At 42.0% G+C, this 246,628-nt stretch overlaps 19 protein-coding genes across 33 annotated transcripts; 10 read left to right on the top strand and 9 right to left on the bottom strand.

Annotated features, from left to right (window-relative positions):
* The first annotated feature begins 18,228 nt into the window (after positions 1–18,228).
* On the top strand, positions 18,229–22,758 carry etfbkmt (electron transfer flavoprotein subunit beta lysine methyltransferase). The gene is made up of 3 exons (XM_029522407.1): positions 18,229–18,503; positions 18,579–18,709; positions 22,395–22,758. The coding sequence occupies exons 1-3, from the start codon at positions 18,229–18,231 to the stop codon at positions 22,742–22,744; spliced, it is 756 nt and encodes a 251-aa protein (XP_029378267.1). The 3' UTR covers positions 22,745–22,758.
* A 2,593-nt stretch (positions 22,759–25,351) lies between these two features.
* On the bottom strand, positions 25,352–32,487 carry amn1 (antagonist of mitotic exit network 1 homolog (S. cerevisiae)). Its single transcript, XM_029523203.1, has 4 exons — positions 32,316–32,487; positions 26,022–29,701; positions 25,841–25,903; positions 25,352–25,742 (listed from the first exon to the last, which is right to left on the bottom strand). The coding sequence occupies exons 2-4, from the start codon at positions 29,653–29,655 to the stop codon at positions 25,597–25,599; spliced, it is 3,843 nt and encodes a 1,280-aa protein (XP_029379063.1). The 5' UTR covers positions 29,656–29,701; positions 32,316–32,487; the 3' UTR covers positions 25,352–25,596.
* A 4,270-nt stretch (positions 32,488–36,757) lies between these two features.
* slc41a2a (solute carrier family 41 member 2a) lies at positions 36,758–47,512 on the bottom strand. The gene is made up of 10 exons (XM_029523270.1): positions 47,135–47,512; positions 44,153–44,260; positions 39,927–39,998; positions 39,675–39,819; positions 38,790–38,936; positions 38,468–38,615; positions 38,139–38,218; positions 37,254–37,385; positions 37,013–37,161; positions 36,758–36,934 (listed from the first exon to the last, which is right to left on the bottom strand). Exons 1-10 carry the CDS (start codon positions 47,510–47,512, stop codon positions 36,758–36,760), a joined length of 1,536 nt encoding a protein of 511 aa, XP_029379130.1.
* A 2,131-nt stretch (positions 47,513–49,643) lies between these two features.
* washc4 (WASH complex subunit 4) lies at positions 49,644–60,357 on the top strand. The gene is made up of 33 exons (XM_029522643.1): positions 49,644–49,773; positions 50,729–50,868; positions 50,976–51,029; positions 51,124–51,189; positions 51,319–51,364; positions 51,473–51,540; positions 51,621–51,703; positions 51,909–51,951; positions 52,058–52,161; positions 52,283–52,403; positions 52,546–52,669; positions 52,751–52,878; positions 52,962–53,122; positions 53,218–53,344; positions 53,626–53,751; positions 54,656–54,763; positions 54,863–55,009; positions 55,112–55,191; positions 55,675–55,780; positions 55,939–56,055; positions 56,198–56,366; positions 56,570–56,724; positions 56,812–56,886; positions 56,981–57,085; positions 57,174–57,308; positions 57,584–57,692; positions 57,783–57,849; positions 58,002–58,088; positions 58,303–58,450; positions 58,539–58,635; positions 58,734–58,930; positions 59,016–59,112; positions 59,302–60,357. Exons 1-33 carry the CDS (start codon positions 49,713–49,715, stop codon positions 59,355–59,357), a joined length of 3,507 nt encoding a protein of 1,168 aa, XP_029378503.1. The 5' UTR covers positions 49,644–49,712; the 3' UTR covers positions 59,358–60,357.
* Positions 60,358–60,598: 241 nt separating this feature from the next.
* cnot2 (CCR4-NOT transcription complex, subunit 2) lies at positions 60,599–67,212 on the bottom strand. The gene is made up of 15 exons (XM_029522739.1): positions 66,975–67,212; positions 65,925–66,053; positions 65,749–65,821; positions 65,521–65,668; positions 65,196–65,378; positions 65,020–65,099; positions 64,450–64,575; positions 64,104–64,228; positions 63,838–63,955; positions 63,324–63,480; positions 63,052–63,113; positions 62,700–62,749; positions 62,495–62,595; positions 62,184–62,328; positions 60,599–62,093 (listed from the first exon to the last, which is right to left on the bottom strand). Exons 2-15 carry the CDS (start codon positions 66,039–66,041, stop codon positions 62,007–62,009), a joined length of 1,572 nt encoding a protein of 523 aa, XP_029378599.1. The 5' UTR covers positions 66,042–66,053; positions 66,975–67,212; the 3' UTR covers positions 60,599–62,006.
* A 1,869-nt stretch (positions 67,213–69,081) lies between these two features.
* Positions 69,082–69,945, top strand: lrrc10 (leucine rich repeat containing 10). Its single transcript, XM_029522406.1, has one exon. The coding sequence runs from the start codon at positions 69,082–69,084 to the stop codon at positions 69,943–69,945; it is 864 nt and encodes a 287-aa protein (XP_029378266.1).
* Positions 69,946–71,398: 1,453 nt separating this feature from the next.
* bscl2 (BSCL2 lipid droplet biogenesis associated, seipin) lies at positions 71,399–74,283 on the bottom strand. Its single transcript, XM_029523529.1, has one exon. It carries the CDS (start codon positions 74,000–74,002, stop codon positions 72,737–72,739), a length of 1,266 nt encoding a protein of 421 aa, XP_029379389.1. The 5' UTR covers positions 74,003–74,283; the 3' UTR covers positions 71,399–72,736.
* Positions 74,284–74,316: 33 nt separating this feature from the next.
* On the top strand, positions 74,317–81,476 carry fnbp4 (formin binding protein 4). Its single transcript, XM_029523528.1, has 17 exons — positions 74,317–74,513; positions 75,086–75,157; positions 75,240–75,370; positions 75,861–76,035; positions 76,183–76,330; positions 76,494–76,596; positions 76,679–77,041; positions 77,157–77,349; positions 77,481–77,617; positions 77,760–77,864; positions 78,090–78,223; positions 79,262–79,431; positions 79,572–79,864; positions 79,968–80,085; positions 80,312–80,505; positions 80,704–80,861; positions 81,035–81,476. Exons 1-17 carry the CDS (start codon positions 74,390–74,392, stop codon positions 81,120–81,122), a joined length of 2,706 nt encoding a protein of 901 aa, XP_029379388.1. The 5' UTR covers positions 74,317–74,389; the 3' UTR covers positions 81,123–81,476.
* Positions 81,477–81,721: 245 nt separating this feature from the next.
* Positions 81,722–95,915, top strand: agbl2 (AGBL carboxypeptidase 2). Its single transcript, XM_029522405.1, has 21 exons — positions 81,722–81,758; positions 82,768–82,941; positions 83,096–83,203; positions 83,597–83,747; positions 83,850–84,105; positions 84,687–85,079; positions 85,279–85,421; positions 85,643–85,802; positions 86,001–86,127; positions 86,389–86,489; positions 86,622–86,734; positions 86,840–86,896; positions 87,357–87,462; positions 87,557–87,637; positions 87,735–87,833; positions 92,256–92,882; positions 92,953–93,048; positions 93,487–93,732; positions 93,853–94,003; positions 94,111–94,173; positions 94,267–95,915. Exons 1-21 carry the CDS (start codon positions 81,722–81,724, stop codon positions 94,794–94,796), a joined length of 3,819 nt encoding a protein of 1,272 aa, XP_029378265.1. The 3' UTR covers positions 94,797–95,915.
* On the bottom strand, positions 89,585–91,335 carry tmem17 (transmembrane protein 17). Its single transcript, XM_029522010.1, has 5 exons — positions 91,164–91,335; positions 90,877–90,980; positions 90,291–90,404; positions 90,024–90,167; positions 89,585–89,860 (listed from the first exon to the last, which is right to left on the bottom strand). The coding sequence occupies exons 1-5, from the start codon at positions 91,276–91,278 to the stop codon at positions 89,783–89,785; spliced, it is 555 nt and encodes a 184-aa protein (XP_029377870.1). The 5' UTR covers positions 91,279–91,335; the 3' UTR covers positions 89,585–89,782.
* Positions 95,624–106,517, top strand: rab19 (RAB19, member RAS oncogene family). Of its 2 annotated transcripts, XM_029522008.1 has the most exons (5): positions 102,757–102,878; positions 103,987–104,084; positions 104,586–104,774; positions 105,115–105,298; positions 105,754–106,517. In XM_029522008.1, exons 2-5 carry the CDS (start codon positions 104,034–104,036, stop codon positions 106,026–106,028), a joined length of 699 nt encoding a protein of 232 aa, XP_029377868.1. In that variant the 5' UTR covers positions 102,757–102,878; positions 103,987–104,033; the 3' UTR covers positions 106,029–106,517. The 2 variants fall into 2 exon arrangements, with proteins under 2 accessions (XP_029377869.1, XP_029377868.1); XM_029522009.1 differs by lacking the exons at positions 102,757–102,878; positions 103,987–104,084 and adding an exon at positions 95,624–95,644 and having other exon boundaries at positions 104,607–104,774.
* slc15a5 (solute carrier family 15 member 5) lies at positions 96,081–99,433 on the bottom strand. Its single transcript, XM_029523944.1, has 9 exons — positions 99,106–99,433; positions 98,531–98,753; positions 97,828–97,997; positions 97,498–97,718; positions 97,229–97,415; positions 96,879–97,067; positions 96,616–96,747; positions 96,434–96,542; positions 96,081–96,222 (listed from the first exon to the last, which is right to left on the bottom strand). The coding sequence occupies exons 1-9, from the start codon at positions 99,431–99,433 to the stop codon at positions 96,081–96,083; spliced, it is 1,701 nt and encodes a 566-aa protein (XP_029379804.1).
* Positions 100,660–103,202, top strand: ccdc34 (coiled-coil domain containing 34). Of its 2 annotated transcripts, none has more exons than XM_029522007.1 (7): positions 100,660–100,752; positions 101,075–101,356; positions 101,472–101,616; positions 101,733–101,840; positions 101,961–102,119; positions 102,204–102,333; positions 102,556–103,202. In XM_029522007.1, the coding sequence occupies exons 2-7, from the start codon at positions 101,088–101,090 to the stop codon at positions 102,756–102,758; spliced, it is 1,014 nt and encodes a 337-aa protein (XP_029377867.1). In that variant the 5' UTR covers positions 100,660–100,752; positions 101,075–101,087; the 3' UTR covers positions 102,759–103,202. The 2 variants fall into 2 exon arrangements, with proteins under 2 accessions (XP_029377867.1, XP_029377866.1); XM_029522006.1 differs by having other exon boundaries at positions 101,072–101,356; positions 102,556–103,201.
* Positions 106,262–110,010, bottom strand: hdhd5 (haloacid dehalogenase like hydrolase domain containing 5). 2 transcript variants are annotated; one of them, XM_029522005.1, is made up of 8 exons: positions 109,742–110,010; positions 109,296–109,503; positions 109,080–109,192; positions 108,611–108,704; positions 108,496–108,529; positions 108,210–108,384; positions 107,908–108,096; positions 106,262–107,777 (listed from the first exon to the last, which is right to left on the bottom strand). In XM_029522005.1, the coding sequence occupies exons 1-8, from the start codon at positions 109,852–109,854 to the stop codon at positions 107,357–107,359; spliced, it is 1,347 nt and encodes a 448-aa protein (XP_029377865.1). In that variant the 5' UTR covers positions 109,855–110,010; the 3' UTR covers positions 106,262–107,356. The 2 variants fall into 2 exon arrangements, with proteins under 2 accessions (XP_029377865.1, XP_029377864.1); XM_029522004.1 differs by having other exon boundaries at positions 109,296–109,499; positions 109,750–110,010.
* A 704-nt stretch (positions 110,011–110,714) lies between these two features.
* Positions 110,715–115,019, bottom strand: ccdc77 (coiled-coil domain containing 77). 4 transcript variants are annotated; one of them, XM_029523389.1, is made up of 12 exons: positions 114,889–115,019; positions 114,116–114,164; positions 113,571–113,772; positions 113,313–113,455; positions 113,119–113,215; positions 112,808–112,898; positions 112,465–112,556; positions 112,207–112,355; positions 111,803–112,064; positions 111,520–111,645; positions 111,266–111,418; positions 110,715–111,010 (listed from the first exon to the last, which is right to left on the bottom strand). In XM_029523389.1, the coding sequence occupies exons 2-12, from the start codon at positions 114,148–114,150 to the stop codon at positions 110,864–110,866; spliced, it is 1,497 nt and encodes a 498-aa protein (XP_029379249.1). In that variant the 5' UTR covers positions 114,151–114,164; positions 114,889–115,019; the 3' UTR covers positions 110,715–110,863. The 4 variants fall into 4 exon arrangements, with proteins under 4 accessions (XP_029379249.1, XP_029379250.1, XP_029379251.1 ...); XM_029523390.1 differs by having other exon boundaries at positions 112,465–112,553; XM_029523391.1 differs by having other exon boundaries at positions 113,571–113,757; positions 114,889–114,963.
* Positions 115,020–115,510: 491 nt separating this feature from the next.
* On the top strand, positions 115,511–131,414 carry ush1c (Usher syndrome 1C). 2 transcript variants are annotated; one of them, XM_029523548.1, is made up of 26 exons: positions 115,511–115,634; positions 117,750–117,817; positions 119,017–119,160; positions 119,265–119,403; positions 119,913–120,021; positions 120,131–120,155; positions 120,218–120,275; positions 120,404–120,592; positions 120,701–120,760; positions 120,969–121,025; positions 121,764–121,906; positions 122,899–122,964; positions 123,050–123,207; positions 123,723–123,772; positions 124,028–124,192; positions 124,362–124,478; positions 124,738–125,433; positions 125,989–126,042; positions 126,184–126,312; positions 127,264–127,329; positions 128,154–128,195; positions 128,625–128,678; positions 128,796–128,895; positions 129,513–129,622; positions 129,754–129,809; positions 130,944–131,414. In XM_029523548.1, the coding sequence occupies exons 1-26, from the start codon at positions 115,599–115,601 to the stop codon at positions 130,954–130,956; spliced, it is 2,904 nt and encodes a 967-aa protein (XP_029379408.1). In that variant the 5' UTR covers positions 115,511–115,598; the 3' UTR covers positions 130,957–131,414. The 2 variants fall into 2 exon arrangements, with proteins under 2 accessions (XP_029379408.1, XP_029379407.1); XM_029523547.1 differs by lacking the exon at positions 115,511–115,634 and adding an exon at positions 117,356–117,573.
* A 177-nt stretch (positions 131,415–131,591) lies between these two features.
* On the top strand, positions 131,592–176,520 carry abcc8 (ATP-binding cassette, sub-family C (CFTR/MRP), member 8). Of its 5 annotated transcripts, XM_029523155.1 has the most exons (40): positions 132,567–132,587; positions 135,531–135,693; positions 137,831–137,972; positions 139,362–139,483; positions 140,898–141,064; positions 143,055–143,297; positions 145,752–145,940; positions 147,508–147,672; positions 147,770–147,925; positions 150,472–150,606; positions 151,055–151,217; positions 152,202–152,242; positions 152,694–152,839; positions 154,334–154,448; positions 154,713–154,832; positions 155,701–155,773; positions 155,894–155,999; positions 160,040–160,072; positions 160,635–160,640; positions 160,789–160,815; positions 161,119–161,217; positions 162,870–162,954; positions 163,278–163,358; positions 164,085–164,222; positions 164,452–164,577; positions 165,050–165,146; positions 166,647–166,894; positions 168,588–168,754; positions 169,345–169,572; positions 169,708–169,800; positions 170,780–170,882; positions 171,293–171,406; positions 172,005–172,125; positions 172,331–172,461; positions 172,566–172,644; positions 172,765–172,873; positions 173,536–173,639; positions 174,905–175,038; positions 175,755–175,817; positions 176,215–176,352. In XM_029523155.1, exons 1-40 carry the CDS (start codon positions 132,567–132,569, stop codon positions 176,350–176,352), a joined length of 4,791 nt encoding a protein of 1,596 aa, XP_029379015.1. The 5 variants fall into 5 exon arrangements, with proteins under 5 accessions (XP_029379014.1, XP_029379015.1, XP_029379013.1 ...); XM_029523154.1 differs by lacking the exon at positions 160,635–160,640 and having other exon boundaries at positions 131,592–132,587; positions 135,331–135,693; positions 160,777–160,815; XM_029523153.1 differs by lacking the exon at positions 160,635–160,640 and having other exon boundaries at positions 160,777–160,815; positions 176,215–176,520.
* Positions 176,521–176,843: 323 nt separating this feature from the next.
* Positions 176,844–178,649, top strand: kcnj11 (potassium inwardly rectifying channel subfamily J member 11). The gene has a single exon (XM_029523159.1). It carries the CDS (start codon positions 177,229–177,231, stop codon positions 178,393–178,395), a length of 1,167 nt encoding a protein of 388 aa, XP_029379019.1. The 5' UTR covers positions 176,844–177,228; the 3' UTR covers positions 178,396–178,649.
* Positions 178,650–179,236: 587 nt separating this feature from the next.
* Positions 179,237–235,161, bottom strand: mob2a (MOB kinase activator 2a). 4 transcript variants are annotated; one of them, XM_029523163.1, is made up of 5 exons: positions 234,657–235,161; positions 186,258–186,418; positions 184,883–184,976; positions 181,619–181,743; positions 179,237–181,151 (listed from the first exon to the last, which is right to left on the bottom strand). In XM_029523163.1, exons 1-5 carry the CDS (start codon positions 234,671–234,673, stop codon positions 180,832–180,834), a joined length of 717 nt encoding a protein of 238 aa, XP_029379023.1. In that variant the 5' UTR covers positions 234,674–235,161; the 3' UTR covers positions 179,237–180,831. The 4 variants fall into 4 exon arrangements, with proteins under 4 accessions (XP_029379023.1, XP_029379021.1, XP_029379022.1 ...); XM_029523161.1 differs by lacking the exon at positions 234,657–235,161 and adding an exon at positions 212,659–212,805; XM_029523162.1 differs by lacking the exon at positions 234,657–235,161 and adding an exon at positions 209,561–209,855.
* Positions 235,162–246,628: the final 11,467 nt, after the last annotated feature.

The raw sequence follows: 246,628 nt of genomic DNA, 5'->3' as shown, positions 1-246,628 counted from the left end.
CCAGCCCTCCATATGCCCCGGGGCGCTTCATCGGTCATCCGTACCTCTCTGTCTCTGCTGCTGTGCTCCCTCTCTGTTCACAGCATCATTTTTTTTTTTGCTGCCCACTAAAACAGCTCTTTTAGTATGGCTGTGATATCTTTTGGAGCCAAAGTTGCAGTTTTATGACATTTCTCCACAGCCTTTGCTGCCACCTCTAGTTCGCTCACTGATTATTTATTGTGTTTTGCACTGATCCTAATAAGGGGCTTTCAAAGCAAACATCAAAAGGCAAACTGGCAGAGCTGCGTCTTGGGTACAGCTCCTCAAGGTAAATGCAAGGAGGACCCCCATCAGACTTGGCATTGTCAGCAACACACACACACACACAGTTTAAAAAGACAGCAGCAACAATAGGAATTTCATCTATCTGTGAATTAGCTTCAACAACAGCAATCCATTTGAAGCTCCATATGTATACATTATCAGGGCTGGAGTCACCTCTTCACTGTCAGCGCAATCCACACCAAGTGTTTACGTCTTTGCAATAATTAAATGCTCAATTGATCTTGCCCTTTATTGCTCTATTGGGTGGAAAACACACTCCACGAGGGCATATGGTGATTGCTAAGCTGCTGTGATACAGCAAAGGGTAATTAGGCATATTACAATTGGAGGTAATATGCATTTGAAATGTTATATTTTAAGAAGCATCTATAGCTCTGGAAATTTTAGACCTATTTAGAGTTAGTTTTTTTTCTCTCTTTCTCTCTCAATGTGCCCTGAAACTGTGCCAGGATCACCGGTGAGGTAGAGACAGGAAATGAGAAATAACTCAGCAGCGTCAAACAAGAGCGGATCAACAAACAACAGGCTACTTCTCAGGCTCCTCTGAGGACAAAGACCTGAATTTTCACAGTCCATTTCTAATCTTGCTTTGTCCTAATGAGGCCAAGGTCAATATACTGTACAAGTAAAAATACCAATACCACAATATTTAAAAAGAAAGTGCTGTAATCGAAAATAAAGAAAAAAATACGAGAGAAAAATAAGAAATTGGGAAACATTAAATAAGGGCACAAGGGAATATAAAACAGAAACAAAAGCAAGAGCAAACTAAAACAACGAAATTAATCTAGATTAATTACATGTGCAAGAAAGTCATGGCAAATAATGTTTGTTGCCCTGATTTAAACTAGCCAGCAGTCTTAGCAGATCCCAAACACTAGAAACTAAATTCTGTGACCTTGTTTGACTTGTATTGTGAGAACAGCGGCTCAAACTGTCCCAGACGACCTGAGGTAGGAGAGTTGGGTATAGCCGGTTTAATCTTTCATCACAGGTTATGTGCAGAAAATGAAGAGGAGCAGAAAGGACCGTTCTCTCTAAATTGCGGTGCAACAGCTATGTATAGTTTAGGATGAAATGTATGTGGTAAAGTCCAGCAGCTCAGAAAATTTTCTTATCACCACTGATGTGACAAAGGCAGTAAAAGGCCCAACGACTGCACTGAACAGAAAATGGAGATTTAAATAAAAGAAAGTGCTAAGAAATTGCTGCTGGCTCTGCAGCTCGGAGCTGGTTTGGTTACTCTGTGTGCTTTCAGTAAAACACTGTAGATCACTGGCATTACCACTGCATTCAATCATACACCCCACTGAGTCGCACAGCCTCAGCAGCCGGAGCCTACCCTGAGCACAGCCTTTCTTCTCTGGAGGTTTTTTTTTTTGTTGCGTGAACAACACTCAGAGCTTTTAGATGTTGGTATTGGTCCACCACCATCTCTCCAACTTCATCTCCTCTCTGTCTTTGGCATCGCTTTCATCCTTTCATTTCCAGCTCCAATTTCAGAAAATGGTCTGTGGGATTTTCACTCTTGTTTTATTTTCTGCCTTAGTGGAAGTCTTTGTCGGAGTCAGACTATGGCGTGCTGTGGAGTGTGGGCTGCAGGATCACAGCAGGAGTAGGAGGAAGGTGTGATCGCAACTCCGCCGGCTTCAGATCTCATCACACATTGCGTCTTCAGCGGTGGTCTGTGATTTTGGTTTGGCCGCACATTCCGGTTTTCAGCAGCTGAAGGTTTCGGGGGCAAGTTTGAAACACAAAGACTCAAGCAGTCTTTTCTTTTCTTTGTTTGGCATTTACCTAACATACTTTGTATTGAACCACTGCACTCTCACACACACACAGCTCTACTGTCTGGATTAAGGTATACCAACACTGTCAGCAGTTTCTCAATGAATTCCCAACAAGCTTTAATTTTCACACTCATCCATAATTCATGAATAGAGGTAAACTAACTGAACAGTATCTAGCCGGATTAAAGGCCCAACTACTGTATCCCCCTCCTTTCGGTTTAATTTGAATAGATTTCATATTCACTGAAACAGCATATGGGACATCTAATTTCAATAAGTTGAAAAGAGGAAGAAGCAGACATGATGGAGGGGAGAAGGAGGTGGACATGCCTTGGACAAAACGCACATATCAAATTATTACCTTGTTCTTTATTCTTATTTCTTCCCCTCTCCTCTTTTGTTTCCAGTCACACAGCCGTGGTCTCATCAGTACCTCGGGGCTGACATGTCTGTTGATGCTAACAAATGACAAGCATCCCCACTGACAGTGAGTCCATCTGTCTGTGTCAGAGTAATTGAATTTCATAAATATAATCAGAGGGGTCTGCTACGAAGGGACCTGTAGTCTGGTCTTCTTTGCATCATGGCTGCGTATTATTGCATACACTGCCTGGTGCCACATTAACGATGGGGAGCACAATTGCAACTACTGGAAAACACAGCTAGACGCTGGCTTGGCATCCGACGAGTAATGAACAGAGAATCTGCTGCACCATTTGTCTTATAATCTAATAAGGGGAGGTAGTTGCCAGTGGCTTGCTGGCTTGATTGATCGGGTAATGGAAGGACAATTGATGCCCCACACTGGCGTCACGCTGATTTGCTCTGGTTTGAGAAGAATTTATACTTAAAAACTCCGCTAGACAATTTTGCCTCACTCAAGTACACGAACATACTGCAGGCAATTTGCCTTCATTGATCAAAGCCAAAAATGAAACAATGAGAACTGAAACTTTAAAGCTGCTGAATGCAAAAGGACTTGCGACTATAGATCTTAATCATTATCAGTCAAAGCGGGACCACAGTATTTCCCACTGACCGCCATGTGCACAATCAGCATTAACTGTATGTTCTGCTGAAACAGATGCTTCACAAGAACCATATGCTCAATAGAGAGCATCTAATTAGCTGTTAAATGAGCCAAGCTTTGACCTAAGAAGCTCTCTCAGTGGGGTAGTTAATCCCTCTTGATGCAGTTTGAGGAATTATTGATTTGAAGAGCCCATCAAACACTGCTCCACGGCGCCCTGAGAGTCCTTCCATTCAAACTTACTACATTGGATGTAAAAAAAATATATATAAATTCTGAATGTAGCTGATCACAACAAAAAAGTGAGCTGAAGGCCTTTGGGGCTTCTCAAACTAATTAGTAGCAATAAAGACCTCAAAAAAGTCTTTGACGATGACGCACTTGGCACAGATGATCTCAAGCGGAATGGCAGCAGCAGAGATGAGGACTCTCAATTTATTTCTAAGTAGCTTCAGTAAGATAGACTGTGCAATCGCTCCATTCAGACACCAAATAAAAACTTACTAATGATGCCTCTGAAGTTATGTTTGATTCGCCCATCGTGGCTTCAACACACACCCACAGGCAAAACAACCATCCATATGCTTACTGTGTGTATTGTAGCTTGGAGATCAAAGCAACAAATAACAGGACGGATGACCACTCTGCTGGCAAGCATTCAGACAGCTGACTGCGATATCTGCCAAGCTGCAAAAAAAACACACAACAACAAAAACCTATGTGGAAGAGGCTCATACACTCGCTCTCTCATGTTCAAGTCCTGATAGATTTCATTTTCAAAACAACTGATAATTTGTCGCATCTGCTGTGCCGTGGGACATGCATCCTGGGATGTGAGGAGAGTGCCAGCATATGGCAGATTTAATTAATGTGAAACATCTCGTCGTTTACCTCCCAGATGACAGTTTAGGCCTGGTACACGCAGCAGACCTCTTGTGTTGTTGGGATTCACACGCCTTTCCAGACTAATTCACTCATTTGGGTTCACCTTGCTGAATTAGAGTTCCCTCTTCCCACCTGAGCCCGAGTCTCACATGCTCCCACACCAAGCAGCCGACTTGGACACTAAGAGATTTCAAATGAAGTTTGATTCTGCCTGTGTGATGTAACTACTGAGGCTGCTTTGATTTTGGACTCTTAGATATGGAGTTTTGGTCTGTATATTCTCTGGCTTGCAGAAGAACAACTCAAAATTAATTTAGTCATTTTTGAGATTCAGTCACTGACATTCAGTGGGGATGCAGGAAGCTTATTCCTCAGATCCACCAGATCAATGAGCGTCGTTCTTTTTCCCCCCCCTCTGTTCTGCTAAGGAGAGTGCTCCTTTAATGAATTTGAGCACTAAACTGATGAAGGAGCATTTATTGGCTTATCGGGACAAATCACATTTTTGAAGGGGCTCTTAGAATCAGAGCTCCTGTCTGTAATGGAATAAACAAAATGACCTTGTCTCAAATGAGAGAGTGTGTGAATCCACCGTTGCCAATAGAGAATACATACCACAAATTGTTGGCTCCTGTGCGCAGTTTTGTGAAAATTTGATTAAAACGATTTAGCCTTGTGCCTGCTGGCATGCTAAGTGCCTCGCTGGGTATTAACCCTTTACTTTAACTCATCAGGAAATAAAATTGCGCTGTACAAAGTGCAACAAAGCGTATTTTAGAAAAAAATAAATAAAATAAAAAATAATTTAAAAAATAGAAGTGAAGAGTTGTTTGGGTGAATGTGAAATGTGAAATAATGCATTTTCAGCTGCATAATGCGAGATGCAGCATTAAGCATGAACCCTACTCTGCCTTTGCTGTGAACTTAACTGCCTCAGTGCTGAATATGCAGAGTACCCCAAAATACAGAAGCTATGAAATATTAAGATTCTGTGGGAAAAAAGTTCAATAACTTTTTGTGCTTCTCCCACCAGTGGCCCCATGTTTAATCTACGCACCGAATCATTTCAAGAGATTCAAAGGAGCACAGTCAATGAGGTGAAAACAATAAAAAAAAAAAGAAGGACAAAATATAATATCATCGCTCACAATCTGACAGCATGACAGCTATATTTAACAGCACAATCTAATGTGCCACATCTTTGAGTTATTAAATCAGCGTGCCCTACGGAAATGTGAGAAAAACAGCATTGATCTAGGGGCCAAACACAGTGCTCTGTCATTATCGACTGACCCTGCTGTCAGGAAACAACCTGACAAACTATTCACTCTGGAAGCACAAAGTGCCAAACTGGTGAATCCAGCCATCAAACCGGTCGGCAGTTTGAAATCAGTTCTGGGTGATTTTCAGACAGGCGACACCAATGAGATCCAAATATATGATGTACATTCAACCTACACATTCAGATTTAAAATGATCAACTCAGCCCTGCGTGAATAAAAGAAACATGAATAAGGGACACAGCAGCTTATTCTGTATGTTTTTCCTTTATCTGTTATTCCGTGTGAAGCTCACTCTCCGTTTTTTCACTGAAGCTATAGTGAAGTCGCACACATCAGGTGGCTATAAGGTTGGATGGTTGACCAGCCATTTTCTCAGCAATGCCGTTATATAAAAGGTTTTTAGAAACTTGGATAGAACCATAAAAAATCTCAAAATGCCAACCATGTCGACCATGCAGCACATGAAAGACTTTCCATTATTATCATTTCACCAAAAACCCAGCAGAAATTGACTGAAGGGGAGGCTCATGTCGACTAGTGCGAGTGGGGCTTTGAGTTACAAAGCCACGGTGTGAAATCTTATATATAATATTACCTTTCCCATGAATATATGCAGCCCTCCCAAGGAAGGAGAGAAAGAGCTGCGGAAAATATAATGTGATTCTAAATCTTTCATGAAAGCTGTGTTTGTGCGAAAAAAACACAGATGCATTTACATCCAAACAAAATATACACGCTAACTGGGAATCTTTTTTTTTTTTCTTCCTGTTTTTCAACAGCAACATTAACAAGTGTGACATAAGTTCAACAGTAACTCTCATTTAAGCATAACTGGTATTTGGGAAAAAAATCACTTTGCTGTTAAATTCAGTCATTAATCCCTTTTTAATATGTGAATCACTGACTTTGTCGGCTGTTTGGTTTCAGTGGTGGGAATGTAAATGCAAATTTGTGGTTTTGTTGGTATGATGTTACAATCTCCTGCACCCAAATCTTGATGGTAGCGGCTTCAAATGGAACTTTTTCAATTATGATAAATTCTTTAGTGGCTTGCAATGACTTCGATGGTAGTAGCTTGCTGAGGGTTTGTTCAGAGTAGTGAGAAGCATGCTAGCGTGCAACTCGTGAACCATGGAAGCTGGAACTTTGCTGGAGGGAATACCCAGCTGCTTTACCCCAATTAGAGCAACCCATTCAGTCCGGCGCCCTGCTGCTGTGGAGTAAGCTCACAACAATGACAACTTTGCTACTAATCCAGTCTCCTGTCAAGAAGAAAAGGAAACGGGTGGACAGCATGTCCTGAGATTCATATAGCGGAGCCTGATGCTGCAGACTCCATTTCTTCATTTACCAAGATGCAGTCCTTTGACTATAACTTCACATAAGAACCATTAAGACCAACACCTCACAGCTTTTCTTCACACAGACTCGTAGCTAATAGGTAAGAAAGTCCACAGTCTTTATTTATTTTTTGTCACATCTGAGAACTTCACGTTTGTGGTTTACAGGGTCTGATGACATGGTTAATGGTGTCTCAGCGAGCCGATCGCTCAACAGCTGTGCTCAAGGGTCACTCACCACCAGGAGGCATTAGCTGATGTTCTTTCCATCAGAGGGAGCAGACAAAAGACACAATGCAAGAAAGCTGGTCAGTTAAGACTGTTTTCTGAAGAGTTACACTGTTTGAGTCTGTGTACGGAAGGTGTGTAATGAAAAGCTCAAAAGATCAAACAATTCTGATCTAAGAGGACATTATTGATCATTAATAACTTTTCCTTCAACTGAAAATGGATTTCTGAGAAAAGCTGATGAAGTGACCGATTTAAATGAAATCTTCAGTATCACTACTGTGCTGTACCTCTGTGTCGCCTTTATTTGTCGGCCCCCGGAGAGCGCCACTTGTTCACTAAGTCAGACTAACAACCCCCCAGCAAACTGCATGATTTAAGTGCTCTGATGATCTGACTTCATTTAGCTCATGAATGCAGTGAGGGATAGAGCGGATAAAAAAAGCAAAAGAACAGGTGAGGCTCCATCAATCTCTGTCTGTCTCTGAACCTTGGGCAGATGGCTCTCTTATAGACCAACGCACACACACATTGAATGCACAAATACTTCACATGGTCAAGGGTAAAGAGCTTTATGCTCTGCAACATTTTTAGCAGGGCACGGTGTCAGTTTTCGGCTCCCTCAAGTCTGACGAGTGCGTCCTCGTTTCAGGCCTGGAGAAAAACATATCTGTGGATCCTTCACCTTTTAAGTCCCTTCTCATCCTTTATGACACCAACCTTGTTTTATGTATTTTTAATTCACACATGTGACTTATTCCTGTCTCTGTGCCCTTGATCTTCTTTGGTCTCCTATTGCAAATGATATTTGTAATATGGTTTACATTGAAAAATGTAATAAAAGCACAGTCTCATATTTAAAAGCACCATATGTAAATGATTTCTATGTGAATGAAGCCACATAGGATTAAGCAATGCAGCACCACATGCCAGAAACACAGGTACAGCGAGTGAGTAATGACAGACATAAACAATTCAGCAGACAGCTCGATGTTTGAGCTGTTGATTTACGAGCACTGATGCACTCCAAAATTATAATCAGAGCAATAATCGAGCTAACAGTCATGCAGGATTCATGTAATGAGAGACATGAATCAAATACCTGAGAGCTTTTACTGACAAACGACGCAGAATGACTCTGCTGTTAATGGCGGAAAACATCATTTACTCCATGTTGGGAGAGCTGCAATAAAGCAAATGAAGTTTTTCAAGAAGTGTTGTGTATTTTCATTTGTTTTTAGAGGGCAATACATGTGACATACAGTATGAATGATACCCAGTTAATAACCAGTTTAGAAGTACAGATATGAGCAGAAAAAGTGCTTTCTGATTCTTGATGGAGGAGATGACAGGATTATAATTGGTTTTTGTTTTTTTTATGTGATGGCTTTGATATAAAACCTATACATTATGGTTTTAAGGACACTAACAATACAACAATGTGTGTATACTTCTGATTGATCCTCGAGAAACCAGGTCAGTCGCCTGTTCCATCAACCATCTGAAAACAGCAACTTCTGGACAGAATCAATAAAATCCTGAATCATCTGAAAACTTCGGAGTCTGTACACAGTGCTCAAAATTCGGGCTGATCAGTACTGTCATTTACCGCGGTGGCTATCAATGCAGGTGTCAGACAGGAGACACAAGCAAATAGCTCACAACTGTATCTGGTTAATGACTACCAGTTTTTAAAGTGGAATAAGCTTAGATGTCATTTATGTCACTTGCCTCACACACACACACACACACACACACACACACACACACTATCTGAATTGAACAGAAAATAAGGATCTATGTGATATGTGTGTGTTTGTCTTTTATCTTATCTTTTGTGGCTTCTGTTTGTTAAATGTTATTGACGCAAAGGTACATTTTTCAAACCGTAAAGTTTCATTTCAGCATTGTTGTTGAAAGTTGTTTGCGTAATTTAAGGCTTTTTTTTTTGTTTGTTTGTTCGTTTTTTTGCTATTCTGGTGTCTAAGACATAAGATACAACTAGTCATACTGGGACTCGTTGGACTTGTTGGACTGAATGTCAAATAAACGGCGCTGTGATTTCATTCAGTGACCAAAGGACCTGAGGATCTGCTGTAGGACTAAAAGTTTGGAGGTTTCTTTTCTTATTTTCTGTCCTGGTTTCCTTACACAAGTATGTGCCAAAAATATATATAATATACTGTCTGCTGCAGGAGCAAGAAGGTTTAATGTTTTCCCATTTATTACAGTCAAATAAGACATTAGGGGGTTGCAGGACTACAAAATGTTTAAGAGGATCTAAGGTCTCTCTAAAGTGGTGTAATCAGAGCCAGGTGCTGGTCCTAAACGAAAAAAGGTAACTGAAAACTGATTTAAAAGCTGCTATAATCTTTTATTTACAAAAAAAATGGATCCCAAAAAACAATTTTACCTAAAAAAAAGTTAATTACAGACTTACAGTCACTTTGATTTTGTGAACATCTATAAGATCCTCTATTTTACAGTACCCAGCTTGCATGATTAACATCATTTGCATTTTTTATTTCAACCAGAGCCGACAGCTGTTTTCAAAGTGTATTGAACCAAGTAGCTTTTAGTTTCTGCCAGCCAGATCGTTTGCAGCTAGTGTGTTCACAATTTCCTTTTTCTTTACTATATACAGCACTGGATAATCCTCAGACTTGTTTTTAAAGAACATTAATGTCACACAGAAGCTGATATTTGACCTTTTGCATATAAAAGATCATTGATTCCTTCTATCCGCTGATAATTCCTGATTAAATCTATAATTCATATCATTAATGTATGAATTTCTGAGCTCCATGGTTTGTGAGGAGACCTTGACCTTTGTCGATCAAAATCTTAATGGATGTTGGAGCCAAATTTGAAGCCATTCCCTTTAGATTTTACTGTGATATCTCATTAAAGAGGCAGACAGACTACCAGATAGACAATCTGAGAACCAAATCAAGAGTTAAGCAGAATGAATATTAGATTTTCATTTGTTCAGCTGGCACAAACAGGAGTTTAAATAAATCCTAATAATGGTGCCCCATATTAGCTGAATGTGTAATTGGCTGTGGTGGCAAAAAGTTAATAAAGAACTTTAAAAAGAAAGTCTTCACAGCAGTCTTGCTGGAGTTTTAATAAGCAGTCATGAATGGCCTCACATGCTCGACCACATGAGCAGTCAGTCAGCAGGTAAGTGCGGGTTTCTCACAACTTACAATTGTTATAGTGTTCTTGAAACGAGCGTTACTAGACAAAATATATGGTGTTAGTGTCAATACTGACACTCATAACATCCATCGTTCCAGACGTGTTTGAACAATAATTCTCACAGAGACATCACTATGTTGGGGTCTCACCTTGAGGTCTCGCAGGACCACAGCACTATCTCTTTGTTTAGTTCGTTTCTTCTGTGTGTGTGTGTGTCTGACAATGCTATCGCAGTGTTGCACAAGGCAACTAATGTTTACATGAACATACGACAGCAGGTACAAGGTTGTAAATACCAAGGGTTAAACACCAATGCCAAAAATGCCAAAATATTCCATCACATTCCCCCTTTTTAGCATTTTAATGTTAAACCATGCTTCATGGAAAATTCCACAAAAATAAAAAATAAAAAAACTATAAAATCATCATCCACTCTCATTCAACCGATTACATGAAAGAATACCCAAAAAGTAAATCCCAAATGAAATCCAATTAAGGAATATAAATTAAATGATTTAATATAGTGAATAAATGTATTGAGCAAAAAGAATAAATATATGAAAGCAATCAACAATACTTATGAACGTGATTACGCTAATCAAACTGCAAACCCTCAACCTACTCTACTGAGCAACTTTTTATGTGCAGTGTTTGCTTACATACAGAAACAGGTGGTTACAGAGATTAATACAGCACGTTTACTTCACTTCTCCCACGTCAAACAAATGAAACAGATCCAGAAGAAGAGAAGACAACACGGGCCTCGTGCTCATTTGTCAAAAATGATCTGTTTCATGAAAATGAATAGATTCATATGTATGACAAGTCATTCAGGATTGTGATGAATGGAGAACATAACTGACCTGTTCTACAGATAAATAGACAAAAAGGTATGAATTTATTGTAACAATTGGAGAGTCTCAAATATAAAGGAGACTTCACTTTGCAGATAATGTATGTGACAATTAATGGTGTCAATTCAGAGCAATGATATTATGATCACTTGATGTTTTAAGTTATGTTAAGACATTAAGATGAGAAGGGTGCCAATAATTTAGAGCTGAATGTCACAGACACTTGGTTATCATGGCAATGTGACACCTTCATAGAGCTGCAGGAAGAATAATAATGGCAAAAAAGGGAAAGATATTCATGTTAGTTTCATTTGTCAGCTGTTGGTGGACGATATTGATGATATCCTGTGAACATAATGGGGATTCGTATAGCTTGATTTTTTTGTGATTTTTATGCTTATGAAATCGTGTTAATCAATCAAATGGGGATACTTATCTTTTTATTTATTTTTATCTTATTTTTTATTTTCCAAGTGAAACCAGGGCAATCTCCCTGCATCACCTGGACATTGTTGTTTATTCTATTCTAGCCGATTGCTGTGCTGTGTGCAGCTCCTTTTCCAGCCCTCTGGCACTTGTGCTTCCACAAACCTCCTGGTAAAGGATGATCTTTAAGATGATCCCTGAGTCACAGCATGCTGGAGGTAATAATGAGCTCTCAGTGAAGTAAAGCAAACATCATCCCCTGCCAGCATCTCCACAGCATGCGAGTTTCAAAAACGGAAGGAGAGATAACACTGTTGAGGAGGAGAGCTACCAACGAGCTAGTGTCTAAAACCTAAACACAGGCCTGAGCGCATTATTTGCATTAATGGTATATTTCACGGCAGCAAAGGCAAGTGTCACCTCCCAGTTGCAGTGGGCAGGCATATTAAAATCTCAAAACAAAATGACTTGAAAGAATTTCCTGCACCAGTGTCACAATGCAAAGTCGACACTCCAAACTCTCCTTGCAACCTACAGTTCTTGTCAAAACACAACAGACACCTGAGCTCCCTGGAGTCACATGGCTCTGCATGCTGTCTGCCACTTCTGCTTCACCCTTCAACTGCTTGGCAGTCCTTTGTGGCGTGCTCCGTCTCTTTTTCTCCTTCAGAACAAACAATCCCCTCAGATCAAACAGTGACCCACTCTCCAAACGCCCTCCTGGGACGTTGGATATGGTCACCTGGGGATTCAAAATGGTTGACATGGGAAGTGTTTAGAAAGATGAGTCTGCTGCCTTCACGCGCCCTCCGTTTTCTTTTCTTTTCGAATGCTGCTCCATTGGGACTGTTCCACCATCTGACAACTTAAATGATGTATAGCCACCATCTGTAGATGTTTTCAAGTAATCCCAAAGCTCTGAGTTAAAAATATGACGGATGACACTCCTGTCAAAAAAATCTCTAAGTGATTATTTTGTGATAATCTACAAAACCTTAGACATGAAGAGCAGCTAATTTCTTTTCCAGTAAATAAACAGATGATGGGCTTTTATCAGTGACCCTTTCTTCTTCTAGATGGGCTTTGACGCTCTTTTTCATAGAGAAGGATCTGGATGAGAAGGACCGTTGTCTATTTGCTGGGAACTGCATTCCTGTTTGGAAGAAGCTTAACTGTCATTCAGCACTTGTGTGACCTGATTTAATGCGATTTACATCCTTTGCATTATAATAGCTGATTTTCCTGCTGCTCACTCTGTTACTCACTCTGCGTATGCAGCTGCATTGAAATAATACAAACAAGCTCTGGGGCTGTCATGCAGAGCGTGTGCAGCTGAACATGTGAGGAAATATCAGTCATTTAATGCCCTTCACATGAAAGGAAATGATCTTCTGATTAAGAGAACTGTTGAAATGGATCTGCTTTCTCCTCTTTCTGCAGATGCTGAGACCACAATGGAAGCAACGGAAGAACAACATCTGGCCTGCGATTCTGTAATAAATGAACCATAAGACTGCATGCTTACTTCAGCGTATGCCACTTATCTTAGATAATCCAGTGGTATTTATACGGTATATATTGAGAATATTTAGCACCTCACAGCCGATGCGACAGCTCATCCACACATGTACTTCACCGCAGATGGACATTATCTATCATTCATAAATATGTTGCCCCAGCCGTCCTCTTCTTGCAAGCTCCAATGATAACGCAGTCTCAATGATTTCAACGAGTTATTATTAATAATTCTACTCTGACTTCACCCAACAGAAATCATTAAAAAAACAAGAGGCAGAAAGAGAGGAAGATCAGAACAGATTTGGAAAAAATGGAGGAACAAGAGAAGAAATTGCTCTTGTGAGTCTATTTCAAGAAAAATCACGAGTTAAAGAAAGCATGCACTGAGAGTTCTTCCCCTTCATATGAAAACAGAAGCGCCACTCATTCTTCAGAGGAACTCGCTCTTGCACAAAGCTTTATTCTGCAGAAGCATATTAATTAGGGTATTTGCATACCTGCAGAAATGAGTTGTTTGTAATACAAGAATAACTAACAGACACCATTGTGTAAGTATTTTTTTAAATCAGTTTCCCTGGACGGTAAAGCATATTACTCTGTTAATACGATCAGTCCTTTGGCAATGCCTGTGAATGCAGATCCAGCTGGAGGATACAAAATAGCTTATAGTTATCGCTCCCCGAGTCACATGCAGCAATAATTAAAACAAGGAAAAATCAATCCAGTGCGGCTCATTCTTTTGATCTGTATTAATCGAAGAGTAAGCTCTGTGAATAAATTATGTTTTTTTTGGTATTCCTGACAAGCTTTTTTTTTCCTGCTGGCAGTTTGCTGTGCATATTTGTCAACTAAGCCCAGCAGACCGGGTGAATCAGCTTTTCCCAAACCAAGTGGCCATAAAATGGCTTCATAAATGCTTTGTATAGACTTTGTGTGTGGTATTTCTCAGTAGAATTGATGTAGTGGATCTGTGTATTATCTATTGAAAGTCAGCAGAAAACTCAAGGTGGTCAGACTGACTCAACCAGGGCTACAGTTACTGATGTTGCTTTGTAGTTGGATGTTCACTGGAAGGCTGGAGAAAGAAGAAGAGAAAGTTTTTGATGTTTTTAAAGTTTTTTTTTTACCAAATGGTTTGTGTTGCTTTGCAAATGAATTCAGCGGCATTCAAAATGTTCTATTATAATCAGGCAGAGAGAATTGAACCAAATTGCTGATTGAAGCGAAACTATGTGAATAATAATAAAGATGTTTAGATGAATATGAGTTGGGGATTCATGACATTGCCATTTTTGAAAATCAAGAATACAGCCCACTGGACTTGTAAATGTAAATATGTAAATAGATGTAAATATGTTCCTTTTACATGACTCATGGCCACAGAGACACCATAGACTTGTGTGATAAAGGAACACTGAATTTTTACTGTGAATTCAGTGAAAATATCCGTGGAATCCCTTTTTACATCGGCTCTGATGACATTAAACATGGAGACAGCGTTGGGTTGCATTAAATTTCTAGTTAATAAAGTTCAGTTAAGTACTAACATAAGTTTAGTTGATGCAGATCATGTGGGCTGTTCAGCACACAGCTTACAGACAATTCATTTCCAGTCATGGAAGAATTAGGAATGAACAGTTGGCTTTAAACACACCACCACGTTGCTCTTGTTTAACTACAGACCGATTTTTGATTGATTTCATTGGTTCAGTATTACCAAACTGAACAACAGAGGGAGCTACAGCATTTGTTTGCTGACTGGCAAGTTCACGCTAGGTACTCCAGTGCTGAAAATCTGAGGCATCACTTAAATGTGCCATCCCTGTTTTACACATTTCTATAGTGCTGTTGTATTAAAGTGGCTACAGCATCACATCAACAGATTATCTTCCATGTTTTATTTTAAGAGCTGAACCTGCTGGAGGAAAAATAAAAGTAATGAACAGGGTTAGGTGAAATCTGGGACCTTTGTTCCAACATTCACTAATACAAAATAACAGTCTTAGAAGGTGTTCAATATATCACAAAAATGCTTTTAAAAAAATCAATAAAGTTTGTCCCAAAGGGACTGAGACAAACTGAGCTTGGTGCAGTGGACATAAACCAGAGCCTGTTCTAGACCAGACTAACTTGTTGTTCATGTGGAATGCTTTGCCCTTTTTACCTGAAGGAGGGGAGGTTCCCCCCTTTTCTTCTAAATCAAATACACATTTCTTCAAATATAATGGTCTTTCCTTGGGTTCGCGAATTTGAGCAATACTATGTTAAACACTGAAGAGCACGTATGTATCTGAGCATCACCAAGTCAAACACTAAAGTGCACAGTTACGTGGATGCAGGAAAAAACCTGGGAAAACAGTCACCAGGCTGTACCAGGGGCAAGAAGGAAGAATGTGGGTAAGTGAGGGGAAAAGGTGGTTAAGAGCACAGAAAAACACACAACATGCATGACGTAAAACTAAGAAGTGCAAAACATGGAAAAGCAGTGAAACTGTTAATTTCAAAAGAATCAGAAAACATGGGAACCTGCCAGGTAAAAAAGAGAGACTTAAGGTCAATGGAAAGGCCAGTCTAATGGTGGGAACTCTGTCTGGATGATGTCTGGATGATGTTTAAAACAGGATGGGTTGCAGTCTCTAGAAATGAGAGGGGAGCCCCAAACTAAGAAAGGAGGGATGCAAAGGATATATAAGTAAGCGGTTGGACCGATTCAATTCAGTGTGTTTTCAGACCCCGAGGTCTGAGCTGCTCAGCTGTTTGTTCAGAACACATGCTGTACTTTTAATAAAACTGCATCCTCAAAAGACTCTGAAGACTCTGAGTTCCTTCTTTCCTGAGACATTGGAAGAACACGGTAGCTGAATTGGAAGATTGGAATACCACGTTGGGCACCACCGCCAGGCGTCATCTGGCCCACTGCCCATTTACCTTTCTCCTGATGTTTGCCCATCAGGGCCTTTCCTGTATTCCACTCGTGACACATTTCGGCCTTGTCCTCGGATTCAGCTCATATCATGTTTGGCCTTGCACACAGGAGCTCAAGTTCAGTCTCCACATTTAATTCCATTATTTCCTGACAAACTACTGTGGTGGGAAAAAGTTAATAAAGAGTCTTCACACGTCAGCTGACTTTCTTGAGTTTTTAATAAGCATGGACTCAAACACATATGAATAAACAATCAGTCAGTGAGCAAAACTTCCTTCAGGTTCTCAAAACAAGCATCAATTTACAACAGCCCTCACCAAGACAACACTCCCTTGAGGTCTCATTGTCGTGGGACCCTCTGCTATATGTCACAGTGCTGTCATGGTGGGGGTTAAGCACAACAACATATGTTCATATGAACAAAATACCACACTAGGCACAGGTAACAAAACATAGCATTGGCTAAACATCAGAATTTCCCATCACACTACTTATTGTGCTTTTAAAATAATCTACAATTCAGCTTTTAATACACATAAAACGTTTGGTGAATAGAAAAAAATAGTTTCGATGGTTGGCATTTCAGTACACAGTAATACCTTAGCCTCTTGGCAAAAACACACTCTCTGCCTTCCAAGCACAGAAGACTGCTTGTCATTAATTTGATTATTTATCTTATACATTGGTTTCCAGACACTCTTGCATTTATATATGAAAAACTGTCCTAGAATGATTTGCATTTAATGTCTGAACCCTTTTGCGTCTGTGAAAAGACCAAAAGGTATGGTGAAAGAAAGCCACCACCCTCACACTGAGTCTCTGAGTCAGCGTCTCTTTATTCAAGCTGTGCACAGAATCTCACATCACGGTCATGGCAGAGGAGCTCCCTGCACAAATAAGAACAACAGTTTTTATACACAGGATAACACCCCCTAGGAACCTGCTTCAGGTCAGAGATAATTCACAAGGCCGCGGCGACTCCTTGCTTTGCACAGAGGCCTGAATATTTTCGTTGCATCTCCGGGGGAGGACTTTATGTTAGCTGTTCCGTGGGGAGGGAGATGTCTCTGCATCTGCACGCCAGGTCAAAACATTCACGTCAAAGTCAAAGCCAAGGTACAAAAGTTTAAAGTCGTAAACATAACAGGTTACATGTAGTTCAATTCACAGTATATAGAAACACATAAGGTCCACATAAAGACGGTTTCACTCAACTGATATCGCTGCTGATGAAAGCCTGGTGATCCTATTTGGAGTAAAGGAGGGTAATTCAAGGATGGCCTCTGTGCATGTGAGGTGAATGGGAAGGCGGGTTGGGGTGGGGGGATTCAAGGTTGCAAATCCCATATGAAATCAAGTCACTACACCCACGGCCATGGGAGACAGCAACCATCTGTTAAACAAGGCAGATCGATGGGAGGTTGCTGGTCCAGGACGCAGGGGTTAGCTCTGGGTAACTTCAGTGACAGAGGGAGGGGGGTTCAATTGGGCTTGTCCACCTCCATCCAAAGGCAGTGGTGTAATCCTGATGAGAGCCAGAGAGTGAAGTGAGGAAAGGATGCCCAACAAAAACAGACATAACAAACATAAATCAGCCAGATGTGTGACTGACACACCCTGCAGTGAAAACACAGCACACGCAAAGGGGAGGGGGGACACCAGAACCAGCACCACCTACGCCACCAAATCTATAAACACATTTCAAATAAACTGCTTAATTATACAAAATAACTACCAACCCAAATCAACTGACATAACACAAAAATCCACCTACCCCGAACAAATGGCTCGACTACACAAAAGAACTCAAATGAACAACAACAAAAAAGAAAAAAAAAATCAATAAATCAAATGAGCAAATGTAATTGAATCAAACGATAACTAAAAACAAAATACAATTAATCCAAAAATAAGTGCAGTGTAGCCACACACTCATTCGCTTAAAACAATGGGTTGACCCCAGGCAGGAGCGCAAGAGGGAGAAACTGCCTCTGCTCCTGAATGGAAATCACAGCAGCACCATAATACATAGAAAACTAGATTTCTATGCTGCTAAAGGTTTAGATTTGTAGATCTCAAGGTATTTTAGCAATGAAGAAAGTACTGGTACTTCTATACTTCTCAGATCTCACCTTTCCCAACTTGGCTTACATCAATTTCAGTACTTATGAAATATATTTTACATGATTAGTTTTTTGACAACGAGACAACGAGAAACTAACTAACAGCCAGATGTTCACACAATAACAATAACAAAGTTCGGTTCATGTTAATCTGTATATTTAATAACAAAGCGTAAGACCTGTCTGTCACAATCAAAACACGCCCAGTCGGAACCTTCGCACGCGGAACGTCCGTGTTTAAGGAGGTCGATGGACTCTTTGTCCGACACGTATTTTTGTCCGTGTTGAAATGATATTATGATCACGCTGGGGCGGGTCGCGGCTGTGAAATGCGGCCGGCATGTGAACAGATTCTTCCGCCGGCTGCTCTCTGACAGCTGTCAGTCCGTGGCGGATATCCGGAGATTCATCGCGGAGAACACGGAGCCATGCGGACCGAAGAGTCTGACTCCGGAGATCCGGCTCAGACTCTTCACCCCAAACTGCCGGTTCTGGAGGGAGAGACCGGAGCTGTGGCCGTTCGGTGACCCCTACTGGGCCATCTACTGGCCCGGAGGACAGGCGCTGTCCAGGTCAGATCCGGTGCTCGGCGCTGGCTGCGGTTTGTGCCGGAGGTTCTGATGTTAATCCCACCCACTGTGCCACAGGTACGTCCTGGACCGGCCCGAGGTCTGTCTGGGCCGGACGGTCCTGGATCTGGGCTGCGGCTGTGGGGCTGCAGCCATCGCTGCAAAACTCTGCGGGGCCGCTCATGTTGTCGCCAATGACATTGACAAAGGTGTGTTCCCACGTATATTTTCAGACATTTCATACTTTTGAATAGTTTAATCTGTTTTGGAGGAATTTGAAGTTACAGGTGGCAGCTTTGGAGCTTTTTCTGATTTCTAATTTACAGCACTGGGCATGCTTGTCCTTTATCCATTTTAGTTCCTCAGACAGATGTTATCACATGCACATGGGGCCCCGGGCCCCGGCTCTTCACTGTTTCACAGCTCTGTGCTCGGACAGCTTTAGTAGGAACCAACTTGTCCTTCTTTCATTAAACTCAACAACTCATTAAAGCTCCAGTCTCACTGCCAGGTATGCCCAATCAGACAGATTAGCTAATGCATACGCGCTCCTGTGTTGATGAAGCTGCACCAGAGCACCGTCTGTGTTTCTCACAAATACATAAACACAATGAATCAGTGAACACAACACCTCCAGATGAATGGTTCCGCCCGAGACCTGTTTCTCCCTCTTGGGCTCTCTTTCTCGCCAACAAAAATAAAGAGATTCCCCGTCTGACACCTGTGTCCGGACAACCTGATTTCCTCTCTTCCACCTCTTTCCGCCCCAACAGCAGAAAGACAAGCATCAATAAAGATCAAATGTTGAAACAGACGCCAAGACTCAGGTGTCTAATGGGAGTCTCCTTCATTCACAGCAGCCCTGTTAACAACCCCGACTGTAAATGTGTGTGTTTGTGTGAGTGCATGTGGACCATGTAGACTCACTATTCCCCATTTCCAAGGGAATGCAACTCACCATCCAAGAACATTTCTTAATACTATTTGTCCTGGAGATTTGCCAATGGTTAAGCGGTTGCTTAAGCCCCCCCCACCATGTCCTTTGGCACAACCTTAGTGTCCTGACTCAAATTTAGGCAGGGTTAAAGATGTTTCCTGGAATCTCACCAGACTGTTAACATCAGTGCCCAAGTCACGATGACCTGGCCAACTAATGTCCTAACAGACTAATGTCTTTCATGTTATTCAGTATTTTGATGTTTTCCTTTTTCTACAGTAGTCACATGAATTTTATTGCATAGTGTTGAAGTCGCCGCACTTCCCTGAATTGGTTGATGTGGGAAGATCAGTCGGAGTCGTTGAAGTTCTGTCACCCCGTTTTATTTAGAGCAAATATCTTTGGAGTTCACACAATACGGAGTAAATTCTGCATCAAGACCAGTGAGATCTGATCCACCCTTCTCAAACACAGCTTTATAATGTTTTAGTCAGTCCCCCCCATATCTAAGACATTCCAAAGGTTATACATTTGTCTCGTCTCAGTAACTTTACTCTCAAGGACAAGGCCATAGCATGCATTTTTATCAGTAACTGACAGTGAGTTTGATACTTTTCCTACAGCTCTGCAGCTGCGCGCATGTTCCTTTCAATATGCTCTCCCTTCTCTCGTTATGCTGACTTATCTCCTCCTCTGTGTGGATGTAGCACTGAGACACTGAGTTTACTCCTTTATTGTTCACACAGTAAACTTGTTCAGTTGTCAGTGAAGTCCAAAGCAAAAACAATCCTTAAAAATAAATCTGATTCATTTATATTGTACTTTATTGGTGCGTTAATATTTGACACATCTGCCATCTGTTGGATTAGCAAGGAAAGATGGCATCTAGTTTATTCCCAAGAAGGAGGTGGATTGACCATCAGCTTTAGAGAGGTGTCATTCATACTCCAAAATGTGGAGTCATTGTTGTTTAACGTGAAGCTGGTTCTGGTTAATTCCTCCTGCAGTCCAAAGAGACTTCAGTAACCCACCTTTGTTGTGGCTCCCGACTGCCCAGTAGTGGGCCAGTGGAAGTCAGGCATTGGTGCCCAGCATGGACTTCTGGAGTTTCCAGAGTCTTGTACAGATATAGTTTATTCAAAATACAGCAAGTATCTGAACAAACACGAGATGTATGGAACTCAGGGTCCGAATGCACACTGAATAACACTTCTTTAACCACTTGCTTATATAACCCCGAGGCTCCCCATTTCTTTTTAGAGGCCACAACCCATTCCTGGTGGCTCTGCCACCATTAGTCACTTGATTTGATTTCCCACCATTAGCATTCATTTTTCCTAACTCTGTTCTACCCGTGGCAAATATATCCTGGCTTGTTTTCTTTTTGTTTTGTTTTTTTACTTTCCTGGATCCCCTTGCATGGGCCGAGGTTTCATGACGCTTTCCAGGTCACTCGTGGGTCAGGTTGAACATTTCCGTTCTTAAACGTCCGGCCACGGTCAATTCTGGGCTGCGTCTTTCCTTATTAGACCACTAATGGGGTGAGGCCCAGGCCATAGCCTCTCTTGATTTCTTACCATTGAGCTATTAGTGAGGTGGAGTGTGGTTGTGGCCTCCCTCATTTGCATTACAATGCGTTCTTGAAGGGAGTCTCAGTATATTCTCATTCATCCAGGTTGTCATTCGGAGTCATATGAGCGACTGGTGAACGACTGTACAATTCCCCTTCCTTTTTGGAGACCACAGCCACTTCTTCTTGAGACACTATCCTTGGCAGAGTTCCCACCAACAGAACTGCCCTTTCTTGACCCACCAGCTTCCTGTTTTTTACCTGGCACCATTAGACTTTACCCTTAACTCATCTTAGGTGTGAAAAATTCTCATTGGCTAGAATACATTTTTTAAACAGTCCTTCTGCTTGTTTATTCTGGCCCTTGATCCCCTGCCTCCCTTGTTCTGTTTTTCTCTAGGCCAACGTCGCTTACTAGGTTCTTTCCCATCCATTATCTTGCTTTAGTTTCCCCTCCATGGACTAGGGCTGCTCTTGTTTAGTCTACCTCATCTCATACCTTTCTGCTGTACATCATATATGCCATCTGTGGTTCTGCTTTCCCTTGCACGTCTTGTGCGGCTGTTTTCTCATCCATATATCATACATGTCATGTGTGGCTCCATCGCTTCACCCCTGCACCCTGAGACTGTATGTTTTTCTCTTCCCCCAGACTTTTATTACAGCAACCAATTATAATTGCCCCTCAGTGTTCAACATAGTATTGCTCATATTCCCTTCAACAGAACACCCCCACAGAGGTTAAATACCTGGTTCCAACTCCACTGTTTTGCCAGACTAAGGAGGAGTAGTCAGACTGATGTCTTACAAACTAATGAAGCCCCTTGGATAAGAGGCAAAACATCTTTGACAAGTCCTAGGTCCAGTTGCTTTTGCTTCAATTGTTGGCCGGATATGGTTGTAGAAGGAAATTTGAGCAGTGCTATGATGAGCACTGGAGGGGCACAAAGAATGCATTGTAGTAAGTAAGCTGCCACCGGGAAACATATAGAGTAGAGCGGGTCACAAAGTGAAATGAAAACCAATTAAAAGAACATAAAACACAGGGAAAAGGGAACTCAGTGGGGGGCCTGAGGGAAGACATATACAAGGATTACAAGCGGTTAAGTGCCAGAACATTTGTCAGATACATTAATTTCATTCATATTATTATTTTTACAAGGTGCTGGTTTTGTTTTATGTGGTGCAAAGTATGCACAGCAGAAAATGTAGTAGGCATCGCTGCACCAGATATGTTTAATTTCAAAACTATGCTTAAAAAAGGCTCTGTAAAATTAGGCTCATGCAGGTCACTCAGAAATGATTGGTGGATCATTGATCAGTTAATCTGACCATACATTGCCGTGCAGCAGGGGTAAAGTAAAAAATTGGCCTTTTTGTGTTGCAGTTGCATCCGTTGCGACCCAAATGAACTGTGAGCTGAACGGCCTGGAGCCGCCGATTTGCGTGACTGACAACATGATTGACTCGGAGCCCGATCCGTTTGATGTGATCTTACTTGGTGACATGTTCTACGACGAGGCCCTCGCCACCACCCTCCACAGGTGGTTGGATTGCTGCATCAAAACCCACGGCACCAACGTCCTGATAGGAGATCCAGGGAGAGCCCAATTTGAGGGACACAAGATCCGACGGCTCCTGCAAGAGCTGGCTTGCTTTCAGCTGCCAGAGTCTGTTAGAGAGGAAAACTACGGCCTGACGTGCAGCACAGTTTGGCGCTACTGTCCTGAACTCTGAAGACAGGAGGAGATTCCTGCATGTTTTTGTTTGTTTGTTTTGTTTTTGATTTTTCAATAAATTATACTAATGTCTTTAGAGTAGATCTTGAATTTGTCTTTTCAGACACGACACACGCACAGTGTAACAAGAAGAAAAATTATGTTAAAAGGACTCAAGTGTTGTTTTACAGGCAAAGTCTACATCTAAAATATAGAATAAGAAAAGGGTCTGTAAAATTAGGCTCATGCAGGTCACTCAGAAATGAGTGGTGGATCATTGATCAGTTAATCTGCCCATACATTGTCCTGCAGCAAGGGTAAAGTAATAAACTGATCTTTGTGTGTTGCAGTTGCATCCGTTGCGACCCAAATGAACTGTGACCTTTATGGCCTCGAGCCCATTTATCTGACTCCACTGTCTGAGGGCAATAGGGCACGGTGCGGCTCCTCACTGGAATGTGATTAAGCTACAGGCTTGAATCTTTGGCAAATATCATGCTACAGGATTCAATGAACGTTCTCTGCAATCAGCAATTATCAATGCATATGGATTTGTAACTTGAAAATACTTATAACAATGAATAACACACTTTTTATAACATCAAGAAATGACAGTTCAGTGGATAGTAGAGTCTTTAGCTGGAATGTTTTCTCTTTCTGTTACCAGTATTGTAAAAGCAGGGTATTAGCGGAAGGGTAGTCTGTTTCACGTCCATGGCTCTTTGGGTCTTTGAAGTGATAGGTTCCTGGGGTGAAACTCTGGCTCTCACTGCCTGAAATCACCTTAAATGCTTTTCTTCTGTCAGAAGGTGTGTTTTTGTAAAGGAGGGAAGCAGACGTCGGGCATTAAATCCAGTAAGGAATGCCATTAGCCAATCAACTTGTTGAGGTTCACAGAGTTTTATGGGCCATAAACATGTTATCACATTGGTTCTGATGTGGGACACCACGTAGGGCAACAACACAGCAACAACAACAACAACAACAAAAAAAATGTGATGCTAACTTGCACAATGGCAGGGAAAGTTCTAAAAACCAAGGCAAGAAAACCTTGCCACGATTAGATCATAAAAAAACAGCCAAAGTTACCAATTCGGTGAAAGGTTAAATATAATAGTGGCAGACCGCTCCAAAAAATTATGGGTTGTGGCTTCAGGTGAAGACAGGAGGGGCGTTGGGGGCATATAAGCAGGTGTTCTCACAGCTGTGATTAGTGTGAACTCAGACCCCGGGGTCCAATCCACTCAGCTGTTTGTTCAGATACTTTACAGATTATTTAAGACATCAGCTGCAGATTTTTGAGTCAAATAGTTGGGCACTGCTGCTTGACCTATCTGGGCAGCAGTGGTCCGCCCCAACACCCACACAGTTCACTAGGAAATGGACAAACAATTATAAAATCACATAATTCATGTCTCTATTTGTATTTTTTTTTCCTGGGGCCTCACAAAAATATTACTTTCAAAAGTGAATTATTTAACACACACCTTTCCCCAACAGAAAAAGAGAACAAGAACCCAGAGACAAGCAACTCACGAAGAAATCACCTTCAGAAAAACAATTGCTGTTGTAAATAAAATTTGCCACGTTTTATGAAGATAACTGGCTGCTTTTGCCACTGTGGCGTTATAGTTTAAATATTAGAGAAGTCAAATGAGGCAGGAAATCAGCAGTTGAGAGCTTCCTTGAACCGGACTCACAAAGCATTTAAAAATATTAAAATGGGAAATGCAAATAGGCTGATTCTTCCCAACACTTGATTATACCAAGCTATTTCTGCTATCTGCAGTATTACTGTGTGCAGTGGCTGCATGTTCTAAAGCACAGAACTGGGTGATAAGATCCAGCAATGGCCACTTTGCTATCAAAATGCCATTTCAGGTGGATTTGCCACCAATAGAGTTGCCTTCTCATTGGTCCTATGTCTCATGATTTCATTTGCCACCAATACAGTTAGTCTTCTGCCACTCTTTTTTTAAAAGGGTTCCTGGCCCCCCTTTGACCTAGGCTGAGGTATGTTAACGTACCTAGGTCATTGGTGGGTCAGATGAGCCATTCGCAGGTTTCTTATCTTGCTTGGCGCTGATGCCTCGCCCCCCTTTAACAGTCATCAATAGGGCAAGGCCCCTGTTCCGGCTCTCCACACCTTCTGTTTGCTGAATGGGTTAACATGGTTGTAGCCTCCTTTATTTGCCTTTTATCTTTCAGTGCATGCTACGTGTTTTAAATATGCTTTTACAATAGGTATCACATGTTTTTCAAATGTTTTATAACATGTTTTCCAGTGACATAGTGATTAAACCTGTTAAATAATGCTCCAGGCACACATTTTAAATGTTTATGTGTGTGTTATATAATGCTCAAGAATGGCCTTCAACACTGCCCACTTTCAAACCCTCATTTCTTTTGCTTTTGTAAAAGATATAAAAGAGCAGTGGGTGATGGATGGATCTCATACACAAGGTCAACGTTATTGACCTAATTAAATGAAGGGCAATTGAAAGGCTTTTTGAGATTTTTTTATTGAGAAAATAACATTTTCTATTAACATTCAAAAATATCAGTTATTGGAGTACTAAAAAAAGAATGTTCACAATAAAAAAAAGGAAAAAAAAGTTCTTTATGGAGAAAATATAAAAAAAATAAAAATGAAATTTGTGCGATAGAAATTGTACTTGAAGGTAATAGTTTGAAGTTTTTACAGAAAATGTAAACAGTTAATAACTTTATGTGCAAAAGATTAGAACAACAGCTCTCATAGAAGAGAAGTGTGCTTGACAAAATGTTATGGACAGTGAGATGCTTGAATATCCAGTACAAAAAAAGACACAGAAGAATTTCCCAACAAGTGAAAAAACATTTGCCTTCAAATCAAAGCTGCATGTTGTGTTTTTCGGCTTTGGGTGGATGTATCTTCTCCTTGTATTTCTTCTGAAACTCACGGAAGATGATGGAGGTCTGTGGGCCAGAGGGCGAGGGAAGAGGAGAACACTTCTCACTTTCTGGCCACCATGTGCCTAGAGAGCAGTTTATTCATGATTATTCTAAAAATAAAAAAAGTTACCAAATAAAAATAATAATGAATAAACAAATAAAATTATAAATGCATTTTTACCTTTTTTCTTTGAGGTAGTTGCACTTTTGTTTTTCTTCTTTCTCACAGCAAAGTTGTCGTCATCTGGGGGAAAAAAAAAAAAAAAAAAAGTCAGGCTTTGTTTAAGAAACGAGAAACCAAACCAGATGATAAAGAAAGTGTAACAACTGAGTGCCGCAATAATCTGGATAGTATGACTTACCTGACATGGCATTAGCAGTTTCCCTTCTCCTCCTGTAAGCATCGCTGAAGTCGAAGGTGTTGGGTAGTAGATTATACCTCAGGACATTGTGCTTATCTAGTCGTCTTGTAGAATGCTTTCCCTTTTCATATGCCCTGCTCTCTTGATCGGGCCATTTGAGAGTAACTTCATGCTTCTTCTTGTTCTCCTCCCCAGGCCTGTGTCTGTTAGAGAAGGATTTTCTGCTCTTCAAACTCAAGCGTTTCCTTCTTTCCAGGACACCCGCCTTCTCCTTGGTACTGGTGGGACCAGCTGTTTCAGATTCTTTCTTCTTTCTTTCGTCTTTCTTCAGATTCACCCCCGACGAAGAAGCAAAGCTACTCTTTTTTAGTATCTGCTCCTTAGGTTTAGGTGGTAGATAGCTTTTTATCCATTTTTCATAAATGCGCTGTTTGACTGAAGATTCAGATGTGGAATCACTGGACTTTCTCTTCAAGGAATTGAGTCTCACTGAGAGGACACAAGGAGCTCTCCGGACTGCATCGTATGAAGACTCTGGCGCCGGAACAGGGCGCTTCCTTCGATACGCTGAGCCAAACAGCACCAGCTCTACAGTCTCATCTTTTGAATCTAAAGATTTAGTATGAGCATCATTGACAAAACTTTTTTTATATTTTTTGCCCTCACAGACTGGTTGTGCATCCCGATTAGCAGAATGTCTGCATTTCTTGAGGAGGCGAGATACGTCCTCATTATTGCTTAGTCTCTTGTGTTTTCTTTTTACTTTTTTACATTTAACACCTAAAAGCGTCTTAAGGGCGGATATCACATTAGTTTTAGTCTGTACTTCCTTTGTTTCCACTGATGATTCCACCACATCTGTAGGTGTCCATTGAGCTTGTGTGTGATCCTCTTTACAGTCTGATGTGGTTCTCAAAGCTTCTCTGCTGAGGGCCTTTTGCATTTCCTTTTCACTCTTGTTCAGGCAGTCTTGTACACACTCCTGCTCATGGTCTGACATCAGATTGCTGAAATCTGGAATGAGGGTGGGAGTTTCATTTACGCTGCTGGAGGAATCCTCATCAGAGTCACTTATGCATATAATGCTATTATTTCTGCTAATGTGGGAAATGCTCTTTGTTTCCTCGTCAGCATTTGAGTCCGGTTTGCTTTCAGCAGTCGGACTGGGAACAGTATATAGATCGGGCGAACTGCACATGAGAACTGGAGTGTCAATATTCTCCCTGATGTTTGCTTGATTCTGTCCTTTTATCGTACACAGTTTTTTGTGTTTTGTTCCAATTGTGTCTTCCTTCTCAACAGCTCTGTCAGAACAGTTTCTTTTGCTTTTTTGCTTTTGCTTGCACTGGCATTTATTCAGAGAATGCCCAAACAATTTTTCTTTCCACCTGTTAATGCAGCAAACTTGTTCTATTGCAGAGGATAATTCAGTCTCCAAATTTAGGCCCGTCGATGTAACATCAACAAGTCTTTCCTCCACTGAACTCGTCGTGACTTTCTCTGGCTGACTCTCCACATCCATACTTTGCGGTATCTCACTTTGGATTTGGTCAAAGATCATTTTGGCCTCTTCCGGAGGCAAAACTTGGATTTCAAATGAGTAAAATGGTTCACAGGCATCATCACTTTCTGTTTTAACAGGAGAAGTTTGAGTTGAGACTGCTTGAGAAGTGGCGGTTCCATTTTCTTCACTTGGGCTGTCAGGTCCAAGCTCTGTTTGTGACACAACCTTGGTTGTCACCTCACTTACAGTTTGAGAACGGATGCTGTTAACTGTTCCAACCTGATTTTGGGTGTTAAAAGACTTAAGTGTATTAAAATTATGCACTAAAGACTGCGGGAAGCCAAACTCTTTATCGATGTCATCTAGCTGCTTGTTGATATTCAACCATGAAGATTGATAGGGTGGTTCTGAATAGACTTCATTATCTTTGAGGATATGGAAGTTACTGAGTTGCATCTCTGAGAATTTTTCTGCTTGTTGTATAACAACAGAATCCAATTTTAAATGTTTGCGGCAGTATTCAAAAACATTAGTGCATATATCCTTCAAGGTACCTGACTTCAGCTGAGACAAAATATCAGGATTTTCACCAACCCAAAACATGCTTAATATTTTATTTAAGCTTGAGAAACCTTCTACCTGCATCGGGCCTTCTTTGGCATCCATTAGCAATCTTCTTAGTTTGATAATTGTCCATGGAGTTGTGGGGACCGAGGACAGGTCACAAACAGGGGCTTTTGGATGTGCAGGACATGCGGCTTTGTTCATATTGTTGTTTGGGCTTACTGGCACCAGAGAGCGTGCTGACCATAGTGCAGCCGGTAAAACATCCTTGCATGTTTGCATGTTAGTACCCACTTCAGATTCTTTGCCATCTGGACAGACATTTCCAGGGTTGCTTTTTGCCACCGGTGGAGAAACAACTTCTCCACAAAGTCTCTCTGGGTCACTAAGACATTTTTCTTTCTCAGTGCACTCACTTGACTGATTGTTGGTGTTGGGAAAGGTATGCTTGTTGGCAACCTGGTAGCTTTCTTGTGATATTGGTTGCACAATCGCAACTGCTCTGCTGCCTGTGTGGCCAGGAGATGAGTGAGTGGAACTGTTGTTTCTGTCAAATGTGTCAAGAAATTCACTGTTCTTTACCGCAGATGATTGGAAACCACCTGCCTTACTGCCATTCCTACTTCCGTCTCCTGTTGTTGTGGCAAATGAAACATTTGTAATAGAGTTTGGCTGAGGTGGTGCATTTACAATATGCTGGGCTCTTTGCCTAACATTCTGACGTGGCAAAGACTGTTCAGACTGGCATTGTCGGAGGAAATTTGAGTTATAGCTCTCCTGAGATACCAATGGCTGCATAGGTCGATTAGACTCCGTCCCTCTGAACTCACTGACCGCCTGCATCCCTGTGTAAGTTGAATCAGCGCGCACTGGATGGTGACTACCTGAATACGATGTGCGTAGGTAGTCCGCAATTCTGGCGATTTCCTGGGCTGCCGTGCTGCTGGGTTTTTGCTGCTGCACAGCCGCATCTAAGGAAAACTCATTTGTTTTCTGCAAAACACTGCTGTTTTCAAACCGGCACCTATTCAAGTCGGAGCGCAAATAGGAGGCAGCTTCTGGCCTGCTGTGTAGTGAGTTGAACTCGGCTGAATATAGCTGAGTTTTCTGACTCGTATCCACAACGTTCACGATCTGTCCACATGATGACAACTTTGTTGTAATGTTGTTTTTTACGAGATGCAGCATGAAAGCTTCATTGAAGCCTGGGGAGAGGGCAGGATGAGCGTCTACATTTGGAGTAGCATTTTGTCTGTGGTTCTGGTTATGAGCAGCCTGTCTGTAGCATTGAGTGGAAGGCTCTTCATATCGCAACAAGGTGGCTGGGAACTGGTTAAGCAGATTTCCAGTTGCATTTTGATACGATTCATTCTGGGTCCTGTGAAGTTGCGGATGAGGCGTAATGTTTTTATTCGTAGTTGATGTTTTATTAACTTTCCACTGTGCTGCTATCCAAGCCTGGTGGTTCTTCATCGTGTCCTGGGTAAATGGAGTCGGAGCTTGTGATGATCCGAAGGATGATCTCCCTCGTTGGTGTGATCTCTTTGTCCAAGCGTAAGAATACATGTTTCTCTTCTGTTAAACCTTGTAGTGGGTCGGATAGGCAACGTTCCTGGAAGAAGAGTAATATATATATAGATGTATTTTTTTTTATTGTCATGGAAGTTTTTTTTTTTTTTAGCACTCACTTTAGAACAACAATTTAGCAAACGCAAAAAACAACTGACTGGTTGGAAGGAATATGTACTATATATTGTGTAGGAACACCCCCTTTGTTAATACAAAAATCATTGTGTGAAAAGGAGTGCCGCTTCCCATTACTGGTTTAATGTAACTGTGTCAGGAAGAAACACAGAAAGAACTTATCAATCTCACGTCTAATGTAGGGGTGAAGCGATGGAGAGTGGGAAAAGCGGATTGGAAAGCAGAGCCACAAATGACATATATGATGTACAGCAGAACGATATGAGACAAGGGAGACCACAAGCGTATCATCTCTGAGGCTGCTCCTTTCTTCACCTGAGGCCACAACCAATTCTTTTTTTAATAACAATTTGAGCTGGTCTGCGACCATTAAGACCAGTCTTTCGTGACTTCATGACTTTGGGGATGCCAAGATTCTCCAACCATGACAGGTGGCCCCCGGCCAGGGTTTTTCAGAATTCCCAGGTTACTAATTATATAGGATGAGGTCAGGCAGCCTCTGCACCTGTTCGGATTGCAAGCCTTACACTCTTCTTCCTAGGTGCATCCTAGGTGTACTACAGTCCTTATCTGATGGCATAATGTCTAAGATACTGTGTGCTCTCCATATAAAGCTTAAATTAATGTTTTACTTCATTTGCATCACGTTACAGAATCTACCAGTGTGAGGATGCAACATAGAACTTGTGCCTAACATACAGCACAATGTGCAACACACTATCTGACCCAAAAGTTCCCACAACACTAACCCTAACCCTACTAACAAATAATGACAAAGTTGTTTCATTACGCCATGAACTTAATTTCTTTAGGAATTGTTTTTCTTAATTTTCTCTGGCCTTCTGTGTCTACTTATTTCCCTACAGACCCATATGTGGCTTTGTTCCTAATGTTATATCTGTCAAGATTAAACATTATAGTATCACATTATTGATTTACCCTAGAATTTGGATAAAATTTGTATTTTAATTCAACCACACATGCAGCTGACATTACAGGTCAAAGAGGTGGAAAAAAATACTGTAATCTGTAGTTAAAATGCTGTAATCAGCAGTTGAGTGCTGAATGGTGACCTTAAATGTTGGCTACAACCATGATGCTCCTCAGAGGTAAAGTAAAAAAAAAAAAAAAAAGTCTAAACATCCCTTTAAACCCGTCTCACAGGATATGAGACGTGTAGGGGAGTGACATGGTCCAGGGGTCTTGTCTGAGTTCAGGCCTCAATATGTGAGCCAGGTCACCATGGCCTGTACTGGCACCTAACAGGTCTAAACAACAAGTAGAAAACATCTGGACTTCCAGGAAAGAGTGATCACACACACAGTAACCAACATGGTTGAGGTTCAAGATAAGTGACATTGAGAAACCTGCCCCCCCACCCCACCCCCCCCCCTCCCCCTCGTTTCTTGGAAATTGGGATTGCCAACAAATCTGTGTGGGGAATTCATATGTTTGAATCATAATCTGGTAGTGTAACAGTAAAGCAGAGCAGCCTATGTAATCATGGCCTTGAGAAAACTGCTCTGAACAAGAAAAAAAAAAAAAGGGGGGGGGACCCGAGAACTGCAAAGACTCGCTGTCATTCGAACACAGAAAAACAACTCCATAATAGGATAATACACCAGAACATAGGGGGATCCGGGGGTACAAAAGACGGGGACCTTTTTCACACACGGCGTTTGCATGTAATGCTCTCCAACGATCGTGGAATAAAGAAGTGTTTATCCTCACCCAGTCTACTTGTCCTCACATTTTGGGACAGCAACCATGATAGGAGCATAGCAAGTGTGGTTGCAACATCTGGTAAACAGGATGAAGCCTATCCAACCAATACACACACAAAAAGGCATGTCACTTTCTGTAATGTGGGATTTTGTCTCTGACTACGCTGTTAGCAGGGTTGCTGTGAATCAAGAGATTCCCCATCTGACACATTTGTGTCAACCAACTGATTCCTCTTTTAATCCAACCCTAACCCTCCATTTGTTTTTAATGAGACTCAAAGTAAGGTGGAGAAACTTCTGCAAGACCAGCCGCATCATTTCTTGTATCTGATGAAATACCTTCTGCTGCTCGTCACTCTACTTAAATCATGCTGCTCATATCTTCAACAGCTGGTCGCTGTTATGCAAATAAATGAGGAGCAGACTCAAAAATAACAACGTGGTCCCCTCACAGCCGACTATTTAAAAAAAAAAAAAAAGTAAGACGCTTTCACAGGGACAAAACAGCATTTTTACGCATCACACGTCCCGGAGATTTCATGCTGTGTCTGTATTGTTATCGAAGTTGAAGATGTGGATGCTCGGTCCCAGTGAAAGCTTCACTGCACATGCATGAAAAGGAAGTATGCAAACGTTGCTTCAAGTCATATGCAATCTGAATTTAATTGTGAGTAAATGTGAGCGACCACATCCTCCGATATATTAGAGACAGCGGAAACAAAAGCAGGCGGACAAAAACACGTTGGGCGCTCACCCACCAAACAACAACAACACAACTCGGGCTGCAGCACAACTCACTGTTTCTCAACAAGTTCCATCTTCCCCGGATGTCCGTGCGTCAGGCTCCGGTCTCCTTGTTGTTCTCTCATCCATGTAAGTGTTTGCTCGCATTTAATACTACAAATGTGCTTTCTGCTTGCTGTCCATCCTGCAGACTGACGCACTCAGTGAAATGTTAAACTCCGCTCTGTCTAACACACATTCTTAATGTGTGGCATCACCGACGGGAGGCGGGGCCACATGGCCGACTGGAGTCAGTGACAACAAGAATTTTGCCAAAAGGTTGTAAAACTAAAACAAATGTCATTATCACACAATTTACAATCCTGTGTGCCCTCTCCCCCGGAACAGTTCATCACAATCCAAAACTTTTAGAAAGTCCCTGCACCCTGTAGAATGTGAGGGAAATCTGAACTGTGTGACCCCAAATGCCTTGTTTTCTTAAGACTGATCCCTTCAACTGATTAAAGATACCGTTCTTTGAGGATCCTGTGCAGATAGTCATAGGAGGTCATCAACATGACCACGGGATGGAAGGAGATTGAGGGAGATTTTGAACCAGGTAAACAGGAGCACTGTCAATTATGATATGCATAACTGATGAGTACTGTCAAACATTATGCTGGCGTTTAATCACAGTCACGGGAGAATATGTGTTTTATATGTCATAAGAGAGTTGCATGCAGCACTTGACAGATCTTTTGATCTTTTTGACCTTTGACCTTGTGTTGAAGGAAAGGTGAGCAATACTATGATGAACACTGAAGAGCACATATAATAAGGTTGCAGTAAGAAAAGCCTGAGGGAGGAGAAAAAGATACGGTCATACTTCTTCTTCAGCCACAGGGTTCTGGAAGCCTTCAGCCTCGGCGGCGGCAGCGGTGAGTAATATCCCTTCACCTTCACCAGGAGAACTTTCTCTGAAAGCTCTCGAAATGTCGGTCAAGTCCCCCCGACAGTACAAACCGAGAAGACGGTAAGACTGAATAGAAAACAATGTCATGAATATAAATCTTCAAGGAAACTTTATTGTCATTCCAAAAACTTATACTCACACGTGATGAGGGAACAAAATTAAAAACTGAGGCCCGGTTCAGCCAAACAACAGCACAAAAAAAGAATATACTTGTATAAATGAGAGAATATTAGATATACTTTCTGTCAAAAAGAAATGACATCATATAAATTTAATAATGAAAAATAATACCAGAAAATGATACGTCCCGCCCCCCATGTGGGTATTTAGGTCATGTAACGGTTCTGTCCAGTTGTGGAAATCAAAATCTGAGTGTTTCCTCCTATGCATCATGTGAGTGTTGTAGCGCCAAGGAGCACAATGTGTGCATGCATCGTGTGGTTGTATCATGTTCCTGTGCATTGTGTGTCCAATGCAGTACAATGTGTGCATGCATTATGTGGTTGCACCATGAGAATCACATCTGACACTCTTTTTCGTATAGAAAAATTTAAAAAAACGTAATTAAATTTTTTTTTAAAATGGACAGAAGATGGCCACTGGCAAGGATGGCCTTGTCAGTTCTCCTGCCCGCTAAAGAGGTCGTAGAGCTCAGGAAGAAGAAAAACAAGAAAGTCTGGAAGACTGAATAATGGAGGAGCGACAGTCTTTCTATGTAACACAGCGTTTTCCCGGACAATGACAGCTCAAATTATACGATAACGCTATCACAGCCTATAGAATTACAAGGATCTTATGAGGTCGCGTTAGGTGAGATAATGTACTGTCAAACATGGAATAATATTGTGAGTTCAGAAAAGGGTTATGAGGTAATAGACCATTCGTACCCGCAGAACCCTCCAATCTGAAATCTGAAAATTCTGTGGGAAATTATGACGGTGTTGAAGTGGTAGTGAGGGAGATGAATGCTTTATTCAAGTCAGTAAACACAGATCTAGGTTTAGATTACAGTTCTATAAACAAAAGAATTTCTATATTAGGGACTGATAAATATTCCATTAACTTCAATGCACCGCTAGCCTACATGTTAGGTTTTGAACCCAGCGAGTGGGTACGAACAAGTGGAAAACCTGAGAGTAAATACTCCTGTGATATTAATGGGGGCCAGGATAATTTTTTAATTAAAGTAATTCACATTGGAATTATCCTTTCTTGGAATAAGAGGGCAGACCCACAGGTCATTTCTTTTTTTCATCCTGACTGTGTACAACGAACCAAGTGACCCATTTGTTGGAGAGATACGCAACTTTTCAGATTATTTTCTCAAACTAAAACTTTATTTTGGTAGTCTCTGTCAAACCATGTATATTGTTGTTTTTAAACAATAACTAGTCAAATTGCTGTCAACATTTTGGGGTTTTCTGTCCTTTCACTACAGGACACAATAAAAATATAAACAGACAACAACAATCTTATAGACATGAATATTGTTTCCCTGAATATTATGTCCAACCACCGCACAATGAAATGATGCAACACAAAAAGGATGAATACAGAGCAATATACACAGAGTAGAAGAATTTATATCAAAAATAGTACATTACATAAAAAAAAAAAAAAAAGTGGTGGCAATTACTGTTAAAATCAGAGAAAGTTACAATTCAGAGTAAGCATTCCTGTAGTTATAGTATTTATAAATACACACATAAAATGTGTGTGCATAATTGAATTGTTTGGGCCTTCTTTGTGTCAGACCTCCAAACTAATGCTCCACCTAGAGGAACTGTGGATCTCATGGATTGGTCCATACCTATACTGAGTGCCACTGATTGGCGAAATTCTGTTACACAACGGCTGTATCAGTCTGTTGCTGGGAAAATACCCAACTGTCCCTCACACTTCCTCCTCTTTCCTCCTATCATGTCCAAGTGCATGCCTATCACTTGGCCTATCAACAGATAAATCACCTAGAAGGGACCTAACTGTGTGTGCTTGCCAGAAGGCTTTGATGCCAAGATGATTTGTTTAAAGAAATGCCAACAATCAATGGAACTTCTTTTGTGTATTCTTTTCTGGCTTAAAAGCTGGCTTTAAATAATAATAATTAAAAAAAAAAAAAAGATCTAGCAGGTTTTGAACCTGCATAAACATGATGCCATTAGAATCATCAAGTACCCAGTGGTCAATCCAAGAATGAAGTCAGGGAAAAGAGAGGGAAATATAAAAAGACAAGCACAAGACTGAGCATGTCAGTCTGGTTTGGAGCAGCTGTTGAACATTATGCTGGGGGTTAAATCATGAAGTCTCAGAGATAACATAAGCCGGTGGTTTAGAGGCACTATTCAGTGTGCTTTCAGACCCCGGGGTCCGGCCATCTCAATTGTTTGCTCAGGTACTTGCTGTATTTTGAATACATTTTCATCCACATCAGACTCTGAACTTCTTTGTACTGAATCTTTGGAAGACACTCGTTGCTAATTCTTGAGACTTTTTGTTCGTGTTAGGCAGAGCTGCCTGACCTTTACTGGACCATTGCCAGGCACTTTGTGTGGCCTGCCAGGAGACTCATGTGACCCCCCCCTTCCACTTGGGAGGGAAAAACTCCCTACTTTTAAAGTACTTTTACAGAATTTCCACCACATGAGTGATTGCTGGGATTGGCTCTGTCCTGGACTTTTATTTTAATTCCATCACTATCTTTTTAAGTGGCAAAAAAACCAACCAAAAAAAACATACACTGAAGGTCAGAAGGTACTCTCCCTCTCTGCTCAACAGAAAAACAAGTACAATGGATGTCTGACTTTAAATACACCTAATATGTATGGATTGATTACGTAAACAACAATTTCTTTCTGATCAATGTCAATTTGTTCCTTGCAACTTCATAACTTTATATCCTCTTTTGGGAAAGAAAATTTGGTGAAATTGTGTAGAATTGACAAAACATGCAAGAGGATGGCCAGTTCCCTCTTATTCTTTTTTTTACTTCGGTTAAACATTCAATATATATGAAGACACAGCTGTCTTACCTTTTACTCCCCTTTAGACAGAGCGCTTTCCCTCTGCTGATATTATTCAAGCCAGGATTGATAGGCACCAGCCTTGAATGATAAGTAACAACGGTCTCATTGTTCTGTGAAGAATGTGGAGATAATCATACTTCCCTGTTTATGGTTAAGGAACCAATAGTGTAGTCACACATCCCTTTCCCACCTCTTCTCTCCCCCCCATTGGTGAATCCTCCATAAACAGTCAATGTAACACTGTATTTACAATAAATCTTGTGACATGAATAACTCTTTGGCAGTGATTAGGCTAACAAGTTATAACCATGAAAATTTTTACTTGAGTACCAGCAATTGGTGGGGAAAAAAGTAAGCCAAGACACGCCTGACAAAAATATCCCAATTTGACTGAAAAAATTTAATTCAACATTAATCCTAAGTACATTTAAAAGTAGGGGGCACATATTTTGTTTCTGCTGAATATCAAATATAAAATGTGCTCCTTTTGTGCCATCCTTGAGTCTAATCTTCCATTGGGCCTATACACTGCCCGAGTCACCAACACACCAGAGCATGAGAAAGGCAAGAGACAGGAGAGCAGTCCCCAGCAGGTCTCCAAGGGCTGTGAGATATGGTATTGAGTAACTGTCTGGGTCTTTATGTCTCCGCCATAGGCAGTGGACCATACAGTCAGCTATACACAGCAGAGAGAAGACCTAGGAGACAGACAAGTGAGATGTATTTTAGAGCAGCGACAATGTGCAGAGGGATATGTAACCATACATCTGACTCACTTGGATCAGTGAAGCAGACAAGAAGGCAACAGTTAACAGAGGACTGGGCCAAGTGTGGCCTCCTTTTATCAGGTGGATTGTGTTCAAGAAGATAAGCTGACCAGGGATGATCAAAAGAAGCAGAATTTTTGCAGATCTCTGATTTGCTCCTGCAATCAAAACGGTGACAAATATCACAGTGTGCAAATCTGCTTAAGGAAAGGAAAAACATCCAGCAGTAGCTTAACCTCGTAACCGTCACCTGAACCAAAGAAAGCATAGCAAGGGTTGCAGCAGCTCCTCCGCTCCTCAGGAACCCCCCCTTGTGAGAAATTCCTATGTAAATGTGTAGATATACGACTAGACTGAATGGAGACAAGGTTTCCTCCAACACCTAAGAAGAAGGGAAAAATGAGGAGCAGGATTAACAGAAAGACTTTGTGAACTGTTTGTGATAACTTCTTTTAACGCTGTGAACCAGACAGTCTTCAGGCTCAGCTCAGAGTCGATGTCTCAAGGCTTTCAGTCTCCTGATTAGACTACAAAGTGTTAGTCGCCATCTCAAGGCCTTCCCAATATCTCACTCCCCTTTCTCACCACAGTTGTGTGAGCGATTATTTTGAGAGATATTTTTACTCTTTTTTTTTTTAAATGTTCAATTATTCATCTACAATTCTGACATAGAACTCAATATTAGTCTTTTTGATTGCTTGCATCTTAATTTTTTATGATGCTATTTGCGAGACATGGCTTCAGTAGAGAATGTAATGAGTAGGAAGTTTTCTTTGCTCCCTGTACATGTTTCTGGGCTGCTACAAGTTTTTGTTTTAACTCATAGGGGCACACTTCCTGCACTTCCCGTTACTCAAGGGCACTTCATGAGAAGGTCATTTTCGAATTTGATTCTTTTTCATCAAATTTCAACAAGCAGTGAAGCCAATAATTTGAGATCATCTTGTGTTCTTCTCCTGTGCTTTTCTTTCTTGAAATGTGCGAAGTGTTTTTTTGTCAAGATGGTACAAAGAGTCACTGATGGGAAAGGAGGAAGCCTTATCCAGTGCTTATTTAATAGTTTTTATGTCTGCAGATGCACAAAGCTCCTGAGTCCATTTTCAGAACATTTAAAATAAGCTTTTAAGCAACTTACCATTTATGATTGGAGCATAAACTATGATACCTGCCATGTTAGGATCTGACACAGACATGTCCAGAATGACTCCTCCGATACTAAAAGAAGGAAAACTATGCTTTAGGGTTAGGGCTTTAACACATTAAAATGATCATCCAAAAAAAAAGGGCATTTTCATTTTTACTTTTTGTTGCATCATTTGTTTTATTTGATTTGATTCTAAATCTTTTTACCAAGACTGTTTAATGCCAAGGGAAAATATGCAGAACTTATTTACTTCAAAATTTAAATTCAGACTACACCTAACTTAGGGAATGTGAACATGTGCGAGAGGCTGTGCGAAGTACCTGCTGATGATCATGGCTGTAATGATTGGTTCCCAGCCCGTTTGGAGCAGGATGTGACTGCCTGGGTGTTGGGAGGCAATGGCCACCCAGAGAGGGATCAGGCACAATAATAACAGATCTATCAAGTACAAAACATACGGATACAGTTCTGAAAAAAAAAAAAAAACATGAAGTGAATATCTGTAAGTTTCCATTCAAACTGTAACAGTGCTCAACTCTTTGTGAATGGTGAACAATATCAAAGGCCATTTGTGTGTGTGTGGTGGTGGTGTTGTTGGGGGGTGGGCGAATAGCACATCTGCTTGTCTTCATCCTCCTCTACCTGTTAAAGAGTAGAACCACTGACCACAGCAGGCCAACAAAGCAAGTGTGATGAGATCTCCAAAGCCAGCTGCCAATGGTGTCGCCACATTGTCAGGATTGATTCCTATTCTCTTGGAGCCAATGATCACTGCCACCATCATGATACCTTGTGTGAGTTAAATACAAGATTGATTTATTTACATACTGCATACACCTGGTATATATAGTCCAAAGCAGTGAGGAATGCAAGGACTTCTACACTAGTGAAACTAAACAACCCTTTAACAAACACATGGCCCAACACAGAAGGGCCACCTCCTCAAGTCCAGTTCCAGCTTACATTTACAGGAAAAGGCACACTCATGTCTTCTACTAGTTGTTTTGACTTGTTCGGCGCCAGAACAGGTCCTGATGACCTGACTCTCATATTGAGGCATGAACAGAGACCCTCTGGACCCCGTCCCAGCACCATCTATGTAAAAGTGCAATAGCCTTCTTTAAACAGGGGAGGGGGTCTGCGACACCACCTATCTCCCATCTACAATGCTGCCCTTTCAGCCATACCCAGGAGAATCAACAACTCAGCTCTGACCACTGTCATTCATCAGTCAGCTCACATGACTCCTAACAACAGTTGTTCACTGGTGGCCTCACATGACAAACAATGGTCAGTGAAACTTCACTAACTCTTTTTGAACCTTGCCACAGAGGATAAAGACCTGGGTCCAACTCCACTGTTTTGTCAGACTGATGAAGCCCCTTAGATAAGAGACAAAACATCTTCTCAGACCAGTTGCTTTTGATGCAGTTTGTTGGCCCGATTTGACTATGACCTGGATGAATGAGAATATACACAGACACGTCAAATACAGTGGTTTAGGGTGAGAACAGGTTGTGTTGTTACCTTGGAACAGTGATGCCACAAAGGCAGTAAAAACGCTGGTCGAACACAAAAGCACAATGTGATTAAACGGCATCTTTCCTTCTGCCATCCACCCCAATAAGGCTGCCATGAGGGAGGCTAATAGACCCATCACTGTGGCCTGAAGCTGTAAAATCGGTGAACAAATGAAACACCTACAAGTCTTTGCAGACTGAAATAAAATGATGCAAATTAACAGCTATTTGTGCAAACGTGGTGAAATGGAGACTATACCTGCTTGAGCGCCAGGTTCCCAACAATCAACATCCACTTTTCTCTGGTAGAGCCAATTGTCACTGTGTTTACCTGAAAACATATTACAGTGGTAAAGATGAAAATTTGAGCAGTGGAATTTTTAGTCAATTATGAGGTCAGTGTTTTGTGTGAGGGAAATCTGAACTGTGAGACCCCAAATGGCCTGACATATGTGGCTCCTGACTGATTCCTTCGATGAAGGAACCTGGTCTTTAAAGACCCTATTTATGATAAGTCTGTGGAGATAGTCAGGAAGAGGCATGTCACCTCAAGCCAGAAGCATGGCCACCGGACAGGAAGGCTCATCTGACCCCCCCCCCCCCCCCGGGAAACGATGGACAAAGGACTACGTTGAGTAGCACCGGGTTAAACGTTGAGGTTGCGACTCCAAGGGATTGACCCTTCCGAGACTGGACACGCTAATACATAAAAGCCACTAAGAGATTTTGAGTCCAAGTAAATTCTGCAACATATGATTCAATGTGTGTGTGAATAACATAAGTTGTTAAAGAAGAATAAGTTAAAGAGTTGAAGTGTACAAAGTCAAGAATGATTAATGCACTAAAATAAGTTGACACTTTGATTGTGAAATACTAAGTGGTGAAATGATAACCAAGTTTAGTTCAAGATAGATGAATAATGGAAAATGTTAATGGAAAAACATGGCTTGACAAAAGCAGAAGTGTAACCAGATGGCCTCCGAAAAAGAGGAACTCTTGATGGAGCCAATCTGTGCTAGTGGAAAAGTACCTAACTTACCAGATAAAAGTAGATTATGCAGTATGGTGATCAAATAAGGGAATGATATACAGTACAGGCCAAAATTTTGGACACACGTTCCTATTCATTTGAATGAGTAGGTGTGTCCAAACTTTTGGCCTGTACCGTAAATGATTGGTGCTTTTTACTGCTGGGTGTGTATCTTGTATAAAAAGTGAGGGTGCACCAGTGATCAAATCCCCAGAGAAAGAGGAACCCGGCGAGGGACCACAGCTGAGGACAGCTAGGCACTGAGCTTCAGAAGTTCCCTTCCCAACACCCGGAGACGCCGTTGGATAGTTGATGAAGGAAATGCTATGTCTGATGAAGAACAAACACTAAGTACATCTGATGAAGAAAGAAGAAACAGATATACGACTGAATGGTGTAGAAACCAAAGAGGCCCTCTCCTATCCAAAATTGGCACACAGTGAGCCTCTGCTTGTCACATCTGCGGGAGTTCTGTGGTGAGGACCCAAGTGCAGGAATGAGCCAAAAGAAGGTTGCAGGCAAATAATATTTTAATGAGGAAACCCAAAAACAGCTGGGAACAGAAAGAAACCAACTTGCGTACATGTACTCAAAAAAAGAAAGACTATACCTTACCGAATTTAAAGAAACAAAGGTGAATCAGGACTGGGCCCACCAAAAGACAAAGGACCTACCACGAACTAGACAGAAAACAGGACTTAAATACACACTGAACTAAACAAGACAACAAGACACAAGTGAAACACATTAGGGCAGGGAAGGTAATCGACAGGAGGAAACTTGACAGGTTGAGGGAAGAGACAAGGACTTCAAAATAAAACAGGAAGTGATGGACAAACTCAAACTGAGTCACAACTCAAAAAGGGGTGCGGCGAACTCTGGAGGCGGCGGCCCAGCCGAAACAGGGAACGGCTGCTGTGGTGGAGGCCCAGCCGAAACAGGAACAGGGAACAGCTGCTCGGCAGAGGCCCAGCCGAAACAGGAACAGGGAACGGCTGCTTGGCAGAGGCCCAGCCGAAACAGGAACAGGGAACGGCTGCTGCGGCAGCAGTGGCCCAGCTGGAAAAGGAGGAGATGGCCGGTGGCTAGCATGCTGGACTGGTGGAACCACAGCCTTGATGGCTCGGTTAACTGAGACCAGGCATCCCAGGACCAGACGGGTTCCCCAGAAAGGGCTGCGGGTAGGAGTGGGTTCCTGGCTAGGGGGTTGGAGACCCACAAAGCCGAGTCTAAGAAGGTGTTGCTTGGCTGGGTCCATGTTCTGTTCAGGTCTTTCTGTCACGATTGCGGGAGCTGACCAGACCCAAGAGTGCCTACAGAAGGAAGTCTGCTTCTTTTTAACTCTGGTTGTTTTCAACTCTTAAAATAAAAAAACATCCACCATTACTTCAAACTGTGTACCTGCATTAACTGGACTGGCGAAACAGGCTGAAGACAACATCATATCCATCGTCGTTTCACCCGTGTATAGCTCCACAGGAGATAAAAAGGCTATAGACTTCCAAATATTTTTGTTGTCAGTAATTTTTTTTTTTTTTTTTTGCATAAACGGATGTGATTTTGTGTCTTGTAATATTTTTCAGAATATAGGAAGGAGAAGAGGGGGAATTTTCGCTCCAGAAGGAAGGAAAGAAGAGCTAGATCCCACGTAAGAAAAATGTGCAGAATTTGCACAGAGCTCAGAAGATTCTTTGAGAGATTCCGTGCATTGGCATTTGAGGGTACAATGTTTTTAACGTGGTTTAAAAAAAAACAAACAAGGTGTGACATGGACCAAAAGGTAAATGAGCAATGTCTGGTTGAATTACAAGCATTAACAGAGGGTAATGAAAAGAGAAGTAGAAGATCTCAAGCACTGTTCCTCAGACGGGTTCGGTTCCTGACCTGGGTCCTTTCTGTGCGGAGTTTGCATGTTCTCCCCGTGTCTGCGTCCAAAGACATGCATGTATAGGTTAACTGGCGATTCTAAATTAACCGTAGGTGTGAATGCGAGTGTGAGTGGTTGTTTGTCTCTGTATGTCCTTGAGTGTTGGTCCTGCGATGGACTGACGACCCGTCCAGGGTGTACCCCGCACCTCGCCCGATGCGGATACGACCTACCTCTTCTCGAGCCAGCCTGGAAATGACTTTGCCGCTCTTCTAGTAGCCGCCCTGGAGCGCTCTCATTGGTTGTGACCTAATTGATAGGGGCGTGGACACGTCTCGTTATGATGTCAACCCCAGGGGAGTGGTTAAGGAGCGGGGAAACACTCTCATTGGTTGCCTAGGGCGAGGTCAAATACTGAGATCAAAGGACCTGTCAAGTTTAAAGAAAAAGGTAGCCTATTACTCTGTTGTGGTACTCATTATCTCCGGTTGGAGCTTTCGGCTTTGTCGAGCCAGCTCACCCAAAGAAAGCCTGGCTCTGTTGAGCTTCCTCCGTAGTATACCCCTCTGGTCCAGTAGAGTCCTGTAACAGGGGCTTACACCGGGGATCTGACAACTACCAACATTCTTCAATCTCCCCACCTGCATAAAACTAAACTCATGTCACAGGGTATATGTCAGACTTCTCCAACCCACCTGGGAGAAAGAGCTTTCCCCACTCAGCTGATTAGTTAGATACCACTCTGACTTGTTGCACGCTTGTAACTGTGTTTGTTGTTGTTGTTGTTGTTGTTGTTATTGTTGTTGTTGCTTAGTTAAAAGCGTATGCTTGGAGATGGAGGAAATTGAAAGAGGGTGCAACCCGAGTATGACACTCTTCTATATCATTAGTGACCTAGGAAACGTTAAGGAGACGTTAAGGCCTATGCGATGGGTAAACAAGGAACGTGGGAAAAAAACAGGCAGGGGCCAGGAACATCTCCCACAATTGGATACGAAATACTTAAAGCTAATAAAGTCACAGAAAGATTGACGTTTATGGTGGCAAACCATACTAAAAAATCAGCAGAATCATGGAAAAGCAATTTTTATGGTGGTAGATCAGCTCATCGTAGAATTTTAAAAAGAATGCTTGGCCTCAGGTGAAGAAACGAGGGGTCTCGGGATATATAAGCAAGTAGTTTAGAAATGTAATTCAGTTTGCATTCAGACCCCGGGGTCCGATCCACTCAGCTGTTTGTTCAGATACTTGCTGTATTTTCAATAAAGTTCATCCACACCAGACTTTGAGGACTCTGAGAGCGGGAGAGGACTTTGAGACCTTTTTTCTTGACTATTTGGAAGACATTAGTAAATCTGGACATTCATAGATTTTTGAGAGTATTTGTTCATGTTGGGCACTGCTGCCTGACCTCTTCTGGCCCATAGCCAGGCAGTGCCCCCCCCCATGACATTTTTATTGTGTTAACTGTGACTTTCATATTGTATGTACAGTAATTTAAACATTTAATGTGTTTCTTCACATTCAACAATCAAGAGTTTATTATAAGATTTCAATTTTTGTGTGTTTGTGTGTTGCACGCACTCACAGCAGTCGAAAGTCGAGAGGCTAGAGTCATTTCCAGGTTCCCCTTCAAACCTGACACTGCAGGGACCAAGATGAAGATCTCTGTGATTTCCAGGAACACATCCCAGTTCTGCCATGAATGCAGACACACACACCCACACATGAATATTTGTACAAACTACAGTAAAAATCAACACTGCCAATATAAGAAGCTTTCTTTCTTGAAAACAAAATCACTTATTTATCTTATTTATCTTCATTCCAAATTGATCTCAATACAGCAAAATATAGATTAGATAGATAGATAGATAGATAGATAGATAGATAGATACTTTATTTATCCCAGACTGGGAAATTGCAATGTAACAGCAGCATTACATATAGGGAATAAAATATATATAAATAAATGCAATAGGAATAAAAAAATATATACAGTAGAGCTACGTGCACATTGACTGTGACCAGGGTTATTTAGCTGTTATTGTATAGTGTGACGGCATGTGGCAGGAAAGATTTCTTGTATCTGTTTCTTCGACAACGGAGCTGTAGTAGCCTGTGGGAGAAGTTGCTCCGCTGTCGGTCCACTGTGTAATGGAGAGGGTGCTGCTCATTGTCCATAATGGATAACAGTTTGTTCAGTATCCTTCTCTCCACTACAGTCTCAAAGGAGTCCAGTCTCAGACCAAGTACAGAGCCAGCCTTCTTGATGATCTTGTCAAGTCTGTTGGTGTCGCTGGCTCTGATGCTGCTGCCCCAACATGCAACAGCAAAGAAGATGGTGCTGGCAACAACAGACTGGTAGAAGATCTCCAACATCTTGCTGCACACGTTGAAGGATCTCAGCTTCCTCAGGAAGTAGAGTCTGCTCATCCCCTTCTTGTACACAGACTCGGTGTTGGATTTCCAGTCTAGTCTGTTGTCAATCATCACTCCCAGGTATCTGTAGTCCTCCACCTCCTCCACCACCTCCCCCCTGATCCGTAGTGGCTGTGAAAGTGTCTTCTTCCTCCTGAAGTCGATCTCTCTGGTCTTGTTGATGTTCAGCTTCAAGTGATTCAGTTCAGACCACTCGACAAAGTTGTCTATCAGTGTCCTGTACTCCCTCTTTTATACACCCGACAACAGCTGAGTCATCAGAGAACTTCTGCAGGTGACATGACTCAGAGTTGTACTTAAAGTCGATGGTGAATAAGGTGAAGAGGAAGGGAGAGAGCACAGTCCCCTGTGGAGCTCCAGTATCACTGACCACCACATCAGACAGCACACTGCCCAGACGGACAAACTGTGGCCGGCCTGTCAAGTAGTCAGTAATCCAGGAGATCACTTCGTCGTCAACACCCATCACCCGCAGCCTCTCGCCCATTAGCAGAGGCTGAATGGTGTTGGAAGCACTGGAGAAATCAAAGAATGTGATCGTCACAGTGCCTCCCCCACCATCCAGATGCAAATGGGCTCGTTGCAGCAGGTAAATGACAGCGTCGTCGACTAAATGGGGCTGATAGGAAAACTGCAAGGGGTCCAGAAATGTTCGCACCAGTGGCCCCAGCTGGGCTAGGACCAGTCTCTCCAGAACCTTCATCACATGGGATGTGAGGGCGATTGGTCTGAAGTCAGCAGGGACGGATGATCTTGGCTTCTTTGGGACTGGAACCAAGCAGGACGTCTTCCACAGCATCGGGACTTGGCCTGCTGCCTTTCACTGGTTCAGTCTCTCCAGCTGCCTCTTTACCTGGCCTGTAGTCACTGTTGGGTGGTTGATGCTGGTGTCCTCAGTTGGGGGGGTGGAGAAAGAGGGGGGGCAGAGGAGAGGTGATGTACAGGAGAACGCTGGGGGGTGGTGCCAGCCATTTGGGACAGTGTGGGTGTGTGGGGGGCAGGGGGTGAGCTGAACCTGTTAAAAAACTGATTAAACTGGTTTGCTCTGTCCAGGCTCCCTGATGTCTGCCTGTCTTTCCCTTTCATCCCTGTGATGTGCTTCATTCCTGTCCACACATCCTTCACACTGTTTTGTTGGAGTTTGGCTTCCAGCTTTCTCCTGTAATTGTCCTTGCAAGTCCTCAGCATATCTCTGAGTTCATGCTGCACTCTCCTCTGCTCTTCTCTGTCTCCAGACCTGAAGGCCCTTTTCTTCTCGTTCAGAAGTGCCTTCAGGTCGCTGGTGATCCAGGGCTTGTTGTTGGAGAAGCAGCGCACGGTCCGGGCTGGCATGGTGGTGTCCTCACAGAATCTGATGTACTCAGTGATGCAGTCAGTCATGTCGTCAACATCCTCCCCATGTGGCTCACAGAGTACATCCCAGTATGTCGACTCAAAGCAGTCCTGCAGTGCTTCAGTGGCCTCATGCGTCCACTTCCTCACTGTCCTGGTGCACATGGGTTGTCTTCTCACCAGAGGGACATACTTTGGAGTCATCTTGATTAAGTTGTTGTCTGACCTGCCGGGGGGGGGGGGGCTGTGGTGTCATATGCATCAATGGCATTAGCATAGAGGAGATCCAGCGTTTTATTTTCTCTGGTGGGGCAGTCGATGTATTGGTGGAAGTTATTTTAAGTTTTGTCCAGTGACGCATGATTAAAATCACCAGTAATAACCATGAATGCATCTGGGTGTTCAGTCAGTAGTTTGGCAGCGGTGGAGCTGATGACTTCACAGGCTACCGCTGCATCAGCAGGGGGGGATGTAAACAGTGATAACAATGGTGGACGTGAACTCCCTTGGTAAGTAATACGGGCGCATTCCTACAGCCAGCAGTTCGATGTCTGGGTTATGGAGACGTTCCTTCACATTAACATGCCCGGGATTGCACCACCTCTCACTCACATAAAGTGCAAGTCCGCCACCTTTCTTCTTCTGACATTTGGAAAAGTCTCTGTCTCCCCGTACCAAACTGTAACCTGGGACCTCAACGCTGCTGTCCGGGATGTGTGAGTGCAGTTAGAAATGATAACTTCAAATGCGCTTTCATTGAGGGTCTTAACAACCTTAGCATCTGCCCGTTACTGACCTGAACCACATCCAGCAGCATCCCAGCAGAGACTGTCCCAAGCCCAGCCAGTAGAAATGACCCCAGGATTTGTAGCACCATGGAGCAAATTGACTCTGCAGGTGCAGCTGAGCAATCTACATCTTTTGTTCTCCCAGATATATTGGTCTTTACCTGACCGTAAAGTTTATTAGGGAGCAGAAAGTCTGTCTCAGCGTACTCCTGTGGCTCACAATAGAACTCTGTGTTGGCTGGTGAAATATTCACATCAGAGTTGTGATGTTGTGAACCTTCAGGTTGGTGGGACAAGGATGTGTTTGATCTGTTCTGTTGGATGGAGCTTCTTCCTGCAAAGCTGCTTCTGGTCTGATGCTCATCCCGTGTCTTTGGGATAACCATGGTACTCCAGCTTCTGAGAAACTCCTACTATGGTCACACAGTTGGCCTGAGGAATACAAATTAATAATCTGGTATTGGTTTTTTAATAAGGATGGCAATTAAGAATACATAAGATTTAATGGTTGCAAAATCTGTGGCAAAAACAATACACCATTTTCCATCTGTAATGGAATTTTTTCATGCTTTATAGTAACATTGAGACAATCTTATTCTCTTATTTTATATTTATTCTATTAAAAATTGAAAATAATGGATGGGTGCATGACTATGTTACTGTTACTATAATATCAATCTTTGAGAGCAGTTAGTGTGAGTAATATTATTGCTTTGCCACAATGAGGATCTGTACTACATTCAGACAGTTTTTTCACCTCCATGAAAAAGCAAGAGTGCAACTCAGGCATGTAGAACATGTTGCCATTTCAGAATCATCTGATGGCAGGGATTCCCTGAATTATCATTCTTCATGCCTGAGAACACCACCGTCCCATCAGCAACAATGAGGCTGTGTTGTCTGACAGAGAGAAGGCAATTCATCTGAAATTGCTAAGAGATGATCAGGAATGGAAAAAAAACTAGTGGTCGAAACAGTAAATGTGCCAAATACTCACATAGTCTCATTTTAATTTATCTAATTGAAAAGGCTTGAATGAATGGCAACTTTACTAGGTTTGAACCAGTGATTAGTGATTGAAATAAAATTAAATAAATATTCAAAAAATATTCAAGAAAATTCAAGCAATGCAAAGCAGAGTCAGAAGAAACACACTGTTGCTAACCAAAAATATTATTTATTAAGTTTAAGTTATTAAGATATTAAGTGTTTACTGTTGTGTTTGAGGAGTGCTTTACTGTCAAATTTGACACTTCAAACATCTCCATCAGAGGGTTGAAGGGTTGAAGCCAGGGTTGAAGCCAGATTAAGAAATTAAGATTGCATTTACATATCAGTGTTGTGGTAAAAAGCGAGGGATCATTGGAATTCAAATGTCAAGACAGACTGTCAGATGGGGACTGTCCTTTTTTCACCGCAGCCTTACTAACAGCACAGCCAGAAATATCTTGAAGTATTACAGAACTTGGAGGTGTCTTTTACACACAAATGATATTGTGTGTGTGTACGTGGACTGCAGATTCTTCATTCTGTTTACAAGTTTCTCTGAATATCTCTGGCTATCCAATGGATACGTGGTCATTGTCAACATGATGTGCATCGTGCTGTCCTTTGGCACAACCTTAATGTCTTGACACAAATACAGAAGAAGGTTTCCAGATGTCTCAACATTGTGTTGTACTTTGGCCTTAATGTCAACGTCTCAGCACCACATTCTGGGAAATAAATGTTTCCCAGAATCTCATTAGACTGCTACCATCCACATCAAGGTGACCTGGCCAAACTATTGTCTTATCAGACTCATATCTTCCTGTTCATTCCTGTATTGGGATATTTGTATTCTTCCACATCAGATCAATTAGCAATGCTCAGTTTTTAATGGTGTGTCTCTGTCTATCCTAGATCTTTGAAATTACAAGCAGAATTTGCAAAGGTGATATGTCAGTAACTTTTAAATATAATAGTCTGGGCATAACAGTTTTGAGCAGAATGGATGAGTAGAAAAAAAAAACAAAAAAACGACTTACCCGTAATTTGTAAGCACAGGATGGGAAGAAGAAGCATCTGTTCTCACACTCAGCTGCTGACCTTGGCTCTTGAATGATGTGCTGAGTCTTCACCATGGCATTCACCTAACCCCTCCTCTGGACATACACACAATATTTAACTCACTCTTTCACCACCAATACTGCGTCTTCAAATACAGTGACAGCCTGTGTAGGCTATAGCTTGTATCCATCAGAGAGCAGGATAAACACACATTTTAGACAAATGTGTCTATTTATACTTTATTTATCCCGAGAGAAATTCAACAGTCTGTTGCTCACATACGTACATCATTCACACAACAAGGAAACAATGACAGTGACAGATAAATACTGCAAAATGGCTTTACTATATAGAGAAGAAAGAAGAAAATCACAAAAATCTGCTAAAACAATTATCTCTCTGCCTGTCTCACTCAACTCCACTGGACTCCACTTCCCATGAACACTTGCGACCATTCACAAAATCATGAGACCCATCATGGGACCGTGTAGCGCCACTGTCTAACAGCGGTGTTTTCGGGTCACCTATGCGGGCAGTATGGCGGTTGAGACCATCGCACCGGACTGGGAGTTTGACCGTTTTGACGACGGTTCACAAAGTAAGTAATGGGTCCCCGGTCCGGTCCGATCCGGTCCGGTCCGGTCCAGACACATCCGGACTTACGACCCCGCCGCCCTCCGGTGCTAGCTTACGCTGCTAGCAAGAGCGTTGGCCACCGGGCTCCGTCTATTTATCGGAGCGTGAACTTCTCCCGCGGTTCATTACAAACAAATGCCCGACAAAGATAAACATCAGTCGGATTATATCGACTGATACTTGCTGACAGTAAGCTCCCAGCACACCCAGAGCGACATCAAGTCTGAAGTGTATCTTCGTGAAATCAAGTGACAGCGACAAATTAGCTGACAGGAAGCACCGCAAACTGTCAAATGTGGGGGGAGAGTAATAACTGAGTTAGTTTGGTTGGTGATAGTCCAAATTAAATGTTTTTAAGTGACCTTAACAAGAAAGAAAAACACGGAACAGGGCAGCAACAGAAACAGCCATCTTAAGGTTGGCTTTGAAATATTTTTCATGTCGATGCTTGTTCCTCTTCTTGGATTGTAAAATAAAAATGATTGTTTGGCTAACTAGCCGGGCAGGCTGACTTTGACTCCTCAAAACACGACTGCGATGATACTGCTGACCCTGAGCATATTAGCACAGCATGTGGACTTCATAATCACCGTCCATGCAATGAAAGCACACACAGGTACTAAAGTCTGTTCACTAAACATTAATTCACGTGGAACTAGTGTTTTGCAACAACTGTAGCTGCTGGTAGTTTGTTGACTTTATATAGTATTGGTTGAGAGATACAGTGATACATCATGTTTTAAAAGAAGCGCGTGTTTTGGAGGAAATTTGAAAAGTGAAGAGTATAGTAACTAAGAAGTATCCTATGGAAGGAAGTGGAGTAGAAAAAGGTTGGCAGACTGAAATTAAATACAAGAACCTAAAACAACAAAATTACTCTTTGTTTTCCAACCACTGACAACGTCTTTAATCCACAGAAATACACACCGAGGTCCAACTGAAGAACTACAGCAGGTTTCTGGAGGACTACACCTCCCAGCTGAGAGGTATAGAGGAGGCTCTAGATGACTCAATCGGAGATGTGTGGGACTTCACTCTGGACCCCATTACCCTGAAGGTTAGGCACCAAAGGCTGTACATCAGCCTTAAAATGTACACAGCTGGGTTTAAACTTATGTAATTTCCTCCTGAACGCTTGATTCTCTTTCTTCTCTCTCTTTTTAGTTTCTCCCATATGAGCAGTCATCCTTGCTGGAGTTAATAAAAACTGACAACAAGGTAAGTACAGATAAAACATCCATAACTTTTAAAGTCTCATATCAATGAAGTTATTTTCATTTCTAATGAGCAGTGTTGTTTTGGTGGTGTATAGGTTCTGAATAAGATCATCACAGTTTTTGCAGCACTCTGTAGTGAAGTGAAGAAGCTCAAGTACGAGGTAAGGATGGTCAAAACTGCAGCCCCTGCACTTCTGTATGTATATTTATCATCTGTTCTTATTGTGGTCCTATGATATACAACTTCAGCTTCTTTCTCATGAATGTTTTATATTTATGGCAATTTGCAGGCAGAAACTAAGTTCTACAATGGCTTGTTGTACTATGGAGAAGGAGGTAAGTAGCCAGCAAGCAGTCTGTCCTCCTGTGCTGGGTTTGCCCTCTTTTGAACAAGATGTTTGGGATTAGTGGAAAATAAGTTGAATATGTTCTTTTATTTTGCAGTGTTTGGCACAAGTGTTGTTGAAGGAGAGTCCCAGATTCAAATGGGTAGATTTATCTCATTCCTTCAGGTAAGCATTCAATAATTTCAGATTACATTGTTAATCTGAGTAAGGGAAATCTTGATGGCTTCTTTCTGTTCTTTGTATAGGAGCTGTCTTGCTTTGTATCAAGATGTTATGAAGTGGTGGTCAACATTGTTCATCAGCTGGCTGCCCTCTACAACAGCAACAAGTAAGACTCGTGAATGAAGGCAGTCATGTTACACAGTGGATCTACTGTTGCTTGCTGAAACTTCCGTCTTGTAAAAAGAGCCCTCATGCCCTTTACATGAAGACAACAGCAGAACAAACAGACTGAGGTTGTACGTAAAGTACATATTGAATGTTTGGCTGAGTTATAACGTTAGACAAAATCTTTTTTTCTTGTTTCATCTCAGGAGTGCAACAAAAATTATTGAGTCCTCAGGCGTCCATTTCCAGGTTTGTTTAAAATGTATTTTTATATGTGTGTGCATCTTGAGTATATACCCTTTAAGTGTAAATATTTCTTATCACATCTCATATCTGTTTTGTATTCCCACTGCAGATAGTGTACGAGCACCTTGGGGAGTTGTTAGTGGTACTGCTCACACTCGATGAAATTATGGAAAATCATGGCACACTAAAAGACCATTGGAAGATGTATAAAAGGTTAGTACACACACACACGACTCATTAAATAGTAAAAAAAGAATTCTTTCTCCTTTCTGTCTGCCTATTTGAAGATTTTATACTGTTTACAGTCATCTGTAACAGCATCATTCTGTCATAGGCTATTGAAATCCGTGCACCATAATCCAGGGAAATTTTCCATTCCTGAGGAGAAGTTAAAACCATTTGAGAAGCTCTTGCTCAAACTGGAGGGACAGCTGCTGGATGGCATGATACTGCAGGTAACAGAACTTCCTTCTTCTCTGACCATTATAGAATAATTTTATTTATTTCATCTGATTAAGTATTAGGATAATTCTTTAAAATGAAGTATCATGTTCTCTTATCACCATTGATCTTATACTGTTGCCAACTGTGTGGCAGGCCTGTGTGGAACAGAGATTCGATGACCCTGGAGAAGGAGTAGCTGTCGCCAAAAACAGTGCCTTTGCTGAGGAATTCGCCTACAACATTCGTACCATATTCACAAATATTGAATCTAAAATTGGTCAGTGCTTCTTCATATTAAAACACAGTTTTTTTTGGTTGTGCCTTCCTCCTGCAACTTTTTAGTTCTTGTGTTCTTCAGGAGAACCATCAGAGATTGACCAGAGAGATAAGTATGCCGGTGTCTGCGGCCTCTTTGTGCTTCATTTTCACATCTTCAGGAGCGTAGACAAAAAGTTCTACAAGGCACTGCTCGATGTCTGCAAAAAGGTAGTCATCTGCTCTTTCTTAAGTTTTCATCTGAAGGCAGTGCAACGTCTTTTTCACATATGTTTGTCTGCTCTTTAATCCAGGTTCCAGCTGTCACCTTGACTGCTAACATTATCTGGTTTCCTGACACTTTCCTGGTCAACAAAGTCCCAGCTGCAGCTAAACTGATGGATAAGAAGAGTCTCCAGGCCATCAGAACACAGAGAGATACCTACCTGCAGCAAAGAGCTCAAACACTAACAAAGTCAGTGATGCTAAAAGTCAGTCACAATTATTCTGTTTAAAACTGAATCTTAGATTTGAGAATCTTATTGTGTCACTTGTCTCTTTTTTCTTCAGAGATGTTCAGTCATACTATGTGTTTGTAACTTCTTGGATGATGAAGATGGAGTCCATCTTATGCAAGGACCATAAAAGTGACAAGCTTGCTGAAGACCTTAACAGCAGATGTAATGTGTTTGTACAGGTGAGGACCAAGAGCATAACCCCTTTAGCAAGGCTCAGCAGGACAACAGAGCGCACAAACTGCCTGGCAGTGGGCCAGTGAAGGTCAGGCAGCGGTGCCCAACATGAACAAAAAGTCTCAAAAACCAGCAACTAATGTCTTTTTTTTTTTTTTTTTTGAAAGTCACGTAGCTTTCTAAATTCTGTTTTACAATAATTTTAAGATGCTTTGATAATGCTCCATAAAAACAGAGATAACCAATTCTGTTTTTTATCTAAAAAAGATTTTTCTTTCCCACACAGGGCATTCTGTATGCATACAGCATCAGCACCATCATCAAGACCACCATGAACATGTACATGTCAATGCAGAGGCCCATGACCAAGACATCTGTCAAAGCCCTGTGTCGACTGGTTGAGTTGCTCAAGGTGATAATTCTGTTGGCTGTTTATGCTGTAAATATGAGATCTGAAAACCAGTCTGGCTGTTGAAATGTCAAGATTGGGTTTCTGGGTTAGGGTCAGGAGTTCAAGGTTAGGGCTTAAAGTATTCCGGCACCGTGCTGGATCTCCGGCGAGTGTCGTTGAACTGCAATAAAAAAAATAAAATAAAATAATATAAATATATATATATATATATATATATATATATATATATATATATATAAACCTGTTGATGGGGCATTGTCAGGTTCAAGCAGTCAATTGAGCTCGCCTATCAATAGAATGAGAGCCAATCAGAAGTAAGGTGGGAGTGGGTCTGGGAGAACTTGGTTGAAATCCAGCAGCAGGTGATGCTGCATTCTGAACAACCTGGGAAAAAATTTACTCTGCGTTGTCAAACTTAGAAATTACTGCATCCAAAATAAACATAAAAGGCTGCTGGACATATTTTAGCGTCCAGCAAACAGTGGCAATATGCCAAAAGTATTTTTGTTATGTAGAATTCCCGCATCCAAGCCGGTGTTTTTTTTTTTTTTCATCAACGTCACTATTGGAGATGATGGAGAGTAAATTTGTCAATACATGGGAAGACGTCCTAACAGACAAAGGACTTAAAATAAGTAGCGCTGGGTGTGGATAGAAGAGAGAGGCAGAGACGACAAGCCCTTTGGTTATTTATTTCCTATTTTGTATTTAGAATAAGAATTAAATAGTTTACTATTGAAAAAGAAATTAAAGCTCAGGATTTTTTCTTACTTTCAGCCCTGAGTTCGAAAATGTGTGGATGTGCATGTGTGCATGTGCACACGCTCATGCATTTCAGTACTTCTGTTTCGTACCTCATTGTCTGCCTGAGTAAAACTAATAAGCTCAAATTATCTCCCCTCAGGCTGTGGAGCACACATTTCACAGGCGGTCTATGGTCGTAGCCGACTCCGTTTCTCACATCACTCAGCAGCTGCAGTCCCAAGCCCTCAATGCCATCGGCAATGCCAAGGTAAAAACAGGACCATAAATAGTAACTCAATGATTAGTATTCAAGATTGTGAGTTTTTCTTTATATACCTTTTAATATTTTATGTTTTTGTCCCCAAAGAAAAGAGTCATCTCAGACAAAAAGTACAGTGAGCAGCGGCTGGATGTGTTGTCATCTTTGGTGCTAGCTGAAAATGCTCTCAGTGGACCCAGCACAAAGGAGCGGCGCCTCGTGGTGTCTTTGGCTCTGTGTGTTGGAACTCAGCTGGTACGTTAGAAAAAAGTCAGTGGGACATGGGGAACGCACACTTTAGTTTAATTTCATTTCATTCTTATTTTGACATTGAATTCAAACTCCTTTTTCTTCTAGAAAACTTTCAAAGATGAGGAGCTGTTTCCGCTGCAGCTTGTGCTTAAGAAGCTGGATCTGATCAGTGAGCTACGTGAGAGGTGAGTTCTTTTTATTAGAATTTTTTTCCCTTAAGAAGCATCATATTTTCAAGTGCAGTATTTCTTAGTGCACATGGCACAAATATTTATTTTCTGCTTCCTTCTGCTACAAGTTTGTGAAGTGTTTAACGCTCCAGGCAGTGAATAAAACTTCCAGAAGTTTAGATGCCATAGTTTAGCATGAAGCCAGCGTAACAGGCAGCTTTCTCCATTTTTGAGAAATAGAACACCGGAGTTAAGCTCTGATGTCACTGGCACGCAGTCGAATACTTCATGTAAATGAATCCTTTAAATGCTGACTTTCTTCATTTTGGAAGATGACTATGATCAAAATGACATTTACTGTTCCTTGAAGAAGTATAAGACTTGATCTTGTCACATCTGTATAAAGAGTTGGCACAATATCTTGTATTCATGTATGCAGTTTGATGTTTCCTTTGACCTATTTTTGAATCCCAAGTGGTTGTTTCTCTTTATTTTCAGGGTCAAGCTACAGTGTGACTGTTGCTTCCTCTACTGGCACCGAGCTGTGTTTCCCATCTACCTAGATGATGTATATGACAACGCGGTTGACGCTGCACGAATACATGTACGCTGATAGACCTCCGATGCACAAATGGCACAGATGGCCTGAAACATTGTACAGGCTAATGAATACAAACAGTTTTCACTATTTTTATATGTCCTTTTAAATGTTGCTTCTTCCTCTGCTGCTTTTGTTGATCGCTTGTTCCTGTGCTGGAGCAGTACATGTTTAGTGCACTGAGGGACAGTGTGCCATCCATGTTGCATGCTAAACACATGGAGTCATGTGACCAGCTACTGGAGAGTTATGACAAGGAGATCATGGAGGTGTTCAATGAGGTGAGAGCAGATAAAATATTGAATCCAGGGCAGCACAGTGTTCCTTCCATCTAACGACTGACCACATATGATTAACCATAGTCAAAGTTTAATCACATCCTCAATTTCCAAATTTCTACTTTTGCATTCTTCTCTAATGTAGCACCTCCTGGACAAGTTGTGTAAAGAGATTGAGAAGGACCTCCGTCTCTCTGTTCACACCCACCTCAAGCTGGACGACAGGAACCCTTTCAAAGTTGGCATGAAGGATCTGGCCCACTTTTTCTCCCTGAAACCCATCAGGTTCTTCAACCGCTTCATTCATATCAAAGGTGATTTTTAATTTATTTTCTTATACATTCAAAAATTCTATTTCCAAGTTCAGTGTAAATTTGTACAATTTATTCTGAATTAAGAGGATTTCTTTCTCTTATATGTGTTTGGCAGAACTAACTAAAACCTTTTTCATCGAATACAAATGTTGAATGTGCTGTGTAATGCTGACACCTGCTGGAAAACATCATGTTTTTTTAAGCTTATGTGACTCACTACCTGGACAAAACTTTCTACAACCTGACGACTGTGGCGCTGCACGACTGGGCCACCTACAGCGAGATGAGGAACCTCGCCACACAGCGTTATGGACTAACAATGACAGAAGCTCACCTGCCCAGCCAGACACTGGAGCAGGTCTGAGTGGTTTCACCTGCTACATGATTAACAGAGGTTAAGGGTTAAATAATGCTGGATTAACTGTGTCCTCTCTGCTCTCCTCAGGGTTTGGATGTTTTAGAGATCATGAGGAACATTCATGTTTTTGTCTCGCGCTACCTTTATAACCTCAACAACCAGGTGAGACTTTGTTCTTTGTTCATCTCATTTATCTGACTCGGTAGCTGTTGTCTGTACAAGGGTACAGTTTTCACTGGTTATTGCTTTCTATTAGATCTTCATAGAGAAGGCAAGTAACAACAAACACTTAAATACCATCAACATCCGTCACATTGCCAACTCCATCCGGACCCATGGAACAGGCATTATGAACACCACGGTGAGTTTCCATGAATGGCACAAGTGTCAACACTTCTTGTTTTGGACTTCTTCATTTGAGGTTGTTTTCTCCTCTCTGCTTTCCTCAGGTGAATTTCACCTACCAGTTCCTGCGAAAAAAGTTTTACATCTTTAGCCAGTTTATGTACGACGAACACATCAAGTCCAGACTCATTAAGGACATCCGCTTCTTCAGAGAAACAAAGGACCAGTCTGATCAGAAGGTAAAATGAGCCTTTCATTTCATCACATCGTTGGCACCCAACAGATGGGCTGATGATGAATATTGCATATAGTGTTTTAACAACATGTTTGAGACATAGAAACAGAAAACTTGCCTGTAAATGGTAGTTAAGGGGAATTTAACCCGCAATTAAAAAAAGTACATTTGTCAAATTTTTCTTGGAATTAGATCGCTAAGTATTCACCCTTTTTCCTATTTCCTATCTGATACCTTCAAGCTCCCATCTGTTTTAAGCTCTAGTTGTTTTTGTTGCAGTATCCGTTTGAAAGAGCAGAAAAGTTTAACAGGGGCATTCGGAAACTCGGCATCACCCCGGATGGACAGAGCTACCTGGACCAGTTCCGACAGCTCATCAGCCAGATTGGTGAGAGATGGACATGTCTACAGTTGAACTCTTCTTTCTATGTTATGGCAGGTGAAGCCCAATATAAGCTAACACCATGTTCTCATTCAGGCAACGCCATGGGCTATGTGCGTATGATCCGCTCTGGGGGCCTCCACTGTTGCAGCAGTGCTATCAGGTAAAAAATGCTGTTGTGCTGTGTAATACAGCTTTGGGCTGCCATTGATTTTAATGTGAAGATCTAAATAAAAAAAAAAAAAAACCTTTAAAAATTGGAGGTTTTTATCAGACATATCTAACTACGATGTTTTGTGACTCTGTTTTCTCCAGGTTTGTCCCTGACCTTGAGGACATCGTCAACTTTGAGGAGCTTGTGAAGGAGGAAGGGCTGTCAGAGGAGACCCAGAGAGCTGCTAGGTTGGCTACATTTTAAAAAACTGTGTTTCTCTCTTGGAAGTTACATGTCTTTATTTCATTTTTGTGGCTCCAGTGGATGTAATCTGTGACCAGCATTAGCTTGATATTATACGCACAGACTTTGGTTTAGTTATATGTAAAATATTTCACTGTATTTCCAAAACATCACCTGCTGTCTGAGCAGTTCCTCTTTAACACTGCGTGTTGCTCCCAGCGTCCTCGACTCAGTGTTGGGAGATCTGACGAGCAACTCTGCTGAGGGGACAGAGTACTTCAAGATGCTGGTGGCCGTGTTTGCACCTGAGTTTCGCAGTGCCAAAAATATGCACCTGAGGAACTTCTACATGATTGTACCTCCACTGGTCAGTGCTGAGACTTTTCAGTGGTGTTTCTGCTGTGGTCGATGGCATTGGACTTTTTTAATGTACTAAAAACCTATCTCTGTTGTAGACTGTTAATTTTGTAGAGCACTCAATCAGCTGCAAAGAGAAACTCAACAAGAAGAACAAAAGTGGAGCTGCTTTCACAGATGATGGCTTTGCTATGGGTAAGAGGGCAGAGGTGATGCGTTACAGGTGTCACAGTTTGGTGTACTCTCCTCTATCTGCTTCCCCTTTCACACTGATCCCTCTCTTGCTCTCTCAGGTGTGGCGTACATCCTGAAGCTGCTAGACCAATATCTGGAGTTCGACTCTTTGCACTGGTTCCAGGCAGTCAGAGATAAGTACAAGAAAGAGATGAATGCTGTGGTGAAGGAGCAGAACGTCCAATCTGCTAGTCAGGATGAAAAGTTGTTGCAAACTATGAACCTCACCCAGAAGAGGTTGGATATCTACCTTCAGGTACAGTCTGCATAGTTTATGTGAGCATGTGTTAAAGATATCTGTGATGATGAACTCTGAACTCTTCATTTTCTTTTCCCTACAGGAGTTTGAGCTGCTTTACTTCTCTTTAAGCAGCGCAAGGATCTTCTTCAGAGCGGACAAGACTGCAGCCGAGGAGACGCAGGAAAAGAAAGATAAAGGTTAGTTGGTGTCATGATTAATTGAGTCTTAAATTATGCACGACTACTGGCACACCCACTGTGTTATACAGGCTTTTTTTAGATTATTTTTCATGGTAGATTAATTAATTTGGAAGAAAAGGGACATTAATGAATGACGAGGTCTCTGCCTTTAGATCTCACAAGTAGCTTTGCAATTTTTTCCCGCAGAAGAAACTGCCAAAGAAGGAGGTACTTCCACCCCCACCGAGCCTGCCTCAAAGTGAACCAGAGGGCAGTGTTGTCATGTTGGGTTTAAGTTTGGCCAGAGCTTACACATGGCCAGAAGATACTGAAGAAAGGATCTGAAGTTGTAGGCGACACCACTATGTGTGAGTGGTCCAAGGAGAAAAATATGGCAACTGGATAAAACAGGCAACAGGAAACTTGTTTCAAGGCTCTGTGTCCATAAATGAAGCAGCTACCTTCATTGGGCAGTGAATGTTTTCTTTAAGTGCTATGGCAAGTTTCCATTTTACAGAAACATTGATGTAAAATCCCACAGCGTTCAAATATCAGTCAGCATCTAATAAATCCTGCTTGAATTTGTAGCATTTACACATAGGAGTGTAGTGTGAAAGGCGAGGCCCGACACAAAGGTGGATCCTACGCTCTACTGCGCAGCTTTTTGATACTTCAACACTCGGTCGGGAGAAACTGGATTATTTTTCTACAGTAGAAGTCTCAGCTGTGTTTGTGTAACCTGCTGATCAGAGATGAGTTCAATCATTGATTCACTTACTTGTGTTTGGATTTCAATGTTATTTTATTGCTGCATCACTTTAAGAGTCAAACGTATTAGTTGTGGTAACATGACTCTTCACGTTCTTCAGTGGCAGCCATGAAGGCAACAGCACACTATTGAGGACTCTTAAGAATGTTTGTATGCCATAATTGCCAACTGCAATTTTTTGTTTGATCCGTTTTCCATGTTGTATGAACTAGGGTGTGTATGTGCCTTCCTGAACTGCAGATAATATTTTGATCTCTTGATTCATCCAGAATCCATCTACACACCAGATTCTTGATCTGAGAGTGTTGCATGCTACCAGTTTCATCATTTCAATACAGGACTGGAGTTGTATCATTGTTTTATTTTGCTATTTTGTATCTATCAATGTGTGAGGTCACAGTCTGGTCATAATTACATTCCATGAATTAACTTGCTAGAAAAAGACGATAAAGGTCTGTAAAGTCTTTGAGGACTAATTAAAATTTGCACTTTCAATATAATTTGTCTATCAGGCGCAAGTTTGTTTGCACATTTTAAAATACTGCAAAAAGTCGTAAAGCACAAATTACATGTCTGATGCTTGTAATGGATGCGTTCCAGAGTAAACATTTAATCCATTTACTATTTATATAGAATTAAGATTTTCCTTATCAACAACAGATTTGTTCTCAAATATGAAACTGATTTCAGGCTGATTTTAAAAAGCAAAAAACACATTAATGACAAACACAGTGGTTCAGGAAAGCCTTTTCTGCTTTAATACAAAGAAAAGAAGCTTTTCACTTCAGAAAATACAATATTGGTCGATTTTTTTTTTTTTTTTTTTTTTTTTTTTCTCCTCAAATCGTCAGTTTTCTTTTTCCTACGAAATGCTGCTGTTCACTGCTGTTCAAACAGCTTGAATTGAAATACACCCCTTCTTTTGCTTTGGACTCGGAACCTCGGTGGATGATCTCCATGTTTCGTTTTAGTTTTGTTTTTTGGCTGAGAATCAGGCCTTTCCTTAAATTACATTTTAATTTTGTATTATTTAGTTTTAAGTGCCCACAGTGCCATGTGACACCCTGTCCAGCAGATCCAGAAATGTCCTGTTACATCCACATATTGCATCCATGCTCACCTCATAAAAACGAGGTACAAGGCAGGGCAAAATTTCTTCCAAAATAGATGTCATATATATATATATACATACATATATATATATATAGCAATCATATATACACATTCGTACATACATACACTAATTTATGTGATGCAAAGAAACAAAAAATGTACACATTTATTACAAAATTGTAACAAAGACTGGAAAATGTTTCATTTGCTCTGGAACATCATTGTGTAGCTGTTCAGCCTCTGTGAGAATTTGTCCACATTTGGACACCAAAGTAGTCTCCCAGATTTGTGTCCAAGTTCAACTGGCACAGAACTCAGAGACACAGACAGTGGGGGGAACAATGTCTGATGGTGGTGCAAATACAGAGGTTGAAGGAATCAAAATAAATTGAAGCAAGAAAAAAAAAGGGTGAGGTGAAAAGGGATGCATGTGGAAAAGTAGCTTGACCCCTCCCACCTCCCATCACTAACTCCACCTCCCAACCCAAAGCAAAAAAAAAAGAAGAAGAAAGGGGGAAAAGGAGGTTATCAGGGAGTGTTCACATAAAAAAGCACAAACAAAATTTTGTGTTCTTTTATTACTAAATATAGTGCAGCAATTAACATTGCATTTCTTTCACCCTTTCACTTGAGTCTGACGAACTTTGCTTCCCCCGCTTTTTTCTGTTCTTAACACTTGATGCAAATACGAGTGTAACCCTTGTTCTGTCACTGTCCTGTGTCACAAGGTCAGTCCTCCTTTCTGGGAGAAAACAGGCTTCAGATTCAGAGACGTAAACATAACACAGACCCTGCTCAAAACAAGACAAAAAAACAGGAGGAACATAAAGAATAAAAACAGAACAAGTGTTGGTGTGTTGGGCAGCATGTAATTTTGGAAAGGCAGGGCAGTTTTGATGGTGGCGATAACCCCCGCAGTCAAATTGCCAAATCCTCAAGGAATAAAAACCAAGCTGTGTGAACCACAGCGCCCCTCCTGGACAACAGTGATGCGTGCAGGAACAGCTGCAGCCTTTGGACTGGTTGGGCCTTAAAAGGCCTGCTGGGCTGGGTTGTAGTTGAACGTTGTTGGCACATGAGGCCTCTCTTCCAGCTTGTCATACTCCAGATGAAATTCCTTTGAGACGCAGACACAGTTTCAACTTGATTTGAAAAGCTATGATCTACAGTGAGATTTGCAGGAAGTAGCAGAAAAACAAACTCTTACCTTGGCTACTTTCCTCCAGTTAAGACAATCAAAAAAGTAGTAGGTACCCCTCTCATACGTGTTGGTCTTCAGTGTAGGCTCCATTCCAGGCGCTCTTGTTATCCAGACCCGCTCCTCTTTGTGGTACCTCCAGTCCCGGTTAAAGCTGCAGAGTGAAGTTGTGCAAAGGGAATAAGGAAATGGGGGTTAAAGCTACTTTCTCACCTGTGATCATTGCTATATTTTCACCTCAGTGATCGAACTTTCACTATCCAGAGAAAAGGTGCTGACAGCCTGCCATATTTATACATCACTGTGATGACAGTACTCACAGTTCTACTGCTGCCAAAAGCTGTAGCAGGTCTCCACCATTCATGTAGTACAGGTAGAACAACAGGTCCTCGCCATATCGAGCCAGCTTGATTGCAGCCAACTAGGCACAAAGCAGAAATCAATTAGGAGAATCAGTGTTGTACTCAAGTCCCGCCTGAACACAGAAACAACTTAGTGTGGCACTGTTCTGGAGCTCATTATTACCTTGTCCCTTATGTGGATATTGGTTAAGTATTCAGAGGGAACATGGAAATCTGAAAAGGCAAGTACAAAGATAAGTCGACCAGTCTTCTGGCAACAACACATATCAGGTCTGCGATGCTTGTCCCCACATGTCAGATGGCAGAGATTCGTCCTTACTTGTACATTAAAAAACCGCCGAAAAGGAGCTTTTACCTAAGAACATGCATGTATGGATAGTTGTCAGAATCCATACATGCATGCTTTCATCCATGAGGCTTATTGCTAAAGGAATGCATCCCCTCTTAAAAATTGCCAGCAAGTCAATATAATTGTTGTATTTATTCGTTTTGATGCCATCATAAGAATGTCTTACCAATATCTTGAGGTCGACAAGGCGCTGAGGCCCAAGGAGAGGCAAACTTGGGGTACAAGTTTCTGTCAGAGAATAAAGTTGCATTAAGTTCTTGTCACTATTAATAAAAAAAGTTGTAGAATTTGCCAATATAGTGAAAATTTATAGCATCAACTGCTATTCAGTGACAAGCAAAGTCACCGGATAATTGCCTAGTAAAAAAGTAACCGTATATAACACTGGCTGGGGAAACCCTGAATGTTAGTGTCACTAGGATTAGACTCTTGTCTTACTCTGGTGAGTTTAAGTTGAGTCCCAGTGTTGTGAGGTCACTCCCTAGCGCCAGATGGACCATCCCAGGATCAGTCTCTGCCGCCCGGATAAAAGTCAACAGGCCAATCATACCAAATTGGTCTGTCACCATTCCTGAGGGAATGTTCGTCACCCGACCTGCAGCGACATGATAAAATCAGAGTTCAGCAAACTGCTGATACCAGGCCATAATCAACAATTAATAGTTACCGTCAATACGTTACCTCAATTTTTCTAAAGCACACTTTGGAGCATTGGAGAGCAAACCAAGCCAATTTTTTAAAAACACATTGATAACAGTCAGGTGAATGGAAAGATGACGGTGGTCTGTATTATAGTGAGCATTTTCTTTTGGCTTCGTCATTTTGCATCTTATCCAATAATTATTTGAACCGAAATGCAGGGTAGAGAGCGCAACTGCCTCACCCAAGTTGTGCGATAAAGAAGGGATGTCTCAGAGGAATTGGAGCGATACGATTGGCTGAGAGGTCTCACCATCGGGCAACACCTGGATCCCTTTCTTCTGGTTGTTGTTCTGCGCTGAGGCCGTCTTGTCTCCAGGGAACTTGGGCCCATCTGCATTGGATGTGCTCTTGCTTGTGGAGTTCAAGTTCTAAAAAGAGAAAAAACATTTTTAACACATGAAAACAAAAAAAAAAAAAAAGAATCACAAGAATAATAATGATGCATGAAGTAAACAACAACAAAAAACACAAATCCTTTCAGATTGTGGAGTTAAGCCATCAGCAGCTCAAACTTACAGTTTTGCTGTCGTCATTGTTCAACGTGGGGTCCTTATAATTTGGGCCAGGCAGTGCAGGGAAGTCCTCATTATGGATGGAGAAATCCTGTGTCTGTTCAGATGATGGCTTTGTCACCATGCCAACTTGATAAGAAGAATGAAGTTCAAATTATTTTAGGTGTAGAAAAATATTTTAACAAACAACATTCCACAATTATTATTTCTATGAACTTGTAGATGTGTCTTTAAAGGAAGCTTTGACATCGAACATAAGAAGCTGAAGACATTTTCTCTCCCAGGGGAGCCCACTGTCTTTATCTTAATGCGTGTAAAAATTAGACACTTTCTCTAGTCTAATGGCTTACCATAAGGAGCCCTTCCAGCCAATGGGTTGAGCACTGGTGTTGGGTTTCCAGTCCCTTCTCTCCGACTCCGGTCTGCTAACGCAGGGAAGTCTGACAGATCCAGTCCTGTTACATTTTCACTCCCATCTGTAGCAACAGAAGGTTGGGAACTTGTAATGTCACCTTCATTGCAATTTACATGTGTAATAATGTGGCCATTACTAACTTAATGCAATTTCACTCCACTGTAAATGTTACAACAGTTACTGTTTCAACGGGCTTGTTTCAACAGTAAAAATGTACAGTACAACCTTTGAAAGGTTTTTCAAAATAGAATTTTATTTCATTGAAAAACTCAGATTAGTCACAAGAGCCACTTCAAATTGGCATACAGTCATCATAAAAGATGAGAATTTCTCTTAAAGACAGCACATATTTTTAAAGTGTGATTTCAGTTTAAGGAAGTGAAGAGAAAAACTATGAGAACCAACTTAAGAAACATTCACATGAAATGTTATTTCTACATTTATGTTCCATATAGGGACAAAAAATTCCTTGATTACTTAAACCAACCAGATTAAAGAGTCTAACCTGTGCCATTGAAGATGTTGCTTGATATTGAGTTGTTAATCCCAAAAGCCTGATTGCGGTTCATACCAAATCCTGACATGCTGCAGATAGAGAAGAAAAGAAAAACAGTAACAGTAAGGCCAGGTTCCAAATGTTAACCTTCCTTAAAGGAAGAAAAAAGGTTTGCATAGATCTACCTGTTTATGGTGAAGGGCTGGCGTGCTGGCTGCTGTTTGGGCATACAGATAATGCTGGGTGAGCTGCGGTTGGGGCTGCCCAGCCCCGAGCTGCCCATGCTATTGGTCCTGCCGCTCATCCCAATGCCTTGACCGACCTGAGAGTGGTTCAGCATGTTTCTTGAGTTCATTGGCAATGTCCCCCTATAAAAAAAAAAAAAAAAAAAAAAAACCCAAAACAATCAGACCATACCTATTGCCACTTAATTTTCTCTGCTATAAACCAGAGAGGTGGGTGTTCAATTGGTGTCAGCAAACATAAACAAAGCAACACCTTCATTTATACCTGCTTGGTGATGGAGGGGTATGGAGGGACATTGTGGGGACCCCTGTTGTGGGAGTGATATGACTTGGTAGCTGCGTGCCTTGTGTTAAATTTCGATTTAACTGAGGCGTATTGTTCCCCATGCCCCTTACCGAGAAGCCCAGTGCACCTGCGCAGAAAAACATGAAGAAATCATTGCAAAACACAGTGGCACTGGTTTTGCTGGTAAGATAAATAAATTTCACTTACTTTGTGGACCATACAAACTTGCACCAAGCTGCGACAGTTGACCTGACGATGATGGTGAGGGAGAGGACAGCATCTGAAGGAACAGACAATGACAGGCCAGAGTAACATTAAAAATTCCTTCTCTCATGTTAACTTACGAAATCACAGAAGGTCTGCACAGGCGGAACGAAACTCACATCTTTGTCCGACCGATGTGGGAACATCGACGGCTGGTTGTAGTACATGCTTTCATCGGTGAAGTCGTTGTCGCCCACCTCAACAAACTCTACAAATTTCTTCCTAGCACCAAACATGCCTTTTGTCACCTGAGGAGGAAGAAGAGAGAAGTAAGCAAGCAGATTAATTAATACAAATAAATGTTTCCAGTGGCAATCAGATTTTATTTTTGTATCTAAATCCACTTATTTTCTTGAATCTGTGTTGGCAGCATGTTAACTCTGCCTCAAACTGCAAAGTTGAACTTAATATAGTCCCAGTGTTGTACAAACACAACGAAAATACAGAAAACCTAAAGGCTAAAGTAGTTAATGAACTTTTCTTTTTTAAACATAAGGCAGTGTTGAAAATGAGTGATCATTTATTCTCTGAGACATAGTTGGCATCGTGGGGTTGTTGAAATAAAGTTTTGAACAGTGTGTGTGCAGTTTGTATGGAAGCAAAAACAAAGTGTTTTTTTTTATCTATGACACATGATTAATAAATCAGATGACAGCGGAGCTAACTGGTTGTTTGCTTCGTGCTTTTTTTTAAAGAGATATTCATCAGTCTTCCTGGTGAGGAGTCACTTCATTTGACACTGTTGGCTAAATTAACATCAACAGTGCTAACAGGCTAGTTAGCCAACACCACTGTTAGCTTACGCTAGCAGACTACCTGCGTTAGCATAGCTAGCTTAACGTCCGTTTGCGAACGGGCTACCCAAATAAGGACGAAGTGGGGAAACACTGCAGCTTCACAACACCCCCAATTTATCTCCAACTAACACCGGGCGGCATTTCAGGCCCTCTCTGCCTACATGTCTCCACAGTCAGCTGTCCGTTTTCTCGGCTCAGTTTACGCTCCGCTTGCAGCAGCAGCAGCAGCAGCGACAATCTGTCGGAACTAAAGGCTAACCAGCCCGGCGCGTGCCGAAACCGGCGACAACAGGGCGATGTTAACTCACGCCGAAGGGTTACATCCGTTTCCAGCCATTATAAAATAAAGAAAAGCAAGTAAAACACCCTCACCGCATCAATTTCCCTTCTCTTCGTTAGATCCAAGATGGCTGTGTGTACTCTAAATCGAAAGGGGGGAAGCCTTTACCCTCTGACCTTACAACCTGCTGACCACTTCCGTACACAAAAACCAACACGCGAAGCTGCAGCGCGTTGAGCTCCACACGCTGAAAATGGAGTTAGAAACAATAATGACAGTGATGTAGAGTTTGCAGTAAATGGAAGGACACGCCGTGTCGCGTCTCTGCCTCCTTCCTGTGACCATTAGGTGTCTTCAATGTGAACTAGTGTGTGGTTTTAGCAGATAGGCTCCCTTTTTTTCCTCCATTCATATCCGGATAATATCCACACCTCTTCCACTGTTCTGTGTTAAAAGCGTTTGATATTTAGGTTTTACTTTTTGTGGTTTCATATGTCCAATATTCTTCCATTTGTTTGTGTTTAACCTCCTCCAGTTTTTTGTACTGATTTGCACAGTACAAATCAGGAGCCGGATGAGTGTTGTGAGTGCTGTATTGTTCACATTGGCCAAACAGTTTTGTTTTGTTTTTTTTTTTTTAGATTTTTATTTACTCATTTATTATTTATCCTAAAAATGCCCTGACAGCTTCATTCAGACCTGCTGGTAGTGCACTGAACTGCAAATTGTAAATGGTGCGGGGGGGGGTGCTCCATAACTTGAGTCCATACCAACAGTCACTTGTTTCCATCTCTGTGCTCAGTCCAGGTTGAGGTCCCCAGGGTAAGGAGTTGATAAGGAGGACAAGTGCTAAAAACAGTGTGTCACTGAGTGAAACCAGATGAGGGGCAACCATTGCCCCTTCTGATAAAGAAAATTAAATTCCTCAACCAGTTTTATCACATTGCACAATAGCACTAATGAAGGTATGCAAGATAGCATTGGCAGTTCACACCTCAGGCTGGCAGGGATGACTATTAACGTCTATGGCTGTAGATGTGAGTCTGCCAAAAAAGAAATAAACATGATGCTATATTTTAGATTTAAAAGGTTGTGCCTATGAGAAAAACTGACACTTGGGCACCAGGATTTGGAGGATTTTTACAGTGAGAAAAGCACTTAAGTCTTGATGCCACAACAAACCCACAGTTTATCTTCACGGAATTTAAACAGACGTGCACTAATGTGGAACTGAACAAACCCAGAGCTGCAGAGCTATGAGTCTTCCAACACGCTTCACTGCACCTCTTGGTTTTTCTGGGAACCAGTAACTCAATTTCCCTTTGCTGCAGGAATTTATTTATTTATTTTTTATTTTAATTTTTTTCAAAACATGCAGTATTTGGCTGAGAGTAACACACATACACATTCAGTATCCCTTCGTGTATGACAAATTCATTGAAAAATTCTTGAGAACGCATCGGAGGCCCATTTATCCGGCCTGGTGGCACGAACCCAGGTCTGTGTCTGGGCCGATTAAAACTCATTGTAAATGACCTTCGCTGCTCCCTCATCACAAAGCACTTCTTATGCTTATCCATGACACCCTGCCCCTCCCTGTCCATTTCTCTCCCACCCCTGTCATCTTGGAGAAGAAGGGGGTGGGGGGGTCATTAGGCATAAATGGGGAGGAGAGAGCAGCTAGTGGTTGCTATCACCATTGTAAGTCGGGGCAAAGCTCAGAGCCACTGAGAGATAGTGAGAGGACCGCACTGGGGAATATCAGCCCAGGGAATACAGTTGGTTTTCAGCTCATTAAGTTGGATAAACAAATGGCTTTCTGCAGGAGATCCTGAGCGTCATGGGCATGAGGAGGAAAATTCTGGTAAGTAGGTGTTTTCAATGCTTATTATGATCATCTTTATACTTGTAACGTTTTCTGTTCCCATTGTGACAACTATTGATGCCTATTCTCTCAGAATTCACTCAGCATCATGGCTTTTATCACATTTAAGAGTGTGTATTTCAGCATAATTATTCGCATGTACCTGCTGATGCAGGATCCCTCAGATGAAATACATGGTTATAAACTTGTTTTGTTTTTGCATATCACCAAAATCAATAACTCCAGAGGGGCGGTGGAGCAGGAGTAATGGGATGCCATGAAATTCACAAGAAGACTGCCTGCTCAAGCACGAAGACTTGCCTGGTACTAAACTGATGTGTAGGACCATTGGTGTATCAGTGACAGTGAGGAATATGGGTAACGCCATGCGAGGCGTCATCGCCTTCATTCCCTCAGATCGGTGTCAACGCTTCCTAGTGGGGGACCTGAAGGAGATGCCTCTTGATCGCACCCTGGACCTGAGCAGCCGACAGCTGCGTCGACTGCCTCTTGCGTCCTGTGTCTTTGACGAGCTGGTGAAGCTCTACCTGAGTGACAACAACCTCAGCACTTTACCTGCTGAGCTCGAGGGCTTGAAGAAGCTCCAGTTGCTCGCCCTTGATTTTAACTGTTTTGAAGAGCTCCCTGCAGCCATTTGCAGGTTGCCCCAGCTCAGCACCCTTTACCTTGGGAACAACAGGTTTTACCACCTCCCCGGAGAACTGAGCCAGCTCAAGGAACTAAGCACCCTGTGGCTGGAGGCCAACTGCTTCACTGTTTTCCCAAAGGTGGTTTGTGAGCTCTCCAATCTAAAGACCCTACACCTTGGTTATAACCAAATACAGAGTTTACCAAAAGAGCTAAAACAACTGGAGGAATTAAGAAGCATCTGGCTTGCCGGGAACCAGCTGGCAGAGTTCCCACCAGTGTTGCTGGAAATGCACTTTCTAGCTGTCATCGATGTGGATCGAAACAGAATCCGCCACTTCCCGGGCCTTTGTCACATGCAGGGGTTGAAACTTGTCATTTATGACCACAACCCCTGTGTTAACGCCCCAGCAGTAGGCGAAGGTGTCAGGAGAGTTGGACGCTGGGCAGAGAGCACAGATGATGAGCAGGAAGACGATGGTTCAAAAGCAGCCGGTGAAACTGCAGCCGAGGCCACAGATATACAACCTGAGGAGGAGCACAACACTTAGAGTTCAAGGAACAAAGTGACCTTCAGCCGTGAAGAGGCCTACCAGCCCAGGATGGCATTCAAGTGGAGCACTTACAGCAGATAGGTGTGTTGTATGTCAGGCTGATTGTCTTTGGTCCATATATGGTAAAACCAGTCACATGAGCTTTAATATAAGACATTAAATAAAGAGTTGTTCAGAAACATTGGCTGTGTGAAAATTTATATTCGAATCTTCAAATACAAACTAATTTTAAATGTTTGATTTCTGATGTGTATGAAATGCTAGTGTCATATATGAATTTGTAAAACTTTGCAGTACCTTCAAACAATCAGCTGCAATAATAGTGTCATTAATAATTATGGATTCTCACCAACATGAAATTTTATATTTTGAATTCTTTTTTTCTTTTGGTGCAAGGCATATTTCTTGGGAGCTAACCAAAGGGGCAAAATGTCAACATAACTTTAAAGTGTTGGAATGTTTGCACGACAGTAAGATAGACTATCAATCGTACACTTCCACTATATTGACTTTGCTTGTGAATGCTGTGCTGTTGTTGCTGAGGCTTTTTGGTGGGCAATCTTTAAATTTACTGTGTAAACCTAATGTCACTAGATGCACAACTTCATCATGAAATCAAACACCAGTCTTGCACTGGACTATATACACTCAATATGTGAGAATTTTATCTTGGAGCCGCTGAGAAAAAGAAGGGATGAAACTTTTCCAACAGAGATGGAAATAATAAATGTACCTGCTGAGGCCAAATACAGTGAGGTTTTTAATACAAGGGGTGGATGGTTGAAGTCAATTAGTGCACTCCTTATCCAGACCAATGCATAATTCATCTGATAGATTGGGGCTGTGGCTTTGAATAAATGCAGCTAATGGGCCTTAATATCATTGCCATGACTCTGATTTGTAATATATCAGAAAATCAGCTTTCTAATGTACCAGGAAAATATTCTCTTAACAAGATTATATGGGTGAAGATTGTTGTTGATTTTTTTCTTATTTTAACGCATATAAATAGGCTGTGTGCCAGCCATTTTGGTGAAACGTATAATTTCTAAGTGTCTTATATTTTAAAAATGCACATTCAAATTAATAGTAGAACAAGTTCAACCTCATAACCTGAACAATCATTGTTTATTTCTAGAAATATTTTCTGATTGAAATCAAACCAGTTTTTATTCAAATTACATATAAATTCTGACAGTATGTTATATCTTTGTCAAGTTAATGCGTTATATATCCAGTATTCAGGACAACTTTTCAGATGTAGGAAGTGGCAATCTTGCACTACTTAGCAGGAATATTAAAATTAAAAATAAGTAAAATTTATCTTTTTACAACTTAAAAGCACCAGACTATTAAATATATCTATAGGCAGAAATAATGCTGTTCAAGCATTGTTATTGGACAGGGATGTTTGCCAAAGTCACAGACAATAAAGAAAAGATGTGCCGTATGTTTTTATTAATTTAATTCAGAATGAGTGCATAAATAACATCTACCAATGTAACCTAAGGGGAATTTGATAGAACATTCTAAAATATGTAAACCAAGCTGAACAAATAAGTGCTTCATGTTAATATCTTTGGTACAAATTCCTACATCAACACAAATTTCACAAATCCATACATATACTTGCTTAAACCGTATAAGCTCCCCTGAAGCGTAGACAAGAAACATTTAGTTTGAGATAAAGCCTACATTACTTCACTGGCAATAGCTTTTCCATCAATAACCAACTTCACCACAAATATCTCCCTCTCACGTTGTACATTAGTATTATTAATGTGACAGATATGTTTCATGAATGGACATATCAACATACATATTTCTTAAAGGAACCATCTAAAATATGTCAGTTCTTTATTGTGTTGAAAACATAATATATAAAAATTTCACGACTTAATGTGCAAACTGCACTGTAACAGATACTAACAATGAAGGTCAGATGGAATGAGAACTGCATTTGTAAAGGAACTGAAACCCCTAACTTCATATACCATAACATTTAAGTCAACCTTTTCAGTCAGACAGAACATCCTCAGTATTTGTAGGATGAAAAAAAATCCAGCAAATTCCTTTTTCTCCCCCAAGCTGGACTACTTAGAATTTTCTTTAAGGACGTTATTTAAAAACAAAGATAGTTTTGGGGGCTAATTTACCATCACTCATTACCACAAGAGAGTTACTGAGAAAAAAAAAAAATCACAATATTGGTTTCTCTCTATCTTTAAGGGCGTGATTTAAAACTCCAAACTGAACACTTTTATGTACTTTTATGGTAGGACTGTCACGATGTGTGCCTCAGTGTAGGCTGGCATAGATGTGAGAAAATCCCACCCTACAGACATGCAAACAATAAAACACAAACAGGTTCAACTGACAAAAAAGGGGCGTGTTTGAAAGTCAACACCTGATGGAAATTCCTGCTGGCGATACTGTCAGTCAAGAAAGAGCTGGAATGTGGCAACCTTTTGCTATGCACACAATAAAAACACAAATTGAAACAAACAAAAATAAGCATGTAATAGTGCTGTTGTCTTAAGGACAGTGTCCACTGAGCAGAGATCAGAGTTGTAAATGAGATAAACTTAAAGACAAGACAATAAACTGTAGCTTGTTAGCTGAAGCAGCACCAGTAAAATATTCTCATGCTTCTGAATTTGTAACAACTTTCAGTGGTTTAACTTTATTCTATCAGACCAAATCACTTCCTGTTTGCTGTGTGCCCCAGTGAGTGGAAACTATGAGATGCTCACACTGCAGGTGCTTTTAAGGTGTGCGGCTACATGGTTCACAGGCTGATCCAGGGTCCAGGTCTCTGTCGGAGACTGGTCTCACTCTGATGAGGCAGTGGGCATTCATCCAACGGGTCTGAACCATCTTTCTCATCAAAACCCACAGAGTCATGAGACTCTCCCTCTTTGGTATGCGGATCATCATCGCCAGAGGCATCTGAGATAACTGAAGGGTTCTTTGATGAGACCTCAGCCGCTGTGTCACTTTCCAGCAACTCAGATTCATTCACAGAACCAATCACTTTGGGAACATCAAGTTCCTTCTGCGAATTTTCCCGGTCCATGCGCTTTCGAGCCTCTTCTCGCCTCTGCTGAATGCGGGTGTTGTCTCCAAGCATAACCCTGACCCTTACTTGATCTGGAGGCCAGAGCCCACCCCATATGAATTGCAGGTAGCTGAATAGCACGATGACACAGAGGAAGGCGAAATTGGTTGCCACCCCAATCACTGCAGATGTCAGAGGGAAATTGTACAGCACATAGCGCACACCAGTGAAGTAGGCATGGATTCGAAGCTGAGATGAGTAGACCTGCACTCGTTTGGACTGGATCTCGATCACAGCACCTATGGTAGGTTGATAAGCATTTGTCTTGTAGCCTGAGAAGAGCTCAACTTCAATGAGCTGCTTCTGCTCAGCCATCCCACTCAAAAGCAAAGGAGAGAACACCAAAGTGCTGAGGGTCTGCAGGAGGCTGGAGCGATAATGCAGCATTGTAGATCTTCCCACTGATGAGACTGTCTTCCCCCCCTTTGTATAAGAAGACATCTTGACCATGAACATCCCCAGCTGTTCATTCACGGGAGACTCAGGCATCTCTAACTCCAAAGATATTCGATAAGGCTGGCCGTAAGCCATCACCTGGTCTCTGTCATTCTTCATAAAAGAGATGTTGGCTGTGGGGAATGAACAAAGTGCCTGATCTGAGGCATCACAATCAGTGGTGTAGTAGAAGTGCACAGGGGTGGAGAAGCTCACCGTGGGCATGTAGGAATAGTAGAAACTTCCATAGAGAAAAATTGACACCCACAGCAGCAGACCCAGGACACAGAACAGGATGGCAGCCTGAAATAGAGTCCGCCGTGCTTTGAGGAGAGTCACAGCTGCCACATCCTGCACCCAGTGGAAAACGGGTCCCATCGTGGCCCCCATCGAGTCCGACCTGGTACTCCCCGACCTCCTTCTGGTCCTCGTCTGGGCACCTGTGTCTCCTTCCAGCCCCGCTGACTGCTGCCTCTGTGGAGGAGCCTCGTTTTTATACATCAGTGGGTCGCTGCCCCTCTAAACCGTGTAGCTAATCGCTTATCTTCACCCTCCCATCTTTGGTCTACTCTCCCACACACTGAAGAGTCTGAGTGTTTAGCTTCAGTCTGCCGGCTAGTTCGCGTGTCAAACTGAAGAAAAGAAAGTAAATGTGAAACGGTCTTGTGATCTAAGATCTATCAATCTACAGCAACATTTTTTTCTTCCTAATCTGATATTCAAGGTGTTTAAGGTCGTTAGCACTTTAGCTTTAAACTCAACTGTCGCTAAACACAATACATGACCCCGTGACCCGGAAGTTAATGTCTTCTCTTGAGGAAGCAGGTTTAAACAAGAGCAGGGACGCAACGACGAAGCCAGCGAAGTGAGCAGGCCCTCAGACCAGGGATGGGTAAGAAAACTCGCCTCACAGGAGGGGCTGTCGGTCGGAGAACAATCCTTCAGCTTTCACCCCCCGGGCTCCGTGGTGGGAATGTCGGGGAGAGGGAAGAAGCACCCTCCGGATCTGATGGTGATTTCTGTAACATGCTAACTCAGTGGCTTGTTAGCTTCAGGCTAGCTGAAGGCTAACGGCTCGCGGTATGAAGAATGGGCGCATTTGGTAAAAACAAAGAAACTACTCGGAATACACAACTCTAAAATTAGCCAGCTCGTTTATATACACGGCCAACAACAATATTCCAAATGTGTTTAACTGTAGAAACGAAACCGTTATTTTTTCGATGTTACGGGCCAAACCTAGTTGCTAGCTCGTTGAGCTAGCGGATCAGGAGCGAGCGTTTTTTGAACCCTTTCCAAAAATAGACTTATGGCAAAGGAATGGGCTACCAAAAGGTTATATTTATATATATATATATATATATATATATATATATATATATAACCTGCCCTACCATAGAAACGAATACTGTTTTGGTGTACTTGCTTTATGAAATTGTGTGAAGACGGTGTCTGTGTAATGTAATGGCGTCAGGTTTAAACTGTAAGCCATTCTGTCACTGCTGGTACCATTACAGTTAGTGATATTGCTGCAATCCAAGTGCTGGAGCTCCGCTTTGACCTCCTGCTTATCGTGAATTTCAGACGAGCAGGACGGTGACGGACAAAAATTTGTGAGACACACAAACATGAAGGCTCCCGCAGTCAAAGCAACAGGTATGTTTGGGTCTTTTTTTAGTCACTGGAAATAAGTCATGATTGTCCTGTGCTTGACCCAGAACATTTTGTCCATCCACAGAGGGGTTGTCCCTGCTTGGAGCTTATGAGGATAGTGATGAAGATGATGCTGGAGACTCTCAGCGTTCAACTGCAAACTCTCAACACAACCAGTCAGCAGACATTGACAGTACACTTGCCAATTTCATGGCTGTGAGTATAAACCTTGCTGCATGTGTTGGTGTGTGGTTGCTAGCTAGTAAAACACTGTTTATATTGATTAGGTATAGATAAGGTTAACCATTAAGAAATATACAAAGGTAAGTCAAGTTGATAAATCTGAGATAGATCTTAAGATACTACACATACAGAGGATACATTTAAGTTTTTATTTGTTGTGTGAATAAGTGATTGGACAACATCTTATAAAACCATATTTTTACTTGTTCTTTAAAAAAATATTACAAGAAGCCAATATGAGAAACTGGGTAAAATGTGATTTGATGGCAGCACAATATATGTAATTGTGAACTAGAAGGAGTGGTTGTAATACGATCTCTGGGCCTCATCCATCTGGTAAAGTTATGCACACAAGCAATTTGATGTTCAAAGTAGACTGTAGGCATAGAATGTTGTTCAAACATTGAACTGAAAACATAATTATTGTTAGATGTTAATTCTTGTTCTCACTTTCCCAACACAGGAAATTGATGCAATCACCACTCAGCCAAATTCAGATGATGCAACATCTCATTCTTCAGTCCCAACCACCTCCCCACCCAAACCTGAACCTCATACCCAGCAGCCAGCTGCCAGTGAAGAACAGAATCAACCAAGCACAGATTTCGAGTACAATACTCAGTACTCACTAGCTGGAGGTAACTACTTTGAACAACCTATCATGCCAAATTAGCTGTTCCCCATTAACAGTGAGTGCAGTAGTCTAGTAAATTATAAATAATATTAATTTCGGAAATTAATCGGAATTAATTTTAGCACCTCATGCGTTTGCTCTTTTTATGCAGTGGGTGTAGAGATGGGAGACTGGCAGGAGGTATGGGATGAGAACTCTGGTTGCTACTACTACTGGAACACTGTAACCAACGAGGTGTCCTGGGAGCTACCGCACTATCTTGCTGATCAAGTGCAAAGCCTGGGACAGTATGCCAACAAGTAAGAGTGGCTGACAGAGATAAGGCTAAGCTCTTTTTTTTTTTTTTGTGTGTGTTGCCAGATAAAATAACTGTGCCTACATATGGCAAATGGCACAGGGGTTCAGTTGTGTATGATGATTTCTGGTTTTTATTTATCTATCGATCTATTTATTTATTTTAAGTTCTGGCGTCAATGGCAATGGCACAACCCATGGAGGTTATTACACAGAGGAAAATGCTTCAGCTGTTGCTGCCCCGACATCAGTGAAAGAGACCAAAGTGAAGGCAAGTCCAAGACAAATCTGAATCACCGTTTTCCGTGGCATTTAAGATTTGTATTTTATTATCACTCTGTTTTGTGTAAAAGGAGGTAATCGAGAGTGTTGTTGGACTCACAAGTGAAGAGGAGGAACGACGTGGAGTGGCTGCTTCTCTACTTGGTCCTCTGATCCCTTCTGAAGTGAAAGAAGCAGAAGAAAAATGGAGAAAAAGGCTCCTTAAAGGATTGGATGAGACAGAAAACAGTTTGGATTCTGACGGAGAAGGTTTACACCCTGTAGGATCCCCCTCTACGCCTCTGCAAGACCCAGACCCAGTCCCAGTCCCAGTCCCAGTATCAGCCTCCACTGTCCAAAAAGATCTTTGTGCCAAGAAGCAGTTGAGAGACAACTTGGATGGTGAGGAGGAGGAAGACACAATGGACCTGGAACTGGCTCTGGAGAGGAAAAAGGTGTTAATTCAGCATGCAACTGTTTTTAGTTTATGATAGTAGATTTACAACATACCTGACATATGTCAATGCTGTTATGACCTAGTTTAACCCAACTCCAATATGTGACTCCTAGGCTGAGCTCAGGGCACTGGAGGAGGGTGATGGGAGCACCGGGGCATCAAGTCCTTGTTCTGAGACAAGCCAAGAAACCTCTGCTTCTCGTGCTCTTCTACTGAAGAAAAATCGATGGAAGACTGCCTTCCCCTCTGCTCCAAGTCCAGACTCTAATAGCAGAGGTTCAGACCAACAGGACAACACAGAGACAAGTAAGTCCAAATGTTTACACATGCTAGTGACATGTTCTATGAATGACAGGTATGGGTAAATATAAAAAAAAAAAAATCAGGCGGTATACAAAAATTCCTGCATACCTACATTCTTCTCATTTGCTTTGTAGCACCTTCTAAAGTACTAGAAAATGAAGAAGGAGAAGAAAAGGAGACAGACACTGCTGAGGAGAAAACAGTTTTACAGCCTACATCAAAAGAAGAAGTCGAAACATCTGAACCTAAAGTGGAAACACCTGAGCTAAAGGTAAGAATGTGTCATTGTTGGTAACATCATAATTTTGATAGCCTTGTGCTGTTTGCTGGGAGGAGGGGTTGTGTTGTGTTGTGTGTGTATTTTTTTTTTTTGTTTGTTTGTTTTTTATTTTGTCTAATGCTGGAAACTACAGTTTCAGATTGGCGAATTGGCAAACACCTTAACCAGCAAGATGGAATTCCTCGGTATAAATAAAAAGGCAATCTCGAACTTCCAGTTGCTTCTGCTACAAACTGAGGTGAGGCTCATTGTTCACTTTCTAAGCAACATTACCAGAGCTTCCAGTTGTAGCTACCATGTACTACTACTTAAATATTTAACTCTCAATTTTATTTCATATAATTTTTGCACACAGCCATGTGGTAGTACTTTAATATTTAATATTCTCATAATAATTAATCATATTCTGATGACTTGCTATAATTACTCTTCCATTCCTCATCTATCTTGTTGCTCCTTTCAGACAAGGATTGCTGACTGGAGGGAGGGCGCTCTGAATGGGGTCTATCTCCGCCGCAGGCTGCAGGAAGCTGCCGAACACATAAAATATTACGAACTTAACGCCACTCCTAAAGGCTGGTCCTGCCACTGGGACAGGTACGCGTTCCTTACCTTTCACATCTCTATACTCCCTCGTCCCCCAAAAACTTTACCGTGTGACTACACCCCCTTCACTGCCGAGGTTGCAGACTTTGTATCATGACTTTGGGAAAAGCTTAACCAGCTCAAGTGGATTGAAATAATTACCAGAAACAGACTCTCCAGGTTTCTGTGATGCAATCCTGGCACTCAGCTTTGTACGCACTGATAAGGGAGCATCCATTCTGGGCCAGCCTGCTTCCTGTAAAATAAACCTGCCACAAAGATGACTTCTTGTCCCTATAACAGACTGGTAAGCCCTTTGTTGTGAGGGCAGATGTAGACTGATTATGGGTCCAATAAGTGGAAAGTTTGGGAGGTGGGCATGGTAAGAAGGTTGGTTGCGCGGGAGAGCTTTGCACTTTACAGGACTACAACCCCCAGAATGCAATGCAGACAGAGTGATGTCCTGGAAGCGACGTGTCACACATCAAATAAAAGGTGAAGATGGAGCAATGACGGGAATCCAGCAGGTCAGACCAACTTTATTTCATATGTCTTCCTGTTTTTTTTTGTTTTGTTTTGTTTTGTTTTTTTTTTTTTTGGTTTTGTTTTTTATTTTTTAATTTTCTTTTTTCTGATGTGAAACCAGTTGATTGTGTGCTTGTTAATTTCTGACCTATTGTTGTTGATGATGATGATACTTCCTCCCTGGCGTCTTCCTGTGTCTGGGTGGGAATGGTTGTCTAAAACGGAACAATTGTGACAACCATGATGTGAGCTGCTGAATGCTACTTTCAGGACCTAAAGATGATTTGTTTTTGCTTTATTAATTTTGAGAGCAAGGTGGGTTCCCTATCCACATTCATAACCACACTCTAATTGGACTCTTCTTCTGGATGGCTAAAGTTGCTATCCATTTCAATACCCCTGCCCCAATCGTGGCCATTATATCTACTCCCTTGCCCTACTGTCCCAGGGTATCATGCCACTCAACGAGTTTCTAGGCCAATCGTTGAGACGCTTTCCTTCTATCTCTGTTGTCCCACTCTTTAGAGAGCACAGGCGGTATTTCTACGTGAAGGACCGGACCAGTGAATCCCAGTGGGATTTCCCAACGGAGGAGGACAAGGGGGAGGACCTGAAAGGCAGCCAAGGTACAAATGCACAGACTTCCAACCAAGGAGAAACTAAAACACTCTCTGTGGCTGCTGCAGGAGTTACAGGTCAGTGTTACAACTGCTACTGTACACTTGGGGTAAAATCTCCTTAAGTCTTTAATGATTTTGCTTTGCTGCACTAAATCCATACTAATGAAATACATTTGTTCTTCAAAACACTAATGTTTTTCCTTCTTAAAACACAGGATCTACTTATGCTGCTGTTGCCCCACCAGCACCCCCTCAGCCCAGTGCATTCTGGTCTCCATCCCAACCTCCTCTTCCTGATAGTCCACCTCCACCATCCAACTACCCCCCACCTCCACCTCTTCCTCCAGGCTCCCCTCCTCCGCCACCACCTCCTCCTGACAGTGATGGAGAAATCATGGAGGTGGAGATGGAGATGGATGATGATAATGATGGGGAGCCTCCAGCTCCTGGAACTGAGGAAGATGGCAGTGGGAGGCCTCCCTTACCCCCAGCTGCTGCAAACATTAAAGTATTGAAATGATAAAGTTCCTTCTCTAATTATGTACTTTGTTGACTATGTTTATATGTTTGTATTCAAAATTAACTTATTGTAATTCTTGTCACTTATGCAGAATACAGAGACATCGGGATCCCTGGGGAAAGGTCAGAAACGCAAGGCTGGTCAGCTAAATAAAGCCATTACTATTGGCAGCAGTCCCATTCTTTACACCCAGCCTGCTGCCAGTCCAGGTAAACAGATATCAGTACACAGTTGTAGTTAGAGCTCAATTTCCACTGCAGACACTGAACCTTAACAGTGCCAATGTTCCATTCATATGTAAACGTGTGTGTGTATAAAAGACAGAAATACAGTACAGAAATGTAATGCCTCAATAAGGCAGAGTGTTAGTTCAAGCAAGCAATTGCAACACTTAAATGTTTACCCCATAATATTAAGAATGCTCTTTGTCTGCAGCTCCTATAATGTCAACAACTGCCTACTGGGGAGTGCCAGCTGTCACTGCCCCCTTGGTTCCTTGTGAACCTCCAGCCCCACCCATCCCAGCCCTGCCTCCTCAACCACCGCTGCCACCATCCCAGCCACCTTTCGAACCTCCTGCAGCCAAGGCTCTGCCCACAGACAAGACCAAGAAAGTCAAAAAAGATAAGGTTAGTTTGGATTTAACATCGAATGTCAAAAGAGGGAAGTTCAGAGAGGTCTGAATAACAATACTAGTCATGATTGAATCTTGAATCTACAATTCCTGGAAATCAAATGTTATTTAGTGCTGCAAGATAACCTACAATATAACATGCTTTTTTTTTTCTTTTTTTTTCCACTTTGATGGATACTCTCTTGCTCTGTAGTCGAAGAAAAGTAAGACCAAGATGCCTTCACTGGTGAAAAAGTGGCAGAGCATCCAGAAAGAGTTGGATGAGGAAGAGAAGAGCAGCTCTAGTGACGAGGACAGAGACCAACTGAACAAGAAGAGTATTGAGGAGTGGAAGCAACAGCAGCTCATGACGTATGTTTCCATATAATATCCAATCACTTTTTTTTTCCCTGATCAAAGCTAAGTTGAATTGTCATTATAATGCATGCCACTGCTGTTTAACAGGTTGTCTCCTGGGTTCATGCTTAGTTTATTTATTTTTTTAATAACCCTGCCCTCACCATTGTACTCTTTATTTTCTGCAGAGGAAAAGCATCAAAGAATGCCAACTTTGAGGCTCTCCCTGAAGACTGGAGGGAGCGACTCAAGAAAAGGAAGTTGAATAGCACATAGCATCTGGCCTGGGTCTTTTACAACCCACCTAGTTTTTTTTTTTTTTAATGAATCCACTTTTATGACTACCATATGGTCATCCTTTCCCAGTTTTATTTTTGTTTGGTGATCTGTGGCCTTTTTTTCCATAACATTTTTCCTTGTACATTATGCAAACATGTAAAGGCCCCTACATGGCGGGCCATTCACTGGAGGGGTCCTCTTTGTCATGTTTTTGTAACCACGTTTGTAAATGTGCCAAATGTTGAGCTCATTAGTTTATGAATACTTCAACACCATGTAGATGACCACCAGTTTGGCGGGATTGTCTATTTTATCGAACTTTTTTTTTTTTTTTTTTTTTTTTTAACAATGGTGTACAATAAATGTATAGTGGGTTAAGATTTGCTTTTGGAAGGGGAGGGAGTTTCTCTGAGCTTGTATATTTTGTAAAAAGGTTATTAAACGTTTTTTCCAATGACTTTCCTTCACACACCCTTTGTTTTGTAATATACAGTTAAAGAAAAATAACTCCTACATTTACTGCAGCCCTGCATTTCTCGGCCAGTTACCAGATTTATGACGTATTTCCTGGTTTGAGGAATGTTTCAACAGTCTCCATGACAACCGCGGCTCACGCCGAGAAGCATCGCGCTCGTAGTCTGAATTTCGGCCTGTTTTACTTTTCTCAAATGTGTGGGCGTTTAATTAAAATGTAAGCGAGGTAAGTGGATGTTAAACATTTGTCTTAAAAAAAAAAAGAAAAAAAAAAGTTTGGTACCAGCGTGGCATCACTGGTCATTTGAAGAAGCTAATGCTAGTCTTAGCAAGAACGACAGAAACTGTCGCCAGTCGTTCATCTTGTGGGAGTCGGTGTAACCTGAATGTGGCTCAGAGCACCACAGAGCCGGGTGAGATGCATCACGGTGCATGATTTTCTGTCGTAACAGAAGATGCCTGTGAGAGATTCATCCCTGAGTTTCCCGCATGTGAGTTTGGTTAAACGTGTTTTCCCCCTCATAACCAAATAATTAACTTTTATGACCAGTTAGCTGAAAAGCTTAATGTGTTATATCACCTGCATGGCCAGATTAGAAATTTTCTTCTCATTCCGTAGTGTTTCATGTTGATGGTAACAATTCCTGTTAGTCTTATCTAATGGAAAAGTCAGGCAAATAAACTATTGTTTGCTAATAAGGGAATTATACTGATACCTCACATTGTCCCAGTCAGGCAGTGAAAACATCAGCCAACGCTGTCTCTGCTATCAGAAATTGGTGGAATACCTTCCATTTGGATAAATCGGACACCAGTGACTGCAACACTGAAGAGGATGAGGAGGAATTAGTAGGGAGGAGGCAGTGTAAGTTATTTTCACATTTGGCTAACAAGCAGATTATGGTGAAATATGTTGAATGAGAATGTGACAAAAAACAAGACAACACTGAATGAACGTGGGATCTCATGCAACTATTTTTAAACAAGGGCTCTTTTGTAATAAATTAATTACAGCAATAAGGAGTGTCTTAATCCCTTTTAATTTGAATCTGTCTAGGAGAGGCAAACAGGCAGACCTGATGAAAAATGCATATCTGTAGAGTACCACCAGAAGAACTGGAAAAAGAAAGGTCAGCCGTTGAAGGTGTGATTCATATTTCCCCTTCAGTGCCTGTAAACTTAAGTCAGACTCTGCGGACCAGGCAGCTGCTCATAGACTTTGATGGTGGCAGACCAATTTTGACTCTCAGGGCACCGCCAGACCTCGTCAACATTCCATCTATTTCCCGCCCCCGATGGCCCATAGAGTGTGAGGTCATCAGCGACATTATCCATCACATTGGTAACTTTCAAATATACGTTGATATACAGGATTGCCAGTGACATCAATCAGCTCCAGTGCAAGTTATGAGTGAGACTGTGGCATTTCAAACTTGATATATCCTTTTCTCTGTAACTGTTAACATGTAATAGTACAGTGAGATTTTGTGTTGTAGAGTGGGACCCCCCGGAGCCAGAACCATTTTATCAGGCTACGGGTCATGAGAGGACACCAATGCCAGCTGGAGGAGACAGTGGAAAAGTGGTTTACTGCATTGACCATGGTAGATATAGGCACAAAATTCTGTGTGAAATGAAAAGCATTTTACTCTATAAATGTGTATATAAGTCCAAACCCAAACCCAACCTAAATCTTTCTTGCCTCAAGATGTGGATTTCATACTAACATGTCCATACCTGCATGCAATTGCCGTATAACAATGTACAAATCTTGAACTCTAATTAATTTAATACGATAATGTGGTGTGGTGCTCCATTTAGCAGCTGAAGTGGCTTTTCCACAGCAGTGTTATTCCAGATCTTAACAATTATGATACATTATATAAGCATGCTACAATCTGCTACTATTGTATCATATGATGACTACACAACTTTATTTTTATTGAAAGCTGTCTTTATACAATATTCACATTTCCCATTGTTGTCTCTCCTGCAAGCAATGAAGTGTCCCTATTTCACCTGCTCTCGTGCTGGAGGGAGCAGGGGGCCCATTAAGAATGCAACAGCCTCTGACATAAATCGGACAGACTTCATCCTTGAGTTTGAGTCGCGCTTTGAGAGTGGGAATCTTCAGAAGGCTGTCCAAGTGTGAGTGTCTTGTTGCAGCATTTCAACCAATGTATTTTTCATTAGGTTCTAGGTGAATTTACTTTCTCTCCCTATTTCCATTGTTATTTCTTCCCTGTTCAGGGGTGTCTATGATTATGAGCTCACCTTGCAACCAGATATGTACACCAGAAAGCACACGCAGTGGTTCTACTTCAGGGTTAGGAACATGAAAGCAGGGGTGACCTACCGATTCACTATCAGCAACTTAATGAAGAGCAGTAGCCTGTACTCCTTGGGCATGAGACCACTCCTCTATTCTGAGAAGGCTGCCAATGAGCAGGGAATTGGGTGGCAACGTACCGGCTCCAATATCAGATACTACCGTAATTGCAATAAGGTTGGTGGACTTTCTGGCAAAGACATCTTTCAGGTTATGTGAGTAAAATTTAATTTGCACAGATGTTTTAAAATGGTAATCAAAGTGAATATTTTGTCAGTTTCGTGGCTTGTCAGAAATTTCAGTGTAGCTTAAGAGGCCTTTTAGAAAAAAAAATTTACAAAAGAATAAAAAAGAGAATCCTCTAAGTCATAAGTTACAAAGAAAAAGAAATAACTGAAGTTAAAATGAAATGTCCAGCACATCTAATAAAAAGTGTTCTTTATGCTAAGTCTTTTTGACAACAATATTTTCTACAGTGCAACATTGTAAATGAACAGATAATACAAGACTTATATATAAAATAAAACTGAAAGGCTTAAAAGCATTATCCCCCCCAGCTTCATATCAAAGGAAATAAATTTGGCAGCCACATTTTATCCCCAATTTCATAATCTGAATGGAAACTTTTGTGGTTCATCATGCTGGCATCATATTAAATTATAAAAGCACACCAGAAAAAGCATGACAAAATAGAAATCACAACTGTAGAAGCAGGAATTGTCAACCCCATTGCCTCCATCTCAATTTAGAATACCAAGGACTGCAATGGCGACACCATCACCCTGTACTCACTCACCTGGACTCTTCAGTTCCCTTATGACTCAGACACCTGCTACCTGGCCCACTGCTACCCCTACACCTACTCACACCTGCAGCGCTATCTTAAACGCATCTCTTCAAATCCAGCGGTTGCATCATACTGTAAATTGCGGGTGCTATGTCACAGTCTTGCTGGAAATGCTGTGTATGTGGTGACAATAACGTCTCAGGGGGTTGGCAGGGTGAAGGGTAGGGCCAAGAAGGCTGTAGTGCTGACAGCCCGAGTGCATCCTGGAGAAACCAATGGATCCTGGATGATGGAGGGGTTGTTGGACTTCCTGCTTGGGGACTCGGAAGATGCTCAGTTACTGAGGGATACTTTTGTTTTTAAGGTGAGTGACCTAAAGTTCATAGCTTCTAATTTTTCAGTCTTGTTATTGTGATCATAACTGCAATACATTCCAATGTTTAGTATATTCATTTATAAAATAGATGGCGAGTCGATAGAATGGTGAGGCTGTAATGTATAATTTAGTTTTAAAGTGTTATAATGCTTTACTGTCATATCAAACACAGTTTTTTGTGCCTCAGGTGGTGCCAATGCTGAATCCAGATGGTGTAATTGTTGGGAATTACCGCTGTTCTCTCGCGGGCAGAGACCTTAACAGAAATTACAAGACATTGCTGAGAGATTCTTTCCCCTGTGTGTGGCACACCCGAAACTTGGTGGAAAAGTAAGGTCATGAAAAAAGTAATTTTTGAGTGGTTTTACAAAATTGTGAAAGGCAAAGACAACCTAGACTTTAACTAAATAAATAACTCTATTTTGTGTTTTCAATATTTTTTGTTGCAACAATATTTGCATGATTTATGCATATATTTTTCCCGTAATACCAAACAAATGAGATGTTACAAAGAATTTTTCATCTATTAAAATTATAAAAAATTCATCCAGGTTGATGACTGAGACAGATATAGTCCTTTACTGTGACTTCCATGGCCACAACCGCAAAAACAATGTCTTCATGTACGGTTGTAACAACCAAGGGGACACTTCTCTGAGGCTATATGAGCGAGTCTTTCCACTAATGATGAGCAAGAATGCAAGGAACAAGGTAAAGTATCTGTTCTTTTGAGTCTGAGTTGAAGATGTCACCTTAACATTTCATTCAATTGTTAAAAGTTCAATCTCTTACAGACAATTACACATTTTCCAAGATGGGGAAAAGTTCACATTCACGGCATTTCAGATATGATGTATCTTTTCCTTGGTGTCCATTTATCCCCACTTAAAGCTACAGTGTTTTCAGCAGTTCTCCTTCAGGAGCTGTAAATTCAGGGTGCAGAAGGGCAAAGAGGGAACAGGACGAATCGCTATGTGGAGGCTTGGCATCAGAAACAGCTATACGATGGAGGCCACTTTTGGGGGCTCTACTTTGGGTAACTACATAGATAGATAGATAGATAGATATACTTTATTTATCCCAGGCTGGGAAATTGCAGTGATTTTCCAAATGTGTTTTTGTGTATTGAAGTTCGATATATATATATATATATATATATATATATATATATATATATATATAAAGTTTGGCCAAAAGTTTGGACACACTTTCTCATTCAAATGAATAGGAAAGTGTCCAAACTTTTGGCCTGTACTGTATATATTTTATCATGATCTATCATCTGTTTAACGTTTAGGCGACAGGAAAGGAACACATTTTACTACTCAAGACCTGAAATCTTTGGGGTTCAATTTTTGTGACACGTTGCTGGACTACTGTGACCCTGATCCAACAAAGGTAGTAGATATATATATCTTCATATAATATCGTTAGTTGAGCTTAATTTTATAGCTTGTACTTGCTGACTCGAGAATTTAAAAGCAAGCATTTTGTGTGTCTTTTGTGTTTCTTATGTGCTTTATATTTCAGACCACTTACTGTCTGTCAGAGCTGGCAGCTCATTTGAGAAAGCAGGTGACAGAGAGGCTGGGCAAAGATTTGGTTATCGATTGCAACTTCTCTGTGTCTGACCTGGAAACCAGGTGATCTACTAATTTATTCATAATTATCATTTATACTTTGGCAAAGTGGGATAGCCATATAATATGTTATCATTGAGTTTGAATGTGAATATTTTTGCTTTACAGCACCAGTGGTTCAAACAGTTCAGATTCAGACGGCCTCCCAGTTCATTTACTGAAACAGTCACAAACTCTCTGCCCTGAGGTATGCTGAGTAACAAACTGCCATTTTACACATTATTACTTTCTTTTCCAGCCTGGATTGCAGAGTCATTGTTTTAGGCTTGTCAGTATGTATGATAATGGAAAAAAGTGGTCCTGGAGACACCTATGGTAGTCAGAACCACGAAGACATTTCTGTATAATGCAATCTCAAAACTTTACCAATATGTAATTGAGAACAAAACAAAGACCCAGTTCAAAGATGGCTGTCATGTTATCTGGGTACTGAACCATCAACATGTTGAATGTCACAATGTTGTCATAGTGTTGCATATTGTGTGATCACATTGGTAGATGGTCTGGAGTTTTCCTTGTCGGTTAAATCTCAATCCTTCTTGAAAGAAATATGTTTTAAGTTATGCATCCTTTTATGTCACTTTACCACAAACTCTTACTCTGCTCTACAGCAAACTCCAGTGAGGAAGAAAAAGAAACACTTAAAGAGCCATAAAGAGAGGAACAGGCTGCGACCAGAGAGAGTGAAGAACACACAGCCAGTGGTTGTGGAAAGTAGCATAAAAAATATTGTAAGAAACAAAACGGTCTGTTCATATCTACACTTCTGTCTGATAATTGTAATACAGACTGTAATCAAGACTGATGAGTGAATGGTCTTTTCAGGAGTCCAGCCCGCCACATGGCAACACAGCTAAACAGAACGTTCCAGATAGGCCTGTTGAGACGCACAGGAAAAAACGCCAGGTACAAAGTAATGCAAGGGTGGATAAGTTTAGGGCACAGACAAAGAAATTGCAAGACATCCTTGGATGTTTCTTTTAATATTCATATCTGTGTGAAGGTAAATGGTCTGACGAAAAAAGATGTGGTCCCTCCTTCTACCACTCACACTGTGGAGGTCAGTCAGGTGACTCTGTGGCAGGGCTGCACACCTGTCAAGGTGAAGATGACCCAGACAGCCTAGACTGGTCTGTCACGGTGATAAATGTCATGTAATGATCCAAAAACCAGAATCTATCGTTTACATTTTTCCACATTTTCTGTGCTTTAGGACAACTTGCTGGAAAACATGGGAGCTACATACCTACAAAACAGACCAAAAGCATGCCCACATCTCAGCACGTATACATTTGTGTCACATCAGACAGGTAAAGTTTTTTTAACCTTAGCCTCCCCAGTGTCTAATTCACCACTACTACTCATTTCAGTCAAATATTTTGTGTTAGTCTTGTTTCCCTTTTGACATCTAATTATTAATCACGTTAATGATTATTAACTATTTCATTGACAGTAATCAGTGCAATAACATACATTTTTTATAGCAGTGAACAGTGTATTTGTCTTGTTGCACAGATGACCTGGGGATGGATTCAGGACAATGGAGACGCTCATCTCAACTGCTGCACCTGAGGGCTCTTATTCCTCCTTCACCAAACCACATAAATCCCAAACACCAACAGCATTACTACCCCCGACAATCCTTCACCTCTTATAAAGTCTACAAAGGTTTGTCCACATTTACAGTACAGCTCCACATGGAACTGAATTTGAGCTCAATATACTCACAGTCAATTCAGTCTTGCCTCAGACAGTACCTTGTTTCTTTTTTCAGGGCATCCACATCCCCTTACAGTACCCCATAGGTAAACATCACATTGAAATAAATTTTTTAAAAATAGATTATGCGTAACTAAATGGAATGTCTGTCGCAGGTCATCCATGTGTGTCAAGATGATTCCAGAAATGATTCCAACAAAGCGCGTGTTGTCAAGTGTCACCGATGATAAACCTAACAGTAGGTGTATTCACAGAGAAACAAATTCTTTACGGGTCACATCCTCAACCTTACAGGCAGATACAAGTAAGACTGAATGCCAAAGTGAGGAACATGAAGGTTGGCTGATACTCAATTTAAATTCTGAAAATGTTTTTATCAATAATTTCACCTCTTCTCTACTCATTCTCGCTATTTATTCAGTGGGTTTGTCACTGTTGAGATGCCTACCTTATACAGAGGAGACCCAAAGAGATCTCACCTCGGACAGCTCTCAGAGAGAAACTGACTCACACAGCAATTTATTTGTGCCCACTTTAAAGGCTCCAAACCATGGAGGAATAAGGTAAATTCATTTCTCACCATTCAACCTAATTTTCATGGTATTTCAAAGGCTTTCTGAGCTCCTAATTCTTTTTTGATTTCCACAGACTACGCAAAGAGACTTTGGGAGAGAAAAGGCAAATGGGAGTTTTACCCCCTGTATCAAAGCCTTCTGACAGAAGGTATCAGGCACCATGACTCTGTAAGATAAAGCCACATTATCAGGAGACAATGGTCACTGAATCAACGCAATCTGCCCCATTGTAGGGTGTAGTACTTGTAATCTGGAAACTACGGGTTGATTATTATTTTGCTCAGTAATGTGAACCTCCAGTCATGAATGAGGCATGCCTGGCTATAATCCTTTAACACTTATGAAGGGACATTTATTACAATCCTACTTTGTTTTCTGCTTAGTGCTGATGTTGGTTAGGATAAGATTTACAGATAAAAAAAACTTTTGAACGCTGTACACCAGCACAAAGTCTATGATGCAGTACATTGCCTAATAATTGATACACAGGGCCTGTCTTAAATAGATTTTATTTATTGCAACTCTGTGAAAACAACAATACATTCTTATGAAATGCCATGCGAATAAAGTACAAAAATAAATATGGTCAAGTGTTTGTTTGTTTGTTTTTTTTTTTTTTTGCTTAATAAACAGGTGTGTGCAACAATTACCTCTTGCCCTTACACTCAATATAAAAAGTGACACTCTTGCTCCTAGCTCTGGGTGGTTTAAGGTATGCATCAGTCCTGATGTGGCAGGTAAATCTAACCTGAAGAATTCAGTTGAACTGTCTGAGATGAAACTGGGATTCTGTGTGTCGGACCATGTCCCGGAGCGCCACAAAACCAGAGATGGCCTGGATCATTCAGAAATGCAAAATTACTCATGTATAATATCAGCAATGATCCCCAAAAACCAAAAGATACATAATGTAATTTATGTAAATGTTAGTACATGAACTTCTTGATGTGGACTTGGCAGAACTAGACAAATTGGTTTTAAAAATTATGTCAACATACCTGTGTTAGTATGAATATAGTGAGAACAATGTGGACCCCCCTCTCCAGGGGCTGTATGAGAATAGCTTCATTAAAGAGTTGAAATAGGACCAGTGGAAACTGCAGTAGGATGCTTAGGAGCCAAAATCCAGCCAACTCTGGCACCTTCCACAAACACAAGCATGACACAAATCAAATCAAATCAAATCAATTACTGGAATCAATGACTTGTTGTTTTGTGTGCATGTTTCTACATAAATATATCTTTATGTTTGTATGATGCAGCACCTTTTCTTGCAGGTTCCCAGCATAACCAAGATAAAGTCTAATGGCCTCGATCAGAGTCATCACAATGAGAACAGTCACAAGGATGAACTTGTAGTAATCTGGCAAGGCAGCATACTGGAAGAAATCACAATCACAATAATGGAGATGCATTAGCTGAATTTTGTTTGACTCATCAAATGGGCTTTAACGGCACAAAATGCTCCAACATGTTTGCAGGTCTTTTTAAAAAACCAATAAATACCTGCATCAGGCCATTAAGGGATCACTTAATCACTTTCTAGCTTACTCTGAGATAAATATCACATCTTAGTGTTTTCTATTTGAATCTCCTGGGTAGTTAAGTTAAACTTAAACATTATTCCCAAATTATGCGTGTTTAAAAACACGATGAAACAACGTTTTTGATATGTAAGGTGGATCAAACTAACCTTTAGTTGAGCTGTCCTGTAGTCTGCCGGTGTTTAGCGTCTCTTGGAAGACCGTGCATGTCTTCATTTTAGTTTCAACACTTACAAACGTGTTCTCACACACATGTATTTTAACTTCAGAAATGTCTCACATTAATCTACACTCACTTTACTCTTACCTTGAGGTGCAGCATCACGATTTCACTAATCCACCACCAGGGGAAGAACCACATGTTAAAGTAGAGAGACATCTGGAGGGGAAGACTTGACAGAACCCGCTTGTCTGCAGACATAACAAAACAAGCAACATAACGTGGAATGATAAGAGAAACTGTTGAGTAACTTTAAAAGTGTGTCGTGGAGAAAAAAACAGAGCAGCGTACAGCAGTTCATGTCGCTAGTTAGCAACGTTAGAGTCAAAAGCTAATTCGTCCATTACGTTAGCTGCGCTTTGATTTTGACTCACCGTGGGGCAAAAACGTGTTATTCTCTCTCGAAAACACCTCCGACCGACTCTGCTCAAACAAAACATTTCGAGAAAAATCCTCTAAACGTTTCCTGAGCGTCTCCGGCAGCTCCATCGTCCAAAAGAAGCGCAGAGATCGGCAGAGGAAACACGCAGCGCTGCCGTCTCCTTCCTCACCGAGCAGACATCCAACGCGGACGTCGTCTCCATGGAGACAAAAAAAGAAAAATCTCGCGTTACTTCCGTTGGCTCCCAGATTTCCTCCCTGAAAAACTTCCAGCAGCAGTCCGTCTTTGTTTTGTTGAGGAAAAGGTGAAAATGACAGATGTGTGAAGGGGTGAAGATCATGCTCCAGGCTTGTCTGGCAGACCCATCAGCCAAAGTGTGAAATTACATTTTATGTCTCAATTTTAAAGCAAATCCGGGTTTGAAAAAAAATTGAAAACTTTCATCGTAAGTCTTATACTCTTCTTTAATAGATGTTTCCAATTGTTTTTTTTATGTGTAACAGTGAGTGCTTTTGGAGTTTGTTTTTTATTTTTATTCTTATTTATTAGCCATCAGAATAAGTCGTTGTCATTCACCTCCATGAGGTTGGCAGCTTCAGGAAACTGGAATCAGCTGAGGCCTAGACAAGATAAGGGTGCTGCGAAGGGACAATTTATCAGCATGCGATTAATACAATTTAAAAAAAAAAACGTCTTAATTGCGCCCTCTTTATTGTTTTCAACAAACTTTGAAATAGTCTTAGTGTTTACACTAGTCTATCAAAATGTGAAAATACACATAATGTCTATGAAATCTTTTCCCTATTTTCTATATTTTGTTTTCACTATCAGAAAACAGTTTAGAAGATATCTCAATGCTAATGCATCAGTATCAGTGAACTGAGACTAAATGTCTGTCATCTGACAAAAGGGGGCAGAATAATAAAAGCCAGTGGACTGTTTCACATCACTAATGTGTATCAGTAAATGTGAATATGTGAAAACGGGAGTGTTTCAGGAGGTTGATCTAACAGCTTTGAGACACTTCCTGTGCAGTCATCTGGGGTGAGCAGCCAACAGGCCACTCCTTCAGATAAACTGAAAGTTAACTCCGACAGTTAAAGAAAACAACATGGCCTGTGATCAGGGACTGCTCAACTGCTCCATTTGTTTACAGCTGCTGGAGGATCCAGTGACGACGGCGTGTGGACACAGTTACTGTAAAAGCTGCATCAACATCTTCTGGGATACTAATAGCAGAAAAGGAGAAGTGTTCAGCTGCCCTCAGTGCAGGGAGACCTTCTACCCGAGGCCGGAGCTCAGGAGGAACACGGTCCTGGCTGATCTGCTGGAGGAGCACAGGAGAACAACCGGGGAAAGCACTGCTTCTGCTGCTGATGGTGATGGTGATGGTGACACACTTGTTGCACCTGGTGACGTGCAGTGTGAAGCGTGCACAAAGAGAAAAAGGAAAGCCATCATGTTTTGCAGCGTGTGTTTGGCCTCCTACTGTGAGACTCACCTGCAGCTTCACTTCGAGGTGCTGCCTCTGAAAAGACACCGCCTGATCCCAGCCTCGGCCAGAGTCACACAGAGAATCTGTGGCCAACACAACAAACTTGTGGAGATTCTTTGTCGCACCGACCAGCAGTTCATCTGTCTGATGTGTGTGATGGATGAACACAAAGGCCACGACACTGTGACAGTTGCAGCAGAAAAGTATGAGATGGAGGTAATGCAGTTTCTTTTCATTGTCACGGCTTCTGAAAAGCATTATGATGATGATGTTTGTTTTATGGCAGAGGAAATTGAAGGAGACTAAACAGGAATTGGCAGACAGAGTGATGAATTCAGAAAGCAAAATAGCAGAACTAAGGGATGCTGCAAACTTCATAAGAGTGAGTATCACCCACCAACACCTATCATTTTACACTTTTACTAAACATTGTAGCAAATTTCTTTTAATCAAAGGGCCTGGTTTATGTTAACTGTTTTTATACATAAGGATGTCCCAGAAATGAAGTGAATGGATGAGGGGATACACTGAGTTGGGCCAAATCAATATTTCCTTAAGATATGTGAAATAGACCTGTAAAGTTCATTAGTTAAGTTCAAATTCAAGTTCAAGTTAATTTAGTACATAAATCTCACAGGCTTGAAAAATTTAATGTCTAATGTTTAAATGTTTTGCACTGTTGACAAGAACTAAAAAAAACCCAATTCAGTTACTCATCATACAGTATGTTACAAAATAATTAATGCCATGGCAAAGCAGTGCAGGACTTGTAACTGTCCTGTTAATGTCAAAAGATGATAGATTGTGTGCTTCTCTTAAGGATGCTGCATGGGAGGCTTGTGATGAGTTTGAGCGGCTGTGCTTGGAGCACATGACTTTATACGCTCGCGCCATGGAGAGGAAGCGCTCTGAGATGAGGATGAAAGTTGGAGAGGCTGAGAAAGCCGGGGTGGACTGGACCAACAGCTGCCTCAGGCAACTTCAGCGAGATGTATTTGAGCTGAAGATGAGAGGGGATAAACTCAACCAGCTGTCACAGTCTGAGGACCCCATCCAGTTCCTGCAGGTAATGAATGATTGGTTCTGCTCATGGATCTTCCCCATTAATGCATCAACAATTGTGTCTCCTAGCAATTTACAAAGACTTGCTGCTGTAAATCATTTTGTTTGTATTTCCTTCGTGCAGGCTGTCCAGACTCTGGGTGACCTGCCCGCACCCCCACGCTCACGTGAACTTGATACGTTGCCTCAGTTTGTCACTGCTCAGACGGATAAACTAAAAAATATGTGCAACAAAGAGAAGAATGAATTGCTCTTTGCCATTGAACAAAACGTGTGTAAGTATGTTCAGTTTAAATTTCTTAGCCTTACAGTGAGTATATTCTCATTCATCTATTTCCTATAATTGCCTACAGAGACTGAGCTGTTTTTGTCTTTTCCTTAGTATCACGACAACAGCAGCAAAACAAAATACAATCAAGAAAAGAGTTCTTGATTATATACAAGAGTAAGCATGTTGTTAATCCACTTTTAATAGATATCACCAGAGATACACATGAGGGCTTCACCAGCAAAATGAGTTTTTGATCTTTCCCTGCAGAAAAGGAAGTGGAGATGGATCCCAACACAATAGTAGCATGTCTTTGCTTGTCAAAGCGTAACAGAGAGCTATCATGGAGTGAGATGGACCAGGCTCATCTTGACCACCCTGACAGATTCACCTACTATAACCAGGCTCTTTGCAAATGGGGTCTCCGGGGCAACCACTACTGGGAGGTGGAGTGGGATGGTGGCATTGTGGAGGTGGCTGTGTCATACAAAGGGATTAAAAGAAAGGGTTCAGGGAAAGATTGTTGTTTTGGCCACAATAATCTGTCTTGGAAATTAACCTGCTCTCCTTCTGGCTGCACATTTTGGCACGATAATCTCCACAGAGGCCACATTCCTCCAGCTCCCTCCCGTAGAGTTGGTGTCTACCTTGATTACGAAAGAGGATTGCTGGATTTCTACACTGTTCATGACTCTGACAGGTTGATGCTGCTGCACCGAACACAGACCAAATTCTCCGAATCTCTCTATCCTGGCTTTTCTGTTGATTTGGGGGCAACGCTGAATATATGCAACATCTAAAGCATAATTCATAAATGGTAACTCAAGAACAAGCTGCACATGTACATTTTGAAAGAAACTTACATGGATAGAATAAATATCCGCAAGAGTAACACATGTGCACATTGTTTTACGCCGCAATCAGAAGGCAAAAAATAGGGGTCATTTAATGTTTAATCTACATTAAAAAGAATCCAGGAGTGAAACATTTGGGATATATAAACCTGAAGCTTAAAAATCAGCATCAAAAGAGTTTTTCAGAGTTTCAGAAATTTGTTTTAAACAGGATTAGTTATAATGCTAATTATTTCACTGTTCAAATGAAAGAATTATAGTTAATCTTGATTGTCTTGATGTCTGAACACTCGGGGAAGCTTAACTGGCAAATAGTTGGTGATAGGGTTAGGGTTAGGGTTAGGACCAATTTGACTGACACCCTATAAGAAATCTATCACAAAAAACTATGCTTCAAAACTTGACGTTGTTTAATTTGAATGTTTTGTTGGTTGAAAACATATTTTCTCTTTTCTTTATGCTGTGCATGTCCTATATCACCTATACTTTAAATGCTCCTCCTTTGCCTCTTCTTCTCAGGAGGGTTAACCTCCCTAACCCTAACCACTAACCTTAACCCTGTCAGCACATATTCTTCTCTCCCATATTCACGGCCCTTGTAATTTTGATGCTTTTCTGAATATTTTTCACAACATCTAGTTGAGCTTTTCCCAGATTACTTTGTGCATCTCTTCATCGATTCATGATTTCACAAAGCCTGGAACATGTAGGCTGTACCACTCAATCACGTTATTGTTTGGTCGTCTGTCGTGTGTTGGAAAATCCCAATAGAAATGAGCCTTCTGTGCATAGATGTGTCTTAATCTTTGGTGATTATAACACACTTCTGTGGTTATTCAGTATTTTTTAATCAACAGAAAAAAGTATCTATAAAGCATGCAGCATGACTGTTTGAGATAAATTGACTGAAATACACATCAATGCTTTGCTAAGCTTATGTCTTTTGTTGATTGGATTTAATGTGCTGGTATGGTTGTTTTTTAAGTACAACTTTCTACTTGAAATAATTCCTTCTAATGCCACACAAAAATAAAGAAACAATCCAAAGCAAAAAGGGCTGTTTGATCACATAGTATTCTGTCATTACTGGTACTATATAACTGTAAAAGACGCAAAAATAATGTGTACAGTCCATGGATTTTATGTTTTCAGTTCAGTCTCCATCTTACAGATTTAAATATAGTAACATGCAGCGCCAGCGCCACAAACAGACAGTCACAATGAAGGCAGTCATAAAATAGATTCAATGGAGGCATTTGTGTAAGAGCGATCCACAGTGTCGTAGAAGCGCAAGCAGGCCTTATAACGCAGCAGCTTCTCACTCAGAGGGCTGATGGTCAGACCTTTTCCCTGCACGCTTAGGTCTACATACCTGGACAACATCAGGGTCGAAGAAAATGTTTAGAGCCGTGATACACAACTTTTTATAGCAACAAATGTGTTTTGTTTTTTTTTGTTTTTTTTATACGGTACTATGGAAACTCACTGCAATCCTTACATGATAGCATTCATTGTGTCATATCAAAATTAAGCTCACTGTATCCTGGATTACATATTCAAGGTAGTTCGAAACAACACTGTACCTGTAAGATAGACTCCAAAACACAAGTGTATTTATAGCCATCAGTGTGGCCAAGATGAAGAAAAATATCTCCAGATTTCCATAATGCGGGATGTTGGGGTAGAAATTACCTGTAAGATCAAATACCACTTTGGGTCAAATTTTAAACAATGACAAATACCAAATCTCTTTTTTGATTTTTACCTCCTGAGAGAAAGTACACCAGTTGAAGAATCAAGGCTCCTAAGAAGCAACCCCCTCCATAGGACAGAGTAAGGAAGTGCAGAGAAATGCCTCTGATGTGACTTGGGGTCAGCTGAAAAGATATGAAGGAACCTGCCAGAGAGGAAGTGACAGCAGAAATTCCTGATATCCCTGAACTCTCTTATGTGCCAATTAGAGCTAATGTGATGGATTTACAAAGATAAATACAATCAATATGACATGAGCCTAAGTCTCTAACTCACACGCTGGGGTGACGAGAGCCTCAGCCAAGCCGAGCAGGATGTATTGGGGCGCCAACTGGAGACACGGCATGGATGACACCTGGAGGACCTTTCCAGAAAGTGTCTGCTCCACCAGAGGGTAAGCTTTGCGTTGCAACTCAGACAAACCTGCCACCAGGACTGACAGAGTGGCACAAATATGGCCCAGAGCTGGAAGGGGAGAGTGGGATGATGAGAGGGGGGGCTGCGATTACAGGAGGGAAAGAGGGAGGATGAGAGTGGCAGGAAAGTGAGAGACAGATATGTTCAGCTGAAGACATAAAACTTATGTGTGCACGAGCGGGGGCTTTCAATGTGTTGGGATAACTCACTAATGACTTTTGCAGGAGGCACAGGAGTTTTTTCCACAGAGAGGAAGCAGGTCGTCACAAACTCGATCAGTGGGACTAAGAGCAGCACAGGTAGGATGCTGATCACATTCATAGCTCCAATGGGCAATAGAACATCATTCAGGTGAAGGTTGGAGTTCATTGCCTGTATGTAGTAACCTGAGGGAATCTATGGGAAATATATTCTTTAACAATATGGTGGAAAATGATTCGGGTTTTTCGAGAAAAAAGAAAAAGAAAAAGCAACCTGCCTGTGTGATGCAGGCTCTGTAGAGAAGCTGAAGCCCGTAAAGAGGGAAGAGCTTTGCCAAGACTTTGACGTTTTCTACATGGGTCTCACTGTAACGGCCACCATTATTCTCCTTGGCCCGGTCCAGCCAAGATGCCACATCTCCACTCAGGTGCCGATAATGGATACAGCACATCTTGAAAGAGTTCAGGAAGACTCCCAGCGTTGTCAGTAAAGACCCACCTATTACGGAAACATGGCAGTCCAAACGTCTCCATAACAGTATTATGAACACACAAATACTGGCTGTGTGAATAATTGCTTCTGAGTCTCTTCTTTCTAGGAATGATACCTTTCTTGGGTTTGTAGGTGAGCTTGTTGCGCATCATGTGTATAGCGATTAGAGCCAGCAGTACAGAGGTGAAGGGGATCAGAAAGCCCAGATTTTTGGCCACAGACTGCTGGATGTAAGCAATACCCAGAAACACAAGAGTAGAATTCAGGTTCACCAACCAGTAGAACCTGAAAGTGATTAAAAACAAATCTCAGACTTCATTTAATTTAACATAAAGTAATTCATGGTAACATGATGAGAATAAGCTACCCCAGACAATAATGTCATCTTGTTCAACACTTTGGTTCAAAGTATTTCAACGACAGGCTGGATCTTCATTTCATTTTTGGAAGATCAGAATTTTTTTCTGCTCATCCAATGTAAGAATCGAAGAATGGAAAACTGACATTCTTGTGAATATAAGTAGTTTGAATATATGTGTGCCATAATTTCTGATGATTATCAAAAGAGAGCGAGAGAGAGAGAGCGATAGAAAACCTAAACATGAGATGTATCCTGAACATTTTCAGTCTCCCCAGATAATGAACCCATTAACAAGCCAAGAAGGGAAATGTTGATTAAATGTAAGTTCTGTTTTTCCTTGTATCTAACAAATTAACTGGTCTCTTTTTCCCAAAACTACATCAACATGCACAATCACTGCACCATCCCTGCAAAAAGACTATAAAGATTTCTTAAACGAACATGAAGCATGGCCCACCAGTTGAAGAAAGACAGGAGCTGGTGCTGGTTGTAGCCCTGCAGGCTGTAGGCTCCCATGGGGCAAAGGATGGCCCGGATGCCGCCGATCCCCAGCGCAGCTGCCAGGAGGCCGGCGTAGAACAAGATCTGCTGCTCCCGAGGCTCCAACTGATGTATCATGTGATGAGTGTCGATGTAGAAATCCTCAAAGGGAAATGCCACCACAGGCAGCATGGCTGTACCTACAATGTACAATACGAGTTTAAGTTGAAACCATCTGGTCAGAGCACTCATCTCAAACACGAAGCAGAAGCAGGAACTTTGCAACGGAATAGAGTCACTGATGAAATGAGTTCCCACTAGAGGTTAGGAATTTTTTATTTTCAGGATAAGAGTTATTTTACAGAGTCCTTTCTTTTATAAATACCAGTATTACCATGAAAATGAATAAAGGTACAACCAGAACGACTCCAATATCAGTTTACAATAGTGGACCCTTGTATTATTAAACTATATATTATCATATACTATATAAAATAATATTAAATAATTCCACCCAGAAAATGTGTCAAACTTCAAACCATTGTGTCTTACCGAAGAAATGAAGAGCAGCACACAGGTAGAGCACTTTTGCCCTTCCTAAGCAGGTTTCTGCAAACCACCCAACCAGAACAGGGGTCAGGGTGCTGGCTCCTATAAAGCACAAGTTGACCGTCGCAGCCAGGTAGTTATCATAGCCCAGCTTGACAGTGCAGAAGAGTATCATGTTACACACAATTCCAAAGAAAGTGAATCTTTCACACAGCTCCACAAGCAGCACACAGATGATAACTTGGAGCTTCTTGCGGGACTTCCTTGGAGGCCCCTGGCCTAAAAGACGGGTCTTGGAGACTCGTCGGACTTGTCTTCTGTCTTCTGGCATTCTCCGATGGTCTCCTTCCACCATTCCACCTCACCAGCGAGAGAGCTGCTGGGCTGTTTGCCTGGATGCTCGTTCGTACCGACCATGCAGAGCTCTGAACTGTAACTCCTGCCCTTTGAGGAGGGAGCAAGTGTTGGGAAAAGCTGGAATACCTCACTGTGGTGTGACTGTGGGGCTGGACTGGAGACACGTAGGATCAGACACACCTACTTGCATTTTGCACGTGCTGGAGACTGATTATTCTCATGTGTCATCATCTTACTCAGAAACGTGGATGACTTATAGTGATCTGACACATTATACAAAATTGCAACCCTGAGGAGTGATGGATGGGAGCTATCCAGGGGCCTCCCAGAAATATGTCTATACTTCCCAGCAAGATCCAAGTATTATGTTGTTTTGCATTGTCTTTTCTTATCTCTACACTGTCGGCCTCTGATTGTTATATTTAATTTAAGGCATTCTTTTAAAGTGACAGTATGTAACATAGTCAGTGCAGATGGCAGAACTTAAGAGCATATGTTATTGCCTAATTGACATTAAAAAACATAAAATACAACTACAAAAAAAAATGTATTTACTGCTGTAGGTTGTTACAAACGCACACAAAATGTCACACCTCTTTGTGAAAGTAAATCAGCTGTGTACGAGCTCAGTGAGGCTCGCCTGCTGGTAATTAGACTGATAATGTTAAGTGAGCGTGAGTAAGAGTGCAAGGGGCAGGTTAGCTTCTTCTGGGTCAGGCCTGCTTGATCGACAACAACTGCATGTTATTACTACAGGCCTAAACATCTCTCAGCAAAATTACACCAGACTTATCATTTTAGTCCCACCTCCACCTGCAAAAAAACAACAACAAAAAACAGCAACCAAACAAATAAACAAAAAACTAAACCAAACACAGCGGAACCCCCTTAAATGTCCTTTTTTTATTTTATTATTATTGTTATTATTATTATAATCCTGGTGTGAATAGAAGAATCTGCTGTCTTGTTTATAAATTCTCACAAAATAGTTTTTGGCCTAAATATTTTGTGCGATTTAAAAAGTGTATTTCAGTGGAAAGTGTATATATATATACTACATAAAATGAAAGAAATGAAAATCAAAACAACAAAAGCTGCAGATGGACTCGAACACAGTGTGGGTTAAACAGACGTTGACTCGTCTCCATGGTTACAGCAACGGCGTCCTGTTGAGCGTGGGGGCGTGGTGTATCATGGGAAACGAAGTTGCTTACAAATCAGATCACACGGTGACGAAGGACACGAACGAGACTACAACGACAGTTTTCTTGTTTACCTTTCAAAATTACAAAGGTACGAAGCTACTAAGTTTGTAATTTCTCTTTGAGTTAGCCGGAGACACCATGCACACACCGTCTGGGTTTAGCCAGCACTTTAGGTTCGCGCTACACGATTTAAAGCTAACTTAGCTAACTAACGCTAACGTTAGCCCCGCTTTGCTAACAGCGAAAACAAACTTCTAACACGAACGCAGAAAAAACTTTGTCGAGTTTTTGTTTTATGTCTTGCTCTGAAATAGCTTTTAATGACTTGGGTTAGGGTTAGGCAGACAAAAGTCACAAGTAACTTGTGGAAAACGTACCCATGTGTCGACATTGTGTGTGTTTGGCAGCAGGGACGTGATCGTAATGTCGACAGGGAGAATGCCGGTGTGTCCTGCCTCTGCATCCGAGGGCTTCAGCTCGACCCCAGTCAAGGTCAGCTGGGAGAAAGACGTGCAATCATCCAGGGGCTTGGACGACGGAGTCTTATCTGACGACGAAGACACGTTTTCCCTGCTTTCTCCCATCTATCATGACAGTTTTGACAGTGACGAAGAAGACATGCAGCACAGCCCTGCATGGCAGACTTCGCCCAAACAAAGCGTCAACTCCAGGTGTAGCGTCTCACCGAGCAGGTACATGTGAACATTAAACTCTTACTTACTTTTTAAGGTTGTAAACTGGTGTGATTCAGACAGGCAGCATGTATGTTTACACGCATGTATATAATTCATATCTGCATTGTTATAGATGTGAGCTACCTAAAACAGCTGTAAGGAAGACGTTAGGTGCAGTTCTGCCTTCTGCAGCCTCACCTACTCTGAGTCCATGGGAAATGTGGCTGGTGAACAAAGCCAAAGAGGACCGACTCAAATTGGAGAAGAAAGCAGAAGAGGCAAGTGGCTGTTTCTCAATTGCCATCTCATCAGTGTTTATGTTTCCTTTGTTTGAGTGATCACAATTTTTCTTATCTGATTCTCTGACAAGAATATATGATACCCTATGAATTAGGAACGCTTACTCAAAGAAAAAACAAAACAACAAGAAAGGGAGCGGGAACAGAAAAAGGTTGTCATAGAAGAGAGGATTCAAGATTGGCTGAAAACTAAAAGAGAACAGGTACAGAACTGCCTTTTAATTTGGCGAAATGGTTTCTCTAAAAACATTAAAGATGGGACAATTGTTGCATCACTGTGTACTCGTTTATTTCAATGTCTTGTTTTGTTTTTTCAATTCAAGGAGAAACGTGAGCAGTTTGTAAAACAGAGCAAAGAGGAGGAGGAGATACAGAGACAGTTACAAAAACGGAGGGAGACTGAACAGAAGGCTCAGCAGAAGTACAAAGATTGGCTCCAGAAGAAGAACCAAGAAAAAATAGAAAAAGAAAAGAAGGCAAAAGTAAACAACTTTTTTAATGGTTGCTTTTATTTGAATGGAATAATTTTGATATTGACACACAGAGTTTTTTTTTTTTTTTAACAGGAGGACGCCGCCCTGAAAGAGGCACAGGAGAAGGAGCGTCGCAAGGTGGCAGAGGAGAAGTTTAAGGACTGGCTGACAAAAGCCAATGATAAAAGCAGAGCGAGTCCCAAGTCACATTGCTACCCAACAAGTAAGGACATTTCAGCCATCTAAGAATTATCAACTATGCTTCATAATTTTTGGATTGTTATGAAAGTCTATGTTCTCTTTTTCTTTCAAATTTGTCATCTAGAAATGGTAGCAAAACCTTCTGGTTTCACCTAGCTTTAAATGTGATTGCAGCTTATCAGTGTCACTTGTCCAGTTAACATTTTTTTTCATATCGGTATTGTACCATTTTGATTTCCTTCAGGTCCATATGAGAAATCCTACCCATCACCAAGCTTCTACAATCCAATTCCATGGAAACCAACACATGTCCCTCCTCCAGAAGCAACACTGAATAACGCCTCCAACATGAAACCCCAGAAACAGAAAAAAAGCCAGCCAATTCCAAGCACTGGTTTTGGACTTAGAAACACTGTAAAAACAGCACAATTGCTGCACAGGAGATGACACAGCAGACTGACATCCATGACTGGAATTCTTACATCTTTTTTACGGCTCAAACATGATTTCATCTTGACTCAACACACTACCACAAGTCCTGAACAGACACTCTGATGAGTCACAGAGGTATTTGTGGATGCTCTTTCACATATTCATTTTCATTATATTTGATTAATATGCTGGACCAGTTGTGCCATGATGTACAAGTTCAATTTTTAAATCTAAATCAATTTTTTTTTATATGTACATATATGCAGATGTCTGTAATTTGTTGTTTGTCGTAGTGCTTATGTTGTGATCGGCGCAAACCTGAAAACCTGGATCTGTTTTTATTACACTATGTAAATGAAAACAGTTTGCTATCAAAGTAAATACACTATAAACACTTATTCTTTGCTCTGATAGTTGTCTTCTTTGTTCAGTCACGGAGTGGTTTATAGAACCACATTTACCTGAGCTTAGTAAGGCACAAACCACACAACCACAAAACAGAAAGGTGGTTTGTGGTTACAGCCAAAGATAGACCCAGCTTGGTCAAGTGCCCCTCACATTCACACATTGTTCTGTGTCCAGCTGTGCCTTGTTCTTCTGTGGGCTGAGATGACGACAGAAAAAAACGAGGGGGTGGAGAGAAAACATACAGTGTGAGAGAGAGAGAGAGAGAGAGTGTGATTCAGATTCAGAGCAGTAAGCTCATTCTGTTTTAGCATCTCACTCTGCTGTCAGTAAATGAAGCCTAAGGTAAAATAATTTCAATTCCACTTTGTGATAGAATAACCACCTTAAAGCCATCTGCTGTATTTTTTGTTCTGCTGTATGTTATGATATCTTCATCTATGGTTAACTACTTTCTGTTGACAGCTGTGGAATGTGTCAGTTGATAGTAGTCAGTGAGGGGACTCAAACAGGGTACTGATTATGTAGAGCATTTTTTTAAAAGCACAAAAACATCTCTAGGTCCAAAGGACAGCTGTTACGAAGTCAAGCGTTTATGTTTTGTCAGGAGTAGTTAAAATGAAGGAGTGGCTTTTGCTGTTTGCTTTGGGATAATTGTGCATTAAGCCTTTTAAACATAACTGGCCTCAGTCAACAGTTACAACTCTTCAAAGTAAGTCTCCAGTACTCTGGCTGTCCGTGCTCTTATGTTAATAACGGGGAACGTGTCTCAATCCTACCTGTACTTATCGAACACACAATGGCTTCAACAAATGATATTTTATTTTCTGTTTTCTAGATATTATGCCACATTGCAGATTCTGAGTTGAAATTCCTTATCCCAAGATGCAGTGGTGCAAATGGGCTGGCGGTTGGAGGTCACACCTACCCAGACAGGTAGGGGGGGGGCGTGTCTTAAATTGTCCCAGAAAGCCAGTGAGTTGGGAGAAGGCACAGAGGGCAGAAAGAGTCTTTGTTGAAAGGGCAGAAGTACATGTGACACTCTTTCTTTAGTCTTCTAGAAGGAGTCTGAATATGTAACATGAGGACAAGGACGGGATGAAGACACCTTTGAAAGCTTACCTTAACTTGCTTCTTGCTCTTCCAGGAGAATAGGAATTTGAATCCTCTATTATGGAATAACAGAGTTGATTTTGGTTATGTTTTTGTGGTTTTGTTTGAACCACATGGATTGATACACTACAGCTTTTAGTTAACCCTAACCCTAACCCTTCTTCTTCCAAGGATTTGACTGCTGTTTCTTTAAATAGCCAAATAGTTCCAGTTATTATTGACACAACGTGTAAGGAACCAGGTCTGTTGCAGGGAGGCACCAAGGTGTTGATCCAGTGATTGTACCTCAGTGCTTTCTGTGTGTTTCCTCCCTTCATCATGCAGTCTGCAGAGCCAGAAATAGAGGACTCTTTCGATTTTCTATTTAAAATTATCCTGGTTGGGGACTCTGATGTGGGGAAGACCTGTGTAGTCCAAAGCTTCAAGTCAGGCATATTCATAGAGAAACAGCAAAACACCATTGGGGTTGACTTTTCTGTTCGTACCCTGGACATTGATGGCAAGAGAGTAAAGGTAGGTGAAATCTATGTTTTATATACTAAGACTAATATGAATATGTGAGATGTGTCTGTGTTCCTACTCTTGCCTTTAAATCTGCAGAATCCTCGTGGCCTGCTTCACTTAATCTGTCTGTTTTTCAGGAGTGGCTGACTACTTCTGTCAGATGATGATGTGTGTTAGCTCTTTGGGTGTGTTTTGTTAACTCTGTGGATATCTTTTGTGTGCTAATTAGTTTGGGGTCCTGTAGACATAAGCTGTTCAAGAAAAACTGATTACTGAGGATTAAATTTTACTTACTTGACCCACATTTTCTAAATCCAATTGTATTGATTTGTATTTTGTGTTCTTACAGATGCAGGTGTGGGACACAGCAGGACAGGAGCGTTTCCGCACCATAACTCAGAGTTACTACCGCAGTGCCCATGGGGCCATGGTGGCCTATGACATTACCCGCCGCAGTACATTTGAGTCTGTTCCTCACTGGATCAGGGAGGTAGAGCAGCATGGAGCTGCTAGTGTGGTGCTGATACTCATTGGTAAGAGTAAATAACACTGGTTAACCGTGTTTAGACTGTTGGTGTCCCTATAGATGCTGGACATTTTAACTCAATACCAGCAGGTAGTGATGTTCAGGTGTTACAGCTGACTTTGGTCGGTGGGACTCTTGTCCTGTGGTAGTGTTTGGGTCAACGTATTTCTCTGTGGTTTTTCTCCTCCACATGAACATATGGAAATATTTTTTGAACTGACTTATTTGGTATCAGTTTTTATATCTGAACAATCCGTTGAGCATATGTGAGAGCATCAGGGAACACTTGTAACGTTTCTTTTCTTTTAAATGTCCGTTTGGGTTGTTGACACTTTTGTAATGTTGGCTTGTGTTACCTGCCAGCCCCTGAGCATTTTGGATTTCAAAACAACATACAGCTCTGATGGGTTTATAGCACTGCATATCTGAATCTACTTTTTCCTGTTCTGTTCATCACTGCAGGCAATAAGTCAGACCTCCATGCTCAGAGGCAGGTGCTGTTCGAGGATGCGTGCACTCTGGCTGAAAACAATAATCTCCTGGCTGCTCTAGAAACTTCAGCCAAGGAGGCCCAGAATGTGGAGGCAGCCTTCATCCTCATGGCCCGGGAGCTGCTGGCACGTAATGGCATGTCCATCACAGATGAAGCCTCTCAAGACCGGTCTCAGTTCATGTTGAGTAAGAGCTCCCACCCTGTCCACGGTGCAGCGTCCTCTGATAAAAAGTGTGGGTGCTGAGCAGATTAAAGCAAAGACGTGTCCATTGACATTTGTGTGAAAAATAGTGGTGGAAGCTTGAACACTTGTTTGAAGAGTTTCTCTACAAGGGAGGACACTGTTTGCATAAGATTTGTTTTTTAAATGAAACTGCATTTTTGTGTGCTGCAGTGTGTGCCTGTGTCTGTGTGTGTGTGTGAATATAGGTTTTGTACACGTTTTGAATTTTAATATTTAGAGTAATATTACTCAAGTTGAAAGTGTTTTACTCTTTTTTAATGATCCTCTTATGAAATATGGCCTTTACAGTACATTCCCATTGTTTCACAGGTTAAACCTACAATAGAGGTCAACTACAAACCATACACTGTTACACTTGTCATATGCAAATATAAGAAACCAACACTCTATGCCATCTAACTGAAAAATAGCACCTTTTAAATCATGGGCTTTTGTATAATTCTGACCAATTAGCAAAACAAGGGATTTTTTTTTGTATTAAAAAAAAAACAAAAAACATCATATGCTAAATTAAGATTAAAGTCAAAACTGATGAGGTATTAAATTGTAACATGGCAACTTAATCTCATCAGAATCAGTGATTACATATTCATGTAATTTAAAAACAAATCAAGCTGAAATATGTTACCAGTGAAAACAAACTTGTCTGTTTAAGACCTGTTGGGAGAGCACATGTTGTAGAACACAGACCCAGTTAGGTAGACTCTTGTGCAAAGATTAAAATCCATGTTTATCAGAACAATATGAAGTATTATCACAGACCAAACAACAAATCTATCTTTGCAGAGCTGTTTCTAGATAGATTTGAATTTTATGCAGCTGAATGTGTTTGAACTGTATCTCGACTCTGATCTATGAACTTAGAAAGTCTAAATGGAGTAAAAAATGCATATAACTCAACACCTAATCTATATACAGTTGATGCAGGTTATTCTGTACAAAGGCAAAGAAGGACAGACGTCAGACTTGATGAAATGGAGTAGATAGAGCTTTTGACACAGTCATGTGTGAGTTTTTCTGTGAAAAAATATTAAAATAAAATTAAAATACGGCAGTCCAGTCTGTGACACACAATCATGCGTGGCTAACTTTGCCTCTGTGTTAACACTGCATATTCATGCTTTTCAAAGCTGATTCTAAGGCACTTATGTAAAATCTATGAAAGCTAGTCACAGTGACCGCTATATCTTCCCAGTGATAACCAGAGGGTTAGATAAGAAAACAAGCAAACAAACACTCTGACTAAGCTTCTGCTGCAACAATTAAAGAGGTTTTAGAGATATTTAGGGGAAGGCTGTGAGATGGAGCCAGAGTTTGAGAGGCTCGTCTTACTCCAGAGGCCAGCCCTCCCGACGGAACACCAGCTCCACTGCCTCCTTCACATCTTGCACAACAAAGGACGGCTGTGTTAGACTGGGATCAAACCGGAAGTCCCGGTGGCCGTGGAATATGCGTTGTTCAGTAACTGTTTGTGTTGTGTCTGCGGGCAGCTCTTGCTGGTCTCTGCTGTACACTCCTGTGCACACCAGGATGGAGCTGCACTCGTCTGGGAGGTCTTCTGCCCCATAAACACCTGATGCGCCACTGAACTCTGCTGATGTCATCTTAGGTACATCATCAACAGTTTCTGCCAAGGGATTTACACTTCCTCCACCACTTTTAGCCTGCTTTTGGGCCTTGGCAACCTGGGACGCCTGGAGGTAGCGGTTGTAGAGGTTGGCACCATATATATCAGCCATGGGATTATCACTATAAACAAACACAAGAGTTAAAATATTTTAAAAAGGAACACAAAGCAAAACTTTGGTGCTAGGAAAAAAAAAAAAAAATAAATAAAAAATTAATTGGGTCAAAAGTAAAGAAAAATCTAAGTGCTCACCCTATAGCATACAGCCTCTTCACAGGTGTGGTCCAGCCAAGACTCTCTGCCTGCTGTCGGATCAACAGCTCAGCGTAGTTATAGGTCACTATGCTGGGTTTACCGATCAGAGCCTCGTATTTCAGCTCATAGCCTGTCACCTTTTTGTACAGACTCTCTAAACACACCATGAACATACCGTGACCAAACCTACGAGACAGGAACATTCAGGATAATAACGTCATTGTCATTCAAATCTTTTAATAGTGTAAGAGGCGTTGATCTAAATTATATATGTAGTTTTGAACACGTAAATATTGTACCTGGGATTCTTCGCCTCAGCCATCCACAGCAGGTCCATGTTGCAGGCCAAGACTGGGATGTGAGGATACTGTACCGAGCTCCAGTCATTGTCTGGGTTCCCATTTGTTAGGAGCACATCAACAATAAGCTGGAGGTTGGTCTCCCATCGGATTGGCTCTCCAAATAAGATAACAGCTGTTTGGAAATAAATTATATAAGAGAGATAAAAGTATTCATTATAAGTTCTTGTTGAATGGTTATACATTACACATACAGCTACAGTACTGACTACCTGTGGAAACATACCATCTATTGGCCGTAACCCTTTGCTAGATGGAATCTGAAAGACATTACACACAACTGGTTAGACATCTAACTATTCCCTGACCGAACAGAAATTGGTTTCAGAGGTAATACTAACACAGCCTTTGGGTCTTCTGTTGTGATCCACGATATCCAGTAGCGGATATGCGTCTCTGAGCATATCTATTGTCAAGACATCCTGAAAGCCCAGACTGGAGTTTGGAGGGTTAAAGTCAAAAACAAACAAAGGGGACGTAGCGTTATCACACCACAAAACACATGCAAAGTTGATACTCCTGCTCTACAAATGTTTGCAATCTTGCAGTTTATTATCAGCCAACACCACTAATTGTTTGTCATGAAGAATAAAAACAAACAAACAACAAAAACAAATCAGCACATCAAGAAAATCTGTGAAACTGCCTCCAGTGAGACAGCCTGGAAGCAAACGGAACGAAGGGTACAAAGATTAAATACTGATAACAAAGTAGGACAAAAATGCACTGAGCAAAGAGAGCGCACACAGTTCTAAGGTGAACCTTCAAATGGAGCCCAGGAACCACAGTCCCTGATTTAAGACAGGATACTTGTGAGCGACCTCCTCCACAGGACCCTGTCCTGACACCAACACACACATTTTGTGGAACTTAGTGAACATTCGCAAAGGACTGTGGGCCAGCATCACCTGGTCTGGAGACACCTGAAAAAAAAAAAAGACATCAGTCAGGAAAAATAATAATAATAATAATAAAAGAAAGCAACTGGGGGACACTAGCAGCGATTAAAAATTCTGTTCACTTTACCTCAACCCCCAGCACATGTGACAGGTGTTCAGCTTTGGTTTGCCTCATGCAGTTCCCGGCGTTGGTGACGAACAGCACGGGCACTTTGTATTTGCCGTCGCGATCCACCAGATTCTTGAAGCACTGCTTGGCTGCAGGGATGGGTGTCCTGCCGCGCACCAGCACCCCGTCGATGTCAAACAGGAGCCCAAAGGAGTTGTGGCCCTGGGTCACACAACAGTGGCACGTGCAGTTTAAAAATACAGAGATGATCATTAACTCTTGGCAAAACGTTGGCCGTGATCTCATCACATTGGTCTCACAAAGGTGAGACTTTGTTGTAAATGTGTAGTAAAACACACAGTGTAGTGATTATCAGTGTATGTGCTGTGATTACCTTCAACATGGTAAACACAGCATGGCCAATTCCTCAACTTTGTCATTTAAATCAAGTTTCAACGAACAATTCACTCACATGGCTGTAATTTCTTGAGGCCGAGGTGTTTACTTGTTTTGCTGCTCCCTCGCAGCTGGACTTCAGCAGCTGCCAGCCCCTTTTCAGAGGCCTGAATCTCTGCATTTCTACGGACAGCAGCGTGTCCAAGTCAACGTAAACGTCCTTGTTTAAAAAAAGCGATGGCTGGAGAAGAGGGTCATTTCTCTCACAGCGGGGTCGGTTCCTCTTCCCTCCGCCGGACCGTCCACCATCACTCAGCTCACACTGCGACCTGCGACGGCTAACGGCAACACGGACGCATGCGCGAACGGTCGGGCGAGTTAAAGACTTCCAGGGACATGACGTCAAATACGATGCGACCGGAAGTACAACACCAGTTTTGACGACTGGTGTCGCAAAGCTTCACGTTCCTCAGAATAGAATGAGAAATAGAATGAGAATAGTCGGCTTTTCAGCGGCTGTTGGCTGCCGGTTGGTGGACTGCTGACCACGACTAGGCCTCTTGTCTCGGACGGCCACCATCCGATGTTTTTACCACGTGAATAATGAACGAACGACCCGAAGACCCGTAGTTATGTGTCATGAACGAACCAGCCATTCCTACACGGAGAATATGCGACAGAAAGACCCGTTGGTGAACGAATCTGAGCCCGTGGACCGGGAAAAAAAGAACGAATCACCGATTCGAAAAACCAAAACTACTACCATATGTTATTAGTTCTGTAATTACCATGTATTTGCTTGTTAATATTTGGTTGTTGCTAGTATGAAAGTTGTACATATTAACACAAGCGTAACTAATAAAACTAATCATGTCTGAATTTAGTATTCATCCTATTTATTCTTGCTATTTTTAATGCAGACTCAAAGCCATTTTTTTTATGTTGTCAGTGATGCGTCTAATTTTCCAGCTATTACAAGTTAAAATGTGTGAATTCATCTTGCAAATAATTGTTGCTGTTCATTTATTTAAAATCATCGTAACAAGACATCTTTATTGGTCCAAAAAAACTACATAGAAATAATACTCAGTCCAAGTCTCTGCAACAAACACAGTAGCACAAAGCCTGGCTGGGATGAACCTCACAGAGGTTCTCCTCCACAGGCAGACAGATACATCATAGTCCCTTCTTCAACTAAATCTCAGCTCATTTTCCAGTGCATAGATTTTAGCCTTCAGGGCCATCAGCTCACTCTGAACCTTTTTGGTTTTGCTGTTGGTCTGCCGTACTTCATGAAGAATAGCTAAGTCCTGGTTGGGTCCAATATTCAGTGTAACCTGAAGAACAGCAAAAAAAAAATATATATATATATGAATACATAAACATATAGAAAAACAATTAGAAAGTAAATTTTCTACCAACAGCAGCATGAAAGTCTTGAGTGAAAACGTATTGAATTCTGCTTTTCCTAATATGACTACTTTATTTGTTATCTGGACACAACAGGCATGTCATCTTAAAATCATAAATTAACTTTCCAAAAATTGCCAAGAGCAATTTCAGACTACTGGGAAATTCCACATGCTTTTCACCTTGAGCAGCTGTTTTTCAACATCTTTAAATTTCTGTCTTAGATGTTTCAGGTCAGCCTTGAAACCCTCCACCTCCATGACCCTTCTCTTCTCCAATGCTTCATACCGCTGAGTCATTAACTGAAGCCGCTTGGCCATTTTGTCTGAACGCTCCTGCAAAGGGAAATATTTAGAAAGTCGAAAATAACATATGAACAATCAATCAGCGATGTGCATGAATTTTACAAACATAAACATTAGTTCAACTGTAGTACCTTAAATATTTCCCTGCCCACATCCCCCTCCTCTCTAATTTGGGACAGTTCTGTCTCCAGAGTAATACACTGCTCCCTGTACATCTCTGCCAGACGGTGGGCTTGCTTCAGGTCCTCCTGCATTGCCTGTTGAAAAGGCACAAAGTAAAGATAAAGCTTAAGCCAAAGGAAGCTACTGACAGCCCTCATCAAGGGCAAAGGTTGAGAGTATTTAATCTATTTAAAAAAAATTGTAGACTAGCAGGAATGTCTTCTTAATTAAGCTATACATGCTTATCGTTACCTTGAGCTCCTCTTTGTGTGCCTGCTGTGACTCTGACTGAGGCTGTGGGAGGAGCAGGGCAGTCCTGCTGCTTGGCTTCCATGCTCGGCCCAGCTCAGTGCCAGCAGATCCAGCTTTTCTTAGACGGTTGTGGCAGGAGTCCAGTTCCCTCAGCAGTCGGTCCTTCTCTACCATCCAACTCTTCTCATGCCCCCGTGTGTCAAATTTTAGCTGCAAATAATCTTTTGTGCTCTCATACAACAGGTTCTGGGTTCGTTGTAGCCTGAGGAGTCAAATGTGAAAAGAAGTCATGATCATGGACAAACATTATTATCACGCAAAGTATAATTTCAACATTCAGTGTTATCTTGACCAGCAAGCAGAAAGGTATTGATTAATCCAAAAACATAAAAAAAAAACCCTACTTATCAGTCAGTAATGTGATTCGATCCTCGTCTCTCTGCTGCTTTGCCTGTGCCTCCTCTGTTTTAATCCGTTTATCCTCTAGTAGGGACTCCACCTGCTCTTTGGCAAGACGAGTCTGCTCCTCCATCTGAGCCTGTAGCGCCTCCACCTGGATATGCAAGGTACAAAATAAATGACAAGAATGGTGGAATGATGTGTAGCGTATGTGTTCAAAATTATATCAGCTCTTGTCATAAATTTGTAGTGCGTGTTTACACCTGTAGTAACAAAGTCTGGTTGTCGTTCTTGTATTGTTCCAGGCTTTCTCCATTTACCCCTTCTGATGATTTTGTTTTCCTGCCAATCTCTACTTAAATAGACATGTGACAGTCAGGAGAATACACACAAGAATGTTTTTGAGCTGAATATTACCCAATCACTATGATCACTATTTTTTATTAGGATTATATAATTTTAACACAAAATAAAATTGTTTATTGAATAACATAAAAATAATTATATACACAAAATGTTAAACATAATCAAAATAATGCCTGCAGAAGAGTCATTTGCCAGACAAACAAAAAAAACACCAAATAAATAAATAAATAAATTCCAAACCTTTTCTATTCACAGATGGTCTTAACTTTGTCGGCCTGAGACCAACACTTTCTTCTAATCTGGATTGAGGGTTCCTCTGAGTGATAGTAACCTGAAATGTAGTCATAAGTAATGCATTTTTCAAAACATACAGAATCCACCTGATTTCTTCCAACGCTCTCCAGCTTTTTACTTGATATATGTGGAGTTGTCACGACAGGAAAAGCGCAGATCTAAGTAGGGTAGCCAGTGCAGAATTTGCTTTTATCAATTAAACACGTTTGACAAATCAAAACTTTTGCTGTAATAGTGGCATGTGATAATAGGTGTACCTTGTTAGGAGGTTCTTGATGGAAATATGTGATCTCTCCTGCATCCGGACCCACCAGGGTGAGGAGGTGTTGGATTTTCTTCCTGTCCTCCAGCTCTCTGTTCAAGAGTGAGAAAGTTACTATATACATTTATTTGTAGAAGAATGTCCACATCTACTGTGACAAAGCCTTACTTCTATTATGGTTCCACCCACCTGATCTTTAGTCTGTCATTTTCTGCATAAAGCCGGAGAGACTGCTCTCTCTCTTGGAAAAGGTAGACCTGCATGTCACTCAGAGCGTTCTGCAACTCAGCAATCTCTTCCTCCCGCTGTCGTACCTCCTGCTGTAGCTTATGCTAGGTGGATATCCAGAGCAAAGAGATTAACTAAAAGATCAACTATAGAAGGCAGATATACCCCGTTGAAGCTGAAAACCCACCACACATAAAATGTTTCCTAGTTGTATCCTACCTGGTCCTCTGTGATGCCTCTGTATTTATCTAGCATCTGCAGCAGTTCTTCATGTTCCACATCAAACTGGGCAATCTTCTCTCTGTAGAACTCCAGTAGCTCCCTGGATGGCCGCAAGTATGCCAGTCGCTCATTGATCGGGGGTAACGGGGAGTCAGGTTCTCGACCAGGAGTCTGAATGTTGGTTCTGTAGGATGAAAATCTACTTGCATGCATAAACACACATATTTCACACGGGCACTAAATGCTGACTCTATGGTTGCTTTAGCCACTAGAATCTAAGCTTGTGGTGTCAGTAAAGTTTGACTGTTTCAGAGTGTATAGCACATGTACCTGCAGAGGAACAGCAAGCAATGAATGATTAATCTTGCACTTAAAACCACTTAGGGGAAATTCCATGCAAGATAAGTCTTGAGATTGTAACAGCAGGGGACCAGACTGTATCACTCAGAGAAATTACAGCTAAAGGCACTTAATCCTTCTTTCAGTGGGCAATCTACAACAACAACGGTATGTTCTCCTGTGTGTTGACTAAAGGGTCTTACCTGCGTGGTGTTGCATCTTTATTTGGAGATCCCATCCCAGCATGAAACACTGAAAACAAGAGTTAAGTTATGTGCTTCTTCACATTATCATCATGGATATTATGCATATTCAAAAAAACATCTGCGGCATTAGCCACTGAACTGCGCTGAACTATTTACAGCAAAATCCATGTTTGTGACAGCAGCCATCTTTTCACATTCAGTAAAACTTTTATGGTAGCTATATGCCCTTGTCATTGCCTTCACTTACAGTCAATTTCATCCTTTTGGAATATAAAATAAATTCCAGATTAGTTTCCCTGTGGAAAATATAATATTGGCACTTACGTCTGCACTGTTTGTTATAACACGTGTTAATCAATAACACAAATAACATAACTCACAAAATAAATTCTCCCACTTCAGTAAAGTGGGAATACGCTGCCTAGTTTGTAGATGATTTATAATAGATCATTTGTTTGTCTCATATAAAGGCCACAGAGAGGAGCAGAGAAAACGTGATAAAGATTGTAAAAGGTTCATCTCGCTGAGGTTTTATTAACAAAACAAAACTGTCCATGAAACACACACAGTTTTCCACCAGCTCGACTCAACTAAACAGTTTGAAGAAAACTCATGAGGAACAACAGCTCGAAAATCAAACAGATTGGCTGTTGACTTTAACGAAAAGAGGTCATCTAAAACCAATACCGACTGTGATCAGAAGGCAGACAAAACCTGTTTACTACAGCACGGTAAGTTTATCGAGCATTTAAACGATGTGTTTGACTTACATCTGTCACCTTCTGCAGGATTGTTGTCCGTTGCTATCCAGCTTTTGAAAACCGGAAGTTCACGCCTCGTCGTCTTCTTCGTGGAGTACCGAAATAAGATGGCGGTTGTTTGCCGACTAGCGGCAACAATTAAATAAAACGATACACAACGCCATGAAATAGTTCACAATCACTTAATTTCTCATGCCATTCGTGTTGTACATGTGGATAGGTTTTTTTATTTGAAAAGAGTAAACCACGATTAACAATGTCCAGGAGGACAACGGAAAATTATTTTCAGTCGATTTTTAAAAATATGTGTGTATTTTGCGCAGTTATCATCTAGCGTGTATATTGAATTGTTTCCAAAATAGTAATTGTATAAATTAATTATGGATAAAGTTCCCATGTGAACTTTAACCCAGAAGTATTGTCCCTTCAAAATAAAGGCCTAATTTTAATTGTCTGGAGAACACTTTGTTCTCAATTTGCTTCATTTACAGTCAGATTAAAAGTTTTCTCCCCTCTACATTTACCTTGATCATATTTATTCCCAAAACATATCCAACGGTGTTAATCCACCTTTTCCTATGAAAATCCTAACCGGAAGCTCTGATGGGACTAATTTAACACTCAGCTGACCCGGGTCCAAGATCCAGGTCGAGTCCAGTCCAGCTTCACCGGCACAGGAGGGGGAAGTTCCTCAGCTCTTTTGTGTGTCTCCCGCAGAAATGGAGCGGAAAGTCGCTCGGGAATTCAGACATAAGGTAAGACAGTGTGATTAAAAAGGCGCTTTGCGGGCTGCTGGTCCACCTGGCTGTCACCTAACGAGCTCAGGTGCGCAGACACAGGCCAAGGCACAGCAACTAAAATCATTAAGTAATGAGTTTGAATGAGAGACAGCCTGAAAAAAAAGTACAATTGTTGATTAATAATCATGCTTACGAATGAAATATATCAATTAAATATATCACTGAGGGTTAAAATCTGTATAGTTTATCCACTGTACTGCACTATCTATCCATGCCCATTGATATATTTACATATTTACATATTTATTACGGACCATAGCTATTATATATTTGTTTTTATTAGACTGAAACAGCTGCTTTTCCATTAACTGCAAATTCTAACATTTACACAACTTATCTGTTTGGTGATTTATTTATTTTTTTTAATCGCAAGTCTTTTGGCTGTTGTTATTACAATTTCAGCTATAGTAGATCTTCCTAGTTTCCTTGAAACGTTTAAGTGACCATGGTGTAGTCTTACTGTTTTTATTCTATGGCATCCTGCCTTTGTTAGTGTAATGGCTGATACGTGTTCATTTTCTTGCTAGTGTAAACGCACAGCTGAGCCCTCCATGGACAGTCCCAATAAAGTGAATAGAGATTTGATATGTTGGATTCATGATACATGGTTTCATGGATTGGATTCCAATTCTGCTATATTCTCTGGCTTGTGTTGGCATATTATAGCAATACTTTAAGTCCTGTAAAGATAACTGTTGGTACAAGATAACAGAGGAAGAGAACATGATACATTCAGGGCGTTTTCAGCTTCAGGGCATGTTGGGATCACCACACAGCCATCTGTGTTGTGCACAGGCGGGCAGGGTCCCATAATGGTGGCTCTTTTATAAAGGGCATCTTAGTATTGGACAACGTAGACAATGTCAGAGCAGCTGAGCAGAAAAGATGGGGCAATTTATGGGTTTAATTAGAGGCTGAGGGGAATATGCTGCACAATCAGGCTTTGTTTCTGTCTGGAGACATCATCATAGTCATTGAATCTGTGTTTCATTTTGTGCTTGAGTGTGTGGGCCAATCAAAATGTCAAGATTGTTTTTCTGCACTGTAGAAATGGCAGTTTGAGGTTGACTGTTGTTCTTTGGAGGTTTAAATATTCACAACAATCTGTGTGCATATTGAGGCAACTATATGACTATATGGGATGTAGTCCTAGTCTTTAAACATGTCAGTGCTTTTCAAAACCAGCACTTGACAGACTGATCTCTTATTTTATTGGGTTATGGGGCCAAAGTCTAAATTTAATTCAGTAGGAGAGGCTGACTGTGTCTATATACTCTAAATGAGATACATTTATGACAGTCACAACTGCCAAGTCACACACAACGTTGCAATAACCTCACAGCAGGCCCCACAAAGTATAGTTCAATAAATAATGGAAACCTATTTGATCCACCAATGATTTAGCTCTTACATACAAGAAGAGAGAAGTATTTAACATGCTTTTGCTCTGTACAAGAATGACTTTCTAAGTCTTGGAGTTGAGCAGCTAAGAATATCTAAGTTTGGAGTTCACGCTGTTCAAGATGAAGTGTGTGTGTGAAGGGTTGGTGTGAATATTCACCTCTGTTTGTGTCTGAGATGTAAGATGACACTGCCGTCCTTCCCACTGCAGCCTCTCCTCAGCTGTGCTACCATTAATCCCTCCCAGTGGTTGTGTTTAATAGGAAAAGGCAGCTTGTTACACCTGTTTCACTCCAAGGAGACTGATCAGCCTCAAGCCGTGTTTTAGAAGAACTTTTCAATTTGACTTAGAAAAAACAAACACAAAATCTTACTTCAGGTGTGAAGCTAGCAGCCCTAGAAAGATTTAGTCAGTAAGAGGGAAATGTGTTACATCAGTGATTGGCCGAAGCGTTTCCTCAAAACTATCCTGCTGCAGCTGAGTTGCCATCAGGTTTGTATGATTCTTACACACACACACACACACACACACACACACACACACACGGTTCGGACCCTGTAGCATTGACAGGACCACAAGAGAGATGTACAGTGTGTCAGTGAGCTGATGTTTTCTCTGATGCAGCAGCGAGTAAAAAGATGGCACCAGATGTTTGCCTTGTGTTGCAGGTGGAGTTGCTGATTGAAAATGAAGCAGAGAAGGATTACCTGTATGATGTCCTCCGCATGTATCACCAGTGAGTACTGTCCATCACCTCTGTGTCTGCAGCAGGTCACATTGTCTTATTCATTTTACATCTGTACATTCAGTCCACGGTTCTCCTGTGTGAACACACTCTTTTGTTAGTTATTAAGTGTGCTGTGCTATTGACTAACTGCCACTTTGATCATTTTCTCCCCATGGAAATATGAAAATGGGTAAAATCTCAGATGAAAGGATACATTGGTTCTCAATAATATTAAGTGTTGCGGAAATTTTCTTGTCTTATTTAAAAACAACCAAATGAACTTTCCAACTTCTATGAACCCCATTTAACTTTTTCTTGTTTAATAATCAATAGCCATTAACTTTGTTTCAGTCGTTCTGCTGCACGTACACCTGTTTTCTCCATCTTGGTTTCTGATGACAAGCTGGTCCCAGTAGGATGGGTGTGGGTAGGGGGGTAATGGTCTCGGTTTCAATTAATCTTCATACAGAGGCAGAGCTCAGTGGCCCAATTGGTTAAGCCTCCAAGCAGTTTCCACTGTGCCCCGACAAGCGTGGCCAGTTTTCCACAAAAGCTCTTTTTATGTTCCTCCAAACAGAGCTGAAATGGTGCCCATTAATAATTCAATGAGAAGGCAAAGAGGACAAATGCAGTAGTTATGCAGTAGTTTTTATTTTGCCGCTTTACCTGTAGTTCAATTTCATTATTTCTTTCGTTATAAAAGATAGGTGATTGGATTTTCTTGTTACAATTTTGTCATATAGAATATATTTAAATATTGAAATTAGAAATGGGTGGTTAGAGGAGAAGGATGATCTTTTTGGCTGATTGTATCCCTTTCAGTGTAAGAAAACATGGCTGTATTGTTGCAATTATCAATTATTTCAAGTAAAAAAGGTAAAATAATAGTGACAAAACAAATTACATCTTTAGGATGATTTCTATCAAAATGTTTTATGTAGTTTGTGTTTAGGTCTCCATAAACATCATTAGGGCCGGTCAAAAATTATTTACTGCCTTAAACTTTTGCATTTCCTTCTCTCATTTTTAGTGCATATTTCTAATGCAAACCATATTCTTTCAAATTTGTGCTTGCAGCTGATAAGTACAGACTTGGAAGCCACTTTGTTTTTAACAGAGGATTTCGTAATATTTTGTGTTTTACATCAAAAGTAGAAGTTCTTATAGGTCGATTTAAATCTAAAGTTATCCCTCTTTTATTTCTTCAGATCCATGGATTTGCCGGTGCTGGTTGGGGACTTAAAGCTGGTAATTAACGAGCCCAAGCGCCTGCCCCTGTTTGACGCCATCCGACCCCTCATCCCACTCAAACACCAGGTGGAGTACGACCTGCTCACTCCAAAGAGGTCACGGTGAGTACAGCATGAAATGTATTCAATTGTATGAAATTGTAATGTTAGGCTATCCATATACATTGTGTTTTGCATCACCATTTACGTCTCTCCTGGGCGAGCAGGAAACTCAAAGAGGTGCGTTTGGATCGGGCACATCGAGATGGACTGGGCTTGAGTGTCCGAGGAGGGCTGGAGTTTGGTTGTGGGCTCTACATATCACAGATTGTCAAAGATGGTCAGGCCAATAATGTTGGCCTCCAGGTATATTCCTATAAACTGTTTGTTTTCACAATTTTTTATTTATTTTTTTTATTATACAAGAAATTGTGGTTTCAGTTCAAGTACCACATGAGTATGTATTTAAATACCAGGATCCACTATGGGGGGTAAAGCACCAAGTATGTTAAACTCATAGAACTTGAATGCTTTAAACTCATGGTCCTGACTCACCCAGATGGAGGTAAAACAAACTGCTCCAGTCAAAAAAGATGTTTATGTTCTTACCTTCATGCAGATCAGACAGAATGCTTCCCTGAGACACTCTTAAATATGACATACTAACAGAGTATAAAGAAAGTCCACCTAATGTCTATTGCTACTGGTTTTAGATTATAAATCACTTAGAGTAAGAGATCCTGCAGATTAATAGATCGTAGAGTGGCTCCTGTGTTCACACGAAAGAGGATTACATTATTGGAGAAGCACCAAATTCTTCTGTTGTTTGACCTTTATATAATTAAAATGAACATTTCATTAATCTTTATTTATAGGTTGGTGATGAGATTGTTCGCATCAATGGATACTCCATCTCCTCGTGTATCCACGAGGAAATCATCAGTCTTATCAAGACGAAGAAGATCGTGTCACTCAAAGTTAGGCGTACGTCAAGCATAGCAACAGCAGCATGACTCATGTGCATTTAAGTTATTATTGCTTAGCATAAGCAGCATCTGTCATTTGATTAAATTAGTTTTTCGTATCTTTGCAGATGTGGGGATGATTCCAGTGAAAAGGTAAGAAAATGAATATGGTATTATAGCATTTATTTGTTGTTAAATGGATTTTATTTCTTCAGCTCTTCAGAGGAGCCCCTGAAATGGCAATTTGTCGACCAATTTGTGTCTGAGTCAGGGGTGAGAAATGGTTTCTTTTTTCTTTTTTTTCCCGTGGCATGTTTTGTCCAATTTTTGTAGTTTTCAAAAGTCGTATGACAGCTGGTGGGCTTCTTTCTCCTTTATCTGTTCTCTTTTTAACCTCCCAGGACAAAAAGAACAGCATTGCAGGCTTGGCATCCATTGGAGGGAAGGAGATCAAAGAGAAGAAGGTTTTCCTCAGTATCATTGGTACAAAGGGTATAGGCATCAGCATATCCAGTGGTCCCACACAGAAACCTGGAATCTACATTAGTAATGTGAAGGCAGGCTCCATGTCTGCAGAAGTTGGGCTTGAGGTAATTGCTTGATTTTTTTTTTTTTTTTTTTTTTTTTTTTTTAAATATATACAAGGTTTGAACTCATTTTCACTAATGAACTGTATTAATGCCACTTATCAATTACAGATTGGAGACCAGATTGTGGAGGTGAATGGGGTGGATTTCACCAATGTGGACCACAAAGAGGTGAAATGTACTCATTATTATTTACAACACTCAGACTTCAAATCATATTAGTGAGATTTGTAATGATTATACATACACTGTACATTTTTGTCCAAAGCTTTTAATGTCTTTTAATGATGATTTCACAGCCTGATGATTACAAATGTATTTCATAGGATGTAAAACATTAATTGCATAATTTTAAATCTTTTTGTTATTATATTTCCAGGCCGTGAGAGTCCTGAAGAGCAGCAGGAATTTGACAATTACTGTTCTGACAGGAGCTGTAAGTACCACAGCTGCATTATTTATTAATTCATCTTCTACCGCTTATCTGTTTCCGGTTTGTGGGGGGTGCTGGAGCCAATCCCAGTTCACACTTGGTGAGGGCGGGTTCATCCTGGACAGGTCACCAGTTCATTACAGGGGCAGCACACAGAGACAGATCTAGACCAGTAACCACGCACACTCAGACCTACAGACAATTTTAGAGTCACCAATTAACCTACACATGCATGTCGATGGACGTTGGGAGGAAACCCACACAAACCCCATACAGAAAGGCTCCAGGCCCGGGAATCGAACCTGCGACCTTCTTATTGTGGGACAACAGTGCTGACACTGCCTCCTTGTGAAACATTTTCAGTGTAAATGCAATTGTGTGGAGGGGAGTTTTTGCGTTTCCATGGGTGCAAGGACCTGTTGATCTCTTTTTGCTTTAATTGTGATTGAAGACTCTGAAGTCTTCAAATTTGTTTTTGCAACAATAAGCTTTTACAAACCCATACAACATAATATCTCTACGTCTATGCACGTTTTTCTTATGGTATACATATAGTGCTTAAAGAAATTGTTCACATGGTAAAGATCAGTGACTCTGAGGTTGTGTGAGAGTTTATGTGAACAGATTTCCCTTAATTGCATATCTGGGAGACTTGTTTGGACTTGCTCAAGTCTCTACAGAGTCAAAAAGTTTAAAGGCCTCAGCTGCTGATTGTCTCTCTGGCTTTTGTCACTCTCTCAGGGCAGCGAGTTGTTTATGACAGACGAGGAGCGTCTGGCAGTTGAGGCCCGCAGGGAGCTGGAGAGGCAGGAGCTGATGCACCAGAAAAGGGTGGCACTGGAGACCAACAAAATCATTAAAGAGCAGCAGGAGAAGGAGAGGCAGTGAGTGAAGAGGGAAAAACTTTGTACAGTTAACCTTGTTTTCTTACAGCAGGCTATAGTGCCTTTCTTCCAACACGCAAAAAGACAGTAACTCTGGTAGATTGACGTTCATATTAAACCACACCTCTATTATCAGAACACTATTGTCATTCAACCTTCAGTTCCTAGTAATACACGTCACGACTAGCAGGCCATATTTATGTTGAAGCTGCTCAGATTATTTTCAGTGTGAAAAATAAAAGTCATGCAGTTTGTTTTTATTTATTGTTGACCTTAGAAATGTGTACAGTAAAGCAACTATTGGGTCGAATAATCAGTTTGGGAGTTACTGTAGTGAGATACAGTCAGTCTAAAGTTAAAAATCATCATCCGAATAACAAATGCATTGACCTACGTCAAAAAAAAAAAAAAAAAAGTTCCAGCAATTTCTCTGTGTGTTTGAAACTGGTCTCCTTTTTGTCCAGATTCAAACAACATTCAGGACCAATTTTCAGTAGCTTGCTAGGCTTTTATTCTCCTGAATTCTTATATTCAAATAGTTGAATCGCCATTTGGGGCTTTTCATTTCCTTCCTTTAATCACTTAACAGGACATCAAAACAAGGTTTTCTACAATTTGGCCAGAAGCATCACTCATTGATCTAGCAGCATGCATCTCCATAAATTATCAACAAGTAAATAAGTTATTTTCCTTCTATCCTGAAGACCTTCATATAATTTCTGTGTAGCTATATCCTGCATATGCCTATATTTATATTCTTGTTACAAAATCATTTTCACGTTTTGGTCAGGCGTTCATAAATCCAGAGGACCCACTACATTTTCTCTTTGCTTTAATGCCACCAATCTCTCTGAATGAATAACTGGACCTCATATAACATTTTGCTGCTCTCGGTAACAGCTATAAACTGGATAAGTCATAAATTCTATATTTTATATTGTAGCATGCTTTGTGGAGAGAGTTTGACGTTGAAACGCTGTTGTGTTTAACAGGAGAAAGATGGAGATTTCTCAGAAAACTGCAGAAGAAGAAGAGCGCTATAAAAAAGAGATGGAGAAGTATAAAACTGTTTGTCGATAAAGTGAAAATACAGTAACGTTTTGATACTTACTCTTACACACCTCACTTGACCATCCTGTGTAGGATTGAGGCTATGGAGAAGAAGCACACTAGGGAATGGGAGGAGGACTGGGGCACAAAGGAGAGGTCCAAGAGCCCTAAGAGCATCCATGCTCCAAAGAGCCCATCACCTGCCCCACCAGATGTAAAAACTACCCCGACTCAAAAGGCCAAGAGCTCTCGTAAGGGCACCTGATCGTCTTTTCTCCTCAAAATGCATGGATTTTCTACTTGCTTCTGAATGTATTTATTGACGGCATTGCATCTTTAATCCACCTTATTCCACTCTTTTGTCTGCATGCTCTTTGTTTGTCACTGCTGTTTGCTGTGCTGCATGTTGTGGCTCCTTCACAGCAGCAGATGAAGAAAAGGGAGACGCACAAGTAAGTCTGGAGAATGAACCGCGCAGTGTCACAGCTGTTGTGGGATGATTGTTTGCGCAAGCCAGGATATGCACAATCTGGTTTCATATTTCCTTTGACAACCAAAATGTAGCTGTTGGAGTTCTTCGCCAAATGCTGCGAAAAACTTGGTTATAAAGAACGTTTCGTCTAATCGGACTGGTAATTTTTTCTGAGTGGTTTGAGGCTTTTTAGAGTATTGTTTTTATGAACAGACACCCTTCTTGGAGTTTCCTGAGACAGAGACTTTGGTTCTGATTTGATGTACTTGTGACCCATTTCATCTGCTTCCTTAGCATTTGGCTGGTTTTATCGATATGAAGGGAAACTTCCTTCGATTCGCAAGGTACTGTCAACTGTGTGAGTTCAGTGTGGCGTTAGATTTGTGTTCCTCCTTGTTTTTACAACTTTCTTATGTCATCATGACAAGGTGGTGGTGATTATGTATTTCAGAACAGTGTTTTTATGTTTGTTTTTTTTAACTGAAAGGTATTTGCGATGTCACCAGTGATTTCTGCATGTCATAGTGTTTGTGTGTGTGTGTTGTCGAGTGGCAGTTTACGCCGTTCTGTTTTACATTTTCTAACCGATAATACCTCAGAAAGGAGAAAAGAAAAAGAAAAAGAAGAAAGTGTCGAACACAGACACACTGCAGGAGCAGAGAAAAAGCAAAAAGGAGATGGAGTTTGAGCTGAAACTCGCCAAGGAGAAGGAAGAGATGTATGAACGAGAGAAGCAACTGAAGATCAATAGGCTGGTACAGGAGGTATGAAAGGAGGCGTTTGAACTTTAGAGTGTCCCTGAAAGTGGATAAATCCACTGGATTAGTTTGATATTTATGATGCCCTTGATAGCCATGTGTTGGCTATAACTTATTAGCCCCCTGTCATGCAGTATGTGAAGTCTTATGTTGCCTGACCAAACCTCTACATCAGGTTTCAGAGACGGAGAGAGAAGACCTAGAGGAGTCTGAGAAGGTACAACACTGGGTGGAGCGTCTTTGTCAGACTCGGTTGGAGCAGATCTCCTGTGTGGAGAATGAATCCTCAGAGGTACAGAGTGAGACTTCCTCTGTCAAAACCTATAACCTAAGCAAACTATGTTGGCATTTATTTCAATTTGAATGTCATGTTTCATCAGAAACAAGGAAGCTGAAAATGCCAAGAGTTTAATTTTACTTCTCAATCCAAAGTGCCTTTTGAATCAAGTGCATTAATTAGGGAGGGATGAAGGAACAAAAACATGACTTGTTTCTGAGGTGAGAAGAATAATAACATAAGGTGAAACATTTTTTGTGTCACTGATTTTAAGCTCTCCCCGCCACGTTCTCCTGCCTCTGAGCCAAAGGTGAAGCGATTCGCTGGTGGCCTCCACCTGGCCACCACTGATCTAGATGACATTAACCTGGATGACGTTGATCAGAGCCTGAGGGGCCCTCTGAAAAGGCTGGCCCCCACCCAACCCAGTACTAGCCAGCCTCCTCCTCCCTTGCCTCTCCCTCCACCCTCTCCTAAGCTGAATTCTACCATACCAAGGTACTCCCCTCCTCCTCCTCACCCTCGAGCATCGCCACAGCATCATTCTCCGTCTCCACCCATCACTAGGAAACCTCCCTCTGCTCCATCTTCCTTGGCCAACAAGGGGCGGAGGCCTCACCCTCAGCCTTACTCTCCCCAAGGCCATCTGCCTACCCCACCTTCCTCCCACTTCCCTCCGCCTCAGTCATCGTGGCCTCCCTCCTCCCCTCAACCTGCTCCACAGCCTCCGCTGCCACCCCCGCCTCCTCCTCCACCGCCTCCGCCACCTCCTCCTCCACCACCTCCACAACACTCTGAAGTAGGCACCCACAGCGCATACCGCCACCATCATCACCATCACCGTCACCCCCAACAGCAGCCTCCTAGTCCTCCACAGCACAGGAGTGAGTGGGAGTCAGGCGGCTATCTCCCAAGAGGAGGAATTTACTCATCAAACGCCAGTGAAATGTCCTACCCCCCTAGTCCAAAGGTTAGAGATTCTCATTTCAGAGGGGGGATATATTCGACAGTGTGTTTCCCAGCTGTGCTCTTAATTTAGTTAAGTTTGAGTGTTCAGTTAATCCCTTTTTTTTTTTTTTTTTTTTTTTTTTTTAATTTATGATGAAAAGTTGCATCAGCAGCTTGAAATATAAATATATATATATAGTTCAGAGTTCATGTATTTTCAGTACTTGCTGTGGAGTCAATTTTTTTTATTTATTTATTTTTTTAACTCACAATTTTTTGTGCCCCGTCTTTTATGTATTGGCATATTTTATGCATGGAGAGAGTTGCGTCATAATTGCTTGATGGAATTGAAGGTCACAAATTTACAATTTTCTTCCAGCTGAGGGTAACGCGTTCCCAGATGCAGTGAATATCAGTGATTGATTATGTTCGGGTGGTCTGTAAGGCTGAGTAGGGGGGTTGCATGGTGTGTGTAGTTGAGAAGAACGCAGCATGCAGGTATGGGTGTGTTTGTAGCAGTGTTTCTGCAGTGGGCTGCATGGACCAGCAGGCTGAAATATTTTTATTTCACTGTTAGGTAATGAGAAATACATCCAACTTAAGTCACATCTCCTCTACCAGCACTCCCTTGGTGAGTCTCCTTCAGTAAGAATAGCGTGTCACGTTTTCTTTTAAGATGATAAAAAAAAAAAAAAAGGAAGCTTTGGAAATGACTATGTCCAACAAAGACTTTATTTAGTTGTTGCTTAGAACTGTGGTCTTTTCCCACTAGCAACTAGCTCCTAGTCCTCCAAACCAGAGGCGTCAAATGGCCCCCGTCATGTCTAAACCTGTTATGCTGCCTCAGTCGCAGAGCCACCGACCGGATCCTCACAGAACCGCGCTCCGTTCTGATGGTCTGGTATGAGACACACAACACGACAGAAATGTACTGCCAGCATAAAACTTTTTTTGCAGTTAACTAGGGTCATAAAGCATTTTGACATCTTGCACAGTATGCCATCGTCTGGCTGATAGATTAATCTCAGCAGTTTCTCCAAGTCCTGGCGAGACTTTCGGACTCACCAGCTGTTTCCCAGAGACCCAGTCTGGTTATTAGATCAGACAGGGGAACCATTCACCTTCCTGTCAAAAAGCTGTGATTAAACAGAAGCACAGTATTTATTTGTGAAACTGCTGTTGCACTGAAGCAGTCAAAGAGCAACCGCCTCTCTTAAGAAACCTCTGCTCCACATTAAAGAGTCTCTAAGCGACTCCAAAAAGCCAAAGAAGTGGGACACCATACCATAAATCATCCTGGCAAGCAAACAACTATTCTAGTGATGCTGTACAGTTCTCTTGGTTTTATTTGTTCAATTTAAAATGTGGCCATCTACGACAATTGAATGAGAATGCTGCTCATTTATGCCTACCACGAAAACCATATGGTAGTGTTGACATTTGCTTACTGTCACCAAATCTCAAGAGAAGACAAAGTTGCCTTTTCTCATCCTAAAAAGTATTTCCAGTCAAAGTTTTCATTACCTCGGAATTGGGATATATTTTTAATAATTACAAAGATGTGATGTGGACGTTTAACATTTCCTAATAATCTTAGTGAGTAGTAGTAACTTGTCACCTCGATTGGGTGATGAGTAAGTGTCCATCAGGGTGGCTTAAAGTGGCTGTGTAGAGTAGCACTGTTCAACTTCAGACATGCCAGCGTTATAGGATATAGTCAGAATTCAAACTGATTTCAAATATTCAACCAGAGAGAGCAGTGAATTATTTTTCAACCTAATAAAGTGAGCAAGTTCTTTCACTTCTCTCTTTGACTGTTCGTTAAAAGCTGTTACCTGCTCTTTTATTTCAGCCTCCAGAAATGCTGAAACGGATGGTGCCTTTCAACTCGTCTTTTAAATCAAACAACAAAAGACAAGTAATCCAACCCTATAACCACCACTCTGTGATTATTCCTGATTGCTTTTTCCCTCTTCATTATTTTTCTTCTCTGCATTCATTCATCATGGTTCACTAGAGATTCATGTCTCCCCCTGTATTTTTTATTTTTTTTTTCTTCATTCTGTCCCCTCTCTGCTGGCTGGGAAGTCCCCTTTATGTCCAACTGTGAACCTTATGCATGACTGCACTTTGATTGATTTGAAGCGCATTGTAGTATGCCACTGTGAACTACTCTACATGGACTGGTGCAGTGACCTTTAGGAAAAGGAAAGTTTTATTTTCCCTTTGTGTCAACTACTTTTCCACACACCACATCACCTAAATAGTTTGGGCTGATTTCAGCCGCAACAAACAAAATCCAGTCACTTATTTTTCCTGCCCAATGTAAAGCTGGAACACGAGGAAATGAATACTAGGCTAAATTAATGTTTTGCCTTGTGAGTAGCTTTGCCAGTCATTACAGCAAAGTAAATGTGATGTCTGTTCCCTGAGAGCTTTTAGTCTGATTCCATCCCCCTGCCATGAAAGTAAATGGCTCTGTGTGTCATTATTGAATAAAGGTGTTTGGCTTTAAAAGCCGCTGTGCTTTTTGAATCAAAAGCTCAGAGTTTCCATTTATTATGGGTGTTATTAAAACGTACATATGTAATTGGTTGTCAAAGGAAATCTGGCCAGCACTTGATGCAGTGATTTGTTCCCAAGTTAAAGTTCAGATATTTCTAACCAACGCACTTCCTTCTGTGCTCTGTGTGTTAATTCTTTGGACCAGTTTTAATGAACTGGATGTTGATTCTCTTTCAGGGATTTCAGAAATATGAGGAAGATTTCGATCCCTACTCAATGGTATTGTATGCCTGATTTAATTCGCACCACAGCAATACAGAAAATGCAGTAAACATTCAGCATCGCAAGATTAAAGAATGAGTTATTTTAATAGCAGTCTTAAAACGGGCATTGCTACAACAATAAAAGATGCACAAATGTCAACATGAGTCTGTAGCTTCTGAATATAAACTCTCTTGGCAACTGTTAGAAATGTGATGGAAATCTCTTTTACACACAGCTGCACTAATGGAGTTAAAAGGGAATTTAGCAGTATTCAAGTAGTTTGAACAAATGAATAGGCTCATTTCTGGTGTAATATTGGTAATCTGGTATATTGTACAAGTGATTTGTTTTAATATGGTACTAAGATGCTTCACCTGTTCAGGGAGGTGCACCTCATCCGTAATCTTATTGTTTTGTTCAATCTTTTTTTCCTTTTGTGGTCAGTTCTCGTCAGAACAGATTGCTGGGCGAGATGTGAGACTGCTGAGAATCAAAAAGGTACAGCAGCGCGTGTTCACTTCAGATGACTAAATCCACTGATGAAAAGAATCTCATGTCACTTTAGGTAAGAGTTTCCGAAAGATGAATGATGCTGATGTTTTGGTTCTTCTTCAGGCTGGACAGCTGGATGTTGCTTTGGAGGGGGGAGCAGATTCTCCTTTGGGGAAGTTGGTGATATCTTCCGTGTATGAAGGCGGTGCTGCAGATAAACACGGTCAGTTTCTTTGAATGATGACCTGTGAGCTATTAACCCTGTGAGATTAATCATGATGGGTTTTTTTACACTGAAATAGATGGATGTACATTCCTCAGTCTTGTGGCTTTATTATTAGGATCTGTGTAATTTAGAGATGATCTTTAAAGGTGTGTCTATTTGTAGGTTTTGATAATTCTCTCATAATTGTCTTTAAGCAAATCTCTGCTGCATAAACTGCTTTTCTACAGTTTTGTTCATCCCATTTATATCAGTAAGGGAAGTTCAAGTACAATTCATCAACACAAGAGTTAATATTTCTATAGACTCTTCTTCCTCCACAGTCACTTAAGCAAAATCTCAGGCAACATAGTTTTACTGCAAACAGACTGAGACAGAAAACAAGCCTACCGGACATCTGTTCCTTTGAGAATAGAAAGCAAATCGTGATCTTGGGGCTACAGAATGTGATTTATTTATTTGCAGTAAGACAATCATTACCATCTCCATGGTGAAACATTATAATGTGTCATTTGGCTCACCACCAGAATATCAGTATGCCACACTCAATGATATTTCTGTATGTAAACAGTTTTGATTTATTGATCCATTACAGCTCTCATTTTCCTCCTTTGTAGGGGGCATCGTACCAGGGGATGAACTTATGGCAGTTAATGGGAAGATCCTGATTGATGCCACACTGAATGAGGGACAAAACTCTCTGGCTAGAGCGTGGAATAGTGGAGGGGTATGACTCAGAGTACAGTTACAATGAAATCTACACTGAATGTATTGATTACTATCCACTAACAATTCAGATGAATTGTTTGGTCTTGCGCTCATACGTTTTATTTGATTCATCATTGTTTGTACACTCAGGACTGGATTGATGTTGTGGTTGCTGTCTCACCCCCCAAAGACTATGAAGATGAAGTGTAAGAAATCCACCTGATTTGTTCTTTTTTTTTTTTTTTATTCAGAACACAGACATTGAGTATCATATTTAAATACAATTATGTGTGTGCACGTGTATGCAGCCCAAAGTCAGCATCAGTCAGTCCCACTGTGAACAGAAAGGTGTTTGAAGGCAGTGCAACACTGTACAGACACGGCTACCTGCTTCAGCACTAGCCTTCTCTCTCCTCCCGGTAATCTACGTTGTCTTCAAGCCTCCTCTTCTTCACTGCACGTCTCAGAGAGGATGTTTGCTGTGGTATTTGTTTTTGTTCCTGAGCACATGTGACAGTCTCTCTGTCAATCAGATGAAGGCAGATATGCAGAGTATGTCTGTAGCCGTCTCCTCTCACCTGCCAGATTTATGTATTACCGATATGGCTTGGCTGGTTGCATGAAGAGCTAGTGGGACAGTGAAGGTACACAGCTCATACAGAATGTACTTTTTTTTTTTTTTTTTTTCAAACCTTCAGACAGCCGGTTTTTATTGCAGCAGCATTTGCTGACCAAGCTACAGCTATGCTGTTTGTGTGAAGACATTTTTAACCAATGTAATCAGTGACAGCTCCAACATATATCTGCCAAATCCTGCCCCAGTGAGCCACATATAAACACACACATACATACATACATACATACATGACCTGAGTGGTATTTTCCATGCCATCAAGTCATGGTCGCACATAAAAGCAGCCTAGGACTCCTGCCAGCCTTCAGCAGTTGTTCTGATTGATGTTGTTCAACTGGACTGTTGCATGTTCTGACATACAGAGACACCAGGTGGTGCTGTAGCAAGGATCTCGGATCAGCTCCAACAGTTGAATCAGGGCTATTATTGGATTGGATATAATAGATAAAATAGAAAAACACGGAAGAAGTAATTTTTGCTGTTTAAATTCTTAAGTCCAGAAAAAAAGAAGAAATCCTGGGTTCAGTTTAAACCCGTTATCTAGTTTTTAACACTCACCTGCATGCATGTTGGTCTGTTGTGCTTAATGTGCAGTGATTAGTGAACATGGTACAACGAACAGGGTTTTTTAGCCCATAACTGCCAAAAGCCAACCTGACAGAATTACTTGTTATTTTTTTTTTAATTACTTTCTCTTTTCCTGCAGGACTTTCTTCTAATCTCGTCAACAGCCTGCCAAGAAAAGCAGACTAAGAACGTTTTTATTCGGCATGGACTCACCGTCATATTTGTCCCACTGAAATAAGACGGTTTCCTCTTTATTACCATTTTCCCAGCCAGAAATCGAGATTTTAAGATGGTCTTTTTCTTTTAACTCGACATTACAGGGTGACTCAAAATCACTTTGGATCATGTGTCAATAAGGTCTCATTCTTCAGTCAATATGCAGCATTGCCATCTGGTTTAGTTTAGTGATTGCTTGTATCAATATTTAGTTCCCCAGTACTCATGGTAACCATGGACATGGCTGAGCTCATTAAGATATGCATGACCTTTCTGCAGACCTTTGTCTTATCCATCAGTAATGGAAAAAGTGCTTGTTAAAACAGACCATAATCAACAGCATTTCATTTGCCCCTTTCAAAGCCCAATAAAGGACTGCTCACAAACACAGAGACAGGGTAGTCATGTGCTGTATACACTTTTTTTTTCTTTGCTCCCTCCTTTGATTGTGTGTTGTTGTTTGTTTTTTTTTTTTGTTTTGTTTTGTTTTTGTTAGTCCAATCTATCATTCATATGTTGTTGGGTCTTAGTTTTAGATTTCTGACTTGTGGTATCCTTATTTAAGATGAGACAGTTTGGCCCCTACTCAGAAGGGAAGTTGGTTTCCCTTATCCAGATTTGTGTACATCATAAACCCTTAAGACCTGAACATACCCAAGCTTTTATGAGGTCCTTCCTCATACTTTGTGATTAGACCAAATTGTCTGTTTATGAAAAAAATAACCAATTTGTCCAGAACTGACACAATATAAGGCATAGATTCCTTTCTCTTTGAGAGGGATCTTGAAATGTTTTTGTTTAAAAACAACAAGAAAAAAACATCCCCTGCTTCATATCCTAACTTTTGTTTTTCTTAACCTTGTATAGCTGCCACAACCATCGATTTATTCAAACAATGAGAATCCATACATATTTAGGATTAGAAGTCCACAGGGGGCATCAGTGCTCCTTCCTGAATAACATTCAGCAAATATTCTCTGACTAACAAGCCTGTACACAATTCTTCTTTCAGTTAACCTCGAGATCAATTGATAGTCGTGAGCCAGACCTGGGTAGTTGATTATGGTACATATAAATTTTCAGTTTAAATAAAATAAAAATAAAGGAGCGAATGAAAAGAAAACATGCCGATCAATAATCATGAATGTCACATGTGTGTTGTTTTGCTGGCCAGCAGCCCGTTTTCCTGTTATATAACCGCTCTGTGCGGTTCATCATGAGATGGCATACGTGACTCCTGTAAGCTGTGAAGTTACCCCCCCCCCTCGGAAAGGGGCAACCCGCGGTCCATGTAACCGAACTGAGCCAGCCTTCGGGTTAGAGGCCAAACCTTAAACTCTCCCTCCTCCTCCTCGGGACACCCGGGTTCAGCACCGGGGACAGCTCCCTGCGGTCGGATGGTCCAACGCACGCGGCACACTCAGACGTCCCGAAGAACCGGAGTCCACTTCACGGCGGCCCGGGAGCTTCTTCCGTCTTTTCCCGTTTTAACACCCAAGCGGCGGGTGTGACAGTGTTGAGGAGTCAGGGAAACACAACAGAAACGATGATCTCACGATACAAACCGGTAAGTTCTGGGCTGCTGTCAGCCGGTCACTTATTTTGATCGATACTTCCACTCTTGAGAAGTGGCCTGCCCCGTTCTGCGCGCCAGAGCTCCTATTATTGGCATGATTTGTGTATTTATTAGTCCCTGAGATAGATATAATTAATATAAATATCCGCGGGGGGCGGAAATGTTTCCAATTGTATGCTGAATTTTACAGACGCAGGTCCGGCTCGGGATAAAGATGTCTGTTTCTCGGTCATTTCGGGTCTTGTTCAGCCAAATGACCCCCGTTTGTTCTGAAGTCGTACCATAAAGCACCAAGGCTCAATCTAGGCTCATTTCTGGAGACCACATTTGGAGAGGCGTGAGATTTTCTATGTGTTGTTTTCGCTTGCAGGCTGTGGCAGCAAATGTTCACAGCCAGCTGGACAGCACTTTTTGGAAAAAAGGCTCCAGTGACCCCCCCCCCCCCCCCCCCCACCTCCGCTCCTCACTGTAGAAGTGAGATAAAAACCTGTAAGAGAAATTCACACAGATGACAGCATCACTTTACCCCCCTAAACAAAGTCCTCTACACACGCAAACACTCGGCTTTGCCACTCCAGCTATATCTGTGGTTGTAAGTTTTGAGCTGACCACACAACATTGTGCAGGTTTTATTTTGGAGCTGTTTTGATATAAACACAATGTTCCACATCTGTTTTTTTTTTTAAGCCCTGTAACTGTGCCTTCCTTACCCCTAATTGCTTCGCTTTCCTTTTTGAAGTCTCCTTTCTAGAGGCTGCTGCTCTTCTGTTCATACTCCCCCCGCCACATACAGTAAAGCTTCCAATCCTCTGAGCACTAATCTCTGAAGTAGGGCACCATAAAAGCTTAACCTGGACAGTTATCTCAGCTTAATGATGAAATAAATATAAAGTCACTAAATGTCGCTGTACTGATGATGGTAGTAGGTACAATCTTAAAAGTACAATCTTGTAGTTGGTAACCACCCTAAGTTACATCCACCATCTGGTTACTTTCTGCTATGCTGGATCCTTTTAAAACTTAGCAGCTTGTGAACAATTAAAAAAAAAAAAAAATGCTCGGCGCTCTCTCATTGTCAGCCTTAGAACGAAAGCCAGCAGGAATTTCTTTGCTTTCAGCTATATTTAGTTTCATTTTCCCACATGCCATTGGCTCTAAAGTGCTTTTTGACCTCGTGGCTAGTTACTGTATGTGCTTGTTTTACAAAAAGCACCCGCTGTCTTGTTCTGCTGCAGACTTGTGTGTTCTTTTTGAAGTATTAAGCTCCCATTGTTTACTCCTCTACAAACAGCCTCCACAAAATTTATTTATACCTGAGTCAGCCTTGTGACTAGCTTTAAACCATATTTGCTACTAGCTTTAGACTCTTTTGTATTGGAAAAGTAACAAGTATCTCCAGCAATTGTCAGGAAAATAATGCTCATATTTCTCCATTTTCTGTTCTGCAAGATATAAAGCTTCTAGAAGTAAAGCAGAAAGAATAATTTCTAATGTGACAAAAGCAAAAACGCTTTATGAAATGAAAAAAAAAAAAAAGGTGTCTCTTTTTGGTTGTTAAAGTACTATGATTTCTCTTTTATGCTTGCTTTCTATGGTTTCTGTACTTGAGTTAGCCATTATACTGCAATCAAAACAAAATAAAAACTGTTAAACAGATTATTTTTTTCCTGTATTTCCTGTTGCTTAAATACACCAGAGCCTCTCAGCCTGCCTCCATGCAAGTTAAGTGGTAGACAATTGTGTGTGTCAACACAAATATATTTAGGCTTATCTCTTTGCTGTTGTTATGTGAAGGTCACCATGACACGAATTACATTAACCATAAATCATTGTAACCAGTAAAAAAAACAAAAAAAAAAAACAGGAGTTGGTGCTTATTGCATGGATTATCCAAATCTGGTCTCATGTCGGTCTTTGCTGAGCCCTCGTTACACATCAGCTTCAACTGACCACAGCGGGATCCCTCCTGAGGGATCAGGTGCACAATTCATCCTTCCCAGGAATTCATTAATAATTTATCTTACTATTTTTACATGTGCAGCCTAGTGTTGTCGGTTGCTCCTGTGCTCTGTTTGTTTTCTTGTATATATGAAGTGAGCTAATGCAACAACACCAACAACACAATAATCACACAGGGGCAGTTATGTAATTCCTAAAAACGTGGTGTTGGAATGAAAATCTGAGAGCTTGCTCATGCTTCACACGTACTATTGTGTGACGTTCACACTGCTCATTCAGGAGCTGAAGCCCCCCTCCTTCTTTCTCCTCTCTCTCTCTCTCATCACCACTCACTGCTCTCTCCCAACCTCGCCCTCCCACATATAGTGTCTGTGCAGCTGAGTCCTCCATTGTGCCTACACACACACACACACACTGCACTCCTCTTCTGAGGTTGTCTTTGAGCTCTCATTGGAAAAGAGACAGGAATAGCAGGTGCACTGCGTGTTGCTGCCGCTGCTCTGCATGTAGAGCATATGCGAGTGTCTTCATGTTTGAGTGGGCTGAGCCTATCTGAATGCATTCAGGTGGAGCTATGCAGCGCAGCGCCGTGCTGTGCCTAAGGGAAGCTTCGCAGGATGCTTGCAGTCTGCAAGAAGGGTGGATGCAGTTTCTCAGCAGCATGGCCGGGAAAGCTGCTTAGACAACTGGAGAGGAGAGGGAGCTGCAGCAGCACTGGACTGTGACTGCCTCTGACCCCTTCTCCCTCCCCCTTCTTCCCTCTGTCTCCTCTCAGTCACTGGATCTGATAATTGGAAGCTGGATTCAAGAGGGAGCAGGAAAGAGGTCACTTTGGGAGTTACCGGGATCCACTGAAGACGCTGTCAGTCGTCCCGTTGAGAAGACGACATGCTCTGAGGACGTCTCTTATAAATCTCTCTGTCTCTCCTCTCTGTCTGGTCCTCCTCCTCCTTTCCTCCGGCCGGCTCCCTGCAGAGTCCCAGTTCCACCATGTCCTTGGCGTTCTGTGGGAACGAGAATAACTCAGTGGCCTACAATGTGGACGGAGGGGTGCTGAACAACGGCTGTTTCCTAGATGCCCTAAATGTGGTGCCACATGTCTTCCTCCTCTTCATCACATTTCCCATCCTCTTCATCGGTGAGTGTCCCTGGGAGGTGAGCTCTCAACCTCTTTACAGCACAACAGACCTCCCCAACCCCCCCCCCCCCCACACACACACATACACATACACACTCAGTTCACATGGATCTCAAATGAAGCTACTATTGGTCCTTCTCCATTTTCACTTTTGCATGTTAATAAGGAACTTCTGCTGCATATATTACCTCAAATTGGCATTGACTATACTTCAAATGTTTTATTTCTATAATAGTACTCTTTGAAATATTTAGCTTTTATTTTTAAAATGGCCCGTTGACTGTGCTGTTGGTTCCCTCAGTTAAAACGCTGTCTGTGTAGTTGTTGGCTGACACCATAGCCATAACAGTAAAGGTAATAGCCAAGCTTCAAGGGCACAGAAGAAGAAGCCCACAAGTATATATTTTCTGAGCTGCAGTCATTTCGCAGGTGAACAGGACTCTTCTGCTGAGAAGCAGTTTACTCAGGCACACTGATGCCATCATGCTGACATTAGGTTACAGCTCCTTTGCTGCCCTTTGTGGCTGCTGGCCATTCCATTAGTGCCACCATCAGTGTGTAAAGGACCAGGTTTGGATGGCTACACAGAGTCTTCTGTTGTGCTGGCACATGCTCTGGCCTCATCACCTGCCCTCACATATCAGTGTGTTTGTTTGAAAGCAGTTTGCAGTTTGCCCCCCAACTTCAACTTCAACTTCAACTAATTACTCAGTCCATTGGTAAAGGGTAACCTATTTGATGCATCTCTCTCTCCCCTGACTACGAGAGCTGTGTTGTTTTTCCTAATGAATTTGTCACTGAAGGCAAACCTCTTGGATTTAAAAGGTTTCCTGCTCACCATCAGTCCTCTTTATATTCCACTCATTGTGGCCTAAAGCTGATGTCTTGCTCTTTGTGCTGGCTCGTGAATTCATCACGTCACATTGAGACTACCAATGTGAGAGGATACTGAAGATACATGGACTACAAAACCTTTATGAGACAGTTTGCGTTACGCCAGAGGTCAGAGAGAAAGATTATAGGGTTAGAACTGCCAGCGCCCCATATCAGTCCACATGCATATTATAATTTTGATATAGACACATGTTCATGTTGTAGTGTTGAATACCAATATGGGAAAATGTTTGTGGATGTGTTTTATTTATAATGCTTGGTGTTTGAACAGATGACAAGGATGTGTGTGGGAAAAAGAGGAAGTGACATAAGAAGAGGTGGAGTGCGTGTTCGCTGTGGGTGTGCGTTAAGAGAAAAACGTGCTAGCAGCCAGCAGCAGTGGATAAGCAGTGGTATGCATGAATGACAGAAATTGGACTTTGAAGACCAAATAATTGTTACTTTCCAGCCTCCACATCTGTGTAGGTAAAGTGTCTCAGCTGTTCTCTGGTAGTGTGGGTGCAGCAGGAGGGTGCAGATTCGCGATTTCAGAAAATTGTTGCATTTGTTCTACAACTCAAAACTGAACAAACTGTCTCTTACACTATTGACAATGATACCGGGAAAAAACTTTTTCATACCGCCCCCTCTTTCCTGTGACATTCACAAAAAAAAAAAAAAAAAAAAAAGCAACAGCAAAAAAACTCTGCTAGACTCAAATCTCCTGCTCCCCAACAGGTAGGAAAACATTTTAGTCTGTGCATTAACAATTTTGTAAAATAAACAATTCACACATTAGCTCTCATTTCAATAGTCCGTTTGCATATTAGTCAGAGATCTTTAGAAACCATAGCCCTTTTGAACGGCTACAACATAAAGAGGGAAAGGACAAAAGGCAAGCTGTGGAAAGAGGACTGAACATAATTGACTTAGGCCAGGTCTTAGGCCAGCAGTTGTCATGGCTTTCCTTCCAATATCAGACAATGTAAAGATAATTACAACGAGATATATTTACTGAGGTCCAACAGTTAGCACTGGCAGGCTGCCATCACTCCCAGCAAAGACAGGCTTCAGTTTCTCTCTCACAGTCACTCAGCCTCACTGTGAACAGGCTGCACATGGAGTAGAAAACAATGCATTAAGTTGTGGCCGATGTCATTTTTTGCATGAGTGACTGCACAGTTACTCATTCATAAATTCATTCCTGATGAATTACAGTTTTTTACAGATACTCTAAATCGTTGTTTTCTGTCTCCTGTTTGAGGTTGGGGCAGCCAGAGTTCAAAGGTCCACATCCATCACAGCACCTGGCTGCACTTCCCCGGTCACAACCTTCGCTGGCTGCTCACCTTCGTCCTGCTCTTCGTCCTTGTCTGCGAGATTGCAGAGGGGATCGTGTCTGATGGGTATGTTTCATCACGATGCCAATCATTAGGTGCATGTCACTGCGTAGCATGAGGTCTTGACAGTGATGATGTCACTATGGGTTTCTTGCGATAACATTGTGTAACATTTTCTTGCAATAACTGTTGTAGGTAGAGATGTATGTATAAAAAAGACAGACAATAACAAGAGCAGAAAGGGCATTGCTCTGTTATGCCCATTAGAGTGTAGCATTAAACTCAGTGTGTTGTGGAGACAAGCGGTGGTAGGTCCTCAGTATAATCTTTGTAATGTATCCCTCTCGAAAAAGGGTAACATTGAAAACTGCACTAGCAAGATAACTCTGAATTCAATCAACACAGAAAAAATAAGAGAAGATCATTTCATCAGCAAGAGAAGTATGTAATACTTGGCAGGGGGATACACCACAATGTGATTTTCTGTCTTGTTTTATAGGATGAGCAGAATACTGCCGTTTCATGGTTCAGCCTTGGAAACACATATGACTGTGATGGGCCTGCAGTTTGAAATATGTAATCGGTGTTTGTTTTGGCATGATTTAGACTGCAAGCAGCTCAAGACCTGCTTTTAGGGAGACATCGCTTTGTATTTCAAAACGTGTTTATACAGCTGATGAAAGCAGTTACTGACACAGATGCTAAATTTAGCCAAATGTAAGTGTTTTGACTTCAACCACAAAAAACACCCCCATTACAATATGTAATTCAAAAACTAGAACAAGTAACGCTATTTTTTTTCCCCCTTTGCCTGCTTTAGTTGTATTTTTTTCTTGTGATATATGTCAGACAAACTTGATGTATGGATCACATACACATGAAGAGACTCGGGGAGCTGCAGCTGGATAGAGAATTTCTAATCCACCGGTCTCTCTAAGTCTCACAACTCAACCTTTTTATCTCCCTGTTGCCGCCTCTTTCAGTTCTATTTGGACCTGGGTGTGCTGATGCCATTTAACATAGTGCGACTTTGCATAACACTCAGACCCATAAAACAATTAGGGTTCTCTGCTGACTGGAGGCAGGTGGCTGCATTCGAGTGCTTGTTAGAGAAGAGAGGAGAAGGGCTCTCCATTTGCTCGCCACTTCACTGGCCTCAAAGCTTTGCTGAAGAAGTCAGGGCGATTTCTGATGCTCTTTGTGTGTGTTTGTGTATGAATGTGTGTGCAATATGGGTTTTAACAGATGTATCACATTTACATCCATAATAATATAGAATATAGAATATATGATAATATAGAAAATAGTAATTGCACATGGTTATAAATGCGGCTATTATTTTGAGAATTTATGGGAGATAGCCAAACGCTGATGTCCTTGATGCTCTTACTTTCAATATTTATACATTTTGTGCTTATTCTAATCACTCCTCTTCTACCTCACATTCTCTTGCAGCTTCAGCCAAACGCTCCATCTTCACCTATACATGCCTGCAGGCCTGGCATTCATGGCTGGCATCACTTCTATTGTCTATTATCACAACATCGAGACCTCCAACTTCCCCAAACTACTATTAGGTACCGTATTATTAAATTCAGCCATCATTTGTTCATTCATTACATTCTTTTTTTTTTTTTTCATTTTATTTATTTACTCTTACAGACACAAAGTTTGCTGAAAACAGTCCTGTACCCTTCGCTGTTGGTTGTTGTGTTGCTCTGCAAAACACGCAGTCACGAGCACAGAGAGTCAAAATCTAATTAAATCTTATTAAAATGATATTGAATAATGATCATGGCTTTGTAGGGGAGGACTGACCGTCATTAGCTCTCTTACCTAAAAAAAACAAACAAACAAACAAAAAACCACTGATTCAAGTTGAGCTTTCAGGATGTTATAATAATAAACTGACAGGGCGAGTGCAACAATTTACAGATGAATGGTTCATTTCTTTCAGATAAGATTACATTATAATACATGATTGAAGGTGACACAACTGACTGTAATTAAGTTGCTCTGAGTAGTTATTATTATTTCACTTTTCATCAAGAGAATTTGCTTCATCTGAACCTTATCTATAACCTTATCTGGTTGGCATAATCAGGGTTTTTAATGGCTCTAACTTGTAATTGTAATCATGACTCTAGTTTATGGCCGTTGAGAATTAGTACAATATTGTAGAAATATCTCCGTCTATGAACTAAGATAAGTCTTAAATAAAGCATACAAGGGTCGGCCAATTAGGCACTTCTTTGAAATTTCAGATCTCACCCTCAGCGCTGTTGCTGCTCCGGGACTCTTCATGGTTTTCCTTTCCTCCTCGTACATCATTAACTTATCTGTGTTGAGCTCGCAGGGCTTTGGTTGTTGCTCAGTCTCGGTATCACAGTCTCCTGAGGATAAGCTGCATAGTGCTGCTGGCTTCATCAATGCATGAATAAGAATCCCTCTCATGAACCAACAATTCACCCTCATGCTGATAGTATTGTCACGGCGTAAATCGTTGCCCTGCAGTGATAACATTCTTATCATTGTTTTTCCAACTGGTCTTTCAATATTTACTCTGGTCTACCAGTTGGAATGATATGATGTGGCCCTATCCAAATATCTTTGAACTATTTGCTGGATAAACTGTGTCCACCGTTTGACACATTGCCGAAATGGTCCTGACATCTGAGGAGAGGAGGGAAAGAAGAAGAGAGAGAGAAAGAAAATTGAATTCAAAGATTGCTTGCTATCAATAACTGCTGACGTCACAGCTGTCGTTGTGAATGTCATCACTGTAGCTGAAGTCTTGGAACAAATGAAGGGATCCTGAGACGGCGGAGAGCCACGGCTGAGACAACATTTGACTGATTATTGTACAAATACAGTTAAAGACTAAATGATGTATTACTGGTGAAAAACTTTACTTTGAACTCCAGCTGTAATATAATCTACCTCTAGTTGGGCTATTTCTAGTTGCTGGTGTCTTTGCTGATCCCTTCTCAGCCCTGCTGATCTACTGGGTGCTGGCATTTATCATGAAGACCATCAAGTTTGCCAAATACACAGAGCACGGCATTGGCCCCAGGCAGCTACGGTACTGCATCACCGGTCTGCTGGTACTGCTGTATGGATTCCTCCTTGCTGTGGAGATCAATGTCATCCTGGGGAGGGTAAGTATCTTTGTGTAAGCCATGTGACTGTAGCTCGTTTTTAGAAATTTCTTTTTGTGCTGAAATCCAAATGGCATTAGTGAAATTAAAAGTAGTTTCGGCTTCAAGACTCTTCATTGTCCCAGAGGGGCAATTCTCTGTGCAGCTGGCAGTACATTAAAAACATAGACAGACACGCCACATGACATAACAAATACAGCCATGGCCAGAAGTTTTGAGAATGAAAGAAATATTCATTTTCACAAAGTCTGCTGCCTCACTTTTTCTGATGGCAATTTGCATATACTCCAGAATGTTATCAAAGAGTGCTCAAATGAATTACAATTAATTGCAAAGTCCCTCTTTGCCTGAAAATGACCAGCTGACATCATGTCAGTGATTCTCTCGTTAACACAACAACTTTTGGCCATGCCTGTATGTGGAACACAATTCGTCAAATTCATAAAAACAATAATATATTACAAGGTGCTGTTTTTTGTGTCTTGGTTTTGCATTGGGCAAACTGAACCTGCGGCCTGAGAGGAGCAGCTTGAACTCAGAATTGAGAGGGTTGTAGGAGTCGGCTTGGCTCTGCTCTGCTCTCTTCAGGGTCTTCAGGGTTTGGATCCAGTGATCCTACATGTTTGTTTTTCCTTCACCTACAGTGATATTTATGTGCTAGTGGCTGCAGCACTGAGGACAACTGTCACCACTTTTGTTTGAATGATAAAGATGAATCACATGGAGCCTTCCTCATGACATTCTCTGGTTTGCTGCAGTTATATTTTGCGTTTTATGTCTTTCATTGCTTTATAGTGAAAGACAAAGAAAAATAGCTTTATCATTAATCTGTGTTGTGTAAGGCTGTACTGGCTGTAGCTGGTGACTGATAATTGACCTAAAAGGAAGGTTAATAGCAAAACATAAAAGCTGGTAGCATAAAGGCTTTGTGAAACAGGCAGGCTGGCTGCCATCTGGTTAAAGGAAATGTCACGTTCCCCTTTTTGCACTGAACTATTCAGAGTGTTGTCATCTCTATCAACCGGAGCACACATCTGCCATGTGAGAGCAGCAGTGACAGTCATGCTGCTTTTTTTTTCTTCAAACATGTATCTATTTAATCACTTTAGTTTGATAGGAATAACTATAGGATACCGTCAGATATACGATATTCTTGTATTGATTGTATTCTACTAATCTTTTAATTTCAATTGTTGCAATAGTCGACTCAAAATACAAATTACAAATTCTGTCAGATTCTGTCTGATTTTATTCATTTATTTGTAAAATTCAGCGTGTTTATGTATCAATGTTCTTCAACTTACACTGTCCCTTCTTTCAAACAAAAAAATAATAAAACATCATATATATATATATATCCATAATTTAAAATAAACATATTGATTTACTTCCATTAACTCTAATTTCCTGGCTTGAGGCCTTTCTGTGCAGAGTTTGCATCTTCTCCCCATGTCTGCGTGAGTTTCCTCCCACCATCAAGAAATCATGTTTGGGTTTTTACTGGTGACTCTAAATTGTCTGTAGGTGTGAGTGCGAGTGGTTGTTAGTCTCTGTCTGTCTCTGTGTGTTGGCCCTGTGATGGACACCGGTCCAGCTCAAGTGTGAGCTGGGATTGGCTGCAGCACTTCCACAACCCAGAAACGGAGCAGAGAGGATGAATGAATTTCTTTGTACTGTAATTGCAGGAATTGCGACACATCCAAGAATCGACTTTTCCCAAACCCCAGGAAGGAAAAACGCTTACGAAAATTCAAAATGGCTGCTGTGATATCAGACAACCCTTAAATAATATGCTTTTCAGCTGTCATCCATTGTGTTGTAGCTTGCAGAAGCAGCGCAAAGAAAATTCCAATTATTATGTGCATGGCTGTCACAGATAGTCTGATAGTTTCTGTTTGGCTGAATGTCAAATAAGCAGTTCCATGTTTTTATATCCACTCAGAAGTGTGTTCAATGGAAACCTTGCTCTTTTTCTTTTCCTCTCTCGCAGCGCTACGTGTGTTTTGCCAACCCCACAGAGGTGAAGCCTCCTGAGGACCTTCAGGACCTGGGGGTTCGTTTCCTGCAGCCTTTCGTTAACCTGTTGTCCAAAGCCACCTACTGGTGGATGAACACTTTCATTACCTCCGCCCATAGACGACCCATCGACCTCAAGGTCATCGGCAAACTCCCCATTGCCATGAGAGCTCTCACCAACTATATAAAGTTACGCAGAGCCTTTGAAGACCAGAAAGTAAGTGTGGCCACTTGCTGTATTATATTTTGCTAATTCTTATGAACATTAGAGGATTGCTGTCTTGTGCTTGTAGTGTGAAATAGGTATGAAGACACCCATCACAAAAAGCATGAATTCAACCAAAGAGATTATTCTAAGTTAACTTTGAATATTTGACTGTGAAAATATTTGTCACCAAATTAATGATTGTGTGTCAGAAAAAAACTGAAACAAAATGTGAGGATCCGTGCTGGACAAGAAATCCAAAAGATGAAAAGCAAGCAATGATATTTGTGGAATTATTATTTTTTTTGCTCATGAAGTCTAGTTTTGCTCTAATCGAGTTAAATGTTGAGGCATTTTATACACAAATGTCAGAGCAAATGTCAGCATGTTAATTAAATCAATGCAACTGTATTTTTCTTAAACCAAAGGCCGTCATCAGAGGATCAAGATCGAAGTCCCACTTGCAGCCACAAATAAGGTTTTAAATATTTATATATGCTTAGGATGTAGCTCATTTATTTATTTTTGTTTGATACAGCTGTTCTCATAAATAAAACACTTGATCTCTGTCCTGTGATGACTCTGTTCTAGCTGGACTGGGACCATTAAATTCTGCTATGACGTCAAGGAAAGGATGAGCCAAAAGTGTAAACACTGAAATGTTGCATTACGTGTACAAATGCACTTTCTCTTTCGAACACAGTGTCCGAACTACTTTTTTTGTTTTGCATCTTTCAATGTAAGGGTGGGACAATACCTACTCATGCAGGTGGTGCTGACCAATTGTTTGGATCCACTGGATATGTCACACATTTCTGTGTTATTGGAACAAGTTTTTGGCACTTTCCTATTTCTTCTACAAAGTTGAAAAAAGGCCAATTTTCAAAACAGTGCTTCCAAATTACAGTCCCTAGACAGTCGGATAGTATGAGATGAAATTTGTTTTCCAATTATTATGATAATGAAATCCGTTCGGTAGAGAAACTCAATAGCAGCTTTCTTTCCATCTTTTCCAACTTTACTTTGAGATTTCTACGCTCCACTCTGAGCTGGTGTTGCCCGAGCCAGATTATTATAGTCCAAGCTGAAGTTGTTTCCTTGTTATTCTGCCTCTTCCTCTCTCATCTCACTTTTGGAACACGTGTCAGGGGTCGGCGGTGAAAGCCTCCTCTGCAGGGTCATCATTTTCCAATCCTTGGAGGGTCACTGAGATTCATCACTGTTGCTTGTGTGTCCAGTTGGTGTGAGCACATGTCCACTTCCTTCCGGCAGGGGCCAAGGGATGAAGGGGATAGAGAAATCCCAGTGGAGAGGTCGGGGAGGGGTTGGGCACTTAGAGGAGAGCCCGGAGACACCGGGTCATTCCCATTCTACTGTGAACGAGGCGACATCCTGACCCCTGTGTGGGTGAAAGCTCTGCACTTCATGGGAAGCGTCTTTCATTTTGTGTGTGTTAGAATGAAACATCCGCTTCCCCTGTTGTTTGAACTTAAGGTAGAAAAAAAAGTCAGCAATCTGTACGTCTGTCCATGTGTGTGATACATTTTGAATGAAGACTGAGGTTCTTTACAAACACAAATGGAAAGATACATGGCGATGGTCACGTCTGTTCTGATATTTGTGAGAACTACTCAAGTTCCCAGACACACACACACACACGCGCACACAGCTCTTGATGTGTTTACTGCACCGTGACAGTCCAGACGTTTTTGTCTGATCACTGCTAATGGACTCACTGAACCGAGCTGCTGTGATGTTTATGAAACTGATATATTTTGGACATGATTGAAACATTTAAAATGAGACCAGTATCTTTTTCGGACTGTCTTTGAAATCAGTGTTTCATCTCTTAAGATTCTCTGTCATTTGCTGTAACCTGACATCATTTAATACTGTTTTCGCTTGCTGTTTGATTTTCATCTCCTGCAACGATGTCAGGGTTTTCAGGCATCATTCTAAAGCAGTCACACACGACATTCACTGCAAAACCCACCATTAATCACCGCATCCCATGATGCAGCCTCAGCAGCAGTGCCTTGACCTAATTTTTCAGATTTCTATTGCAGCCTTGGACCGACTGCTGGTGTCGATCCAACTCTCACATTCAAACAGTTACTCACTCTTTCAACAGCCTTGTATTGGCTGACCCAGATTCTCTCTTTCATTTTACAGACTCTTTTCTATACAGTGTGATATTGGATGTGATCTCTTTTAAGAAGTTATCAAATTATTTCCTTCTTTCATCCGCCATCTTCATAAAATCAATGGAACAATGTAAATTTGTCTCCAATGGGTTATGGTTGCATTAGTAATTCTGATTTTAAGAATCCATGATCTTTAAATCAGAAACAATGTTACTAAGTCTGTCCACACACTCAGCTCCCGAATATAGCTCATTTTTCGTCACTGTATTCAGTCAGCATGCTGATATTTCTCTTCCCTCTTCCTCCTCTTATCTTTCTACAGAGGCCTCAGGGTGCAGCTCCTCCGGGTCCAAAGTGGATCTGGCAGGCCCTAAGGAAAGCATTCGGGAGACCTCTCATCCTCAGCATCATGTTCCGCTTCCTCGCTGACCTTCTTGGCTTTGCCGGTCCACTCTGCATCTCTGGCATCGTCCACCACATTAGCAAGGACAACCACACAATTCAGCCTCCGGTGAGGGCTCAACCAAACTGTGATGTACACAGTGTTATAACGTAACTCAGGCAACAAGTGGAATCGATTCGTTATCCAAATGATGTGGTTTGATCAGATGTGACTGATAGTACTGGCAATGTGAGAATATGTCCGCTTCAAGCAGCGTGAAGGTAGAAACTGATCCTGAAAACCAACCCTAGACTTTATATGGAGCAGTTTTCAAGCCCAGACTGGGCCACTCCACCATCATCATCATCATCATCATCATAATCTAACAAAATTCACTGTCCAAAATTAACAAAAGGGAGGTGTGTCTGCTACATTTTTCTGTTTTTGACACCAGGCTCGCTTTATTTCTTGTCTGAAGTTTGACATTTTAACATGGTGGTCTATTAGGATTGCCCTTTAGAGCGAGTAGCAAGAGGCCCTTCAAGGAATCACCGTTTTTCAGACCAAAAACAAAAGGTTGTGTAGAATCCCTGGACTCAAAAACAGACAAAAAACAGAGCTCACCTCTTTCTGACTTTGTTCTTCCCTCTTTTTTAAATGATTATATATCATCTGCTTAGCTTCACTTTATTTATTATTCTCATAATAAATAGTGACAGTAATGACGTCATTTGACAGAAAATATCCTGGTTTCAGTGTTGTTGTTACCCAACAAATCCAACATTTATACAACAACACTCTGGTCTCATCTGTCAGAAAACATCAGCGTTGCCTTTGGTAGCCCGTTTTTGTTCAGTTTAATTTGTGTTCTGGCAGCAGGAAAGCTGTAAATAATAAGATCCCAGCTCTGCTTGGCACGGCAAAGTCTTAACATGTAGCGCAGCTTTAGCAGACATGACAGAAATGTCACACAGCTACCTCTCCCCTCCCAAAGGTCACAAAGGTCACAGTACCAGTTTGATGATATGTTTGTGATATCCTATCTCCTTGTACACTTTCTCACAGCTACACTAATTTAAACCTTATCAAATATGAACGAGTCCTTTTGCTACTGGGGCTGTCTTGGTTTCTTATTTCGTGTGGACGAAGCAGTGAGCCACACAGACATCTTTCTGTAAGAATAACTTCCACATGAAGCAGTGGAATACTAAAAAAAACAAAAGATTGTCAAGAAGTGTAAATATGAGCTGAGGAAAGTGTACCAGTATAGAGAGAACACTGAAAATAGGCCTGTTTGAGCAATAGTAGGAATTTCAGCCAGCCCTCTGTGACAAATTTGTGTTTCTGGGTTTGAAAAGACGAAGAAATGTGTTTTTGAGGATCTCACCAGAAATCAATGGCAAAGAGGCCCCATTGCTACTCAATAATTCACAAACCCTTCTGACAAGATAATGTATTCCTGATCCAGCATGAATTCAACTGAGCCTCCATTCTCTGGTTTCCAATTCACACTCCACACACACACACATATATATACATATATTGATGGAATCTGTCAAAGGTACATTCCTGTATCGCATTCAGTCCTGCTGAGCACCATCTGTGTGAGTGTTCTTCCTGCCAAGGGTGATAAACCATCAGTATCTCCCCTTCTCTCTGTCCCCTCCCCCCTAACCCTACCTGAATTTGCCTCCAGATGAGACTGCTTGGTATCTATTTCATTTCCTCCAAGGAGTTCCTAGAAAATGCATACGTGCTGGCCGTGCTGCTCTTCTTTGCCCTCCTCCTGCAGAGGACCTTCCTGCAGGCCTCCTACTATGTGGCCATTGAAACGGGCATCAACCTCCGCGGTGCCATACAGGTACGAGTGTAGAGAAATTTTCCAAGTGACTTTCAACCAAAGCCTCATGAGTTATTTGACGTTTTCATGGATATCATGTGCCCGCCCTCTCCAATAGACAAAAATCTACAACAAGATCATGCGTCTGTGCACCTCCAATATGTCCATGGGTGAGCTCACCGTCCCTCAGATCTGTAACCTGGTGGCCATAGATACCAACCAGCTCATGTGGTTCTTCTTCCTCTGTCCTAACTTGTGGGCCATGCCAGTACAGGTAAGATAGATTTTTGATGTATGATTAATGGATGATGTTTTTTTGATGTGTTTTTACCAAATCCATCTGTTTCCGACTGTTTCCATGATGATGACAGTTCATTAAGCCTGCTGCTGCCGTGCTCCCACAGATAGTATCTGAGGGAACGGACGAATGCTCTACGCGGTCCTCTCGGCCTTGTTATCTCTGTAGCTGACATATGTCCTGTATATTGTTGTTATAGAAGCCTTTCCTTTGGGCTAAATTCCAGGAAGCGGTATCTCTGAGCTCTTTATTTAAACAGAGGTATTTGTGCTGCACTGCATGCTTCCTTTATTCCTATATCTTGCTGTGCATTGTGTGCGACTCAGTATCAGGGAAAGTGGAAGATGTGACGGCTGAAAACAGTCTGAGGAGTTACAGCCACTGTGGGAGCTGGAAAGAACAGATTTACTGCAAATGTGTGCAGTCGATTTCAGGCCTGACCTTCATGCTTTGTGTCCTAAACAGTAAGCGGATTGTGTCGTTCATGGCATCCAGAACTAGAAAAATCAATGTTGTTATATGTATGTGCAATTGACTACTTGGAAGAATTGCAATTGAAGCGAAATAAAAACCCACCCGTCAGCAAAACCTGGAAGTCAGTTAGTTTCTTATGATCATATATTATCTCTCTTTGGAGGGGAACGTGGGGGATGCCCATTATATCACTGACACCTTGGCCACAAACCTTTTTGATCAATGACTGAACACATTATAGCAAACACAGCTTTTTACAGAAAGAAGTGGAGTTCTGTACAGCGATGGAAACGAATAGTTGCACAGTGAAATCGGTATGCAGACACATTTCTCTCTCACCTGAAATTGATTAAAGCTGATTGTCGCTGATACAGCATAACCTGGGGATGTAAACACAGCCCGTGCAACGTTTTTAAAACAAAATTGCAAAAGCTGCTCATGTGGATTCACCAGTTTTCAACTGGAAACATCATCTACTGACATTTCAGTCAGCCTGACATATTGTCTTGATGATAACATTTGCTTTATCGTATTCTCAGCTGTATAATGTCGCTGAAGACAATTTCTAGACAGCGATAAATGCTTCAATATTTTGAGGCTGCTGCTCAACAGTCTTTATTGCTGCAGGATATAAAATGCCGGAATACATATATTTGATGAAACCAACCACCAGTAAGGTCATTGTTAAAAATGTGTCTGTTATGATCAAGCTCATCGGGACAAGAGGAGTGTACACAGCAGGCTGGAAATACCCTGCTGGGTCATCTGAGGACTGAGCTGTATTAGTATTCTGCACCAAAACTGTGAATGAATTTTGCTTTTTATTGCTTCCTTCCCTGATGGCACATGTTATTGGGTTTTCGAAGGTGGGCTGTGATTTCAGAGGTGGCAGATTTTTTTCCTGTGGCTCTTTCTCCATGTCACAGCTCATCACAGCTGTAGGCATTTTAGATTCGAAGCTACAGGTTGTTTAGTACTTTGCTTTTTCACACAACAGGAAAAGTACTTCTGCACCAGATAATACTGCTGACTTACTGACGGTTACATCCCCAATATTGTATCTGCGAAGAAGGCTGTGTTTCTTAACAGTCGCTTTTCAAAAAGCTCCAATGTTTTGGAGTATTTGTGTCAGACAGAACAAGCAATTTCACGCCGTTGCCATCAGTGTGTGACCGGTTTGAGTGGTAAATAGACTAGTAAAGTGTACAGAGTACATTTACAATTTATCAATAAAGTAATCAAGTAATTTCTCAGCACACTGTTTTGTCAAATGTGACTCTGGTGAGGAGCTGAGGGAGACTGTGTGGGATGCTAACCTCGGCCGTACAGTATGCTGCCCCTTCAATGTCAGACACCATGGTTACGCGTGACTCACACCTGGGAGGCAGTTGCTGAATAAAAGACCTTAATAGCGCTATTACAAAGGGAAGAGAATTATATTCTGCTGATCCTGCTTTCATCCACCACCTACCTCCTCTCCAATGGCACCCGTTATCCTGTGAGCCTGAAGGGGAGTGTAAAATGTCACATCCATCTCCATCTGGTTCTGAATGTCCTGGGGATTTCTTAATCTAGCCTGCACTTGAGAGGGGGCAGGTAAACTGCCAAGGACAGGTGGAAACATGACTCATCTCTCCTTTAAACAGGTAGTAAAAGTGCAAGGGAGTGTGTGAGGGATACTGAACGAAGAGAGCAGTGAAATGAGAAGGCTTTTTCATTTTTAGAAATATTTCAGGTTTGATCAATCCTAATTTATCATTGCTGAGTGGTGTCTGAGCGCAAGCTTGTGTTTTTGAAATCCAGGACCTTGTTTGCTTCTTTGCACGTGTGTATAAATGTGAACGTATCAATAATAATGTGTCATCGAAGGTAGTTGTGTCAAATATTAAAGAACCAGTTTTGATGAGTGAGAGGTCACCTCGCATACGTGCTGATGATATCCTTATTGAGCTTGAGGTCACTGCTGCGATCACCATGGTGATCATATTGTTCTGGACGGCGGGGAGCATTATGTAACTGAGGATCTTGTGTTTCTCTTCCACTCTCAGATCATTGTGGGAGTGATCCTGCTCTACTACCTCTTGGGAATCAGTGCCTTGATTGGAGCGACCATCATCGCTGTGTTGGCTCCTGTACAGTACTTTGTGGCCACAAAACTGTCCCACACGCAAAAGAGCACTCTGGTCAGTATGATCATCGGCTTTTGAATCGGGATGCTTTGGTCCACGCTCATGCTTATCTCCACAATTATTTTATTTTCGCTTTTATTTATCTATTTTTACTTTTAGTAAGGTAACTTTGAAACTGGAGGTTAATTTCTATGAAATTCAGTAGTCAGTCACAGGCCTGAGAGGATCACTGGGTTCTTTTTATCTAATCCCATCAACATGTGAACATTTGTGTTTCGAAATTAAATCTGGAATTTACTGTCAACACAGAAAAACAGATACAACAGAAGCCAAGGTTAGTTTTTGATTCTAGACTAACTGGTTAGTTTGAAATAGACCATTTCGGTCTGTGTGGGTCTGGGTTGTTTTGTGAGTTAAGGTTTGCCTCACCTGTTACAGACCATGAAGTTAATGATGTGTGTACTTATGTTCGTACAATCAAACTCTCCCTCTCTCCTCTCAGGAGTACTCGAGTGAGCGTCTGAAGAAGACCAATGAGCTTCTGCGGGGCATCAAGCTGCTGAAGCTGTACGCCTGGGAACAGATCTTCTGTGACAGTGTGGAGGAGACGAGGGGGAAAGAGCTCACCAGCCTGCAGGCCTTCGCTCTGTACACATCCATATCCAGTCAGGACACTTTCTTCTGCAAAGACTGAACTTTGCACTGCTGGCATTTCCTCAGCTAGTGCTAAACGTTTCAGATTTTCTGTTGTAATTGTAATTTTTGAACAAAAAAGTACACACATGATTGACAACTAATGTTTTAGGCATGGCTAATATTGATTATTGAACTTCCACTTTATTTTACAAAAGTGGATCACTCAGCACGTTTGTTTTCTGTCGATGATCCTTCTTTGGCCACACTCCAAAATGAACACTCCATGGCTGCAGCCTTGATATAGACTGTGCCCAAACTAAGATCGATAGTTAAGAATTTCAAGAGCAGTCATAATTCCTGCCTTGACATTTTTATGAGAGTAATAGAAATAAACAGAAACAAGGATTTATTCACTGTGAACACAGTGCAGAGCCTGTGTGACTGCATGAATATTTCACTGGACTATAGAACGTGATGAAGAAGAGAATTTGGGCACTACAAGACAAAACAGAACACAAATGCTGTGTTTGATCTCTTTGTATACATTAGCAGACTTCAGTCGGTGGCTACGAATTTTTTAAACCTGTCTAAACTGGTCTGATGTTGAATTTTCTTTTTTCAAAAACAAACAAACAAAAAAACAATCACTAAATATTTGAAAGGGCTATTTGCAAATGTTTCTTTTGCTACATAGACAACAGTAGCTTTAACAGCTGGTTAGTTACTGGGCTAGAAGAAACAGTCTCTCCTTTACTCACCAAGAGCTGCCTCCAGCTTTGCCAAATATCAGTTGTTGTTTTTTTCACCTCTTTGCATCTACTGAAGTGAGCAACTTGTCTCATTCTAATAGCAACTCACTGCAGCCTCCAATCTGCCTTAATAACAATCACAAGCATCCGCTCCTGACAAGAAACCCCGTCAGTTGGCAGAGAGAATGCATACATGTCCTGTTTAAGGTGGACTGAATATCTACAGAACTTCACAGATAGACTGTTTATCTCTTTTCCTTTCAGTTTTCATGAATGCGGCCATTCCCATCGCAGCTGTGTTGACGGTGAGTTTCATTTCCAATATCGCCATTAATTCCATGATTGCTTGGTTTGGCTCTGTAAGATGAGCCTGCTTATTGTTCTGTGTATTTAAAACCAACACGTGCCGAGCAGAGGGCATCCTGTTGTGTGTGCGTGTGCCAGGCAGTGTGAGTCTGAGACATTTCACAGCGACACAGTGGAGGGCTGTCTGACAGCACCACACCAAATCCTGCCTGTATTTATAGAAGACCTTCATAGTTGTAGGTCCGAGTGGTGACAAATTACAGAAGTCAGACAGATACCAAGGACAGGACAACAACTGAGGACAAATTAAACAAACGATTCATCTCTTGATTTGATTAGATTTTTTGCTTGAACTGGCCAAGGTTCACTGATCAGTCAATCAAAAATTATGGATCCCAAGGTTTAAGGATTCTGGTTCTAGATACTAACCAAAGCTGTGTCATCCTGCAGACGTTTGTGGTTCATGTTCACATCTCAGAGGACGCAGATCTGTCTCCAGCTGTGGCCTTTGCCTCTTTGTCCCTTTTTCACATCCTGGTCACCCCCCTCTTCCTGCTCTCGAGCGTGGTGCGATCCACCGTCAAGGCTCTTGTTAGGTGAGAAACTAAAAACACGCAGACAGCTGAACACTGCCTGGTCATCCTCACTTATTCTCATGTGTTCATTTTCAACTGCTAATCCGTCAGAGCCGCAGGGGGCACTGGATCCAATCCCAACTAACCTCATTCTCATGCAATTAAAAAAAAAAAAAAAAAAGAAAACGTTCATTTGTTTTTGTATTTAAATCTGAAATATTAACAGACACACCACTGAAGACTGAGCCGAACAGGATTAACAAGATTAAATAAAACAGGAAATTTTCCTGCAGTTCAACCTTTGTTCATGTAACAAGGAGTATAATTTGTCATTGAGCTTAGTCCAGTGGGCTCTACTGCTGATTGCACTTTTTATTTCAGCAGTTAGCTTTATTTAAGCAATTACTTTGGCTGTCACAGCATCTAATGCGATCAGGCAGCTGCAGCCACACATTTTCTCTCCGTCAGCCACTAATCCTGCACAAGCCAGTAAGTCAACGTACATTTTGTCCCTCCAGTTCTGCTCACTGCTCTGATTTCTAGATGTATACAGATAACTCGCTGCTAGTTTGCATGCTCAGATCTTAAGGAGGGATGCGTTTGAGTTTGATGCTAGTGCAGCCAAGAGTAGACTCACTTTCTTAATCTGTCACAGCACAGGAGTTTACTGCGATGGCCAAAGTGGCGGGAGGCCACCGCCATCCACTGTGCCAGTGTGAGCGCCTTATTCTAACCAGGGAGGCTTTTTCTCTCAAACACAGAATTTGTCCTAGATCCTTTGTGATGTCTATTTTGAGACAATGTTATGAGACACATTTTGTCATCTCAGAATGTGCTGACATCGAATCTCCTCTCTCCAACATAAGAAAATGTTTTGATATGAAGGAAAAAAAAAAAACAACTAAAGTCAATACAAATACAAAAGTCAATGTTGAACTTGGAATATATTTTATTCAATCTAAATTTTAAATTTGCCTCTGTGTAATCATCTATTTATTAAAAATTTAACATTTCGTGTTACATGAATCATCATACTTTTCTTAACTGTAGTAACGCTCCTTGTCCTGATGAATAGCAGACTGTAGCAGTTTATATTTGTTTTACTGTAGCCTGTTTTCTTATTATATATATATATAAAGCAAATGAGGGAAGACAATCCCAGATACAAGTTTTGATATTCAGTATGAATTAAAGAAGGAAACATTTGTTCCTATTCAGAATGAGAAATACAGTTTTAGATTTAATTTGGAGACATGGAGATCACAATCACAATCCCTTGACTTTCCTGTCTGTTTCACAGAAAGAAGGATGTTGCAGTATTCATCACGGATGTTGTTATCTTTGCATGGATGAAAGCTGTTGTAGTTATTCACACTCTGTGATCTGTCAGTGTTGGGTTGTTTTGTTTTGTTTTGTCTTTTTTTTTCTGTAGAACTCATTCCAATAGCCAGATTCCAGTCTATTTTTCTTATCACAACTTGCTTGTCTCTTCTCTCTCCATGGTCTGAGCTGCAGCGTTCAGAAACTCAGTGAGTTCTTCATAAGCGATGAGATTGGAGATGCACAGGAGCAAAGTGCGATGCTCTCTTCTGGCACCAGTAATCACAACCAAAATAGGTACCAGGCTGTGGTGAGTCAAAATGAAACAAATGAAACAATCCTGTTGGTCTGATTTTTATTGTAAAAAAAAAAAATTAGACAAGCTTTGTTTCTCACCAACTCATCCACTGCTGCATCCATGCTGTCTCATTTTGTTGTCCCCCTGCTCCTTCCTGTCAAAACATCCACATGACCCCTGTGTGTCCTTTGTGCTGGATCTTGCACAACCCACCTCTAGTCGTCCTCTAAATCTTTCCCTTTCTCATCCACCTCCTTTTTACCCCGACGCCTCCAGCCCCTGAAGGTGGTGAACCGGAAGCGCCCCCCGAGGGATGACTGGAACAATTACACCTCACAGGGGGACCCGGAGGGTGAGCTACCCTTCCACGAAATGGACCAAGGCGTTTGTTTCAAGGTGAGAGGGAGAAAGGGAGCGAACGAGGTCTGGAGGTGAAGCAGACACGCAAACTTGGGCACGCTTTTCCTCCAACTTAGATCACAGCAATAATGTATTAGCTGTCATATTGCAGCTTTAGTTTTGTCTCATTAAGGTCAGCAAAGGAATATCTTTACCGACTGACTTCATGGGAGGATAATGTTTTGCCACAATCAATTTAGCCGTTATAAATGCCAGAGAAACTTTTTTTGGATAAAGGGTAACAAAATGCTTCGCAGGCTTGTTTTGGGGCTCATTATCTTTATGACATGAAGGTGTTCCTGCTATTTTCAGATGAAACATTTTCTGTGCTAAGCAACCTTTCTTCTAGATACCAGCTACGGTTGCAAAGTGATGCTCCAGAAAAAGGGACTGCTTTCTCCAGTTCACAGTCTCCATCCACAGTGTCTCGAGGTTGATTGACTGAAAGGGTATTTTTAAAGTGACCCGAGGTTTCCTCATTACAGTGTCGCCTCTGCATCAAAGCGGTATTTTGGACACCACTAATCACATTCAGGCAACACTAAAAATAATGTGCCTGATTTCTGTGGTCTCTGTAGCTCTCAGAATCAGATTGATTTGCCCAAAAAAGCAACCTTACAGCGTTTATTTTTAATATCTGTGGTATCGTGAATTGTAGATTTGTCGTTTAATCTAGCTCTGTAGCATGCTGTGGAAAACTGCTCAATTCATTCTTTGTAAGTTGTTCACATTATCATGCAATGAATAAGAATGAGGTTACATTTACCTCCTATTGCCTAACTGCCACGCTGCATCATTTCTGGCTGAAGAAATGAAGGAGTTCATCTCTGATTGACTTCTGGAGATATCTGTGTCCTCTTTTCAGATAAGTAGCGGTTATTTCACCTGGACAGATGGACTGCCAACACTTTGTAATGTGGACATCAGGATTCCTTTTGGTGAGCTTCAGGCAACATGATCCAAATCCTTAATACATGAAATAATTCCTGTTTATTTGCCTCCTTTAGTTTCTGTCTATGATTTACCGACAGTTGTTTCCTCCTCTCATCAACTCTAAGGTAAGCTCACTATGATTGTGGGCCAAGTGGGTTGTGGAAAATCATCTCTGTTGCTAGCAGCACTGGGAGAGATGCAGAGAGTATCAGGAACAGTCGTCTGGAACAGGTCGGTCAAAGTTTCACGCTTATTATTATTTCACGCGTATAAGTTACGCGCTTATTATTTTCATCACTGTTGGGATTTGACGTGCTGAGAGATTTAGTGTCAATTGAAACAAAACAAAACCTAAAAAAGTCCTCTGGAAATAATTCTGATTCTCCTTTAGGGTGGGGGATGCTGATGCTTATCATTTATCCATAATCTGATATATACTGAAATTAATTGTTTCTGAATAGAGACACTGTCTGCTTCTTCCTTCACCATGGAAGTGCTGTCTCATTAGCATGGCAGCAACAAAAGTCACCCCACATATATCAACCACATCCACGTCTATTCAGAGGGAGCCCTATTCTGTCTCCCTGCTGCCTGCAGTTTATTCTTGAAATGAAAAGGCAGGCCAGAGGTGAAAGATGAATTTGCAGTAAATTGCTCTCCGCAGAGATCTGGACCACTCTGTTTTCCTTCCTCATCCCCGGCCTGTGTGTGCTCTCTAGGCCTGTGTGATAGTTGGCTTTAGAGGAAGGCTGGGTGATTTGTTCATGTGTGTGTTCTCCGGCAGCAGTGTGTTCTCCATCTCTGGCAGGACTGTGCAACAACCGTCAACATCTGACCCCCAAGCGGGCCGCCACCATGACACAGCACTGTAACAAAAATGGATTTCTAGGTCACTGAAACAGAGGTGATAATTCAGCTTTAACGAATTACTTCTGTGAGAAGGAATGCCGTGAAGTGAAGAACATTACACGCCCCATTGATGCATAATTTCATATTCATATTGAATTTCGTCAACTTCATATTCACCTGTGCTGCACTCATTACAGTCTAATTTAATCTGAAAATTAAAGCTTTTCGCCCCAACCAGCTCAGTGCTTCCAGATCTTTTTTGACTGGAGATCATTAGATATAAAACATTTTCACTCGTCGCCCTCGTATCAGCTCTCCAGCCTCTTTCTGAGCTTTCGCTCTCATCTAATTGCTTTCTCCTCAACAAACTGAGTTGATAAACCTTGGGGTGGCATGACACCAGTAGTTATCACAATATGAGAGAGCATGATCCTCTCCGTGTAATATATATATATATATATATATATATATATATATATACAGTATGTACTGTATATACTGTATATACAGATTTTTAATATTTCACAATATATTGACAAAAAGTCAGCTTCTGACCCTTAAGGTGTAAATGTCCTGACTCCGAGATGGAACTAACTATGTTAAATCAATGTACTGAGATGTCCCTGAATTCATATTTCTGCTTTTTGCTGCATTTTGTATCGCTTTGCTCGGATGAAATTTCTCATCGGTAATGTGTTTACGTTTAGTTTTAGCACCTGAAACAGAATCCTCACATCCTGCCAGATACCTTCAGGGAGCCTGTAATTTGTTGCTTGTGCCGCGATCACTCTTCATTTGTCAACGAAGCTTAGATCCCCCTACTGGGTTGTCATTCTGACAAACACACACACACACACAGGCCATTCCTCCCTCTATTCTGACACTTGTGTCGAGCAGGCACTCCCTTTGATATTAAGTTGGATTGTGCACCCTGCCAAGCACTGAGGCCACTCACTTATCATGTCTCCTAGAGAGAAACTAAGGAGCTGCCAGTTAAAATGCCCTCTGGATGTCCTCAGTATAACATTCGGAGGCGGCCATCAGTTTGTTTCTCCACAATGTTTGTCGGTATTTTTGTTGTGCCTCGCTTCCGTCACAGACATTTATAGTTCATGTATGGAAGAGTAGTATCTGGGAGGGGTAAGGCCTGCTTTTGAGGAATGCCCATAAATAAAACCTTTTTTAGCTTTAGATAAATTCAGCATAGAGCAGGACGCGGCTGACACCACGAAGACATGTGAAGCCAAAGCAGTAGAGGACAAATGGGAGTACTGCGTGTGTTTGTGGAGGGGTAAACAGTCTGAGCGGTCACTAATTATAGTGCTTCTGCTTGTCAGAGTTGAAGACAACCTCATTGGCTTGTTTGACAGTGATTGGTGAGTCAATGGTCACTGATCAGCTCCTGGTGTTCATTTCCTTCATGTGCTTAAATGAATAATGAAGTGATAAAAAATATTTTTGCCGTCTTAACTGAACGTTCACGATGATTTATGAAGTGTCCTGTTACAGCATGACCGTCTTTGACAAATAGGGTCATGCCGACAAATTTGTCTGAGTGCATTAAGGATTCAGCAACGCTGGCTTCAAGGTCTAAACAGAGTGGGTGTGATTTCAGTTTCTGGCTTTGAATGAATTCTAATTAGTGTCAGATTAAATAAAACTGCAGCGGGTCCAGTTACAGGTCAGAGAGATGACCGACACAATCTGTCATTTCTTGAGGTGCGATCCCCTCACCCACCTGCTCCCTCTTGCCCCCGTTGTTCCGCCCTCTGTTTTCCCGCTCCAAATACGGCGTGCAGCAGGGAGTGCCTGGGATTTCTCTGCCATTACAGTGGAACGCTATTGGAATAGTGACCTCAGTGTCTGATGGATATCATGTGAGCGGTTAACCAGGCAGCAGTAGGCAGCTGGATGGTTAGCTCACAACACTGAGCAATCCCATGCAGCACCGGTGGACTCCATATTGACCCCAAATCAAAAGAGACGATCAATATATAGATGTATTGTTTTTATCTGGTTTCAGTTACGGATGTAAAAAAACACCACACACAATAAAAACAAAGCAAGGACATTTCCTTTCAGAAATGTAAATGACTGCTGGTGAATGGGGAAGCATTTTCAGTCAGTATCAGGCGTGGCCATCACATTGACCATGCACCATTACTCCTCGTCATCATTAGGGCGCCTTCAAGTCTTGATGATGGGCGTTCGGTTTAGTACAACAGTCATAATGGTGGGAGGTTCCCTAGCCTGGGTTTGATGGCTGCACTACTGATAGACACCATTTTATACACGTCCATCGTGAATCCTCCTTTGGTAGGACCTCGAGTCCTCGCAGGTGTTGAGTGACATGATGGGAGCATCTTGCTGGGTGATTCAATCCGAGGTGAAAGCTGAAAGTTGTCAGCTCTTGCTTGATTGCTCTGTGTTTATGAGGCAGGCTTTTCAGCATCTTTCAAGATCTTTCAAGTGTCATTAGGTGATGAGGACTGATTAGGTGATTTTCTGAAGTGCAGTTTATTTATTTATTTTTTCTCAATGTGTTGTTGAAAATGATGGTTAATTGAGGAAAATTCCCCGTCCTCCTTCAGCTGGTTCATTTTTACATTTTATGTTGTTGTGCTTTTATATAATCGCACCATCGAAAGTTGCTGACAGACATTATCATTACATTTGTTTCCCACATATAAAATTTGGTAAAAATGTCACTGACTTATACAGAAAATGGCTGACAAATGTGACAGATTGAAACAGCCAGTATCACCAGAGATTATATAAAGGTGCCCAGATACGGATGCCTGGCCTACTTTACTATACAACAGGACTATTAAGTTAATACTTAACAGCCTCCTAGTATTTAACAAATGTCAAATATTTGCTGTCTTATCACTCTTTTATAAGTGCTGCGTTGCCCTGGTTATTTGTGTTTTTACTGTACCCATTTGACTATCGCATTGTCGCACTGTCGCATCAGTAATTCAGTATTTAGATTAAATATATCATTTGGGCATTTGGGTGCATTCAGTTCACAAACACACAGTTAGGCAGTCGGTGGTGTTTACATCCGTCAGTGGCATGGCAGGGCTTCTCAAATGACAGTCACCAGGTCACGTCCTGACAGCTGCGGTCTCTCTTGCTGCAGTAGAGGCAGCAATAAAACCAGTTCTCAGTCTCAGAGCTGGTAGAGGTGTAAATTTGTCAAAGCTAAAAATACAACGCAGTTACAGCCGACCAAATGCAAAGCCACAAACAGCCAGAGCGTAATGAATTGTAAGGTTACATGTGTTACCTTTTACTTGCCTTTTTTTTTTTCATCACAACCATGTACAAATTTCACTTTTGGACTTTCAACGGGGAACAGTGCTTTGAAGTATCATTCAGAAGAGCTCCAATTATAGTTTGTCATTTTCTATTTTCTGCAGCCTGCCAAACCCGGAGACCGAGGGAGATGAAAGGTGAGCTCTGTGGAAAAAGGCCCAACACTGTCTGCATTTTCACTCCAGTCAAGTGAACATCTCAGACACACACAAGCATGAAACCAGTGGTTTTATTTTAGCGCTCTGTGGTTTGCTGTTTCTTTTTATTTTTCCCAGTTTCTCCCACATTCTGATGTCAGAGATGCTGTACATTCCCAGTTATTTACAACATTTGAACAAACGTGTGCACACGTCCTTATAAATCACTGTATCATCTCTCACCACAACAAACAGCCTACCTATGTTTGCAGCTATGGGACAACTTAAAGTGATAGACATGAGCGAGATACCAGCGATTAGTGATAAATATCATGCTGATGAACCGGTCAGCCTGGGGAATCTGATCCTCTGAGAACCAAACGTCGATGCTCATTTCCATATCAGCAAATTACAGGAAGAAAAACTGGGTGGGGTTGGGGTGGGCCACTGGTCTTATTTTTAGGTAGGATAAGATCACAGCTAATGACAGTTGTGTTCATGTGGGGCAGTGGTTGGCCTGTTTGTGTTTTGGCTGCTCAGAAGTGACATGATTGCTGCGCAGTCTGGGGTGTGCGTTTGTGTGTTACTTTTTTACTACAACATTACAGGTGTAAAGTGTAGTTCCAGTACCTGTTGATCAGAGAGAAATGGTTTTCATCATCTTATGCTTATGTGCTTGTTTGCATTTGGTGTTTTCTTGGCAGCCCCACAGACAGAGATGCAGCAGCTGACGGAGACGTCAGGTGAGCTCAGATGAAAACATTTTACAAACTGCAGCGATTACAGAGAACAATACATTCCCTCCACTTGCATATTTGCCCCTGACTTCACACACACCCCTCTGACTTAAATGATCTCCAGACCAAGTCTTTGAGGACTGGGATCATTGTTATCCATCAGCAGTTTCTGAGGCTGCGGAGTCCTTTTGGGCCGAGAGGTTAAACTTTCTTAACATAAACCATGTGTGAAATAAAATTCTCATTAAGAACTCCATATTAATCTGTTTGTGGGACACCTCTGATTCTGTGTCGTAATGGCCTTAATAGGAAGAGGGGGGCTGTGGCCTACGCTTCCCAGAAGCCCTGGCTGCTGAACGCCACCCTGGTTGAGAACATCACCTTTGAGATGCCCATGATAAAGCCAAGGTAAGACCTGATGTTTGCACTGAGTGGTTTAAAATAAATGAATGGTGGTTGAATTTGGTTCGGGGGTCTTCTGCTGATAGTCAGGATGGTGAGACACTGCAGGACACTGCAAACAGAAACATGTGTGACTTTAGAAATGCAGATAGGAAAGAGGAAAGAGATGAGAAAGCACACAAGATTCCCTAATTCCCATTAGGGAACCCAAGCAGGAATAAGGGCCGTTGGTCAGGCTGAATCCTTCATCTGTGTTAATCTGTCAGGAGCTACTGCTGAAACATATTCAGTGACAATTCTTTTTCCTCAAAGCTGCAACAAGAGCAGCCGCTCTTCAGTGTTGTTTGATTAAAGTGAAGGAGGCCCGGCAGGGTCCATTCACCTCATCAGTGGGAATACAGGGAACTAAATCAGAACCGCCTCCTGGCACACAGTTCAACCTGTCTCTGAAATGGCCGTGCTGTTTGAGCAATGGCTCTAAAATAACTGCAGCGAAAAATAAATGGATGTAATGTTCTTTATTCTCCGAGCTGTTAAATATACTGGAGAAAAAAAAAATTATGTTGTCAGCCAAGTTGTTAAGAAAGAGAGCCAATAACCTTCCTGCTCCCTGAGGCCACTGTGGTAAATTGGATGGGCTGATGTCTGATTAAGTAAACAGTTCACCAAAAAAAAACCCAGATTGTTTCTTCCTCATTAAACAGTTTTGAGGCTGGAGAATCTGGCTTAAGCTGCTCTCTTCCATCACTCTGTTTCTACATTTACTCTCCTACCTTCAAAACATATGTTGCGTTCGCCTGCATGGGCATAACACAGAACACACACTTTCTCATCCTTAACTCACACATGCAAACACACACACTCGCTCACTCAAAGCCAATAGCAGACACTCACAACAAATTTCCCATCAGGGCGCTCTCTGGGTTTAATGTCTTGATACACCTAATGGACAGCTGTGCTTTGTTGCTGTGGAGATGATCTATAAAAAAAAAAGAGATGTGTACCCACATGTGTCCTCCATTCTCCATCTCCTCTGTCCTTCTCTTTGCTCATCTCTTTATTCCTGCTGCCAGCCTATTTGGCAGATGGGCCCACTTACTTTCAAGCTACATTAACATGTTTTTATTAAAAGGCCCTGTGAGCCTCTCTGTTGATTGTGTTTACTGCTGTATCATTTATTAGCTTTTGTGGACATCGTGTCCACAGTTACATCAAAGCTTTAATGGAGATGATGAATAATTCATCTTCATCTTCCGCAATGATGATTTCTAACAACTAACAAACCTCATTCTAATGTGACTACAAAAGTCTGGACTGATTCCTCTACGGAAAGAAGAGCTTTCATGATATTGAAACTAAGAATATATCAGCAGAGGAATTAACAGTTTTGCATAACCCCAAGTACTTTAGTCCGGATACAACATAAATAAAGACAACTGGCCTGAACTCTGTATCCATCTGTTGTTGAAGTAAGTGAGATCTCAGGGCAAAAATTTTCAAGTCTTAAGCTGCTGAGATACTTGATTTTTAGTGCTTGATGATTTAAGACTTTAATGGTTTAGATTTATCATCTAAATGACATTAACATTACAATGAGGAGGGCTGCAGTTTCCTTCTGCTCTCTGTCCTGACTGGGATTCTTTTTGTGTTTCATGCAGATACAAAGCTGTCATTGAGGCCTGCTCTCTTCAGCCCGACATCGATATCCTTCCCCAGGGTGACCAGACTGAGATCGGAGAGCGGGTTGGTGTTTTTTTTTTGGTCCTTTTTTGAAAAAACAAAATCCTCTGTGGTGTCATGGTCACCGAGTGCGGTTCAGTGTCACCAAGATCATTTATCATCATAACTGCAGCAGAAAGGATTTAATTTTTGCTTGGAGGAAGCTCAGCTGACCTTGCTTACACAGGATTCTGTCATATTGGATTTTGTCATGAACCAATAATGCAGGAAACAAACCACAACTTCCTTTATTACCCTGGGGCCAATTTTTCTTTCAGTCCTCGTTGCAGTGGTTATTGTACCACAAAGTAATTCTGTTTGTGCTCACTCTCCTGTCTCTGGTGCAGGGCATCATCCTATCTGGTGGGCAGAAACAGCGTATCAGTGTGGCCAGAGCCTTGTACCAACAGACCAACGTGGTCTTTCTGGTGAGTCTTCACACAGACATTTTTCTTTTTCAGAAGAAAGGATTCAGTCGTTGGTATGCACCCTTAGTTGACCTTGTTAGCAGGCGGTAAGTACTGCGAGGGAAACAGTGTTTCTGAAGCTTTGCCTGAAGAGGGATTCTGTTTCTGATGTGACAGGAATAGCAGCACACCTCCTTAATCTGAGCTGCAGAGCTGGGAAACTAAATAGGTTTTTTAGATTTGAAAATGTCAGCCTGTGATTAATAAACGTCGGTCCTACGCCTTTGTATCCAGGATGCAACTAAGAGAGACTTTTTTTTTAGGGGTTAATTTGCTGATTTTTTTTTTTGTCACGTCGTTTTATCATAAAATGTTAAAAATATCAAATGCTTTATCAGATGCTTAATAATATATTTAATTTGCTTGTAGTGTCAGACTGATGGCTTAAAACCTATTACTTGCAGCAGGTTTGAAGGAGAGCACATTCAGCTCTGTGCTGTATGGCCGCGGCCAATCCAGCCAATGCAAAGCTGACTGAAACACTGTCAAATATGACGAGAGGCTGATATCTAGTAATACAGTCTATGAGCAAATCAGATTTGACCAAACCTCAACCGAGCAGGTTATTTGAACTATTTAATTCTTCACAACAAACTGCTTGTTCAATTATTTTTGCAAACAGTTTTTATCTAAGTCTGACCATGTGGTTTTGTTTTTTTTTGTTTTGTTTTGTTTTTGTTTTTTTAGGATGACCCTTTTTCTGCCTTAGACATCCACCTGAGTGACCATCTGATGCAGGACGGCATCCTGAAGCTCCTGGGGGAAGAGAAGAGGACGGTAGTGTTGGTTACACACAAGCTACAATATCTACCACATGCAGATTGGGTAAGACGTGTGTGTGTGTGTGTGTGTCGATTAACTATAGATTTGCTAGATTTGCATATTGTGTGTCTCTGAAACTGTCAGTAATTTATGATACTATTAAATTATTCATGGTGTAAACACCCCTCATTGGAGATGCAGATAGTTATCTCAGAAAAAAACGACTGATTGATTTCCCCTCATCTAATACTACAGATTGCATTTCTTCGTTCACGTGTGTTTGCTTTATCAGATTATTGCCATGAAGGATGGCACCATCCAGACTGAAGGGACACTGAAGGACATCCAGAAGGCTGAGCCTGAGCTCTTCGAGCAGTGGAAAACTCTGATGCACAGACAGGACCAGGAGTTTGAGAAGGTGACTGATGACTTTAAAATCCAGAAAAAGCGCTCATGAATTGTTCATGACTTTGAATCAGACTGTATTTATCTCTGGTCTCTGGTTCTGGAGCTAATCCCAGCGTACACTGGGTGAGGGCGGGGTCATCCTGGACAGGTCGCCAGTCCGTCACAGGGCTGACACACAGAGACAGGCAGAGACCAACAACCGCTCACACTCACACTCAGACCTACGGCCAGTTTAGAGTCACCAGTTAATCCAAACGTGATGTCTTGATGGTGGGAGGAAACCCACATAGGCACGGGGAGAACATGCAAAAGTCCCAGGCCGGGAATCGAACCTGTGACCTTCTTAATGTGGGGCAACAGGGCTAACCACTGTGACCCTGTGCCACTCGTGCCCTTCGTTTAAGAGCTTTTACATTCAGTTTAATAATCTGTGTGTTTGCTTAATGTTGAAGATCAGATTGCTGTCTTTATTTCTCCTCCAGGACACAGACGGAGCCAGCATGACCGTTCTGGAGAGGAACAACCTGCGGAGGGCCATGTACTCCAGAGAGGCCATGAAGACCGAAGAAGATGAGGAAGGTGAGAGTTCAGAGTCAAAACACAACTGTGTCAACAGTGTGTGTGTGTGTGTGTGTATTCTGGTAATGATATGAGCGGACTATCATTTCCCTGCTGGTGTTTATTTCCTGTAAATCTCCTGCGATTAAAAAACGTGAACTCATGAACTTATTTTAGCGTTCACACCGTCTGCAGTGTTTTCAGGGATTTTAACGACGGCTTTCATTTCTTTTGACTCTACTTAGTTTATTCTGTCCTGTATATTCAGTACAAATATGGCATGGGTGCACTTTTACAACCCCTCTCATCAGCAGCCCCGATGTTGTGGCTAGAGACTGAATCTGTATGTGTGGATGGGTGTGTGTGTATGTGTGTGTATGTGTGGATGGGTGTGTGTGTGTGTGTGTGTGTGTGTGTGTGTGTGTGTATGTGTGGATGGGGGGGGGGGTGTCGTTGTTTCCACTATAAAAAGTGCAATTACAGTTGAGGGTGCTGTCGTGCTCTGGCTGTACTCTTTATCTGTGTTCTGTGTTGTCTCCCATGAACTGGTGGCACCCCGGGGTGGAGCTGTGGGATGGCTCAAGCCCTCATATTCGATCGAGCAGGTGTGGGCAAAAAGCATGGTTTAAAAAGAAAGACAGCACAAAAAAAAAAAAAAAAAACAAAACCCACAACTTTTGCGTAATTGTGACAAGCAAAGCAAACTCCCGCTGTGTGAGCTTCTACCATTAAAGCCTCTTCATTCATATAGTCTTTCGTTTCTCTCGCTTTTTCCACAAGCATTTGTCTCGCCTGCTTCTGAAAATGTGCCAAACGCCGTCATGGTTGTAGATGTTGGTAGCTTTAGTCTGTTTTAGCCCTGCCAGTCATTTCTTGCTCCTCTGCTCTCCTGCTTATTTTTATTCGAGCTTCACTGACACCCACATGCAGCCTTGTGCTCCAAAGCTTGCTGCATGATGTGTTTGTGTGTGTGATATATTTACATCCAAGGTGAGGAGGAGGTGAGAGGCATTTAACATTAGCGACTCACCTCTGGTTCTTGTGTCATGGCTGCTCCATTTCCCCTGAAAAGCACGCCGTTCATGGGAATGAGGACCTGCTTGGTGCCGTAGACTGAAGCCTGGGTTCTCCTCTTCTGTGACCCTTAAACCGCGGTATTTTTTCCCTCATCCCTCTCATCCTTCGCGTTCTTGAAGACAGATAAGAGGAATTAAAAAAAAGAAATTTAGAAAATCAAAAAAGAATTTGTTCGGAAAGGAAAGGAAAGGTGGAATAAATATAGGATGGATGAAATATTGTGTGGCGGGGAGCATTTTGACAGTGAGTCACAGAAGAGGAGAGAACATTTAAATACAGCTGTGGTTTTTTTTTCCAAAGGCAGAGGCCAAAAAAAAAAACCAAACAAACAAACATATCCTCCCAGAAGAAATCGAAAATTGGGCATAATCAAGTTTCACTCTGGAAAAAAAACAAAAACAAGCCAAGACGTCACCATTTTTAACGCCTTTGTCTTGATCCCAGAGGAGTCCGTGAGCAGTGAGGATGATGACAACCTGTCGCAGGTGATGCGTCAGCGAGCCACCATCCCATGGCGTTCCTGCAACACCTACCTGTCCTCCGCCGGAGTCCTCCTGCTCTCGCTGCTCCTCCTGTCGCAGCTCCTCAAACACTCTCTCATGGTTGCCATCGACTACTGGCTGGCACACTGGACGTCGCAGGTCATCACAGCCAAGAAAGAGGCCACGGCTCACAACTGCAGTAGTGCTCAGGTGAGAGACAGAGTTGGTTTGAACATTGTCAGCAGGCATTTTTCCCTGAAGATGTAATCTATAAATAATCATTCAATACTGGCGAAGAATGATTGAATTATATGACTTTATTAAAGAAATCTTTTCAAAAACACTTGTTCTGTTGTGAATGTCGACCAAGCAGAATTGACCTGAAACACAAACCCAGATGCTGCCAGCTCCAGATGAACTGTTCACGCAAGCCTGCATCAGCTGCAGCTCAGTCTCATGTTTATATTGGAGCAACAGAGATGCATCCATGCAGTCTGTGTCGAAGTAGAACAGCATTTAATTGTTTTGTTGTTGATTGTTTTGAGGGAGAGCTGCTTGGATATGTAAAGATGGAGAGGCTTGAATTTGTGATATGACCTGAGGTGAAACTGAAGTGTGTGTGTGAAAGTGAAAGACAGTATCACCCACATGACCCTCTTCAGCCTTTATAATTTGAGCCCGTTTTCCAGCCTTAATATTCCCATTAACTGAACTGGCATTCACTCAGATTCAAGCACACACAAACAAAGTCAACAAAACAACATAAATATTGCCAATGGTTAAACTGCAAAATTAATGCACTGAGGTCACAACAGCTGCCGACAGGTCATATTGTTCCAGGCCCAATGAAGCAGCTCTGTCATCAGCATCAACACACAGTTGTGTGTGCGCGTTTGTATATGTATATGCGCGTGTGGAGTAATTGGTTGTGTGTCTGCCAGGTCAAATTTCACACACTCATGCGGAGGCTAACGACAGAGTCAGCTGGGGATGAGGACAACCTCCTCCTCTCACACACACACACACACTCACTGACTGTACAGCCAACAGCACAAAGATAGTTGCTTGAATGCAGAGGACATCTCATCTGGCTCGGCTTCGGTGTGTCTTTGCCAGGTTTATCTAATCTGCGCTTTCTGCTGACTAATCCACTTGGAAGTCCTGCTCCGCTATCAAACACAAACTCTGGTACTTAACCACCACTTTCTGTTACTCCATGTTCACTGTCACTATAAACACACTCATGTCGACTGATATTTTGAATTGTGTGGAGGTCAAACATTAAGAAATGTTAATGCCCAAAGAGAATTTGATTTTAAATGAAGTTGAGTTGATCCGACATGGTTTAGTTTGGCAAATGTTAAATGCAAATATTTACATCGAAGCATGAGACACTGATTCTCACGCGTCCCTCAGTCCTGCACTTTACCTCCCTGTCCCTCCCTAACCCTGCTACAGTTTTAGCATGAGGTGTGTTTACATTTGTGTATCTCTCCTTCTGCTGTTTGTGTTTGAGCTCAGGGACAAAAATGAATGTTGCCGTGCTGGAATAAATTCTTGAAACACATTTTTACTGCAAAATGTAATCGTTTAAATGCAAATGACTGCTCTTACGAACTATGAATTTGAATTAATTCCATGAAAAATGGAGGAATGCAGGTTTGGAAATACTTAAACTAAGAGGGAGAGATTGAGTCCTGAAATAGGAGGTCAGCTGAAGGGAAAAAGAAGTCAGGAGAGTCTTTCAGCTGTTTTTTTTTTTTATCAGTAGTTGCCTCCAAGTTTCATTGTGCTTATAATTACAGTACAAGCAAACTGAGCGACAGGAAACTCCCTCCCCCTTCAAAGACACACACGGAAACTCCCGCCGTGTCCTGAATAACTCTCTTTCTCTCTGTTGTAGGACTGTGGTTTCAGTCACTCATGGTATCTGTCCGTGTTCAGCGTCCTGTGCTGCCTGGGCATCATCCTGTGTCTGGCCACCTCTGTGGCGGTGGAGTGGACCGGCTTCAAAGTGGCCAAGGAGCTGCACCAAAACCTGCTCAACAAGATCATACTGGCCCCCATGAGGTGAAAGTCTGTGCACGCGCTGCAGCTCTGCCTCGTTTTAGATAAAGCAGACACAAGAGATGTGTGTGCTTTGTGCGCATTGACATTTTTTGTGTTTGTGAGGAAATGGATCATTTAAAAGAGGACACACATCTCCCATCTCCCAAAGCACCCTGTTTTTCGCCCCATTACGCAGCACACCATCTGCTTTCCTGACACAAAAGCCAGGAGTTGACACTTCCATAAAAATGCAGACAGGCACATGGCACACTCGCATGTTCTGCATATCTTTTCACGTACACTGCTAAATACTGCTAAACACGGGCATTTCAGATGATGCATTCAGGTTCTTTTTTCATAGCAAATGACCAAACCATTAGATCATATTAAAGAAATTTCTTTATTCAAGTTTCACAAAAATCCACGAGTCCACATTACTACTTTAATTCTGAGGTACCACAATGAACAATGTTCATATTTGGGTTTTTTTTTTTGGAAAGAGACAGATGTCAAATTCTGGACACACAACAAAAAAAAAAAACAAAACCCCAAAACAAAACAGAAGCCAGAGTCTTTATGAGAAATCGTTCATTGATCTTTTTCTCGCCCAGGCTGTTTGAGACGATGCCCATCGGCAGCATCCTCAACAGATTCTCCACCGACACAAACACAATCGACCAGCACATTCCCACCACCCTTGAATGCCTCTCCCGCTCCACCCTGCTGTGTGTGTCTGCCCTGGGCGTCATCTCCTACGTGACCCCTGTCTTCCTCATCGCCCTCCTGCCGCTGGCTGTCGCCTGCTACTTCATCCAAAAATACTTTCGGATGGCCTCCAGGTGAGTCGAACACCTGATGTGGATTTCCCTGATTCACATTTACTAATAAATAAAATGCCATTTTTCATCACCACCTCAGCTTTATGACCAAAACTATTTGACCTTTCCCTGTCGGGTCTTGTGTCTTCTGGGCAGGGACCTGCAGCAGTTGGAGGACAGCACCCAACTCCCTTTATTGTCTCACTTCTCTGAGACAGTTGAAGGTCTCTCCACTATAAGGGCATTCAGGTAATCACAGACAGACTGTCTCTCCTGATGGAGCCATTTCTGGGCCCCACAGCAGAGAGCTGAGCATCCTAGCTGAAGGAGAACTGCTGATTAGGGAGTTTTTTGTTTTGTTTTTTTTTTTTAGTTCCTGTCAGCCACTGATTAAATGCTGATCCTTTTATCCTTTTATTAAAGGGGCCCTGCACTGATTTCACAGGACAAAGAAAACTGTGATAAATACTCATCTTTCTGTTAAAACACCTTTAAGGAATCTTACTTTAACCAAGAGGAGCTTTAGAAAATGTTTACAAGTTTACAGTTTAGAGTTTGAAAGGCCATTAGCCTCCAATGAAACGCTTATGTAGGAAAGGGAAATGACATCCTTGCAGAGGTTGACTAGTCTCTACAAATCTTAGTTTGAATTCTTTTTAAAATCTGTATCGAATGAGATTCAATTTTCAAGTGTCATTCTCCAGAGGAGGAGTCTTTCTTTGGAAATTATAATTTCATTCTAAACCTAAACTCAAATAATTTTAGGTGAAAAGAGATTTCCATCTCCATTTTATTTTTCATTACCAAAAACCTCAGCGCTGGTTTCACTTTGCATTAAAATGTATGAGCTTCTAAAATCGCCCACTTTTCCTCCATCACATAAGAGAAACATTATGCATCCAAATTCATCTTGATTAAATTTCATGTATTTGGCATGATGTTGATTTTCTCTCAGGACCTTCATAGTTACAAAGAGGCTACATGTTTAGCTCGATGCAGTGAGGGCAATAAAAAGGACACTTACAGTTTAAAGGTCGTTCATAAAAAGTCCAGTCGCTCTCTTCTCAGCTCTCTTTGGATAACAATGACCTGGGTGAATGAGAACGCTCACAGAGAAAGGTCATTATGTTTAATTAATAAAGTGAGATGGAGTCAGTGACAGATGAGTGACACAGGCTGTGAGGATAATGACAGATTTCTTTTTTTGTTTTTTGTTTTTTTTCGGCAGGTATGAGCCCAGGTTCAGACAGAGGTTACTGCAGTTCACCGATGCCAACAACATCGCCTCACTCTTCCTCACGGCAGCCAATCGATGGCTGGAGGTCCGCATGGTAACAATCATCCCCATCTGTTCTCTTCTTTAAAGTTCTGGCCCGTTTACTGTTTGTCACACAGCGTCTGCTCCACACGACGACAACGATGATGTCGTTGTGTAACTGCTCCCTCTCTCGGGGTCCCAGAAAACTGAATTTTCCATTCTCCCATTACTGATATGAAATGCGGGCCTCATGTCATGTTTTATGTATGGACTGCACGCTGCTCGCGTTTCAAAGCAGAGAGATAACCATGAGATATGACATCAATGTGAAAAAGAAAACAAGCAGGCATATGTTCATATTTGTGATGTGTGTTGACGTTAACTGACGCATGATAAACAATCACCTTTTATGTTATTTGCTTTCTTAGAATTATTCAGTGAAGCGCTTTCACAGTGCCGTGCTGTGATGTTTTGTTTCTTCAGGAGTACATTGGAGCCTGTGTGGTGCTCCTGGCAGCTGTAGCCTCCATCACAAACTCTCTATACAACCAGTTATCCCCCGGACTGGTGGGGCTGGGACTGACATACGCACTCATGGTGAGACTGTCTTTGTTGTGTGTCGTTTGATGCAAAGCTGAACTGTTTAAGGGCCAAGAATAGTTTATGAAAATGATATTTTAGTGCAAACTCTTCCTGACATCCTATTTTTATTTCCCCATTGCAGAAAACGTTCTCCTGTTTTTACTAAAAAAAAAAAATAAAAAAAATAAATAAATAGATGTCAATTATTTTGTAGTTAATTTAATGTCACAGTTACATCTTGACGCTTGTAAATCTTCTGTCATTGTCACTGTCTTGTAGCTCTTCAGTGAAAGTGAAAGTATCCTCAAATGTTTTTACATGTTTTAGATAAACTGAATAAGTGAATGTTGAGAAACTACTCAAAAATCTAAAGTTGCATAAACTCCTGGAAAGGCCATCTGAAAAGTTGACGGTGATCTGAAAACAGGATTATTTTTTACTTTGCTCTTGGAAGAATTGGTGTTGTGGAGATACAAGGTTGTCACAGGACAGTGATTCAATGTAAAGTGTGGAACTAATATCAACAGCATCCAGTAAGTTGAGAAGGCTGAGTGTGCGTCTATATTCTGACATTTACCCAACTGCTCTCCACTCCTCCTCCTCCACATATCAGGTGTCCAACTACATGAACTGGATGGTGCGTAATCTGGCAGACATGGAAGTGCAGCTTGGCTCGGTGAAGAGGATTAACGGCCTGCTGAAAAGTGAACCGGAGAATTATGAAGGTCTTCTCAGTGAGTGCAGCACCACAGTCACCAGTTTGTATGTGGCGTCTACTTTGGCCTATGTTGGCCATTTTGATCGTACACTGATCCCTGTAATATTAATAAAAAAGAGGAAGAGGCCCAGTGGATTTGTAATTTTCAAAGACATCTGTACCAAACATAACCACAATGATGTCAACATGTTGAGTGGGTTGAGTTTGTGTGTCCTTTTCAGCGGTGTCTCAGGTCCCTGATGGCTGGCCCCAACAGGGAGAGATCAAAATCCAGAACCTGAGCGTCCGCTACGACGCCACGCTGAAGCCGGTGCTGAAAAATGTCAACGCGCACATCAACCCTGGACAGAAGGTGAACCGCAGGGAGTGAAACAAGAAGCCCAGGATGTGGTCTCTGAAATGATGACATCTTTTAGCTGAACGATTGAGCGTTGATTCAGATGTCTTCGTCTTCAGGTGGGGATCTGTGGCAGGACAGGAAGTGGCAAGTCCTCCTTCTCCTTGGCCTTCTTCCGCATGGTGGACATGTTTGAAGGTCAATGATCACATCGGTCTTAAGCTGCAATTTGAATGATTGAATGACAAAAGAAACTTTGTGTTACAGGCCATGTGTGTTGTGGTTTTTGCGTTCGTAGCTTATTTTTCTGTCTTCCAGGGAGGATTGTGATCGATAACATCGACATCGCCAAGCTGCCGCTCCAAACCCTCAGGTCTCGCTTGTCCATCATCCTCCAAGACCCCATCCTGTTCAGTGGCACCATCCGGTACTAAGAACTTCACTGTGGTTTTTCCGACAGGATGGACGTGTCCCAGCAGTGAGCTGCAATAGTTTTAGTAGAAGAATGAAGCCTTTCCAGTAACAAGAGCCGTTGGCAAAAGTGTGACACACTTCAGACACACTTATCTGAGCAGAGCAGAGGCTCTCCAGATAAGAGGACATTCCTCTGAAAACTCTGCTGGAGGGGTTTTATTTTTAGACATCAGTGCCAGTCGCCATAAAAGCTTCATCATGTCAGGCGGAGAGCAGACGAGACAGTTTAAGTGTCGACTGAAATGTAGTCAGTATAAGTTATTTACATTTTTAGTGTCTCACGTTTGGGCGACTGAGAAAAATAAAGGTTTTCTCCCTTTATTGAATTATTGACCACATGAGGCTTCACTTAGATTTCAGATCAGAGTGAAAGCTGATATTGACTGACGGGGACCTTGGTGAAGCTGATCGATGAGGATTGCTTGTGCTGTGATAATTAGCTGATTTAAGTAGAAGACTGTGAAGACGAGCGTGCCAAATATATTGAGCAAAAAATACTTCCTCAAGTTCTCAAATATGCAGCTCTTCTTGGCGGATCCTCTCTGCAGGCTTTGGCTGATGTAACTGACCAACAGCATAGATGGGTATGATAATGTGTGTGTGTGTGTGTGGCAGGTTCAACCTGGACCCGGAAATGAAGGCTACAGATGAGATGCTGTGGGAGGCTCTGGAGATCGCTCAGCTCAAGCCTGTTGTAAAGTCTCTTCCAGGAGGCCTGGGTGAGGAAATCTGCCTGCTTTTTTGCGCGTGTATTCTCGGTAGAGAATAGGTAATACTAATAATGCTTTCATCCGTCCATCCAGCCGTCTTCCACCGCTTTTTCCGTTTCCGGGTCGCGTTTAATGAACTGAAATGCTCAGTAAATAAAAACAGGCAGATAATTTAGAATGCAAACTGAGCCATCTCTCACACCTGACAGCCGTCTTGATACGAAGATGGAGCTCCTGTATCAGAATACATGAGCATGAATTTTTTAACTCCCCTGTTGCGGCTGTTTTATGTGAGCTGCCCCCTCCCTCTCTCTACATTTTGCACATGCTGAATGTGTGGTATGCTGACTCTGGGGCCTCCCCGCTGCACTGAGGCTTTCTTTAGCTCTGGGTCACTTCTTTGGTGGAACAATAGCCTCCTGCTGCTCAGCTCACCTAAAATCGTTCTGCTTTGGTAGAACGATTTTAGTGACCTAAAGCTGCTCTCACTTCTGTGTGACACCAGTAAATATGTGTGTTACAAACTGACACTGAGCCACCCTGTGCTTTAGTTTAGGTTTACCACAGCCACGTGATCAATAACACATCTATCTTTGACTCAAGAGTTAATAGCTAATTAATTCTCCCCCTTAATTGAATTGAAGGAGCAGAACAGAGACAGGTTTGTGTTTAATGGTGCAGAAATAGAGAGGTTTGTAAAGGTGGCCTTGTCTGCTTAAATTACATCTGGAATATGACTGCGAAAATTGCAAACAGTTTGTTTTCAACATTTTATCTTTGCAACAGGAAGAAAATACAAAAATAATTCTACTGCTAATCAAAATAACCACAGTAATTTTATCAAAATATTTTCTCCATCATTGGGGGTTTCATTTGGCATCAGTCTGAACTTCATCACTGCAGGGTGTTTATTTAAACAACTCCAAGCTTTCCATCAAAATAAACCATTTAAAAATGAATTAACTTGCTGGGAAACTGTTCCCTGGTGATTTCAAACAGAGCCAGTGGTGTGGAAAAAAAAAAAAAGACAGGTGCCTTGACTGAGAGCTCACTGGAGACAATAACTCTGTCTCGTTCATAACAGACAAGGAGAAATCAATACGATGTTGATTTATAAACTTGGAATATTAATGACCACTTTAATTTCTCTTCCTATTTGGCTGAAATTATTTTGTTGTTGCGCTGTAATATGTAAAGCAATTTGAAACTCAAGTTAAACGAACTGTGTTGTTTTGTGAAATGATCACGTGAAATGTTTTTCTTTTTCCTCTTAGATGCCATGGTGACAGAGGGAGGGGAAAACTTCAGTCAGGGCCAGAGGCAGCTCTTCTGTCTGGCCAGAGCCTTTGTCAGGAAGAGCAGCATCCTCATCATGGACGAAGCCACGGCGTCCATCGACATGGCAACAGTAAGTGTGTTGAAAAAGAGAGCGTAAGCAAGGCAGCGAGTGAAAGGGTGATGATGAAGGAGGAAGCTCAGACACACGAGGGGAAGAAGGGATAAGGAAATGACAGAAGTAAATGGAGGAGAGGAAAGAGACAAAGTTCAGCTGGCCATTTTCAAGGTGGAACCAGAAACAAAGAATAATGAACATGGAGCGACAGAGAATTTAAAGAGATACACGCCCAATTCTGAATTTTGCGCTTGTATCATATGTAAATGAATATATAAATTCTAAAGATGGAAAATCTGTTTTTGTGTTTCACAAATGACAATATTAGCTTGTAATAGCAACAAAAATGCAAATCAGTTCACCGATTATGATCAGAGCTGGATATATATATATATATATAATAAGAAAGCTGCAGCAGGAGATGTGGCATGCAAGAGGCAGAAAGAGAGCGACTGAGATGGATGGAAAATACTGAGGGCAGTTAGAGCCTGGGGGCAAATGGTTTCCTACTTAAGACCCTTTCTCGTGCAATCACTTACAAAGGGTGACATTTCTAGCTGACAACAGTGCAGCAGCGCTGCCCATGAGCTTTTAATCAGGGACAAGAGATGAGGAATAAGACCAGATCATTTGAGAACTAAGCTCCAGCAGCCTTTTTTTTTTTTTTTTAAGCAGCATGAGCAGCAGCCAGTATGAGTCTGAGTTAACTTCTTCTCCGTCCGTCCCCACAGGAGAGCATCCTGCAGAAAGTGGTGATGACTGCATTTGCTGACCGGACAGTAGTTACAATAGCAGTGAGTATCTCCCCCACGCTGTATCAGGTGCTCTGAGGATTCACATTAATGGATGTAACCCCCCCCCCCCAAAAAAAAAAAATCATTCTTCCTGCAAAGTGCTGACCTTTCTCAAGCGTGCAGCGTGGAAACAGAGCTGGTGTAAACCTTTATGGGAGAAAGGACAGAAAGGTGAAATCTGAGCTGATGCCAGACTTTGTTCCTCTGGATCGTTATGGAAATTTACCAGCGAAGTGAAAGATCAGTTAAAATGCCTCAGAGTTGCATGAATACTGCACTTATTCCTGTCAAAGTGAAAGAAGAGCTGTGCAGTGAGACCATTTGTGTGCTAAACCTCATTCAGACTCAGAGACAGAGTGAAGCAGCTTCTTCTTCTCTTCCTCCCCTCCCTGCACAGCACCGCGTCCACACCATCCTGAATGCCGACCTGGTGATTGTGATGAAACGGGGCATCATCCTGGAGTGCGACAGACCCCAGGCCCTGCTGGAAACGGAGGACAGCGTCTTCGCCTCCTTTGTGCAAGCAGACAAGTAGCACAAGAGAAGAGAGAAGGAGCATATAAGGAAGACATTCGAAGTGCAATTGTCCCATGGAATATATTCCTTTTATTTTTTAATCATGTTGTATAATATTTGTACATAAAGAATTGTCATTTTTTGTTAATAAAATTAACTGAAGCTAAAGTCAATAAATTATCATTCAAATAGATGTTTTTCTTTTTTGATGGTGTGTGAGAGACCTGGAGCTGAGCAGCAGAGGTGATGTGGTCCAGAAGGATCGGGGGGCAGCACCTGCTGAAGAAAGGAGCCTCATTAGAAAGTTATACGGATGGAAATAAAATCTGGAGAGGGCGAACAGTAAGGTCAGATAAAAACAGGCAGCTGAAGTTTACACCAAACGGAGGTCTCAGACTCTAACCTGGTTTCTCACTGAAAGCGACAGGAAGGGCCCCTCCGAGGTGGGGAGGGCCCCCGGGAGTCTCCATCTCATGTTACCGCGCTGCTGAGAAGTGGAGAAGTCAGCACGGAGCCAATTGCGCCACTTGAACCAGCCTTCGACCGACTTCAGCGCTCCGTGCGTCCGCAGGCAGCGTGTCAGTTGTCGCCGGGTTTTCTTAGCGGCCCGCCGCCGTCCGAGCTGAGTGACGGCGGCAGCTGTGGAGCTGGAAGAGGAACCTCCTCATGGGACCGGGCCTGATGCCGAGGACACGTGAGGTGCACGCATACTTCCACAAAAAAACGGGCGACAACAAGACTCTCCCGCCTGCAGGCCGACAGCTGCCGAGGAGCACCGACTGGTAAGAAAGGAAGCAGCGGGGGGAGGAGGGGGGGGGGGTGGGGGTGGCGGCTGAGCAAGCCCGGCAGAGACAGCACCTACCGAGCCGCCGCAGGTGCGGAGTATGGGAGCGCCATGTTGTCCAGGAAGGGACTCATTCCTGAAGACTACCTGCTGACGCGCCTCGCCGAAGATGTCCTCCAGCCCAAGTTCAAGGCCAAACCGGGGAAAGCTCGGTTCATCGCCAAGAACGGCACCTGCAATGTGGCGCACACCAACATCCGAGAGCAGGGCCGCTTCTTGCAGGACGTCTTCACCACCCTGGTGGATCTGAAGTGGCTCCACACCATCATCATCTTCACCATGTCCTTCCTCTGCAGTTGGCTTCTGTTCGGTATGATCTGGTGGCTCGTCGCCTTCGCGCACGGCGACTTGGACCAAAGAGGGGACGACTTCGTCCCGTGCGTAACGGACATCCACTCCTTCTCCTCCGCCTTCCTCTTCTCCATAGAGGTCCAGGTGACCATCGGCTTCGGCGGGCGGATGATCACGGAGGAGTGCGTCTCCGCCATCATCATCCTGATCGTGCAGAACATCGTGGGTCTGGTCATCAACGCCATCATGCTCGGCTGCATCTTCATGAAGACCGCGCAGGCACACCGGCGCGCGGAGACGCTCATTTTCAGCAAGCACGCCGTCATCTCGGTGCGCAACAACAAACTCTGCTTCATGATCCGCATCGGGGACCTGAGGAAGAGCATGATCATCAGCGCCACCGTGCGGATGCAGGTGGTCCGGAGAACCACGACCGAGGAGGGCGAGGTGGTGCCGCTGGACCAGATCGACATCCAAATGGACAACCCGGTGGGCACCAACGGCGTCTTCCTGGTGTCCCCCCTCATCATCTGCCACGTGATCGACAAGGACAGCCCCCTGTACGACATGTCCGCCTCCGACCTCCAGCACCACGACATCGAGGTGATCGTGGTCCTGGAGGGCGTGGTGGAGACCACCGGCATCACCACGCAGGCCAGGACGTCGTACCTGGCGGAGGAGATCCTGTGGGGGCAGCGCTTCGTGCCAACGGTGTCCGAGGAGGACGGCATGTACGCGGTGGACTACTCCAAGTTCGGCAACACCGTGAAGGTCCCGACGCCGTGCTGCAGCGCCAAGAAACTGGACGAGGTGGGGGGCATCGCTCAGTTTAAGCTGAAGGAGGGCATCACCTTGCGGGCGTCGGTGAGAAGGCGGCGGACGGTGGCCCGCAGGTCCAGGCTGGAGAGCCACCCGACGTCGACATGAGGTCGATGAAATCAATCATCGAGTTTGAATGACATTATCTGCAATCAATAATCCACGTTAGGTCTGTCCATGCCACTGAAATGTAATGCACGCATCACCAGGCTGTTTACTCAGGGGTCAGAGTGAAAATGCACTGATTTAGAAGAGGAGACTGTTGGACAACCTGAAGAGATCAGGTTGGACGTGTTTTATCTTTTTTATGTAATTCAGAGTGACTGCATGTATCAAAGAGCAATAAAAGAGAATGCCTCATAAAATGTTGTGGATGGCGAGTGAATATTAAGACTGTCTTGTTATGAAGTACAAGCTTAAGTAAGGCTCTACAATATTAACATCAGTTATAAAGATATCAAAGTTTCACAGATTATTATTATCAAAATCTGCAATGTCCAAATTACAGCTTTAGGTCTTTGACAAAAGGTAAAATGACTTACAGTGGATCATAAATGAAACGTTGTAGTCCAACAGACATTCATAAATAATTAATCTACATGGGAACATTATTTGGCACAAACCAAGAACATTTTTGTTTTCATTCAAAATATGACTTGATGATGATGTTCAGCCGGATTTACAGAAATTTACAGAAATCAATGTCATTCATAACCTTCGACAGGAATCCTTTAAATCTGTTTAAAAAATAATTCCGACTTAACACTGAAACAAAATGAAAATCTGTAACTAAAATGTGATGCCGTTACTGCCCCTAAAACTAGATCTGTTCTAAATCTATCCTTCGCACAGTAGTGCAGATGTTATCGCACACTCGACAAACCTGAAGAGTAGTAAGTCTGGGTGTCTTTACACAAACTTCCTCTTCACAAAAGACACTGACACACACTGGCATTTCTCGCTTTTATTAGATTATAATCCGCAGAGCTTAAAATATTAAATTGCTTTTAACTTAGTTAATAATTAAAATACATAAAAACGAGAGCCAGAACTGAAGAACCCTGCAAAAACAAAACAAAACAAAAAACAAACTGAAAAACAAAACAAACAAACAAAAAAAAACTGAATTAAAATAAATAAAAAAAGGGAGTTATAAACCCATCCTCCACACAGAGGCTAAGTCTGACAGAACCCGCTTGCGATTCTTTGTACAGTAAAGTCCAAGCAGACTGTGCATTTTCTATACATGTGTAATGATACCATTATTGTTATTGTTTATGAACTAATTATCCTCTGATAATCTTTTCAAACAGCAACTTGAAAGGAACAAGTTAAAAAACAAAATCCAGAAGACTTTTTTGTTTAGTTTTGCTCTGGCAGCTCCACCCCGGCCACTGTCACCCCTCTGCCTGTCTCCGTCCCTCTCTCTGTGGGCCTGCAGACATTACCTCATGTCTTTGTCTTTCGGTGCTGATGGGGTGGTGGTGGTTTAAGAGGGGTGGGTGGAGGGGGGGGCTGCTGTGCTGAACGCCAGGAAAAGGCTCAGATTCAGCCACAGACAGGCACCAGTCTGTCTCTAAAGTATCAATTCTCTGATCACATTAGAGACTGAAAATAAAATCTTTGTATTTTCTTCTCCGGCCCCCTGATTATGATGTGGCTTTCTCTGTGTTTGCTGCCCTCTGCAGGTTAACTCTGGGACATGTGTGTTAGGTGATTATATGACTATACTGCAGTTAAAAACACAATCTGTCATAGGGAGGGCTGAGGAGTCAGGGAGAACACGGGGCAGAGAATGAAAGAGTGACTTCTCTCTGGCAGCAGTGATGTATTTTCTCTCAGGCCCTGAGTAGGAAGCGCTTTAATCATCCCCGACTTAAACAACCCAAACAGTGATTGGCTAGTTATTGCCCCATTGGGCAGTAACGTGGCTCCCTACTGGCCAGCGCAGTGGCCGTGTACCAGCAGGCTGCCTCCCGCCACTGCAGGAGGAGGGATGGACGAGCCTGCAGGTGAGCAGAGATGCCTCTTCTCAATGCATCAACGACACTGTACAATAGTAGGTCAAAGCAAAGCAGAGCCCCCTTCCTGTACTGTATGTTAGCTAGGTAGTAGATAAAGGGAGGCGAAGGGCCGACAGACGCACTGCACCTCCCCCCTCCACCCCTCAAAACAAAAAAAAATAAAACTGAATAAAACTTCCAACAGAAAATAAAAGTAAAATAAAACCAAAAATAAAACATACACATACTTTTTTTGTTCCTAATTTAAATTGCAGAGAAGATGGGAGGGATTTGCCCCGAGGAGGAACGCTCACGCCAATTCCTGCTGGCGTGACAAACCCCTCCTCGCCACCCCAAACTCCCCGAAAAACCCTCCCCCCTTCCTTCCGGCTGGTTGGTTGGTGTCGTAGCGAAATATAAGGGTAGTGGAAGGTCTCTTAAGTCCTGCTGGCACCGAGGAAGGGGGCCAGGCTGTCTTTCCTTCTCTCCTCTATCTTATCTTCTATCACCCCCAGGGCTGCTGTCTCACCGCCATCCCCGCTCATCTCTCCGTCACGTGGTTTTGTGAAGAGGGGGAAGGTGCTGAGGCAGGGGTGGAGGGGGCTGGGGTGGATGCAGGCGGCGGCGCAGGGGTGCAGAGGATTTCGGACAGGTCGTCCATGATACAGGTCTCCTTGGGGTCGACCAGGTTGAATTCCCTTACGAAAACGATGAAATGTGCATACAGAGTGTTCAAGTGGCCCTGAAGGTCCAGAGCCACCGTCTCTTTAAAGTGCGCCCAGTAGAGGTGAGCCAGCACGTGGAACAGGTACCGGCAGATCTTCTTTACCAAGGACTCAAAGGAGTTGGGGAACTCTTTTCCTGCAGGAAGAAAAGGAAACAAAAGCAGACAGAATTATATTATTATCATATTAAAATCAGAGATCTCTTCAGCCATGGAATAATAAAGTGGAGGGTATTTTTATCTTCAGGAAAAAGATTCATTATAAACTTCAGTGTGATTCTGTCCAAAGGAGGAATATTTGAAATTAATCAAAATCAGTCAAGTCTTTTCTCTTCACAGTTGGAGAAATTGTAATGAAGTCTACACAAAGTAAGCGATTAATCAATTAGTTGAGAAATGAAAAAGCAGCTTAACCAGAAGTGAAAATAGTTGTCAGAGGTAGCAGTGCATGTCATAACCATCAATTCTCTGATGATGATGGGGGCATCACACCTTCACCATGTCCCTAAATATCTGGAGCCGAGGCAGCAGGGGGCAGCAGCACAACACCAGCTGTATGTGTCAGTAACAGCTCGGCGCTCAGGGGCTTTGCAGAGATTCTCACCGTATTTAGTAGGAAAGATTTCCTCATCTGTGACCAGTTTCTGACAAAGACTCATTACAAAGTCGACATATTGTGGAGCAGTGCACTTCGTCTTCTTCCCCCTCTCGTCATACCAGTAGTATATTCTAGAGAGAAACAGAATAGAAATCAGTCCAGTGTTGTTGAGCACACAATGGAGAAAGACATTTTAGTGAGGAGCATTACACAGCTGTGAAGGTGGTTTTTAATTAAAGCTGTGTGGAGGCTGTTTGTGGCTGAGGCAAATGGAGCTCACAAGAAACTAAATGTTTCCTGAAACATTGTAAAGAAAATGATGTAATGGTGAACTATGAAACCGGCTCCATTTCCTGATGATCCCACTTTCATTTCATGTTCAGAACACAGATCATAATTAAAATATATAAGCCACTGACAATATAATGCTTTCTTTTTATCTCGTATGGGTACATTCTTATTGTGCGATCATACAAGCATGTTTTCATTTCAGTGGACTGCCCTGAAGCTTTAATTTCCTGATTGGGCCAATTTGCCTGCATTGATGGGAGTAAACTGGACACTGATCCTGCTCAGTCTTAAGGCCGGTTCCACTGCTGGTCAAATATCCCTGGAGGGGTTGACCCAGATAGCTGAATTGTAAGCGGGTGGTTTTGGAGTCAAACAGCAGCTCAGCAAACAGTTTAGCTCACTAGCAGACTGCTGCTCGATCATCCATCTTTAAAGTGGAAGAAGACAAAGGGAATATCTGTCAGTTTTAGAGGTCGATCAATGAGCAGATAAGATGGTGGAAAGTGATGTTTGTGAAGGTGTAGCTGTTTTACGGGACTCACTGGGGTTGCAGTTACAACTCCTGAGGAATGTAAAGCGCCCACATATCTGACCCTGCAGGAGGAGGCCTACTGACCACAGGACCACGACCAGACTCTTACAATCCACTTACTCACACAGGATTAGACGGTGTGCTTGTGTGTGGGAGAGACACCGGCTGAACTCAAAAAATATTCCTCACGCACAAAGTGGTTTACTTATGAAAATGTGGTTTGGGACTTAAAAGCAGTTCTGTGAACAGCAATCTTTAATTTCTAATCTAATTTATGCAGTTTTCTGCAATTTGCTGTTGAGGTTTCTCTGAAATTTTCATTATTTTTTGTTTGGCTGCTATTATTTAATCTTGCTTCTATAATCTCTTGGACTTGTTTCTAATAACAGGGTGGGCTGTGGTGGTGCAGGTGTTAAGAAAGTGTCATTGTGGTATGTATGAGAGTGCTGAATCTACACGGATGTTCACAATTCTTTTACAAAAAGAGACAAAAGATGTAATATATTTATGAAGGAAGTTTCTTTTCTCGTGCATTTTCTATCTAAACTCAACAGTAATTAATAGTATAAGCACATTATCCTGTCTCTCTCTCTCTCTCTCACACACACACACACACACGTCTATCCACCCACCCATACAAAATGGGTCTAAATAGCTACCAAATGGTTCTGTTCCCTCATAGCTCATGGAAACATTTTCTTCCAAAAATAGTGCTGAGCTCTGCCTTCAGGCAGGGGCACTGATGCTGCTGTGACTGTGGCTCAGTCAGTTTTCACCACAGAGGGGTGCGGGTGCCAGGTCTTGCATGGGTAGGAAAGGGTGGGGTGCTGTGCAGTGAGCATTGGAGGAAGGTACAATCATAAATGGTGGGCCTTGTCTTAAAGGTTTTAGTTAAACTAAAATGCATTCAACTCAAGTGAAGCTTTGAAACAATCTCTGACTCAAAGAAGTCAGCGTTTTTCCTCTTGATTAACCCGTTTCCTCTTCTGTTTGACCTGTTTTCCAAAAGTCAATACAGTGCAAACTAAAACATGTCAATCTGCACTTTTCTCTTCACACAATGTAGGTAAAGCAGCTTTGTACCTTCAATCTTTTGGAATGTAAGTTAGCAGCAGTAGAAAAACCCAGGGATGACTAACGAGCCAAAACGTGACAACTTTCTTTTGTATGGCACATGTTTCTCAGCGCTCCTGTTGTTTGGTGTTGATATCACTCATCTTTTGGTCCACACCGAGTTGGTGTGCGAGTGTTTGTGTATTGCAGTGAGAACAGTGTGTTTGGTGGTGGTTTTTCAAAGTTTGAAAAATCAGGTTTTTCCAGCCTCTAGGATGTGGGGGGGGGGGGGGGGGGTGAGGGCCTCTCCCCAAAGAAAAGGGCTCACACATAAAACATGCCACCACACCCGGGCAGGACAAACTAGTTAGATAAACACAGTTGGTTGCATCTTCGTTGCAAGCCTTTCATTGAAAAGCTACCATTCTAGTGATTATCCTCAACACACTACTGCCCTTCTTTATTGCATGCTGCAGGCATTAGCCAAAACAACACGGTTAGAAAAATATGACAGACATTTTAAAAACATTTTGTCTGGTGACAAATAGCTAGTCCTGCAATTTTTAGATCCAACTCTCACTTTAGCAGTGGAACAAACAGGCAGACTTTAAGGCAAACTCACGTGGTAATAATTTGATCACACAGATCTGTCTCTGAGGAGGTGTGAGTGTGTGAATGTAATGATATTAGCAGCGAGAAACTTGGATGACAATGTGGAAAGTGCAGCTATACCAGGTCTGTCCTGCAGTGTTTGGTTCAGTGGTTAGATTTAATATAATCTAAACCCAATGAAGCAGCTAGACTGGATGAATTTTAAACAAATAAAAATATCTTAATTGGAGAAAAGACCAAAGATTTAGTGCCTTAAGAGGCTGAGAGGATTCTAAAGAAAGTGGGGAAACTGTTTTTTGATTTTATGTGGCTTTCACCGTCAAAACCTGAAAAGGAGTTTTCACTTTCTGGTAAATAACCAGTTGACTTGTCCCAATCATTCAGCCGAAACATTTTCTCCCAAAAAAAAAAAAAAAAAAAAGTAGGAGAACTAATAATAATAATAATAAAAAACAAAAACAAAAATCCAACAGTTTCAATTACAGCACTGTCTTATGATAGACAAAAAAGGTCCCTCTCTCATGACATGCAGATGCAGCAAGCCCAAAGATAGTAAGGTGCAGCACTTAATTTCACAGGTCTGGTGAAAATATATAGCATGCTGCAGTACATTAAAGCTGCATACTGCACATTCCAAGATGTAAAGACCAAAAGAGAGTTGTCCCACCCAGACTACGAAAGCCTTTCTTCATGAATTAACCAAAGAGATGCTCGATTTCTGATGAATAAACCAATGGGGCTAAGCAAGTGAGTGTTAAAAAAAAAAGTGGAAGATAACTTACGTGTTGTAGGCTGTCATGGCTTGACAGGTGTCCCCAGTGCAGAACTCTGAGATGGTGCTGTACTGCAGGTTGATAAGGTTGAAGAATGTTGTCGCTGTTAACAAAGACAGAGAAAGAAACCACAGCGTGTTATTCAGTGTGCTGTTTGCTTCACAGGAATAAATCCTAAAAAAGGCGCAAATACTTGAGAATGTCAGAATGATGTTGGTGAAAGCCTAAAATGCTACAAGAGCATATCATTGGACAAAATGTATAATGGACCACAATTCTCCACTTGGAAATACAGCAGTGCATACTGCCTTTTATCTGACATTGTAATCAGCGGCACAGTCACAGCCTCATGCAAAAGCTAATCCATCAAGTCACCACATCTTATGTGTGCGCACTTAAAAGAAAATATGCAAAAATAGGAGGTGGCTTCAAATTGGCAAGCTGAAGTTGTCACTCCAGTCTTTTAAAAGAAATTCACAAATACTGAAATACTGCAGAGGAAACTCCCTCGACCTGCCACACACTGCAATGTATTTGTTCTTTATGTTAACATTCAATCAACTTAAAGCTTTCAGCAGCTTGTTGGGAAACTTGGCCTCGCTCATGTTGCCCTATCCTATTTAACCATTCTCTCTTGTTCAGGAGAAGCAGGTCTGAACTCCCCATAAAACATTTATTTATACCTCTGCACAGGGTGAAAATCACTCTGATCATTATTGATTTGGTTACAGCAAAATCCAAACATTATTCAGTCCAATTCTTTGTGCTGAAGCAAAAACCCAATTAGTGGTGAAAACAAGCTGAAACAAGCCAGTTTGTCAATTTTGAGAAACACATTAACATGTGAAAACATGCCCCATCAGTTATACATGGCCTTCATTAGTTTTCCTCCTCTTCCTTCACAAGCACCTGGATGATTTGGACTCTTACAAAGGCAAAGACAGTGAGATAACTAAGATAAAAAAAAAAAAGAAAATCAATGAAGTGGCAAAGCCGCAGTCAGAAATCATGCTCTAAATGTCATCAATAGTTAAAAGACTACAAATAGACAGAAGATGGAAGTAAAAGATGTTGAAAGAAGCGGTGTTTGGTGTCAGTGCCAGGCCTGGATCTTGTTCACAGCTCAGCTTTCCAGCACCACTGGAACATCCTGTCATCCTGGATGACAAGTGCATACCACCTTGGCAAAACAATTCTTAACCCCTGAGGACATTTTTTACATTCAACAAAGTGAAAATTGGGCTTTAAGGAATATTTATGTCTTAAACAAGTTAATGGCCCCCCTTACTTCTTAGGTATGACTGTTCGTTTGCTTTTATGGGTCTCTGAGCTCCTACTTCATATTTTTCTGTCATTAATTACCACCATAGTCAGAGTCACTCACTGTTGCTAGCTAGCCATTCGTTGAGGTCTATCTCTCTCGGCAGCACCACCAGCTCCTTGAGGTCAAAGTCCACCACACGGATTTTTGTGAACTCTGGCTCCAAATACTGCTTCTTCTCTTCTGCCGGAGGCTTCTTTCCATTTGGCTTCGTCTTTGACTTCCTGTAATGCAAAGGAAAAGACGATAGGTTAAGGAGATGTACAGGAATTGATAGAGGTAATAAAGCAATAAGGAAAAGTGAGAGTTCAAAACACAATCGATAAAAGCAAATTTACTGACACTGTAGAAAATGAAAGGCAATGTAGGCACTTTACTGAGCTGCTAGCATGATAATTTACAAATCAGCTCATATTTGCTCTGCTCTTCTGTTCAGTAAACACAAAGGTTTAGCAAATTTTGGACTGAAAACAACAGTTTTTTAATACAGATGTATGTGGCCTAATAAACCTAATACAAAAAAAAAAAAATTGCTCCCTGGCTGACGCTCAAAACCGCCTGCACGAGTTATACAGCATAAACTTTCTCTGACTTTTGTGACACCGGATTCACTCCATCCCACACAGACCAGACAAAGAGTCTTCTGTTGCTGTAAGCGACCCCTAACTCTGACCTCTGCCCCAATGTTAGGTCTATAACTTCCACACAGACATCCCCAGCGCCTTGTACTTCCACTGCTAGTTTTAGCATGAGGATGTCATATCACACTCTGCTGCACTTCCAGGGCTGTAACCACTCCTCCCCCAGCCTCAACTCTGTATCAATGGAGGTACTGCAATCTGGGGTCAAAGGCTGAAGGCCTTGATGCACAAGCTGTGTTTTCCTGGTAATTCCACATGAGATGTAGACTAATAAAACTGACTGCTAAGGGTGGGCAGTGTGGCTCAAAACTGATATCACTTTATTTCTCAGAATTCTTTTTTGTTCCTTAATTTTAACAACATGCTAGTTGAAAAGGAAAGCATTTGCATCTTCAAATTTTAAATTCAACTGTAGTGCATAGTTTATAAGTGACTATAGAGAATCATACAAAACAGTGATTGATATAAATGGGGTGCTTTTGAATGAAGGATTCTGAAAGGGGAAAAAAAAAAAATGCAGATGAGGACCTAGTAGATTCCTGTATATGGGGCACGTACTCTACCCGCAACACACAGGATTGATTGAAAACCTCACACATGTATGGCTATTGGTTCTATCAGAGTTGGTCGAGCTCTGCCCCCTCTGCTGTGCTTGTTTCAGTTTTGTTGGGCTGCGATGTCTGCTCTTCATAATGTGTGGCGTCATTAACCATCTGGCAATATGCTTTTTTTTCTCTCCCCCCCGGGATCAAAAATTATACCAGTGTTAATGTGAACGATACGACATTTTACACCCTCACTTCTGTAGCTGCTAACTTTGAAAGTTGCTATTAATAGCAAATTTAATCAGTATCTCTTCTCCTTATCCTGTCATGGCTCTATTCCTGCTTTCAGCTTCTCCCATTTTTTTGAAGTTTACTTTAGGACAAAGGAGTTTCAGCTTGCTCCCTGGGTTTATTGTGGGTTTGTTGACCCTCATTTCCACCGGTCTTGTGCATACTGTCTTTATGCCCAACTCTCATCCCTCCTCTCTGCCCCTGCCTAAACACAATGATTCGGCCATGTGTTCTTGGCTTTTGCTCTCCCCCTCTCCTTCCTATTCACTTTCTACGAGATCCTCCTCCATTCCCCAAAGACAGCAGCTTTGGCAACTGGACTGACAAGAGCTGGTCTTACAGCACCAATGATGAGGGGTCATAAACACTGTTTCACAGCAGGGTCCAAAACCCTTCTCACTTTCATTTGGGCTCTGTTGACAAACTATGGAATTTTTACAGGAAGGAGGCAATAATCGGTTTTTATTTTGCAGGGAAAAAAAAAAAGTTAGTACATTCATGCTATGCATATTGCCACAGCCATATTTGAAATACACTAGGAGACAAAGGACAGAATAAAAATGGGGGTGTGAGAGCAGAGAGGGAAAGGGGAATGAGGAGCGGAGGTGGGATGCAAAGGCCCAGCTGATATCCATGGGAACTAATAAACACTTACAAAACATGACAGGCCTGTGGCGCACGAGGCCTCTTGGCCAGAGCAGCGTTCAAAAGCCCTGTACAGTTTTATTCCCCTTTCCAGGAAGCGTCACCCTGCTTTCCACCTCAACAAACAATGGAAAGGCAGGTCAACATGTGGATGTGCACAGAGCCCACAAGTCTTTTGGTATGTAGATGTTCAAGATTGCCCTATTTACATGTCGGCTATCATTCTAATTCATCTGTCAGAAGAAATGTTTGGCTATAAACACACAACACAAACACGCTTGCTGAGTTGCATTCGGAGACAAACAAGACACTGCTCAGGTTCTCGTTTACTGGGTAATGATTCATCAAGGTACTTGGATGTTTCAATCAGGAAGTACCTGAGTCTGTTTTGGCCTAATTTAAAAACCAAGGACGTGGCAGATTACACTCCTGGCTAATTATTAAAGACTAGCCACTTTCCGTTTCACCTCTTTATTACTATTGCTCAGCTCTGTCCCATTAATTGTCATCCTCTTTTTTTAAATAATGGTATCTTGCCATTCTTTAGGTTGCATTTCTTTTGTGTCTTTCCTTCAGTCTGCTGGTTCACCTGTCACAACAGTCTATTGTTCATGGTTAAAAGTCTCAGGTCCCAGTCTTACATTTATCCTTTTTTAATTTCTTTCTGCTCTTTTCCTTCACTCTTCAGTGCCCAGCTAGCATCCTGCCTCATTAGCTTCCCCACTTAACTCCATGGACTGTACTCTGACTCACTTTTTAATTAACTGTTACGTTTTTCCTCCTCACATTCAAAGCTCCTTTCCCATGCCTTTTTTTTTTTTTTTTTTTAATCAGTTCTTTCATTTTTCCTTATCTCTGTCTGCTTCCTGCCACGCTCCAAAACAGCCACCCAAAAAAAAAAAAAAAAAATCCTTCCTGCTCACGGGGCCATAGACAGATTCATGTGGTCTGTGGTTCTGCACTGTGAGCTACATGTTCCATCATGTGAAAGAGCTTTACCCGAGGAAAGTGCTTCATCCACAGATACCGTCAGCTCACCAAACTTTTCAAAGGCTTTGCTAAGCCCCTCAGAAAACTGTGTGGTTCCTGTGAAAGGTTCAAGTCAGTTCTTTCTTGCCCCCCTCCCCTCCATCCTTTTGAAAACATTCTGTTTCACTGAGCTATTTCCTGCTTCTCTCCCTCTGTAATTTCATAATTTTCCATACAAATGCCTCCTCCACTTCTTGTGAACATTTGTGTGGTAAGGGGAGGTGAAATTCTGGAGCCATTAGTTTATTTTAGGATAAAGAAATCTTCCTCTTTGCCAGCACTCCTCCCTTCATACGTACATAGTCTGTCTTCACTACAACACACACACAAAACTTTGTCTGTTCCTGGTAAAGTTCTCCCAAGCAAGTCTTTGCCATAAAAGGCAGCAGATGCCTCTTTCTCCTCACCAGATCAGGGACAGATGAGGGCAAGCCAGAAGGCAGGAGTGGAGGGGAACTAAGGCCAGGGCTGGGCGCACAGGCTGGGGGGACAGCCACAGATTGCCTGGCACCAACAGGAACAGGAACATGGCCCTGAAAACCTGGCCTGGCTCATTGGATTAACATGAACCATGAGAATATCATACGGGAAAAAAATATTTAGTTTAAGCGTGAAGTCTTTAAGGAGGAGAACCAAGACAACAGATTGTTAACGTTTATCTGTAATGAAAATAATTAGGAAATAGGGCTGTACAGCTGGGTAACAAGGAGGTCAGCCCTGCTGAGTTGAGGAGTGAGTGACTTGACAGCTGTTCAACTCTGTTAGCCACTCTTTTACCCCTTTCACTTTTTCCAGCAAGACCACCTCCTCCACTCTTCAAGTTCCTTTACTTGAGACCTCTGGTCTTGCACAACTCTATCAGTGCCCCACTTACACACCTGTGTCTGCAAACACACATACACACAAAACTGGCTGTAGCCCCCTCTCCCTTTTCTTGGCCAACCCAGCTGGTCACAACAGCTGCGTCACAAGCTTGATCCCACTAGAGACCCCGAGAAAATCCAGAAGAAGAGAGTCCTGTCTGGTCCAAGAGAGTGTGTTAGCGGAAGCACGTGTCTCCACCAACACTGTACAGTCTTTATTCACGTGTGTCAAAATACATAGCTTTTGTCTGACACTGGCAAATGTATCAGCTGCCATGTACCTGCTGAATAATGAATAAAACTCAGAAGCAGCATTCTAGCAGATACACCCAACTCTGTCTTATCACCAGTACTACAATTTGCTACTGCAGAATCCCTCCAACCCCAACCCCAGTGTAAACACACAACCCAATTGGTTCACCAAAGGAAATGCTTCAATAATGCTTCCTGAGTTTTCTAGAGTCATCACCTTAAAAGCTAACAGATCTGATTAGCACACACAATTGTAAAACAGACGAAGCCCCTTATTATTTCTGCAAATTGAACAAACTAAACTTTGGAATCTGTTGGACGAACTGCATGTAATGACTTTCCCGTTAAGCCTGTAGCTCCTGCCAAGTCAGATATTGTGCAACTGCTGCCTGAATAGACTCTGGATCACAGAAGAATCCAACTCTTGGCATATGGATGCAGTTAATGCAATCTGCAAGGGTGAAGAAAATGTGCAACTATCCAACAATAAACAGAAGGATGTCTTCCATCTTCTCTCTCTGGCCCTTATAGTGAGCTCAGAGGTTTGCTTAAAGTTTTTTAAATGTACAAAACAATTTAAGCGATACAAAAATGATCCCTGATTAAAAATCAAATACAGAGACATGAAGCTACAGGTGGTTATGGCTTGATAGGGACTTAACAGAGATAAAGAATCCTGAAAACATCAACAACAGGACAATATCACTTGGGAACAAGAAGAGCTGGTCCAAGGTGCATAGATATGCCCTTCTTGACACCACCTGTGCCTAATACAGTGCTGTTTTACACACAGCCTCAGTGTCTATGATAAGGTTATAAGTGATAAGAAGCGGCAAAGACAGTAATCAGAGGTCCCCCCCATCCAGGAACACCAGCGAAATCAAGCACTTCACGACCTTCAAACAGAGGTTAAAAGGAGAATCAATTGAATGTCAGAAACTTGCTGCCTTTATGTCAACTTAGTATGGAGTCCATACCAATCAGGACTGAAAGAACTCTAATAAAATATCAATAACAGGATATCACTCCACTCTTCACCCACAACGCCAGAACTGAGTGAATGAATCTCCAGAGTCAGCTTCACTCAGGAGTATCAGTTATCTCCAAGCCTGGCCTCCTGATCTATTTCAGGATTCAAACTGAATGTACTCAATGGCTCTTTTCCCCAGAAAACCACAAACAGAGGAGAGCAGGCAGCCTAAGCACACCAAAGCTAAACCACAGCAGCCATTACGGGGCTAAAAAGAGACAGAGTAAGGACAGACTTAACCAGAGGTTCAGCTTTGAAACTCTAAAATGTGCAGAGGGGAACTGCTCTGTTGGAGCTGCTTGTAAAGTTTCAGTGCAGTTTTAAGAGACCACTGACACAAAAATACTTTTCAGTTTTATATCTGGCTGAGGAGATAAGAAAAAGAAAACAAGGAAGGCCCAGCTGCCGCCACTTTATCAGCAGCATCAGCAGTGAGCAGCACTGTAAATCAGTAAATGAGAATTGTTTGGGGAGACACGCACACACACAGAGAGCTAAATCATCCACCACAGTTCTGGCTACCTCTTAGCCCCCTTGTCATTCTGCACTTAATCCCATTCAGTGGCTCTAAAGCCTGCAGAGTCTGTAAGGACCCCCTACCAGCACCATAATGTAGCCTCATCAACATTACAAGAAACGCGTGGCAAGAGAGGGGGTCTTGGGCTGAGATAAGACACAGTTGGCCGAGGAGGAAACTGATTTGGATGATATGACTCAAGAGTTAAGTAAGATTTCTTTACACTCATCAACCCAATCAGTTCATCTGTCTGGTTACTGAGTCTGAGGTATTCACTTTGAGGAGAGTACACTGCTAAAAGCTATCGCCGCTATCTATCTCAGGAAATATTTTAAAAGTGGAGCAATAAACAGGTCTACGGTAACACCCATAAAACTGTGTGTCCTTGTTAGTGTTTATTTTTCCATTCAGTGTTTCCTTAAGATGTTCAACAAGTTAGTGAAAATTCCCTTATGATCTTATCAGACAAATACAATAAAAGTGCATTCTCCTGGCAACCATGTGATTTCCCTTAACCAGGAAGATGAGTACCTAGTTAAAAAAAAAAAAAAAAAAAAAAAAGAAAAGAAAGCAGCAGAACGTGCCTCTACCTGTCACACATCTTGCAAGAGACATAACAACACACTTACATTAACACTCTAGTGTGTTCATTACATCCTGTTTGTAATCTATTAAAGGTTCTGAAGGTAGTGGATATTCTCCTCACAATAAATGTTTACATCTCCCATCAGATTTTGAGGCATTTACCCTGAGGGTGCCTGCTCAGAAACACACCTGTTACCAGACTTGAAAGGTAAGAGGAGACTTCACTAAGGAATTAGCCGGGCGGTGTGTCCCCTCAAGGAAGACACTCATAATGACTGCATATCTTCTTGCAAAAGACAGAGTAAATACAGAAATGCAAACTGGGTGATTATTAGACTTGTTTCTCACAACTGTTCTGACATGGGCATTTCTGCTGGAATTGAACTGATTCTCCACACAAACTCTTCATGACTGATAACATCGTTTGTAATGTTTGTATGAAACAAACACCTTTAACTGGGTCAGACATTCTTGAGGTCTTAGATCTGCTTGGTCATAAAATGGAGTTGTGATTGACACTTAGAGACTACATTTTTTCAGGAATAGATCTCATGTACACTTTGTACACTAAATGTGATGCTGTGGGATGTGAATGTTTTTTTTTTCTCAATCCTGACAATAATTTGATCCTTTTAACATCTCTAATTAATAATAATAATTAAAAAAAAAGATCGTTACTGTGATTTAGAAGAATTTCCTCTTTCAGTTGTCTTTGGTAAAATGTTAAACGGGCGTCCTGAATAATTTATTAGATCAGATGAGAAGACAGTGTCACATTTCTCTTGGTCTTGTTGAGTCTTGTTTCTGAGGGCTGGAGGAAGAGGAAGGAGGCATTCAGGCTCCATACCCAGCGGCTCTAAACCTCTCTGGCCCCGGAGCCAGAGGCTCCCAGATCCGGAGTAATTACCGCTTCGGAGACAATTACTAACATCTTATAAGGAGCTATTGGAGCCACAGTAACCCACGTTTAACACTCAGACCATCCACTGCTCAAACAACACAGTAAAGCAGCTTTAATTGACTTCTCCAGCAACAGGCGGGACGTTAACGTGACTATTTATTTCGTTACAACTTGTGTGTTTGTGTTACTTAGTCTATAAATCGAAACGTCTGTGCAGAAAAAGTTAGAAAGATACGATACAAATGTTTTGTTTTTTTTTTTTTCTGGATGGGGGGTCCGTCGAAAGCAGGAGCACCAGAAACATTGACCCAAGGCAAACTTCATCTTCTTAAATATAGCATCTACCGCAGGAGCTAAGCTGTGATATAAAATCAGACTTTACCTTAGTACTTTTCCGACTGCCTGAAGCACCATTTTGCAACTTAGTCCGTTTTTGGAGTTTCTCTGTGAGTGCATGTCCGTCTTATCTCCAGAAAAGGAGCAATAATCTCCAACCATAGCTCAAAACATGAAGATCAGACGTTGAAGTGTCCTTTTTTTAAATGATTATTTAGGTGAAATACGTCCGACTGCAGTCAGAGTTTGGTCTATCTGAAGCTCTGACTCCCAGCACCGTAAAATGAAAAACTTTTTGAGAAGACTTTACGAACGACACACCTCCCCGAGCCCCTGTCGTCCAATCAGAGAGGGCGAAACTGTTGAGTGGGCGGGCTCTAATGGCGTCATCGCAGTCTGCCCATGTGGACGTGGTGCGTGCTTTTCCCCTGAAGTGGAGCCACAATGGAGCAACAGGTGGCCAGCTCATAAATGTGAGGTACAATGAAGTGAAGGAGATGCCTCATCAACGACAGAATATTATATTATATACTAATACAATACTGAAAGTTAACAAATGCCTTACAGGAATATTACTGAGGGCATAATTAGATACATTATATATGAATCTGGATATATATATATCTCAGTAAACTCTGCTGCTGGTTAAGAAAATATGATGAAATGTCAAATGGAAAGAATAGTTTGATCAGAGATTAAAACAACAGAAAAGAAAAACATATAAAAATCTGACAGTCTCAGCCGCTATGTTACAGTTTAGGCCAAACTGTAGTTAACTGCTTGTTATTTTTTTCTTTCGTTCTTTGCTTCGTGTGCTGTGCATCCTGGAACTGTGAGCCCACACTGCAACTATGACTGGCAGTGGGTCAGGCGTGTTCAAACATGATTGTCCAAGATGAAGAGCCTGTGAGGGAATCAAGCAAAGCCTGCTTAAGAGCCAAATGAAGATTCCCAAGAATTTGGACAAATTCTTTTTGGAACTTATTCTCATTTCTAGAAAAAACTGCCCAGATGTTTTTTTGTATTGAGCAAAAACAAAAGTTTCCTGTAATGAACATGATAAACGTTTGCGGTAAACATGCTGCTGAGAAAACAACAAGAAAATGAAGAGGGATTATAAAGAACAGTGTGACTCATGAGAAGATTACAACTAATGTCAAGGAGCCATCATTTCCTCACTCTGCTTCCCTTTTATTACTGCCTCTCAACATTTATCCTCTTTTATATTGCTCTCTTCACACATTTCTCCTCCCTTCCTCAGGTTGTTTTTAATTTACCGTCCCTCTCATTGTCCCTACTTTTCCTCAACAAGTTTTTCTCTCTATCTACTTGAGATGAAACTTGTGTGGCCGTGGTAGGGATGCAGATGTGAGAAATTCCGGACCAGCTGTCTGCTGCAGCATGGACATACACAAAGACACACTAATTGGTTAGGATCTGTTGAGTTATATGTATATGGGTGGGGACGAGCAGTCTTGAGACGAAAATAAAAGAAAATGTGTGGGTGCATGAAAGCACTGTGACTATGTGTGTATCTATAGGAAAGTACAATTTGTGCGTGAAAAAGTGCACGCAGTGTCTGCAGAGCTGCCAGGAGTGCATGCTTTCTGTGGACTGCTGGAACCTCTGAGGCGCCACTTGTTTATGTTTAAGAGTCCCTATGTGATCTGAAGAAACCATCTGAAAGAATCAAAGGGACAGAGGGTCTGACAGGCACCTCTCGGCATCCTCATCCTGCTCAACCAACTGCCTCCTTGCTTTCCACAGTAGGAGTGTGCACTTCACAGTGGCTTGGTGGGTGGAGCTGGGTAAAGCTGAGGCCCTGTGAGTGGCTCCTGGTGTGGAAGCAGTGGTGAGAAGTAGAGGGGAGAGAGACCAGAACAGGCCACTGACTTTTCCCTGATGCTAAATATAGCATTGGTGTGCCTGGCCCATAAAGAATAGAGAACAGTGTAAAGAGAGGGAGGGGAGGGACAACATGCCACATGTGCGTGCATTGGTGTGAGACTGTGGGCATTCATAAATGACCTGGTGACTTAATCAGACACCATCTAAGATACAAACGTTGTTACTTTGTAATCCTGTTAAGTTGTTCCAGTCTAGACAAGTGGTAACATTTAAGAACTGCCGTTTTGTTTTAAAAAAAATAATAAAGAAAGAAAAACAATTCATAACTCAAAGCAAAGTCTCTAAAAAGTTAAATTAATCTCTCAATAGTTTAATAATGATGATTATTATAATATCCTATATAAAATCTTATGTGATATACTACGGTGTTGTAGTTCTTGTGCACTACTTGTGAGCAGCCTAAGACAAAACAGATTGTTGCTGTAATGGAAATCCCGTGTTCAGGGAACTTTCCAATAATTTGCTTCTAAGTATTGAATCCATGTGGTCACTGAAAATAGAAGACATCCATTCAAGATCACCAGGGCTTAGCCTAGACTTGGGCCCCTACATACACTGCTGTGTTGGTGTGGACAAAGGGCTTTAATGAATCAGGCATGAAAGCTGAAGAACAGGTGGCTTTTGACTTAAAGTGGCCCTTTATGTAGATTAACAGCTAATATGGACAGTAGTTTATCACATTACATGAGCTGCAGGCTGACAAGAGCAGGCAGAAACAAAGACTGTACTACTGTGCTTCACAAGTCCAACCCCTTTTGTGCAACGTCTGACGTGAATGGAAACCAACGGCCACATTCCATTGTCTGGTAAACAGAGGTTTAGTCTCTCTCTTTTGCTAACGTCATAGACACCTTGTCTTCTCCTTTAGTAGCCAAGATATGGCATCACTTAGCTGGCACCTGCCCTCACCTAACCAGATGTTTCCGCAAAGCACTATTTGATGGGCACAACAAATGGGCAGAAATTTCTACATGAACCATGAATGCCAGTTTCTTGTGTTTCTCTAAATTCCTAAATATAAAAGCTGTGACTTTATATAACAACCTATATAACAGGAATACATTTACTAGCAAGTTGCCCTTCACATGTATGTAAACCTAATAAAAAATAACTCATCTAGAAGACAAGAGACAGCAGAAAGCTTGATTTAATTTTGTAACACATCCCTCATTTAAAAGATGCAAAGGAAAGAAAGAAAGGCAGTTCATGAGACTCTGATGTCACTGATCTTGTGACTGATTGATGTGTTTAACTTTACTCAGATGAATGCCGAAAAGAACAACAACTAAGGCAGTGGCTGATTAGACCAACAGATAACTAAAGGAAAGTAAAAACATAGGTAGGGGAAAAAATGCAGGTAACTCACATCATTACAGTACTGACGTCAACCCAAGAGGTGATGTGTTGAAACAAATATGTTGTATTGGTTTGTTAACTGGAGAACAAAGGTTATGAAACTTTTAACCATCTACCAATATAAAATAAACTTGAAGGTTAATTCGACAAAATTGACATAAAAACATTGAAACATTGAAAATTTTGGACAAAGCATGTTAGCCTAGAGCACTATCTTTACTACTACAGAGACACGGATGGCTGGCCCGACAGGTTGGGTCTGAAAGTCAGCGGACATTCCACCTATTTCAGACAAAGAAAACACTGATTCCAGGCCAACAGTAAATGAGTCACAACCTCAGCAGATGTGCCTTTGGGCTTGGCAACAGCTTAGTTCAGGACCTGCCAGAGCAAAATCTCCGGCCAATCACAGCCGAAATCGAAATGACACAAGGGACAGGTGCCCAACTGTGTTAAAACCAAAATGAATAACTTAAAATCAAGTTGCTGTGTAAGACCTTCAGTTGGTCTTGCATTCGGGTGTGTGGGAGTGTTTTAGTGTGTTTAGCTAAGGTCTTAGCCAGTGAAAACAGTGCAGACTGAAGGCCTTTAGTCACTGGGGCTTTTCTATAGGCCCAGAAAGAGGTCAGCGGGGCCAAGAGATGCTCAGCACAGTGAACCCAACGACCTGCCCCTTGATTCCAGCCTCTCCAGTGAGATAAGAGCAGTGTGTTGGCTGCCACTGCTAGAGAAATGTAAACAAAACAAAAATACATCTGCCGACCACACCCTCCTTCTGAAAAACTCTTTCAGAAACATGCAACTGAGGCAAACTAGGTCCCAGAACTGATGTCACCTCTCGATCGTCGCCTCTCATGCAAATTTTACGTGCTATTTTATATCTGGGCCCCTACAAGCATAGGATAGCTTGTTCTGGAGAAGAATTTCACATTTGTCACTTTTCTATAAGCAGCTCATGCCTCCTCTTCTTGGGTGCTCTAGGTATATGACAAACAGAGTACATTAAACACCAATGCTATTATCACTTCTGTCATACCTCTGTTAATAGACCATGCATTTGCTGCATTTTAAATGTCACATTAATGCAATCCAGCCCATTAAAACTCTAAAATAAAATAAAATTATTTTTGCACCACCTATTCTGTCCTTTCCACCATTAAAGCCTTGAAGTCTTCTATCTCACTTTGCATGTGTGCTCTTCTTCCAATGAATTCATCTCTCCTTTGCTCTGCATTCCTGTAGGGGAAGGGCTGCATGCAAAGACATGCCATTGCTTTCTGCACACACAGCCTGGTCAAACAAAGAGGAGAGGAGGAAAGCAAAGGAGAAAGATCAGCACGAACAGTGAGGTACAGTAAATCAAGAGCAGGAGACCTAAAAAGTAATTTTCCGTTTAACGACAACAACTGCAGAGTGGTGGCTTCAGACAATGCTCATCTGTCTGATTGCACTGCTAATCCAATCAAAAAAATAAATAAAAAAATCAAGTATGCGTGCATTATGAAATGTTTGTTGGCAGTGGAGTGATTTCACCAAAGAGTTTGTAACAAGGCAGATTGGAAGAGTGGCCAAGTGTGTTTGAAAGACAGAAGGCCGTGTTCAGAGTGGTTTATGATGGAGGGAAGAGAGGGCTTTAGCAAGACAGTACACAGGAGATGAGAAATACCAGACATACATCCAGACATTGATAAATCACCTTCACCATGGATATTACACTAAGCACTACCACGTCAGCAGGAATGGGCCAGAATGTAACACGATGAGTGCAGCAGGGATGAAATGGGAGAAGACATTGAACAAGGAGGAAGGAAGTGACAGCATGGTAGCAGTTGAGATTAGTTAATAGAGAGGGGTGAGCAGAGGGCGCCGGAGTGGCAGGGAAGTGAAAAACAGAACAGAAAGAGAGGGTGGATGAGAGAAATAACTGAAGTTTAGACGAGGAATGGGGAGAGAAAGAGTTTGGCTCAGTGTGTTGGGTTGTCACAGCATGCTCTGGCCCTCTATTACACTCCTCCTCCCTACATTCCATAACTGGGGAGAGTCTCTATCCCATAATTCACCACCTGGGTAGACAAACACCTGTCTGTCAAGTGTAAGAGCAAACACGCAAACACACACACACACACACACACAGACAATGAGAAAAGAACCTAGGAGCCCTGTGGCTCAGTTGCAAGGTCAGGCGTGACACACTACCCAATGTACTCACGTGACAAGGTCACACATTAGTATTCAAGGTGGAGGAGAAACAGGTGAGGTAGCTGACATAGTTTGCAACATGTTGCAGCACAGTTCATTGTGCAGCCATAATGTGGGTCTGTCCTCAGGCCTAAAGGTAACAACGGTAATGACAATGAGGCTGTCTGTCTTCTTAATGGCAGCAGGTGAGCGGGTAGGTCACGTCATGGTCAATGTCATGAGATTCGCCACAAGGCAAACTGACTGAGACGTAGCGACGGCATGCAAAACTGGGTGCAGGGTGCACTGTGTACCTGCTGTATAACGACAGATATTATGTTATCTTGTAACCGTCGCTGCAAGGAAATATTGAGTACAGCTCACATATTCAAAAGTGTCAGTTCTTGAACTTCTTGTAACTGAAGGCGTGTGTACCTGTGTACTTGGCTGTAGGAAAGCTTCCTCAGGCTACAAGTCTTCCCAGAAATGTAATCAAATTAAAAAAAAAAAAAAAAAAAGGAAAAGAATGTGGCTTTTCCTTGTGAGAAAACGATAACCTCGGTACAGAGGCTTGGACACACACACTGTTAAATCTCAGATAACATTCAGAACATTTCCGAACCAAACCAAAACATTACCCAAAAGATTACAGCTCCAGTGCAAGACAACAGTGCGTAGCATGGTTTGGCTGTAGTTGTGGGCAGGTGTGAAATGAACATACTTTGTGAACTCTCACACACACACACACACACACACACACACATATGGATAAGGTGTGAAAGCAACACTGCCACCTGCTGGATAAATATGGAGGTGTGTGGAGCTTTCACATCAAGTAGGTGAAGTTAAATAGATGTTAGCCTGTTTTTTGGGGTTTTTTTTTTGGGGGGGGGGGGAAGCTGAGAAGATAAGCATGAGCTTCATTACCATTTGGACTTCCCACCCATGAAAAACAGCCTCTGAGTGCAGACATTGTCTGAAACTTACACAACCTCACAGCTTGATTTGAGTTTTTCCATTCCAGCATTGGTAATAAGTGTGTGGATGTTCTGTGTGTGTAAGTCTGGAAGTGTGCGCGTTTTCTGTGACACTTGAAACCAAACCAGACTGGACTGAAACTGCAGAGACTAACATCCTTTGACGACTCCAAAACCTAACAAGCTACTTTCCACTACTGCTGGTTAAAAGAAAGGAACAGGGAGAAAAAGTGGGACAGATTTCAATAAAAGGTGGCAAGTTTTGGGCACGAAAGAGGGAGGGGTGTGACGTAAATGAGCGGTGAGGGTGAGAGCTGTGGTCACACATATGCTACTGTTTGCTCTGGAGCATAAGAAGCAGCCTCTGTGTGGTAGAGAGTGAGGTGGAGGGAGGGCTGGAGAGAGGAGACCGACCATCAATGAATACAGGGATATGGATAGATGGAGGATGCAAGGTGGAGGTAGCAGGAAAAGGGTTGTGGTGGCGCCCATGTATGCACAGGATGTGTGTATATGGGGCAGAGCATGCTGGGATAGGCTGTAGGTCTTCAAGGAAAGAACAGTGCTCTCTTTTTATTGTACAGCTGTTCATCAGTGAATGATTTAACCCTTTGATGGAGAACAACACATTCTCACTCAGACATTACAACAGCTCAAATCAGATTCAACTAACATTCCTGCAAAATAGATGGTGGCAGCAGTTAAGCTGCAAAGTCGACTAGTGGGATCTATAGGAAATGGGAATGAACACAGAGACGGGCGAGGGTCATGCATCGAGTTTGGGTGTTTCTCTGTTTCCTGCTCCTGTGGCTGTGCAGTCCCGCCCCGATCCAGCTCATTTACTCCTAAGTGAGGGCGTTTTTCAAAACTTTCTGGCCAATGCATATATATACTATAGATAAAACGCACAAATATAGTGACCAAACAGTCCTGCAACTTAAAAATTTAAAGTAAATGGCACTGAAATATATAAGATTACAGTTAGAATGAGTGACTGACTGATATCTACAAACAGACATGAAATGAGAAACTATTTGAAAAATGTTTAAAATTGTACAACACAAAAACAGATATGCCACAGAGTGACTGTGAAGCCACCTCATCAGCAGAGGGGATAACCATTTAAAAACCAGCCAATAAGATCAACACTTCCCTGTCACATTGTATTAGTCTCATCCACTCATTAACACACACCAGTCTCTTTCTACGTATATTACATAAACTGGGCTGCGAGGCTGCATTGGCCAATGAAATAAAAGAAAAACAACAAACAGCCACAAGAGATGAAAGGAGGTTTGGGTGACTCCAGTTCGCAGATCAGCAGACACCAAGCACAGCTCCATCACACTGCTTGGCATGCGAGCCAACGCTGGACTGATTTTTTATTTTGCTGCAGCTAATGCCCCATTTGCTCTTTAACCCTGATTACTCGGAACGAACCAACCATGTTTAAAACAGGGAGAGCTTAGGTGGCTATTTTTTTCAAAGATCTCAGTACCATACTTGCCAGACAAAAAGTAGGTTGGGTTTTTTTTTTTTTTTATTTTTATTTCAATTTAAAACTTTATTTCAAATCTGTGTTTGAGCATTTCATCATTAAGGTTTGCAGTAAGGTTTTGTTCACCTTTTTGTAATCAACAAGGGGGAATGGTCAGATTGAATTTACACAATTGACAAAGTCATGAAATCAAATATTTATATTGCTAACTGTTATTTTTTGGAGATATGGAAGATCATTTTAAAAGGCCTGAAAGCTAAAATTTAAACTTTAAAGAGAAACACTGAATAAATTGATTATCTTAGTATATGTTAAAGGGGAAAAGTGAGACAGGAAACTGGATAATGAAGTAACAATAAGGAAAATGGGAGAACATGCTTAAGTAAAAGTTGATTGAAAAATTGATGGAAAGTAGTTTTCAGTTGTTCCTTGAGTTAATAAAATTGTTCCTTGTGTGTGAAACCTTAAATATTCTCCTCATCTCCTGTCTTTGCCTTCCTCCTTTATTGGATTTCCTCTGAATCATCAGGTCAGGTAATGACGTAGGATTCTTAGAAAACATAGATGTCCCTGCACTGTGTCATGTGTTTCTAACTCTGTTCTCCACAAATGTGTGTGCGCAAACATTACGCATCCATCAGTGCAAGTGCGTTTCTTACGGTAGCTGCTATCTCAGGGGACTATCACTGGAGAAGTCACAGCAGTAGAAGGTCTGAAAGTCTTTCTGAGTCAGGCACAGCCCACTCACACAAATCTACTGCTTATCACAACAACCGCATGGTGAAACACAGAGGACAAGGACATTTTCAAACAGGGGTACAGACAGTGCCTTCGTGACACACACACACACACATCTGAGTGGTGCTGTTTAAACATCATGTCTGAGTACACAGCGCACTGGGAGCTTTGATTTAAAAAAAAAAAAAAAAACAAAAACAAAACTGAGACTGTCCCCAACCAGAAAATGTAGAATTGACTCAGGTCAGCTCTTCAAACGGATGATGACGGAGGATCAGTTCATGAAGTCTATGTCCTTTCTATTCAAGCACTAGCATTAAAAATAGCTGGGGCCTTTTGGAGCGGGGTTTTCATGTTCTCTCCGTGCTTCTGTGGGTTTCCTCCAAGTGCTCCGGTTTCCTTCCACCATCCAGAGACATGCACATTTAGGTGACTCTAAATCTTCTGTAGGTTTGAATGTGAGTGGTTGTTTGTCTCTGTCTATCTCTGTGCGTTGGCCCTGCGATGGACTGGTGACCTGTCCAGGGTGTACCTGGATTGGCTCCAGCACCTCCCGCGAAAAGAACGGGGGGGAAGGAAAGAATGACCGGATTAATGAACAGGCAAGATCGTTCCACCGTCTGAAAGCAGAGGAAACTCTGGTTCATTGTGTGAGGTTGATTAACAATGGCAGTGGACGAAGGCGTAGGAAGTGGTCACACCCAGGATTGAGAAGATTGGGCAAAGAGGTGAAGAGAGTCATGTCACTGAAGGAGGCAAACAAATGAACAAATGAAACTGCAAGCAGGTGGAAAATATGAGCAGATCACTTCTACATGTAGGAAGATCTGGCAAGTGCAAATCACCTCTAATCGGCTTAGAGTTTACCTTGGTTGATGTGTATGTGTGAAGCAAGAAGCATGATCTCAGAGCCCAGAGAGAAAGTCTGATCTCTCAAAAGGAAAGAAGTGGGGGTTAATTTCACTGCCAGTGTTGGCTCTATCCAGCTATATCATCAACAGCAGCAGCTTTGGCCCCAAACGACAGCAGCTCACTAACAGGGCGTAGAGATCATCAGCCCACAGCAGGTTCAGTAACCCAGAGCCCTGACAGCACAAAGGCTGGGAGACAACATGCTCCACCCAAAGACTTGTTTTCCGGTAATTAACTCTGACAGCATATCATGTAAGGATGCTAGTTAATATCAGTCTCTGGGGCTGAATCAGGAGGAAAAACACACAATGTGTACGTGTTTGGCAAAGAACAAAAGCAGCAAGGTGTTGTTATTTAAGACACAATGACATTGTCATGCGTTTCTGTGTCATGGCCAGAACAGAGGGGAGGAAAGGGCGTACTGGGGAGTTGGACAGCTTGGAGACAAAGAGAAAAGGCAAATGTTATGGAAAGTCCTGGCTGAAGTCATGCATGTTTTGCTCTTTAAGGGCATCGCAGAGATGACAGTGAAACCACAGTGAAGCCCTGCCCTTTGTCAGAGCCTGGTGCAGGGGAAACATCAGAACATCTGGTGTCAGTCAGCCCGAGAGAGAAGGGATACACAAACAAAATCTGTGAAGCTATAGAAGTGTTCAAAAAAAAAAACCAAACAAACAACAACAACGGCAATATTTGCTTAAAAAAATAAAACCCATCCTCATCTAACATATGCTACCACACAATACATAAGCCTGTTGTCTACAGATGGTGTGTCAATGAGCAAGGGAAGGAAGTGGGCGGACGCAGCTGCTACCAGTGTCAGAATGGGAAAATAAAAGTGAGATGGGTAGAAAAGAGCCACAGGAGAGGTCAAATCAATAGTCTTTAGCGCAGAGAGAGTAGGGAGGTGTGCGCCCTTTTACCGTAGAATGTACCACATCCTACAGTAAAAGATGAGCTGTGGCGGGAACAATTTAACCTGATCTTTTTATGAGCAGATGAAATCAGTGGCAGTCAACACTCTGAAGGTAAGTGAGTGAGTTTGAGAGTGTGTGTGTGTGTGTGTGTGTGTGTGTGTGTGTGTGTGTGCACGCGTGTGTGTCTCTTTGACGGGATTCAAGGGTAAACAAGTCTTTGATTGGCTGGATGTAGAGGAGTAGGTGGTACATGAGCTTATGCAGTGACATCATCTCTCCTTGAGGGGGATGGGAAGGTTTGTCGGGCAGTGAGCACATCTGTCTGGAAAACAAAAGACTTCAACAACATATATATCTCTATAATAGGCTGCCATAGAAGAGACGACTCTGTATAATACAAAAGGGCATTTAAGGTTTGTCCTCGTTTGGCCAGCAGCCTTAGAGCTCTGGAAGTGAAAGTAATAAACAATATGAACATCACCTCAGAACACGCCAGCGTCAGCACTCTGCAGCATCCTCTCCTCTCCAGCACAGCTACTCTCTGATGAAATATAATGTCAAGAGGAGGGAGCTTAACGTCTGTGTGAACGCCAGTGATGCACACATTTGAACATGACGCAAGTGCACTCCAGCTGTGCTTTTGAGGTGCAAAATTCAACAAGCTGTACAAGCTATGATTGCATTTCTGCAGTCTATTTTTAAGTTTCCTTGTCTTCCTTTCTTCTCCATCCTCGGTAACAGCACCATGTCAGATGGTAGATAATTGAAACAAATGAAGGGGCACGGCTGCCAAAGGCACTGCAGCACATAGGCAATTACACAGCTATGCAGGCAAGTGTGTGCGAGTGTGAGAGAGTGAATGAGAGAGAGTGTATGTTTTCGTTTGAGACAGAGAGAAAATAAGGAAGGCGTACCTATCCACCGCCACCGCCACCTTCTCTGTTCAATTAAACTGCGCCAGACTGCCCCGCCCTCTCACACTTGCTTGGGATAAACAGGAAGTGAGGCGCCCACGCACTTCCTGTCTCCCTTCAAACTGGCCTCTTGTTCCCAGAGGCAGCACAAAAAAAATTACTGACTCCTGCAACAATTACTATAACCCATTTGCCACCTTTACACCCCGCACAAAGCCACTGGGCCTGCTGTTTTGGTGGTGAATTCTGTCTAAACTATTTCCTGCCAGCTGATCAACCGACAAACGGAGACCCACACAATGCAGTCATTATTCACTTGCCAATTGGGCCACCAAGCAGCTGAAATTAGTTTTTCCATGCCTAGGGCACCTGCTGCCACACACAGACAACTCTTACTCTCCACTACTCATAATATTTGTCTGAACAGCACAGATTACCAGTGTGTTACTCGACATCCTCTGAGTTCCTTCTCTTCATATGTTTCCCTTCATTATGTTTTATAATTGGAGGATTTTAGCTTTGAAAAACCTGAAATATGTATTTTGGTTTAAAAAAAAAAAAAAAAAAGGCTGGAAAAAGTTGCTGCGTTTTTCTAATTAAGTCTACGTGTGTGTGTGTGTGTGCTGACCATGTGAATCTAAATGTGGAGGTGAGGTTATTGCAAGGCCATCTTTTTCTTTCTCCTGAGCCAGCAGTGCACGGCTGCTCCTCAAAACACACACACACAAAAATACCGACTGTCTGTATTATGCAACCGGCCCCATGTGTGAGGTCTGCCCTCTGCAGTGACTGGACTTGAGAACAGGTGAAAGTAGAGAAGGACAATCGAGTCAAGACTGACAGACTTCCTACATGGAAGTATGTCACCAGCACTGCTTTCCATCTCAGTCCAATGCAGCACATGTCCCGAACGAAGAAAATTATTTAAGATCAATACAGAGGTGAGCCTGCAGATTACACACAATCCTACTGGTTGATTTTGGACTGCACACATTTGTGTAACTCGGGTGCTTGGGTGGAGTGGTGAATGATAATCACATGTTCAATACATAATCAATAATAAACACTATAACTGACTATAGTGAATCAATATTTTGCAAATATTGATATTATCCTTGCACACATACTTAGGAAACACTTCATCAAACCATCAAACCTTCATTTAAAAATGAAAAAGGCTGATCCTGCTGTTTAGTTGGACATCTAAGCATTTTTCTCCAGCCAGAATCACAAGGCAGCTCAATTATACAGTACAAGCACCAAAGGAGCTAATCCCATCCAATTCCTCCAGGCAAAGCTTTTAATAGATAATAATTCCATGATATTTCCATGCAATAAAGAAACTTTGGCTTGATTTATTTATTTATTTATTTTCCAATGACTGACTCAATTCAGCTCCATCTGAGTGTCAGGCAGCTACGCCAAGACGGAGTCTGGTGGGTCGTGGGGCTGGAAGTGTGGGGTTTGTTGGTTGGAGAATGGCGTACTTGTTGAGCTTCACATCTCCGCTCTGTGGAGGCAGCCAGGCCTGCCAAAGATAGCCTAATCAGAGACACATGGCCGCTTCTGCTAATACAACACACACACACACTATGACAGTACACTCAGAGCCATTGTTCCGCACTACACATTATAAAATTCATTCCATTATCCACCAAGAGTAAACAAACACACACACGCAGGCGTTTGTCATGTGACGAAGCCTCTAGGTCTGCTTGTGCCTAATGTCTAGCAACACATCAACAACAATACATCACAGTAGAGAAACATTAAACTTCACAACGGGGAGAGGAAATTAGATTTTCCATTTCGTGCTACCCTTGTGTGCGGGGAAATGAAGGCCACAAATTAAAACCTTTGACTTTGCTGCTGGGCAGAAGCAAACTAACAAACTAAAAAAGACAGGGGGCACAACTGGCTGAAGAAGAATAACAATGTTACCCAGGATTCATCACCAGCTGTAGTAGTTGCTTAAGGACCAAGTGTTGGAGGAACCCCCAGACAATTGATCCTGTGCATATCTCAGAGAAAGCATTTACACATGACAATCTACATACGTAGAGAAACTGAGAGGATCGTAAGACAACTTTCGATAATGTCACGAGGCTGACAGCCAAAACCAAGAAGGTCAAACTACCATGATCACCCACTTTTTCTTTTTCTTTTTAAATCAAAATAAAATTCAGCTTCACTAAGAAAAACTGTTTGCTGCTTGTTCAAAGTGAGAAGGCCAAACCTGCAAGATATTCACTTTAAGAACGAAGGATTTTTTTTCTATACTGATACTGAGCCACTGACACTTCAGTCCCATCCTGAACAGTTATACTGACCCTGAACAAACATTAAACAATATTATTCTCTCTTCCACTGCCAGAGAGCCTCTTCAAGGTCAAACCTACAAACACACAGAACACACAGGAATAATAGATATAGAGATCTATATCGCTCTTAATTTAACATTTAAGTCAGACTGCTTGACAACTGCTTGAGAACTATTTTGGGTGAAATGTACAATTCTTTCTTTTTTTTTTACATGCCCAGAGTTTGATGAAAAGATCAAATCTGGAGCCAGGAGTCGGTTAAGTGAACAAAAAGACGGAAACTGTGGAGAAACAGCAAGGGTGGTTCTGTCCAACAGTAAAACAATCTACTGATACATTGACATTTTTACCCTTGAGATTTATTGCTGTTTGCTTAGCTAAAGTAGCTAATATAGCCAGGAGAAAATACTTCTGATATTGATCAGAATTCAAAATTCAATAGTCAAGCTTCAGTTCAGCTATTGATTCAATCTGTATTCTGTCTCTCTTCACACTTCGCAAACGTATAAAACACAAAGACTTTGTGTTTTGTGTTTCCGACTGTACAAAAAGTCGAGTTCAATTCCATTTTATTTTACGTCATGTAAGGGCAGGCCTTTCAATTGCTCCATTGTACACAGCGTGACAGACATTAGAGCTGACGCTGTTTGAAGCAGCGCTGGCAGCCAGTTTCTGCTCCACACAATGCAACTGTTGAAAGCTGGAACACCGGAGCCCAGGTCAGTGGGGACCTGTTCGGATGGGTGTGCCTCCAAACACACACATCAATCAAGTCATAACTTCACTGCCAGGCTGTCTGATTGGCTGACGGAGGAGCAGAGGGATGTGAAATGCTAAAAATAGACGTGACAGCCCATTTTGCCTTAATGAGTCCATAAGATGCAGTCGAGGTCCCACCCCTGCCTTGATCGTGAACAAATGTCTTTCACAAGGCTTCTGTATGTATTTCACCAACAGTATATAACACATGTGCAGCCTCACAGACACAGACACACACACACACACACAGACAAGAACAGGCTGTTATTCATACTAAAAGCAGCAGTGAAGTGTAAACAAAGTTCTGAATCACAGTGAGGCCTAATCTAATCCAGCTGTGCTGTGTGTGTCTGTGCTGGAGCTACAATTTTATCCTCACCATCAAAACGCTCTTTGGAGAACTGGAAAGTTATATTTAGGCTTTATACAGCAGTTAAAGCAGGCTCAGGCTGGCTAACCCCACGGGGAACAAGATCCTTTCTGCTCCAGCTGCCAGGGAGTCATACCTAAATCATCTCAGTCCTTCTCTCAAGCACAATAACCAGCTATATTTATGCCAGGAAGTCATCAGATTTGAAAACTAACGGCACTCGTACACAACTGTGCCAAATCTATCACCAGGGAGCCAAACAGAAAGTAAATTCTGAAAAAAGGAGAGCAAAATCTCTCTGTTCAATGCTCTGCAAACAACAGTTTAAAAAAAAAACAAAAAAACAAAAAACTCTCCTCTGTCAGGGAACACTGTGTCCAAACAAACAACGCTGCAGAGCCAAAGGGGGCACACAGGAGGATGAGAGGAAAAGTAGCTTCCTCTGGCTGCATGCCCTTTCATTCAAACCAGTCTTTACCTAGCCACCTAAACAAACCCCGTAACCAGCGACGACTAACACGCCTCCCCTTCGGTCAGCTATAGGAGGCTGGCTATGTGCCATCACTGTGCTTCTGTCCTCAGCTACATACCCGTCTCCTCCTCCCCTCCCACAAGTCAAGACACCCTGAGTGTCTGACTACAGCAGAATCTCTGCCTGCTACAGCAGCACTGTCCTCAAATGTCTCCTCTATTCCGCAGCAAAATAACAGACGGAGTGAATACACAGGAGACGGGGGGCTCGGGGGGCAGACGGAGAAGTTAGTGAAAGTCAGACATTATATATACACTGAAGAATGCTGAAAAGCAGAGCATGATGCCAACAACAACAACAGAAGTACAGAGGGAAAGGTCAAGAAGGGAAATTAGTGACTTGGTTAACTACCTATAGAAGAAGCAGTCGCAGCACACCAGAACCCCCATCAAGACGGTGGTGAAGCAGAGCCGGGGTGATGAGGCTGCAACCCACAGCACCCTGTCCTCCCTTTCACCTGCAAGTTCGGCTATGGGTGCACAAAGACGGAAGCTCCCAGCTCCAGCATAGCACCTTGTTTAACAATATGTCGGCTCCAACGGCCTTGGACTTGAATGCAGGTCATGCAGGACAGACGGACAGATGCGCATGCGTTGGCCGAACGCACTTTCAAAATAACAACAAATCATTCACAAAACCAGACACACTTCTCTGAGCACGTTTCTCTTTCTCTCTCCCTTCCAACTACTGCAACTGACTGCCTCACTTTCACACTCTTGTCCTCTCTCTCCCTCCCTACCTCCTCTCTCCCCCTCTCTCTCTCTCTCTCTCTCTCTCTCTCTCTCTCTCTCTCTCTCTCTCTCCCTCTCTCCCTCCCTCCCTACCTCCTTCTCTCTCCCCCTCTCTTTCACTTGCTGGCTTCCACTTGAAAGGCGGGAAGATTAGCTTGGCAAACAGAGTCCCATAAACAAACTGCTGACTGCTGGGCAGCACAGGGTGGACTGCAGGGGAGTTAGAGATAGAAATGGACAGAGATACGGAAGGAGTGAGAGGGAGCGGGAGAAGGTGGAAACAATCCCTGGGTGGTAGCAATCTCTGCCATCTATATACATCCTAAACATGTCTAAACATCCCATCTCCACCCACAATTAAAAAAAACAAACAAACAAACACATTCTCTATGTGCTGAATGTGATTCAGAGTCAAACCCTCAGTCAGATGTCAGATAAAAAGACACAAGTTGACAGCCCAATCCCCTTTTCCACCTCAGTAACCGAGTTGCTAACAGTAGATGGCAAACTATCAGCTCTTATGTCAACACAGAGGGAAGCAAGCACGCAAGTATACATTGCTGAACAGGATGTACAGTATTTTGTCCATGTATACAATAACCATGACTCTTCATTCACACAAATGATGCAGAGGTAGCGCAGAGGCAAGCCCCCAGGAAGCGAGCCAATCACTGCAGAAAACTCTGGCTATGCTGTGGGCAAATAAGGTGAAGGACACTGATTGAGTAATGGCCCCTTGTCATAGCTCTCCCCCTCTTTCCTGTGTAGCTCAATGGGGGTAATCACTTTCTTTCAGTCACTTCCTTCCCCACAGATCAAAACACACAGACAGACACACACACTTCTCAAAAGGACTGCAGCGGTCAGGTGGAGGAATGTGCGTAATGCTGTAATCGGAGGCAGCCGGACACGACAGACCACAACACAGGATTAAGCGACCATGAGAAAAAAGGCAGCTGCTGTATCCTGAGGCTTTAAGTCAAACAGGCCAACTACGCTCAACTGCTCCTCACAGACAACAAATGACTGCAGTATGCAGAGAAAAAGACAGAGAAAACAGAGGCTGAGACGCCAGTCACCTTCAGAGGTTGTAAGTTATGTAACAACCAGAGGGGGACGCTTCTGCTCTTATTCTGTCAGCTACTCATCAAAGGAACCCTGAACAGCGAGACGAGTTTAACAGCAACCAGAGGTAAAGAATATTTCATCACTTCAGCTCTAAAATTCACTCAGCACCATGAGAAAACACTGAAGCCCCCACCCTCAGCTATATCTTTGTTTTTCAGGGTTTTTTCCCCCCAGCAAAGCACTTTTACATCCAATGACGTCATTCCTCCTCCTCCTCCCTGGAGATCTGTCACCAGGAGCTGCACCTAGCAGGCCTCCTCTTCCACTGTTTAATTACTTCATCCTTCTCACCTGCACACACATACACAGACGTGATTATATGCTTCCTTGCCCTTTGGATGAAAGGGGATAGTATTGTGCATACATACAATCAGAAAGGCCAGAAGAGTGATAACAATCTTTTTTCACATTTCCAGCAGTGTGATGTGGCTGTTGGGCACTCATTGGCTTCCTTTGTGCTTTCAGTACCCTACAGTCAGGATGTGGGCTTTGTGTGTACCACATACAGCGGAAAGCCATGTGCCATATCATGAAGAGAAGCGGAAAAGGAGTGCCTGAGGAAAAAATATGAGCAATGAAAGTGCCATTAAATCAGCTGTCACTTTCAACAATATAAGACAGCTTTTATGGGTGAGTGTCTGTGTGTCCACTTCCTGAAACTTTTGGATCTTATCATGAAATACGGCCAGACAATAAAAGCAAGACATCCGGTCTCAGGGACGCATGGGATGAATGTGAGAAAGCTGTGTGACTGGGTTGCTGGATGGCACAAAGACAAAGGACACTTTTTTCTTTTTTTTTTTTTGTATAAACATGTGACTCTAAGAGAAAGAGGGGGAGAGCCCGAACCACCGGGCAGGGGAAGACCTGACTCGTGACCAGGTTTGAAACACAGGGATGTGAATAGAGGCCGTTAAAAATCATGTCAATGGGAAAGTGGGTTAGAGGGATGCACATCATTCACACTGACAACACACACAAAGTTGCTAGGTGATGCGACCTCGAGGAAGGAGTATCTCAAGAGGGGAGGCAAAACAAAAGAGAAGAGACCACCCCCCCACCTTAAAGCGGGACAGACAGGTTTCTCCCGATTGTCCTGAACGGACTGAACTCCACGTGGGTGAAGAAATCAGGGCACTCATTGGAGAAAATGACCAAACACGATCAGCCATAATATGAAGATAATGGGAGTTCAAGGGGAGGGACTTTTGACCTGCAGCCATTCACAATAAGAAGCAAGCAAAAGAAAAAAAAAAAAAAAGTTCACAATTCCGTGACTGCATTATTTAGCCTGAAGAGCAACACAAAGATGACCACGCCATCTGTGTGAACATGATACTGCTAACGCTGCAACAACGGAGAAAGTCTCCTAAAGCCACATTTCAGGGTTGATGTAAGATATTAAAGAAATGCTATAAAGTGCAATAAAGAGACGGCAAAGTTGCAGCGTAAGCCTCAGTGGAAATACGACAGAGAAAGGATTGATTTGTGAGCCAAGGCGTTATTAAAAACATCTTCCGCTGCTCCTCTTCCTCATCATATGGACAACATTGATAAGTTACCGCTGCGGACGCCACACCAGCCTCTTACCGATTTAACGTGTAGGATCCGTTCCGTTTAAACCTCATCCTGGACGACAGGAAGCGAATAAAGAAATCCAGAATTGACGGCGTTTCAGCTTTTCCAGACGCACCTCGAAACAAACTAACCCCGCCGCGTCTCCGTCTCTGCAGAGCAAACAGCCGCGGAATAACACGGAGTTGCTGTTTGCGGTCCTCCCTCGCTCCTCCAACACCTTTCTCTCTCTATCTTTTCCGTGGTTTCTCCCCAGACCTCCCTCCTCCTCCTCCTCCTCCCCCCCCGGTCCCCTCTCCGTGTAGTTTCCGTGGGGCAGGCTCAGCGGGTCTTCGGGCCGGGGGCGTTTGGATTAAACATAAAGAAAGACCGGATCGTGTGCGAGTCGGGGGCGACGCAGCTTGGAGGGAAATTTGGGCGATTTTAAGCCGAAGTCTGGTGGAGTGTGGCTCGGCTTTGTGTCTGTCCTCAGCCCCGCTGACGCAAACCACCGCGTTTTTTTTACTCCCCTTTAAAAAAAAAAAACAACACACTCCTATGAAACTTGAACCTTTTCCTCCAATATGTCTCTTTCCTATCTCCATTCAAACAACTCCATTCGGAGTCAAAAATGAAGAAAAAGGCTGTTGAGCGGACATAAAAAGCATTTTTTAAAAAGGAAATTCAATTTTGCAAATCGCCCTTTTATGAAAATGGTTATCAATGCCAGCCAGGCTCCCCCTCTCCATTCACGGTCCTACAGAGACTCTCATGTTACAGCTTTTCCTTTCTGGATAGCTATATTTACACATACACACACATTTGTGTTGCTCCATAGGCTGAACACAAACCAGACTCCTGCAGCCCAACACAACTCCCGTCAGCGCCTGAAGGGTGAGGCAGATTTAAGGCTAAGAATAGGGCCGAGGATCCATTAATGCCATTTAAATCTAAGTATCCTCTTCAAGTGTCTCTTTCTCATGGAGACACACACAAATAAACACACATGTATGCCATTTTATCACACGGGAAGCTGGTAAAGCAGACTTGAGCTCAGAAGCAGAGTTAAAGCCTATTTTAATCGATGCGATAAAGTTTGCATTTCACTGTTGTAGATATTCTTAAAAGATAGTTTAACAAGAATCAATGGCCATAAAATTGTACTTTAAAGTCAGCTGCCCAATAAGGTTGATAAATATTGGAGTCATTCTGCTGCAGCTTGGGGCGTAGTGAGTGATATTAATAATATGGAGTATTTTCAGCATCCTCTCAGGCAAACTGTTAAAACTGACATGAAATGAGTTGCATGAATGTTAAAATGTGGGAAAATGCCAGGTTGGATAACTCAAAGTGACACTTAGGTGACATTGGCATGACTTTACAATGATGAAGTGTGATCTTTATCACTGCGCACAGTTGTCTCCCTCCAGCTAACCTCAAGTGTTTACACATGCCCCAGGGCAACAATGGCTCACTGCCCCTGCTAGATGATCTTTACAACACTGCATATGTGTGTGTGTGTGTGTGTGTGAACACAACAGCAGCTAACAGTGAGCCAAAGCTGTTGTTTTGTCAAGCTTGGATTAAAAAAAAAGGATTGGGGAGTAGAAAAGACGGATGGATCAAGAGAAAAGAAGAGGAGAAATGTGCAGCGAAGAGGGTCAGACCACAAAGAATGGAAAATGGAAAGACCAGATGTTCTCTTCTTATAGCCAGTTGAAGAACCTTTAGGAAGGGGAAGCAGACATGGAAGGAGGGTCCCATTCGGGATTTAAATCCAGGACAATATTTGTGGTTACATGAACTTTGTCATAATTACAAGACACCCAAAATTAAATCTTTGGAACATCTATTAAAAAAGACTAACCCTAACCCTTTAAATGTCATAGAGGCCAAAAACAAAAAAATAAACAAAAAACAAACAAACAAAAAAAAAAGCCACATAGTTGAAAAGTAAAAAGCTTTTATAAAAAGCTTCAAAACTTTGTATCATCTCCATCATAAGAAAAAAAAAAACATTTTTCACTGGAGGACAAACTCAGCTCATTTTAGAACAAATATCGAATATGGTACCCAAAACTGACAACAAAATGAAATGTCTAATTAAGTTATGTGTCTTTGTCTTCAGGGACCGAAATGGAGGAAAGCAGAAAATGATGAATCCAGCAAGTGGCACATTTAAGAAGATTCAGGATTATTCAGCATTACATCATGGGAGTGTAGTGCAGTGTGTGTGTGTGTGTGTGTGTGTGTGTGTGTGTGTGTGTGTATGTGTATGTGTATGTCTGCAAGATTCCTCTACTCCCACAAAAGCACTCAGGGTTGGTTTCAATGTCTCCAAGCTCGTTTATTACAATAAGAGAAGCCTGGCACCAGAACTGCTGATCAATCGCACTGTTGCTGCTGCTGCTGCTGCTGCTGCTGCAGAGTTACACAACAGCCACTGGAGGGAGGAGGAGGAAGACCATAGAAGGGGGAGCGGAGGGTTAAAAAAGACAGTGGGACTCTTGAAAGTATGGGACAGGGATGTACGGGGACTTGAGTAAAAAAAAAAAGAAGAAAAAAGATGATGATAAAAAAGGAAGCATGGGCATGGTTGAAAGGAAAGAGCATGATACTGCAGACAACAGAGGCACAATTGGCCGGCACTTTATTGATGCACCCAAAACAAATCCCCCCACTTTTTCTCCCTCCCCCATTTCAATCTCAATCCATTCCTTGTTCCTGCACTTATTCATGTCCAACACCTTAACTACCCTTGATGTTATTGCCCCCTTTGCAGTCCCTTCATTAAGCTAATTTGAGGTTTCTTCCTTTTTCTATTCAAGCCTCTTCTTCCATGCATACCTCCCTTTGCGTAGCGAGTCCCTGTTTTTCCTCCCTCTTGTGTGTATGCATCACAGTCCCTCCCTGCATTCCTACTCTTGGTGCTTGCTGTGTAAGAATGATGTGGATGTTAAGTGTGTCCATGCATACTAATGGCCTCAGTGTACGATGCCAAAGGAGATAGCTGCAGATTTTCTGATATTAATTATAAAATAAAAATACCAAATGGACTCGTCTCTTTTCACAGGGAGGCTTCCAGAAAACAGTCATCACTGGCTGCGGTGCGTTCCTGGCCCCTTCACTCTTACACAAGCTTTCCAGGAACACATAGCATGGCGTCAAATGCTGGACCGCAGCGCACAGTCACACACAAATGAGCACACACACAAACACACTCTGCTGTGGCTCCAGCAACTGGAGTGACCGTATGAGAGAAGATGCCAGCTTTAGAAAGACCATGTCACTGAATGAGCCTAGTTCCTCAGTACAGACAGAGGTGATACTGACAGAAAATGCTAATTTATTCTCTGCTCACACACATTAATAAATATACAAACTGTTGTTTATGACCCCCTCCAAAAAAGAGTTGACTCTTATGAAACTGCTCACATGTGTATTACGCAATTTAATGTACATAGGAATTTGCTGCCAAGAACCAAGCACCGTTTTTCTCTCTCACACAAGTGGGTGCACCCTAAATATGTTTCAGCAAACAAACACACACACTGAGCACAGTTAAAGATTTATGTGAACTGGAACCAGACCAAGGGGCGCAGTATAAAAGGACCTATATATACAGTCAGGCAGGGCGACGCCAGGAGTCCGTCAGTCTGTCTGTGTAGTCCACCTGTCTGATACAGCCTGGTCTATAGTCAGAGGACACCACTAGAACTCACCTTTTACACTTTGTCCAGCCCTATAGGCCTCTGCTTCCTGCCACCAAAAAGCTGAGTGACCCTCATATAACATCGGTCTGTGTGCCCATAAGTTGCGTGTTAAGTCAATAGAACAAAATGACAGTGATGTTGACATTTTCTCAAATGTTGCCTGGATGCCCCTCAAAGCAAATGTTATGTCTGAGTATTTCTGGGCTCTGCATTCAATCTGTGTTATCTTTCTATGTCTGGACAGCTTGGGTTTCAGTTCAAATTCCACTTGATAGAGGAAATGAAATGCAACCTTACCCATGCAATGATCACTGCTAAGGCATTTTGAGAATGTGAAGCTTGAGGCCAGCTTTCTAAAACCATTAGCCTATAAAAGGAAAATCTCCTTTTTCCTCTCAATGTTTTCACACATTTTCATAGTCACTCAGTTCATGTCCCATCGGGCTGACATGCTTAGCCTTTTAATGGAGTCACTGATCAGCAGGCAAGTGTTTTGATAACCACATAAATTGCTAAAATGTCCCAGATTCACTCTTTTCAGCTGATTTTCTTGGACTTCTACTGTTGTAAACATATTATCGATACATTATGGCTTGTTACTCAAAGTTATCTGAAAATATCATGGACATTTTCGCAATTTACTGACTTCATTTATATTTTTTGTAGGATGTATGTTGGCTGAGTTTATAGTCCACATTTTAAAAAGGCAGAATATAGGCATAGAGTTTCACAGGCATATCTGGTGATGTGGAGGTGCTCTTTGAAACATTTAAATTTTATGTGTAAATGACGTGTGTAATGTGTCACAATCTCACTTTTTTGCCTCTTCTAAGACAAATTTATTTTTAACTAAATCATTTACAAGTTCAAGCTGGTGTTGGAGTCATGAGTAGACACTGCTTCATTTTCAGGACTCATACCTCAGGGAAAGTGCACCACAAACATGGTGACTGCTAGGCATTGTGGTACTATGATGCCACCTACTGTCGAAAGGAAAGAAATACACCACATCAGTGGAGTGAGACGCCTCCACCTCCTCTGGGGCTGATATGCTCAGTGAGTTGTGCTGACGCTGAGGAGCAGTGATGAAAGACAGGCAGCAGGCAGGTTGTTCAAAGATCCTCAGCCAGAGGTGGAGGCAGTCCCTGCTGACTGGTATGCAGGACGATATTGCTGGCTCGGGAATAAAGGCTTTGCACCAGCGATAGAGGGAAGAAGTGGGGACAGAAGACTGAAAAATAAGATGAGGGAAGGAAGGAGATGGAAAAGCTGCACTGATGCCTTCCTGGCGTCTGATATTGCTGGTATGTGACAGACACTGAGGGTGTGCAATGAACATAAGGAAGAAAGGTAACGAACCTATTGGCACAAGTTGTTAGCAGCCAATAAGAAAACTTAGAGGAGAGAATAAGAGGTCTGAAGGACACAGAAAAGATTTATCCTCGAAACATAGCTTCAGTGAGAAAACTAAATGTTGAAGATGGATTTGGGAGCTAACTTAAACTGAAGATAAAAGAATGGGACAGACACAAACCAGCAGTGTTTCTCTGGTGCTGAATGACTGCAGCGTCCAACCAAGAATAAATTATGATTTGAACATCCAAACATAACCTCGGTTTTGAAGAAAAAGAAGGTGAATTATTTTTAAAAAATAAATATTTGACAAATAAATGAGCATGCTTCAGCATAGAGAAGAACAGAACTATTGATTCCATGTATGCCTCTTGCCACTGGTAGACTGGCATTGTGGTTTAATACTGCAGCCGCCTGATACAGTCATGTGATACTGGACTGGAGAGCACAAACAGAGCCCGGTGCACACTGGGAAGACCTGCAAGCCATGATTATGCAACAAGATCTGATTTCATGCTCATTGGATCTCTATTTCTCGCTCTTCTTACCCCATTTCTCTTACTCTTATTCTTTTTCTTTTACGCTTTCTACTTATATCTCCTCTTTACCAGTTTACACCCTTTTTAATTGCTTCCAATATCTCAACCCTCATAACACACAAACACGCACCTACTCAAAAAGCTGCGTACACACCACTCTCTTTCTTAGAAAATTGCAAACTCGAAACATTTCAAAATCAATGTAACTGACCACACAAAGTTAACTAACTGCTGACAGGTACACTATTTTTGTTGAGTGGCGAGATGTGAACTTAAATTGTGCTGCCATCTTGTGGGATTGTGAAAGAAGACAGTCAAATTCTGTTCCCTGAAATTCAACTGTCAGTTCTTTCTGGACTCAAGCTAATGTTGTTCTGAGGCTGCAATGTGCAGCGGATTTCACACAAAAGAAACACAATTCCCCAATTGTGGCTACAATTTTCTTACTACTGAGATAGAAAGAGTAGCCGCTTAGAGACAGACGGAAGAGAGAAATGATGATGGGCAACCTGCTTGACTTTGATTAAGATGGTTTGAAAAATACAACTGAAAGGTGGTGAGGAGCACAGGCTAAGAGCGGAGGGATGGGAAAAAAATTGTAAAATTGGCACACAGTTATGAAGCTTTCCCTTGTCACTGTCAATCGCAGGTCTTCACGGCACACCAGGATTTTAATTTGGATGAAATCAATAAAAGTCCTTAACAATAAGGTTTTATATGCAGCTAAGCCAAAGTAATTTCACAAATCAATAAACTGAGAAAAAAATACAACATTGTTTAATTTATTGTCAAAAATGTAGCTGTTATAAAATCAATGTCATCAGACTTCAAAATGGCAAATGCAGAGTAAACATACATGGATCTTTCATTTATTTCTCAACTGCTTGTGGAGCGGAGTTAACGTGACCTACTCTGATCTGTATTAACAAACACTGAGCTGCAGCCTGAAAAGGAACAAACTGCGAGCAACGTAAAACAAAAAAAAAAAGAAAAAAGAAAGAAAGAATAGAAAAGAAAACTGACATTCAAATTTCCCAGTTCCTGGTTATGTGAAAACACAACAGAAAGCTCTAGGTCTATGCTATAAACAGCAACTGTCCAGTTAGCTAATCCCCCTTTCCACTTCCTTACTCCCATTAATATAGACACAAATACACAGTGATGAAGTCTGCACTCTACAGTTGCCAGTGGTTATGTAACAGCTGGTATGTGCAGTGTGCGTATAAGCAAAAGTGTGCATCGTCTCGCTTCTATGCAGCCTCTGACCACAGACGCTCAACCTTTAGCTGTTCGTGACCCAGAGAGATAGCGCCAATATACCAGTTTCTCACTGTAATATGAGTCTATATGAGGTAATATGGTGAGGCCAGCTGCTCCAGGCATGACCAAGATGAAGACCCATGAACAATTCATGTGTTATTGAAGTGTCTAAAATGGATTTATATTGCCATATGGGGATTTTTCAGTAAAAGCATTAAAAGAGAACCTTCTGCCTTTAATCACATTATTTTTAACAACTTTTAGAAATGTCACATCCCATTTCCTTATTTTGTATTAATCCTGTTCACAACTGCCCAAACTGACATGCATGGCACAACTTCACAGCAGTTACCAGAGGCCACTTCAATGCAGTGCCAGATTAACAAATTGAAAATATGGCAGAGGACACAAAAACTAAATATCAGCATTCAGGCCTGCAGTGCAGTTACACAGAGCCAGAGTGGTTACTGACGGCAGACAGGACAGGCAGAACGAAAGACGGAGAGGGACACGTGTGGTTAGAGATGGAGCGCACATTGCTGCTTTCTGATAAACCAAGTAGAAAGACGCCCCTTTCGGAGCCAATGAGGGGAAAGCTGCACTTCCTGTGTTTGTGCATCTCGCAAACTTCCTGCGAGCTCCTGCTCTAGATTCCCAAGCCTGCTGGTGGAGAGATAAAACAATGAGGAGGAAAGGAGTGCACGTTATAGCACAGGGTGGGGCATGGAGGGAGATCAAGAACTAACACACAGAGACACACTCAGATACAGCTGGCACGTGGTCATATGCAAACATACAGGTGTACACAAGGACACGCACTTCCAGGTTTTGTGTACACACACACACACAAAGAAAGAGAGAGAGCATAGACAGCTTCCAAAATGTCAAGTAAAACATCATAAAAGACAAAGACAGGAAAAATTAAATATAAAAACATCTTAAGCACACCAGGACATAAAACGTGAATCAGGATGAGTAACAAAGAACCAAACTTCACAAAGACGGAAAAAAAAGAGCCAAAGGCATGAATATTTTCTCAACTTTAATCACCAACAGCTACAACCTTAACAGTGATTAAGAGAAATGTCCCATCTGAGTGTACTTCTCCACCCCCCCCCCAAACTCTCTGGCCCTGAACTCACCAGAATGAATCAAACCCGCTAGCCCACTGTTCCTCTCTGAGAGGAAACGGATGTGGAGAATGTCTCACTCGCTTTCGCTCTCACATGAAACAAACATGCAAACTGACACAACATGCAAAGGATGAGGACAAGAACAGCTTACACTGCAGATATCCAGCACACCAAAGCTCGGAAACACACCCTCATCTGGAGCCACAGATATGACATTTACTTTATATATCTATAGTTCCTGACAAATCCAGCTAATGAGGACACACTGACTTAATATTGAATGTGGTCCAAAGAATTGAGTGATTAAAGGGGCAATGCACTTATCTTGGCTTGGGCTTTGAGACTATAACAGAAGCTTTCGTTATTAACTGCAGCATGTGGAAAAGTATGAACAACGTTTTTAGAGCTTGATACTTACTGAGGAGTAAAATCAAATCAACTCCACCATTGCCACATAGATTTTCTTATTTTATGTGTTCTCAAATTAGACATGCAGTACTACATTTCATAAAGAGCTGGTTTTATCAAATGTGGAATTTTTATTGAGAAATAACCAAAATTTTACATCCAAAAGAGGTTTAATCTATTCTTACCAAACAGTGCCAAAAGATAAATTTGCTCTGTATTCTTGCATCACCTTTCCTCCCGTTATTTTCATTTTAGAAATATTGCTTTAGGAATTTAAAATAGATAGAAAAATAAAGCCTAACTTAGCAGTGGAGTCAAAATGAGATACAGGTAGAGTGGATACACCCTGGTCCATCCAGAGCAATGGAAAGACCAGGGGAAAAAAAAAAAACAAAAAAAAAAACAAAACAAGAAAACAATGCAAGTAAAAGACAGAAGGTCAGGAGTTGCCCTTTCCTTCACAGATCTCCTCCCTCCATCGCTCTTTATGTAGGTTAATCGCTTCCATCTCACCTCCTGGAGCTGACCAGCTCACTTAGCCTCATTTAACCAGCTAATGGCCAGTAATAAATCAGCTCCACGCCACTCTCATCTCTCTAATCTGTGGCCTCATAAATGACTGAGGCAGCTACTATAGGTAGAAAATCGCAGGTAGGACATGAGCCAGACAGGAAGGGAGGGAAAAAAACAATTAGATACAACTGTGAGGATGACAATAGAAAGAGGGAGGCGGAACAGAGTTAGACTCCAAATTTTAAGTTTCCTGGCTGGAGCTGATGACCTTTCATCACAGATCTTTGTCCAAATTCTTTTTCTTGTCCTTTGACACATCTTGTATTTTTCCATTTGGAAGCATGTCCACATCAAAACTGAGTCTTTGTACTGTGGCTGATAGCAAAATGCAGATTTGCTGGAACTAAATAAAGTCATTGAATAAACAACTATAAATATAGTTCTGATGAAATATTAAGAAAACAAGCTTGCATATCTGACATCTGTGCATCAACACTTCAACAAAACTGGCTTTACTGACTCCACTCTGTTTGCACTCATTCTAGTGAGGTTTGATGTATAACCGATTTTAACTGGCCAACTTTAATCATTTCAATATTTCAATGTATTTAGCTTACCTAGTTAATTTCCTTAACTTGCAAAATAATGAATTAAACAACTACTGACCTTATCAATAACCAGTAACATTTTCATTGCTTTTTAATCGGACAATGTAAACACAGGAAGCTGCAGTGTGTCTCTCATAATGTATCTTGTAATAAGTGACACATTTCAATGAAACTTTCATATTAACAGGATTAGTTAGATATGAGGAGGAGAAGGCCTTCCTTCCTCCATCTTCTCAGATTAAACTGTGGCAAAGTGAACAGCTGGCTTCGCTCCCATACTCAGACTCAAAGTTCACAGCCAGTCTGTAGCACAGCGAGCTTATAACATAGCTCTGAGTGCTACCAGGCTGTCGGTTCAGCAATGGCCACAAGTCACAGCACTCAGCTCTGAGACCACCTGTGATTAAAAAGGCTTTTAGAAAGGTTACGTTTAGCGGGACCATGGCTGGACACACACAGAGGCTTGTGTTTTACATCATGCTAGAAAGCTGTGAACGCAGGACCTTGAGTGCGTTACACCAAATACGTTGTGCATGACTGTGTGTATTGGAAGGTGACCACAGAGCGAGCACGTTCCCTGTGTGTCCCTCTCTAAACCCTCAGTCAGTCAAACTTATTCACATTCCCACATGCATGTACGCACGCACACACACACTCCTCCTCAAGAGGATATAAGAGGCTGTATAAGCGTCAAACACTCTGTTGTGTGTCTTGTGTTCACCCTTGAGCTTTTCTGGCTGAGTCCTGGGAGGCTCGGTCAGCAGCTCCCTTACAGTGACCCTAACCCAGGAGCGGAAATCAGGCAACCCCAGAGCACCGGCTCCCTTTCTGTTGTTTCCATTTGCTTTCACTCCAAGGTGAAGTCTTCCCGAAAAAATCATCTCTCCTCCTCCACATCCTTTTTTAGATGTGAAGCACCACACAGAACTGGATTTAGCATGCTCACAAACTGGTATGCTTGTGTTTAGCAGGCTGGAGATCATCAAGAGGAGGCCTGCATTAGATCTGCAGAAGCACGTTGATGTTGAAGCCAGGTAGGGAACGAGAAGGCTAATACAATTTTAACAGATTTAATGAAAATAATCATCAGCAGTTGTAGGAGGGGCACTTTTCAGGGCCTCTGAGATAAACTCCCACGTGAAAGCTGTGATTTCCAATTATTAAAAAGAAGCCTGGGGACATGGCATTAATAAAATCACATCTGCAACTGAAACTGCTGCTGCTTATTTTCCTTGTGAAGAGGTGGCAGACGGTTGAAACCGATTCTGCTGGGCGCAGATCGGGTTGCTTTTAAATCAATTACACTGCAAGTCCTAGTTTTCAGATCATCCTACATCAGAGCTACACCCTTTGCCCCTCCCTCTATCTTTGTCCACACACTGTCCACCCCCCTCTCCCCCACTTGTATGTCATGGTGGCAGGAAGCTGAGAAGATGTACAAGCCATATGAACAGATCAGAGCCATATGGTGGGTTGTCAGCAGAGACATATGAAACATATGGCTGATGGTGTTGGCCTGTCAAATATTAAGGCTGTTCTATCACTCCCTCTAACCTTGCTGACTGCCACATTGATGTTTAATTTCTTGCACAAGCCACATCCACATGTGCCATATTAGTGTTAAGCCACTTACGCTCATGCAAAAACATATAAATGACCAAAGGCAGAACCAGTGAAGGGAAATCAGATTACAGTATTTTTAAATGCACAATGACAATGCCTGAGCTTTGCAATTTTGAAATGTGTTGTAGAAAAAGCACAGATTCAAACTGGCCTCTGGACCTATCTGTTTGCATCATTCAGAACAAAGTATTAAAACCCGCTTCACCACCAGTATTGTGTTAGAAAACTCAGCGACATCGCACTGCTTGTGCGATGTAACTGAGGGCCATTTTTCATCTTTGTGTTTTGTTTTTTTTATTTCGTTTCCTGGCACTTGCACTGTGCTGAAAGATCCTTCTGGCACCGGGCCCTCCCTGCTGATACTAAAGGAGAATGATAACTGTTATGCTTACTGGTTTACGTTCATGACCCAGAACTGAGATCACCTCTACGTCCAAATTGTTCAATCACAAATATCAGCTAAATTGCAGAAATCTGAGGAAATGTGGCAACTGCATTAAACAGATATCATCACAAGAATGAGCCACAAAATGAGAAAGACAAATGTTGAGAATGAGCCACACAATGCACCCTGTTAACATCAGAGCTTAAAAAAAAAAAAAGCTTATCATGAGCTCTATTCCAGTTCTGAGTAAAGTGAAGGAAACTCTTCACTGATTAAGTCTTTAAACACCAAAAGGCTAAAAGGGGTAAACAAGTCACTCAGGATGCCCATCACCCATGACATCAATTTCTACTTCCTGTCGAGAGCTGCTAAACAGAACTTTCACAAGAGGGAACAAAAGGGCAGCAGAGCTCACTCCCTTCTCAAAATATAGTGAGATGTCCTCATATTCACATGCTGGTTATGAGACTCTTTTCTTCTCTATTTTTTCCTATTTGTTGTTCTTATGTGTGTTCTGAACATGGATTCCTGCAGCGCCTATATCCCACTTAGAGAGGGTATCCACGACATCTGATCCAGGCACATGCTCATAAGAAACACACCATTGTGCATACCTGCACATATTATTAACAGCCATGGGGACATGGTTGGTTACTGATTAAAGTGGGATGAAGAAAATAGCGGGATGCTGAGAAAAGAGGAAAATTTAAGAGGAAACGATGAGATGGAGGAGCAGCGGAGCCTGAAGCGCTGAGATGAATGTGCTTCTCAGAGGCGTGCGTGCATGTACTCGCCTTCCTTTGCCTGATGCAACGCAGAGATCTCTAATCCAATTACAGTCCAGACCAGCCTAGCGGCCTAGCTTCAGCCACCAAGGACAAACCTAGCTTGCCTATACCAATGCTATCAGCCCACCAGCTCTGCACAGATTTAGCAGCACACCACTCAGCTGGAGCCTCACCTGAGGGTGCTGTTCATGTCTTAGTGGGAATATAAATAAAAAATCACCCAGTTTTAAAAGCTTCCTCCTCCAACACAATTTAAGGTATCTTATCGTAGAGATCGGATGAGAGAAAATACTCTAATCTTTGTTTTAAGATTTTGGGAATAAAGAGTCTTGAGATGGTATTGAATGCATTTTTAAGTCTTTTTATGTTGGCTCTTTAGTTTCTGGCGTGCACACAGCAGAAAAGACCATCTTTCCTACTGTCACCAGCGGCCCGGGCCCCTGCTGGTAAATCTCCCTCTCTGTCCTCTATTGCAGACCTCTGCTGTTTCTAATCTATCTCTGTGACCCACGTAGCCGCTCCCCATTTATCTCCATATCTCACCTATTGCCTCAGTGCCACTATCCGTTTCCCTCCTTCCCTACCCCTTTAGTCAGTTTCTATACTCTCCTCCTCCTCCTTTTCAGCATCCCCCTCCTACTCTTTCCCCTCTCTTTCCTCCTTCTCAATTTGCTCTGATCCAGTATCCCACCTTCACATTGTTTTTTCTCTACACATCACATCTCAGCTGTTCTGTTACACAGCGTGAGTCAAGTAGCTTTTGTTGCTGGTCCATTTGGTTTAAAAGATAATGGGACAACTTAAAAACTTCTGAACACATTTCAATAAAGAACAAAGAAAAGATGGAAGTCATGAATCCGGAGACATTAAATTTCATGAACTATATTGCAATTCAGTCACTCACACTAAGAAGGCAAAGTTGTTTCAATGACCATCAAACCTCAGGCCTATGATAGTCTGACAATCACCAGCTGGATCCACTTTGCATTGAGCTGGAAGAAATTTAAAGTTGGACATTTAACAGCTTGTATCTGCTTGTTCCACTTTATGACACAGTAGCATTGTGAGGCTTGTTTACTCATAAAGAATTATATGTATCTCTTTTGATACTGTGCCAATTCATTTATTGATTACATTCCCTGTAACAAGGTGCAACAAAAGGCCACTATATTAAAAACAGATAACTGGTTTTAATGTTGTGGCAGATTGATTTAAAAATGACAAAAAGTAGAATTCTGTATCATCAGTAATGCGACGCAACTGTTAAATAAAAAAAAAAGCAGCTGTACAGTAACTATGGTTAGTAATAAAAGAAACCCTGTTCATAATTTAGGAAATACAAGTGGAACCTTTATGTCTTAAACAGCCAAATTCTGCTGCGACTCTAGCCAGCAGCAGCCACTGACTGTGACACTCTGACAAAACAGTAGCTGCTCCCAGTCCTGTGGCAGCCAGCCCCCCTTCTGGAGGAGGTGATGAAGTCCTCGGACTGTGTGGCAATGTTATTCTGAAATTAAACAACGTGTCCTGTTTAGAGCTAAAAGAAGCAGCTGATTAGTCGTGACTGTTCCTGCCTCCCCGCTCTCTATCCGATGGCAATGCCAGTTGTGTGTACTGGGCAGGGCTGTCCAAAGCGTTACGAAAGAGTAAACACAGTCACAGCATGGTGCCACTCTCCTGCCACACACTGACACTCCAGGCCACGCAAGAAGAATCACAATAAGCAGAGTACTAGCAAAGCGAAATGAGTGTGAAGATCAGTATATTTCCAAATATATGATCATGTTATATATATAAAATATATCTCAGGTCTACTCTGCATCTCTGCAGTTACTGTATCAAATTCATCAAAGACTGTGGCTAAATGTCAGCAATGTTTGCAGTCAACACTTTGAAATTCAGCCAACATGAGCTTTTGAACTAGTCAAGACCCATCTGAGTGGGTGGAGAGGCTTCACAAGCACAGCCAGCTCCAGGTATTAAGCTGGGTTGCATTTGCAGTTTCCTGATCCATCAGTGTTAGGTTGCACCGCACTAACAAAGCATGTTCTGTCATCAGGCTTTTGAAACCTCATCTTCACTCCAACATGCCGGGGGACACAAAAACACGACATCTAGGGAGAGTTGTGTTGAGGCCAATGCATTACAGAGTCGTTGATCCATATGGATTCCTCTCATCTCTACTTGTGCGTATTCAGAGAAAGGCAAGCAGCTGAGTCGTTTTGGTATCATGTTAATTTCTGGCCTTTTCCTGTCCCTGCCTCGGAGAATGGAAAGGGAGAACAAGGAAGTAGAGAAGCAATATGCGGGTGTGTTTCTGTACTTGTGTTTTTGCCTTTTGAGGGACCAAATAGTTTCATTTAATGGATTCTTTATATCTCCCTCAATGTCCATTGATCCACTAAAGCACCTGATACAGTATTGTGAAAAAATCTCACTGCAACACACCACAGTTTTGTCGTGGGACAATAGTCATTCTTTATACAGCGCTGTGCAGAGATTCTTGTCATGGTTGTTACCAGATCAACTGCTTCCTTGAGGCATCATCCTTCTGAGGTTTTTTTGTCTTTGTATGAAGATTTTACTGAGTGGCGACAACCTGGTCTTTCGCTCTTGACTCTTTTGTGCTGCTGGAACAGTTGAGTTGTTGGCTGCTGTTGCCCCAAAGTAATGATGCAGCTTGATGAACAGCAAGTACTGCCAAAAGTCAAAGAAGGGGCCTGATGTCAGAGAGGGTAGCTGAGGACTTGTTTGTTTGGTCTCTGCCCCTCCGGCTCTGTTTTGCTTCCCACTGTTTTCCTTCCTCTGTCCCTCACCCACAGGCCAGCACACAGGAGCAGCATGACAGAGCTTGTACAATATTAGTCAGCATATATGCTATCATCCTACAGGTTCAGATCCTCATGTACAGCTAACACTAGCTCTGGTCTCTCAGCAAGGGCTGAAGCTGCCCTGGGCCTGTCCAATGCTGCCTTGCTCTTTGCAGCTCAGCAGTCCAACTGAGCCATCAGCGAAGCACGCAAACGTCTGTGCACATCAACACCCTGAAGGAGAAGGAAGAGGGAGAGGGAGAAGGAGGCAGGGAGAGATTTAAAACTAGAGGAAGATGAGATAGTGAGAGAGAGTAACAAAGTGAGTCAGGGAGTGAAAGATGGGGTTGAGTTGGAGGGTTTGAAGTGCCCTTTCTGGGAGTAAACACCCCAACCGGTCCTCTTATCATCCAGCCAGCCCCTCAGCACAGCAGCACGTCAGCACGTCATGGTAGAATAGCCTGCAGCCTGCTGCCGAGCCTCGAGGCCAGATCCATCAAAGCAGGGTGGAGTTAATCTTAGCTCCAACTGCAAACTGAGGCACGTAAACCAACGACAAGGAAAATATTCAGCTGTGCACTTGGTTGCAATCCATTAAAAATATTATTATTATTATTATGTATGCAACTAATTAGAGTCTACTATTAGTTCAACACCTACTGAGAGTTTAAAAACCTGAGAAATCGTAGAAACATTACCAGCTTTGTGTTATCAAACCGGACTACGCAACAATTTACAAAGATTCATCTAATAATATGGGCAATAAGATTGTAAAAAGCACATATTTTGGAAATGAGGTAACAGTTTTTAAATGTTCACATTTTACATTTGGTTTATTGTCTTTTTTATTGTTATTATATGAGGCAAAGACAGGGAAAAAACCCAGCTTGATGGATTCATAAATCATATCAATTTCCTAACAGATTAATCAAATGAGCTCTAGAGTGAAAAAGAAATATTCTTTGATAGGCTCCACTGAGGACAAATGCTCAAGCTCATGGCCAGTTGGATTCCAGTTTAATAAAGTCTTGACACGCAAGTCTTCAACTGACTGAAGGACTGGAAACTTAAAACTGCTTATGAATAAGTTATGAACTTAACATCATCAGTCAAAGGATGTCACTTTTGCAAAAAGAAAAAAAAAAAAAAAAAAAGATGTGGATGTTCTTGGGGACGGGTGCTGTGCCGAGTCAATGTGTGTGGAGAAACTGGGCCAACTGCCACTCACGACACGTTACTGTCTCGAAAAGGTTTTTCTGGCTTTAAAGGCTCTAAAAAATCTTGGCTTTGATTGTAGTGGGTGTGTAGTTGTGAACCACCTTTAGAGCTCAATGCAATAAATTGATTGAACATATAGAAAGCCCAAAAAGAGGACCTATTTGCTGTCACACTAGCAAGTTAACAGTTCTTTCCCAGGAGACACTGAGACCTTTTGGTGAGCTGACGGCTACATCGCCCTCAGGTCAGCGCTGATAAACAAGCACCATAGAAGGAAACAGAGGACTGCAAAGATAGACATAAAGACAGAAAAGTGAGACTACACCCTTGTCTAGGCCAAGCCACGCTGTGACAGCGCTGGTTAGTCAACTTCTTGAGCAGGTGACTGCCTTGAGATGTCTGCTCATCTGTCACAGCCTATTATCAGCCCTTCATCTGCGCTGCGAGCAGAGGAAGCAGCCACCTGAGCCGAGGCTGTGCATAGTACTGTGTGTATATGTATGTATGTGCATGTGTGTGTCGATGGAAATAACTCACTGGGGTTGTGTAAGGGCAGCGTTGCACTGCACAAAATCCCAGCCAGGGATTGGGAGCATGTACATACATGCACACGCACAAACCAAATGCATAAGAGGGAGGAGACTCACCCACTCATAGTGAAACTACAATCAACAGCCAAAAGGACGCCACAAACTCTCTCATAGAGTTCAGATCAGATCAATTGATAATGGAAATAAGGCAATGGGAGATTTGAAAAACCAATCTAGTGATATTTTTGGATGCATTGTTACTAACCAAGTAATTTCCTTTGAATCTTCTTTTGCAGGGAGCAAACAGGCACCAGCCAACGGTTCTCCTTTTTCACAGCTGGGGTTCAAGTATATTGTGAGTGCCAGCAAAAAAAAAAAAAAAGAAAAAAATCAGCTGTTCAGATGACACCAAGCAGAGTTTCACTGCCAGTCCAGAAGAAAACCCTGCACTATAGTTGCTGAATCAATTGTAAATTGATCCAAAATCCAGTACACAGCAACAAAATTGAAACTGGGCCATTAGGGGTTTACATCTGGAGCACTTTCTGTATCACAGAGCTCTGAGATTGTCCCTGTTAAGATGGAAATCATATATTTTCTTCCCAAGATGTAACTTTTTAATTATTTGATTACTCCACTGAAAAGTTTCATGCCCATATAAAGGTTACAACAACCAGTCACCTCACATGGAAAAGATTTAACAGCACTCCACCTCGCTACTCTAAGAATACGATCACATACAGAAGGAGAAAAAGATATCAGGCAATTCTGGGCCCATAAGTGGTGAAACTGAGAGTTTGTCTCTATGAATCCCTGAGGGGCTTCATACGTGCTTTTGAGCTTCCAGAATCCAGAATTATACTATACTCACATTTACATGACAGCTTGAGAAACCTGACACAAACAAAGTTGTGGGCCACCAAATGTTTGAGAAAATGCCCCACAGACAATGTGAGAACAATCATGCCCGTGAAAAGCTCCTGGAGGACGTATGCCACAGTGCTGAGACAGAAGATTCAAACAGACAGATGTCTCTCTCTGAAGGGGAACTTCAGCCTATAAGTGGTTGTCGTGAATTCCCCTTCTTTATTTTCCATCAGACCCATCAGCTCACACTATCGATTTTTCATTTTTCACTAGTGCAGCAAATTAATCTAATCTAACTCATAGACTGAACCAACGTCACCATCAACATGGATAAAACACCTACATTTCAGCACCAATGCTTTAACAGTGCTTTGTTGATACTTAAAAACACTCTTTTTTCATTAAGAGACAAACTTGATATCATAAAATTCAGTAAATCCTGTCAAAATTAATAGATGACTGGATTATCATTTTAAAAATGGATTAATGGTCATTTTTCAAGCAGTGCGTCCAACATTTGCTGGTTCGAGCTTCCTGAAGTTTGTGTAATAAAGTCTGGACAGTAAAATAAGCCCTGTGGGAAACTAATGTGCTTTTTTACTCACCACATTTAGACATTTCATACTAAATGGCGAAAATAACCAACAGATGTCGTGATGATGAAAACAGCAGCCTGTGTATTAGTCACATCATTAACTTCAGCACTAAAATCAGGGAATATTTGGTCAAGGGCAGTAAACAAAACTGTAAATGTGACCACAATTTAAAGCAATCTTTCGATTTTGCATGGTTACAATTCACTTTCCTAAAGACACATTTCACTTGGAACACAAATAGCAAATGTAACAAGACAACAACCATTAAACATCAAAATTGTCATCCACAAAATGAAAGGATACAACAAGCAGCCCCCTCATTAATGGACTCTTTCATAGCATTACTTGCATTACTTCAAGCATGCAGCATAATGATATGCTCTCTAGATAGCGTTAAGTCACAGGTGATACAGCGCAAGCTAAGTGTACATTAAATCTGACTCTGGCTCAGGTTGGGCCTAAAACAGCACTCCACTTAGCAATGTAGTTTCCATTCTCTCGCTCTTTGCTCAGCATTACCAATCCATCACTCAAAAGCAAAGGGATTAAACATCTGTCAAAGCCTGCTCATTTCACCCAGCAGGAAGAGACGCATTTAGGCGTTGTGCATCTCCCTGGTGATTTAGCGTCCTGTCTGACTCAGAGTCCGGACAGATGAGGTCATCCAGCTCTGAAAAACAAAAAACACAAAAAACAACTGCTCTCCATTCAAACTAAAGACGCAGAGAGACGGACTTCATGTATTACACTGACACAATTTGGTGTATGTAAGCAAGCACACGGGTGAATCATGCTAAGACCAAGAGGTGCTTGCAGTGGCCTCCTGCAGAAACAACAGAACTGATGCCTATTCTTGTGAAAAAGCTCTCCTTATCATCTGTCCATCGTTAGTAGGCCGTCATAGGCTTTTTATCTGCCCCAGACCTGCAGGTGTGAGCTTCATCCTTCTTATAAACTAGACCACTCCCCTCCTCACCACCTGACACAATTTTTTCCTCTTTCTCTCTGATCAACTGTTCCATCATCCACATATCCCTTCCCTCCCTTTTCCATCCACTGGTCAATGCTGTGTTCCATCCTTCATCCATTTAGAGTCCTCCTCTTTCATTCACCACAATTCATCATATCGATGCATTTTTCCCCCAAATCAGCTTTCACCACGCCACCTCTCTTTCTTCCATAGCATGTGAGCCCTCTTCTCTCCTCTTTTGCTCCCTCTGTCCATCCGTCCATCCTGGCTGTGTTGTCCTTCACCCTGGGTCTGTATTCAGAGTGATTACACGCTTGGTTAACTCATTCATGGCTTCCACTCTGTCAGTGACGCAAGCTGAAGGCATGCCTGCTTGCTCGTATGAATTCAGCTCACATACCCACATCACCCATATATACACATTAGACTCTTTTAACATGCAGACATGCACAAACTGTCAACACACACAAATGCCATCAGTGGGTGTACAGCATTACAGTTTAATAGCCCTGACATGACAGTAATAACATGCTCTTTTGTCGCTTCATAAAAAAATAAATAAAAAAAATTGGCAAATTTTCAAACATGGAGAAAGTGATTTAGTACTAACTATATTTAGAAACAAGCTTAATAATCCAGGCTGTTAGCAATCACAGCCAGGCAGTGACCTTCTCTTTTACTCAGACATGGTTCTTCACTTTCCTCTCGCACCAGGACATAACTGGGTGTTGCTCTGGAACTCGTAACAGATCACTGAGCAAACCAGTTTTAGTTTGACAGCACCAACTGTCAGGGCACAGAAATTATTATGATTTCATGTCAGTGACTCAGAGAAAATGGAAAATGGGGTTATGTTCTATTGATCGCATTTAAAACTGAGAAAACTGACGCAACTTGAGACGAGTCAATGCAAGAACCAGGAAAACAAGAATCAGCAGGAGAGGAAAAATACATGACAAAATGATAAACTTCCAAGAAAGCACTCATAGACCAACGACCGCCACCAAACTGCAGCTTTCCCTTAGTTTCATCAAAGAAAATAATGAGGGAAAGGTGTATTTTGTAAGAGCAATAGAAAATCTATGAGGTTTCAGATCAGCAAGAAGTAAGAAAGTAAGAAAGTGTGGAACCATGCACTGGAAGATTATTAATGCCATGCTGCTCACCAACTATGAAGTAGGACGGGTCAGGGTTTTTTTTTAACCGATAATAAGATGCTGCTTTCTAAAGCAAAAACAAACAGAACTTTCCTGGTGTTTGTACAGCAGTATTTCCAATACCCTGCTAATATAGACTGGCCAGAGGGAGCAAAAACAGAGCCTCCCTGGCAGAGATAACATTTAGTCAACAGTGGCGGCAGCTGGCCCTTCAGCTGGTTGGGGGTAACCGAAGGGCTGCTTTACTATCTCTCAACTAAAAATGTCAAAATGTGAAGAAACACCCCTGACATCAGGCCTCCGCCCTTCCTCAACCTGATCTGCTCATGCAGCTCTACTTGATAAGTAGTCAAGTTAAAGTAGAGTAACCTCACTGGGACACACCTTGTCAGTACAAACCTTGTCTGATATGTCAAAGGGCCGAAGGTCTATTTGGAGAGATATCTCAAAGCACTATTTCAAAGTATTACCGGATAGAATTAAAGCTCATCTGCGTGCATGAAAACACACCTTACACTGTGACTCCAGTGAGCGCGTTCTTTCCTTAAAAGCAAATATGACACTCGCGCTCATCAGAAAGGCCAACATCTTTGAGTTTGCATAGCAAATACATAAGTAAATGACTGGTTCTGGGCTGGGCCGAGAATGTTTGAGAAGTTTCTCTGTCATGCAGACTGATGTCAAAGCTTCATCCTGAGATGACCCTTTCTAACCTTTACAGCAGGTGTCACACCGAGACATCTATCTCGTCCATTATAGTCCTGAGCTGTGAGCTCATGGCGTGGACAACAGCAAGCTGAAAATAAAGTGACAGCACGGCATCATAAGTGTCATGGTGGATCAGGTGGACGGTGAAATGGACTGCTTTGCATCTTTCAACTCGACAAACACCTGCATGAGGACTGCTGGGGATGTTTGTCCACACACACTCTGCCGGTGACACCCGAGGCTGTGTGTCCCAGCGGGTGGCATGGTAGACGGGTTAGCAGCCCGGTGCACCTTGCACAGGAAATATACAAAAAATAAATAAATAAATAAATAAATAAAAAACGGGCATGGACCCACCGCGTTAGCCGGACTGCTAGCATTAGCCCGTGTGCTGTGTTCGCCATTCCTATTAATAAACTGGGAGATATTCCCACCACTGTCGTTGGCTAGTTAGGCCACACAGGTGCCCCCCCACCCACCCCGTCCAAAATATCCCCCGGCCCCGGAGGAACACCGGCTCGGTTTACCGGTACAGGATCACACCGTTGCCAGGTCAGCTAACGGGCTAGCACCGCAGAGCTAAAGCTAAACTGGCAACATGCTACCCGCTTAGAGGCAGATTAACGCGTCCAAGGTGGAGGGGGGGTTAGAGGAGAGGAGAGGAGAGGAGGGAGGAGGGGGGGGGACGGTGTTCACTGCGATGGTGCACCTGTCTACCGCCGACCCCGGCCGGTGTCAGCCACCGGGGGGTGGACTGGCAGCCAGCATCGGAAAGACTGCGCAGTTTGACCTGTCAGAGGAGAGAAGGAGAGACGGAGAGCCAGCTAGCTCGGCAAGTTAGCGGTCGGTACTCACCCCATCAACCAGTCCATGGTGCTGCTCGGAGCTAGCTTAGCTAACGTTAGCTGGCAGGGGATAAATCCACCAGGAGCCCGGAGGAGAGCCCCCTACTCTATCCAGCCACCACCCTCGCTGCCCTGGCTGGCTGCCTGCCTGCTTGCTTGCTTGCTTGCCCCCCTCCAGGAGTCCCGTCGCCGTCCCCGCCGGGGCCCGCGTCTCTCTCCCAGTCGCTGGATCCCGGGCGGTCGCACGCAAACACCGCTTAAACTTTGAGCGATCGTCCTTGTTTTGATCCCCCGCTAGCTCGGATCCTGTAGCGGCTGGAGCTCCGTCAGATCAGCGCGTTAGCTGGTGGCGAAGGAGCGCAGCATGGAGTGACTTTGAGCCGGAGCGGGGCTCGTCTGTCGGGGTGCCGCCGGTCGACCCGGTAACCTCTGTCATGAAGCCTTGTACGGCCACCGTGCTGTAGCTGACAGCCTGAACCTCCACCGGAGCCGGAGCTGCTGCTGCTGCTGCTGCTGCTGCTCTCCGAGCCAAATCTAAACCGGAGTCCGGAAGTAAACACAGACCCGACCCACTCAGCCTGTCCTGTGCGTAACATGCGTGTCACGCAGGGCTGTGGGCTTGGAAGCAGTGGGAGATGTAGTTAGTAGCTCAGGTGATCGAAATAATAATAATAATAATAATAATAATAATAATAATGTCCGCAACCAAAGCACTTCTGTTCACATGTCACCATGTGTGACTTTTAATACATCAGGTTCTCCTACGTTATATTATAACATTATTCTGGTGCAGCACTGAAGAATGAGATTTTATTCATAGAATAAAAAAACGGTCAGTTATATTACATTTTAGTGAAATCATTAATTAAATACCTTTCATATGAGACAAATCCAAGACGGGAAAAGAAAGACAGAGAGTCGATAACTTTTCGTGAAGGCTCACAAATGAAAACTGCTTTATTTAAAGAAACGATGCAAACATTTAAAAGCCTCTAAAAACGAAATGACTCATTCTGTGAACTTATCATCTTCACATATATAATTATTATATTGATTGTGGTTTCAGCACTGAAAGTTTTGGCCCCGCAGTCCAAAACCCAGAGAGACCTCAAATAATACATTAAGTAAATTTGGGTTATTTGATAAATGGAAAATGTTTTTAGGATTTGTGTCACTAAACGAACAAAGTCATGTCCTGCACTATCTTGCAGAAAATCAGGGTTGAAATTGAGTTTGCGCTGTACAATAGACAGGCCAGCTGGTATCATCCCAACACTGGAGCATTAGATGATGAGAGGTCAATATGAGGGCTACAGTAAATTTATGATCCAGTGCCAACCAGTTAATTTAGCTTTCTGTCATTTCCACCATCCTCACATGGAGCAGAAATAACCCTTCAAACAAAACCGATGAGAAATTTCATTGGTGGCCATAAGTCTCAACAGAGAGGCAGCCGAGTGCGGTGAACCGTCCCTGCGAACAGGCACAGCAGTTAAAGTAATGAACAAGATACCACTGGATGCATTATTCTACGGGGTCAGACATCGTGACCTGTTCTCAGAAATCAACCGTCCTCAAACAGGAGAACCCGTGTTTTGTCTATCTCTTTGTTTTAATGCTTTGCTCTCATTAGTTAACTGGTGACCTGGCTGCCTCCTTCCTCTTCACTGGCCCAGACAAGATGACATTTGAGCAGTTAAGGTAGATTCACGTTTCAGCGAGCCACAATCATGACACCTGATCTGCCATCCTGCTTTTATGCCGCAGAGTAGAAGTTTATCAGCTGATCAAGAGAGGGTTAATCGTTTTTCTGACCCATTTTCGCAGTGAAGAGCTGTTTATGGCACTTATTGAACCGCTTCTCCAAAATTAGGTTTGCTGTGTTGCATCGGTGCCGAGCTCTGTTGGTCAAAGCAAGCAGGACATTGAAATGATCAGTTTAGCTGCCAGTGTTGGTATTTTCTTATATTCTGTTAACAAAGCACTCAGTTCAAAGCATAATAGACAAGTTAACTGATCCTTTTTTTTTTTTGCTTAGAAAACACAACATGTGATTTGGTGACCATGGGCTGGTCTTCATCATTTGCTTTCTTTTTTTTTTTTTTTTTTTTAAGATTTTCTTCTTGGCATAAGACCTGAATCCTATAATTTGCCATGTACCCCGCCATAAGATCAATCCTTAACCACTGACTTTATATAGAGTCAGAAGCTCTTCTTCTTCTTTTTTCCACCCCCTGCTCTCGTTCACCCATTTTCCTCTCTAAGAAATCCATCAATCAGACAGATGCAGTTTGTAAAGATGGCACTAATGTGCATTCTCATGCAAAAATGACACCATCAGAGTAAGACATGTGGACGTCATCAACTCCTAACAGTCCTCCTTTCCTTCCTCATCCTCTGTCTCACCCTCCCTTCGCTTCCTCCCCCCTTTCCTTGCTCCTCTATGATCCACTGTGCACCTCCAGGCTGCTATAAATAACAGAAGCACACAGGCACTGAGAGGGCATTCAGAACAGGAGCCCTGTTAACAGGAGGCAGAGTCACAGGATTGGCTGCTTGATACTCCAGCGCCCCGATGTCCTCCAATCAGCTCACAGAGAGGCGGAGTCACAGCGATGACTGACAGGAGTCTGGTGGGTGATGGGGGGGTGTTAAACACTGATGTAATGTCATTATTAGCCACACAGGGGCAGTCTGGGATGATTGTTGACACCATGGCTGTGCAGACCCCTCACAGAATTTACTCAGTTTTGCAGTCAACACAAGAAATTTATAATGTGAAAGCGAGATGCAGATAAATCCAGCTAGATTTTTATTTTCTAATTCTAGCTCTCACACGTGGAACCTAATCTAAACCATCTTTTCTCCAGATTTTCTGTTTGAAATCTGCACCTGAAGCTGTTTGAAGCTGCTGAAATGGCATCAAACTACAATTCATTACAATTCAATGACGGCAGAGTCTAACAATCAACACTGAAAGGATAGAAACTGTACTTCAGGTTTTTGAGGGCCTCCATGTTTTCTTTAAAGAAATCACAAAACCCCTAAAATGATACATTAGTCCAAATCTAGCTTCCACAAAAAGCTGATGAACTCCATCGTGCTAACATTGTGAAAATGGTTGAGATCAATTTATGTGCTTCAGGTCTGCTACTCTAACAGATCCAAACCATTCATTACGTCATGGCACCCGCTCTTCCATCTTCTTCATGGACTGATTTAACAGCACAGTTAAAGTTCAGTTTGCATTAACGAGTTCATGAGAACATTTTTACACGATTCCAGTAAACTGTGATCACTCTGCAAGTTCAATCCAGTGAACCATGTTTACTTCTGACGAGGATATAAAGCCACAGTCTGTTGTTGGAGCCGGAGCCAGAGATGAGCTCTGTGGGAAAATGAGCCTGGCTCTCATCAGGTGCTCGTCCAAGTTAGCCAAGGTCACTTCCTGAAATCCATCCACTCGTCAATACCGAGCCACCCAGGGGTCGATATGTTCCCATTTCACTTCATCGCAGCCGCTGCAGCACATGAGAGAGAACTGTGTATGTTCATTCAGTATCAATCAGTCAGACAGATGAAAACAACTACACAATCCGACAGACTGTTACCATACCATCACTGTCAAGCATGCTGCGGGTGAGACGGTAATTAGGTTGATTAAAGGTTTTAATTTGCCAGAATCAGTGAAAGAGACAACTGTGGCCGCTTTCAGGGGATAACGCTCCCTGCTACACTGCAGGAACACAAAAACAAGTTCAAGGCCTCGTAACCTGGTCTCCGAATTCCCCAGATCTCAGTCCAGTCCAGAGCCTGTGGCGTGTGCTGGACAAACAAGTCCAATCCATGGAGGCTCCATCTCACAACTTACAGGACTTAAAGGATCTGCTGCTAACATCTCAGTGCGAGATACCACAGCACAGTGGCGTCCATGTCGAGATGAATCAGAGTGGTGTTGGCAGTAAAAAGGGGAACTACACAATATGAGGCAGCTAGTCATAATGTTATGACAGGTTGGTGTAAGTTCAGCCACTTGGTGCAAAGCCATTTTCTTGGGTGGCCAAATATCTTTAGTGGAAAGTTCCCAAACATGTGACTCTTTTCACGTGCACATGCATTACACACATCTTTTCACACTTAAGTTTGTCCATCATAGAGAATTTGCTGCTTTGCGATCATTGTGACATAAACATATCTAGACAAATCTAGAAAGGCGAAAACAAAGCACACCGCATTGACACAAACACACACACATGACTGCATACCTATAGATCCGCTCAGTGCTGCCAGGGTGGATGACTGATATGATTTATTCATAGCTGGCAGCAGTAACTCAAAAAGCCATTAGGAGGCATTAAAATGGAGACACCTCACATTACTCCTACATGAATAATATATGCTTAATAGACGCAGTGAGGAGTGTGTTTGCATGTGCGTGTTTGTATTGTTACAACTAGATGTGACATTTGTGTTGTTGCTTTCAATGACAAGTTTTATTACCTGAAAATTAGAGCTCTGTTTTGACTAGAGATGACAGATTTGATTGATTCCAAAGTCCTGATTAATATAAGTAAAAAAAAAAAAAAAAAAAAAAAAAAAGGAACGAGACAGGCTTTTTTTTTTTTTAAATATGAAGACGAAATCCTGAAAACAAAGCTCAAGATCAGCAAATGACTTCATTAATATTTCAATCTTGATGCTAAAAATAAGAATTAACTCACACCTGATCACCACACGTGATTTTTCTATGAACTAATAGCTGCTGAACTGTCCATAAGATACATTTTGCAAAACAGAAAACCTTTTTATTAGTCATGTTTTAATTCATCATGCTTCTCAATGTGCACTCAAAGCAGTTTGTGTGTGTGTGTGTGTGCCATCAACATGTTTACTGTTAACAGTCTGATCTCATCTCCTATCGGTTCATTTTCAGTTGCTCAATAACGGTCACACAGTATAAGGTGATGATAATGGCCACGTGCACGGCTGGGTTTCATATTATCGGCACCGCAAAGTCTGCCTCCCTGCCTGTGTGTGTCAATTCAGTATACATAATGCGTGTGTGTGTGTGTTTGTGTCATTACTGGCTCCACACTGATGGCTGATGTCTTGGCGTATGAGTCAGTCTTAGCCACATTACTCATGTCTGCAGACCTACCTGGCTCCAGTGCGCCAGTCACAGAGAGGAAGACAGGGGTGGAGTAAAGAATGGGAGAGGTCTGAAGCTGCAGACAGAAGGGGGTGGGGGGGGGGGGGGGGGGTGGGCGTAAGTGTAGAAGATTAAAGAAAAAGGGAGACATGAAACGAAAATGATTATCAAACCAAAGACATAAAGAAAACCATTTTGAAAAAGGGAAGTGGGAGGGAGAGGTGCAGCTGACGGGGTGCAGTCTCGCCTCTGGTGCATCAAACCAACCAGCCTAAATAGTTGAAGCGTGCTGTTTTAATGCAGTCCATTTTTCCGTTAACACACAGGTACAGCTCTGCCCCCCCACAACGATTCAGGCGAATCAGACATGAAGTCATTCTCAGCCAGAAGCAACTCAACAGAAATAGCTTGCATGTGGCTCTGAGGTCATAGGCAGAGAGAGCAGAAATGATAACAGAGAAGCAGCCACAGACACTGTGTGTCAGCAGCAGCAGTCTGCTTCAGCTTATAAGTCAACATGTTTCTGTGTGTGCTGCACCGATCGTCCACAAAGAGTGCTGGCAGTGCAAACGGGTTTCAGTCTCCCGGATGAGCCCTTTGGGAGGAATTATAGCGGTTTATTTATGACGTACAGAACATATAAAGACAGCAAAAAGATACTTCACTGTAGAAAATTCATATGGATGCTGCGTATTCAAAGTGTCAAGTATGGCATCCTACAGGAGGGTTGGAAAAGCTCACAGCTGACCATTGGATGACCTTCAATTTAAAGCAGCACGACACAGAAAAGTATTAAACAGGAGAAACTGTGGCGGCAACCTGAGGGGAAATTATTAACACTTGCATGTGTGTCACCATCAGACCTGTGATTATGGTTGGAAGTCTGCTGGGTCGGTGTCTGACCTTGTGTCAGCGGTGCCACATCCACCTGAAGCACAGTTCTTCACTGGTGGTCTGCGATTGTGGGATGTGGTTTTTGGAGGTGCAGACGCTGAGATATAGGATATGCACTGCTTGGCGTTATGAATTGCTGTGTTGCAGGGGCAGTGTGCATGTGTGTGTGTGTGTGTGAGAGAGAGAGAGAGTGAGGATGTTTAAGCAGTCATGAGGTTTGGATCCGAGCAGAGACTGCTGATGGGGCTGACACTGAGAGAGAGTTTGTTCCACCATTAGAAAGACAGCGACAGACGTCAGCACCAACAGCTGCTTCAGTCAGCACTTTGGACACACAAAGCATACACTCCCTGACAGTGAAGAGGCTGTGTCTCCCTCATATGCAGTGAGAGAGGAAGTGAAAACACACTTTTTTTTCTGCCCATTCATTACGTTTCATTCCTGAAAACTAAGTGAAACCTGACGACTGATGCGCACTCAATCTACTGCTGGCTCGACTCGTGGAACAAAAGCATCGATCGCCGCTCACCTTCCTGACAGGGGACGTTGGGAGCTTCAGAGTTTGACTAGGAGCCAGCAGTAGGTGGCAGCAGTCAGTTATGCAACACCTGCCTGAGCAATCACAATGACTGGGTGCTCTCTGGGTGCTACTTTGAGGGAATTATACCTAACGTGTCCCTGTGGTTAAATGGAAACAGGTAGGTGGAACTCTAATTGCTGCAACGACCCATTTCTCTGATTCTTCTCGTCGTTCGTGTCAAAAGCTCCAGACAGCACAACATGACCCACGCAACCTTTTCTTTGTTTTCCAGTGATTTGCCAGTCTAGACACCCCCTCTCGTCCTGCTATAACGCTGCGGTGTGCAACACACAGGTGGCCATGACAACACTAACTGCATTAAACTGGATTACCTGAGACCTGCTGCGCCTCGGAGCCAGCCAGGGATTCCTCGTCACCGCAGGCCTCACACAAACGAACACATGCTTGTGCCTGTTACTTCACTAATGGTCTCCCTGCGTCCATTTATTTAGTTCATTTCCCTGCGGCGAGCTGCGATTCATGAAGAAGGTCATGAATTTGCTTATGACAGCACGAGGAAGAGAATATTGGACACATATGATCGGGGTGGGGGGGGGAACCACAGGCTGCCTGGCCTTTCAGCCCGCAGGGTTCAACTTTTTGCCCGCTTGCATGAGAGATGGATGGGGACATGAGGGAGGTTAGGGAGAGGGGAGACAGGCAGGGAGAAATAGTAGGAAGAGCAGGCTGCCAGACTTCAGGGTTACATAAGGACAAGAGTTTTCCATGGAAAAAAAAAGGGCAAGAAATGCTGTTTGGAGTCGGTCATCATTGGTGACGCGTGGAAAAGTGTGGAATGCTGCGCTGACGCAACTTTCGAGCAGTGAACGTGCATAATGATTAGAAAGTGTGTGAAAAGGCGGAACACAGAGAGAAGAAAGAGAGGAAGAGAAAGTAGGCATGTTCTGTTCAAAATTTGGTGTGCGCGAGTGGAAAAGTGAAGAGCGCCGCAGCCTGCTGACGTAAAGCTTCCTAACTGTTTCCATATAGAAGGCCTGGGACCAGGCGCCAGGCCGCCCCTCGGCAGAGATGTGTCTGGTAGCCATCATTCACCATGAGAGGGAGGATACACACTCACACATGCATGCTCACACATTCGGCAGCGCGCAAAATGTGACTGAGAATCTGTTCAATTTATGAGCATTCAGTGGCCATTCATACATGTGTACACAAATTCACACTCACAGACACAAACAGACGAGCGGCAGCTACAAGACAGCGCATACAGTACAAACATGGACATTAAGTGTGATAAAGTAAAAGAGAAATGAATGGGTGGGGGGAAAAACCTGCAGGAGGCTTCATCATCAAAAAATCTATAAGGGATATTTTTTAGCCGGCTTCAGTCCCAGAGAGAATATTTTAAAGAATGAGTGCATGTGGAAAACCATTTGGCTTTGTCTTTAATGTAAATTTATATGCGCTCTAATGTCCAGGTTATTCTTGGGTTGAGGGTCATTTGTGCACTTACTGTCTACAATAAATCACCTCTGCCACTCACTGCCACGATCACCAAATTCTTGGAGTGTATTTACCAGACAACTCATGCTGACTTGTGCGTTTCACATGTATGCCAAGATCAACGCACAGCAGCTGCTCTCTTTTGTTCCACCACTTTTCTGGAAATGCAGTAATTTGTGCCGAAACTTGCACAGAATGCATCTACATTTCCATCACAAACTCATTTTCCTGCATGAAAATACCCTTCAGACACAAACATAGCTCCCGTTTCGACACAGATCATGACGTTCCCGTGTTTAAGGTATAAATAAAAATGTTTAGAAGCCTTTTTGCAGGAGTAAAGTACATTGGCAACAGGAAACCTTAGCGTAAATGCAGACTTCAGCACGGCACAGTGGAGCGGAGACTGTGGATGGGCAGGTTACCCGAGATGCAGATCGTTATAACACAAGCTGAGGGCACCTTGAAAAGGACACGCACACACATTGCATACATATACAGAGGAAGCATATTGTGGTGGGATTATCTGTTATGATCCAGGTGATAAATACACACAGCATGTGGTGCAGGCGGTTCATTATGGAGGGAATGAAAGGGAGAAAGTGGGATTTACTGTGTATGCCCTTGTCAGGAGGAATTCCCTTGATGGCCATAAAATAAAGACGCACACATGAAAAGCAGAGCGACTCAGCTGGAGCCGCTGGTAATGCCATTACCTCTGCCTGTCTCCTATTGGACTCAGTGAAATGCTCATTAAGGCAGTATTGTGCTCCCTGCAAAAAAGCCTGAGGGCCTTCTGGTTTTGTGTGTGTGTGTGTGCGTGTGTGTGTTTTCTATACTCACCCGTCAGCCCCTGGACAGCACACTAAGTGTTGTGACTGGATGAAACCAAAAGGTGGAGCTTCGGGAGCGATGCTTTGTTTGCGGAGAGATGTTGTTTGATTGTGTGAGGAGAAATTCCACCATGACATCATGAAACCAAAACTGTCTGCAGTCAATCCCCCATTGAGGGGGACTGGATGAATTGGCCCCCTGCTGAATTGGACCGCTGTTTTATTGTACCATCGGTGTACTCTGTAACCTCTGGGGGCAAATACCTCTCTTTGTCTTTCTGTTTCTCTCTCACACACACAGACACACACACACTCCAACCTCATCTTGTTGTCTCATCCCCTGAAGGTAAACGCTGTTCAAACACATCACATCATTGGCAAACACTGCACCCTCACCAGCCGCCTGCTCGCCGTGGTGCCCACAGACGAGCTCAGATAAGGAAGAGGCGGAGCAGGGAAACCTGTGTGTGTGTGTTCTGGGAGAAAGAAGAGGAAGTGGAGGGATAATGAGTCAATCTGAGAGAAGACATGGAACAACAGGGTAACGTTCTTTAGAGGTGTGGTTTAATGGTTTAAAAGGATACTTCCCTTTTCTTTTCACAAATACTCTTCCCGTCATCTCCCCTGAACGTTAGCTTTTCTCTGCCCCCACCCACCTCCACAAAAAAAAGAAAACTTAACTTTGATTTTGAATGCAAGGCTTTGTTTGTACATTTGAACTCCATGATCTTCCATCATACGAAATAAATTGCTGTAAATTTCCTGAATAAATGGGTGTGACTTTCTTCAAAGTAAATTTGAACACATCTCCCCTATTAAATTATTCACCAGCCCATCAGCATAAGGAAGCATGTGGCACTGCCAGCATGTGGGTGGGGGGAAAAAAAAAAAAAAAAAATCTATAAAGCCGTGTTGTGTGGCCAAAGTGGAGTTTGTTAAACACAAAATCAATAGCGAGACTCCAGGACTCTGGATGTTGTTATATGTTGGCTGGAATTCCCTTCTGATCCACGTTCGGTCCCCATGCAAGCACACAAGAAAAAGAAGAGGAAGCAGAGAGGAGTTTGTATTTTGTCATGTCTGTATTTTTGTCTCATTTTCACAAAACATGTACAGGGGAAGGAAAAGCCTTTCAATAGAACCTGAGGTATTTTTGCATCAAGCAGCCTAAGGTATCTGGATTTTCTTTTAAAAACTCATCTAAATGAATCAGTGTTCTTAGATGTGTTCCTATTTACACAAAATAATAATAATAATAATAATTCAATAACAACAATTTTAGCAAATGGGACAGCCTGCATCTTCTCTGTTACATGTCATAAATAATTCTAACATTTCTTAAAAATATAGGGATGACAGTGAGGTGAGGAGGTTACTTGAGCCTCGGGGAAAACATAGGAATCTATCTGAACTTACTGTAGCTGCAGCAGCACAAGGTCAAATGTCATAGATCGGCAGAGAGAAAAGCTAATCAAAGGTGAAAGGAAAAACGAACACATTTTATAATAAATAACCGTCTCGCACCAGGAGAGCAAAGTTTTAATTTCTCTCACCTCAGAATATGAAGAGCCTCTTTTTTTCCTTTCTCATTTTGTTATTCAGTTTTTTTTTTGTTTGTTTGTTTGTTTGTTTTTTTTTAAATCAAAGCTTTGGAAAAAAAAAAAAAAAGAAATAAAAAAATAAAGAGTAGCAGAAAAAGCAGGGAGCTTTACGGACATGCATTGTGCTGATGTACCAGCAGCTGTGTACCCTGTGCCGGGCTTGGCTCACTGAAAGATCCCCTGAGAATGAACAAAAGGGTGTGTGTACGGCCTATGCTTTACGTGTGTGAAAATAAGTATAAGTGCATACAGAATGTGTGTGTGTGTGTGTTGGTTTCAGCTTTGGTGGGACATGTTGTGATGATGACTGATGTACTGGTGCTGGCTCGGAGAGGCAAGTCTTTAAATCTCATTGTGAAAGAGTGTGTGTGCATGTTTGCATACAGTTGTTGTCGCTATGCAAGCCCTCGTGAATCTGGCAGAAAATGTTTAGCTGTATATGAGTGATCAAAGATTGTGTGGCTTCTGTTCTAAAACAGTCTGTGTAGTCAACGCTTGAGCCCTCAATGGTGATAAATCTATGAGTTCACACTGCAGAGGGTCCAGAACAGAGAGCCTGCTGTGATGGATCTCACTCAAAGGATGTCTTTGCCATCCTCCTACTGCCAAACAGAGGCTCTATATTTGCATCATCACAACTCTGCACTTGGCATTTTGAGCTTCATGTTGCCAGGTTGTGGATGGAAACTAAAATTGTTTAGCAGAAAGCAGAAAAGTGCATTTCAAAGTCATACATCACTCTCCCCAAAGAAGGAACAGCACATATTGCTTGCTGAATTTGTTGAATGTTGTGTATTTGTACGAGTGTGTGTTCATAAATACCATACAGCAAATAATAATAATAATAATAATAATTCAACAAAAAAGAAAGAAATCCACAAAACATTATATTATTTCTCATTACCAGAATGAACCAGTACAATAAATTAAAACTATAACTGAACAAAAAAGTCCATTAGAAGTCCATTAAAATTGCTATATATATTCATATTGTATATATAGTATTTGTCTGCCTTTAGCCAGCCTTTCTGGTGCATGCTCAGTGGTGACCACGGGTGGTGACTGGGAGCGGTTGGGTGGGGGGGGGGGGGTTCTATAAAGGAGCTGATGGACTACTCAAATGAACCCATATCACTGTCCAGAAACCTCAGTCCCATCATGCTCTTAACACTGAAAACAAGGGAGCCAGAGTCAGGAAAGACACACTGTGCTTTCGAGGGGTGGGGGTGAGGGGGTGGAGGCAGACTGCCTGTCACTTAGAGTCTTCAACTCAAATTGTTTTCATGAACGCTGAGGATCCTTCATTGTTTGGATGCAGTACCGCCTTTAGATCAAGTCCTTGGGATCTCTCTGCCTTGTGCTGTGAGTGATGCGAGGAGACGCTGCTGTTAAGGAGTCTGTTATTGTTGTTGATGGTGATGTTGCAAAGCAGTCGGTAGCGAGGCAGAGTGGCTGGAAAAGGAG

The sequence above is a fragment of the Echeneis naucrates genome, chromosome 16 (genome assembly GCF_900963305.1).
Source record: "Echeneis naucrates chromosome 16, fEcheNa1.1, whole genome shotgun sequence".
Taxonomy (NCBI): Eukaryota; Metazoa; Chordata; class Actinopteri; order Carangiformes; family Echeneidae; genus Echeneis; species Echeneis naucrates.
The sequence above is the reverse complement of the archived record's forward strand: the minus strand, read 5'-3'. Positions and strand labels throughout refer to the sequence as shown.

What these genes read in the sequence shown, in the direction of transcription:
- amn1 (XM_029523203.1), bottom strand. Translation starts at nt 29,655, where the DNA reads ATGTATTCTTACGCTTGGACAAAGAGATCACACCAACGAGGGAGATCA. An exon ending in AACTGCTAATGCCATGTCAG is followed by an intron (nt 25,904 to 26,021) that starts GTAAGTCATACT and finishes TTTTTCCCCCAG; the next exon opens with ATGACGACAACTTTGCTGTG. An exon ending in AACTACCTCAAAGAAAAAAG is followed by an intron (nt 25,743 to 25,840) that starts GTAAAAATGCAT and finishes ACTGCTCTCTAG; the next exon opens with GCACATGGTGGCCAGAAAGT.
- slc15a5 (XM_029523944.1), bottom strand. Translation starts at nt 99,433, where the DNA reads ATGCCAGAAGACAGAAGACAAGTCCGACGAGTCTCCAAGACCCGTCTT. An exon ending in GCCTCCTGCAAAAGTCATTA is followed by an intron (nt 97,068 to 97,228) that starts GTGAGTTATCCC and finishes CTCCCCTTCCAG; the next exon opens with CTCTGGGCCATATTTGTGCC. An exon ending in TTTTGGAGTCTATCTTACAG is followed by an intron (nt 96,223 to 96,433) that starts GTACAGTGTTGT and finishes GATGTTGTCCAG; the next exon opens with GTATGTAGACCTAAGCGTGC.
- etfbkmt (XM_029522407.1), top strand. Translation starts at nt 18,229, where the DNA reads ATGATCACGCTGGGGCGGGTCGCGGCTGTGAAATGCGGCCGGCATGTG. An exon ending in GGAGGACAGGCGCTGTCCAG is followed by an intron (nt 18,504 to 18,578) that starts GTCAGATCCGGT and finishes ACTGTGCCACAG; the next exon opens with GTACGTCCTGGACCGGCCCG. An exon ending in CGCCAATGACATTGACAAAG is followed by an intron (nt 18,710 to 22,394) that starts GTGTGTTCCCAC and finishes TTTGTGTTGCAG; the next exon opens with TTGCATCCGTTGCGACCCAA.
- ccdc77 (XM_029523389.1), bottom strand. Translation starts at nt 114,150, where the DNA reads ATGGGATCTCCAAATAAAGATGCAACACCACGCAG. An exon ending in AAAGATGCAACACCACGCAG is followed by an intron (nt 113,773 to 114,115) that starts GTAAGACCCTTT and finishes GCATGCAAGTAG; the next exon opens with ATTTTCATCCTACAGAACCA. An exon ending in GAGGCATCACAGAGGACCAG is followed by an intron (nt 113,456 to 113,570) that starts GTAGGATACAAC and finishes ATATCCACCTAG; the next exon opens with CATAAGCTACAGCAGGAGGT.
- fnbp4 (XM_029523528.1), top strand. Translation starts at nt 74,390, where the DNA reads ATGGGTAAGAAAACTCGCCTCACAGGAGGGGCTGTCGGTCGGAGAACA. An exon ending in TCCCGCAGTCAAAGCAACAG is followed by an intron (nt 75,158 to 75,239) that starts GTATGTTTGGGT and finishes GTCCATCCACAG; the next exon opens with AGGGGTTGTCCCTGCTTGGA. An exon ending in CTGGGACAGTATGCCAACAA is followed by an intron (nt 76,331 to 76,493) that starts GTAAGAGTGGCT and finishes ATTTATTTTAAG; the next exon opens with TTCTGGCGTCAATGGCAATG.
- ush1c (XM_029523547.1), top strand. Translation starts at nt 117,505, where the DNA reads ATGTGTTACATCAGTGATTGGCCGAAGCGTTTCCTCAAAACTATCCTG. An exon ending in CGCTCCGTTCTGATGGTCTG is followed by an intron (nt 126,313 to 127,263) that starts GTATGAGACACA and finishes CTTTTATTTCAG; the next exon opens with CCTCCAGAAATGCTGAAACG. An exon ending in GACTGCTGAGAATCAAAAAG is followed by an intron (nt 128,679 to 128,795) that starts GTACAGCAGCGC and finishes GTTCTTCTTCAG; the next exon opens with GCTGGACAGCTGGATGTTGC.
- tmem17 (XM_029522010.1), bottom strand. Translation starts at nt 91,278, where the DNA reads ATGGAGCTGCCGGAGACGCTCAGGAAACGTTTAGAGGATTTTTCTCGA. An exon ending in TAACACGTTTTTGCCCCACG is followed by an intron (nt 90,981 to 91,163) that starts GTGAGTCAAAAT and finishes TTATGTCTGCAG; the next exon opens with ACAAGCGGGTTCTGTCAAGT. An exon ending in CTGGGAACCTGCAAGAAAAG is followed by an intron (nt 90,168 to 90,290) that starts GTGCTGCATCAT and finishes TGTTTGTGGAAG; the next exon opens with GTGCCAGAGTTGGCTGGATT.
- abcc8 (XM_029523153.1), top strand. Translation starts at nt 132,567, where the DNA reads ATGATCTCACGATACAAACCG. An exon ending in AAAATAGGTACCAGGCTGTG is followed by an intron (nt 154,449 to 154,712) that starts GTGAGTCAAAAT and finishes CGACGCCTCCAG; the next exon opens with CCCCTGAAGGTGGTGAACCG. An exon ending in GAATTATGAAGGTCTTCTCA is followed by an intron (nt 172,126 to 172,330) that starts GTGAGTGCAGCA and finishes TGTCCTTTTCAG; the next exon opens with CGGTGTCTCAGGTCCCTGAT.
- cnot2 (XM_029522739.1), bottom strand. Translation starts at nt 66,041, where the DNA reads ATGTTTGGTGCTAGGAAGAAATTTGTAGAGTTTGTTGAGGTGGGCGAC. An exon ending in ACCCCTCCATCACCAAGCAG is followed by an intron (nt 65,379 to 65,520) that starts GTATAAATGAAG and finishes TTTTTTTTATAG; the next exon opens with GGGGACATTGCCAATGAACT. An exon ending in CAGCCCTTCACCATAAACAG is followed by an intron (nt 65,100 to 65,195) that starts GTAGATCTATGC and finishes CTCTATCTGCAG; the next exon opens with CATGTCAGGATTTGGTATGA.
- kcnj11 (XM_029523159.1), top strand. Translation starts at nt 177,229, where the DNA reads ATGTTGTCCAGGAAGGGACTCATTCCTGAAGACTACCTGCTGACGCGC.
- rab19 (XM_029522008.1), top strand. Translation starts at nt 104,034, where the DNA reads ATGCAGTGGTGCAAATGGGCTGGCGGTTGGAGGTCACACCTACCCAGA. An exon ending in GGTCACACCTACCCAGACAG is followed by an intron (nt 104,085 to 104,585) that starts GTAGGGGGGGGG and finishes TTCATCATGCAG; the next exon opens with TCTGCAGAGCCAGAAATAGA. An exon ending in TTGATGGCAAGAGAGTAAAG is followed by an intron (nt 104,775 to 105,114) that starts GTAGGTGAAATC and finishes GTGTTCTTACAG; the next exon opens with ATGCAGGTGTGGGACACAGC.
- mob2a (XM_029523160.1), bottom strand. Translation starts at nt 193,991, where the DNA reads ATGGTTGGAGATTATTGCTCCTTTTCTGGAGATAAGACGGACATGCAC. An exon ending in GCCATGACAGCCTACAACAC is followed by an intron (nt 181,744 to 184,882) that starts GTAAGTTATCTT and finishes GTTTCTCTCTAG; the next exon opens with AATATACTACTGGTATGACG. An exon ending in AATCTTTCCTACTAAATACG is followed by an intron (nt 181,152 to 181,618) that starts GTGAGAATCTCT and finishes TTCTTCCTGCAG; the next exon opens with GAAAAGAGTTCCCCAACTCC.
- hdhd5 (XM_029522005.1), bottom strand. Translation starts at nt 109,854, where the DNA reads ATGCAGAGATTCAGGCCTCTGAAAAGGGGCTGGCAGCTGCTGAAGTCC. An exon ending in AGGGTTACGGCCAATAGATG is followed by an intron (nt 108,385 to 108,495) that starts GTATGTTTCCAC and finishes ATTTCCAAACAG; the next exon opens with CTGTTATCTTATTTGGAGAG. An exon ending in GCTGAGGCGAAGAATCCCAG is followed by an intron (nt 108,097 to 108,209) that starts GTACAATATTTA and finishes CCTGTCTCGTAG; the next exon opens with GTTTGGTCACGGTATGTTCA.
- slc41a2a (XM_029523270.1), bottom strand. Translation starts at nt 47,512, where the DNA reads ATGGTTATCCCAAAGACACGGGATGAGCATCAGACCAGAAGCAGCTTT. An exon ending in TGCTGCTGGATGTGGTTCAG is followed by an intron (nt 44,261 to 47,134) that starts GTCAGTAACGGG and finishes CATTCATGGCAG; the next exon opens with AACTGGGATGTGTTCCTGGA. An exon ending in TGTCTGCTTCACTGATCCAA is followed by an intron (nt 36,935 to 37,012) that starts GTGAGTCAGATG and finishes TCTGTCTCCTAG; the next exon opens with GTCTTCTCTCTGCTGTGTAT.
- agbl2 (XM_029522405.1), top strand. Translation starts at nt 81,722, where the DNA reads ATGACAACCGCGGCTCACGCCGAGAAGCATCGCGCTC. An exon ending in GGTTTACTGCATTGACCATG is followed by an intron (nt 83,204 to 83,596) that starts GTAGATATAGGC and finishes CTCTCCTGCAAG; the next exon opens with CAATGAAGTGTCCCTATTTC. An exon ending in TGCCATTGAACAAAACGTGT is followed by an intron (nt 94,004 to 94,110) that starts GTAAGTATGTTC and finishes TCTTTTCCTTAG; the next exon opens with TATCACGACAACAGCAGCAA.
- lrrc10 (XM_029522406.1), top strand. Translation starts at nt 69,082, where the DNA reads ATGTGTAGGACCATTGGTGTATCAGTGACAGTGAGGAATATGGGTAAC.
- ccdc34 (XM_029522007.1), top strand. Translation starts at nt 101,088, where the DNA reads ATGTCGACAGGGAGAATGCCGGTGTGTCCTGCCTCTGCATCCGAGGGC. An exon ending in TGGAGAAGAAAGCAGAAGAG is followed by an intron (nt 101,617 to 101,732) that starts GCAAGTGGCTGT and finishes CCTATGAATTAG; the next exon opens with GAACGCTTACTCAAAGAAAA. An exon ending in GTCACATTGCTACCCAACAA is followed by an intron (nt 102,334 to 102,555) that starts GTAAGGACATTT and finishes GATTTCCTTCAG; the next exon opens with GTCCATATGAGAAATCCTAC.
- bscl2 (XM_029523529.1), bottom strand. Translation starts at nt 74,002, where the DNA reads ATGTATAAAAACGAGGCTCCTCCACAGAGGCAGCAGTCAGCGGGGCTG.
- washc4 (XM_029522643.1), top strand. Translation starts at nt 49,713, where the DNA reads ATGGCGGTTGAGACCATCGCACCGGACTGGGAGTTTGACCGTTTTGAC. An exon ending in TGGATGGCATGATACTGCAG is followed by an intron (nt 52,404 to 52,545) that starts GTAACAGAACTT and finishes ACTGTGTGGCAG; the next exon opens with GCCTGTGTGGAACAGAGATT. An exon ending in GATGTAATGTGTTTGTACAG is followed by an intron (nt 53,345 to 53,625) that starts GTGAGGACCAAG and finishes TTTCCCACACAG; the next exon opens with GGCATTCTGTATGCATACAG.